Here is a 232855-nt window from a genome sequence, read left to right as displayed (position 1 = left end):
AATCAATGTGTTTCTCTCACATCAATATTTCTCTCTGTCTTTCCCACTCTCTTCCATTTTCTTTAAAAATCAATGGAAAAATATCCTCCAGTGAGGATTTAAAAAATAAACATATCATTGGTGAGGATAAAAAAAATACGAGTGAGGAAGGGTTTGCCTTCACATTTCCCTTTCTGTCTTCTTGTGTTCATTGGAGATTAATTTTGTTTGCATAAGACTGACCCTTTGCAGGTTTCCACAGTAGTAAGACATACCACATTATGTATCGGAATAGTTAAATTTTTAAAAATTTCATATGTCATTCTAATTGACATAGTCCCGATGATCTCACGGATATGTGTGGCCTGCCAAGGAGTAACGTCAAAACAACCGTCTGAAATTATAACCTACCTGGAAAAGTCAGAAACGTAATCAGAGGCTATTTTCATATAACTACACCCTAAAACACCCATCCCAGACAGGCAGGCACATGAGAATAACATGTTGGCATACAGATGCAAGAATCTGCCTTGGACTTTTGATACTTAATTCCATTAAAGTAGAATTGAGTAAAAAAAAAAAAAAAATCCCAGACACAGAGGCTAGAATTGGGAAATTCTTCTTCATTTCCTGTCCATGTTTCAAAGTTGTGGAAGAGCTGGGCTCTGTCAAACCTCTGGCTGAACGAATGTTAAGGAACATCTTGTTAATTTAATTTTATATCCTATGAACATGAACACTTTTAGGTGCATTATATAGGGGTGGGCAAACGAGAAACAGTGTATTCTTGTATTATTATTTATTAATTATAGTATTATTTATTGGTAGTACAACCATAAACCTACTTTTGCCCATCCCTGTATATATGTGTAATGTGGTCTCAGATTGTTTTAGAGATACTATTAAGTATAAGAGCTGCTATTCATAAAATGCTTATAATATTCCAGACCTGTTTTCCAAGCACAATTTTATTTTATCCTCACACTCCATAAGGTATTATCATCACCCCCATTTTACAGATGAAAAATGGAGGCTGAGGGGAAAAATGCCTTACCCCGGATGGCATCGCCAACAAGTGGTGCTCCCTGGTCCCAGCCTGGCAGAGCAGAAGGTCCTTCTTCCTGTTTAGAGCCCCTTACCTTTCTTTGGTCCTGCCCGGCCACAGGCCCAGTGGGCGTAAACGTATGCTGTCTGGCTAACTGGGGTTATGTGCATGACAAGGGTGCTTGTTCCAAATCCTCATCAGATTTGTAGAATGAAAATTTCTCCAGTAAAGGAACTTGGATTCTCCCTTCCTAGGCCGTGGTTGTTCCACAGCGTCCATGGCGTCTCTGGAGTGCCCAACCCTGCATAGCTTACCTACTAGGAACTCAGCACAGGACCAACCCAGGGAGCAGGCAGCGTCTTCCGTGTCATTTACCAGACATCACCAGTCTCCCAGTGGCGGCCCAGGTAACCTCTCATGATTTGTCCTCCCCTGTACACATTAGCTCTGCTGCCGAGTTAAGGGCCAGACACGGTGCCACAAAAGACCCTAAAACACACACACATATTGCCCCAGCCAGTTTGGCTCAGTGGATTGAGTGTCAGCCTGTGGACTGAAGGGTCCCGGGTTCGATTCTGGTCAAGGGCCCATGCGTAGGTTATAGGCTTGATCCCCCAGTAGGGGGGCGTGTTGGAGTCAGCCAATCAATGATTCTCTCTCATCATTGATGTTTCTATCTTTCCCTCTCCCTTCCTCTCTGAAATCAATAAAAGTATATTGAACACACACACACGCGCACACACACACACACACACACACACACACACGCACATTTGCTGCTGGGGCCGGAAGTGGTGAAGCTGAGAGCAACCCGTGAGAGCCTGTGGAAGGAAGGCTTGCCATCACCGAGGACAGAGGTTCTCCGCCTGCATCTGCGCATTACAGCCTGAGGATAGGAGGGCCAGACTCACCAAATGACAATGCAGGGTGCCCAGTTTAATACGAATTTCAGATAAGCAACAACTAATGTTTTAGGATAAGTATAACCCATGCAACATTGGCGATATCCTTATGCTAAACTTTTTAATAAGCAGCTGTTATTATTATTTCATTGGACTACCTTTCCCAGATGCCCCCTGCAGCTCTTCCTCCCCCAAAGCTTGGCAGCAAAAGAGCCACCCGGAGCTCCCCAAGGAGTCCCTCTGCTGGATGGACCATGGGCTCAGACCCTCTGGTTCCCTCCTTCCTGGCTTTGAGCCCTTGACCAAGCCTGGTAAGATAGGATTACTCACAGCATAAAACCATGGCTTAGATTGCACTATCGGGCCCCGACTCTCTGAACTCCAGTTGTGACTTTGTCACCAACTGGTCATGATGTAGGCAGGTCTTGGCCCCTCTCGGGGCTGTTTCTTCATCTGTAAGATGGATAAAGGCCAAATGGTCACGTCCAGCCATAATACTAGTTAGTACTCTATGATCAGCTTACTTGTAAAAATCCTGGCCTTGACTCCATAGCCACTCTCTCTCCCCAGAGAATTAAGATTTCTTTTCTACCTATTCCCAGGGTCCTGAAGTGGAACATTGGGGTGCTGCAGGGTGAAGAGGAGATATCCTGCCTTCTCTTCAGGTACATATATTCTTCTGTTTTGCTAAAACATAATACCTTCTTACTTTGAGTTGTGTATTAACCAATGCCACGCCATAAATTCAAATAAATAAGCAAATAAAGAAAGAAACATCACGTTTTCAAGCTAAATGTGAGTCAAACAAACAAAAACAAGAAAAGGAAGGAAACTTCTGTGCTCATTCTACCTTTTGCCCTTCTGTAAAATGGCCACAAACTCACCAACACTAGCCATTGCCAACGTCCATGGGTGCGAGTATAACTGAAATGCAAAGGGGCTATTTTGAGGGCATTCAAAAGCTGAAGTCCCCCCACCCCCCTAGCCCAGCCTGGAGAACGCTGGATACACCTGTTCCTTTTCTCTTAAGTAACCCTTCCCTAATCCTTTTTCAAATTTCACCTGTTGTTGGAGGCCACTGCTGTTGTCATTTTTTTGAAGGACAAACCTGTTTTTCAAGTGGTAATTGCATGGGCCATCTGTCTCCATTAGCCAGCCCCCATCCCACCATCTTTCTCCAACCCCCTAAGTGAGTGAAATAACAGTGCAATAAAAGACTCTGGTTTCAGCAGACAGCATTCTGTTCACGTGTGCTTAATATCAGGATGAACCTATGAACAGACCCGGTAACAAAAGAAAAAGTCCTCTTTGGGTTTCCAAAAGTTTTCCTGCCACAGGGCTCAGAGCTTGAGAAACGGCTAACTGTCCCCTCTGATGAAGAAAACAATTTCATTAGTGTAGACCTCCAGGAGGCATTGTGCTGCTTTTAAAATATATATATATATATATATATATATATATATATATATATATATATATATATTCAGAGAGGAAGGGAGAGGGAGTGAGAGATAGAAACATTAATGATGAGAATCATGGATTGGCTGCCTCCTGCACGCCCCAAACAGGATTGAGCCCGCAACCTGGGCATGTGCCCTGACTGGGAATCGAACCATGACCTCCTGGTTCATAGGTCGATGCTCAACCACTGAGCTACACAGGCCTGGTGTGCTGCTTTTTTACGGGGGAACATAACTGGCTAACGTCCATGCTGATGGGTATTCTGAGAGCACGCCTATCTTCATTAGGGCTTGAGATAAAGTCCTAATCAAAGTGGTCATGACTCCTTTTGAAGCTGCACAGGAAATCTCTAGGAAACACAGTTTAAAAGACTCTCGTTCAAAGGAAACTCCTCCTTTATTAATAATATTCAGAAGTTTGTTTCTGATCTGGTTTTGGTAACTTGCTGCGCTAAAAGAAACATCATAGGAATTTGGACAGTTTTTCTGGGAAATCAAACCCAAAAGATTAGGGTGTGGGTTGCAGGTCATTAATTTTGAGGCACATTGTTAGCCACCACTTGCAGTTTGGGCATGGGAAAGCAAGACCCAACCGAGGGGCATGTTGGTGTGTTTAGGGTAGCTATTCTCGGTGTAAAACTATCTTTGCCTCTCCCCTTTGAACTAGTAAGGTTTAACATCCTTTGATGTAGTTAATTTTACTGTGATAACAGATTTACCCAGAGATGATTCTTGCATAATTCAGGCCTGATTATCTCTCTGGAAAGATGGGTCCAAAATATCTCATGGAGATATTCTATTAGCAAAGGGCTTTGATCACTTAAAAATATTGGTGGGCTATGCTGAAGGTGGACATGATACTGAAATTCTGGTGGGCGTTTGCTTTGGTTAAGAGGTGTAGGTAAAAGAAGGAAGGAAGGCACTTGCACTTCCAGGAAGATGAGGGAGACAGTGTTCTCTATAGGGACCTCAAGGCCCAAGGAACAACACGGTGAAGAGTTCTCTGGGTTTTAGTTTTGCTTCATTTATCCCAGTCTTGGAGCTAAAGAAGCTGGCAGCCTGGAAACGTTAAGTGAAGACAACAAAAAGGTCAAGAAAAACCTGTTCTCTCTTTCCAAAGGAAAGGGGCACCCTGGCATGGCAGAAATCTTTCAGATAGTAACCACTGTGCTTCAGCCAAACACCACAGAAAAACGGTGACCCCACCCACACGCACCCCAGTCAAGGCCAAGTGGGAGCCTTGATTTCCACCCTCGCCGGGCTGCAACAAAGCTCCCCAACATCCCCCACCAGAGTGGTGCCAGAGAAGGCAGAACCGAGAGCCAGAACCTTGAACTCTGCCAGCCGGGAATGAGGCACACCCCTCTGCAGTGTTAGGGCAGGTCACACTGGGAATTCCCACCCCTGCACAGCTTAACCAAGTGCCCTTCTCCTCACGGGTCAATGGAGGCCCAGGGGCGAACCTGGACTTCTGTCCCCACCTAGCAGTTACAAGGCAGTGCTCCCCTTTTCCTGCCATAGAGGTGTCAGAGGGAGTCACAAGAAACAGGAGGTTTAAATAGGATGAAGAGTCTTATAATATGAACATGCCCATGTTTCACTAGAAATTCATTCATCATGTCAAGAACCCGACAATCTCAAACTAAATATAAAAAGACAATCAATAGATGCCAACACCTAGAACAGAGAACTAGCCACATAAAATTTTTTTCAATGAACAATTAGAAAACATGCTTGAAAAAAGTAAAAAAAAAAAAGGGGGGGGGGTGGGGGGGACAGCCAGCATGGCTCAGTAGTTGAGCATCAACCTATAAACCAGGAGGTCACGGTTCGATTCCAGGTCAGGGCATATACCTGGGTTGCAGGCTCAATCCCACTGTGGGGTGTGCAGGAGGCAGCTGATCAATGATTCTCATCATTGATGTTGATATCTCTCTCTCCCTCTCCCTTCCTGTCTGAAGTCAATACAAATATCTTTTTTTAAAAAAAGGAAGTCTCAACAAAGAAATCTGAGATATAAAGAAGAACCAGATGGAAGTTTTAGAATTGAAAAGTACAATAACCAACATAAAAAGCTCAGTGGATGGGCTCAACAGCAGAATGGAGGAGACAGAAGAAATAGTCAGTGAACTGGAAGCTAGGACAATAGAAATTACCCAATCTGAACAACTGAGAGAAAATAGACTGAAAAAAAAAGTGAATAGCCCTAGCCAGTTCGGCTCATTGGATAGAGCGTTGGCCTGTGGACTGAAGGGTCCCGGGTTCAATTATAGTCAAGGGCACATGCCAAGGTTGTGGGCTCAATCCCCAGTGGGGGAAATTAATAAAAAAGTATATATATATTTAAAATGATAAGTGCTGATGAGAATGTGGAGAAAAGGGAATCCTTGTGCACTATTGTTGGGAATGTAAATTGATGCAGACACTGTGGAAAACAATATGGAGATTCTTCAAGAAATTAAAAATAGAACTACCATATGACCCAGCAATTCCAGTTCTGGAGATATATCTGAAGGAAATGAAATCACAATCTCAAAGAGATATCTATCTGCACCTCCATGTTTATTGCAGCGTTATTTACAATAGTCAAGATATGGAAACAATCTAAATGTGAGTCCACAGATGAATCGATCAAGAAAATATGGTCTATATACACACACATATATATATATATATATATATATATATATATAATATTATTCAGCCCTAAAAAATAAGGAAATCCTTCCATCTGCAAAACACAGATGATACTTGAGGACATTATACTAAGTGAAACAAGCCATATAGAGAAAGACAGATGCTGTATCATCTCACTTATATGTAGAATCTAAGAAGAAACTGAATCCATAAAAAGAGAGGGGTCACCAGGGGTGGGGTGGGGGTGAGGTGGGGATAATGAAATGAAGGTGGTCAAAGGGTACACACTTCCAGTTATAAGATGAGTGAGTTCTGGGGATCTAATGTACAGCTTGATGGCTATAGTTAACAATACTATATTGTAAACTTTAAAGTAGATCTTAGAAGTATCACCACACACACACACACACACACACACACACACACACACACACCTATGTGAAGTGATGGTGTGTTAGCTTAACTAACCTCATTGTGGTAATCATTTCACAATATATACATATATCAAGTTATCACATTGGACTCCTTCAATTTTTACAATGTTACATGTCAATCATATCTCAATAAAGCGGTATTTTTATAAACACTCACACAAGTGTACTTGCAAGTACTATTGGGGGCAACCAGGTAAAGGGTAGACAGGATCTACAATTATATAAACATCAAACATTTAATTTTAAGAAACAGCTCAGGGGGGGAAATCTGAATTACCCTTAGAAGTCACAACCATGCTCCCCATTCATAAGTGTAGAGTTTAAGCATGTCATAATATACCTCATTCCACTTCAATATGAGTAACCTCTGGTCCAAAAAGAACTAGAATTATCTCACTGTGATGTAAATTTAAGAAAAGAAAAAATGCATTAGTGTTGCCCAAATGTTTAGTACAATGTGCTTATCATTGCTTTATGCTACATTTAAATGCTATTTTTATTAAGTCATGGTTGCAGCTAAACAACACAAAACAGAAAGAAGCTCTCTAGTCCGAGCGGCACCGCGGTTCTGGGTTGGAGTTCTCTTTTTCCTGTTCTGCCCGGCTCCCACCCGCAGCTCTCCTGCACAGCAGCAGTTTTGGTTTCATTGTGTATTTTTTTTTTCTCCTTTCCAGGCCTCACCAAAAATGAGGTGACCACGTGGCAGAGTCAGGCCAAGGAGAGCCAGCGTCTGCCCAGAAATGGAATCTGGCCATGCCCGTACCATTGACCTCAGGAGGCGTGACCACAGGAAAGAGGCCTGGCCACTGGTGGCATGTGTCCCAGGGGCCCGGGGAAGGCCATGGGCACTGTCCCTGGGAGACTGGGGATGAGATGCCAGAGCCACCGGAGTTTGCAGGAGTTTGCGTTGCTGCTCTCTCAACCCTCCCTCCCTCCCTCCCTCCCTCCCTCCCTCCCTCCCAGCTCTCAGGTCCTCCAGCCACCTTCCTTTGGATTTCTTTTAGTCTTTTTTTTAAAAAAAAAAAACAACACCAAAAAACTTAAAAATTTTAAATAAATAAATCATCATCACAGAAATACAGAGAAGAAAAAAATAAGATAATAAGAGTTATTCAAATCCCGGCTGCTACTGATAACATTTTGGTTGGTATATACATAGAAACATACTTATTTTCACACTTCAGGCCCTTAATTTGTACCACCCTTCCCCCCAGGGTAAAGTCAAAACTTGGTAAGTGAAAAAGCCATGTTACCATAATGCAACAGATATCCCAGACGGCCCCGAGTCCATGTGCCTGTAGCCACGTCTCCCCTGAAAGAATGTTCTCCCTAGTTACTCCCAAAAATGTGTACACACTTGGAAGCCAGTGTTTATTAAAATACATTTTATTTTCAATATGTGCTAGGATCTACAGTTATCAGCTGTTAACGTGTGTACGCCCTTTTTGGGGACACCTTGTATACACACACACACACACACACAGACAGATTTTTTAAAAATAAAAATGAGATCCTATCATACAGACTGTTTTGTAACCTCTTTTTATTTTTCTCACTCACTCATGAACATCTTTCTAGGTCAGTAAATATGCTTTACAATATTATAATGGCTGTACAATATTCCATTATACGACTGGACCTTAACCAGTCTCCCAATGGTAGACATTTAAATTGTTTCCAAATACTGTTTGCTGCTGTACTGTAAACAATGATACAATACATCCTAGAGCAAAGCCTTCCTGGACGTTCTTACTTATTTCCTTGGGATACATTCCTGGAAGGGAACAGCTAGCTATATGTTTGAATTTTTTTAAAAAATAATTATTTTTATTGATTTCAATTCCCGTGAACTCCTGGTTCATAGGTCAACGCTCAACCACTGAGCCACGCTGGCCGGGCCACTAGAGGGTGTTTCTAAGGAGCAGTCATTCAATGTCAGCTTCAGAAAAGGCGAGTTCTTCCTGTATACATTGTTTTAAGTCTTTTTGTATTGGCGTCTTCAAAAACTTTGAGCTAAAGACAACTCCAGCCCTCTAGTCCCAATGCTATTGTGACATCAGAGCCTGATGACCAGTCTACTTTACGAAACCACCTCGGTCACAGTCCAGATCAGCGGGAAGAGCGCTGGAATCAGAACTGAAGACCTGGGTTCAAGTCTCAGCTACACACACACACACACACACACACACACACACACACGTATGTGACCTTGGACAGGTCACTTATTCGTGTCGCCCCGGCTTCCGCTTTGTGAAATGAGAATCATTGTCATCGCTGCCTGCTTACTTCACAGTGTTGTTATGAGAGAATCCGTTAACACGGCCCACAAAGAGCCCTGTCATTACTAAAGCACCATACAATTACGGGGCATCATCATTATTTTTTCATGCCCAGACACTTATTGGGTTATTTTTCCTGAAGATCACATTCTATTCCATCTGTACGTGGGGAAATGAACTTCGGGCAAAGCCAGGTACGTCTCAACTGGCCCCCGGGGAAGTGGGGGAGGTGGGGGAGGTCGCGTTAGTTGCTCCCCTTTCCCTTCCTCAGCAGCCCCAGCCCCCACCCCAGCTCCCAGGCACTGCAAGACTCTGCTGTCAGGGCTTACAGCACGGTGGGGACCGGGGACGGTGGGAGAAGTAAGTGACGATCACGTGTTGTGGTAAGCGTTACAGAGGTCACCTGAATCTGCGGAGGGCAGATCCCTCCAGAACAGGGAATCTGTCCCCGGAGCCTGGTGGTCAGGGCTGGCTTCTAGGGAGGGAACCAATGCTGAGTAAAAACAAACAAGCAGCTAAGCAAGGCAGGGGAAGGAAAGAGTGCAAGGAACAGCGCCTGTCGAGGTAGGGGGGTTTTCGGCAGCATACTGGGTTCCCCGAGCCTTGGGTGGGACAGCCAAATCCACAAGGCTGTGGCCGGCTCACTTTTATCCCGTGGATTTTCCAAAGCCCCAAGCCCATCCCAGCTTATTCTGAGCGGGCCTAGGGGTCCTGCAGGCTGCATCCCCGTCCTGGAACCCGACTCCTCGTGGCTATGGAACTTGGACGGCAGCTTCAGCTCCTGGCTGCCTTGCAAACAGCCAGTCTGTCATTGAAGAGTTTCCCACTGAAGGCAATTTTGTTATTGGGGGCGGGGGGAGGGGATAGCCCCCGTCCCCTCTTTCCTCCCCCAACTCCCTGACGTGAGTGAGGTCGTGTCATTAGTTTCTTGCTTTGGCAGTTTTATTATGGAAATGACATATTGAAATACAAATTGGGACGTGTACAGTATAATTACTGATACTGCATATTCATTTCCTCCCTTTGTTACTGGTGAGTCCCCACGAAGCCCTCTCACCAGCCACGTCCCAATCCTGCGCGCTGTTGGCTCTTGCCTCTTTTCTTCTGCGGACCAGGCGGGACTGAGAGGGAAACACAGCCAGAGGAAGTACCTGCCTTCCCCGAGAAGGGCTATTTTTGTGACAATGCTGAGCTGTCCCGGCCTCTGAGGTCCAAGGGCTTCCCAGCTCTCCCCACACACAAATAGTTCGCAGACCGAGCCAGACACGGGAAGTCCCAGCCAGGGGACCTTTCTAAAAAATTAACTGCAACAAAACAAGTATTTTCGGCGGTGGATCAGGCTGGACTATGCCATCCTCCCGGGCCCGTGACTGTCTTCTGTCAGCACCTTCTCAGGAGAAGGAGGTCACATAAGCTGGTTGATTTGACCACCTGCCAGAGCTGCACAGTCAGGCATTCAATGCTCTGTGACCTGTCCCGGCTCCTTTGATGACCTTGACTTCGGCTTCTCCCCGGGGGAGCTGTAAGCACACCTGGCGGTGAGGCAGGAGTGGCTAAGAGAGTGGGCTCTAGGTTTGAATCTTGCCTCTGCCACGGAGCAGTGGTACCACTTTGGGCAAATGCGCTTACTCAGTCTGCAACTCAGTGTCCTTATCTGTAAAATGGGGCTATGAGGAGTTGCCATGTGAAAGAGATGTTCTGAGGATGACGTGCCTTAATGCAGACGAAGCATGTGGAACAGAACTGTTGTGCTGTAGATTCATTGCACTGATGGCCTCAATTCGTATCCTCTCTGTATACAGCCTTTTGCAATGTGGCTTTGCAGGAACCCCTGTCAGCAATACGAGCCTATTTCTCCACTCCTTGAGTCTGAGTCAGCTTGTTTCTTTGGCCAGCAGAAGTGACAGTGGGCCAGTTCAGAGCCTAGGTCCCCAGAGGTCTTACTCACTGCTGCTCTGTTGGATCCCTGGCTCTGCCAGGAGAACAAGCCCAGGCTAGCCTGCTGGGTGATAACAGACGACGTGAGGCAGAGATGAGTCAGCCTTATTGTCCCAGCAGAGGCCCCAGACATGTGAGGACGTCCAGCAATGATCAATGAACCAACCCTTAGGCAACCCTTCTAACCAACGAGCAGCTGACCACAGGGGCATGAGTGAGGCCATCCTAGACCAGAAGAACCACCTACCCAACCCACAGGCTCCGGAGCTGATTACATGCTTATCATTTTAAGCCACTAAATTTTGGGTGTGATTTGTTATGCAGCAATAACTAACCGGTGCATATAGTAAGCTATTAATGTACTTCCCCCCTCCTCTAGGACTCACTTTCTAAATGTATTGAACCGTTGCCCATCTATACCACCGTCTGATAGTAAGGTATCAGAGCAAGAACATAGGCCCTGGGCTCAGACAGACAGAGTTTAAATCTGACAGGTACAGAGACAGGACCTTTAACAAGTAACTTCTGTTCCATTACATGGAAATAATAGCATCATCCAAGGTTGTAGTAGGAATTGAATAAAACAATGGATGGAGATGAGTTTGACACCCAGATTCTCCTTCTCTTTCCATAGGAAGCTCAGTGTCTTTGCACAGAAAGTAACATTCAATCCATGGTGATTGAAATCATATTTGACAAGGTTGGACGGTTAAGCTCGGTTACCTGATGCTCTAAAGAGAAGGCATAGGCAATAGCTTCATTTGAAAGCACAAAGGAAGTGTTCTCCAATTAGCCAGTGATGATAATCCCAATCCCAATAACTATAGAAATCCAGGGCGTTTGCTTCGTGTTTGGGAAGCACGTCCCCATAGACATTGTTGAGCTTCACAGTAACTTGGGGGAGCCCTTCAGGATCAGCACTGTCCCATGGTACAGCCTCCAAAGAAACTGTGGAGGTCAGTGGTTTACTCTTTGATACACAGCTGGTCAGTGGCAGGACTGGGACTCCCAGGGCGAATGCTACCCCCAATATTCCAGTTGATACAGTGCTGAGGGCCCATGCCCAGGAAGAGTCCTACTAAGGACACATTAACCTCCACTTTTCTGTTTCTTGAGTGCATATACCATTACACGACGTGTTCCCCATCTCCTGGAAACACAGCTCAGACCTCCCCTTGGCTGAGCACTGAGGTCTTGGGCTTTTTCCGTTCAGGAGCCTTTTTGTTGAGGCAAAGAACCTTCCCTTGTCCTCATCACTCACTGCCAGGAAATAAAAGGACTCAAAACAGCAAGAAGAATGATCCCAAACTCTGCAGCCGACATGTGGGCAGCCAGTCTACTACACTGACGGGCCTTTCTTCTGCAATTGCTGGGAGGGTCCTCCTCAACCGCCATTGGGCAATGTGTCTCAGCAGCTGAATCCTTCAAGGATGAGGCTGTTTCCTGAATAAAGATCATGAATTCCTTTCTAAACTCCTTTTCAGTAGGAAAGTCAGGGCTTCCCCTGCAGTGTCAGTCAGCTCGTGCACAGAGCCCTCCTGATGGGCTGACTTCTGTCCTGGGTGAGATCATGAAGAGGTGGGCATGGAGGATGCAAAATGTCAGTGAAACAGTCAAGTACCGCTCCTGCCTTCCAGGAGCCCCAGATCCAAATGGGTCCTGGGAAATGCCCTCCTGGGGAGCCATCTCCATCCAGGAAGTTGGTCAAAAGTTAAAGAACTATTTGTATAAAGATATTTACAGCAGCATGATTCCGAGTGAAGACAATCTGGAAATTGCCCAAATGCCCAACAAAAGAGGGTTGGTTACGCAAACGTTGTTTTCTCAAGTTGAGGGAATATTGCTTTTCCATGAAGGATACTAATGAATTTTAAGTAGATCCATGGAAAAGTGCGTGTGAAATAATATCGGGTAAAGGAAGAATGCAACAGTTCTCATGCCTTGGTTACACCTGTGCAAAATCTGTTCTGCACAGTGATAATGACTGTAGGAAGATACCACAAAATAAACATAGCAGTTGTTTTAAGGTAATGGCATGATTGTAATGTTTGGGTATGTGAGCTTAATATGCAGTGGAAAAAAAAATCTAGAAAGTAGCAAGAGAGACACAAACCATCTGGCTTTCAGAACACTGAGCAAAACACCAATAGTGCAAATGAGAAGAAGATAGGTGCACAGTAGTGGGGCGGGGGGAGGGGGGAATTAGGAAAAGTGGCGATTATCCAAGAGTTGGACTTTGAGTGGCTGAATGATGTATCGCCGCTGACCGGCACTCCTAGGGACATTTGGCCACACTCAGAGAGCGTGCAGCAGCCGTTACGATGGAATCCCAGACCCAGGCCCGCCTACTGCACAGGGAGAGCTGTGGAGTGTAGGGAGGTCTATTGGGTGCTCTTCAAGTCATAGCAGTAACTTGGCTGCTCACTCAGCCTGGGGAAGGCTGGTCCTCGACCTGTATTCAAGTTTTCTGGGGTGTGTGTGCGTGTGTGTGTGTGTGTGTGTGTGTGTGTGTGTGTGTGTGTTGTGTTTTAATATATATTTTTAATATATATTTTTATTGATTTCAGAGAGGAAGGGAGAGGGAGAGAGAGAGAGAGAAACATCAATGATGAGAGAGAATCATTGATCGACTGCCTCCTGCATGCCCCCTACTGGGAACTGAGTCTGCAACCTGGGCATGTGTCCTCGACTGGAATCGAACCTGGGGCCCTTCCGTCCACAGGCTGACACTCTATCCACTGAGCCAAACCAGCTAGTGCTTGTGTCTTAATATTAATAGCACTGTATGATGATGCGAAAGAACAAAGATGAGCAATGAGAAGGTGAAGTATGCATTCAATTTACTTTGAAGAAGCCAAGTCTTATTATCGAGATGTTTAATGTAGGATGTTTCTGGGGGTTCAAGAGAGGCCAGTACATGTACCCTGTCTGAATTTCTTCTCTGGCCAGAAGTTAGTGTCCCAAAATGCACAGCCTGAGACTCTACCTGTCTGTTTTCAAACTTCAGTCTGAGATGGACTTTGGATGCATAAATATGCAGATTCCAGGGCCTCGGCACCGATTCGGACTCAGACAGCGAACTAGTTGCCAACAAAGCAGCCAGGGGATGCTCATGCATGTGGTCCTAGGACTACAATTTGAGAAGCATTGAGCTAAAAAACGTCAAATTTATTTAAAAGTGCAAATTCTAATCTAGTCCTCCTCGAAGGTGTACGGGCCATTTTCACATAAGAATGGGGGAAACAGGAGGGAGGAGGGAGAGCAGAAGGGCACAGGATGCTAAGGAAGAGGGTGAAGGTCCCTCTCCCCTGAGCAGGGAGACCAAGACCAGAAAGCCAAGCTCTTTATACCCAACCAGACCGATGCCATCTCTGCCACCATTGGCCAATGGTGCGTGACATCTATGACGTCTTCCATCCTGTTATGAATGGATTGGGGGGGATGTGTCCACGGGTGGTTGTGTGTGAGTTTTGGGGCTCAGGCCGGGACAGGCACAAGAATGGATTTGGGGGCTGTAGGCACCTCTCTGGTCCTCTAACTCTCTCAGTGCACTCACAGTTAGAGAGAAAGAGACAGGCTCAAACAAATTATTACAACAAAAATAATTTTTAAAATGCCCTGAGAGAGTAATACAAGTATTGTGGGAACCAGGGCAGAGAAGGGAGTGACTAATATCTCTGTGTGGGGGTAAGGAGAGGGCGGGGCTGGTTGGATGATTAGCTGATGGCCTGTTAAGGGACAGGTATGGTAAACAGTAATTTCATCCTCACAACAAATGCAAAAGGAGATGTTATTTTATATGGATGAATGGGTATCTCAGAAAGATGGGTTGTAGGCCAGTCTCATACAGTGGTGATTCGGGTGCAGGCAGCTCTGTCAAACCCTGAAACATGAGGTGTGATTTCCCCCCTAGGATTCATTTGGTTGTGATCTTGGGTGAGTCATTTCCTTTCAGGTTTCTCATCTATGAAAGAAGGGTTGGGCTCCCCGTGTGACGCAGACGTGTTCCCAGCTTAGATCCTTGGGGAGCCGACCAAGGCCTCAAGTGGGGAATCACTAGACATGAAAGAAAACAGAGATTCTGCTCTCCAGGAGGGACCCGTGCCTTCCAAAGAGGAGTCCTTACAAGACCGGACAGCACCATCACCCCCTCCCCAGCCCTGCCCACCCCTACCCTCCGCTAGGCTTGGGCAGGAAGCGAGCATGGGCATTCCAAAGCCCCAAAATATTTCAACAGGTTGCAGCAAACCCACCAGGGAAACAGGAGGAGAGGGGTGTTGTTGTTTTTTTCCTGGTTTCGTATTTTGACTCCTGATCTCCCATCGCTGTTAGAAAGTTTGCTGATCCTCTGTGCCGTGTCGGATAGAGGAAGTCTTCTTTGTTAAAAGTCACAGCGGCTGCAGAATGGATGGGCTGGGAGGAAGGCAGCAAGGTGGGACCCTCTCTGGGGAGGCCTGGGAGGACCACACATCAGGCTGTGCCTCCCAAAGCTAAACGCAAACAGAAGGGAAATCAATCCCGATTGTGCCAAGTCCCTGGCTCCAGGCTGTTAGGAAGATAAAAGATTCCTTCCCTCCCCCTCCCCCCACCTCCCAGGTCACCAGAAAACCTCTTGGCTGTAAAGCCACACCCATTCCTGCCTGCCCCAGGGGCAAGCCTGCACACAGGCCCGCCAAGTCTACTGCCACCAGCTCAGAGCAAAGGCCATGGAGACTGGACTGACCTTCCCTTTCCTGGGGCAGCCGCCACCGACAGGACCCAGGGTCACACGGTGCTCGAGAGCCGCTCCAGGAACAGCCCGGGGCCATCCCTCCAACTGCCTCCCACTAGCTGCTGCTCAGGGTTGGGGACCTTGGCAAAGCCCCAACCCCTGGTCCAGAATTATTTGTCTCTATCCATGGACAGTCCCGCCAGCCAGCCTCCAGGCTCTGGGGGACCCCGTGCGGTGCTTTGACACCTAGATGTTAGACCAAATAGTTCCCAGCTGTGGAAACAGGCAGACCAGCTGCGGCAGCTCAAACCAAGGTGGGTGTGTGTGTGTGTGTGTGGGGGGGGGAAACTATGGCACATTTGTACCATTCCCCACACAGCTCAAGAGTAGCTTTAACTTCCACGGTTTGTACCAGTGGCAAAGGCTTGCTAGAGACTTTTATGCGGGTTGTCTTATTGATTTCTCAAAGTAACTGGGTGAAATGGATACTAGTTACTATCCCTTTTGTTGCAGATGAACACACCGTGGTTTAGAGAGATGAAGTGGTGGAGGCGAGGTTAGCTCCATGGCAGTCTGGCTCCAGAGCCTGGGCTCTCAACCAGTTCACCCTGGGGAGGATCCTGGGTTCAGAGTTGCAAAATATCCACAATGGCCTCCATCCCATGATGACCAGTCCATGGGAAGTTTTCAGGCGCCCCCGTCCCTCCTGGGAAAATAGGAAGCAGGAACTCCAGAAGGTTAACTCCAATGGGAGGGCCTGCGGGAGGGGCTGGAGGGTGGGGGTCAGGGACGGAGCATGTTTAGCACCAAGAGGTCACCTGGAACGCCTTGGCTTGCCAGCTGCTGCAGGCCCTGGGGCCTGTCCCTCAGCACCTTGCTCACCTCTCCCAACACGTTCTATAGCTCAGTTGTTCTCACGGGCTATTGGCTGCCTCTAAGTCACCTGTTCCCTCCTTTGGGCCACCAACATTTTTACAGGGTCCTTCTAGAAGTAGGATGGGAAGTGCTGGGGGTTGGTGGCACCCCAGGCGGCCTGAGGGACTAGCTTTACCTTTTCCTCACATTGAGCCTTGGAGGTTGCCACCCAGCCCCGAGGAGCCTCACTTTCAAGGGCAGAAAAATACAACTTTGTGGGGCTGGGGGAGTTAAGTGGGGTGTGGCCAAGACAGATGTGAAAACAACCTAAATGTCCTAGACAGATGGATGGATAAAGAAAATGTGGTGTATTGTGCATATGTTACATATATAAATATGATATATAATATATCATGTACGTATATTATGTGTATATGTATATATTATGTATACTATTATATATTTTGTGTATAATATTATATGTCTCTGTGCATATATATATATATATATATATCCATACACACAATGGAATATTATTCAGCCTTAAGAAAAAGAAAACCCTGCCATTTGAGACAACATGGGAGAACCTGGAGGACATTATTCTCATTGCAATAAGCCAGACACAGAAAGACAAATACCGCATGATCGCACTTCTATGTGGAATCTAAAAAAAGAGTCACACTCATGGTAACAGAACAGGTGATTCTCAGGGCCTGGGGGGCGGGGCAGACAGGGTGATGTGGGTCAAAGGGTACAAACTTTCAGCTACGGTGAGTAAGTGCTGGAGACCTGATGTGAAAAACACATACTTGAAACTTGCTAACAGGGCAGATCCCAAGTGTTCTCACCACACTGGCACCAAGATAACTACGCGAGCTGATGGATGTGGTGATTAGCTTGATTGTGGTAATCACTTCACGATGTACACGTGTACCGAAACACGGCGTTTACACCTTAAATATACACAATTTATATTTGTCAGTCATACCTCAGTCAAGCTGGGGAAAACGTGGAGTGTGGCATCTGCCCGAAGGGCTGTCACGGAAGAGAGATTAGGAAGAGGGGCTCGGAGGGCCGAGGGAGCCTAGGGGAGCAGATGTCAGCTTAACATAAGAAAGGCCGCATTATCATTCTCACAGCTGCCGTCCATTGAGGACAGTGACAAGCATTATGCTAAACGCTTTTATCTACACTGGTTTAAGCAAACCTTCTGACCACCTGGGAAGTGGATGCCTGCAGGTAATGCGTGTCCCTAACAGCGCCGAGGAAGCTCCGTGACGTTAACTGGTTACAGGTGACTGAATTAGCATCTGGGAAAGCTGAGGTCCCCTACCCACAGGTGGCTCCAAAGCCCACCCTCTTCACCATTAAGTCTATCCTCTCCCCCACCCTCTAAAGAGGATGGTGACGCCCCCATTCCCAGAGGAATTCGGAGATGCTAAAACGCGCCTGATCCTAGGAATCCCCCCCCCCCAGATGCTCTTCCGCATCCAGCCCCCCAGCCTCGCCCGGAACCCCTCGAGGGCCCTCCCCAGCCTGTTTTTGGCCAGCGCTCGGTGAGACTAGGAAGCCTGGCTTCAGGGAGAGGAAGCTGGACCCGTTGACTTCTCAGGGCTTGTTTCTGTGTGGCCTAAGATTTTGATATTGTATTTGTGGGCAGGTCCTCCCTGAACCAACGTGTCAGACTTTCTGGCACCTTTTGATGGCTCCGGGGCACCCGAGCTGTCTTCAGAGCCGCCTTGATGCCCCACAGATACGTGGAGCGGGGCTGGGAGGGGCCCTGGGAGCCGGGGGAGAGGGAGAGTGAAAGGGAAGGGAGGCGGGGAGTGGGAGGAGCCTTCCATTCCCAGCTCTGAGGGGCGGTCCGAGTCTCTCCACACCCGCCCTTGCAGAGAAGGTTATCCCTTACCCGAGAGCCTGGATGGAGGGAGGGTGTTTCCATGGACCATTTTCTCAGCTGCGTTGGCTTTTGGGTAATGAGCCGGGAAGATGGTGCAGAGAAGTCCCATCTCCTGGAAGCAATGACAGGAGAATGTGGGGAGCCCTCCTGAGCTTGGGGAGCCCTCCTGAGGCTCGCTTTGTGGCGGACACTGTGCTGCGCACCCTCCATGCAGCCTGCAGTTAATCCTCATGAGCCTTGTGATAAGTACCACGATGCTCCCATTTTACAGATGGGCTAATAGGCTCAGAGAGGGAGGCTGACGTATCCCCATCCCCACATTAACTGGCAGAGCCTTCCGATCTCACTGAGAGCAGCACCCCACTCCTAACCACCCCACTGTGCGGCCTCTTATCTTCCTTTTGGGTCATGGATTCTGAAGACGTGCCCACAGCTATTACTTTGTCCTGACAGCCAGTGACGGTAATGTCGGCCACGGGCCAGGCACGGCCTTAGGTGCCTCACATGGACTGACGCACCGAATCCTAGCAACAGCGCTAAAGGGTGTTGTCATTGTCCCCATTCCACAGACGGGAAGGCAGAGCCTCGGAGACGGGGGCTCAGCGGTGGGAAACGGATACAGCCACGCCTCAAACGTGGCGAGTGTGACCCTGAAGTCTGCACCATAAACCAAGCTGTACAGCAGGCCCTGTTCTGTGGTACTTCCCGGAATCCTGCTTCACAGACGTCATGGTTTTTTACAAATTGAAGGCAAGACCCTCCACCAGCAACGAGGTAGGACTATCTCTTGTGACGCTCGAAGTAAATGTGGTCTAGAACCGAACCTGCACGCCCCCCCCCCCGTCCCCCTCCCCCCCACACACATCTGTGTGCTCCATTTCAGTGATTTGGGGATCTCCTGAGGTCCTCTTTTGGGGTCCAGTTCTAGGATGATTTTTTTTTAACTGAAAACAAGGATTTGGCTTTATGCTTCCAGGAAGACACGGAGGAGGGAAGCACAGGCCTGGAGTCTCCGCTCCCCTTCACCAAGCCCAGATTCCGGGGTCCACCCCAAGCCCAGGGGAAAGGCCAGTCTGGCCATGCCTTTCCGGTCCTTTGACAAAAGACCATGCTGTTGGGCAGCTCCATCTCACACCTGCCCCTCGTCCCGAAGTGGGGCCTCCATTTGCCCTTCGTGGGGTGGGAACTGGGGTCCAGTCCAGGAAGGTATCAGGGCCGGGCCAGGTGCTACACCACAGGGGCCCTCGAGTTGAGTTTACATCAGCATCACCTGTTCAAAAGCGCATGCCTGGGCCTCACCCCGAGGATTCTCATGGAGTCCGTCTGGGGTGTTTTAAGTAAAAGCCTCACGTGTGCCTGATGAGGTGGCACGTGGGCCCGGAATCTGACAAGGTCAAGGTCAGAGTCCACAGGCCCCTCCCTGCTGGCAGTGCAGTCGAGAGGCGGCTCATGGTTCATTCTACTCTTGCTTGGGCGATGGCGCAGGTGGGAATCCCAGGGGCAGGGCGGGACAGGGGGCTCCTGGGTTTGTTGGTTGAGGCGGGAGGAGAGGAAGAGGTTGTCCCTGAACTTCTCCCCAGAGCCTGCCTCCCTGGTTCCCAGCAGGTGCCCCCAGGCTCAGCCTCCACCCTCCTCCCTCACCTGCAACCTCTCAGGCCTTCCTTGAGCCTCCCATGGAGTCTGCCCTGAGCCCTTAGAGCTGCGGAGGCCACTAGGCTGCATTTATAGGACGAGACGTAGTTCCTGGCCTCCAGGGACCCAGAGTCGAGTTGAAAAGGTGGACAAGTCAAGCGAGAAATGTCCGTGAACCTGGGGCGTTTGAAGCCGGCAGTGGGGGAAGTGGGAGAGGCAGGGTTGGGAGAGGCTGTGGCGAATGCTGGTTGGGGGCATGGAGGCGGCTGGAGGGGGACCTGGGAAGTGGGGTGGCTAACCTACTGGGTTTGCAGGGGATGGAACGGATCCCCCTGGATGCAGGAATTCCAGGGAAAGTGCTGGGCAGACCCCACGTGGAAGGCCTGAGCGCTCCCCAAGGCACAGAAGTGCCTCCTGAAATCTTTGTGACATTACACTCTCCCTCCACCCAGGGAGGGGGCGAAAGAAAACTGGGCGGTCTGGAGGTTTGGGGACCTACCTCTGAATACTCTGGCTCTTTTACACACCTTGAAAGAGGCCTGGCCCAGATCACCTCAGGTTTCAAGTAAACAGATGACTTACAGGACAAGCAGCAGTAGGGAGTGGCGGCGACTGAATCAGCTCTTCACTGAGCTCCTACCTGCGTCAGGACGGTGATAAGTGTCCAGCGGAGACTGTCCATTTAATCCCTGTCACTTCCCTGCGAGGCCGATTTGACTCCCCTCAGTGGACAGGTGAGAAGAAAGAGGCACAGAGGGGGCAGGTCGCCTGCCCGAAGTCACACAGCTCTTCAGTGCTGAGCCGGGACTTGGACCAAGCACCTTCATTAAGGAATGAAGAGCCACAGATGTTTGCTCTAATGGGCCAGGGCGCACCTCCCCAGAGTTCTAAACAATACTCACCTGTCGCAGAGAATTAGCGCCGGAATGAGGACATGACTTAGTTCAAGGCACAACATTAAGCCACAACAACGGCTGGAGACAACGTTAAAATGAGGCTGCAGAGCCAAAGCTTCGTTCTGAGGGCCTAAGTCGCACCAAGAAGCCGAGGCCCGCACAAGCCCGCCTTCCCAGGGGAAAGGTGCCTGCTGGTCGGGGCTGAGCAGCGCCTGAGGAAAGAATGGAAGGATCGGTTGCATTTCTGGAGCGCGGTGAATAACAAAGCGGGCCTCTGTCAGTCCCTGGGTCCAGCCAGGTGACACTGCTAATCCTAAAATCTACCCTGCAAATCGCACGGCCAGGGAGAGGCCCCGGTCCCCAAAGCCCTGGCCAGACAGTCACCCAGGTGCAGGCGGCAGGTGGGGGCGGCCCCGGAGGCATTCCCCTCTATTGGGGAGAGGAGCAGTGTTTTTGCAAACTTTCTCGTGACAAGTCGCAGTAAGAAACGCATTCGGTGTCACAATCCAGCGTGCACCCGCCTGTATATGTGTCTCAGGAAAAACACCCTCATTGAACGCACTGCACTGTGGTTTTCTAGTCTACTCCAATTCATTTGTTTTCAAGCTGGCTGTGAGTCGCTCAATTGGTTTCACTCCCCACGAATGGTTTATGATCCTGTTTAAAAACGCCTACATTGTGAGCAGGGAAACGGATAGGAGGTGTTAATGACAGGAATTTATATGGCGGCCACCCTCTCTATCCCTGCGCCTTCGAATAGGGTTTTGTGTTTAGCCTACTTGCATCTAATCAGCATTTCTCAAAGGAGTTCCATGGATTACCTTGACTCCCGGACATCTGAGTAGATGTTTTCCTCCAAAGTGGTTCTGTGCTCAGAAAAGTTTGGGAAATGATGCACACGATAGCCACACCTGACATGTCACAATGCATTGAGCATGCTCAAGGCTCTGAGAAGGTCTGCAGCGAAGGGCCTGATGAACTCTGAGTGTACCCAGCCTTTCTCAGACTCGTTTTTGACCACACAGACACATGCTCTCCCTCAGGGGAGCATTGGTGTCCCCAGAAACCGGGGCCTCTGGCTTCTGTACATTCTTTGTGGTCCTCACGCTGTCCCTGCTTTGTGGTCCTCACGCTGTCCCTGCCAGGCCAGGGAGGCGGGTGTCCTGGGAGCACTGTTGAGACACACGCTTCCCCTACTTTGTCTGATCTTCCACATCCCGGGGCTCCTGGAGGGCCGCTTTCCCAAAGGGCTGAGGCGACACCTCCACCTGGGCTGCCTCCAGGGACCGGTGCTCAGTGTCCCAGGAGTTCGGAGCTCAGCCTGAAGGACCTTTAGCTCCTCGCCCTCCCTGGAGGCAAGAAGGGGATGGGGCCTCGTCCTCCCTCTCCCCCTACCCCCCCCCCTCACTCCTGAACAGGGGTTCAGGAACTCACACAGCAGTCATGCCTACACAGTAGCCATCCACTCCCCTGACTTCCAGCTTCTGTTGTGGTTCAGGTCAGCCTCGGCCGAGGAACCCGTGTTTAGATTTGTAAAACAGCTCTGCTTTTTTTTGAACCTGTCATTTATTCTTCTGGATACAAAAGAAACACAGGGATAGATCATGAAATTGTTTCTCTTCCAAAAAAATAAGGAAATTTATTTCGTATCTCAGTTCTCAAATCATCCAGTTCCTCTCGGGAGTCGACCAGTTTCTAGTATCTGCGCATCTACAGAAAAAGGGATATATCGCATGCCCACCCCCACCTGCAACGTTAAACACAAATGAACATCCTCTGCACACTCTCAGCACCTTACTTAAAAAAATGTTTTTGTTGATTTTAGAGAGAAAGGAAGGGAGAGGGAGAAAGAGAGAAACATGGATGTGAGAGAAACGCCAATTGGCTGGGCGGCCTCCCACAGGAGCCCTGAGCAGGGATTGAACCTGCAACCTGGGTAAGTGCCCTGACCAGGAATGGAATCGAGACCTTTCGGTGCACAGGACGCCGCTCCACCAACTGAGCCACACCGGCCAGGGCTCGGCACCTTCCTTTTTAACTTGATGGATTTGGGAAATTGTTAGTACACTAAGAGTTTCCTTAGTCTCTCTCTCACGGCTGTACCTGTTCTGGCCGTTTATGCAGCCGTCAGAGTGTATTTCACTCGCCTCCCCCGGGGAACACGGATTCCTCCAGTGCTTTCCGTTGGAAACGACACTGCAGTGGGTGAGCGTGGGTCCAGGTTGCTGTGCACACCTGCGAGCGCGTGTGCAGGATGCAGTCCTGGGAGCGGAGCCAGGAGACGTGGGGTGTGGTTCCGCCTGTCTTCCACCAGCTGTGTGACCCCGGGGAAGGCACACGCCTAGCTCCGGTCTTTCCTCGCCTTGTGAAGTCAGGAGGTGGGGGCCCACCGGCTCCTGATTCTTCCTGATTCCGGTACGTGTTCTCGGGGAGTTCCGCAGGGGTGCGTCAGTGCAGCCCTGGCCTGTTCTTACTCCCCCGTCTCGTCTCCATTCTGGAGACACTTCTCGTTATGAAATCGCTGGTTAGGAACAGGCCTTGGGTCTTGTTCTTGGGGAGAAGCCAACTGAGCGGTGTGACTATTCTCTGCCTCCACAAAAGCAGGATCTCCACGTGGCTGGGGGCTAGTGGGTCTCGCTCACTGCTGTGTCCCAGGGTCTAGAGCAGCCCTGTTGAATAAAAACATAAAGTGAGCCTGGTCAGTGTGGCTCAGTGGTTGAGCATCCACCGATGAACCAGGAGGTCAAGGTTCAATTCCTGGTCAGGGCACATGCCCGGGGTTGCGGGCTCCATCCCCAGTGGGGGGTGTGCAGGAGGCAGCCGGCCAACGATTCTCTCTCATCATTGATGTGTCTGCCTCCCTCTCCCCCTCCCTTCCTTTCTGAAATCAATAAAAAATATATTTAAAAAGAATAAAGGGATACGACAGCTGTGACACCCCATCGCACACCTATTAGAATGGCCAAAATCTGGGACATGGACGCCACGGAATGCTGGCGAGGATGTGGAGCAGCAGGAACTCTCATGGGGTGCTGGCGGGAATGGAGTGCTCACTGGAGGGCCTTGAGGAAGGCTAGTGTGTGGGGCGGCAGACACCCCACCTGCCAGGGAAAGAAGAAACATCATAACCAAGACTCACTGAGAGCTGACTTCCTCTACGTCTTTACAGAAACACCTGATTTCATCTTCAAAGCCAGACCCCGTGAGGCAGGCACCCTTGATGATCTCTCTTTTGTAGATGAAAACCTGAAGCTCCCAGGGATGGAGTGCCCCGAAGTCTCACAGCTCAGGAGAGCCCGGCTTCAGGCAGGTCTGCTCGCCTCCCTCCATTCTGCTGGTTTTTCCTCCCAGGTCATTTCTCTGCCCTGGATGCACACACAGCGTTCTCTGCCCTGGCATTCCAACATATGGTAGCTAGAAAGCATGAGCGAGACGCTCCGTGGGCTGGTGTATGGTGTGGTTCTGGGTGAGGTATTCCTTAGCATCTAAGCATCGGGAATAGAGATCATTTCCGGATGAGGAAAGCAAGGCTCAGAGACGTTAAATAACTTGTCTCAAATCAGTCTCAAGGCTGAGATTCAAACTCTGTGTTGGAATCCCAGTCCAGGGCTTTCCCCTCTATCACGGTGATTCTTTTTTTTTTTTTTAATATATTTTATTGATTTTTTACAGAGAGGAAGAGAGAGGGATAGAGAGTTAGAAACATCGATGGGAGAGAAACATCGATCAGCTGCCTCTTGCACACCCCCCACTGGGGATGTGCCCGCAACCAAGGTACATGCCCTTGACCGGAATCGAACCTGGGACCCTTCAGTCCGCAGGCCGATGCTCTATCCACTGAGCCAAACTGGTTTCGGCACGGTGATTCTTAATTGGGGGCAGATTGTCTTCCTCAGAGATTCTGATGCAAAGCTAGCTTCCCCATGTCTCGAGTGCACACCACGTGTGAGTGATGTGTTATAGGGGCTCACTCACCATGCTATGATTTTAGGGTGAGGCTCAGACCCTGGCCATATAACCTGCTTTGCTCCTGGTTTGAGGGACCCCTCGCAGGAGCAGCAGTTTCCCAAGCACATATGAACACCCCTCTAAGAGAAAGGCAGCTTAAAAGGGCTGGTTTATCACAGACCTGGGCCCCTTCTTCGCAGGCCCAAGGAGGGGGGTGCCGGAAACCATCAAAAGCTGAGGCTGGGAAACCCGGCTTCCTGCGTGTGGCCTCAACTCCCCACCACCGCCACCACCATGGCCACTAAAAATAAGACCAAGCCCAGCACAGGCCCTCCCCAAGTCATCCTCCTGTGATTTATCTCCCGCTTCCTGTTGATCTCCAAGGCTGTTTGACTTCACAGCTTCTGACTTCGGTTCACAGTCCACCGAGCAATTCCCAGGGCTTGAGAGGAAACAGCATTTGAAAAAGAAAGACCAAGAGAAAGTGGAAGATGGGAAACAGCAGGGTGCTGAGGGTCCCGTGTCCTGCCTCTCTTCACCCACTTTGCTGGGAAGGTGGGGACCTCTTCTCACCCCCCAGGGTGGCTGCCCCAGGGAACTCTGGCCCAGGCCGTGTTCAAGCGCTGCCAGAATGCTCGGTTACTGGCTTTAGTAAACATACCCACTCTCCCACCGATGGTTCTGGGGGTGTGGGAGGCAAAATTGCTATCTAGGATTTTTGGGGGTGCAGTAGGGACAGGGTCACAGGACACAGGACCTTTGGAGACAGTTGATGAGAAAAGCACATTTGTCCCCTGGGAAAGCAAGGGCCATTGGCCCAGTTTTCTGGTTCTGCTCCCCAAATGCCTTCTTCCAGCCATGATTTCAAATTCCACCCCTTCTACCCCCCAGTAGATCTCTCTGGAGCACCAGTAAGACTTAACTCCGCCCTCCCCCAATCTGCCAGTCTCCCTTCCTAACATTTGTATCTGTCTTCCTATCAGGCGTCCTCAAACTACGGCCCGCGGGCCACAGGTGGGTGTTTTTGCCGTTTTGTTTTTTTACTTCAAAATAAGATATGTGCAGTGTGCATAGGAATTGGTTCATCGTGTTTTTTTTTTAACTATAGTCCGGCCCTCCAACGGTCTGAGGGACAGTGAACTGGCCCCCTGTTTAAAAAGTTTGAGGACCCCTGTCCTAGATTGTGAGCCCTGGGTGGTGGTGGTGGGAGGGGGGAGCATGGGTGACCTCTTAATCACTCTTATTAGAAATTACACAACAGATATATGTTCACTGTGTGGAAATAGCAATAAAATCAAAGAGCACCCCTCTCCCCAAAAGAGGATAAAATTTGTCCACGATGCACCAGCTAGGACTGTAACATTTTGGTGATCTTTCCCTTTTCCTGGGTGTACACACACACACACACACACACACACACACACACACACCTACCTCCCCCAGGTTTACTTAAAAATGGAATCAAACACTGTTTCCTGTTCTGTAACTCCTTTTGTGCCTGCTTGATAATCTGAACATGTTTTCATATCAACATTTATATCACTGAGAATCACTGCAGAACATTCTATCAAACAGTTGTAATCACGATAATCTCAACCAGTCTCCTATTGTTGGGCATTTAGGTTGTATGCTTGTGTTGTGTTTTTTTTTGAAATAACAGCTTTATCGAGATATACTTCTCATACCATAAAATTAATCTTTTTGAAGTATAGAATTCAGTAGTTCTAATGTATTTACAGAGTCCTGCAACCATCACCACTATCTCATCTTAGAACATTTTCAACACCTCTGCTCCCTGGAAACCTCTGATCTACATTAGGTCTTTATGTATTTGACTTAATATATATATATATTTCAGAGAGGAAGGGAGAGATAGAAACATCAATAATGAGAGTAAGAGAGTCATTGATCGGCTGCCTCCTTCACACCCCACACTGGGGATCGAGCCTGCAACCAGGGCATGTGCCCTTGACTGGAACCAAACCTGGGACCCTTCAGTCCACAGGCTGATGTTCTATTCACTGAGCCAAACCAACTAGGGTGGATTCGACTATTCTTGACATCTCATTCAAATGGAATCGTACAATAAATGTGGCTTCCTTGGCTTAGCGTAATGTTTGCAAGGTTCATCATAATATTCATCTCTGCCATAGCATGTACCAGTACTTTCTGTTGCTGAATAAAATCCCATTGCATAGATAAAACCATGTTTCGTTTATGCATTCAGCATTTGATGGATATTGAGGTGTTTCCTCTTTTTGGCTATTATGAATGATGCTTCTATGAACACTTGTGTACATGTTTTTATGTGGACATATGTTTTCAGCTCTTTGGGGTAGACACCTGGGAGTGAAATTGCTGGATCCCAGAAAAACTCTCCGTTTAACTTTTTGAAGAACTGCCAAACCCTTTTCCAAAGCGGCCTCCCCATTTTATATCCTCATTAGCAATGCAGAGCGACTCAGATTTCTCCACATCCTCGCCAGCCCTTGTCTTTGTCCACCACCTGGAGTTTAACCCCAGCCCTGCCCTTGGACACAGGAACTCCTGAGTCCATGTTTGCTGGATTGAGCGTGCACTTGCCCTGGTCAGAAAGGACGTGCTTCTCTGAAACCCCTCTCCACACTCCGCCGCCTCAAACACCAACCAGATCCACCCCGCACGTGGAGCGGGGGAAGGCTTTGTGGAGGAGGAGGCATGGGCGCTGGGAAACAGCTGTGTTAGAAGAGCACGGATTGGGGAGAACAACAGACGCCCTGAGACTTTGGTTCTGTCACCTGTTTTGTGGAGGCTGCTAACAGCACCTACCCACATCACGAGATAATGCAAATAAAACGCTCACAAGGTGCCTGGCACCCAGCAGCCCCCTTCTCTCTGCAGGATGAAGAGTTGGGTGTCTGAGCAGCCGGGGAAGGACAGCCACTCGCGGCACAGAGCACGTGCAATGACCTAGTGAGCAAGTGGCTGGAGGGAGGCGAGTGAAGGGAGCGTGAACATAAAGCCAGGAAGCAGCTGGGGCCAGATTCCCAATGAGCTCCTTGTATGAGAAGGAAGCTTGGATTTCAGTTTTCTTACAAGTCGTAGACACCGGGTGGGGAGCAACAGGACCACGATTTATATCTTAAAGAGCTCCCTCTCCAGCAGTGGGAGAGGCTGGGACTGGGAGCAGCAAGGCCAGTAAGGGGCTGTTTCAGTGAGTTCAGGTGGAGGTGAGGAGCCTGGGTGACTGTGACAATGGGGATGGGAAAGGGGCCAAAGGGGAGAGAGCTTTATGAAATAGCATCCCTGCATATGATGGCCACGTGGCCTCTGCTATGGTCTCGCCGTGTTAAATCCTCAGAGCAGCTCGGCAAGGAGGTACCCAGTTTCCCACTTACAGGTTAGGAAATGGAGGCTCAAAGAAAGTGACTTGCCCAAGTTCAAAGCAGCAGGGATACAATTTGAACCCAGGCTGTTTGCTTTCTTTGTCTTGGTCTCTCTCGGGGAAGAGGTGCCAGAGCTCAGGTGGCCCGAAGCTGGTGATCAGGGACCATGACTCGCCGGCCCATGTGTGCAGTGAGCGTGGTGCGTGGGCCCAGGTGGAGATCAGGAGACCAGGCAGCTTTCTTCCTCCTCATTCGAAGCCCCACCCAGTGCTGGGAGCCCGATCTTCTGGGTTAGGAGCCATCGGGGGTGTCACAGGGCTGGTGGGAGGCCAGGCTCTCCCCAGCAGCTGCCCTGGAGGGCTGCAGAGCCTCCAGCCCCTGCAGGAAACGTGCACAGAGCCCAGGGGGCTGCCCCAGGCCTGGCTCACAGGAGCCGGTGAGCCGGGGCGCAGGGAGTTGGGGCACAGAGGAGGGGACACCATGAGGGCATTCCAGCTGCCAGGCCTTAACAGCAGGGGAAACCCCTTGCTTCCTCTTTCCTCCAGGTTGGGGGGCTGGAGAAGACAGCCCAAAGCCCTCTCCGGCTCTGGGACCATGGCCTTGGTCTCTTTTCAGTCAACTGTTTCTCGCACACCTTCACCAGAACTCCTGGGGTAGAGGTCAGGGGTGAAGAGCAGCTGGCAAGGTGCCGTGAGCGAGGGGGTGGCTGTGCGGGTCAGAGGTGCGGGGTGTGTTGTCATGGACACATGTTCCCTGGCTGACATGGGGCCTGGCTCAGTTGACCTTTCCAGGTGGAGGTGTTCTAGGCCACCAACAGGTGTGGCCAGCGCCTCCCTGAGTGTCACTGGACACTCACTCACACCTTTCTGGCAACTCGGAGGCCTCAGTCATGAAGGCGGAAGAAGGGGAAGGAGACAGGAATAGAAGGGGTGCAGCTGGGGTGGGGCCAGCGACAACGTCTGGGTGCCAGGAGTGGGCCAGCTCCCGGCCGGGCACAGACTCACCAGCGTTTCATCCCCAACACCAACCCCATGAGGCCCACGGGCTCATCGCCACCCTCCCGCAGAGAAAGTGGGGCCGGGGAAGAGATCTGCCCACGGCCACGCAGCTGGTCTGTGGCAGCTTTGCCTCCAAAGTTCCCACGCTTGCTTCCTTCTCAGCCACGCGGCCCGTCTCCCCACACTCTCTCGCTCTGCGGGTAGTCCGTCTGTCAGTCTGATCACAGGCCTGCGCACCCACAACCCAGCTCCTCACTAGGTTGGGCTCTGCCTTCTACAGGGACACCCTTGGCCCTATCTCAGGCCCAGATCTGCGCTGGACAAGATCGTATCACAGCAGGGATCACATGAGCAGCCCTGACAGCTTCCCGAGGCCAGAGGGCCCGGCCTCCATCCTCAGAGGAAGCGGGAGCAGAGCAGACACAGGAGAGGCAGAATCGGGGAGCGGGGAGGTTCCCAAGCACGGAAGCAACTTCTCTCAGGCGAGACACAGTGGCTCAAAGGGCTCAGGAGTCAGAGATACTAACCTTTGAATCCTGACCCCACTGACTGATTAGTCGTGGGCAAGTACATGGGCAGCTATGGTCCTGCGGGTCCGCATTCAGAAGACACGATGAGTAACACCGGTGCCGGCCCTGGGGGGCATCGTCAGGCATGTGTGCCCATGGAAAGCACCCAGCGCACTGCCTTAGACCTGCTCATCATCCTGTACTTCCTACCCTTAGGTGACTGACCCCTCCCAGCGCCCATGCTGCACACTCTTGACGCTTCAGGCACCAGGGCTGACAGTTGGGGCAGCAGGCCACCAGGCAGGACTCCCGCTCACCTGCGCGCAGCACGGACAGGAGGACTGTGGGCTCACCCTGCTGTTCACCACTGTCACAAGTCCGGGACTCACAAGTGAGGGATCAGCCCCAGCTCTGAGGAAAAGGAAACGTCAAGCCTAATTGCTGCCCATAAAGCCAGGAGGACAACCTGAGGGGGCGGGGCACAGCCAGCAGGGTCTCCTTGTGTCCCAGATCCACCCAGAGAAGCCCTGCTCAGAGGGCAACCTGTTCCGTGGACACACGGCTCCAACCAGGGCTGACAAGCCCTGGGTCCTTCTATGTGAGCTAACAACTTGGTGGTGGTCCCCAGCAGGTAACCTCTCAGTGCTTGTTGCTCCGTCACTTAGAGAGGAGGCTGAGCACAGAGAGAAGGGTGGAGGACCACGTGGGGGTGGGGTGGGAGCAGTGATGGGTTGGGAAGTGGGGGTTGGAGAGGTAAGAATTCACAGCCCCTGGCCAGTACACCTGGCACCCCAAAGAGCTGGTCCTGCCCTGGATGGGGTCCCATCTCCCAGCAGCAAGGAGGCCACCAGCTACTTCTGGAGGCAAGTGGCCATGTGACAATCAATGACTGGGAGGGCAGTGTTGGGGCGAAATCTATATTTGGAAGAGGACGCCGAGTTGGGTGGGTGGGTCCCTGGCCTTATCAGGTCTCCGCAGTCCAGCATGGCACCAGGGCAGATGGGCTGTCTCATCTCCACCCTATTGGACTTGGCTCAGTTCCCCTAAGAGGGAGGGCCTTGTTCTTACACACGCCTGTGCTCAAGGTCGCCCTGCTCCATTGACCCCACCCACTGGCCTCCATGTCACAGCCAGCTGCAATGGGAAGAGAAGTTGGCTGGCTTTCAAAGTCAGGGGTGAGGAGAGGCACTGCCTTAGACTGTGCAAATACTGGCAATAGCGGAAGGCAGGAGACGTGCTTCTGAAGGAGAATTATCATCTGTTTGATTCCAAAGGATTTAGAGAGGAATTAAACAGCTTGGTTAGAGTTCATCAAACTTGGAGGATTTAACCCATTTCTCCCTGGCTCCGCATGGCCATGGCTTAGACAGGTCAGGTAGCTAATGGTTGGGAATGCTCTCCATTTCTCTGAGGCAGGGTGATGGCACACTGGTGACTTCAGGCCAACAGGTAGTTGCCATGCTCCTCTGATACTTACTAGCTACATGATCTTGGACAGTTATACATCTTCCTGGAGTCTCCTTTCCTCATCTTTAAAACGGAGAATAAGTTTTTGTTTTTTTTCTGAAATAATAGCGAATGTAAAATATAGGGCCTAGGACTTAGCAGGTGCTCCATAGATGTTCCCTCCTAAAAATGACCTTCCTTTTTATTTCTTATTGTCATACTCATTCTATAGAAAAATGGAGCTAGAAATCAAACTCAGGTCTCTATGACTCCAGGGCATAAGCTCCTAATTACATAGTCCCTGTGTTCCCAGAGCTCACAATCTTGTAGGGGAGACAGATATATAATCAATAATGTTAACGTAAGACAGGCTCAGTGTGATCCTAAAGTGCTACTGGAGTTTGGTTAAAGAAGAAAGTCATTTTGATGCGAGAAACATCCTCCATCAGTGGGGGCAGGTGGAGGATGCTTGGAGAGCTAGAAGGGCACCTGAGAGGGTGCAAGCTCTCTGCTGGGCACGTGGGTTAAGAGGGAGAGGGTGTGTGCTAAGAGGCTGTTTGCCAGGGGGTAGGAACAGGTGTTCTATGGACAGCTGCTGGAGTAGATGGAATGATTCACACAGATGATGATGACAGATCGGAGCTCCTACAGGTAAAGGCCCAAGGAAGGCATTCTCTCTAGCAGGCTGAGGAGTGAATGGAGAGGTCGTTATTTGGGCAAGTGGCAAGACAAAGTGGAGAGGTCTTCTGACTCAGGAGCAAAAGTCTGTCTCCACAACCAGAGGGTTATGGAGGATGTACCAGGGAGCATCAAAGCTGTTTCTCTAATCTAAAACCACAGGCTCGTGCATTCCAGGAGGAGGAGGAGGAGGAAACACAGACCACTCTCTCTGGTTCTCTGCTATCCAGTTAGTACTCCGGGAACATCTTATAGTGACTCCTGGTAGGAGGCCAGAGGCATCGTGAGAGCTCGTTTTTCTATGGTGGAACTATGCCTCAGATAGAAAAAAAAAATTAGTTGGCAAGAAACAGGCCATCTTCATAGCTAGTACTTGGGTAGCACTTGGCCCTTCTTCATTAGTCGTTTTGGTCCTCGTGTGAAATATCAGTAACCTATTCCTGCTGCCCTGTAGCACTCATGTGGCCATGTCTCTTGTCACATGGGCTGCTTTTATTGTGGAAGTCAGGTCCCTTCCTGTCTCTGTAGCATTCCTGTCCCCACCGGCTGGGGTCACCTTACCCCCTCACCTGGCTGCGGTCTCCAGGACGGGTCCTGATGAGGCAGGAAGAACTAAGCTAGCTCCAACTCCAGGCTCTGAAACTCACTCAACATCAAGCCTTCCTTGCAAGTCTCCAGGCCAGTCCCGACCTCGTGTCTTGGCTGCGAGCATTGGCTTGCACCTGGGATTCTGAGCAGAATCATGTCCCCCTGCTCTGATAACAGGATCCCCATCTGCCATTCTCTTTACATCGGAGTTCCTGTCCCAACCAGCTATTCTCAGGCCCCTGAAGCCTGAGGCCCTGCCCTGCCCTTGCCATTGCCCCACAGGAAGTGGAGGAAGCGCTGCTCTCAAAGCTTAGCTTGGAGCTGGGGCTCCTGCACAGGCCACCGGACTCCTGCAGTCCTGCTTTCCTGCGCCCGATTCCTGATCAGGACTTCCACTTCCCTGATAGACTGCTTTACCAGATTGTGCTTTTGGTTGATTGCCACGTCTTCCAGATTCCATATTTCACCTGCTGGGCTGGCCGTCCCATGAGCTGCTTCAGCGCAAGCTGTTCCCCCAATGTCTGACTTTGCTCAGCGAGCGGGCAGAATTCCAGAGCCTGCCCCACCCAGCCCGCCCTGTTCCTCTGCACTGAATTGAGCCACGCTCAGCTCGACTTTAGCAAGTGCATGTGCGTGCCTCTTGCTCAATATTAACCTAAAGGTCAAGATGGAGACACAAGACCATACCTACACAAAATTATTTCTTTCATATACATGGTTCTAAAATATAAAACTATTTATTTATTTTTAAACATCTTTATTGTTGAAAGTATATATGTCCCCTTTTTCCCCATCCACCCTCCTCCAGCACCCCGCCCCCCTCACCCAAGGCCTTCACCATCCCATTGTGTAAAATTATTTAAAAGATATTTTGAAAATGAAACATCTTGCAATTGCCACACCGTGTATTCTAAAAGGCTTAACACATCCAAACATCCGGGAGTATTGGGAGCCTCTCCCCACCCCTCCCCACTGGGGGCCAGGAGATAATATTTAGAATGCATTTTTAGTTGTCTTAAGAACCTCAAATGACCTTTATTGCAGTTGAAAGAATTGTAGCCAACATATCCAAAAGAGAAAGCAGGTAGGAAGTAATGTTTAACCTTAACTTGTTAGTCAAGTAAACACCTTTGGAAGAGGATGCCCGTGCCTCCCAGCAAATGGGCTGTATCTCATGTTCCCTCATAAAACTGTCAGGAGGTCATCTATTCCGAAGTCAAAGTCTATCAAACCAGCCACCACTGAAATCCAGCTCTCAGGGCATTACTCAACAGGAAAGGGGTGAGTTATAGAGCGCAACGACGACTTCCTCCATCGCTCTGCTCCGTGAGAGTCACCAGAAGCTATTGCTTTTGGAAAAGGCGATTCATTTAAGTCCTGCTTATGAAAGAAAATGCCCATATGTAATACCCCAGCAATAAAAATAAATTAAAAAAATACCTCGTTTTAAGTAAACAAGGACAGACACTCGCCTGGCAAATCACTGAAAAGCTTCTAGCAACACTGCAGCTCCAGGTCCAGGCTGGGACTGTCACTACCAATGTGTTGTTTTTTTTTCAAATGATCAGAAAAGATCATTTAAGAGTACAAGTGGGGCCGAAACCGGTTTGGCTCAGTGGATAGAGTGTCGGCCTGCGGACTCAAGGGTCCCAGGTTTGATTCCGGTGAAGGGCATGTACCTTGGTTGCGGGCACATCCCCAGTAGGGGGTTTGCAAGAGGCAGCTGATCGATGTTTCTAACTCTCTATCCCTCTCTCTTCCTCTCTGTAAAAAATCAATAATATATATATATTACAAGTGGGAAATCCACAGAACAGTCTACTTCTTAGAGCCTGCATTTTATAAGCTTACTACTTCCTCATTTCCATCCCCAGCTATTAGGATATTTCAGTTTGGGAAATCCAAGTGTTTTCTTGAAAAATCTCAAGTCTAAACTGGCTAGAACATTGTTTGGTTTAAAAAGTCCAATTACTTAACTCCCAACTTGGTCTTTTCACAGGGCTCACATATTCAGTGGCTTTTTGAGAGGCAGTCTAATACAAGTAGACAGTGAGGAACATTCTCATCTTCAAGAGTTTATACTACATATTTGTTTTTATTTGTCATTTCAAAAGCACATTAAAAAGTTTTAGAATTTCTTTTCTTAGAAGTTTAATATTCCTCTGTGCAAATCCAAATTAGACGAATAAAATCAATGCTGCTGATTCTAAGTATGGAGTTTAGCAAGGAACCATTATTTTGTCTAGATACAGAAGTTACCTGGACTAAAAATATGGGATTAAAAATACACATATTATGAGCTAGGTCAAGACTGGCCCCGGAGGACAAAACCTAAAGTAGTTTGTGTAGGGAAAAAAAGCTAGCATATTCAACAACCTTCACCATTGCTTCGGTCAAGACTCACCCAACCAGAAATTACATAGATCTTAAAAATAATTGTGGACCATATATATATTCATCTATTTTTTTCTGCTAAATAAAACATACTACTTTTTTTTTCTTTTTTTTTTTGCTATAGAGGGAGTATCAAAAAGTACTAGTATGTCATTTAAGGTATAACAACAGCATCCTATCTTTCCTAATAATAGAGAAACATGTAAATTGACCATACCTCCGCTACACCCACAGCCAATCAGAGTATGCAAATTAACCCAATAAAGATGGCAGTTAATTTGCATACATACCTGGGTCCTGGGAACCTCCTTGGCACCCAGGTCACTCCCAGCCGGCCATCCCGCGGAGGCTTTAGGCTTGGGGGACGGGGGTACCTGCTTCCCAAGCCTAAAGCCTGGGGAGGAGGCTTTAGGCTTGGGAAGGGGCCAAGCCTGCCATCGGAGGGGTGGGGGGTGCCCGCTTCCCAAGCCTACAGCCTGGGGCAGAGGCTGTAGGCTTGGGAAGGTGCCGAGCCTGGAATCAGAGGGATGGGGGGAAAAATCAATGGAAACACATCCTCAGGTGAGGATAAAAAGAAAAATAAAGAAATGTCATATCTTATGAAAGGCACATCTTGAAAATGCCTAAAGAAAGTTGTCATTTTTTCATGGTGAAGGGACTGGAGTCCATGTTGATGAAAATACCTTGGTGGCTGCGGTGACTGGCAGTTGCTGCAGTAGTGGGGTGATGGGGCTGGCGCCTTCCCCTGATCAGCCCGGTCGCCTCCTGCAAAGGGAGGCCAGACTGCTCCAACAGGGAGTGGGCCTAAGCATCAGTAGGACATCTCTTGAGGGCTCCCAGTATGTGAGAGGGGGCAGGCTGGGCTGAGGGACCCCTCCCCAGTGCCCAAATTTCATGCACTGGGCCCCTACTCCTATATAATAAAAGGCTAATATGCAAATAGATGGAACAGTGGAACAACCAATCAACCAACCAGTCGCTATGACATGCACTGACTACTAGGGGGCGCATGCGCAACATGGCGGGTGTCAGCCACAGCAGGATGGTGGAGATGAGCGGGGGCGCCAGACCAAGGCAGGGCGCCAGTCGCTGTCATCGGGGCAAGCCTCTGGTGGTTACTGAAAATTCTTTGCTCCTGTGCGCTGCGGTCCTGCCTGGTGCTCGCACCTGCTGCCGGCACTGGCCCTGCTTGCACCCGCTGCTGGTCCTGATCACTCAGCACTGTCAGTGGGTGTGAATGGCAGTTCCTGGCCCTGATAGCCCCTGAGGGCTTCTCCACCTTCCCCTACTCCTGAGGGGTAATTGGGGCAGCAGCCAACACTCACACCCGCTGACAGCACCACCCGGCCCCAATTGCTCCATGCTGTCAGCATGTGTGAGCAGGGGCAGTGCAGTTAGTACCTGGGAGCGGTGGTGGTGGGAGTGGGGCTGCCAGCAGACAAGGGATCAGGGGCTGCAGCGGGAGGGGCAGGGCAGGGGCGTGGAGGATGAGCCAAGACCGGCCCCTGTGCCCGCTGCAGCCTCGCAGCCCACAGTTCCTTTCAATGTGTACGAATTCGTGCACTGGGCCCCTAGTTTAAAATATAGGTTGCAGCAGTAAAGAACTAAGCATCATAATTAAGTTGAGAAAATACATAAAAGACTTTCACAGAAACTTTAGGACCTGAAATTTTAGGAAAAGCAATTATTGATAAATAAGACTCAGTCTTGGTCCTGCCATAGGTCTAATTATTCCCATAATAAAATTCTGAGCATTAATTTGCAGAGAACTTCAGAAAAGTATATTTATCTATTTATTTACTATATTGATCTATTCCTAGGTTGCTTGAACACTGGTGTATGCCTCTGAGCTGTATGGTTAGGCAAACACAACTTCTCTGGAGGGAAGATTCCTCCTAAGTCATAACAAGATAACTAGGCTATAAGGAACGAATTAAGTAATTTGGCCTCTATAAACTTTCCTCAACCTTACACTGTGTGCAGCAATGCATGATCAGAATGAAGTTCTCAAGCCAAGCTCAGAGATATTTGAAGGAAGTTCTCTCAAAGAACTAAAACTAAATTTTGACCCAAGATTTCCCCCTAATGGTCAGATCAGAAATAAAATCTCTTTGAAAACTGAATTCACACGTTATTTTTTCTATGAAAAGTTCTCAAAGGCTTATCCTTGGTCTCATCTCCAGCATGTACACTAGGTTTTTCTCCAAAAAAGACTGTCTCCAAGTATAGTCACTTAAATAAAGGTGTAAGTAGACATGTTATATTTCTCCCCTTTAAAACTACTTATATGAACTAAATAGTCTTTTCAAGTTTTTTAAATAACACTTACCTTAGAATGCCTCTCCCTCCCCCCAACATTGGAAATCAAAGAGAGAAAAAAAGTAAAAGATAAAGAGCTTCTACCCAAGTCTTTTGGCAACTTAAGCAAAAGTATAGGTGCCCTGCCTTCCGGTGGGTGTCGTGCTGGAGAGTCAAGAGCTGGTCCTCATCCTGAAGGATGACCTCACCCTGGGTCATTCCTACTCTCCAGGGATTCATTAACCCTTTGCACTCGCTTTTTTCTCGATTCCTTTATTCTAATGCTAACCGTGTCGAGTCACACTCGACATCCGAGTGCAAAAGGTTAATTTCTTCATTCTTGGGGCAATTTGTTGAAAAACAAAGAGTGTCTTCCAAATCAAAAGTTAATGTTTTATCCCCAATGTATATCCCATAGCTTATATCAACACATGAAGTCACCATAGTTGACTTACAGCCCAAACTAAGGAGGCTGACTCTTCCTAAAAAATCCCACAAAAATGTACACTGGAGCCGCATAGGGTCTGGCACACAAATGGCACCACCAGTTATTGTAGAAACAGGAATCTCTACGGGTGAAATACTTGCACCTCGTTGTTGTTTTTTTAACAAGCCCTGGTCTCATTATCTACAAAATAGGGACACCATCTACTTTGTTGAGATGTTGAAGGCTAATGAGGATGAAAAGCACTTATCAACAAGTGATAGATATTATCAATTATCACCTCAGTCAAAAAATGCCAAATATTTTAAAAGACGCATTATACTGCCATTCAAAGGCATAAAAACTCCCCTGGAGTCATTTTCTATCATGGTTTCTTTCTGAAACTACATCAAAAATGTCCAGTGTTTTCCTAGACTACAGAGTCCCTGCTGGTGGTATTGGTGTTGGTGAAATGGGACAACAAAGTGGAAAACAGTCCAGTGAGGAAAATGATAAGCAATGAAGGGAATGTCTTCTATTCCAAGTTCCGGGTATTTCACAATAAACATGGTGGTGTCTGCAGACTAATAAAAGGGAAGTTAAGTGCCAGGACCAGAAACACACTGGATTGTTAGGTCTATTGCACCCTCTAGTGGCCACAAAGAAGACTTTTTAAAAACCTGTTCTAGCCAAGATGGATTGCAATTTTGTGTTTTCTATGTCAAGAAAAAAAGAGCTAATGTTAAGAGAAACCAATGCAGTCACAATTTGATGCATTTGGTTCTCTTTATTCCATGCTGAATGAAAATAATAATCAATAGAGGAAAAGGCATGAAGGCAATATCACCCTTCATGCTGTTGACTCTCAAGTGAGTACTGAAGACAATCTTTGTTGCTTTACGGAAGGGACTTTTGAAATGAGCATCTTTCTAAAACAGCAATTTTTCACCACAGAGCTATTTACAAGCCAAGGTAATAATTAAATACGCCTAAGAACTATGAATCTATTCTTCTCTGCCCATACCCTTCATTTTTATAATGGGTAATTATAGTAAAAACTTCAATTAACCAGAACCCTCAATTCACATGATTTCCCCTCTTACACTCTATTTTTAAAAGAAAGTTGAAAAACAATCACAAGAAATCATTCATGTGAGGGATTTAGTTGGAAAATTTCTAGGGTGGATTATGCTATGTTAAGAAGGAAAAAAACCCTAACTGTTATATTGGCAATACATCTATAACTGAACTGGAGCTGGAATTAAAAAAACAATTTTCTTCTGTGGTGGAATTGTAACCTATTTTCTATTCTTTCTGCTATTTTCTTTATTGTTACATAAAAATCAAAGAGAAGGGTAATGTATATAAACTCAGCATGTATTCTGTAATATTTTTTCTACATCCGTAGATCTGAAGAGCAGAATTAAGATTGAGAATCCTCAATCCTTCAAAGATCTTTAGATTTCAGAGATATAGTTAAGGTCACCATACCATATCAAGGCAAAAAATAGGTCACTTGTCTTTCAATATGAGCTAAAACAAGAAGGGTTTTATATAGTTAATTTTAAAATAATCTGAAAATAAATTTACCAGGACATCCCATATTCAGAAGCACCAATCTTATCCAAAATCTCACCGCAGTATAAAACTCAGTCCACAAAGTAATTCAGGCTAAGTAATCACCCCGAGTTGAAAGCTCATGCTACCAAATCCATCTATTTAAAATACTGTTTATTTGTGATTTCACATTAATTAGCATTACATCTAAGAGCAATATCAGATATCATTTATACATTTTCCACAGGACACAGAAATTCATTGGCTCATTCTTTATGCCAAAGCAAGTAAATAGAGGCATTAGCAAAAGGTGCAAATAGTTCACTGTTGTAGTTTAAAAAATATTAATGCACACTGCATTCATTTAAGATATATATATATATATTTAAAAAGTTATGGAAAAGCATAGTTCACAGGTTACTGTTTCTACATACATTGTAATACAACATAAATGATGTAGAACATAAAAAAAAACCCCTCAAATACAGAATTAAACTGAAAGTATGCACTAAGAGATTAAAACACTGATTCCAGTAGTTGGTGAGATTTAGAATGAAATTTCCAGCTCTGTTTCAACTTTGCATCATCATACACAAACAAACAGAACCAGCCCAGAACACACAGTTATCAATGTACTGTTTTCATGCCAACTCATCCTCCAGAAACACTTTGGATTATTTTACCCACTGATCACTTTGGATCATTGATTTTACATTGATTTGTGACATCACTTGGGTGAAGGGGGAAAAAACTATATTAATCCTAGGTTTAAATTTGTATTTACATTAGAAAGAAAGTTAACTGAAAAGATAAAAATTTTTGTAAAAATTAAGAAGTGGTAGTTTTCTCACTAGGGGAGGGAGGTTAGACCTACTGACTTTTCCTAGTGCTGCCTTCTAACGATACATCAGTTGCAAGGATTTGACCTTTTATAACTGAACTACCAACCAAGAAATACAATGATTTTGGTAGAGAAGCAGAATTTTAGAAATTTGGGACTCGTTTCGAATAAATTACACTTCAAATCCTATCGTGACTATGAGTCATTATCAAAGTAGAATTCTTCTATTCATGACACCTCATTTGTTCCCGCCATTCTTCACTTTCTCATTCTTTTCCTTTTCATTTGGTTACCGTATGAGAGCTTCTTCATTCATTAGCAATACTAAGAGAAAAATACATTATAAGGTTCAAATATGAATCTAGTTATACTTTTAAATCCTCTAATTCTGTTTGATACCAAGTCCCTGGATTCTTGAGTTATATTTGAGTATATTTAGTACCAAGCAGCCTCAAATCTGCTCTGTTGTTAAATGATTGGCTAATTTGCTTATGACATTTTTATACTGAATGGTATACAAACATCTCAACATACAAAAATCGTTTTTGCCAGAGTTAAACTAAATAACCGATGTTAAGTGTATAAAATCCCCTTTGTTGAAAAATAAGGGGCTTTCTAAATGAATAAAAAAGGACGTTCTCAAAAATTATATTTTACTAAAATGACCTTTTTTGGCAAACAAAGTTACTTCAGGTGAGGAAATTTTATACTATGAATAAAATTCCAAATGAATCTTTTCTTATATATTTTTTTAAAAAATTATGTGCCAGTGTATACTAATGCTATAGATTCTTATCTTAGAAGCTTTTTAAAGCATTCTATTAATGCCCATTGAAACAATGGGAACCAAAAAGGTACAGTTGATAATCAATGATAAAAAATTATAATCTGATTACCAGGTAAAGCAGGTGTAGAGAAATAAAAATTCTCTCCCTTGTTCACTGGTAATTTCTTTCCAACAGATATAGAGAGGGCCTGAAGTAATTCAGACAGATATCTGTTTGTGGTGAATTATAACACTTCATAAAGGTAGAGCTAATCAAAACTAGCAATTATTTAAAAATTCAAAGCCTTTTTTTGACATATAAAACGAGAGATGAATTTGAAAGCTTTTCTTCATAATATGTTTTTCTTTTAGTAAAACCCCTTTCCAGTTCTCAGAGTCCAGTTTGCTACACACCCCCAATCTGATCTACCACTGCATATTAACGATCAACTTAAATGTGCAACGTCACATTGTAATAATAATAATTATAAAAAGACTTCCTTTAGGCTTCGACTTTCTCCTTTTTTTTGTTCTTTTTCAGAAAAGAAGGAGTGCGGAATTTCTTCTTTTTCTTGGATGGTGATTTTGAAGGCGAGCCTTCGGGTGACAGAATTTCTTCAATTTTCTCAGGAGACTTAATGGTAATCTCGATGTTTTCTATGGTCGTGCTTGTGGTTAACCTGCTCACTTGCTTAGCAAGCTCATCCTCAACATCATGCATGTCATCCTTGCCGTTCACTACCATGACAGGCGCTTCCATGGAGATGAAGCTCTTGGAAAATAGCTCATGGTTTTCTAGAAAAGGAGAGGGTTTTTTGGTTATTTTATATAGTTAACATCTTTGCAAAACTGAAATGTTTTAGCAATGTACTAAGGCCGTGGTCGGCAAACTGCGGCTTGCGAGCCACATGCGGCTCTTTGGCCCCTTGAGTGTGGCTCTTCCACAAAATACCACGGCCTGGGTGAGTCTATTTTGAAGAAGTGGCGTTAGAAGAAGTTTAAGTTTAAAAAATTTGGCTCTCAAAAGTAATTTCAATCGTTGTACTGTTGATATTTGGCTCTGTTGACTAATGAGTTTGCCGACCACTGTACTAAGGCATTATTTAATTCCAATAAAGATAGATCATTATTTTAACGGACTATACTAGATCTACCAGCACGAGGAAAATTTTCTTACATAGTATAAAGGGGAAAGTTGTTAGACCAAAAATAAAGGCTAGATAAGTCCAGTCTGATGACTTGATAGTTTCACTGTAAATCAAGCCAATATAAATGAGGAAGGCAACATATATTTTTCTTTAATTTTGGGGTTGTTTGGGAATCAAAACTGAAAAGGTTTCATGTTTCTGATTGGAAGACATATGATAAACCAATTTTAATTTCACAAATTCTTAAGAATTATGAGTTACCAAAATGCAAAATAAGGTAATTCAATATAAATGCTGAACAAAAGTAGCACCCCACTTACTAAAAATATAAAATAATTGGGAGCTTTAAGTAAAATCAATGGTAAACTTACTGCAATCAGGTGTTCAACTTCCTTACAGAGACTTAAATGAAAGAGGAAACTTTTTAGATTAACTCAGTGAATGCTATGGGAAATTACATTGAATACCTTCTAATTTTTCAGGGATATTTTGCGGTGACTGAGTTTGAGACTGAATTTGAGAAACACATGAAGCGTCATCTGAGAGTAATTCCTGCTCAGCATCTGTTGGATAAGAGTTTAGTTAAAAGCCATGCAAAACAAAGAAGCATAAGATTTCAGGGGTTAGTGCATAAGTTGAATGCCTGCATACACAGAGATGAGAAACTCTTCAGCAATGAGCTGCGCATGCTAACGGTTACTCCATACCTCAATAATTGTGCATTAGGAGGAAGTTAATGTGTTAGAATTTCTGGCTGTGAATAGTAATTTTACATACATGCTTACCAAGGAAGCATGGCTACTGGCAGCCCAGGCAAATAATACGTATGCAATTAGCCTTTTCTAGGGTGTTAGGAAACTAAAATATACTGAGCAGCCAGGTGAAAAGAATTATGAGGCCTCACCAATGATGTTACTTTAATGAGGCAGAATGCTTCACTGAATTTTTGGACAATATCCAATTAGTGATTCCTGTCAGAGCAATATTAGTGAGCTAATTCAGAAGGTCATAATGAATGTGGAAGAAACCATAAAGTTATAAATAAAGGTGATGGCTCTAGAGTGTAATATTTGTTACCTGGCATCTTTAGGCTTTCAAAAAATAAGAGATTAAAGAGGGAAATTTTACAAAATACAGAAACAGAAAAAGTTCTCATTGTTATATTAGAACAAACAAATTCAATAATACCACTTAGAGAATTCAGTGTAATTACATTAATGAGTCAGGATGACTCCCTTTTGTGACAAAGATACTAAACAATGATAAAACTGTTCCTTAGTTCTTCCTACTTGATACTTAACATGGACAAAAATTCTTTAACTACTGGTTCTGTTTTGCTTTGGGTGAAATTTTAACTGTATATTGTAGATGCTCTAAAGCATAGGCTCATACCCTCTTTTGAGATAACAGACTTCTTGTCCCCCACCTTAAACCCCTTTCCCCAAATATTATACACAATTAAGCATATATTTTTAAGACTGCTCATGCACTGTTTGAAGTTTATCCACCCAAGATTGAGAACCCCTGGTTTAAAGAATCTCTTATTCTTGAGAAAATGGGACTTTGTGTTCTAGCTGGGTATTTTCATTAGTAATTCTAAAATATAATCCTTACTTAAAGATTCTGAAGTCAGAACTCAACCTAGAGCACCCATGTGCTTAAGAAAAGTCACATCAAAATCCTAGCAGTTTGCTTTATATTTTGATTTTGAAATTATAATATTGGCACCTTGAGATACCTAGGAACAATAGAGATTTTACAAAGCATTAAAGCCACATACTTGTCAATCTATAATTATATCAAAGTTGAAAGTTTAAAAAAAGTCACAATCTCTGAAATTTTCAAATCTATTAACATATCTACATTTACTTTAGGTAGAAATTCTTTACTTATCTGGGGATTTCACTTTACTTTAGACTTTTTACTACTAATCAGATTATTTTCTGAGGGGGAAAAACAGTTTTTACTACATGTTAACATACATGGTCCGTGGCAGCTCTTTAAAGTTCAGCCTCATCTATACTCAGGACTGGGAGAGATGACAGAACAATCGATTGTCAAAGAAACATTTCAAAAAAACATTGACTGCCATCCAACTCAAGGTGCTTCATTGTTAACAGTATGGCTATCCTAGGCTTAATTTAAAATGAACTAACCTTCCAGGCCTTGCTGTTTGCGTTCGATTGTCTTCTTATACTCTTCAAGCTCCCCTTCTGTGAGATGGCTGAAGGGGTTGGGAGGAGCTGGTGGGGCAAGATCATCATCTTCGAATTGCATCGTCTTGCAAAGAAAAACATCAACTCGTTACCAAGAGCTCTACTTACATCTATATATTGATTTGCAAATATGTACACAACTTCACACACATATATAAATGTATGTAATGTTTGCGACACCTTATAACAATCGTAAGAAATGATAGAGCAAGATGCTTTTTAAAAATTTTGGTGTGAAGAAAATCACTTCACATATAGATATTCACTTGTCAGACAGTTTGTAATTTTGTTCTCTGCCCAAGGTGCAATGCTAGGGACAACATGGGGTTCCAATTTAAAGCAAAATCCTACTTCAAAGGAATGATGAGATCTTGTGAGCCACACAGCTCCATGTTGTAATCTATATCACTTTATGAAACTTACCAGGAAAAACATCATTATAAGTCTCGGGAGCCTTTTCATATGCTTGCTTTCTATTCTGTACTGTCAGTCTCTTTGTTTCTTAGAGACAGAGTTTTTCTATTACCAGTCCCTGGTATAGAGTAGTTTCTAAATAAACTTATGTTAATGTCTAGATTAATAAATAGTTCGAAAGAAAGAAAGAAAGAAAGAAAGAAAGAAAGAAAGAAAGAAAGAAAGGAAGGAAGGAAGGAAGGAAGGAAGAAAGAAAGAAAGAAAGAAAGAAAAAAAGGATAGAGCAACATGCTTTGCTTAAAATACTCATATCAGATTAGTGCTTTTAGACTACTGATCCAATGGACTAAAATTGCCAGTGATGTTTCCTCAATAAGCCTATATAGGTCAATTAAAAATAAAATAAAAACAAAGCTTAAGTTCTAATAAGCTTCACATAACTACAAAGTATCTTAAAAACCAAGAATTGCTGCATTTTAGAACACCTTTGTAAAAAAGTATTAAAAAAATGAAATGGTACCAAAAGAACTTCTTTAAATTTCCTATGAAAATAAATTTGTCTTTGCTCTAGGAAGGAATTAATGAGATTTTTACCTGCATTTGAACCCATGCATTTTTTTCATGCATTTAAAAAATATATTTGTATTGATTTTTAGAGAGAAGAAGGGAGAGGGAGAGAGAGAAACATCGATATGAGAGCAAAACAACAATCAGCTGCCTCCTGCACTCTCCCTACCAGGGATCGAGCCTGCAACCTGGGCATGTGCCCTAACCAGGAATTGAACCAGCAACATTTCAGTGCAAAGGATGATGTTCAACCCACTGAACAACACCAGCCAGGGTGAACCCATGCATTTAAAAAAAAAATCCTTCCCAAAACTCCACTAAAATGAGTAAAGGAACAACAACAAACATGATATAAACTTTTAAGGAGAAAAGAATGAGAGAGGAGACAACAGAGGATGAGAAACGCTAACACACTTTTGGAAACTGGAAAGAAAGCAGGGGGAAGAGTGGGTAGCAGAGCTGAGAAAGTAGATCCTTAGCCCGGCAAAGAAGGATGAAAATAAGAAGCATGCTCATTTGCCCTGTAGAAAGGCTCAGAAACTAGAGGCATCAGGTACCCCAGAAGGTGGTGGTGAAGAAAAGTGAAAAGTGGGACAAGTTAAAAGTCTGAATAAGGAGCAGATTCTCAGGTCTCTTTTCCTATTCCTTACACGAAGCATTTACCTTTCTCCCATCTCTGCAGAAGATCAGAGGCTTAGACTTAAGAACAACTGATTAGGGGACACAAAGCACAGCCAAGGGCTCCCAGAACGCTGGTGGGAGATTGGCAGGAGACTAAAGAATTCTCCAAATAAATCAGTGGCCCCAGATAAAAGAACAGACATTAACATTTGGAAATTTCCCAGCAAAACAACCTGATCCACGTCCAATCATCCTGCAGTGAAGCTCACCCATCCCCAAGCTCTGCACACACCAGAGCTTCTGACTGGCTCTCAGTACCTCATTCTTAAGAATAAACAGCCTACCACAGATTGCTAGACACTTGAGGAAAGCTTCAAGAGAGGGAGACCAGGATAAACAAGAAAAAGAGAACTCAGAAGAAACAAAGAAAATAAGGGCAGCTGAAGAAAATTTAAAATGTATTCCCTAGAGCAACAAGAGAAAATACTGTAACCATAAAAGAACAGGATGTTATTTAAAAAACAAAAAGAAAAAAAAGAAACATTCAGGAAATAAGAAGTCTTAAAAATTAAAAAACACACACATCAAAACAGAAAATTAAATAGAAGGGTTAGAAAATAAAGTCCAAAGCAAACCCTCTAGAAAGTAGGATAAAAAGATGGCAAGTAGGAAAGAAAAAACCAGAGGCTCAGTAAAAGAGGTTCAACTAACAGTGCATACTGACAGAAAAAGAAAGAAGTAGGAAGGAAAAAACTGTTGAAGAAAAGTTAAAAAAAGTCCCAGAACGGAAGGATATGACTTTGCAGATTGAAAAGGGTTACTAAATGCTAAGAACAAAGACTAAAATGAAATCTACTACAAAGCATACCATCATAAAATTTCAGAAAAGCATTGATGTAAAATAGGTCCAAAAGAAAAAAAAAAGCAACTACACAAAGGTACATGAAATCACAATACTCTCCTACTTCTCAACAATAACATGGAATTAGGGGACAACAGATACTTTTCATATTTTGGGGAAAATTTATTTCTAAACTAAATTCTATATCCATGAAGATAGAATACAGGATTTCAGATGGTTACTGCCTATGTATCCTTTTTCAGGAAGCTATGACAGGATGTGCTCAGTGATAAAGGAGTATATCAAGAAAGCTGAAGACACACGATGCAGGAAACGGGATACTACATAGGCGAGATGCACAGGAATCCTCATGATGAGCTGTGCAGCTGGCCTGAAGAGCCATTAGTTCAGATCTGGACCAGAATGACAGGGTCTGGAACTGAGATTACCTGTTACCTTTGACTCCATGGAAAATAATATAAAGAGAAACTCTATAATCCTGTTGAAAAGTTTGGGAAGAACTAATCCAGTGTGCTCAAAATACTAAGCCAATGATTAAAGAAGGTAATTATTAACACCAGGGGAGAAAAGTTGTATAAGAAAGGAAATGTAATTAGAGGATACTATCTGAATCAGCAGTAAAGGTTAATAATATAAACAATAAAAGATGATTTAACAAAAAAACTGTGATATAACCTCATTAGGAGAATGGAAAAGGAAAGTATTGTGTAAACAGGCTAAATCCCCATCTTCCATAAAAGAAGTCACTATCATCTTTCATTGATTCTCAGATGTACATTTCCCCATCTCTGACATTGGATTAATCTTATAACTGTCAGGGTTGTTTTTTTAATATATATATATATATATATATAAATATATATATAAATAAAATTGATTTTTTACAGAGAGGAAGAGAGAGGGATAGAGAGTTAGAAACATCGATGAGAGAGAAACATCGATCAGCTGCCTCTTGCACACCCCCTACTGGGGATGTGCCCGCAACCAAGGTACATGCCCTTGACCGGAATCGAACCTGGGACCCTTGAGTCCGAAGGCCGACGCTCTATCCACTGAGCCAAACCGGTTTCGGCAGGGTTGTTTCTTTTTTAGTAATACATAAAATAATGGTACTTCTTACAGTTGATGACATAGATTTGATGAAAAAAGTTGAAATCTAAAATTGACAAATTAAGAAAAGCAAAATAAAGGTGCTCTTTAGAAAAATGAAGGTAGTAACTGCTAGAAGAAAGTCCTTGCCCCTGGAAACGGAAAATGAAGGTGATTTTTAAAAAAATTGATTTCAGAGAGGAAGGGAGAAGGAGAGAGAGAAACATTAATGATGAGAGAGAATCATTGACCGGCTGCCTCCTGCATGCCCCCCACTAGGGATTGAGCCCACAACCTGGGTGTGTGCCCTGACCAGAGTCGAACCGTGACTTCCTTGTTCATAGGTCGACTCTCAACCACAGACCCCGCTGACTGGGCTGAAGGTGTCATTTTAAGTCTTATGGATTACTTGACTTTTAACTTGTACTTATATTAACTTTAGTAAAAATAAATATTCATTTTTAAAAAGCAAAGACATTAATGTGATGGAAGAAAAACAAAGTGCATACTACTTCATGAACTTACAGATGGAGGCTTATCTACAACAATTCCAGCAAGTAACTGAGATTGTGGTCCTGCTGTTTTCAGGTCATATCGGTTTTGTTCTCGAATCTAAATTGAAAAACAAGAGCAACAAATTTTGACAGGCAACTATACAGATGATCTTTACTACCTGACCACTCCAGAGAAAGGCCTCTTTAACATCCACCTCCATAAAGCCCCCCTTTACCATCCTAACAACTCACATTAATCTCCTCCACCCTTCTTGACATGTGATTTCTTGTTGTCGTATATTGTTAAAGAACTACATTTTTCACTAATACCACAGCTCTTAAAAGCAGAAATAGGTTTCATACTTCTCCCCCATGTAACCCTCACCAGTGACTAGCGCAGAGCTGGAAGTATTCAGTACAAGCTAAAATTTATACTGAATTAAATTTAAAATTCTTCTGGATTCAAACCCCTGAGCTTAGTATTAATCAGATCCAATCACTAATGATCCTATCTAATAAAAGAGTAATATGCAAATTGACCATCACTCCAACACACAAAATGGCCACCCCCATGTGGTCAAAGATGGCTGGCCCCATGTGAACACAAGATGGCTGCCACAAGATGGCCTGCAGGGGAGGGCAGTTGGGAGGGACCAGGCCTGCAAGGGAGGACAGTTGGGGGGGTTTCAGGCCTGCAGGGGAGGGTAGTTGTGGGCGATCAGGCCAGCAAGGGAGGGCAGTTAGGGGTGACTGGGCCAGTAGAGGAGGGCAGTTGGGGGGGACCAGGCCTGCAGGGGAGGGCAGTTGGGGGGAACCAGGCCTGCAGGGGAGAGCAACTGGGGAGACCAGGCCAGCAGGGGAGGGCAGTTAGGGGTGACCAGGCTTGCAAGGGAGGGCAGTTAGGGGTTACCGGGCCTGCAGGGGAGGGAAGTTGAGGGTGACCAGGCTGGCAGGGGAGGGCAGTTAGGGGTGACCAGGCAGGCCGGGAAGGGCAGTTAGGGGCATTCAGGCCAGCAGGGGAGCAGTTAGGCATTGATCAGGCTGGCAGGGGAGTGATTAGGGGGTGATCAGGCTGGCAGGTAGAAGCGGTTAGGGGCAATCAGGCAGGCGAGCAGTTGGGAGCCAGCAGTCCTGGATTGTCAGAGGGCAGTCGGACATCCCTCAAGGGGTCCCAGATTGGAAAGGGAGCAGGCTGGGCTGAGGGACACACCACCTCCCCCCCCCCCCGTGCATGAATTTCATGCACCGGGCCTCTAGTGTAAACATAAAACAGCATAAAAATGCCTCACCTGGGCACAGAAGACCATGTCTTACCTTGTTTCTCTTTTCTAGTACGTCATTCGGGTTTGTATTTAAAGGAACAAACTGATTTGGATCTTCAATTTTGATAGGTGTTCCACTGCTAAATTTAGAAGAGTCCTCTGCTTTCATCCACTAAAGAATAGAAAAATTTCTAGCATGAAGCTTTTTGTTAAGGAAATATGGTAGGTTCTGTTTAGTGACTCAAGGAGGGAGCGCATATACTGCCAATATTCTGAAGAAGTTCACTAAGCAGCATTTAGGGGTCAATTAGTGTATCTCACAGTAGTTAGAAAAAGGCTCACAATCAGCATTCCCTTAAAAAATATTGTAAAATATTCACATGAATACACACTTTTGCTATGTAAATTTTTGCCTTTTAACATTTTAAATATGATGCTGAAATATTTCAAGCATAGACATAAAGCTTAATCATACATTAATTCACATTCAGAGAGAGTTGTCACTTGCATTGAATTTTCAACTGATGATGGCTAAGAAGTCACCAAAAAGGACTCAAGGAACCTTTTAAGATTTAGTTTTTCAGACTTCAATTTTTATTTTTGGCTGACAGAAAATGCAAAGGCCCTGACCAGCATTTTACAAAGGTGATAATTTGGTAGTAATCTATGGAATAATAGAACCACAGGGATTGAAGAACCTTATACAATTCTTGTTTACCCCACAATACATCCCTTAAAAAGGCAAATATTCATCAAGATTAATGATGGTGAGACATCAGTCTCTGTCAATAAAATTAATTCCGAGAAACATATGAGTTGAATTATGTTCTTTAACTAGGAGATAGGAAATCTTATAGACTAGGGAAAAACACTTTGATGACTAGGCATTTCCATTTTAAATGTTACTGATGTAAGTGATAGGATGAACTAATTCTGAATATATAGGAAATATTCGGTGATAGTCACTCTAAAACTATAAACAAATCTGAAGCAAAATGCTGAAAAAGATAAGAGAACCCATTTCTCTATCCATGAGATGCGGCACAAGGGTAGCTTTGTGCAGTAATTCCTGAAACTTTTATAGTTCGATTCACTGTTACAATACAAACTACAAAGCGGTTTCATGTAATGGGTAAGAACTGCCTGTATTCAAAGTCAGACTGCCTGTATTCAAATCACTTACAAATGATTACTTAACCCCTCAGTGATGCAGTTTTCCATCTATAAGCTGGGGGGGGGGGGGGGGGGAGGTGGCGGGAGAGGGGAGTAGAGAAATAGCATCCTCTCCATATTAGAAGTAAATGAGGTAGCTCATGTAAGGAAAGTGCCTTGCACAAAGTTAATACCTGATAAATGATAGTGATACAATTATTGATAACATATTCTACTTTCCCAATATTTTTTGACATAGAACATTCAATTCATGAGTAGCTAGGCAAAACATTTAGTAAAGGCAAACCATGTAAAATAGTGGCATACTGTGATTTTGGTCCTGGGGCTGGTTTCCCCATTCCGAGACTCCTCAGGCACATTCACTTTCATGTAAGTATTTGGTGAATTCAGCCATCTGGTTTTCTCACGCTGCTGTTTCTGTGCCATGTATTTGAGAGGAGAGAGTGGTACTGTATCGTCTTCAAAGGAAAAAGCAGTCACAGTTGCTGGGATTTCCACATCACTCTTGTGCCTAGGCTTCTCTCGAATAAGAGGATGCCTATATGCATAGCCTGTCCTGTATCCCTAAGGAGGAAAAAGCCACATGGGAAGCAATCAAACCTGTACCAAACACAGCATCTGGATTCCAATTCTTTAAACAAATGATTCAAAAAGACCCCTTTATTGAAAAACAAATAAAGAGGAAAACATCCTTCCAAACCTCACATTACACTAGAGTTGAAATTAAGCAAATTTCAAGATCTGGTCAAAACTGATTCCAGCTGACAATTTCCAAGCACACAACTGTTTCTGACAAAGGTAATTTCAAAACTGCTGACCAGAAACATGTTTCCTCGCTATAAGCTGGTTTTCTGGAGGCCAAATCACGGTGCTCATTGAAGTCTCTATTCCTGGGTCTGAAGGCAATCTGCCTCTGACCCTTAGTAAAAGAGGGTAAAATCTAAGATAAGATGACATTAGCAGGTTCCACTGTTTAATTCTTAAAAATATGGTAAGATTACACTTGAATGACACCCTAGGGTCAAACTCTCCTCCTGGAGGAGTGAGGAGCAAGTTCCAAAACAAAAGGGAGATGGAACCATCTGCTCTTGAATCGGGAGGTATGAAATCCAAGTTTATGTCCCACTTTTCACCTACCAAATTGTCCAGAGTCCTCATCAGTCCTTCAAACTCAATCTCGCCAACCTTCCATTTTTGATGGGAACCCATGTTCACTCCCCCTCCTCCGGACACTGCGATGGTGTGAGTGAAAGCTTTATACTTCTGAAGATCCAGTACAACCAGATTGTCTACTCCACCTGCCCCTGCTAATGCCCGAACCTGCAACCAATGCAAAGTACACACAGGCACAAGATGTGAACACTATAAGGAGTCTTTTACTTTTAAAAAGGCACCCTTTCAATCTAGCAAATATCTAATACTTGTCAGACTATTAACATAAAAAATAAGGCAACACATTTATGAAAGTAGACAGTTAAAGTATCTCTTTCCATCTATCTGAAAAAGATACCTGACAGGACTCTGATCCTCCCTGATTAAAAAAAAAATACTAAATTTAACTCATCTTAAGAAACTGAATTCTCCTGCCAAATTTTAAAGTTCTTTTCTTGCAGTTTTACCATGGCTATCTAGTTAAAACTTTCACTGAAAATTGTAATTTTAAAGGAATACAGACACTATACTTTGAATTTAAGGCTACTTAGGCAGAAGAAGTCAGTTCATTATCTTAATTTATTTAAGCTTTGTACAGCTTCATTTGAGAAGAAGCAGAGGGAGTATTAAAGCAAAAAAAGAATTGGTTCAGACAGTGGTCGGCAAACTCATTAGTCAACAGAGCCAAATATCAACAGTACAACGATTGAAATTTTTTTTGAGAGTCAAATTTTTTAAACTTAAACTTCTTCTAACGCCACTTTTTCAAAATAGACTCGCCCAGGCCGTGGTATTTTGTGGAAGAGCCACACTCAAGGGGCCAAAGAGCCGCATGTGGCTCGTGAGCTGCAGTTTGCCGACCACGGGGTTAAGACAAGCTAAGTTGGTAGAAAAAGTGCCCCCCCCCCTTTTTTTGTGGCCCTTCCAATAAATTAAGACTATTACTACTTGCTTCAAGGGAACCTGCTTGATTTTCCTGAAGAGAGAAATTAGAGCCATTAAAGACATTCAGCTTCTCTGAGAAAAAAAACTGGTTAATAAACATTCAACCTTTTATTACAACAATGAGGCTGAGGCTATGGAATAGTTGGAAACTGCGTGAGTTCTTAAAACTTCTATCCCCACTTTTACCCTTTTTATAGAAGTGGCCACAACACATCACATCTTTGATGATTGGTAGCTGCCTTTGTGTCTCAATTAGCATTACAACACTAGAGGTTGAGAAATGTGCAATTATATTATCTTAAAAAATAGCATTATGAGGAAAATAATCTTTGAGGCCCTTAGATTTGTGTGTGTGTCTATATGTAAATTTTAATTTTCTTTTGTCTTATTTTTAATTCAAGAGATAACTCAAGTAAGGCAGAACTTCTCTTAAAAGACAAAACAAAACAAAGTCACCAACCAGTAAGACTTCAGAAATAAGTAAGCACGAAACCCAAGTCAACAAGCAAATTAACAAAGCAAAAAAATAAAAGGGGGGGGGGTGTTGAATAATTATTCCTACCTGAATCTCACAGGCTATCTGCACATTAAAAATATAATGAAAAGCCTCCTCAACTGTTTCTCCAAGTGCTACCACACCATGATTTCTGAGTACCAGCACCTAAAATAGAATTCCAAAGCAATCACTTTAAATAACTGGCATAGTGCAAACTGTTTTCATCAACAGCAATAGCAACAAAAATAGCTCCTTAGATAGAAACTCTACTACACACCTTACAACTTGGCCCCAGAACTTTCTGCAGTTGAATTCTCTCCTCCTGTTCATCAAGTGACCCTTGATAGTCGTAATAGGCAACATCTCCCAGGATCAGGGACTCTTGAGAAATTGGAAGGATTCCACATTTCATGGAGGATACCTAGATGATTGGGTCCATGCCAAGATAACATATTCAGTTACTAATTACATTTTCATAGGAACCTGATTCTTTAGCCAGCTCAGGAAACATTGGCCTATTCAGTGTGTTCACCATCCAACCCACCTCCCACTTTAGTTTTTTGCTTCTTCCAGGAAAAAAAGAGGACTCAGGGGATACAACACAATTTAAATGCCATGCCAACTATTGTGCAAGAAGCGTTACTGCAAAGAACTCAATGACCCAATTATTAAAACTGATTAGTTAAAAAATGTAAATGCTATCTCTCTAGTTGTTTTCTAGAATGGTAGCATTTGGGCCAAAGGGTCTTTTGATTTCTGGGTATGCAGAGGATTATTTCAAATATAATTTTAAATGGTGGGGTCTGGAAGAATGTGATAATAGAGTATCATGTAAGGAAAGCCATGAAAATAATACACTTCCTAGAGTCATTGTTGGTTTTGGCCCTTTAGTGACTTACAGCTGCTGTTGCAAGGGTATGGATGTGTATCACACACTTAACATCAGGACGTGTTGAATAGATTGCAGCATGGGGACTGAATCCTGCATAGTCAATTTTCAAGTTAGTACTTCCCTGATCAACCACTTCTCCTATTATATTGACTTTCACCTGGAAAAATCAGAAAGACATTGAATTGGTACACATGTATCAAAGTTTGCCTGTGTTCCACAAGTTAAAGCATGGGCAAGGCACATTTTTTTTTTGTCAAAGGTCAGATAGTAAATATTTTAGACTTTGTGAGCCTCTGTTGCAACTACTCAACTCTGTCGCTGTAGTACAAAAGCAGCATGAACAACTATAAAAGAATGGGTATGGCTTTCTTCCCATAAAACTTTACAGAAACAGGTAGTCCACCACAAAACTTAGTATTTAGCAAGAAATAGAGTTTCTAAGAAACTGAATAACTTAAGCTCTTCAAAGTTCTGGGCAAATCTGGCATTTACTGAACTGGCTGGAAAATTTCCATCTGCTAGTACTGCAGCACCCAGAACCAATGTGATGCCTGCTGTTCTGGAGGCCGATGACTGTGGCTAGGAGTACAGTCATGGACAACTGAAATGCTAGGTCAGACCCGATTTTCATACCAACTGCACTTTGTTTAAATATATCTATGAAATACAGATTAACTGTCTGAGTACTAGTATATATTGAAAAAAATATATTTTTTTATTGATTTCACAGAAAGGAAGGGAGAAGGAGAGAGAGATAGAAGCATCAACGATAAGAGAGAATCATCAATTGGCTGCCTCTCGCATGTCCCCTACTGGGAATCAAGCCTGCAAACTGGGCATGTGCCCTGACCAGAATCGAACCATGACCTCCAGGATCAATGCTCAACCACTGAGCCATACCAGTCAGGCAAGTGTATTTTTAAAAACAATTCCCAGAGTACAGAGTGAAAAAAAAAACCACCTAAAAGATTCCCTTCAAAATATGGACAGGTTAACTGATATGACCAACTCATTCTTAATCTTTTCACCTACCCTATTTTTTTTTTTAACCCTAAAGCTTTTCTTACAAGTCAACATAACTTGCCAAATTTTTCTCTGTTCTCTCATAAATGTTTTTTCCATTCATACCTTTTATTGTTCCATCCTGTACTAAAAGCTAAAAAACCTGTCAGAAAATAAGGAAGCACAGAAAAATTAACACAGGAATGAAATTTATACCAAATTGGAGGCTGTGGCTTCAGAAAAAGACAGGCCTCTGGGAATTAGGATAATGTGGTCTTGCTCCTTACTTATTCTTACCTGGGAGAAAGAAAAAAAAATAGGGAATTACTGTGAGGTGTTCACATTTTGCAATATAAACCTGACTATGAATAAGTGTAAGAGATCCGGGGGAGAAAAAAAACAAACAAAGCAGATATTAAAGATGTGCAACATAAAACTTTTCCTGAATGGTTTTCTTCCCTCAAACCTCAAGCACTTGCTAAAAAATTCTGACATTAGTTTCTCACTTACTGAACTTACCTAATTTGGTGGTTCTAAGGTTGCTTAGGGTCAGCTACTTCATGTATAACAAATGCCAATATTATTCAATTGAATGTGGTAATAACTATACTCTTGACTTACAACATGGAAATTAAGGTAAAATGGGCAAAGGAAGGAGAACAGAGTCTCTTCCTAGGAAGGAGTTAAGGAGGAGATGGAAAGGGCAACAGAAATGGCTGGGAGAAAGGGAAGTTATAGAAGATTGCATGTCGCATCTGTGCTATTTCCATCACACAATATTTTCATACTTTTTGCTTCCAAATATTGTCTTGCTACCAAGTGTGGCAACATGAAAACAAGATGATCGTGAGTGGGAAAAATATATTTAAAAAATAAAGACCAGGGAGGACACTTCCTTAACCACTTCTATTTTCCCTACCCCTAATACCCTTTTAATGTCACTGATGCTCAGGTATAATTAACATGGAGAGAGAAAATTCTGTCAGAAAGATTTCTTCCTGTATAGGTTCTACAACTGGTTTGAATTAAAAGATCTCCACAGATAGTAAATGGAGAAGTTGGGTAATTGCAGCCTCTCCCTTTAAATCAGATTAGACTGTGATCCAGCAAGCTAGGCTTAGAGAATAAAGTCGGAAAACTGGACTTCTGAGTAAAGGTGAGAGGAGTACAGTTGTCTTCTAGTTAGGATTTTAAACAAAGGAATAGAAAGCCCAAGAACTCACTGAGATGTATGTGTTTGCCAGGTGTGCCCATCCAAACAAGTCGACAAGTCTGTACAGGCTGGCAAGTTTACAACGAGTAAGTTTCTCTCCCTTCACGTAGGAGGATGTATCTGCCCCAGGAAGATCATTGATAGGTGTGACCATGCCGAGACCTAGAAGAGGAAAGATCATGGAGAGAGATTCAGGTCAAGTAACCCCTTACCTGGGAATTAGTTGCTGGGAAGCAGCCTGAGTCTCAGTGTCCAGCCTTGTACATAATGATCTGAAACTTCTCAGCCCACACAATGTTTCATTAGCTTATCTTCCTTCAGAGAAATACACTGAGAATAAAAACATGCATCAGCTATCTTCTTTGCTGTTTCATCTACGTGTTAGGGAGTGGCTTGTTAGGGAGTTAGGCTCACACTACTGGGGGAAAATGGTCTTATGACCCCATTGGTGAAAGTGTTATTAGTACTGAGGTTATTGCTAATTTTATGATGGAAAGATCACAACAGAAAGCTACGTTTAAGATATCTCCTTTCACTTTTATTCAACCAAAAATATTTAAGATGGAAGAGGATACATTTAAATAGTAGTCTGGCTCCTGTCCTCACCAAACAACAAAAACTAGTCTTGGTCTCTAATGACTCAGTTGCTATGTTCAATTTTTGCTCAGTCTCCATTCCCTTTGACACCATGTACCACCTCTGACTCTAATGTGAAGCTGTCCCTGACAGTCCCTCTGGCACTCGATGTAACTGCCCTGGTATTGCAGTGAGTTCTATACACATCTCACTCAGATGTAAAGTGCTTGAACTTAATGCCATAATTCTTGATATCCTGAATGTTCAGCTCACCAACTTGGTGCTTTCACAAACCTGTTAATAATATAATGTCCTAACCCCTCTTTAACACCAAGTTCTAATTACTCCATCCTTTAAAGCTGGGTAGTTTAGGCCTCTCTTTTCTCTCAAGTTTCCTCAGTCCACTTCAGCCAATAATCAACTCCAACTCTGAACTCATAGCATGATGACTTGTTAAGAGTCACTGGACAATTGCTTATGAACTGCTTTGTAATTTTCCTCTATAGTTATCTTGCAGTTTTAATCTTCTGTGCATTCATGGTATGTGTCCTCAACTGAAATATACATTTATCTAGGGCAGAGACCACATCTAATGACTATTTTGTAATCCTCACAAAGTGTGAATGCCTGATTGACATGAAAAGTGAGAGATTCTAACACTGTTACTCTAAGTATTAGATGTTTAAACTTAAGGACTGAACCAGAGCAGAATATGTTGCTAGAAATATATAGTGTGAAAGTAGAGACAAAATTATCATTTTTTAAAACTTTCCAAACTGACATACTGAGGGGAGGTGAAGTAAAGCCCGAAAAAGAACTGGCCATGATGTAATCTGCAATCTGCTGTAACGCTAGTAATCCAGTCGGGTTTTGGCCTTTCTTCATCTGTTCTTGAATAAGACATTCCAGGTCTTCCCGAAAGGCCTGCAATACACAGAAATAACCACTGAGCACACACATTTCTCTTGGAGCAGAACACCCAAACACAACTTGCTGATATAATTAATCTTTTCCCCTCCACCTCTCTTTTGAATGGGTTTCATCCAGAGTATTTTAAAACAAGTATAAAACACAAAATAATAAAATTAAAACACTGGAAGAAGCTAGAAACTTGCTTTCAGGGGAGAAAAAACCATTAGGCATTCTTAATCTCAAAATTAGCTATTATAACATCTACAACAGACAAGTATAGTAAAAGCAATCAGAGCATCAAGTATGGACTGATAACTAAAAGAGACCTGTTCCTTGCCCAGCAGCCTCATTATCCAGGTTAGAATAGAGTCCTACTTGAATGGGAATGTGACTCTTGACTACAGAGTCCCTCACAGCAAAAGTCTTCGCTGAGTCATACTAAATCGTGGCTTCCATTTTAGGATTTCCATGGTAGAGCCTTAGCCATGAACTCTGGAAGCAAATGGTAAGCAGAGTTGAGAACGGATTACTCCCCTTCTGCAACACTGTGCTAAAGAAAGAACACTTTTTTCCAACTTTGGGTACTGCATGTTCCTGTTCTGGAGTTCTGTTGTATCTTTTCTTTTGGGGGGGGGGGGGGGGGCAGCAAGGGGATGTGTGTGTGCAGAAAGTGTTTATATAAATAAAAATCCCGAACAATAAGGGAAAATCTCTATTTTAGTAACCCTTGAGTTGCTAATATAATTGATCATTTGAAATCTCTCCAAATCTTTCACATTACTTGAAATAGTTGATTTTGTTATTTCCATTACACCCAATCAACACTTACTTTATTAAATTCATCATTTGTTCTCTTGCTCATGTCTACTTTTTTATTCATTTTAAACATGAAGGCTCTTGCAATATAAATCATCTAAACCATGCTCTTCCATTTGAGATTGGTTACATGTGTAGCAGAATGTCCTGCCAGAAACTGAATTCAATTCCCCGCCCCCCCTATCCCTCCCCGCCCCCCCCCTCCCCCCCCCCCCCCCCCCACACACCCTTCACCTAAGAGGGAGAAGGCAGACATTTGCTTTGGAATCACTACCTCCAAGAGGGGTAGGTATGAAGACCCTGGAGATCACAGGGGAAATATTTCTTAGAAGGGTTGATCTCCGCTGAGTCACCGATAGTAGCCTTCCTCACAGGTTGGGAATAAGATCCCCTGGAATTCCTACTTAGATGTAGCCTTGCTTAGAGTATGGCTGAATAACTTATAGGTTTTCAGAAAGAATGCCTTTTCTTTCCTCTCTCCCTCTCCCTTAAAAAAGAAAAATGGTATAAGAGCCCATAGTAGAAGGGAAAATGCGGTTCTGAGACTATGAAGCAATGCTTGTGTTGCTCTTTGAACAACAGCTGAGAAGCATCTGTGACAATCACTGAAAGAGCCGAGTGCTAATAGCTGTAATCTTGGAAACTCAATCCTGGGGCACCCTGGGACAGCTTAGCACAGGAAGAGGGACAGGGAGGTTATCCTTCCCTGATGCGCTATGGTGGCCTGCACAGGCATTTGGGTCAGTTGTGAACCTGCATCTTCTGTTGTACAGGGTAAGACTATTTTTAACCACCACCACCACCATGTGGCAGGGAGGAGCAGTGGCAATGGTGGACTCAACAGACTTTAGTATGACTATTTCACATACGCAGACAGATGTGCACACCACATCTTGGATATGGAAGCCACTAATGAACCCTTTTGGACTATATAAGTCACTGAAGTTCTTGGGACAATTTAGGGGAAAGTAGAAATTCCAAGAGGAAGGCGCTGTACTTTCCACTAATACAGCAGGTGGATGTTTGAGTGATTAATTTCAAATATACTACTGTGACCATATTTGAATTCTGAGTTCATGGAGCAGTGTACACCAGTTAAATATGGCTTTTCTTTTACAAATTCAAGGCTTGTCAGATGAAACTCGTTAACACAATTATAAAAATTATAAATATCGAATTCCATTGTCTATATCTAGTTCATTTAAATACATGATTTAAACCAGAGAAACTATCCTATAAAATCTCTTCAAGAAAGACACATTACATTTATCAGAAAACTCCATTCACACATTTCTAAGACCTCATGAACATAAAGTGGTTGTATATAGAGCTATTTATAATGTGGTTGCCTTCATACAGATAAGTAACATGAGTATTTTACCACGTTTAAAGCTGAGTTGAAAAGCCCTAGATCACTTTTTTGGATTCTTATACCCAAGTTACTAAGAATATTACCAGTGGCATACAGGGAGCTTAGCCAATGAGTGGTCAGAAAAGGTATTTCCTCTGTAGTTCACACCTATCTCCTGTGATCTCCGGCTCCACCCCTGCCAAGGACTAAAGCCTCCAGCCCTGGGCAGGGACCCCCAGCTGGCTCTGATCACCCTGCTCTACCCCCAGCCAAGGCTGCAAGCCTCTGTTTGAGGCTCGGGCCCTGGGCAGGGACCCCCAGCTGGTTCCAATTGCCCAAAAGAAAAAGTGCTGTTCCAGGAAGTACAGAAGGCAGATTCCATAGATTAAAATGATACAAAAATAAATTAAATGTGCATTATAAAAGTCAAGCTAATGAGAAATAAGTATAAAGGAGGCGAGACAGAGCCAGGAATGAGGTTAAGATACAAAGTTCATGCTATAAGACTCTATGCATTCAATAGAGATGAGTCAAATTTTATCTAAATTCTCTAGCAGTCAACATGAATCAAAATAATCTTCTCAGTGTGCTGATTTACAATGACTTTAAAGTTAAAATTAAAGAGAATCACAACTATTTGTGAAACTGATGAGACATTTCTGCTGGGTGAGATGAGAAAGCTAAGTAAGAAAGTTTAAAAAATTTGTCCAAGGTCACATAGCTGTCAAGTGCCAGAGACAAGCACTCAGGTCAAATGGATTTTTCATTAGTGATAATGCTTTTTCACTACAATATATCCCACAATATGGTGAATACCATGCTAAAGCTTCGGGATGATCCATGGTGTCATACAGGGGAATGTATAAGCCCTTCTGTAATCAAATAAGAGAAAAATATGACTTGCCCCTTTAAAGCTAGTGAATAGTGTCTACAAAGGATAAGAAAAATTTCAAAGTAAGTAAAATTTCCCAAGCCTTTTTATATAGTTGACAGTGCTTCAATAGATAAAAATTCTTCTATTCCAAAAGATTTAATATTTGTTGTCATAACATTTATAACTCATTTTAATGTTTCAAATATTTCTGAAATATTATTCAGAAACTAGAGGCCCGGTGCACGAAATTCGTGCACGGAGGGGGGTTGTCCCTCAGCCCAGCCTGTACCCTCTCCAATCTGGGACCCCTCAAGGGATGTCCGACTGCCTTGAGGGCAGTCGGACATCCCTCTCACAATCCAGGACTGCTGGCTCCCAACTGCTTGCCTGCCTGCCTTCCTGATTGCCCCTAACTGCTTCTGCCTGCCAGCCTGATCACCCCCTAACCACTCTGCTGCCAGCCTGTTTGCCCCCAACTTCCCTCCTCTGCCGGCCTGGTTACCCCTAACTGCCCTCTCCTGCAGGGTTGATCACCTCCAACTGCCCTCCCTTGCAGGCCTGGTCCTTCTCAACTGCCCTCCCTTGCAGGCCGGGTGCCTCCCAACTGCCCTCTCCTGCTGGCCATCTTGTGGTTGCCATCTTGTGTCCACATGGGGGCAGGATCTTTGACCACATGGGGGCAGCTATATTGTGTGTTGCAGTGATGATAATCTGCATAGTACTCTTTTATTAGATAGGATGACATTTCTTTTTTTTTTTTATCCTCACCTGAGTATATGTTTCCATTGACTTTTAGAGAATGTGAAAGAGAAAGGGAAAGACAGAGAGAAACATCAAAGTGAGAGGAATACTTAGATTGCTTGCCTCCTTCCTGAGCCCTGACCTGGGCCCCAGCCAGGGAGGAGCCTGCAACTTAGGTACATGCCCTTGATCAGAATCTAACCTGGACTCTGCGGTTGGCAAACCTAGACATTATCCACTGAGCCAAACCGTGTAGGGCAGGTTATGACATTTCTTAGCCCTCCAGCAGTGGACCTTCATTTTTTTCTCCAGGAGTGTGGTGGAAAAGCCCTAGATCACTTTTTTGGATTCTTATACCCAAGTTACTAAGAATATTACCAGTGGCATACAGGGAGCTTAGCCAATGAGTGGTCAGAAAAGGTATTTCCTCTGTAGTTCACACCTATCTCCTGTGATCTCCGGCTCCACCCCTGCCAAGGACTAAAGCCTCCAGCCCTGGGCAGGGACCCCCAGCTGGCTCTGATCACCCTGCTCTACCCCCAGCCAAGGCTGCAAGCCTCTGTTTGAGGCTCGGGCCCTGGGCAGGGACCCCCAGCTGGTTCCAATTGCCCACAGACACCCACAGCTGGCTCTATCGCCCGGCTCCACCCACGGCCAAGGCTGCAAGCCTCTAGGCTTGGGCTCTGGGCAGGGACCCCCAGCTGGCTCCGATCACCCACAGGGGACCCCAGCTTGCTCTGATTGCCAGGCTCCGCCCAGCGGCCAAAGCCGCAAGCCTCTGGCAGAGGCTTGGGCTCTGGGCAGGGACCCCCAGCTGGCTCGGATCAGCTGCAAGGGACCCCAGCTGGCTCCGCTGGAGGGCTCCACCCCAAGCCAAGGCCTAAAGCCTCTGGCTGAGGCTTGGGCCCTGGGCAGGGACCCCCAGCTGGCTCCAATCACCTGCAGGGACCCCCAGCTGGCTCCGCTCGTGGGCTCCACCCCCAGCCAAGGCCTAAAGCCTCTGGCAGAGGCTTGGGCTCTGGGCAGGGACCCCCAGCTGGCTCCGATCGCCCTCAGGGGACCCCAGCTGGCTCTGATCGCCAGGCTCCGATCACCAGGCTCCGCCCCAATGGCCAAGGCTGCAAGCCTCTGGCCAAGGCTTGGGCTCTGGGCAGGACCCCCAGCTGGCTCTGATCTCCCCGCTCCGCCCCCATCCAATGCCACAAGCCTCTGTTTGAGGCTCGGCCCCTGGGCAGGGACCCCCAGATGGCTCTATCCCCCGCTCCATCCAAGGCCAAGGCCTCAAGCTTCTGTTTGAGGCTTGGGCCCTGGTCAGGGACCCCCAGCTGGCTCCAATCACCGCAGGGGACCCCAGCTGGTTCCAGTGGCCCAGCTCCACCCCCAGCCAATGCCGCAAGCCTCTGGCTGAGGCTCGGGCCCTGGACAGGGACCCCCAGCTGGCTCTGATCGCCTGTGGGGGACCCCAGCTGGCTCTGATCACCTGTGGAGGACCCCTGCTGGCTCTGATATTCCCCTCTGATCTTCGGCTCCAATATCCCAGTTCCAACAACTGCTCTCCGAGGCTGCAGCCATCTTGGTTAGGTGTATTTGCATATTCCCTTTCTGATTGGCCGGTGGGCGTGGCTTGTGAGTGTAGCGGAGTGATGATTTGCATATTACTGTTTTATAGATAGGATTGCCTGTTATAATAGTGTAAAATTACTAATGATACAAAATTGTTTCAGCTATTTTTCAAAGCTTATCAATAAAATTATTAAGCTTGCATTAAAAATTTAAAAATAATTTACTTATCTTTGTGATAGATAATTAATCATATTCCTACTAAAATTCAATGTTAGCAAAACAATAATCCTTTAGAGTTGTATCAGTTGAATCTCACAACAAAGTCCTGAGATAGACAATGATTTGTTCAAGGTTGCACAGCTAATACATAATGAAACAAAGATTCCAATCTGGGCTCTCAGGTGGACACATGATCCTTCCCTAATTTTATCAGAGATGGGTTGTATCACTGAAACCAAATACAACTAATAAGGCACCAGGCATGTTATGATCAGAAATACTGAGTAAATCTCTTAGGCTAGATTAGAGCATTAGGTTGAAAGACAGAGCAAAAAATTATATAGCAGCAGATTATGATGATCCTGGAGTACTTGCCCTCTTACATCTAGGAAGTCTCCCATCGAAGTAGAATGAGAAACTTATAGCAGGGCAGCAAGGTCACATGCTGGGCTTCTGAAGTCAGGTTAAAAGATCAAACAACACATATACAAACCACAGCATAAACTGTAGCTTCCATCTCAGATACAGAAGAGCAGAGAGGAGGAAGTAGAGGGGGTTATTACACCTTGACTACATGAATACATGAACGTGAATACTCCAGGTTGCCATCAGGGTGATAGAATCTTTGAGATCTTCAAAACCCAAAATACAATTTAAGGAATTATGATTGTAATATTCAAAGTGTTGCCACAAAAGCATAACATGTTTTAAATTAGCAATATTGTATATAACTTTATATACACAATTTTCACAAAAATCTTTGCTTACTATATGTTAAATATTGTTCTATATGTTTTTATGTTACTTGTCACAGCAACTCTATGAGGTTCATTTTACCAACAAGGAAACTTAAGATCAAGTTAAGTGAGTTTCTCAATGTCACTCAGCTAATAAGTGGTGGTGAACCCAGGCCCAAAACAACCATTGTATGTATGTATAAAAAAATTGGATAAACAGATTGAAAATGGAAATGATGAGAAAATGGGCTGACCCCTAACTTAGACCAATCTAATAGTCTGCTATTACTCCAGGACCTCTATAATCTGTTATGTAATTTTTTTGTCTGTATCTACCATTACCACCTTGTGCTCTGGTCTAGTCTAGGAGGTTTGTTCAAGTATTGTCTCTGATCACAACTTGTAGTTTTCTATCCTTGCTCAAAATATTCCACCAAATGAAAATGCTGGCTTCCACTGTTCCTCTAACTAATGAATTACCCTTTACTCAACATTCATCTTAAATGCCACCTTTTTATTGAAGTCTCTCTCTTAATCACCTCATTTAGGAAGGATCTCCTTATTTCTTCTCTTTCCACCCCGTTCTGAATTCTTTTAACATTTGCATATACTACCATATGATTGTGATTTATTCTTCCTATTCTACTATACCACACTATCTGATGGCTGGGACTGTCTTTCACATTCCTAGAGTCTCCCTAAGTGTCTAGTTCAGTGCTCAATCAATAAAATAGGAAGTTAGAGTTTTCTTCTTATTTTCCTAGATATAAGGGAAAAAAAAAGAACGTGATCTCAATCTTGACTGAGTTAATGATAGCCAAGACCCATTTCATAGTTTATTACACTGAACCTGAGGCTCTAGAAAACTGTCTTATCAGCTTGTCACTTGAATGAGAAACTTCTCCTGTGTGATTAGGCCCATCCATCATCTAATGGGAGAAAGTCACCTTTTTTACGTAAGAAGTGAATATTCACTGAATGTTATAAATTTTTTAAAAGTCATTTAATTCTTCAACTCAAATAAAATCATACTTGAAAACTTGGTTTGTCCCCAGAATATTATAATTTGGACAGCTTCCTCATCAAATGCATGTCTAAAAAAGTATGATAAAAAAAATCACTAGGTAATAACAAAATGTTTAAGTTAGAGAGAGGGTGCCTTAAAAGCCTTATCTGAATCTCATACCACTTTATACATATTCTGTCGATGTTGAGGGAGTGATCCTGTAAACTTTGAATTTATAGGGTATGGATAAAAATAACTTATAAAAAACATGAAAGATTCAGAGATTTGAGATTTGTGTAGGGTACGAGTATACTTTTAAGTACATACATATTCCTTTATACTATAAACCAAAAGTAGAATTAATTTGAAATGTCAGATCTGAAGGCTTCTGCATCTAAAATCAGAACTTTTAGGAAAAAGTGAAAGATTTTTAAATCACAAAAAAGAGGACCATTTTGATAAAAGAAACTGACCTGATACAATTATCTCAGTTAAGGCTAAAAAGAAATCACATTGGCTAATTTATAAGTAATATCTAACTCATGGAAATCAGGTAGCAATACTGATAAACATCAGAGATGGATTTAAAATATCCACATGTGGATGTTCTATATCATAAGAGTGACTAGAGAGAAAACTTGGAGCAAAAAGAAAAAAAAAAGATTACAGACTTGCTGCTCCCAAGGCACCCTACAATTATGTTATTAGATCTCTCCTAAAGAGGGATTAGGAGCGTAACAAACTTACTTAGAAATTCTCCATTAAGAAATGTATTCATTTGGAAATAGATTACCACTGGTCCTGTTGAAAGGAGAAAAAACAAATAAACCAAATTTTCTTCTGGATGGTCTTTCTCCTGTATCCAAGTCATAATTATTATGAACCTAAAAGTTAGAATAATATCTCTCTTGAAACTGATATATAATTAAAATACAAACAGTTAATACAGAATGCTTGCATCTTAAACTTCTAAAGTGCCCAGATAAATCATGGTGATTTTGACCAACTATTCTAATTAAGACACAGTTATATTTTAGGCCTTAATGACAGTGATATTCTAAAAGGTATATGACTTTGAAGTTTCTCCATTCTTCAAAATAAGCATATAGCATCACACATCACCCTGTCATGTGCCTGAACGCTCACCATCTACATTCCTGCTGTGCTATCTTTCAGAATAACATTACACACTTCTGTCAACTAGTCTAAATTGCTTCCTATAAGTGGTAAGGCTTAAGAACTTGCATTCTTTTTCTGAAATCCACCAACTGTTTTCCACATTAAACAGTAAAGTTCTATAGGAGCTTGTTGGACAACATTCAAGTGTTTAATGAGTCAAAGCCTATTCAACTATTCATATACCCTTCATCCATGTATTCAGAATCCACCAAATACCTACTATGCACATGTGCTATTAGTTTTTCAACTTACATACTTCAACTTTGATGAGACATTATTTAATTCCAGTGGTTTGCCATGAATGCTTCATTCTGAGACAAGGGGGGAAATGACAATCTAGGGTCTCCATAGACATGTAAATGAGGAGTATATCTGTCAAAGAAAACTTGTGGCTTCTCTCTACTGCATTAACAAAATCTCTAGCTAAAGCCAGTTTCCTCACCAGCATTTAATTTCTAAGACAAATACTTTCTTAAATTAAAAACAATTATGATAAAAGGCCATGAAATTAAGTAATACTTGGAGTCTGGATGAGACAAATTCTATGCTCTTCTCTTATTTTCTCAGCTCAAGACAATAATGTGCTGTTTGTTGTTCAAATTTATAGGCACCAAAATGTCTTCTAACTAGAAACTCTTCTTGAGTGGGGTTGGATTAACTTGAGCAACAGAATTTGAAGATGAATGAAAAAATAATATATGGGTGAAATTATTTCATTGTTATTGAATGCTTTAAGTGGTACAGCTTAGTGGTTAAGGGTATGAACTTTAGAGTTTAAATTTAGACCCCACCATTTAACTAAATTTGTAAAAACTTCAGTTATTTAATGTCTTTAAGTTTCAGTTTAAACTATGGATATTAATACTTCTTTGATGGAGTTTTTGAGGATTAAATAAGATTCAATACATACTAGGTGCCTTGCACACAGTAAATCCTTAATAAAAAAAGTATTATACTTTGCTTTTATTGATTTCTCTCCTGATTTCCTTTCTTCCCAAATGAACTCACCATTTTAAACTTACCAATTTGTTTCTTACAAACACAAATTAGAAATATCTTTGATTTTTATCTTATTGGCTCTGAGTTTTGTCTAATAATGAACACCAATATTCACAGGAGGCCCACAGGTTTAAAGAGACTTATATTAGCAGAAACAATTCAAGCCTGGGCTTAAAGGAACAAAGACAGTACAAAAAGATAAGAGGTCTTTGAACTCTAAAACCTCTACAAGAAAGAAGCAGGTTGAGAAAAATACAGTTGCCAACACAGGCTACCTTTTAAGGAAAAGAAATAATGATTCAGAGGATAGACCCAAAACCCAGAGGGCTGAGCCAAGAGCTAAGGAGACTCACCCTGGTAAGTAGAAGGACTGAGTCCTCAACAGGGGAACTTCCAAGCATTTGCCCAAATGGATTTCAAAATTGCTATGGGTGAGTTACTCCTTTATAAGCCATTTTTTCCCTTTTCTGAACAGGAATGTTATAGCATTATCTTTGCCTGCCCCACCACTTATCTCTTTAGTTCTTAGATCAATAAACTTATCTCTTTAGTTTTTTAGGTCAATAGATTGAGAGGAGTAGCTGAACTTAAGGAATAATACCCCAGGACCAGATTTATACACCTGGACCAGATTTTGATGAGATTCTGGATTCAGGCATATAATATGGTACAGGAATGAGACTTTTTGTAAGGGTGTTAGGAGAAGGTGGGTATATTTTGCAGGTGGGAGGAAGGTAAATAAACTATGACAGACTGTAGTGTTTTAAAATAAATTGTGAACAGAGAGTGAACAATCCTCCCCTCATAAGGTGGAGCTTAATTCCTGTCCTCTTGAGTATGAGCTGAACTTAGTGACTTACTTCTAACTAATAATCATGGTAAGAATGGTAGTGTTTAATGTCATAAAAGGTGCTGCAGGCTCCTCTTTGTCTCGCTAAGATACTTTGGAAGAGAACACTCAAACAGCTTCAGGTAAAGGTCCATGTGGAAGATACTCTGGCCTTTTGCCAATACCTATATAATGATCTCTGGGCCAGTCGAGCCTTTAGATGACAGCAGCCCTGGCTGATGTCTTGACTGTAGCTTCATAACAGATATTGAGTCAGACCACTTATCTAAGCTGCTCTAAATTCCTGATCCACAGAAATGATGAGATATTTAAAGCTTGTTGTTTTAAGCTGCTAAATTTTGGGGTAATTAGTTATTTAGCAATAGGTAACTATTATAGGCCACTATGTATAATTTCTTTTGGTGAAAAGTTTGTTGTTAAACATGGCAGGAAAACAAAATTTTACACTTTCACAAACAAGATTTTAAATTCACTAGCAAAAATCTAGGGGGAAAATGATCAATCTACAATTCTTTTAAACCTTTCTTACTCTCTGGGCTAAAGATTATCACTCTTGCTATATGAATATAGAAGTAACAACCTATATATCGTCCCTTTCTCATTATTTTATTAAGTACCCCAAGGCATAAGTAAAATTGATACTCTTAAGCCAAATCACAAATGAAAATACATAAATATTAAAAATTAGATAATCTACTCAAAGATATGCTGTCTCTGGTTTAATGGGGAAATTATAAAACAAAAAACTTCACATGGAAATGTAGTGTAGTATTTCTTCCTTTTAAACTTTACAGTTAGAATTGAATGGTCCTTTTTAGTGCACTTCCCAAAGAAATTTCAGTATTTAACAATCCTGAACAAAATCTGAACTTTACTTCATTCTTTCAGTTACTTTTTACTATATGCTACATAATCACTGAGCTAATAAGTTAGAGCTTAAAAGTGGGGTTTCTTTAGAAGAGAAAATATATCTATTTTGATCCAAATAATTATCATGTCCTTCAAATATTTCTAAACACAGAAACTCAGGTTTCATAAAAGAAGGCACTTAGCATTTACTCCTTCATGATGAAGTCTAGTTAATCTCCTTTCCATTGGGAAAGGGTTTCTTTAAGGGTTTAAAGGATAGCTTTCAATTTAAGCTATACTTGTCCTAGCCGGTTTGGCTCAGTGGACAGAGCCTCAGCTAGGACTGAAGGGTTGAGGGTTTGATTCTGGTCAAGGTTATGTACCTTGGTTGCAGGCTTGATCCCTGACCCTGGTGGGGGCATGTCTGGGAGGCAACTCATCAATCGATGTGTCTCTCTCACATCCATGTTTCTCTCTTTATGTTTCTCCCCCTCCCTTCCACTCTCTCTAAAAAATTCAATGGAAAAATATCCTCAGGTGAGGATTAACACACATACACAAAATAATAATAATAATAAATTTAAGCTATATTTAAATTTCTCAAAGTTTGCATTGCTTTTATAACTTGTATTTGCTTTTTATCTAGGCCACTGGTATAGAAGAATTACTCAGAATGGAATTCCCCTTTGGCTTTGGACTTAACCTCTGTGATTAAATTCACAAGGGCACAACAAAAATGATTTACCAGGGCCACCCCAGGCAGTTCTGTCTTGATGCTTATTTTAGTACCTAAGTTGGAAACCTAATATAATCCTAACCTGGGCATCATGTGTCTATGTGTGCTGAACTCTGTCTGCCTTAAGGGGACCATGACCTTCATTTTACATAAGGTATGAATTAATTTTGCATCTTAAATTAAGCTGTTCTCTCATTTTCTATTACTTATACATGACCTTTGAAATTCCACTAAGGGTAAGAAAACTTGAATATAATTTGTAAGGTCTGGATACTACTGTGCAGACAGAATTTTCATCTTGAGTTTAGATTATAGTCCACTTTTAATCTAATTAGTTTGGTGTGTATGCATGCATGCGTGTCTGCATTAGGTATATGTAACACGAGGCTGCCCAATCTCAGATCTCAAAAACCTTAAGTCTTCCTATGCTGCTCTGATTGTCGAGGTACCCAAAGGAAGAAGAAAATATGTACATGAGATGTACCTCACTCCTTTCTTAGTTTCTAACACTTCAGTAATGCCTTTCATTTCTTCAGATATATTCAGTTTGAATTGGGTGTCCTTTAGCTCAGAAGCATCTTTCAATGAAGCATTGAAAAATCATTCAAAAATCACCCAAAGAAAATTAACACCACCAAGACAATACTGTTTTGTTATTAAAGCCTTGCAAATTAAATATCTAAATTAGGTGTGTATTTTGCCTCTGCAAGATGGGGGCAACTAATCACTCTTCCTCCATCCTTCTTCTAACCTGAGAGTTAAGATACCTCCGACCTCACTATATCAAGGTTGCCAAAGAAGAAGGAAAAGTATAGCCTTCTTATTATTTCAACTCACAGGACTTTGCAAGATCTGAGTAACTCGCTTCCTCTGTTCCATCATATTGAAGTCTTGTCGTAGATCAGGAGACATGTTCCTCTCTCTGATGTATTCTGGGTCATTTTCATTGATGCGGTCAAAATACCTCTCTTTGTGAGGTATGCTGGGAGGAGGAGGAGTAGTGATCACGCCTTGGCTGGCATCTGAACTCATGCTTCAAGCCTGCTGATTCCCCTTATCTGTATTAATAAACACAAAGAAGGACATTAATGGTAAGGTAAATTCATTATAAAATTAAAGTTTTACATGGGTCAAGCAGAACCTCCCCCTCCCCCCGCCCGATCCCTAGAGTAAGTGGTAGCTTTCTTTAAGGTAAAAAAATGCCTTAAATTGTAACGCTAAATTGGAAATTGATATTTTTAGAGCTAATGGAAGCTTGTGATTCAATTATAATAATGTCACCAACTGCTGTTCAATTTTTAAAGGAAGTAATGATCAAAATACACATGCCACATCTAAAATGGCAAATTTTCACAATTAGTGAGTACTGTCCGTAGAGCTCTTTTCTCTCAGTTATGGGGTTTTGTTAGACCAAACTTTGGCCAGATTTAAGAGCCACTAAATTGTGTAGTGAATATAATTTACTGACATGAGAGAAACATGCTTTAAGATTTTTAAATGATTCAATAAGTTCCCAGGGAAAATGTAGGAATTACTAAGATTGCTAGACTACATAACTTCAGCAAGATAGTACTTCAAAAATCCAAGTAAAGAAACAATGAAAAGCTATTCAAAAACCACATGAACAGCTGATTCACTTAATTATCATGATTATCACTGATACTAAGGATTAGTTTTGATTTCATGCTAGGGAAAGAAATTCATTTGGGCTTTGCTACAACTGAGCACCTAACCAACTATAGCTAGATCAACAGGATAGGCATTTAATATTCCCCCTTCACCCCTCTTTTGGGATCTCTGTTAGAAGTTGAAGTCATCTCCAACTTACTGTGGGCCTATATTTTTGTAAAATACAAAATTATGCATTTAGATGTCTTGGCAATGTCAAACTGCAATAAGTTTCTAAACACATAACATCACAGGCTGTACTGGTCACAGACAGTCCAATGTGCAGACTGGTACTAGATCCTGAACCACACTTAGAGGAGCAATGACCTGGCAGAGAGTAAGAGTCACTGCCAAGTAAAGGAATGCTTCCTCGAGCTTTTAGAAGTGATATGGTAGAAGCCTAAATCAAGAGAAAGGGAGACAGACCACTGATGGTATATTCCTTTTCCTAGTTGTTCTTTTGAACTGAGTATAGAAAATGCAAAAAGGTGCAAGAAGGAACCAGAAAAGGAAACAAAAAAGAAATTGTAAAAATGAATTTGTTTAACATAATAAATTTCTCTACGGATCGTGACTTCCATTCCTACAACCTGTTCAGTATAAATGAGTGGGCAACATAAAAACCATTCTGACTAACTACAAAGTGGCATTTTTTAAGTAATTATTTGTCTGGTGGGAAGAATCACTTCTTAATAAGGGGAATTAAATGTAAAACATCCAAGTATTCTTTTTCCATTTATGTCAAAATCTAAGGGAAGAGAAGTTTCTGTGGACCCACAACTGCAAATTCCACAACCTCGAAGTCCCAGCAGAACACTTCTAGTTAGATCCAGAAGGGGAAAGGCAAAAAAGGTCACGTTCATCTCAGAGATCTGAATCCCTGATAAAGACCAGAGACATCTGGTCTCACCTTTTAAACACAGTTAACAACCAATTTGTCTCTAACAAATTAGTCTTCTGTGATAGACTTCATCTCTAAAGCTGCCTTGACCCAACTTAGCCCACGCAAACTTATGATAAGACATTAAAACTTCTTGCATTAATTCTGGTCTTAGAAGTGTAAACTCCTTCTGTTTAAAAATAATTTTTTTTGCAAAACACATTGAAATTATTTCCTTCTTCTTGCCAACATTAATTTCATATACAACATTCTGTAAGTTATCTAAATTACTTTAGTGTAGTGTACTACACTGAAAACTCAGGAAATATAGCTTAAAAAAACACTTTATATGATACCACTTAAATGAAATTCTGATTTTGTGACTAGAAAGCAATTAATCAGTGAAAAAATGTAAAAAATGAACTTTTATATAATTGAGCCTTCCACGTCCTAAGTCATTATTTAAAAAATTGAAAGAAAATACAATTAAAGAATGAGTGATAATTAAATGTGTTCTTCAAATTTTTTTTAAAATTTCTTCTTTTTATACAACATCTACTACTAGAAGAATAACTCTGGTCATATTATATTCTTCAAAAATTTGTTTTTTTTCCCCTGTACTGTTATTAGTTTGGCTTACCAACCTATGGTCTTTACCATTATCTTGCTATATATAAAAAAAATGTGGTATACAGAGGACCAACTGTAAAAAACTTTCCTTTTTTCACATCCAGTTGGGTTATCACAAGTCTAGAGGTCTAATCAATCTTTGGAACCTTATTTTCTTAGAAGCTGTTTATTATGTTATGCTAACTTTTAAATGGCCAACTACAGACTAAGAGAGTACTTGATTAATAACTGGGATATCACTTAACAAAAAAATCAGTTCTATTTCGTTTGCCACAGTAGGCCACTGGCTTAAGCCATTTTTAAAAGACAGTCCACAAATATTGCCTTTAGTTGGATTCTACCTATTTCTCAATTCCAAAAGCACTATTTAGTTTAATGAAGAATAGGGTTAGATAACAAGTTTGTTATGTTTATAAAATAATTTTATGAAAACACAGCAAAAAGTAAAGAATTGTGGTGGTAGATTCATTTCATTGTCACAGCATTGGTTTAAGAAGCTGATAAGTGAAACATTAATAAGTAAAAGTTTATAGTTTGAAGAACTCTTTATGATGAACACATTTTTCAATGAGTAAGGTAAAGAGAAAGATACTTCTAACCACCTACTTAAATAAAAAAAGAACATATTATATGTGTATAACACTTTTTAGTTTATACCATCTCTTATACCTTTCTGATTTTATCTTTGCAGCTATAAGTTCAGGTTGATAATTGAGATGTTCAGTGGATTAAGAATCCTGCCCCAATTCATACTGCTTATCTCTGGGGCAATACTCCAAGCCATGATTTTCTGTTTCCTAGTTCACTTTACAATGACACATACTACTTCACATATCATAAAACATAAGAGGACTCCAAAATTTTGAAACTTTTAGTCTACATTCTTTCCTGAATATTTAACAATTGGAGCTTATGGCATTTGTAAAAAAATGAGGAAATGGCACACACACAAAAAAGGGAAATTAGATTAGAAATGACTCACAACACTCTGACCTTTTTAAAACTTCAAAAGCTCATTATTTAACTTGGCTTTTTAAAAGAAGTTTCCAAGTTTTATGCACATGGAATAAGAATTGGGAATTTATATAAAAGATAAAGAATAAAGAATAAGAATAGTAACTTCTCCTTTACACAGATTTTAAGCCAATCATAAGCACAACTGATTATCTGCAATTTTGTACACCAGGTACTACAGACTGAACTGCATTTCAAACTTTGAAAACATTTAGGATCCATAAGATTATCTGAACATAAACAAAATTCAGAAAAATATGGGAGAAGCTTGCAGCATTATTTTCAATAGCCAAAATAATAGAAACAAACTAAGTGTTGATGAATGAACAGATTTTTAAAAATGAAATATATATACAACAGAATACTATTCAGCCATAAAGAGAAGGAAATCCTGCCACTTTCAACAACATGGGTGGACCTTGCGGGCATTATGCTAAGTGACGTAAGTTAGACAGAAAAAAACGTGTTCATGAAATGTTCATAGCTGCACTATTCACAATAGCCAAAAGGTGGAACCAACTCAAATTCCATCAACTGATGAATGGATAAACAACAAATGTAGTATTATCCACATAATGGAATATTATTCAGGGGAAGGCGGGATGAGGAGAGACTGTTTAATGGGTACTAGGATTTCTGTTTGGGGTGATGCAAAAGTTCTGATTCTAGAGAATGTGATGGCTGCATAACATTGTGAATATACTTAATGCCACTAAATTGCACACTTTAAAATGGTTAAAATAGTAAATTTTATGTTCTGTGTATTTTACCACAATAAAAAAAATGAACTCAAAATGAATCACAAACTGAAGTGTAAAACTATAAGACTTTTAGAAGAGAAAATCTTCAGATCTACAGCCAGGAAGAGTTCTTAGACTTGACACAAAACCATGACCTATAAAGGAAAACTGATATACTGGACTTCACCAAAATTTAAAATATTTGTCTGCAAAAATCTGTTAAGATTTAAAAAAAAACAAGCTACAGACCATGAGAAAAAATTTTCGAACCACAGATCCTACAAAGGACTAGTGTGTATGATATATAAGAAACTCTCAAAACTTAACAGTTAAAAAAATAAAACAATTCAATTAGAATATGGGAGTCTTACATCTTTACTATACTGCCTTACAAGAAGAATGTTTCAAGCAAAGTAAATGGTAGATTCTACTTCCTCTTAACCCTGAACGACAAAACCTAACATAAATATTTCTGTTTCCAGGTGATATGTCAAACAACTCAGTTCCCAGGCTCCTTCTCTTTAAAATGAACTAATCCTATTTTTAGTACCACACTACTACTACTATACACAGTCAGGCTTCCTAGACTTCAGAGCAATATAAATCAGTGCAAACCAGTATGAACTCTATTACAAAAAATAAAAATAAAAAAATCAGTCTTTTAACAGTGTTCTTTGAATTGAAAATGCTGTGGAAAATAGATTTTTTAAAAGTAATGTTATAAAACTTATCAGCACTATGGGTTTTCCTCTGGCCATGCAGATTAGACAGAAGATATCAAGCATAAACAAAATTCTAGTTTTTAAAATCTTATCCAAATATTTATGCAGTAACTATTCAGCATGTATGTTTAAAGAACATTAGGTTCAAGACACAAATAGATGAAACACTCTAGAACTGTAGCTTTCAAACTTTTTAAAAATGGCAATCAGCAATAGAAATGTACTTTATGTTATAATCACGTAAAATACATGAGATATATAACAAATAAATTCATGACATACTTTCCCTATGTGGTATATTCTAATACTTTCAGTTTTTTAAAAATGTGGGTCACACTGATTCATAATCTGCTAATGAGTTGTGACCCACAGTTTGAAAAACACTATCCTAGAAATTCAAGTGATGGTCAGATGGGAAACAGAAAAAGGAAAAGAGGAGAGGGAGGGAGTGAGTGAGGGAGAGAGAGAAGAGAGAGGAGAGAGGAGAAAGGAGAGAGGAGAGAGGAGAAAGGAGAAAGGAGAGAGGAGAGAGGAGAGAGGGGAGAGGGGAGAGGGGAGAGAGGGAAGAGGGGAGAGGGGAGAGGGGAGAGGGGAGAGAGGAGAGAGGAGAGAGGAGAGAGGAGAGAGGGAGAGAGAGAGAGAGATTGGTGAACAAGGGGTAAATGAATATTCGCTAAAGAGGAGAAAATAAGAAATGATTCATTGATTTATATATTTTAAATGTTTATGAGTTTATAGAAATAAGGTCTTAGTGATTTGTGGGATAATTAAATTCTCCTCCATTTGGTCACTTAGGAAGTACCATCTGTATAACTCAATGTCAGATTTTTTCCCCCTGACTCTTACCGACTTCTAGTTCAACTGTCCAGATCTCTTTGCTCATGTTTGTAGTCCTCATAATGGTAGAATGCTCCATAAGTGGCAGCTGAATTGAATTATTTTACTATATCACAGCTCCTTCTATATAAATCTGGTTTATATTATTTCTAGGCTGGGAATGGTAAACATAATCTTATGAAAAGTTATTACTTATGAAACATCTTTCCAAACTTAAAATTCTTGGCAGTTTTAACAGCTTTCTCTAGAATATAAGCAACAAGATGGCTCTACTTTCAAGTACCAGGCCTAATGTTCTATATTTAAAACAATAATCAGATATGACAAGATGTCAGAAGGACATTTGGTAACAACAACAGCTTGTTTACTGAGTTAGAATTTTTCTTAATGAAAGTTACTATAACTTTTGAAGGTATTTGAAGTTCTAGAAAACAAATTTGACTCGGCACAAACTATGACAAGTCACATCCTCATATTGGCCAGTGAAATTTAATTCATTTTAAATTCGAGAAGACATGAAGTAGTTCCAACTGCTAGCCAAATTTTTATATATAACTGACATAGATCTGAAAAAGTAGATAAAAGTCAAGGAAAATGTAAAACAAACAAATTGGAATTGAGTATAACTGATCAATACAAATGATACTTTCTAAGTGCCCAATGGAAGAAGATTTAATTATCCCACAAAGCACTTATTGCTATAATGCTATTGATTCTATGACAGCTGTCTTGGAATATTTCAGACTAGATTCAAGGATCACATTGTACAGATGGGATGAAACTATACTCAGAGATGTTGAGAGCTTTTTCTAAAGCTATAATGCTCAAGCACCAGATGACTACTATGTCTTAATTAGAGGTTATCAAAATGACATTAATTGTGCCCTAGGTAATAATAAATGATGTTCAAGTTTACACTTTTACCACTCAAGTTAATTTGGCATCATTTTGAAAGAGTTGATGGCCTTTAACTATTTATAATGAAGCAAATCAATCCTCAGAAGATTATGTTGGCAGCATCCCCACTTCATAATAAAAAAGTGAGGTTTCATAATTTGCCTCAGATAACCAAATGCTCTTCAAATGAGGAATTATTCATGGTTACAGATATTAATAAGTGTGGAAGAGTTAACAAAAAAAGATGGAATAGCTCCAAGGACTGTCATTTCCCAAAAGTATACAAAGCTATTACAACCTTGATTATGGCCTTTCTTTATTGTGGTGCCTGGAAATATAGGATCACAATATTCAGCACCAAAATATATATAGTAAATGTTCTCAAAGTAGTAAAATTAAAAAACCTTGTAGGGCTGTAAAAATGGCATAAATGTAGAAACTTAACTCCGTCTGGCCTACTGCCAAAATCTTAAGATGGATACAAATCATTTTTAAATTTCTGAATCCTTTTTGTTGTTGTTTTGAAATGACTTCTGTTAAGTATATCTTTTAAAAATATATATATTTTATTGATTTTTTTACAGAGAGGAAGAGAGAGGGATAGAGAGTTAGAAACATCGATGAGAGAGAAACATCGACCAGCTGCCTCTTGCACACCCCCTACTGGGGATGTGCCCACAACCAAGGTACATGCCCTTGACCGGAATAGAACCTGTGACCCTTGAGTCCGCAGGCCGACGCTCAATCCACTGAGCCAAACCGGTTTCGGCGTGTTAAGTATATCTTTAAAATAAAAGTATAAATTCTAATCTTCAACTTAAAAGTCTAGGAAACAATGAATCTACAGATGATTAGTAAAAGATACTATTAATCTGAGTCTTAGTTAAAAATTCAATTTAAAGAAAAAATACTAACAACAAAATAAGCTAGTAGCAGTAGCAACAACCCATTACATTACTAAGTGTCCTATACTCAATGGAAGTTGACAGCTGGATCAGCATTCATTAAAAAAAAAAACAGAAAAGAAAAAATTGGAGGGCACAACTATGAGAGTATTTTGGTTTCTGACTTTGTCTTATAAATAAAAATAACACTGTTAACTGATAAACTATTTTAACAAACATGAAAAATACATCCTGTATGTGTACAATTGGGACATATAGTAGTAGTTACATGCAATCACAATATACATAGTTCAAAATGTAAGTGCAGAGCAAAAATTTCAAGTAGGTGCTTGCTAGGACAACATTCAGCAGGGTGTTTCAAAGACCATAGGCATTCACTGCTGTATTAAGTAGAGGATGAATCTAACTCGTACTAAAGTGCCAATAATTGATGAAGAATATTTCATTGATCAACATTACTTGTGAGCTGGGTTTCTGTATTTGAAGAGTAGGGGCTGGGGAGGAGAGAGGCAGTTAATTGCTTAGACATTGGTAGGAGTGGAAGTAACATTCACTGGTAACTTGAAAAAAAAATATCCTTCATTATAAATTTACCAATGATAATGGCCATGCAAAGGGCAGAGTTACAAATTTGAAAACATGTATAAAGAGTTCAGAGGAAATGTATTTTCTAAAGTCCAAGCTCAATCATTACCCAGACTTAGCTCAAATTGTTCCCAACATGAATCATTTGGAAAAGCAAACAAGAAACGGATTTTTCAATAAACTAACATATAGTCTTATAAAATGATGAGTAAAACAATCAACCATAGAGAGGTAATCCTTCACATATCTTGAGAATCCAAAAACATATGCCTTGGTTCCTTTACCCTCCTTTCTTCAAAATATGACGAATGCCTTGTATATATCCCCTGAGTTATCATTTGTCCACAACATGGAGCTTTTGGAAATGGTTGGGGAAAAACAAAAGAAGGGCCCCTCCACCCCACCTGCCCGTAAGAGAAGTTAACAAAGACAAGTGGACTGATTACTCCAATGTGTCTCTCAGACATTTAGTTTCTGTTAAGTCCCCTGGTATCAGTGAAATTTTAAAAACTGAGATCCAGGAAACTATCCAGAATCTGACAGCTCATGATAAATGAGAGGTTTCAAAAAATGGAATCACTGGAGATTATGATTTTTAAAGAAAGATTCATTGCGCTCAATTTCTGGAGATACCTTAAGTCTTTGGTTCTTTACTATTTGGTATGTAAGTCCTTCTGGGCACAAAGCTTTTTTTTTTTTTTAAGAAACATCAACCCTCACATACCTTCATGTACTAAAGTCTACTTAATTATTTGTCCAGTACTGAGCTTAAAAATTTAAAGTCTTTGCTTTTGACATTTTCTTGAGAGTAATGTTTGAGGTCAAATTCACTCTTACCTATTACTGCATATCTACTCTAGAAACCTGGGAAACTTTCCAAAGTGAATATCAGAATACAAGTAATATAGAAAACTTAACTCCCTGAAATTCCAATCTTACATCTACCTATTTCACCAAGGCATTCACTGCTGTATTGCTGGCAAGTACCAGGGGCTAGGAAAGAGGCATAAAACAATTTGCTTCAGAGCCTCCAGAAGAAACCAAGAAATTCTGGTTTCTAAGTCTGAAGAAATGCAAACAATCCCCCAAAGCTCATTATTAAAAACTAGAGGCCCGTTGCATAAAAATTAATGCACTGGAGGGGGGGATCCCTCAGCCCGGCCTGCCCCCTCTCACAGTCCGGGAGCCCTCAAGGGCGGGAGGTGACCCAGCGATCAGGGGAGGACAACGCCCCATCACACCTCTGCTGCTGCCACTGCCAGCAGTGCAAGCCTCGGCTGGCCCTGGTTACCTGAGCCTCAGGCGGCCCTGGGTGGCTGGGCAGCCGCCATTCGAGGCTTGCCTGTGCCTGGGTTGGCCCTGCATGGCTGGGGTGCTGAAGGGACTGGGGGACTCCGGAGGCAGGCGCATGGAGCAGCCAGATGCCTGCTGCCCCAGTGGGGCTGAGGGGACTAGGCGCTGCCATCTTGTGGCTGAGGGCGCTGCCATCTTTGAGGGCATGGCAGTCAATTAGCATATTCCCTCTTTGTAGGAAGCGGTTATAGGGTTAAGCCTCGGACTGACCTGCTGGCAAAGTTGCAAACAAGTCCCAGCTTGGAGGGCACAGTCCTCTAAGCATAATTAAGCTTGATCTTGTAACTGCTCCCGAGATCTTTCCTGGGTAGCTAGTGGGCTGTGGGAGGGGCAGCAAGTGCTGCCAAAACAAGTGAAACTTACAACAACATTGCAGATTACCTTGTTTGTCCCTGATTATAAATAAAGCCTCAGCTTTGCAGTCTGGATCTGTTCTGTGGCCTCAGCCAGGCACAGAAGACCCACCTAGACCCAGCTTTTTCTCTTTGTCTATCATTTCTCCATCCTTCGTCGCCCCCACTCAGGCTCGCCGAACCCTTGGCTGTGCTGGCGCGGCACACCTCTTTATTAGATAGGATGAGTTGAGTTTTGCAAAATCAAACATTCACCCAAAAGGCTAACCTAGAAAATTCATTTGTGACAATACTTCTAACAGGTCCATCCTTAATGTGGTCATTGTGACTAGTGAGTGACAAGAGGGAGGTTGGAAGGGCACAATAAATATGAGGCAAAGTTCCTTATTTTAAAAACTACTCAAATATATACCAATAAAATGTTAAAGAATATAGGGTATGAGTAAGTCCCAAGAGTTCATCTTGATCTCCGATTTCAGGTATTCCAGCTAAAGATTTTTGGCTTTTATAGCTATAATTTATAAAATACAGCTGTAAAAGTCAATCCAAAAGCTGTAGGTAACTCAATACATCATTACTGCAAAGAAGTCTGATTTGAAGGAGTTCCTACTTCAGATTTTGGCTAGTATGGAGAATTTCAAGATCACCATAACCTCATCTGTGTGTCTCTCCCCTGAGTCTCCTCCCCCTACCCTGCCTTTCCCTATGGAAAGTCTAATATTGAGCCATGAAAATGCAATTTATTAAACACAGATAATAGTGCTTGGAAATAACTTTTAAAAATATTTGGTTATAACTTGTCATTTTAGAAATCTGATAATGGTTTTAAGTGGAAGTCCATGAAAAGAGATATTTATCAACCTCAAAAATCTGTTTTTGTAAAAACAAACCATTTTTGTGAAACTAGCTTTTTCAAATGAACCATCTGTAGATTTGAAGTTCAACATTACATACTGTACTGAGTTTAGTAGTATCCCCCCAAATTTGTCATTACCTTAGAAATGTGACCTTTTTGAAAATAGTCTTAATTTGTAATCAAATTAAGATGAGGTTATACTGAATTAGGACACAATGACTAGTGTCTTTATAAGAGAAAAGTGAGAAAGATGTGGACACAGAGACATAGAGGAGACACACAGGGGAAAGCCATGTGATGATGGATGCAGAGATTGAACTGATGTATCTGTAAGCCTAGGAACACCAAGGATTGCTGGCAAGTACCAGAGGCCAGGAAAGAGGTATAAAACAATTTGCTTCAGAGCCTCCAGAAAAAACCAACTCTGCTGAATTTTGACTTCTGGCCTCAAGAACTGTAAGACAGTAAGTTTCTGTTGTTTTCAGCCACTCACTTTGTGGTACTTTGCTATGATAGCCCTAGAAAACTAATACGCACACTGTTCCAATGGAATTTCCATCCCAATAATATCTATTTTAGGAGGCATTTTATCAGCATAACAATGTGGATGGATAGCACCTATGCAGAATCAAAGTCAGTTCTTTAGAAATAAATACTGCCTTCCCTAACATTGCCTAATTAGAACCAAAAGAGAAATAGCACCCTTAGAATTTAAAGGTGTTAGAGAGTAATAGGATATAAGATATTATTATATCCAGTCCTATACTCTCTTTTCTCCAAATGAAGAAACAGGTCCCAAAAGAAAATGTGACTTACTTAAGTCCCTCAATTTATCTTACTCGGGGCATTTTGCATGATCTAGAGTAGCATGTGATATATAGATCATCATTGTAAAAAAAAGATTTGAAACATACACTTAATTTAAAAATTCCTTCAACTAAAAGTTCTGGCAGTAAACTAATTTAAGAAGCTCAGCACATTACATAAAATGTTAACTTTTATGAGAAAGAAAAGCACTTAAAGACTCAAGCTCCAATTTCTTGATTTTAAGGGGTTTGTAGGTATGCACTCAAGGTTAACAGATTTTTTATTTTTTAATTTAAATTCTTTATTGTTTCAAGTATTCCATATGTCTCCTTTTCCCCCCATTGACCTCTCCCTGGCCGTTCCCACCCCCCAGCACATGCCCTCATCCCCCCGCTAATGTCTGTGTCCATGGGTTATGCTTATATGCATGCATACAAGTCCTTTGGTTGATATCTCTTACCCACCTCCCCTGCTTTCCCTCTGAGGTTGGACGATCTATTCGATGCTTCTATGTCTCTGACTATATTTTTGTTCTAGTTTATGTTGTTCATTATATTTTTTAAAATGTGTTTTCATAAGAATTTAGGGTCATTTATACCATCCTATATAATAAAAGCCTAGGTGTCGTCATGCTCTCGTGTGATGTCATCACAAGATGGCCGGCAGGGGAGGACAGTTGTGGGTGATCAGGCCAGTAGGGGAAGGCAGTTGTGGGCGAACAGGCCAGCAGAGGAGGGCAGTTGGGGGCGACCAGGCCGGCAGGGGAGGGCAGTTGGGGGCCATCAGGCCGGCAGGGGAGGGCAGTTGGTGGCAAGACCAGTCCGGCAGGGGAGGGCAGTTGGGAGCAATCAGGACGGCAGGGGAGAGCAGTTGGGGGTGATCGGGCCAGCAGGAGAGGGCAGTTGGGTGTGATCAGGCTGGCAGGGGAGCAGTTAGGGGGCAATCAGGCTGGCAGGCAGAAGCGGTTAGGGGCAATCAGGCAGGCAGGGAGGCAAGCAGGCGAGCCGTTAGGAGTCAGCAGTCCCAGATTGTGAGAGGGATGTCCAACTGCTGGTTTAGGCCTGATCCTACAGGGATCCCCTGAGGGGTCCCAAATTGGAGAGGGTGGGTTGAGGGACACCCCCCCCCATGCACAAATTTCGTGCACCAGGCCTCTAGTTTTTAAATAACGGGAATGCTTCTCTTTCAAACTTATTCACTAGAGAGAGTAAACTATATGACTCAGCTTTTTGTGCCCACTCACACATGCCTGAAGGGACCACTTAAACTCCTTGCTATATTTTAAACTCAGGCTTGCAGTAGGACTATTGTTTTTCTGAGGCCCACAAAGACTAGACTTACAGCTTAGTTCTATAGTGCTCATTTAGCTGGACTTAAAGCCCACATCAAGTACTTTATTGTCAAATAAAAGCAATCTTCTTGGAGCTTAGCCACTTAAGTAGCTCTCCAGAGTTTGGTAAATATTTTGTGTCTACCCTTGATCTCTATTGTTAGGGAAGGGTTTCACAGAGTTGTAAAGTGGTGGAAAGTTTATTTCAAACATATAAAATATAGTATGGATACTTAAACACTTGAGGTTCATGGTTACAACTGAGAAGCACAAAGCTACACACTGTAATTTACCCCAATGTCATTTTCTTAGTTCTTCCCTCAAGGGAAAAGAAAAAGTATTCTAGAATTCCATCCTAAAAGAAAATACTTAGGAATCAAGCCTGGGGGTCTCTAAAAATAGGATGAAGAAGGCTTCAAGTCTATCTCCTATAGACTTTGGAAAATGATGCCTCTTCCAAACAAAAGCTATTTCCCCGACTAAGGCTTTGTTCACCTTGTTTCTCACACACTTAAACTGTTTTCCCCTCTCATCTTCATCTATCCAAATGTTAATCCACATTGGAGGTCTTAATTTAAAAGCCAAGTTCTTCCATTATAGTTTCCACAATCTCCCCCACCAGAATTAGCCTCTGTTTCCCCTTGGTATTCCCAAAGCACTTTGTCATAGTGTATGTTGCTTTTAAATTATTTGAGTATGTCTGTCTGCCCCAGCAACATCTTTTTCCTTTCTTCACTTCCAATTAAAGTTATTCAATAAGGATTTATTAAACTAAGTGAGGTGAGTAGGGCTACTGATTCATAATATCACACTCTCTACTTATCTTAGATTAAACTAGGGCAGAGAACCTAGAGCAATCCTTGAAAACTGGGCTAATCATGGTTTGATCAGAATTACCACACATCCAAGATATTTGAGTATATTGCAATCTGCATCTAAAATGTCTTAAAATTGACTGGAAAGTAATCACAAGAAAGTATCCTATATAATAAAGAGCTAATATGCTAATTAGACCAGATGGCGAAACAACCTTCCTAAACGACCAGTGGGCGGGGCCATGAGGGCCAAGCCCCTTGCACAATTTCATGCATCAGGCCTCTAGTAAAGGTATAAAATGAGCAATTTTTGGAGGAACCAAGATGGTGGCATAGGTAAACATCTGAACTTGCTGTCTCGCACAACCACATCAAAACTATAACTAAAAGAAAAAACAGATATCATCCAGAACCACGGGAAGGCTGGCTGAGTGGAAGTTCTACAAAAAGAAGGAAAGAGAAAAGTGCATCTAGACTGGTAGGAGGTGCAGAGGTGCGGAAGAGTGAAGGTATGGAGGCGCTCGCAGAAATGGGCTGGCAACTGGGTACGCTGTGGTCTTTTTCAATCGGAAGGGAGATACAAACTCCAGACTGCTCTGAATTCCAGTACCGGGCGAGAATCTGGGGACCCAGACTCATACGGGGAGAAACTGGACTGTCTGGCATCAGGCCGGAACGCGAGGGCAGCTTTCTCTCAGAGGTGGTTGCAGCGTTCATTGTTCCTACATGGGGCCGTGGGACACAGAGACCCAGGGACCTACCCGGGGCAGGGCCAACGGGCAACCATTGCTGTTTGCACCGCCCCATGATTCCCTGAGACCACACCCCACCCAATTTACAATCCCACCCAAGCTGTGTGCAGAGGCGTTTGCATATGAATAGCCTGACCTAACAAACTGCAGCTGGGTCAAAGAACCCCAGAGCTTCCAAAAGAAGGCCTAAGGCTAGTCAGCAGCCTGCACTGCTTCACAGCTGCGCCTCATCTGGGCACCTCCAAACCCCAAACTAAGAGGAGTAATCTGCAGATCTCTCTGTAGCTCCTGCTGGGTGGCCTCTGGCAGTGGTTGACTTTGCACCTCCTTGGAGATCTAAGAGCCAGTGCACCCAGTGGTCAAAGTGAGACCACACCAGATTACAACTCTTCAGATCCATAAGAGACACATTCAGGGGGCAGACTCAGTGAGCACCAAAGCCCCACTGAAGCAAGTTCTGCCCCATAAGGGTATTTCCAGCACAGCAGTTCTCCCATTGTAGACACAACTGGTCCTCACAGCCAATTGGTCTGTAGGTCAATTCCGCCCACTGATACCAACAGCAATCAAGGCTTAACTACAACAAGACTGTGCACACAGCCCACAAAGGGGTGCATCAAGAGCATCCACCTCAGGTGAGTGGGGAGGCTGAGCCACTGGGCCCTATAGGACACCCAGCTCACAAAGACACTCTATCAACACAGGGAAGCAGCCAAAATGCAGAGACAAAGAAACAGGTCACAAATGAAAGAAATGGAGGAAAGCAAACTACTGGATATAGAGTTCAAAACCATGGTTATAAGGTTACTCAAGAACCTTCTAGAAACCTCTGAGAAATTTAGTGAGACCCTCAGGGATATGAAAAAGGACCAATTAGAAATTAAGCATACACTGACTGAAATAAAGAATAATATACAGAGATCCAACAGCAGACTAGAGAATCCTAAGAATCAAGTCAAAGATTTGAAATATGAAGAAGCAAAAAACACCCAACTGGAAAAGCAAAAAGAAAAAAGAATCCAAAAATATGAAGATAGTGTAAGGAGCCTCTGAGACAACTTCAAGTGTACCAACATCCGAATTATGGGGGTGCCAGAAGAAGAGCGAGAGCAAGATATTGAAAACCTATTTGAAGAAATAATGACAGAAAACTTCCCCTACCTGGTCAAAGAAATAGACTTACAAGTCCAGGAAGTGCAGAGAACCCCAAACAAGAGGAATCCAAAGAGGACCACACCAGGACACATCATAATTAAAATGCCAAGGGCAAAAGACAAATAGAATATTAAAAGCAGCAAGAGAAAAACAGTTAGTTACCTACTGTCAGCTAATTCAACAGAAACTATGCAGGCCAGAAGGGAGTGGCATGAAATATTCAAAGTGATGAATAGCAAGAACCTACAACCAAGATTACTCTACCCAGCAAAGCTATCATTTAGAATTGAAGGTCAGATAAAGAGCTTCTCAGATAAAGAGCTTCACAGATAAGAACAAGCTAAAGGAGTTCATCACTGCCAAACCAGTATTATATGAAATGCTGAAGTGTATTCTTTAAGAAGAGGAGGAAGAAGAAAGAGATAAAAATAAAAATTATGAACAACAAAGTGACAACAAATACATATCTATCAACAAGTGAATCTAAAAATCAAATGAATAAAAAATCTGAGGAACAGAATAAACTGGTGAATAGAATAGAATCAGGGGCATAGAAAGGGAGTAGACTGACAATTCTCGGGGGGAAAAGGGTGTGGGGGTGCGGGAAGAGACTGGACAAAAATTGAACACCTATGGACGAGGACAATGAGGGCGGTAAGGCCATGGGGTGGGGTGGGGTGGGAACCGGGTGGAGGGGAGCTATGGGGAGAAAAAAGAGGAACAACTGTAATAATCTGAACAATAAAGACTTATTTAAAAAAATAAAAAATAAAAAAAATAAAATGAGCAATTTTTAAAAAATCTATAGTTACTGCTATGTTTTGAGACCAGGTACAAATAATGCTACAAAAATGTCATCTTAACCCCCAAAAAAACTACTGATTCAACCAATCAGCAAACACTAAATATTAAGTAAAGGTATAAAGAAATATAAGGCACAGGTCTAGGTCCTATCCTTAAGGACTTTCCAGTTTAATCAAAGAGAGAACTAAAACATGATCACATGGAAAGATAACTGGATGTAAAAGCATTTTACGACAACTGCCAGAAAAGACTGCCCAGCTGGTGTGGCTCATTGAGCATCAGCCTATGAACCTGGAGATCACGGTTCGATTCCTGGTCGGGGCATATGCCCTGGGTTGTGGGCTTAATCCCCAGTGCTGTCAATTGATGATTCTCTTTCATCATTGATGTTCTCTCTCTCTCTCTCTCTCTCTCTCTCTCTCTCTCTCTCTCTCTCCCCCCCCCCCGCTTACCCCTCCCTCTCCGAAATAAAAATATATTTTAAAAAAGGATGTGAGATTTCCAAGAGCTGTTGAGAAATGCTAATAAACAGAATTTTGGATTAAGATAGTAAAGAAGATTTCAAAGAACAGATAAGGTCTGAAGTTCTTCATATACAAAGTGAGGTGGTTTGACCGACGACCTCTAGGTTTAGCTTCCAGCTCTGAAATTTTATTGTACTCCTTTTAACATAATTATAGTGACTTGATATTAACTGACTACACCTTAAATGGAGTTTTCTTCTTCCTAATCAATATGAAAAGTAACGGCTTTTAAAAAACTGTCAGTTCCCAAATAAGCAGTATTATAAAATTATTTTTAATATAAATATCCAAAACTGAATGCGATATATCTAATAAGAGGGTTTGAAATTTCATAAGAAAACTTGAGTTGGAGACTTTTTTTTCTTTATGTCATTTCTTGCTGTGGCTTCCAAAACTCAAAACAGACTTTTAAATGGACATTTCCCATACTTTAAAGATATATTTGAAATTATTAAATTTATTATTGTCTCCCTGTGGACAGGAAAAGCGTAAACTTGCAAAAGTTCATTACCATTATTAAAACAATTTTTCTTCTTTGTTCTTTTTAACTGTCATGGCTTTTATGTCCAGCAGTCACTGATGGTCAAGGGTACAAATATATTCTGAAGCCCAGCCAAAGGTTTTTTTGTATGTGTGTGTTTTTTTAATGTGCAACACTCAAAACAAAGCAAATATTGGCTTAGTTATGACACTTGTTGTTCTAATACATTAATAGCCTATTGTTCACTGTGGTTGTCTCAACAAGATAATACATTGAAAAACAGCGTTTCCTGATAGGAAGTGAATTCCCACTGTGTGTGACAGGACCCTAGCCAAAAGCTGGGTGGGCTCCAAAGGAGAAACGTCAGTCCCTTCTGGGATTGCATAACAGACCAGAGTAATGATTAAAGGTTTTCTTCTCTCTCTCTTGTTTAAAATGGTTTTCTGCTTCAGCTCAAACTACAAGCTATTTGACTAGTTTTGCTAAGGACTGTTTTTCTAAAATGATTTAAGATGTTTTAGAGTTTGTTCAACATCCTGTAGACAGACAGCAGTATCCTGTGTATTTCTGACTATAGTGAATTTCCTTAGACATAAATACCACAATGGATGGGGTAACTTGACAAAGAAGGTATTAGGATGTGTCATGAAGACATAGTGTGACCACTTTCAAGGTTAATTTCATACAAGCAATTGTTTAAGTCATTAGACTATCTGAGGCATGATGACTACAACAGGTTTTTATAATTCAGATACAGTTTAGTAGGCTAAAATTGAGGCTCTATGAGTCTAAGCATCACAACCTTATTCCATTTAGAATCTGATTAGTGAGAAAATGATTCACTAATGTAGACACACATACAGAAGAATGTGCCTGCACGGTAACTGACAGTGAGTGCCCTTGTAAGACACAAAAACCCCCTTTTAAATATTGCAAATATGCTTCATTTTCATCTATTTTCATAGACTGAAATTTGAAGAACTTGCTCCATTCCTTCCACTCACCAGTGGACATTAGAAAACTCCAACAATGAAAGAAATAGGAACAGTTGTCACTTAGTAGACTTCAGTGAGATTGTCTCTGCCATCCAGTCAGTCCCATCATTTAATGCAGTGTTTGGGTCCTACAAGGTCCTCAATACATTTGGTACCTGAACCATATGTCAAACAATTGATATAAAAATTAACATGGAACACCAGTAGTATAATTATCTAACATTACTTGGATAATAAATAATATCTCAAGTTTTAGAGAAGTATACATATTCTAAGTATGTTAAGCCTTCTGACAAGAAGCGAGGGTAACCAGCACACAAATACACACTCCAGGGCAAGAAAATGTTTTTTTATCCTCCTGTCGTAATTACACAATCAAACGCTGAAGTTCTTATACCATTTTGCTTTCAGGACAGGTGTCATTTGACAGAATTACAAGAATAAAATTGTGAAACAGACAGTGCTAAACAGCCCACGTGTGAGACAGCAAAGATTCCTGCTTCAGTGACTTTATAACTTTGCTGTGTAACTTAATAACTTTGTTGGCAGGATGATGGTGTACAGTTCACCTCTAAGGCTGCTTCCTCAGCACCAAATCAGAAAATGTTAGCTATGTCAAGCATATCAATTTTAGCATTCAGGGAAACAAAGAGATGGATTAGAGGGCTAGGATGTGAAAACAACTTAAACAAGGGGGCTGAAGCCAAGTTTCTAAGCCCTTAGGATTAGCTTTGAATGGTTAGATTCATTGACTATTACAAGGATCCATTTTAAAAACAAACATCACCTCACTCGGAATCTTCTCCTCAAGTATTCAAGTTTGATAAAAGGATTTGCTTTTACTTGTGGAATGGGTTTTGTGCTTTGGAAATTGACATTTTATAAAGGAGATTTTATGTAAAATATAGTAGAATACTCAATTTCCCTTTTTTACATCCTTAAACTTTCAAATAGCTTAGGCCATATGGCAGGTCAAATACATTGCAGACCACACAATATATACAAAAGATGTTTTCAATTAAATAATAGAAACTTCATATAATTTTGGTTATATAGCTTAAATCAATATACCAACAAAAATACTAGGTAAATATTACAGCTGGAAGGGACATTAGAACTCCTCTATTCCAATGTCTCATTTTATAGATGGTAAAACTGAAAAAAGTTATAGGTGAGCTTATAGGTGATCTACCTATAATCTCACACTCAAGTTACTGAACTCTGAACCCAACATCACCTCATTAATCTGCTGGAAAATGACCCCTAGAGCAGTGCTTATCTATGCGTGAATGGCTGGGACAGTAGGGGCCTACCTTTGGTGTTCTAACCAGAGGAGAAGTTGGTGAGGGATTCCCCACTTCCACACAATACTATCACCCCTTTCTTATAGCACCTGGGTTCTGGATTCTGTCCCAAAATGGAAGTAGAAGAGAAGACTAATGACATAAATATATCTGATTGGGAGAAAGGGAAAAACTTGAAAATAATCCAGATATCTATCAAAAGGTGAATGAATAAATAAATTACAGTATATCTAGCCATATACTGAAGTACTATTCAGCCATTAAAAAGAACGAGGTAGCTGGGCTGGCTTGGGTAAAATTTGCATAGCATACTGGAATAAAAAGAAGGGAGAATGGGAGCCGCTCTATAGGACTTGGCAAAAAATTCACTCCATTTTTTATAATTACATAATTATTATAAGAAAAATAGGAGTATTATTGAGGATATTAATCATTGACTTTCTTCAAAAGTTACAAATAAGATCTATTTAGAAAATCTTCTAATTTCAATATTTAACAGCAAACTGGTTAGCAAGCTTTACTCCGGAGCAACTTTAAAAGTGTAACTGTATTCTCTGAGTTCAAATGGACAGTAGAAATTATTTAGCTCAGTGGATGGAAACCAACATTTTTAAAAAAACGAAATAGAACAGAAAATAGCTGTGTTTTCTGTGCTGTAAGAAAAATTTATTCCAGAGATTAAGTGTGTGTATGTAGTGTATGTATTGGGTCATGATGCAAAACACATTGAAAGGAAGTTTTAAAGCCACTTACCCAAGGTGACACAACTAATAACTACACTGAGTACAGGCAATGATTAATGAAATGCTACACAACACTTGTGATAAAAGGTTTACCTAGTATCAACTTGAAAATTATTTTCTTGTTGAGATTATTTATATAGCTATTCTACTGCTCAGATATTAAAAAGCAAATTTCCAAAATTTCTGATATACTAGTACATACATTATTTAAAGCAAATCTTTGGTTTTCATGTCATTTATAAGAATGATTCTGGGTTAGTATCTAAACATTTCTTATCAATTCTAATATATTCCTTTTAGTAGTTCTGGAATATGCATGTCTTTACAAAGAATATTAGGATTCTAAGCTGGAAAAGATCTTAGAGAGCTAACCCAAATCCCTAATATTACGGTTAAGAAACTAGTGTCCAAAGAAATAGCCTGTTGATTCCCAAGCTAGTGCTTTTTTCTATAATACAATGATTTTACTTTATTCTCACATCCTAATCTACCTATACTAATTAAAAGGGTAATATGCTAATTAGACCGGGTTGACTGGCCATCTTCCGGACATCCGACTTCCTTCCGGACAAAGCCATGGTGGTGGGGGCCAAGGCAGAGGCAGTTAGGGGCTGTCAGGCCAGCAGGGGAGGGCAGTTGGGGGCAACCAGGCCGGCAGGGGAGGGCAGTTGGGGGCGACCAGGCCTTCAGGAAAGGGCAGTTGGGGGCATTAGGCAGGCAGACAGGTGAGTGGTTAGGAGCCAATGGTCCTGGATTGCGAGAGGGATGTCCCTGTGGGATCGGGCCTAAACCGGCAGTTGGACATCCCTCGAGGGGTCCCAGATTGGAGAGGGTGCAGGCCAGGCTTAGGGACACCCCCCCCATGCACAAATTTTGTGCACCGGGCCTCTAGTATATATATAAAACCCTAATATGCAAATAGACTGAACGGCAGAACAACCAAACAACCAGTTGCTATCATGTGCACTGACCACCAGGGGGCACACGCGGAACACAGCAGGTGTCGGCAGCAGGTGGCAGAGTGTAGAACATGGTGAGTGTTGGCTGCAGCAGGATGGAGGTGAGCGGGGGCACCAAACTAAGGCGGGGCGCTGGTCACTGTCATCGGGGCGAGCCTCTAGTGGTTACTGAAAATTCTTTGCTCCTGCACACCATGGTCCCGCCCGGCGCTCACACCTGCTGCCGGCGCTGGCCCCACTTGCACCCGCTGCCAGCACCCGGTGCCATTAGAGGGTGCAAGTGGCAGCTGCTGGCCCCATCATCCCTGAGGGTTTCTCCACCTCCCCCTGCTCCTGAGGGTTGATCAGGGCAGCAGCCACTGCTCGCACCTGCTGACAGCTCTGGCCCCACTCCCATGCATTGCTGGCGCCAGCCTGTCAGTGTGAGGGAGCGGTGGTGGGAGTAGGGCTTCTGGAAAACAGGGGGCTGGGGCTACAGTGGGAGGGGCCGGGCGGGGGTGCAGAGGATGGGCTGAGACCTGCCCCTGTGCCCACCGCAGCCTTGAGGCCCACAGTTGCTTTCAAGGTGCACAAATTTGTGCACTGGGCCCCTAGTGATGTTATAAAATTGCTAAACACAATTACACCAAGTTACAAAGAGGAAACTGAAGCAAGGAAATGTTAAGAAGTCCAAGTCCAAAAAGGATGACACAATGTCACCCCTGCAAGCTTTGCAGAAATCTACCAATTTCAACATTCAGCTCTGATTTTATCTGGGGCAAGTGGTTCAACTTGCTTGGATGGAATGGGTGTGTCTACTTCACAAGGGTACACAATGAACATGCACGAGAGGAAGAAAACAGTCAGTTTAGACATCACCAAGCACATCCTCTCTCTCAACCAGCCCACTTTGGTCAGTGCATAATTAAACACTACACAGGCATTTAAAAACTAGCGAGAAACAGAACCCTAATGTGTGTGTCGAGGGGCAAGTCAGACCCCATTTGCAAAGAAAAAAACTGCTGAACATGAGCCTCATTAATTAACAATAATTCTCCTATAATTTAACTTACTGTTCATGTCATAAACTCTAGAAAGAACACAGAAGCACAGATAAGGCATGGAACAGAACTTTGGGCTGTAGCCTTCCCCAACTCTTCTGACAAATACTCAACAGCAACAGGACAAAGCATCATTATAACAGAAATAAAGGCTCTTTAGATGCTGCCTTTTTAAAAATTCAATGAACCCTTCTTACACACAAAGTTCATGCCATGATTCGAAATACAGTACTACCAGATTATGCTATTAATGCATCCAATAAATTCAGTGTAAAACACTATTCCAGTATTTTCCTTAAACAGTCATTCCCAAAACAATTAAACACAACTCAGTAAATCACTTAAGAAAAACAGAGCCAACAAGTGAATAGGAAAAAATTTAGTTGAGTGATAAAGCCACAGTCTCCTCCCCAATAAGCATATTGCATGTTACTAGCAGCTGGCACAAAATTAACCATCTATCTTATCTACGTTTCCCTCTAAGCTGTGCATGATCAGTATTACAATAGACAATCCATTACTTACAAAAAAAAATGGAAGCTGCTGTGCATTTCTTAAGCTGGTTTTGTGTGGCAATTCTGATGCAATGCTGCCCTAAAAATGAACTTTGTTTTAAACAGCGAGATATCCACACTCGGTGCGGTTAGAGCAAGGGTGGAGCCCACTCTGGGGGAAACAACACACCCAGACAGACTTCAGTGAGAGCAAACTGCACGTTAATATTGCCACAACATTTTTCAGAGCCTCAGAGTCCAAATTAATTGGTTAATCCCCCTTAAAGAAACAGGGGGAAAGTTCATGTTTGTAGATCAGTTTTCCTGCCATGAAATGAAATACAGACTAATTTCTTTTTTTTTGAAGAAAGTAAAGATAAAATGCAAGGTATATCACAAAGCTTAACTAACAAAATAGAATGTTAGGTGGAAGTGAACTACTACAAAGGAAGTCCAATCATGCCAACTTCTAAGTTTAGCAACAGCAGCTTCAACATATCTCAAGGTGTCAGTAACATTGCTCACTCTAGAACTTTTCTTTGGCCCATTTGGCAAAAACAGGGGATTTGAACATGAACATAAGCATTACCTACCCTACTCTACCAATGCTCTAGCTCTCCTGACAATCGGAAACAATAAAAGCATTTTCTTATCAACTAACTAGTAAGTATTGCCTTAAAAAATAAGGGATTTGATTTATGGGCTTCCTTTGGCAGAATACTGAAATAAACACATAAATTATTTTGATGAAAATCACTAATATGCATACTATACTTTGAAAAAGTTTGTAATTACCAACTTTTAAAAATAATTTCATGAGTTTTGATTTAAAATTTTATTTATTTATTTCCAAATAAGATATTCAGTAGTATGCATACATATACATCTAAAAATCTTTAATGGTGTCTAAAATAATTTATCAGTTATTGAAACTATCACAAAAGATCTGATTATTAAAAGTGATTTTACAATGGGGGAAAAAGGAGACTCATGTAATACTTTAAACAATAAAGAATTTAAATTAAAAAAAAGTGATTTTACTCAATACTACTTTTTGAATATGCACATTCAGAAACACAACCAACTATTACTTTTAACTAAACTCCTATAACTCATGGGATAAAAAATGTTTCTCAGTGAAATACCCAAGCATGTAAAAAATAAGTTATATAATAATTTATATAGGATTTAAAACAAACAATAGAAAAGGATTGGGGGGAAAAAGAGGAAAATGTTATTTTTAATGATACATTACCCTCACCAACAGCTACTCCCTCACATTGAAACAATAAATCAGTCTGGAGTATTGACCATTTCGATATTTTGAGAGATGTCCAAAAAACCGTTTTTCAGGATCCTAGGGAGGGGGTGATGACTGATGTAGCCTTTTGTTGAATTATGAGGTCACTCTTACCATAAGATAAATCAACCCATTCCAAAATAATCTTTCCATAGTTCAAGTGCCTGATTTAATTATTTTTCAACCATAATATGTAATTATAAATCATCTGTTTGCTTTCCCCAAAACTGAACAACTCCAAGGTAGCAGAGTTAGATATATCTGAAGAATCCCATCTTGATACTTTTTGGATTTGCACTGCTGGAAATGTCTGTTTTCAAGTCAAACTTCACTTTCGCAGCTGCAAAGGAAATGACAAGAGAAGAAAAACACAGCCAATATATATCAGCAATTAATTCCATCCACAACTGCCCAGCTGTTTGTGCATGGAAGAATCAGTCTGTTTCCTTTTGGGGCTTTCACCACTGAAAATTGATACTGCACATTCAGAGACACAGGCTGTTTGTAACATGTCAGGAATGTGCACAAGATCACACAGAGTTGAAGAGACAAAATGAAATCCAGATCTAGTTTTCTTGGGACTTGCCAGTAATATTTCATAGCTTAAAAAAGAAAAAAAAAAAACACTCAATCACAGAAACAGCAAAATATATAAAAAAATATTCTCCCTTCTGAATATCACCCTTCTAATAAAGAGGAAAATCTGCCAATGACATCAGATTTAGTATCAAGAATAGACACCGATTTATTGGCATAGACAATGTGTGACATTCTCAGGAATCCACATGCCCCCAGTACGTTAAATCCAGCCAATACTTTCTGGACTACATAGTTGCTTGTCCAATGTGTAGTTAGTCCCTTTAAAAAGTCCTTATAAACGTGAAAGTTGTTGAGAACCAATGCTTTCACCACAGTCATGCAGAAAAGCAAGTTCTTCTTGGTTAGTTCTAATATTATTTAACACTCACATACACCTGCCTGTTTCAGGGATTCATGTAAATTTATAGATCCAACCTTTTAGGGAAACTCTCAAGCAATCAAATTTCTCCTTCCCACTCCCCATCAGTTTTGCAGATTTTATAAAAATACTCCATTACTGGGTGCTAGAGGCTTAACATAAATAATAGTATGGCTCATGTGCAACTCAAGAAGTATTCTACCCCCCTCTCTTTCTGCCCTCCAACTCCATTTTTCCCAAATATTTATTTCATTTAAATCTTGTAAAAACATACAGTATTTTAATACTGTAACTTGTTTTCAGTATGTAAAATAACTTGTGAATAATTATTGTTAAGAAAATTAGAGAAAATGATATTTTTAGAACAAAATAATTCAAAACATATTTTAGCTATCTTACTAATTTTTTATATACAACTAAGTATCCCCATAATTGAATTCATTGTCCTAACATAATTCATTGCTTTCCCCTTTGCCACACAAGAATTCATGCACTCCTAATGGTCTTACAAAGTGTTAATGGTAGAATCCATTCTCAAACACAAGTTGGATGAGATTCATTTGGGGCACCACTAGGGGCTGGGCTTAACCAATGAAGAAAAGGTAAACTACTCCAAATACAAGAGCGACATTCCATAAGCTTCAGAATGAAGATTCTCTCAAGTGCCAGAACTCAAACCAAATCAATGAGAAGCTGTCTGCAATTAAAGTGCTGTGAAAGCACCAAGTGTGATTTGTTAAAGAAATAACAAGGCATCTCAAACACGTGACAGATGAAAAACAAAGCACAAAACAAAAAAGGGGCTATTTCCTTAACATCATTTGATCAAGGGTACATCAGGGGTGGGAGAGGGAGCAGAGGAAAAGTTTAATCTTTGGCTGATGATGACACTAACTTCTACAAATATAACTATCAGTAACTCAAACAGCCACAGGGATGAGTTGCTTGACAAGCTTCAGCTCTGAGAGACATTCAGACTAGCTTGAAATGTCTAAAGGAAGGAACCTCCCAACCTACAGGTTGGCTAAGGAAAGAAAAGGTCTCTCTGAGCTGTTTAATTTAGGACACTTAAACTCAGGATAGTCTAACTAGAGCCTGGGTAGCATTAAAAGACCCTTTAAGGGGGAGAGGGGAGAAGGATGTTGATATGAAATTACCGATTCATTTGAAAAGTGATTTTCTCCCCAACAATTTATTATAATATTTTTAATTTTATATATGTACTTATTAAAATTTTCAAATATGCAGCAAATTTGAAATAATCTTACACTGAGAACCATATAAACATTACCTAGATTCTACCATTAACACTATATATAAAATAAGTATAGTATATTATCCACACTGTACTATATTTTATCACATATCTCTTCATCTATCCATCCCTCTATTCATCCATTAATCTATCTTATTTTTAGTGAATTATAAAGTAAAGTACAGACACCAGTATACTTCCCCCCCAAATACTTCAGCATGCATATCTTATCTAGAGTTCAATATTTGTTTATGGCTTTTTTCTTTCCATGTAAAATTTACACACAACAAAATGCAAAAATGTAAGTGTACACTTGTATAACTCAAGCTCCTATCAAGATATAGAACATCGTCGGTTGGCCGGTTAGCTCAGTTGGTTAGAGCGTGGTGCTAATAAGATATAGAACATCACCTTCACCCCAGAAAGTTCCCTCATGCCTTTTCCCAGGCAACTCCCTCTCACTTCCCCAAAGGCAATCACTATTTTGATTTAAAAGTGACTTAAAACAACTCCAAACAGTTATGTTTTTGCAACATTCTCACTATATCACATAACTTATAAGGTTGCACAAAATTATCAGACATGAACAAAATAGATGAAGGAGCCTAAGGAAAAAAAATAACGTTGAAAGGAAGTATAGCCTTGACTGATCAATGATTCTCACTCATCATTGATGTTTCTATCTCTCTACTTCTCCCTTCCTCTCTGAAATCAATAAAAAAATATATATTTGAAAAAAGAAAAGAAAGTATAGCCTCAACTGCTCCAACTACTCCACTTCTTAGGTTAAAAAAACTAAATACAATTTAGAAAGCTTGGCTGCCTGTACTAGTCATCCAACTGGTCAGTAATTTATTGGCTGAGCCTAGTCTAAGGCTCTTAGGCAGCAGCTCTGCACTTCATTTTAGGATAAAAAGAACTAAAGTTTTGGAGATAATGCTGGCTCTGAGGAAGAGCTCTCCCACTTACAGGCTACGCATCTTAAACAAATTTTTTTTTTTGGGGGGGGGGTTGGTTTTTAAAATGACTTTTACTTTTAGTGTTCTCAAATGAAAAAAAAAAAAAAAAAAAGGAAAATCTTAACTCATAAAGCTGTGTGATTAAAAGAGATAATCACTGCAAAGTGCCTGGCATATAGAGAGTGATCAAAGGAAAGAAACACAGGAAGTGGAGGAAAAACTGACAGTATGAAGCAGTTCAAGAATAAGCACATTCACATACTGCTTCTAAGTTTCTGTGCTTTCCTTACTCATTTTGTACATGCAAAGAAAATAGCAGCAAAAGCAAATAAAGCAGAACTCTTTATTTAATACTGAGATAAGCAGTTTTTACATCTAATAAAAGGGCTCCTTGTTTTCCCTTTGCCTTCCTATTATGACAGAACAGGGGTGGTAGAGGAGGAAAACAGACCTTTCACTTTGAAGAGACTACTTATACCTTATAAACTTGTATCTTCATCTGTCTTTTTATAAACAGCTCCTGTTGCCTAGCAAGATCTTCCTTTTTCCACCAAGTGAAAATTCAAGGCTCAGTTAATAATCTAACCTACTTTGCTGATCTACTCCGTACAAATTTAAAGCTCCTTCATCTGTGTCTCCACAATGCTTTAAACAACAGCATTCCAGGACAACTCATACCAGGTAGCTGTTTCCAAGGGTTTCCCCTACTTGAATGGGAGTACCTCTGTATTCAATGCCTAGCATCCTGAAACCATCCATGTCTGCTGAATGGATATACCTTGGTAATGGGTATTCAATTACAATCAAAGTTGTCCGGCTAGCATGGCTCAGTGGTTGAACATTGACATATGAAGGAGGTCACGGTTGAATTCCTATGCATGCACATGTTCTGGTTGCGGGCCAATCCCCAAAGGGGGGCATGAAAGAGGCAGTCAATCAATGATTCTCTCTTATCATTGATGCTTATATCTCTCTTCCCCTCTGAAATCAATATATATATATATACACTGAGTGGCCAGATTATTATGATCCTGAACACATAATAATCTGGCCATTCAGTGTGTGTGTGTGTGTGTGTGTGTGTGTGTATCAGAGGCCCAGTGCATGAATTCGTGCATGGGTGGGGTCCGGCCAGCCTGGCAAGGGGGAGGGGATATGGGCGGTTAGCCGGCCTGCCTGCTGGTCGAACTCCTGGTCGAGGGGACAATTTGCATATTAGCCTGTTATTATATAGGATATACACTGAGTGGCCAGATTATTATGCATTCAGAGATCATAATAATCTGGCCACTCAGTGGCTGAACACTCACCAGAAAGGAAAGCAAAGTGCCAGAAAAACAGGGGGTCAGAGAGATGATCATAGAACGTATTAAAAGGCATGAAATTAAAAAAAGATTAAAAGCCAACTGTGTGCAAACATCTGTGTTCTCAGAGAAATGACTGCTGCTAAGCAGTTGAAGTGCCACTGGAATAAGGCAGACTGCTGTGTGTTCTACACAGTTATCCTATGTATCACCCACAGCAACTCAATCACGCAGTACTATTATGCTCCTTTCATAGATGAGAATACTGAGATTCAAAAAGGTTAAGGAAATAGGTTACACTAGTAATAATGGAGATAAAAAGTAGAGAAGTGACATTTTATCAGAAGTGATTTTCATACTAAGCTAATTTTACAGTGTGGAGAGGGTCTGGGTTAAAGAAAATGCAGATATTTGTGGGGCCACCAAACAGTACAAGAGATGCAGCTGAGGAAGCAACTCTCAAGGGTAAAAAAAAAAAAAAAAAAGCCTGGACCAAAATCAAACCAAAGCTGAGGTGATAAGAGGTATGTGAGTTCTATGTAGGAGTAATCTTCATGGAACAGTCTGCTGATCTGGAGTTATAAAACCTTAGTCAGAGATGGCCCTAGAAGCTTAGGAGTGCTAAAGAAAAACGAGAGCCTCGCCAAGCTGGTGAAACGCAACTCTGGTCTGCGGGCATCTCTGGCCACAGTCTGTAATTTCCCATTTAGGAATACCCTAGTTTTGCCTCCCTTGCAAATATGGATTTGTGAAGGAAAGCCTCCACCTTGAAGTTTAAAGCCTCAAATCCCACAGCCCTCTGGCTTAACTCCAACAAATAGCACTCAGGACACATTGACTCACAATTGTCTGTTCTGGGATAGCTCTCTCATGTGCTATGAGCAACTGGAGGACAGGGCCCCTCAGGACTTCATACAGGGGAATTTCAAAAAATATTAAGGTTGATAAATGAATACTGTCCTTTGCCTAGTTAATATTTGATAGATTGTTATTTGTTAAAAGAGGTAATCCAGGATTTAAAAAGAAGCAATTACAGAAAAGCTTGTAAGGTTACAGATAAATGAAATATGGTTAGTGTTCAAATAGGTTTTCTTCTGGGTAAAAAAAAAAGGTAAAAAAACATAACCTACAATGATTGGCAAGTTAAACCTAATAAAGCTGAGGTCGAAATTCAGTAAATCATTAGGTCTGAAGATCAGGCATAATCCCCATCTAAAACAAAAATTAACCAAACTAGTGAGCTTGTAGTGTATCTGAAGGTTGCCAAACTTGAAGTGAAAAACAAAACAAAAACCAATATGTGGCTTTGACCCTACCATGGCATAATGCTTCCAAAACAACCTGTTTTATTTACCACTCTTAGAGGAAGATAAAGACTACATGAAAAAAAAAAACACAAAAAAACAACAACAATAAAGAGTGAAGAGTAATATATATCTACTCTTAAAAAAACACACACCTGGATTCACAATTTCTGCTTTGAGGAAAAGTCCAAAAACAGAACAGAATACAAGTAAAAATAAAATGTAACATGAATACACAGCATATGAAAACATTCATGACACATGAAATATTTCTTTTTAATATATTACTTTTGCGGTCTTGTCCAGTCAAGAAGGCAGCATAGGTAAATGTGGTACTTGAATCTTCCCACAATCACTTTGGAATTTAACAACTACAAAACCACCATCTTTCAGAACACCTGAAATCTAGCTAAACAGAAGTCATACAACTAAAGATATAAAGAAGAAGCCACATGGAGCCTGGTAAAAGAGGCAAAGACATGAACCTACATCCACGTGTGGCATATTAAAATCAGGAGGGATATCTCGGCTTTGGAGGTCCCCTCTGAGGAGCAAGGAATCCCAGCCCCAAACCAGCCCCATCAGCCTAGGGTTCCACTGCCAGGAAGAGAAGTCCTCATAACTCTGGCTGTGAAACCAGTAGGGATTGTGGCTGAGATACATAAAGGGCTTCTGGAGTCCCAGGCAGTTCTCTTAAAGGCCCCACACATGGACTTCCTGGGAAACTCTGAGCTCAAAAAAGCCAGGGACACAAGGGGAGAAACTAAACTGGCTTCAGGGCGAGCGCTGGAAGGGCAGCTTTTTCCCAGAGAGAAGTGCTGGCAAGAGGCCATTGTTTCCTTGCAGAGCCCTCCCCACAGCAGAGCGTAACAGAGCCAGAGGCGGGTGTCATATCTGAGTCTCCATCAACCTCTCTAATCAGTTAGCCCCACCCAACTTGTGGGTCTACCCAAGCTGCTTCCAGGGGCTTTTCCACACAAAGGACCTTTCTTGACTCATGCTGTAGACTTTCCTAAAATTTCTCAAATAAGCAGTATCTGGCCTCAGTGTGCCATTACCTCTGGTTAAGTGTCCCTGGGCTCAGCACTAACATCAACTGGCCTTGGTTGGCCTCTCATGGGTACAACCAAGCCCAGGACAAATAGCAGCCATCTGCAGACCACTTTGTAGCTCAAGTCAGGTGGCCCTGGGCAGCACACAAGTGGCGGTTGACCTTGGTCTACACCTCCTAGGGGCCCCAGAACCACCCCTACAAGCAACACACTTAAAGGGTGGACTCAGTGGGCACCAGAGCCCTGCTGGAATAAGTCCTGCTCCGGGGTTAGGCCGCTGTACAGCTGAACCTCCATGGTAGTTATAGCTAGTCCTCGTAGCTCACTGGCCTGGGGGTAAGTCCCTCCCATTGAGGTGCCAACAGTAATCAAGGCTCAACTACAACAGAAGGGGGTGTATACAGCCCACAAGGGGGAGGGAACATACCTGGAGTGTCAGCTCAGGTGATCAGGGATACTGTACCACTGGATCCTACAGAAAACCTACAACATTAGGCCACTCTACCAAGCCCGGGAGATGTAACAGCTCTACCTAATACATAGAAACCAACACAGGGAGGTTGCCAAAATGAGGAGAAAAACAAATATGTCCCAAATGAAAGAGCAGAACAAAACTCCCGAAAAAGAACTAAACAAAATGGAAACAAGTAAGCTACCAGATGTACAGTTCAAAACACTGGTTATAAGGATCCTCAATTATCTCAGTGAGAACTTCAACAAAGAGCTAGAAAACATAAAAATGGAACTAGAAAACATAAAAAAGAACCAGTCAGAAATAAAGAATACATTAACTGAAATGAAGAATACATTACAGTGAATCAACAGTGGAGTAGATGAAGCAGAGGATCAAATCAGAGGTTTGGAAGATAAGAAAGCAGAAAACATCAATCAGAAGAGTAAAAAAAAAAAAAAAAAAAAAAGAATCCAAAAAATGAGGATAGTATAAGGAGTCTGTCTCTAGGACAACTTTAAGCATACCAACATTTGCATTATGGGGGCACCAGAAGGAGAAGAGAGCAAGAAATCCTATATAAAATAAAGAGGTGATATGCAAATTAACCCTCACACCATCACAAGATGGCTGCACCCACAGTGGAGGAGGGATACCCATAACGAGTGATCAGCAGGGACCTGAGGCTGCATGGCTCCGGGCCAGGGCGGGGGACCTGAGGCCACGCCCCCTGCCCAGGGGGCTTGACTGGGGACCTGAGGCCGCGCCCCTTGGTGCCGGGCTGGGGGATCTGAGGCTGCGCCCCCTGCCTGGTGGGACTTGACAGGGGACATCAGGCCACGCCCCCCACTCGGCAGGGCTTGACAGGGGAACTCAAGGCACGCCCCCGCCCCAGTGCCAGGCTGGGGGACCTCAGGCCGCGCCCCCTGCCCAGCGTGTAACAGGGGACCTGAGGCTGCGCCGCCCCCCCCCCCAGTGGGGCTTGATGGGGGACCTGAGACTGCACCCCCCATCTGGCATCAGGCCGGGGGACCTGAGGCTGTGCCCCCCGCCCAGCGGGGCTTGATGCGGGTGGGGCCGGCTGGGTCTGGATCTCGCCCAATGGGGGTAGGGCCAGCTGGGTCTCGCGCAATTTCGAGGCGTGCGTGGGTGGGGAGGGACTTGACTCTGGGTCCTGCGGCACGCCCCAGACTCTGACCTGAGGAAGATTTTCATATACATTTTACTAATTTTCTTTCATCTCTGACACTTCTATTATAGAGAAAGGGCAAATACCAATATTAAAATATTTCCTCTAATTAATTCCCTTTTAATGTGCACGAATTTCGTGCACTGGGCCACTAGTTACAATATATTACAGTTGATATACAATATAACATTATTGTATGTCAAATGTAATTGAAAAATAAAAAAAATTATTTAAAGTAAAATATCTATATATATATTACTTTTGCCTTGGTCAGCTCTATCTAAGGGTATAGGACTATGCAGGCATTTTTTAATTGTTGCTTTTTCTAAATATGAGACAAAATCTCTTTAGTTGGAAAAATATGTTTCACATTTCAAACAATTCACTCAAGAAAAAAAAAAAAAGCCATACCAAAGTTTTTTAAATCTTGGGAAATTTAAATATTCTCATCCAAAAACTTCAAGTACTTAGCTTTGAACATTGCTATAACATAGGTAGGTGGCCAAGTTGACAAATCACATGACTTAGAGGTCTAAACTTCTCCAACATCAAGCTCTAGAACACAGGCTGCTTCTCCTTGACAAGAACCACATCCCATCCTCTCAAGTTATTAATAAGATTTTTCCAAGACAGTGTTTAGACATTTTCTCCCCATCTTCACTCCCATTTCTCAACCCTTCCAGATCCACTTGCCCTCAGTGAAATTATTTTCGGATGGTTGTAGATTTGTCACCTTTCAATTTTTTCAGGCAAAAATTCATTAACCCTTCAGGCACAATAGGAGGTTTAATTAAAACAAAAACAGCCATAGCTGGTTTGGCTCAATGGAGAGAGCATCAGGCTGCAGACTGAAGGGTCCCGGGTTCTATTCCAGTCAAGAGCACATGCTCTGGTTGCAGGCTCGATCCCCCAGTAGGGGCATGCAGTAGGCAGCCGATCAATGACTCTCTTTCATCACTGATGTTTCTATCTCTTGCCCTTCCTCTCTGAAATCAATAAAAATATATATTTTTTAAAAATAAAACAAAAACAAACATAAAAACAGAACTGGCTTATAAACAAGTCTCTTCTTTGCATTTTAGGGGCAGTTCAGTTTACTGCATCACACTTTCTGTCCCCAAGTATTACTACAGTTGGAGAATAAGTTACTCTATGCCAAATCTATGGCTGTACTGATTTTAATCTACTCTGATTTTAGATTTTAAAATTTTCTCTTTAAATCTTAGTTGGTAAGTCAATTCATCAACAAATCTACTTTCTGCTTAAATTCATTTTTCCTTTTAGCAACAATTTATTCAACACCTATTATATGCTGCAATTCAGGGTGTAGTATAGTGGAGAATGCAAAAAATAAATGAGACATTATCCCTGATCCTAAGCTAATAGCAATTTAGTAGGTTGGGGGAGGAGACAGCTTCTTAAACAATTATAAGTACACACTGTGTTTCTGTGTTATAATAGATATATTGCAGACTCAGAGAAAGGAGCCAATTTGAAAGGTTCTGGGGAAGTTACAATTGGAGTTTGGTATTTGGGGGAGAGGATGGTATGTACAAGCCTGGCAGAAAGACATGCAAAGACAACATACTTCTTAATAATCTGGTACTTTGACACATGGCTTTGCTTTAAATGAAAGAATCACACATTGCAATTAATACAAAAGGGAAATAGAAATTGTTACTAGTTAATAGCTTATATGGTATATATTATTTAAACTATAGGAACCCTACAATCCATGTAGTTTAGTGTCATGTGCTTTTGCTTTCACCCTAATTTTTGACTTGTATGCTAAGAAAAGAAACTCAAAAGCTATTTATATCCCCCCTTTTTTTAGAACAATGCTTGTTTACTCTGCACAAACCAGTGACTTAGAAATAATTAAGACCAATTATCTTGAAGCCATTCAAACTGTAATCTGCCACCACATCATCATGGAAGTAGTATAAGAATGTCCTAGGTTAATAACAAGGTTAAAAAACATTGACCATGTCAATCTGGAACACCAGTACCATACCCTATGGGCTCAAATCCTTAAAAGTATAGGCATGGTAGATTTAATGAAAGGGGCTGGAAGAACAAATAAAAAATAAAACTAATCACCAAGCACTATGTTTGTAAGACACCTAAATTCTCAAGGTTACTGGCCCAGAAAGATGTTGACACATATAGAAAAATTACTTTTGGGGATTGGAAAAGTGGGCTAACCTCATGAAAGGTGAAAAGTATGCCATGTTAAATCACTAAGAACAGATAACCATTTTATCAAGTTACTACTGAAGTGAAAATGCCATAGGCTAATATTTAAGATATGTTCTACACATATATAACAAATTATCTTTTACAGAGAATATTATAAACACCATCATTTGCAACACACCCTATATAACAACCTGAATGAAAATATCTTCTAAAACAAAGAAAGTAAGTAGTGTTATTTATATTGTGAATTCTTTACTCTAAAGATTCCTTCCCAAGTTCTTTTAAATAGTAATCTCTCCTATTTAATATAGGATACAGCCAACTTTTTAGAGCACATATTTATACAAAGCAAGGGTCATCTGTACTTTATATTCATGAATTCACACCTATAATACCTAATCTCTGAGAGAGAGAGAGAGAGAGAGAGAGAGAAAGAAAGAAAGAAAGAAAGAAAGAAAGAAAGAAAGAAAGAAAGAAAGAAAGAAAGAAAGAATGGAAGGAAGGAAGGAAGGAAGGAAGGAAGGAAGGAAGGAAGGAAGGAAGGAAGGAAGGAAGGAAGGAAAGAAGGAAAGAAGGAAGGAAGGAAGGACCTTTGCAAAATGTTCAGTCTGTAGGGGTTAATCCTCACGTAGGAATTCCTCAATGAAACATTTATCATTGGACAGTGTATAAGTCCCTTCCTCAGAAAATAAAAATCAATTCAGGAGAACTGCTCTTGAGTCTCTGAGAAGGGAGGTGCAGGACTAGAGCAGGACAAACACTGGGAGGAAGAGAGAAAAGGAGGGTCTAAGAAAGGAGATGAAGAGACAATTTAAGAAGCCCAGAGTGGCTTGAGATAAGGAGGATCAAGTAACTGTGACAGCAGTCTGTGGCAGGGCACACCCAAAGGGAGCTATGTGGCTTATTTCAAGGGGGTGGAAACTGTGAGCAAGTGAACAATTTTGGTTTTGTTTAACTGAAAGGTTGTGCAATCCTACAAATGGGAGAAGGAAAAAGAAAGGGTGTTTTTTTCTAATATAGAAAAAGTTAGGAAGTAATAAGTGGTTATCATTTAAAATATTAAAACAAAAAAGGCAAGTAAATATCATGTATGAAAAATTGAGAAATTAAAGGAAAAACACTATAAATTTCATGTAAACCCAGAGCAGCATTATTTATTTATTGATTGTCATGAAAAGCTTTTTATCTTGTGGACTCTACCATCCTCCAAACAACAAGATTCCTATAAAGCATACTAACAAGAATTTGGGGGTATGTGGGTCAGTGTAAAGCTTTTCTTCACTCAAACTTTCAATTTGGCAGCTTACAGAAACAATCCTCAATGGCTAAGTTTTTAAAACTTACTCCAAGATAAGCAGGACTTGACTCCAGTGGGCTATTTCCAAGTTGCCAAGCCATTAATCTAAAACAGCTCTTATCCACTTTAAACTGATTCCTGCTGGTCCAATATAATGAATGATATAATGTTTTAAATAAAAAGGGAGTGGAAAGAGAAGGCCCAAACTAATGCCTTTGGAGTTACTAAGTTAAAAACCAAAACAAAACTGAAAATGAGAAACAATAAGATAACACACTGAATGCTATATTTTTCAATCATGTGGCTAAAAATTACAGAAAGGATTTTGGAAAGGGCTTCTGCCAGAAGCAAATTACTTTCTTAAATTTCAAGTTTAACTGTTATATACTATCTTTGCTACACCCTCAGAAATGAAGCAGGAGAAAAAATATTTCAAGCTTTTTGCAGATGATTTATATTACATTAATCAAATCTATTCATTCCTCCAAGCATTCATTAGTACCTTCCTACAGAACTGGAAAAAGGATACTGTACATTCAACAAGTGTTGGCTTTTGCCATGACACAAAAATCAAGATGTACCTGATAAACCAGTAAGCATCAGTGCATCTAGACCCAGTGTTTTTAGAAGTCAGAACAGAGCAACCAGCTACAGCACTAGAATTCTGACTCATCAGTTTAAAAACAAAATTTATAGCTCTAACTCAAAAGAGGAATCTAAACATGCAAACCTCTCTCAATATAAAGTCATTATATAGATTGTATCATTATTAAAAGACTAGTGGCCCGGTGCACGAAATTCGTACATGGGGGATGGGGGGGTGGGGAGGGGAGGTGGGGGGTGGAGGTCCCCTCAACCCAGCCTGCACCCTCTCCAATCGGGGACCCCTTGGGGGATGTCCGACTGCCGGTTTAGGCCCAATCCCTGTGGGGCATCCCTCTCACAATCTGGGACTGCTGGCTCCTAACTGCTCACCTGCCTGCCTGCCTGCCTGCCTGATCGCCCCTAACTGCCTCTGCCTGCCTGCCTGATTGCCCCTAACTGCCCTCCCCTGCCGGCCTGTTGCCCCCAACTGCCCTCCCCTGCCGGCCTGTTGCCCCCAACTGCCCTCCCCTGCCGGCCTGTTGCCCCCAACTGCCCTCCCCTGCCGGCCTGTTGCCCCCAACTGCCCTCCCCTGCCGGCCTGTTGCCCCCAACTGCCCTCCCCTGCCGGCCTGTTGCCCCCAACTGCCCTCCCCTGCCGGCCTGTTCCAACTGCCCTCCCCTGCCGGCCTGTTGCCCGCAACTGCCCTCCCCTGCCAGCCTGATCTCGCCCCCAACAGCCCTCCCCTGCCAGCTTGATCTCGTCCCTAACTGCTCTCCCCTGCTGGCCTGACAGCCCCTAACTGCCTCTGCCTGCCTGATCGCCCCTAACTGCCCTCCCATGCCGGTCTGATCTCGCCCCCAACTGCCCTCCCCTGCCGGCCTAATCGCCCCTAACTGCCTCTGCCTCGGCCCCCACCACCATGGCTTTGTCCGGAAGGAAGTTGGACATCCGGAAGATGGCCGGTCAACCTGGTCTAATTAGCATATTATCCTTTTATTAGTATAGATAGTATAGATAGATTATATAGGACAGGATTGCTTAAATGGGGGGAGGGGGGAGCCTTTTCCAGCAGGAGATGCTCTTGGCAGACAAAAATACATAATCCCTATATCTGGACTGATAGCCAGCCATATTCACTATACTGCCAAACCGGTCATTAAAAAATTGAACCACTTTCTTACACCTTACACCAAACAGCTGTTGCCCTTAAAATCCCTCCTCAGCCCCTACCTTAGGTCCTGCCTTCGAAGTTTATCCAGATTAGGTTCTGATTGGTCGGTTTCTATGCCAGTCAGCATCAAAAGCTCCGCCTCCTAGGCAGCCATTGGCTCCTCACACTTCACCCAGATTTGGTTCTGATTGGTCGGTTTCTATGCCAGTCAGTGTCTAGACTTGGAGTTTGCTGGACCATGCTGGTATGTAAACTCAAATTCTAAATTCTTGTGAGGGTCAACCTGTTGGTACAGATTCTCAGGGGAGACTTTCTTTTTCCACTCAGCATTTTTGAAAAGACATATAATTTTTTTTGCTTTGTTTGTTCTGTTGTTGTTTTTTTATTCCATCTGTTGGTGGACAATTTTTTTTTTTTTTTGGTCTACCTTTTTACTGAGGATATTACCTTTCCAGACACTGACTGTATGTGTTGGGGCTCTATCACAGCTTCCTATCTTGTAGAAAGAACTCGCTTTCATATTCCCCTATAATTGGTGAAAACCTGGCTTCTAATTTAGCAATTCTTTTCTTCACAACATTGAGCTCATCATTTTCAGAAGTTTTAAGCTGTTTATATTCTCTGTGATGCAATTAAATGTCTAGGGTGTTGTTGCTTTTTCAAAATTACTCAAATAAGAGTATTCTTGAGTATCTATATATATAAAGGCGCTCCCAAAACAGGCTGCCTAAAGATTCCCACAGATAAATGCTGGCAAGTTCAAAATTCAGAATTACAAAGCATATGAGTAAACAAACCACATTAAACTAAAGTCAGTAGGAACAATAGAGAGTAGAATTTGGCACCTTCTTCCCTTGTTCCCCAGAACTTCAAATAACAGAATATTGACACACAGAATATAAAATAACTGGTGAAGGCCTGGGGTAGGGGTGGACTGGAAGGAGTCAATGGGGGGAGGGGGGGAGAGGAAGAGGACATATGTAATACTTTCAATAATAAATTAAAAAAGAGTACCAAAAATCAGAAGTAGTATTAGCCTTTTCGAAGCATGAAAATGTATTTTTTCCTTAAATCTCAGAGAAATAAAGAAGGTACTGTAAAGATTTGTTTCACTGAAAAGCTTGAGAATAAACAAACAAACAAATTAATTAAATAAGTATTTTTACAATGCTCACAATCCTTAATCCTCTGCGTTCCTCTCTCTGAAATCAATAAAAATATATATATTTTTAAAAAGTTAAAGTGTTTTAAAGATCCCTGTGTTCAGAAGGGGAGAGAGAGCTATTAACTTTAGACTGACAAAACTTTAATCTGATAAAGATTGTCCAGAATATATTGTAAAAACCACTAAAATAAATAATAATAAGAAAAGACAACCTAATTTTTGCCTATCAGTAAAAGACCTGAACAGGCACGTTATAAAAGAGAACATCCTAACGACCAATAGATACATGAAGTGCCCATCATCATCAGGCATCAGGGAAATGCAAATGAAAACCACATTGAGATACTGCTATCTACACACCCATATGGCTGAAATGAAAACAAAAATAAAAAATTTTAATATCAAGTATTGGTAAGGATGTAAAACATCTAGAATTCTTAAACACTACAAGTCTTTGTGTCAATTAGTACAAATACTTTGGAAAACTGTTTGACATTATCTACGAAAGCTACACACACACATGCCCTATAATCCAGCCACTTCTCTCCCAGGAATACACCCAACAGGAATGCATACATATGAACACCAAAAAAATAAACCAAAATGTTCAAAGATTTCATACAATGCTAAGTATACTGAAGAATGTATCTCAGACTAGAAATTTACATGTATTAGGAGGCTACCCAGATAAAAATAACAAAGCAACATAAAAGCAAAAGCAAAAAGTTAATCCTTCATTAGCCAGTGCATTTGTTATGGTAGGTCTCCATGCACCTCTATAAACACCTAGATTTTTTTTTTAATTTTTTTTTAGTTTTTTAATTGATTTTTAGAGAGAGAGAGGAAAGGAGAGGGGGAGAGAGAAACATCAATGTAGAGAGAAACACTGATTAGCTGATTCCTGCACATCCCCTACCCGGGATCAAGCCCACAAGCCTGAGCATGTGTCCAGAGCAGAAATTGAACTGGCAACCTTTTGGTGCATGAGACAATACCCAGCCAACTAAGCCACACTGGCCAGGGCTATAAGCACCTAGATTTTATCTATATATTTCAGTTTTTATATGCATTGTGTGAAATACAGCACCAACTTGCTTCACTCCTTACAAAAGTACTTTTGAAGATGCTCTTACTCTGTGTTCACAAAGGAAGGCTTCACTATGGTCAATCCTCTCACTTAGGCTTTCCCAAAACCAAGAAGCTGTAGAAGAAAAAATAAATCCTTTTCTAGACTGTGCTATACCAATACAACTGAGTGCCATTAAACAAATCAATCATGAGCCCCTGTCCACTACCTACATTGTCAGGCCATCAGTATTACTTGCATCTACTTCAGTGTAGTCTGTGTCCTGCTGTGTGAGCCTCACCATTTGGAACACTGAGGCTTCATCCTTCTAAATCAAACAGCTCAACTGGCTTGCCTTCTTTCCACCTTTCATATTATATAGTGGGTCTTTGGGAGTAATTGACTAATATAATTGACTAATATAATAAGAGAGACAACTATGTTTTGTACAAGCAGAAAGCTTAGGCTTCATGAATGTCAAATAGAGCTGAAAAGAACTTAAAGGTCATCTAGTCCAATTTCTTCATTTGTGAGAATTCAGAGGTGCCTAAGGCTGCTACCTAAGGTCATACAGAAAACATATCTCCTGATTTCAGGCCAGCACTCTTTCCATTCTATCAAAGTTAAAGTTGCTACTCAGGAAAGAACGCTGAAATTGTAATACTCTTCCCTATGGAACGTGTCGTCATTACTCTGTAGCATCAATGAAACATCCCACCCATGTCAACTGAAATGATGAAAAACATCAAGCTATCTGTCCAATGTCAAGAAATGAACTTGCGCTGTTGTGAGTGACTTACTAGTTAGTGTTTTAGGCTTACATAGACATCAGAGTATAAAATAGGAAGATGGAAGAAAGGAAGGCTAGAAGGAAGGAAGAAAGGAAAGAGTTCTGGGTAATTAATATTGTTCCAGTGGCAATCAAAGATGTTTAGGATGGTAAGATGAAAGGAATGCCATCCTAAGGTTGTTCTGAATAATTGAGAGAGAATAAAATGGTAGAACTCTTAGAATCCAGAGCAAGTATGTGATTCTTTGTAAAGGAACTGCATGGTCTATAGAAGAAATAGAACTGCTTCAATTATAGCAGTAATCTAAAACATCCAAATACTCTTCTTTGGACCTTCTTTTAAACAATTATTCAGAAGGCGTTTCTCCTTGTCATTCAGTTTTTACACACACATGTACCCCATATTTAATTCACTCTCAGGCTATACCCTAGTATTTAACCATTGTTCACATCCTCATCTGGGCATATATCCAACCTCTTGCTCCATGAAACACTGGAATAAACTTTTATTAGGAAATTAGAAAAAGTAAATGAACAGGAAGAAAAGCAAATACATTTTCACACAAAGTACAGGATACAGCTGTGATCTGTCAGACTTTCAGGACTATCTCCTTAGCTATCAGCAAAGTTACAGGACTCCCTTTAGCTGACCAGGAAGTAGCAATTTAAAAAATATAAAATGTTCCCAAGCCCCAATTCTATTGACTTCACTTCACATTTCCAGCACACACTCACCCTTTGACCAGGACTGTATAATACACCCAATCAAATAGCTTAGATGAAGTGTTGAACTTGATGGATGACAAGTTCACAGAATAATCTTTAATTATGATGTGCCCAAATAAAAAAATCTGTGTTGGTTATACTCTTCTGAAGAAACAGGTTGAAGCAAAAATGACAAAACCAGCCATGGCTCTTAAGAAATTCATATTATATGAATGATCTTTAGTTTCCCATTTCTGAAAGTTGTTTCCATGGCACCAAAATATAACTAAAAAACTATTAATTTTCTTTTTTATCCTTTGCAAGATACTATGTGAGCTAACAAACAAGGCACCTAACCCAGGCCAAGACAGCAAAGGTGAAAGGGTGCATTTCATAATAGAGCTACCATGTGATTTATAAGTGACGTATATATTACACATATATATGTACATGTGTGATTTATAAATTATATTTTAAAAGATAGAGTTAGCTAAGCAAAGAAGCAGCAAGAATGTGCTTAGGCACTAGGAGTAGCATGAACAAAAGCAATGGTATATTTGGGACCAATAATAATTGGTTTGTAATACTGAAAAGAGTCAGTTAGCTGGATACTTAGCTGCTGAGTAGATGTGCTCAGGTGAATCAACAGATCACATTCCAAATAGTAGTTCTACACACATAAATAAAAGAGGCTCAAAACAAAGGAAACAGTGATATGCTCAAATGGGTGTGCTTAGAGAAGAGAGGAAGTGGTGAGCATTTTAACCAAGAAAACACTCTAGAATTACTTTCAAAATAACACCCCTTTCAATCTCTTGACTTTCCCAGCTTACCTCTTAAATCAGTCCGAGGAGAGAACACCAGTGTTAGCACAGTCCTCACAAAGTACTATCACCATGGGTCTGATACACAAAAACAGAGCTAACTTTCAAAGAGGAAGTCACCATCTTGTCAATTAGATGGTACACATTAGAAATGAAAAGATCAGCTGTATGGAAAAAAGCAATAAAAGAACACGTGGAATAGAGCGAAAGAACTCTCTCTGAAATCTTGCCCTCTCCCACAGCAAGCTCCACAATTTATGAACAGCTGGGAAACTTCCTTTTCACAGGAAAAGGATGGCTTCTTCATTCACTTAAAGTGGAAATGACAAAAACTGCCACACAGAAAAAAGGTATTTCCTGAAGGACGAAGACAGAGCACTACCTTTATTTACACACACACACACACAGCAAAATACATGCATACAACAAGCAGAAATCTTTTTCAAGAGATACAGGAGAAAAGAACTAAGTCAAGGAAATATTTCATGGTAGAAGTTAGTCTTCGGGGATTCATCATTTTGTCCTAGTGGGTTATCTTAAGTGCAAATCTGCTTAAAGGGAATGATAAGAACATATATGCACTTTATGTTCATGCAGGGATTTTTATCTATACATATTTTTAATAAGTATCTAGTTTCAGCTTTCCTTCCACACATACACAAAAAGGTCCCATATTTCTTATCTAGCTTATCACTAACTCTTACAATTCAAATTATCTCAAAGAACTAATGCTTGAATGGTTTTTTCTTTAACTTATACTGATTTGTAACAAGCATATTTGATCATTCAATAAAAAATATTCTTTTGAGTGCCTGCTATGCCCTAAATACCAGTTTATATGTTGGGACACAATGGACAACATGTCCTCAAGGAGCTTACATTATTCACCATTGTGAAGAATATATTAAAAAAATCCCTTTGCCTAAGTCACTACCCTCATATCCCACCTCTTATGAACAAAGACATCAAAAGATTTTGCAACCAAAGGAACTCTTAAGGAAATAATTGGAAACTGTTAATAACCTAGTGTTTCCTTACACCACTGACCACGGGAATCCAAACAACTTTCTAATAAAGATATGGATCTAGAAAGGACCAAAAGTAATCTAATTATAATTCCACCTTCCCACTAGCAAAGCCACTTTCCAACAGTTCCTTTGGAAACTGAAGAAGACCAGTCAAAAGAGAGTTCTTCATTTGCTCTAGATACATGGTGAGGTTACTTCTGAGGAAGGTGAGCTGTAATGTAACACCATCAAATTTCACTCAGAAGTTGAGGACAGGGGTCTTGGATTTTAAATGTACACCAGTAGTTTCAAACTCAATATTTTTATGAATCTACTCAGTGTTGACTAGACAAAAATCTGATTTGTCCATTTCTCATTTCCTTCTGTTAATTCTTGGTCAGAGCAAATTAATACTTTAAAACCAGAGTTAATTTTTCACTTTCTACTCCAAATCCTGAATTATTTTGAAAAAAGTCCCACTTTTCCCTAAAGCATAAGGAAAGATACTCTACTTCTAAAAATAATGTCTATCATTGTTTTGTTTTGTTTTTAAATATATTTTATTGATTTTTTTTACAGAGAGGAAGGGAGAGGGATAGAGAGTTAGAAACATCGATGAGAGAGAAACATCGATCAGCTGCCTCCTGCACACCCGCTACTAGGGATGTGCCCGAAACCAAGGTATGTGCCCTTGACCGGAATCGAACCTGGGACCTTTCAGTCCATAGGCCGACGCTCTATCCACTTAGCCAAACCGGTTTTGGCTACTATTGTTTTTGATGAGAGGAAAAAACCCTCCACTTCAGCAGGCAGTCATATTCAAAATAATTTTAGTTCCCAATATAAAAGGTCAAGACTAATTTTTTTAGTCCTTGCTAATTCCCCTTGCACTTTCATACTTTTTATAAATATTACTCTTCATGCCTGAATTTGATCATTAAAGGAACCAACTAATTAGAAAATATTTCATTCAATCCAGCAACAGAAAGTCTGCAAGTGCAAAATGGAAGTAATCCTGGCATGCAATTTATTCATAGAACTATATATACATGTGAGGCTCATCAGAACCCTTTTGAATTATGTCAGCTCAAAAGGCTTCCCCTCTAAACCTAAGCCTTGGAACTGAGGGACAATGACAGTTATGCAGCTAGTCATCTCATTAAGAACACTTGGAATTGAGATGTGATTTTGGATTAATGTTTTTGCTGACTTATAAAAATCTGTTTGCAACTCAACAGTCCTCAGGTCATAAGCTCATATATGCTACCACAGGCACTATATTAGTTTGCATGTTTAGCTAGGCCAAAAGATTTCATAGTGGTTAGCATGGATTTACAATAAGTGTTCCATTTTACCATTACTGTCTCATTCCATTAAGAAAACTGATGGGCTTTTATGTCATCTAATAAAACATACTGTGCAAAAAAAGTCTAAATTAGAAAAAGATTACGTAGCTCCTTCTATGTGCATAGTGCCTTCTGGTTTACAATACACTTCATATCTGTTTCATTTTATGCTCAAATCATCTCTGTAAAATTATACCTTCATTACAGACTAAAATCCAGCAAGGACACAGAGTTAATAAATGAAAAAATTAGGACTGGAATCCAAGTCTTCTGACACCTGTCTTTTTATTCTTAGGCAAGTGAGCTGTTATACTTTAGTCACTTGAAATTTTAGCTTATCAATTTTTAAAATCTGCACTTTTCTTAGACTTGTAGTATGAATAAAATCAAGAAAAAATAAGTTATTAACATTGTAAATATTTACAGACTTTGAACCTTAAATAATACCATTAGCCCAATAACTTACATTGTGTAATTTGGTAACCCACTTATTTTTCAATTTTGGGGGTTCTATTTTCCATATCATCCAAACATATGTTTGAGAGTAATATAATATGGCTTGAGTCAGGATATATTTAATATCATACTTAGGTAACTATCTCTTAAATAAAGCTTGTAAATATCATACTTATGTAAATCTTTTTGTAATATATTTGTTTCAAATGGCTGGCGATTTTCACTAGGTGAGTATAGTTTTAAAACATACTCATCTTCATTTTAGGTCCCCAAGTTACTCCAAAGATGTTTTTTGATTGGAGATACAAATGAAACTTTTTTTTTTATACGAGAAAGCATTGGGATTTAACTTATTCTTTATATTTGCTTCTAAGACACTCGCTTTTTGTTCTGCAACTCTTTTTCCTATGGTTGAGTTTTTTTATTTTTCTAAAATACCTATGATAAGTAGCATGATAAGTGTTTCTCTCCAGTAGTCCCAAAATACTCATTTAAGATTCAAGGAAGTATAAATATTACAAGATAGGGTTTGTAAAAATGTTCTTAAGCAATATAAAAATTATATAGGCCTCAATCTAAAAAGACCCTGATTTTTTTAAAAAAGAAAAAGTAATAAAAAAGAAAAATAAATAAATAAAAATATCCTAATTTAGAAGACTTAGAATGGGACCCAGACATATACCTGTAAAATGCTAGCATCTGATTCTAATGCATCTCCCTGTTCAAGAACCACTAGATCTCATATGACCATTATGACAGTTCTATATAACAGTTCTGTTATAGTGTATATTTACAGTGAGCAACATGAAGCTGAGTTAGCCGAATGACTAACCCAAGGTCATGTAACAGAATCCAAGTCCTCCAACTATAAATACATTACACAAAACTTCCTAAGCCCAATATTATGGTTGTTAAAAGAGTGTTAATTTGTATGTAGCAACAAAAATTTTTATAATTATTAAAAAACGATTTTTATAACCATTTTATTTAAACCAAAAAAATACAAAAACAGTTCTTTTTACATTTACAAGAGTTTTAAACATTTGAATGATCTATCAATAGGAAGACTCTTATAGAGCCCTATAGGTAAGTATTAAATAATGAATAACATGTAGTTACTTTGAACTAACTATCCTTATTATAGAGGCACACTAGGAAACCATGGCCCTTAAAACATATATTATCAAGAGACCTGGGGAAAACTCCATTCCACTGTTTTTAGGATGGCAAATACTTCATCTCAAAATAGCCAGCACTGTCACCTATGAACAAACTTCAATGGCTTATAGTAGACATCACTTTAGAATTACACTGGATCTCAGCAGTGCCTGAATACAAACTCTATAAAACAAACCAAAAAAAGGGACAGACTATCCTGAATTATGACAGTATTTCAGGTTTTACTCTTTTTTTTTTTTTAAAATACTCCCCTGAGGATATTTTTGTATTGATTTCACAGAGAAAAGAGAGATTGATTGCTTCCTGTTACCACCTTGACCAGGGATGGAACCCACAACTTAGGTATGTGCCCTGACTGGGGAATCAAACCCACAACCTTTCAGTGTAGGGGCAGACGCTCCAACGAACTGAACCACAACAACCAGAACCAGGTTTTACTCTTTTTAAATTTTACACCAAATATTTTCAAACCAGTATTTCATAAATGCTTCATTAGCAACACTATTTTTTAAAATTTGTTCTTATTGTTGACATTAATACAGATGTCCCTCATTTTCTTCCCTTCAGCCCTCAGACCCTGCCCTCCCCTCCCTCTGGTCCTAACCACCCACACTGTTGTCTGTATCCATGGGCTATGCATATATGTTCTTTGGCTACTCTCTTTACCTTCTTTCATCGCATCTGCCCCACCCACCTCCCCCTAGAAGACAGAGGCAGTAAAATCTCTCCTAGCAATATTTTTGCTGATATATCTCCTAGGGCAAGGGAAACAAAGGGAAAAAAATAAACAAATGGGACTACATCAAACCAAACATGCATCTGCAACACTATTTTAATTCTAAAGTATTACATATAGTATTACATATGCCTCCTTTTTTCCCCATTGACCTCTCCCCGGCCACCCCACCCCCCAGCACATGCCCTTACCCCCCTAGTGTCTGTGTCCATTGGTTTTGCTTATATGCATGCATACAAGTCCTTTGGTTGATCTCTTACTCCCTCCCCCAGCCTCTCCTGCCTTCCCTCTGAAGTTTGACGTTCTGTTCGATGTTTCTATGTCTCCATTTTTGTTCATCAGTTTATGTTGTTCAGTATATTCCACATATGAGTGAGATCATGTGATATTTATCTTTCTCTGACTGGCTTATTTCGCTTAGCATAATGTTCTCCAGGTCCATCCATGCTGTTGCAAATGGTAAAAGTTCCTTCTTTTTCATAGCGGCGTAGTATTCCATTGTGTAGATGTACCACAGTTTTCTAATCCACTCATCTGCTGATGGGCACTTAGGCTGTTTTCAAATCTTAGATATTGTAAATTGTGCTGCTATGAACATAGGGGTGCATATGAATGGTGATTCTGATTTCTTAGGATATATTCCTAGAAGTGGGATTACTGGGTCGAATGGGAGCTCCATTTTTAATTTTTTGAGAAAACTCCATACTGTTTTCCACAGTGGCTGCACCAGTCTGCATTCCCACCAGTAGTGCACAAGGGCTCCTTTTTCTCCACATCCTCACCAGCACCTGTCTTTTGTCAATGATAGCCATTCTGACAGGTATGAGATGGTATCGCATTGTCGTTTTGATTTGCGTCTCTCAGATGATTAGTGATTTTGAGCATGTTTTCATATGTCTCGTGGCCTTCTGTATGTCCACTTTTGAAAAGTGTCTAAGTCCTTTCCCCATTTTTTGATTGGATTGTTTATTTTCCTTTTGTTAAGATGAGTTCCCTATAAATTTTGGAGATTAGGCCCTTATCGGATATAACATTGGCAAATATGTTCTCCCATGCAGTGGACTTTCTTGTTGTTTTGTTGATGATTTCATTTGCTGTGCAGAAGCTTTTTATTTTGATGTGGTCCCATTTGTTTATTTTCTCCTCAGTTTAAGTCCTTTATCCATTTTGAGTTTGTTTTTTGTGTATGGTGTAAGTTGGTGGTCTAGTTTCATTTTTTTGCATGTATCTGTCCAATTTTCCCAACACCATTTATTGAAGAGACTGTCTTGATTCCATTGTATGCTCTTGCCTCCTTCGTCAAATACTAATTGAGCATAATGGCTTGGGTCGATTTCTCTGTTCTGTTCCATTGGTCTATATGTCTATTCTTGTGCCAGTACCAGGCAGTTTTGAGAACCGTGGCTTTGTAATATAGCTTGATACTGGTATCGTGACCCCTCAAACTTTGTTCTTCTTTCTAAAGATTGCTGTAGCTATTTGGGGTCTTTTTTTATTCCATATGAATTTTGGAGAGTTTGTTCTAGGTCTGTGAAATATGCCATTGGTATTTTAATGGGGATTGCATTAAATCTATAAATTGATTTGGGTAGTACGGACATTTTAATGATGTTGATTCTACCAATCCATGAACATGGTATATTGTTGCATTTGTTTATGTCTTCCTCTATCTCTTTTTTCAGTGTCCTGTAGTTTTCCAAGTACAGGTCTTTTACCTCCTTAGTTTATTCCTAGGTATCTTAATTTTTTAGTGCAATGGTAAATGGGATTGTTTTTGTTGTTTCTCTGCAACACTAGTTTTTGAAACACTTATTATGTACAAGGTACCCATGCTAAGTGATTTATACATACATTTTATTTAATGTTAACCACTAACTTAAAAAGGCAACTATATCTCCCTCTTGTAGATGAGGAAAACAAAGCCTACAAGATTTAGCAACTTCCAAAGTTACAAGACTAGCTGGATTAGAATCCCTTAACTGTCTTGCAACTTATAAATTTATGTACATTATCTAAAAATGTTCACATTAGATAGGATTTCACGTTCTTCAAAGCTTTTGATCCTCCCTTTCTCTAGAATTATATAGATAAAATTTATACAAATTCTTGATATAACTAGTAACTCAAAACTGTTAAATAGCAATAAAAAACCCTAAAACAATCTTTTCTTTCACCATCAGGAACAAAACCCTGGCAGAAGTATCAGCATGAGTACTTTACTTCAAATTTTGTGTACTGGAAAAAGTACTGTGTAGGAAAGCAATCAGCTACCTCCCTGTGCCCCAAATTGTTGATGCTCTTCCTTAGGCCAGGGAGTACTTTATAGTAAGAGTCCACTGGTAAGTTTGTAGTCAAAATGCATATATATAATGAGTACAACAGTTTTAGAAATAGCATTTGACAACACTGTACAGTTACTTTGTTTCAAAGTATAAATCACAATAGTTTTTCATTTTGAATTAAATGGTTATTACTTTTTAATTTCATAGGAAATACCTTAAGACTCCACCACCTACCCTTCTAACACATTCTACTTCCATAGCTTACAATTTTATTGTGAAGGAGTAAATTTGTTTCTTCCCCCATCACTAACTATCATGGAATACAAATTTCATTAATGTTACTTATTAACTAGGTATGCTTTGTGAATATTTTTAATGTTTTGAAGCTCATGTTACAGAGGGCACTATCTATGTTAGACTAGAATACAAAATTATATGAAATGCTTGTCTTGATTTGGTGTGTAAATTTCTAGGTTCCTAGCCTAAAAAATCATGTAATAAACATCAATCAAGTTTAAAGTTCTGGCAACACAAAGATAATATGATTCTTACTGTCAAGGGACCAATGGTCTAATAGGCCAAAAGACAGAAACATACAAAAGATAAATTCTCATCAAAGGTTTCCCATAGGGTATAAAGTCTCATTTATATAACCAGAAGACTCTTTTTTCTACTAAGTATTTAACAAATTTTAACATAAAGGCTCATAAGAATATCTTCCCTAATTCTTTCATTCCTCTCAAACTAAATATATGCAATCCTTCCTTTGAGCTACCACAGCCCTTGATCAGTACCTTTGTACCTTTTTGTACTTTACAATATAATTATTCAAGTACACAGCGTATCTTCCCCAAATGATTTTATATTCCTGGAGAATCTATTTTATATTTATCTTTGTATCCGCTATCCAGTTTAGTACCAGCAAGAATTAAAATATTAAATGAAAAATTTAACGTAATAATTCAAAAATAGCATACCAGTTTCAAGGAATTAATGTAGCTTTAAAATTTTCCCAATCTACTCTTGGGAACACTTATTCAGTGAAAAAATGTGGCTATAATGGTGATATTCTCCTTTCTCCCTTCACCCTCAAAGAAAGATACCGTATGTTTTTTTGCCATGTAATTCTTCCCAAGCTATTCATTCTTGGTTGAAACATAAAAATAAAAAAGCAGACTGGATAAGTTAACCATAAAAATGGAATAAACAGCCCTAACTGGTTTGGCTCAGTGGATAGAGCGTCGGCCTGTGGACTCAAGGGCCCCAGGTTCGATTCCGGTCAAGGGTATGTACCTTGGTTTCGGGCACATCCCCAGTAGGGGGTGTGCAGGAGGCAGCTGATTGATGTTTCTCTCTCATCGATGTTTCTAACTCTCCCTCACCCTTCCTCTCTGTAAAAAATCAATAAAATATATATTTTTTAAAAATGGAATAAACAGCAAATGGGAGAGTGAAATAGCCAAAATCATTCAAAAGCAACTTACACAATAAAGATAGGAAATCTTAAGACTAGCTATACTTAAGAAAATAAATAGGACTGTTAGAAAAAACAAGGGCTGGGAATAAATTTCTTTACATGATAATGTTATAGCTTTCTTTAAAAACATTAACTCAGACACAGGTGAGCATAAATATTCATTCTCTCAAAAATATACATGTGAAGATTTGAAAACTTTCTATTACATGATTTTAAAATATCAAAAAAGTTTGACAGATGTACTAATCCTATTTTTAAATGCTTAAAATTTCAGAAAAAAAACAAACTCATCTGAATTTAAAGGCCAAGACAACCTCAAGTAAAGTTACTACTACAAGAAATAAAACTACTACAAGAAATAAAAGGGAGAAGAGCAGGAAGAAAGGCCACCTGTGAAGAGCCAGCAGATAGACTGGAAACCGGGTGGTCCAACAACCATACAAACAAGGTCTCCAGCATGCAACTTAAACACAAACAAAATTACTATGCCCTCCCTAGGTTATTCCACAGCCTGGAAATAAGTTTTTTAAAATCAACATTCTTGACTACTGGACCAGGATTAAATATTACTGGCTGAGTGTATGCAATTTGCCCAAAACTTGAAATAAAAGATAATTCATGAAAAATAAAAAGTGACCCATTAAAATTAATTTTTAAAATGCATTCTACTTTTTTCTCAAAGTTTTAATAACTAGTTCAGATCAAAATTAATTTTTCTTTGGTATGTGTATCATTTTAGAAAAAGAACAAAATCAAACTGTTTTGCCATTAATATAAGTTTTCTTATGAAACAACTGGATGATGGAAAATTGTTGTAGTACTTATTTGTCATTATCAGGAGAATTAGATTAGGTTCCTGTGCCTAAGCAGTAAAAAAAAATTATGAAAAATAAGTACTAGACAAAATTCAGTCATGAGTAAGATTATTGTTATTATTATTGTATTAGTGTACTAATTCTAAATTAAAATCCATATTCCATCTTATTTGAGAAATACTCCTGATTAAAAATAGCACTTTTAATAGAAATAAATTACTTTTTCTCTTTTGAAAGCATGAGTTTTTTTGTAAAATGATTTATAGGATTATTTCTCAGCTCACCTAAACACCTCTGTCACTTGGGCAAGACTGACTTTAACAAACATGCTGCTATGATCAAGCAAAAACACTTTTTGCACTAGTCAAACTTCCTTAATGCCTGAGCTCTGTCACCTTCTGGATGCCTTGCTATCATCTGCCCTCATTGCCTCCCTCCCAAGAAGATAATAAAGAACATAAGTTTCACTTTATTCTTCATGTTACTGTGGCTCTAGTTTGCCCACAGACTAGACAGCTATTTTCTAATTATGATAAGCTCTGATATAAATAACAACAATGCCTTGAAGAAACAACACTATTTAAAAACTACTATAGAATATCTTATCTACAATTATCTAAAGACAAAGTCTATTTCCAAAGAATGAGGGCTCCTTTTGCAACATATCAAGTCATAAAATCTTCAAGGAGATTTTTCTAGATAAGGAATTTAACACAGTTTGGCCCACGAATCTCAAGAGAGTCCATGAATAAACTTCAGAAAATTTTGTATTCTCTCAAATTAAACACAAAAAATCATGTTCAGTTTTCTGGGGAAAGTCCATTGCTTTCATTAGATTCTCAAGTGGCCTATGACCCCCAAAAGGAAGTAATGTAAGTAGATTGGGGGTTTTAAGTCTGGTGTTCTTAGTATATGCCAATCAACTGTGGGGTATCTGTCATAAGTACCTTGTTGCTGATCAAGTATTCAAGTTTGGGAGATATATTTGAAATATATAATAAAGCAGACCCAAGTTATCTTTATATTAACATAACCTCATTCACTTGCATTTCTTGTGTGACAGAGCCAGATTAATGAAATTGCCCATAATTCTGAGCACATCTGTGAAAATGTATGGTACATGTGTGAACATCTTATGTTATACATAATCCAGCAGGAAAAAAAGCCTGAGAAGTCTTGATTTAAATCAATCCCCTCATTTTATAGATGAAGAAAGTTAGGCTCAGAGAATTTAAGTAATTTGTTCAAAGTCACATAGGAGTCCTGTTACTTCAATCAATGTAATCCCAGGAAGGCTGGGATTTGAGTGGACCCCCTTCACTGATATTTCCTTCTGTGGATTGTGGCTTTTAGAAGAATGATTTTATAGTGCCTTACTTGGTATTTGACAAATTTCTCTCACTTGCACATTCACTTTGGACACCCTCATTTGCCTCCTACAATGCCAACTGTCATTTCTCTTATTAAAAATGTGTATTTCCAATTGTCAAACTTCTTGTGCTTCAGATCTATATGTCAAACTGCTCACCTTAAATCTCCTACTGCTGTCCAAGTCTCTCAACCTCCAAAGGATAAAAAATAAAAATTACTCACACATTCTTCTACAGAAATGTAGAGATCTTTGTCCCAGTTTTCTTTCTCCATGCCAGAAACCTAGGAGTTTCTTTAACCTGACCTTCACCTCCTAATTCCTTCTGATTTCACCATTTTCCTCTCAGCCAAATCTCTTCCTCTCTATCCCTGAGTCTACTGATTTATTTTAGGCATTCATTTTCTCTCTCCTAGAATATCATAATAATCTCTTTGTCTTCAACATTTCATCCCTCAATCTACTTTTGATACTGTTGCCAAATGAGATTTTAGAAACAAAATCTGATCACTTCCTACAAATCCTTCAATGGCTCCCCATTTCCCAAAGAATAAAATTCAAATTCCTTAGCATGGTATGTAAATTTCTTTATGATATAATTTTTACTATAAAACTACTATCTGTTTTACATTGCAATGAAATAATGAGTACTTAAATTTGCAATGAACTACTACTAATTGTGGATGATAAACATTAAAAAATTACTGTATAAGTATACAAATCCTAATTGGTTAAGCTGGATGTGTGCTGGGTAATCATGCCAGTGTCAATCTTTTCAATTAATCTGGCCCATTAATTACCTCTCATTTTTGGCATAAGTTTTACATGATATGATCTTTCTCCATTAGGGTAAGAAAAAAACCACATCACATTTTCCACTGAGTATATTCTCACCCAAACAACCATCTCTGGCATTGTCAAACATCTTATTATAAGATAAAGGGTTGGAAATCTGTGGGGAAAAAAATTAACTTCTCTAATGATTTACCTAAAAAGAAAACTGTTATTTGTGACAGGCAGCCTCTAAGATGCCCTGCAATGTTGCAATCCTCCTAGTATTTACACTTTTATGTATACCCTCTCACACTGTATCATGATTGGGCTGAGAAAGCAATCGCATATGACAGAAGCAATGATAACGATTGCAAGATTCTCTCTGTCATCCACACTCCCCAACTTGTTCTGGAGGAAGCTAGCTGCCATGACTTAAGGACACTCAGCCCCGTGGCAAGGCTTATTTGGCAAAGAACTGAGGCTCTCCAGCCCCTAAGGAACTAAGGTGTGCCAAAAAGTGTGTGAGCTTGGAAGCAGATTCTCCAGCCTCAGTTAAGCCTTTAGATGACTACAGCTCTAGCCAGCAGCTTGACTGCAACTTCAAAAAGATCTTAAGCCAGAACCACCCAGCTATTCTCCTCCTGCATTTCTGATCCACAGAAATTGTGAAATAATAAATGTTGTCTTGAACTGCTCAGTTCTGTGGTGATTTGTTACACAGCAATAGATTAATATAGTTTTGAGTTGTGCTTATTTTAACACTAGAGGCCTGATGCACGAAATTCATGCAAGAGTAGGCCTTCCTTCCCCCAGCTGCTGGCACCAGCTTCCCTCTGGCAACCGGGACTTAGGCTTCCCTCCGGTCGCCAGCAGGCACCCGGGACCCAGGCTTCCCTCGCAGCCCTGGCTTGGTCTGGAAGATCATCCGGTCTAATTAGCATATTACGCTTTTATTATTATAGATTAGAGAGTGCTCATGTATGCTTTTCTCTTATAAAAATGAAGCACACAAATTCTTCCCCTATCTCTCACATATCATCAGAAATCCCTTAAAGCAGCATTTCTCACACTTGAGTAATATACCAACTTTAAAGGGGAAGAACCCAAACGCTAAAAAAAAAGAACCATAAAAGATATTTGGGTACCTGTTATCTGTGAAAGGTGAGGAAGGGGAGGGAAGGGATATGACTATGGGGTCTGGATTACTTCAGGTCCTATGTGCACATTTTATCTATGATTACAGATCAAGTTCATTTTCTAAGAAAGAATATAATGGACAGGTATAGATACAATAGTAAATAAATAAAAGGAACTCATGACATCAATTCTGTTAAGAGATGGTTCAGTAAGAAAACACAGCAATAGGCCAAAAATATATCATAATACGGCCTGCAGTCCCTAAATGAACGTAGTTCCCATGTCTGAGGTTTATAAGTTCAGCATTTAAACTTGCTCCTCATGGGCAAAGGGTCATTACACATAAGGAGCTCTGACTACACTGGGATTTCCTCTAAAGGTCATATGTGACTTTTACACAAGTTTAAAAACAATTCTAAATTGGGTCCGTCATGACCGGAGGCTTGACCAACCAGAAGTCAGTTCTGCAGTCAGCTCTGGGTTGCCTTGATGACCCAGCACTGACTGTTACGGCAGCAGGCGTGGTGACCCAGCACTGACTGCTGAGGGGGCTGCGAATCAGGCCCAGAGAGAGGCCTGAAGAGAGAAGCAGGGCCTGATCTGTAGCCTCTGTGGCAGCTGTTGATCAGCACTTGCCTCTCTCTTTCACTCCAGGCCTGGCCAGCAGCCGAGCCTCCATTTCTCCCCAGGCCTCCACCAGGGCTGCTGATCAGCCTCGCCTTTCTGATTAGGCCCCATTGATAGGCCCAGAGATGCTGACTGGCATAGAAACTGACCAATCAGAACCAAATCTGGGTGAAGTATGAGAAGCCAATGGCTGCCTAGGAGGCGGAGCTTTTGACGCTGACTGGCATAGAAACTGACGAATCAGAACCAAATCTGGGTCAACTGTGAGGAGCTAATGGCTGCCTAGGAGGCGGAGCTTTTGACACTGACTGGCATAGAAACCAACCTCTAACTCCAACAGACTGGTCATGACACTACTTTCTATTGCTGAGCAATGATCTGCACAGCCCTCTAGGGAATACTTTCAGAGCTTAAGCCATTGTGAATTTAGAAGATCACATATATGGCATTACCCCAGAAATTGGGAAGCATCTAGAAGCATACCTCATTTTATTGTTTAACTTTATTGTGCTCTACAGATCTTGTGTTTTGTACAAATGAAAGGCAAGACCCTCCATCAGCAAAAAAGATTACAACTCTCTTTATTGCAGTGGTCTGGAACTGACCAGTAATATATCTGAGATATGCCTGTATTTAAAATTAAAATGTGACAACTTTAAAAATGAAAATGTTCACATGAGAAATATTAAAACTTAGAGAAAATATAAAGAATTCTAAGCTGTTAAAAATACTGTCCAGTAATTATAAATACTATTTACTGTACAATACTGACTCACTTCTGATGTTAAAAAATAAAGGAACTGCCCAGCCTGAGTGGCTCAATGGTTAAGCATCGACCTATGAACCAGGAGGTCATGGTTCAATTCCCCATCAGGGCACATACCCAGTTTGCAGGCTCGATCCCTAGTGTGGGGCGTGCAGGAGGCAGCTGATCAATAATTGTCTCTCATCACTGATGTTTTTATTTCTCTCTCCTTCTCCCTTCCTCTCTGAAATAAATAAAACTATTTTTTAAAAAAATAAAGGAACTGATGTAGAAAAGTTCTTAAGAAAACAGGGCAGTCCATAGCAGAAGTCTGGGACAGTCCATAGCAGAAGTGGGCTGGTTTTGATGGGGACTATGGTAGCATGAGGAAAAAAAAGAGAGGATTCAAAAAGATTTCCTAGTCTTAAAAAAAAAAGAGTGGTTCTTAACATTGGTCTTCGACCAGCAGCAGGAGCAGCACCGGAAAACTGGTTAGAAATGCAAATTATTGGCCTTCCTCCAGAGCCACTACATCTGAAAGTGTAGGTGCGGCCCCACACACGCCCAGTGCATGCTAAGTCTGAGAACCACCGGTCTAAAAGGACTCATGTTATCCCTGGTGGTGGAAAGCAGAGCAGGTCCACTACAGGTAGTGGACAGTTCCCCTAGTGCAGTTTCTGTCTGGTCAGCTAGTCTAGCTTAGCTTTAGGGCTTTTGGTCCCACTTCTGTTGCTGAGCAGTTCCTTCCTGGTAGAGTTGATTATCACTGATCTTTAGGCTTCCTAACCAGTTATCACTCTAATATTTAGGCTTTGTCACCAAGCAATATCCTGTAGAATAAAGATTGTTCTAGTGGGTCTACTCTCTAATACTGTAATTCCTAAAACATGGGATGCAGATGGGGTGGGGCTGGGGAATGAAGGTGGAAAGGGAATGTCAATGAAGAGTTATTAGCAGCCAAGGAAGCTGAGTGGATGAACCACTGAAGAAAGGAAACCATATGGATAATCCATATGTTCTGTAAGATGATGTTATATTCCATAAAAGAGTAATTTTAAGGAACTTGTATTGTCTAATATAACACTAAGGCAAAATGTTCACTTTATATTTCAGTATGGAAGAATCTCCACCTCAATTTCATTTGGGGTTTGATGGCCTAGTCATAAATACTACTTAGCATTAAACATGCCATTTTTAGTTATTTAGTAAATGGCAAGCCAGAGCTAACAGATACATGGTTTTTCAAATACAACTGAAAATAAAATATTGTCTCATGGTTTGGTTTGGTGGTTAACAGTAAGAGAACTATTTCTTTTCTAGCAGGAGGTTACATTTATATATTACATGTCCCAAAACCTGAAACATGGCTGGTTAAGCATTTTTGGTTTAATTTGTACTCTGGCTCAAACTTACAAAATACTAAATATATTCGAGCTTCTATTACTCATAATATGACACAACTTTCCAGTTTTCCAACCTAGGGATGATTCAAGATCCACATTTAGCTGTAACATTATAAAAGCCATTCTGAGATGTCATTTTTAAGGAATTCATGGAAAGCAAAGAAATCTTTAAAACCCTTGATGTATATCCAAGTTAGAGAATATAAATAGTAGGCTTTGGTATAGATAAGTAATTTGTTTATGCTTAGTGTGTCACTAAGTTGACAGTCTCAAAATAGAATTAGTTACATGGCAGTATCTTGGGTTACTGAAATCTTTGGTTTTCCTTCCAGTTCAAGTGAAAACAATTATAGATTAGTTTAAATGCTACTAAAATGTCTCTTTATCTAATAGTTGAATTTAAAATAATTCCAGTGTATTTTATTTTTGAAAAAAATATAATGTAAATATGAAAATAACTTGTTAAAAATTATCTGGTCTATCAAAAGTAAATATAAATTTTCAAATATAAGGAAAATCACATTTACAAAAACATCAAAATGCCCCCAAAAGATAATATCAATTTAAAGACATCTCCCATAGAAATTACTCTTTCTATGAAAAATGTGACTTATAATTCAGATTTGAAAATAAAAATTTTAAACACCAGCATTATATTCCCCATACTGAGATATTTATAACTACCAAATATAATTTTTATAGTGATTTTTAAAAAAGTAATCACAAAAATAAACTCTAAGATCTGCTATCAACATTACCTAACGACATTGTTTCCCCCAAATATGTTCTAAAAAACAAGAGTTCCATGGGCTATTAATACATTTTACTTGAAGATTGATTTCCTTGATCTAAGAAAGGTAAACCCAGTACTTAGCAATACTTCTCAGTTTTTGCTAATATGCATTATGAACCTTTAAAAAAGTGCAGAAAATAGTTTCCCGAACGCATTTGAAAATACTTTTCCTGAAAAATCTCTTAGAACTAAAGATCTACAAAACATACTGTGGGAAATGCTACTCTGGGACATGAGGTTACTAATGGAAAGTGACAACATTTCTTATATACGGTTAATCTTCAACTTAGTTGACTAGTTCTTCAGGTCTAATCCCATCTATGATCTTCGAATTCTTTTCAAATGTGCCAAGTGGTCTTTGACGAGGCCTATCTACCTGGCTTGTTTTAAAAAGAGTATTAGTTTAGAGTTTGTGCTACACAGAAAGTTAGTTGCTCAAGTTATTAGGTTTATTAACCCATCTGCACTTCAGTTTCTTTCTTGTTCAAAGAGATTAGGAGGAAGCAAGTTGTGATCCCAGAAACTCAAAATAAAATGAAAAACAAATGAGTAGAATACAATGAACTTATTGTGCCTGCTATTTATTATTTACAAAAAATGCATGAATTATGTGTACTATATATATTACAATGTTAATACTACATACATTTTAATAAAGCACATGAGAATGTTAAATTAAAAGTTAAAGTATAGTTACTTTAAAAATAAGTTAAGAACACTGCTCCTCCTATGAAATGAGCTCATCTGATTAGTACAACTGATCTGCCAGCTGGATGGATCCCAAGTCAATTTCATACTGGCACTTGGCAAAACATCCCTGTATCCAGCATTTAACATAGAACACAAATTAAAGATAAATTCTGGGACTGCCCTGAGAGCAAAACAATTATATAGTAATATGAATATATTCAGCTTGTCTCCTTTATGCTAAATTTGCTAGATGAACAGTTTAAATAATACTCCAAATTCTGTGCTTGAATTCTGTTTACATCTATTCTGCATTAGTCTGTTGGCATCTAACTCTGGATTAGGAAAGACTGACATCTGGTAGTAATAGCAACCCTTTACTAGGTCGGAAGTTGAAGACCATGAACCTCAAAGAAATGCAAACCAGGTTTATTACTATGAATATATAAAAATCTTTTAAAATAGCCATTCAATAGGGCTTTTCATGTAAAAGAGAAGCACCATGTGTGTGCTTTCGTGCTCATGCATTATATAATTGACCTACAAAAGTCAAGTTTTAAAAGGGGTTAAAGGGATGAATGATTAGATTAAATAAGTACTTAGGCCTGCATTCCCTTCTCCCACAAGGCTGCCACTGTCCCTTTTATACAGCCTGGGAATGAGAGCCAAATTAGCCCTATTTAAGTTGGTTATTTAATTTAACTCTCCCTTCCCTTAGTCATAATGCGGGTGGTTCTTGGGTATACATTTTTGCCTCTCAAAGAAGTTTCATGTAGGCAATACTTCAGATGAAGAGCAAATAATTAATTGTATAAAAACAGTAACAACACATATACAACATAGGAACACACACAAAGTTTTTAAAATTGATCACAATCTTATTAAATCATGTAAAAACACCAGATATGTAGAAAAACAATTATAATCTCAGATTCTATACTTTCCTTAAGTTACACAGTTAGGGTAATGGAGCTGGGAAAATTGAATCCAGACTACCTAGTCAGAAAGTTTATTTTCTTTCTAGTACATCACAGTTTCTTTTCTTAAATTATAGTATTTTACAGTATACATAGCTTTTAGTATTATAAATGCTGTGTAATATACACATATAGGTACAAAGAGCTTTGTAGTTTGAACTCGCCCAAACCTCCCTGCAGCCCACATCCAGTCTAGTTTTACATTTTGAACCTCTTTGTTCTGCCCTTTCTCTCCCTCTCTTTCCCGTCATCATCACTTGCTTGAGCCTAAGTGAAGGCAGCAGTGAGTAAATGCAGCATCCAGCCTTCCAGAACACTCATGAACTGTGATTACATCTACTCTAATTTACAGACCAGCATGCCAACACATGGACTATTTCCCTTTGCTCTCATTCTTAATGCAACAATGTCAAGGACACGGCCATTAAGAGATGACCTAGGATTATACAAGACTCATCCAGCCCAATACGCTTATTCTATCCCATTATTTTACTTCAACCCTCTGTCTATAAAAAGCCCTTTCCTTCTATAGCCAGTCTGTGAAGTCTAAGATTTTATATTCCTGGCATTTAGAGAAGGAAACTCTTCTTGTATCTTTCCCTGAAGGCATCTGAAATATACTTTGTTGACTAATTTTCAAGGTGGGAAAGATGCTCTTTCTCAAGAGGCTTTTAGATGATCTAGCCTGCTCAATAGGCTTGACAAAAAGTATCTTCAATAATGTCTGGACAACTCACTAGATACCAGACAGGGGAGGAAGGTGGCCTGGAGTGAGGGGCATTGAAGTTATTTACCAAGACAAAGGAAAACAACTCACGAATCAGTCAACACTATTTGGCAAGAGACCCCTTTATATATGGTACTTTTCTTCAAGCTAAAGACACACAGTTAATGGCAGATATAAGAAAAGCATAATAGAGCAGAAAGAACAATGGCTCTAGAACCAGGCAGACTTGGGTTGGAATCCTGATTCTGCTACTTACTGGCTGACCCAGAGCAAAGTCCCAATATACCTGAATCTCTTTCTTTATCTTATAATATCAATCTTGCAGAACTGATGTGAAGATTTAATATCTTATGTAAAGTACCTGGCACAGTATCTGATACATGGCAGGCACCCAATAAACAGTAGCTATAAATTTAATTTTTTAAATCACCTATCTTCAAGAAGCTAGGTAGAAGTTGGCAACTATTAGAGATGGTGGTGGAGTAATTTTTTTTAAAATACCTCATGAATTGCAAGAGTTAAAGAAGGAAGAAAGGTAGTGGCTGCTTGTAGGCAATAGCCCTCAAAACAGCCCTGTAATACAAAGTGGCCCAGCCAAGTCAGCTGAAGTAACTGTAGCCAAGGCATCCTAGGGGAGCATTTCCCTGAACCTCTGCAAGCTCCCACCAGTAAGACCACAATATAAACTGTCATTCTTATAACAGTATTGTCCAATAGAAATATAATGTGAGCCATAAATGCTTTTAAATTTTCTAGTAGCCACATTAAAAAAGTAAAAAAACACACAAAAAAACATAAAAAAGGTGAAGTTAATTTTAATGTGTTTTATTTAACCCCAAATACCATCATTTCAACCTGTAATATATATAAAACATTGAGTTATTTTACATTATTTTTCCCCATACTAAGTCTTAGAAATCTAGTATGTATTTTACACTTACTGCATCTCAATTAAGTCTAGCTAGAATTCAAGTGGCCAATAGCCATACAATACTGAACCTGGGCCAAGTCCAAAGAATCTACCCTAATTTTGTTATTCCACAATCTTACTAGGGACCTTAAAATCCTTGTTATTAAAAGATCTCACTTTTAAAATGTAAACCTCCCTGGAGAAGTAAACCTCTCTGGGAAAGCAGTAAACGAATCAGTTAACATTTCAACAGGGATCATCTCAGACAGGTTAGCCACCTGGGGATCAAGAGGGAGGAGGAGAAGCAAAGGATAGCTAAAATGGGGGTGTTGAGAAGGGAATCTTAAGAGAACCAAAGATGTCTTTGCCTAGTTGACAGGTTAGCCTAGATCTATGCCACTTAAAATCATCTCACAAATCTTTGAGTTTGTGAAGCCCTAGAATACTATAATCATAAGACAACTGTTAACGGGCCAGCGTGGTTCAGTGTTTGAGTGTTGACCTATGAAAGAGGAAGAGGGTTGAAGACAGAGGGTTGGCCTATGAAAGAGGGATTGAGCCCACAAACTCAGGCATGTGCCCTGAAAGAATGTTTAATAAATAAGACCTTTGTAAGGGGTCACTAGAATAATGTAAAAGTCTGGAAAACTTTAAAAAGCTGATAACTATAGGAATCTATATCAGGTGTCGTGATAATCTATGCACTTGGACAATTATGTCTTTGGTCATGTTAAGTTTGTTAAAGTTCAACTATAATGGTAAACAAATTTCAATCAGGTAAGAAAAGCATGTGTCATATGGTTTGCTTTTTTACAATTCAAGAAGTACTTTCAAAGCATGAAAAGTGCAACCAGATGCTGTTGGCAAAGAATTTTACCAATTTCAAATGTGATCGATTTCCTAGAACATTACCATAAACGTGGCCTACACACTGAGTATAAAGTTTTGAAAAGCTCATATCTAATCATCTGCCCAGAGCTCTCCACTCTTTCCTGCACATTTCAATGATGGCTCGAAGTTTCAAATAAAGTAAACTTCTCAAAATGTATAGCAAATCAAAAATATACAGGGTGGGGCAATGTGAAACATAAGTTTATTCTTATATTATTATTTATTAATTATTGTATTATTTTCCATATGAACAACTGTAAGCCTACTTTTGCACTACTCTGTATGTATGATTGAAAACTCCCTCCTCCTAAACAGATTCAGAACACACCATATAGCTAATGTCATTCTATCTAAAAATACATGTGAATGTCTGAATAAAAACAACAGTTCACTTGTATTATAATGTAAAGTTCAGTTGCAAAGTGGCAGTTTTCTTCCATTTAGAAATGTTTTCTTAGTTCCAACTACTACACAAGTTTACACTCATCAATATAATATTACTTGGTAAGCTAGCCTTCCACAGTAGATGCAAAACATATTTAAATTTCAAGTTGCAACAACCCTGTGATAAAACTTTAAAAAATGGAAAACAATGCATTTGTATCCTATCTAGGAAAAGATAAAAAGATGTATCTTTAATAATTGAGATTTTTCTCTGAATTGAATCAAATTTAGAAACATTTACTGATACTATGTTTACTGATTAATGGAAAAAGTATACTGAAATAAAATTAACTGGCAAGATTCATTTCTCACTATTTAAACAATGTAGAGTATAATTTATTTCACATCATCACTTTTTGAAACTTTCAGACAGTTTCAAAATCTGAATTAAAATCTCAATTAACCACAATACTTAGGGAATAGTTTGTTCTAGACCAGTGGTCGGCAAACTCATTAGTCAACAGAGCCAAATATCAACAGCACAACGATTGAAATTTCTTTTGAGAGCCAAATTTTTTAAACTTAAACTTCTTCTAACGCCACTTCTTCAAAATAGACTCGCCCAGGCCGTGGTATTTTGTGGAAGAGCCACACTCAAGGGGCCAAAGAGCCACATGTGGCTCGCGAGCCGCAGTTTGCTGACCACGTTTCTAGACAAACACTGACTCCTAGTCAATACAGTATACGGACTGTTTAATATATTCCAATATTCATTTTAGGCATGCCTCCTTCCTCTTCCTAAGTAGGGATTTGGGAGTAGAGAATATAAGTTAGCAATAATCATTTATTAATTTAATATAAATCTTCTGAGCATCTTATAGGACATACTGTACATATGCAATCTTTTTGAAAATATTTCAGAGAGGAAGGGAGAGGGAGAGAGAGTTAGAAACATCAATGATGAGAGAAAATCATCAATGGCTGCCTCCTGCATGCCCCACACTGGGGACCAAGCTCACAATCCAGGCATATCCCCTGATCAGGAATTGAACCCTGACCTCCTGGTTCATAGGTCGATGCTCAACCACTGAACCAGCCGACCAGGCTACATATGCAACTTAAGACATAGGTTAGTCTTCATAGCAACTTAAGACATAGGTTAGTTTTATCCTAATTCTACACATGAATAAAGTAAAAAGGCTCAGAGAAGTTAAGTAACTTGCTCAAGGCCAGCAGGATTCTGAGATTTATCTTATAGTAAAACCCATCCCATTTGGACTATCCAATGCTGACTCTTCCTTTCCTACTCCACCTTTCTCCTCATTTAAGCACAACCAACTGATCTTGCTCTCGAAATTTCTCATTCAATAACATTTGCATTTCTTCAGAAGTACTCATTTTTTATTATCACATTATAAAGGCAAAAATGGTTAAAACTATCAGGACCCAAATCCTATCTAATAAAGAGGGAATATGCTAATTGACCATCCCTCTGTCACAAAGATGGCTGCACCCACAGCTGAGGCCAAGTTCCCACAAGGAGCCTTAACAAGTAATCAGCAGGGACCTGAGGCTATGCCCTCCCCGCCCCTGTCGGGCTTGACAGGGGACCTCAGACTGCACCCCCCACCCGGCGGGGCTTGACAGGGGATCTCAGGCCATGTCCCCCACCTGGCAGGGCTTGACAGAGGACCTCAAGGCATGCCCCCGCCCAAGTCTGGGCTGGGGGACCTCAGGCCACGTCCCCCATCCTGGCACCGGGCCAGGGGACCTGAGGCTACACCCCCTACCCAGCAGGGCTTGACAAGGGTGGGACTGGCTGGGTCTGGATCTAGCCCAATGGGGGAGTGGGGGCAGGTGGCCGGGTCTGGGTCTCATGCGATTTTGAGGTGCACGTGGGTGGGCGGGGACTTGACTCTGGGTCCTGTGGTGAGCCCCAGACTCTGACAGGAGGAAGGTGTTCATATACATTTTACTAATTTTCTTTCATATCTGACACTTCTATTATAGAGAAAGGGCAAATAGCAATATTAAATTATTTCCTCTAATTAATCCCCTTTTAACCTTTTGCACTCGGATGTCGAGTGTGACTCGACGCGGTTAGCATTAGAATAAAGGAATCGAGAAAAAAGCAAGCGAGTGCAAAGGGTTAATGTGCACGAATTTTGTGCACTGGGTCACTAGTGGTTTAATGTTTGTTTTTTTTCTCTAAAGTGTTTCATTTTCCATTCAATTATAGAAGAGTATATGTAGAGATGGCAAAATAAACTTCTAGTAGAAGGCTCCTCAACACTGATGTGGGACAAAAGAAAAAGATGTTCTAAGGCTGTGCTGTCCAATTTGGTAGCCACTAGTCACATGTGACTACTGAGTACTTGAAACATGGCTAGTCCAAATTGATATGTGCTATATAGTGTAAAATGCACACAGGATTTCAAACACTTGACATATAGAAAAAAATAAATTATCTCATTAATCTTTCATTGATTAATATTTCTAACCAATATTTCATTAATATTGATTACATGTTGAAAGATATTTTTAAATTGTACTAAATATATTTTAAAATTATAATTTCATGGTTTTTTTTAATATGGTTACTAGAAAATTTTAAATTATGTATTTTTAGAGAAGGGACAATAGTACTCTAGGGCCTTCCAATGAAACTTCAAACTATGCAGGTAATTTGCCCAAAAGCCATCTCATCGACCGGTACAAAAATCATCCCTGAAGAGAAGGCCCAAACTCTTACAATTAAACCTCTTTTTAAAAAAATGTAGTGGGTGATCAAAAGAAAAACACTTTGGGGAGACCCATATAATTATTCTGATCAGAAATAGTAAATGTCAATTCTTATAATAACAAGTCAAATAAGTGAAGCCTTCTCTTCCATACTCCCCCAAAATCTTAAAAGCCATCATTCCAACTTCCAGTTTCATATACTTTCATGAACATAATATCTTTACTGCTTAAGACTTGTGTAAGATAGTACAGTCTTATTGGGGTGATCACTTGTAAGGTACATTAAGAGTCTAATCACTATGTGGTACACCTGAAACTAACATAATATTATTATGGCAACTCTAATTAAAAATAAATTTTAAAAAAAGATAGTAGGGTCTTCATTCTGAATACTGATTCTAAGTACAGTAGTAGACTATAGAGATATTGGGGTTAATGTGCACTGACTTTAGGATGCACCTAGAAAGTACTGGTTCCAATACATCCCTGAAATCCATTTGTATTTTTAACCATTTGGTCCTCCTCCTCTCATTAGAGGACCTAAGGAATTTCAGGCAATTGACGTTTCTATTTAATCAACATTTCATTCTCTATAAACCGTAATCTCCGGAAAAAAGCACTAAAAGCTTTAAAAAAATATCCATAAGTTAAAAGAAATATTACATGGTTTTCACAAAAATTGAACTACAATCCTATATAATAAAAGGCTAATATGCAAATGGACCAAATGGTGGAATAACCGAACAACCGGTCACTGACATGCGTTGACCACCAGGGGATGCATGCAGAACATGGCAGGTGTCGGCAGCAGAGCACTGAATGTGGTGGACGTTGGCTGCAGTGGGACAGTGGAGCAAGTGAGCGGGGGCGCCAGACCAAGGTGGGGCGCTGGGCGCTGTCATCGGGGTGAGCATCTGGTGGTTACTGAAAATTCTTTGCTCTTGGTGCTCACGCCTGCTGCCGGCGCCAGCCCCGCTCGCACCCACTGCCAGCACCCGGTGCCGGCCCCGATCGCCCCTCAGGGCTTTTCCACCTCCCCCTGCGCCTAAGGGGCTATCGGGGCAGCAGTTGCTGACAGCGCTGACCCTGCTTGCACCTGCTGCTGGTGCAGGCCCCAATCGCTCCATGCCATCAGCGGGTGCGAGTGGGGCCGGCGCCATCAGTGTGTGGGAGCAGTGGTGGCAGGAGCAGGGCTGCCGGCAGACGGGGGGCTGTGGGCCATTGCAGGAGGGGCCAGGCAGGGGCTCGAAGGATGGGCCGAGACCCACTCCTGTGCCCACCGCAGTCTTGTGGCCCACAGTTCCTTTCAAGGTGCATGAATTTGTGCACTAGGCCCCTAGTCCTATCTAATAAAGAGGCAATATGCTAATTGACCCTTACACCATCGCAAATATGGCGGCGCCCATAGCCAATAAGGAGGAAATATGCTAATTGACTGCCCTGTCCTCAAAGATGGCAGCGTCCACAGCCAATAAGGAGGGAATATGCTAATTGACTGCCACGCCCTCAAAGATGGCAGCACTCACAGCCACAAGATGGCGGCGCCCAGTCCCCTCAGCCCTGCTGGGGTGCCAGGAGGGCCTGGCCGCTCCACCCACCTGCCTCTCAAGTCCCCCAGTACCCTCAGCCACCCAGGGCCACCCAAGGCGCAGGCAAGCCTCAGATTGCGGCTGCCCAGCTGCCCATGGCCATCTGAGGCTCAGGTAACCAGGGCCGGCCAAGGTTTGCACTGCCAGCAGTAGCAGCAACAGAGATGTGATGGGGCGTCGCCTTCCTTTGATCACCGGGTTGCCTCCCGCCCCTGAGTGCTCCCGGACTGTGAGAGGGGGTAGACCGGGCTGAGGGTCCCCCACTTCAGTGCATGAATTTTCATGCACTGGACTTCTAGTTTTTTAATAAAAATACTGTCACCATGAAACACAGCTAGTCCCCAAGCAGTTTAAATCAACTTTATAAAACACTAAATTCAAAGTTTTCCAGTAAATACCTTGGACCTATTCCTATTAAAACTGATTTAAAAATAGATCAAAAGACATTTTATACTCATAGTAAGATAAAAAGCAATTATATTTTATTTAGACCCCACCACCACCACAATAATGAATCTTTTCAGTTCCTCAGAAGGATGTGTTATAGAAGGCTTTACTTTGAAAAGACTGGGCTATCTTGAAAACTGCCTTCTAAAACTGTTGTCATGAACCAAATGCCATAGGCAAACATTCAAAAAATAAAAACAAATCTGATAGATTCCATTCAGAGTCCTTGGTATGATGCAACAGAGGTAAAATGCATTCTTGATGGCTAAAATCTTATTGGATAAGTGAGTTTCATTACAAAAATAGATTAAAACACTAACATTTCTAATATTACAGATTTCTTCCTTGACTGTGCTTTATGAAATGGCCCACTTTCTTGAAAATAATGGAAAATTAGGGCCATAAGTTCTATAAACCATTTTACTGAAACAAATGACCTAAAACTTTCTTTTCACTGGTGGGTGAAACTGTTTCTCATTTAAATACGTTCCCTTCCAAAAGAAAATGTCAAGGCAGCCAAATACATCTAGTTTGAATTTTCAACATAATGTTCCTAAACATGTCAGAAACATTTACCATATACATAACTTGCATCAGTGAAGAGCATGCAAAACCTGGAATACACAGATCAACATAGCTTTTTGTCAAAACAAGATAGTTCATGACATTCCAGACTTTTTAAAGAACTTCTTCACAAAACTTTTCTGAATTCAATGGAAGATTTAAAGAAACAAAAACAAAGACAGGTACCAACTATTTCTTGAAAAGCAGTTTCAAATCCTTAAGAGATTGAGGTCTCTCATCCTTTCTAAACCCTGCTCTAGGGAAGGTCAAAAGGAATTCTGAGGAATACCCACACTTCAGAATTGCGTGAATGGGTTAAGATGTCTGAGTATGTGGTCAAGTATAAAAGGACTGGACCAGGTCCTGGCCGGTGTGGTTCAGTTGGTTAGAGAGTCATCCCCTGCACAAGGTCAAAGGCTGGATTCCGGGTCAGGGCACATACCTAGATTGTGGTTTGATCCCCAGTTGGGGAGTATACAAGAGCAACTGATCTCAATCTCTTCCCACGACCCCACCTCTTCCTCCCTCTCAAAAAAAAAAAAAAAAGGCACTGGACTGAGAGTCAGGAGCCACAATTCTGAGTCTAGAACATGTCACTTCATTCTATCTGACCAAGTCCTTCCTTTCATACATAAAATGAGGTGAGGGTTCCAAAAATTCTATGACTCTAGAAATCATTCCCCTCTTTACTCCTATTTAACTCTCCAAATTTTAAAGTTTACAGAAAATTCCCACTTCCAGTCAATATAGAAAGCCTGCACAAACATTATGCATTCACAACATTATGAATTTATTTCATACCATTGACTGTACATTTAAAAATCATTATGATGGTAAATTTAATGTTATGTATATTTTACCACAATAAAAAATACTGGAAGACAGCAGACCCCAGCACTCCAAGATGGCATCAGTTGTACCGGTGAAGGAGAAGAAATGCATGGATGTAACATAGGGGAGTACCAAGCTGGATACTGATACAGGGTTTTGTCCCTAAAGACACTGGTGGAGTATTTTAAATAGATTATTACCTGTATTACAACAAGCATGTCAATGTGAACAAAGGAGCATGCTAGGGTTTCTATGGTGCTGGCAGCTTACATGCTTTTCAGCTACTACCTTTCTTACAAGGAACTCAAATAAGTAGCAGCTATGCAAGTAACAATGAAGAGGGCCCAGTATGAAGGGCATCCTTCTTTGCACCACTCCTTGAGGAACTTGATCATTGCTGAATCCTTTCCTATCCTAATTGAGAATAATGACCAATAAAACATGACTGGTACAAAATAAAAATATATTGGAAATTTTAAAAACAAGACTCCCCACCCCAGCCCACAAAATATGACTATTACTTATAATTTCTGCATAGTAATTACATACTACCAAATACCATTCAAAAAAAGATAAAAGACCAAGTCTAGTAACAGCAAGCTTAGAGTCAGTCAGGTAATCCCAAAATCTGAGAAAAAAAGTTAAGATTTGGGTAATGAAAGGAGAGTCAACAAAATAATGTCAAGTATTAAAAAAGTAAAAGTAAAGTTTTAGAAGAATCCAGTTCTAATTGGCATAACAGGGTAGAAACATAAAGATGGAAAAGGCTGACCATTCCTGACCTCTTCTTTGCTTCCCTACTAGATGTTTTCCTGTGGAGCACTTCTCAGCTGGAATTTGCTTTGTTAGCATGCATCATTTCATAAAAGTTATTTGTCACTACTTAGGATAAGATATGAGTGAAAGATTACAATGACCACCTCCCACTTTCCATAGCTCTGCCATAAGTGGAGGGGAAGCTGGGAAAACACACTCTAATAAAAAGACACAATGGGTATGGAAACCATACTTAGGAGAACAGGGCTGGTTATTTCCCCAGCTTGTTCTGAGCCTAAAGCTATATCTTTTATGCAGCAATTCACCACCAGGTGTAGGCAGGCCAAGTCTTGATTCAGGAATTTAAAAATAAACAATGAAAAATATTTCTGGAATAATATACAAGAAAGTAAGAAAGGTGAGTGTTGAGGGAGGGGAGTGACAATTTACTTTTCACTGTATACTCTTTCATGCCTTTTGGATTTTTGTTCCACACCCTTATATTTTGTACTCAAACACTAATTTTAAATATTTAAAAATAAAATTGATTTTATAAAAATATGACTTCAATAGTAAGTTTACCTTAGAAACCAAGTTAATAAAATCATTCTTGCTTTTAAAAATCTCAGTGAGCCCTAGCTGGTTTAGCTCAGTGGATAAAGCATTGGTTGGCCTGCAGACAGAAGGGTCCCGGGTTCGATTCTGGTCAAGGGCACATGCCTGGGTCGTGGGCTCGATCCCCAGTAGGGGGCGTGCAGGAGGCAGCTGATCAATGATTCTGATCATTGATGTTTCTATCTCTCTTCCCTCTCCCTTCCTCTCTGAAATCAATACAAATATATTTTAAAAAACAACAACTCAGTGAGAGTGTTCTTTACATTTCTAATTTTTAAACTTTTAATTGCATTTTATGTCCATGAAGTATTTTATTAAGTTACTTTTGAATAAATAAATTATTTTAAACATTATTTAATGCTTAAAATTTTTAAGCATAGAAAGCAAGTTTTTCACTGCAATATTTTAGAAGTTAGTCTGTCAAATCTGGTACTTTCTTCCATCCATTTATAAAATCACTATGTGCTAGTGCCTAGGTCAGCAAACTCATTAGTCAACAGAGCCAAATATCAACAGTACAACGATTGAAATTTCTTTTGAGAGCCAAATTTTTAAAACTTAAACTTCTAACGCCACTTCTTCAAAATAGACTTGCCCAGGCCGTGGTATTTTGTAGAAAGAGTCACACTCAAGGGGCCAAAGAGCTGCATGTGGCTCGCAAGCCGCAGTTTGCCGACCACGGTGCTAGTGCAACATCCTTTTTTGTTACATGTCCTATTAAAGGGGGCTACAAACACACAAAAATGACCATCATGCCTGTAAATAAGCTATAAGTTAACATTAGAGGAGCCAAATCTCATATTGGTTGTTTTATTATGCAAATATACAAAGTCTTACTGGATTGGATTCTCCACTAAATTTACAGAGCAAAAACAAATGATTCTGCATGTGCTACTTTTGACATTTCTGTTTCTTATACATACTTACCACATGTTTACTTTTGAAGTTCTGAGATGAACCACTAAATGTTATTAAAGGGAAACTTTAAAATGGCACAATGACTTCCTGTAATGACAGCATGCAATATTTAATATTGCAATGCTCAATGTCTTCAATTTTTTTTTTTATTCTACAAAAGTTTAAAATGAAACACAAAAACACAGTATAGGGAAGCAGTTTCATTTAGAAACAAAAAGACTATTCTTTAGCCAAAATGTTGACTATCAGTCATTTCCAAATGCACAAATGAAAACAAATCCAAAGATTAGACAATTAGGTAATAACTGACAAGCAATAAAAATGAAAGAAAATTAAGAAACAGTCAAGTTTCTAATGTATTTTACATATGGTACCATCAAGATTTGCTGAATCTACCTAATATCTAGTAGTACAGGTGTGTCTTCCCACTGTCACAAATCTGAGTATTAGAAATGGAGTAAAATGCAATATTTAAATTTTTATCCCATGATCAAATGTTCCTTCAACCCCTGCAGTGTTCAGTGAGATGTATGGATTTCTGCTTCCAAAATATCGCATTCCTCCCTTTCTAACCTCAAAGCCACTGCCTTAGTTCATTTTCTTATCTCTAAATACTTCCTAACTTGTCTCTTTGCCAACACTATCACAACATTCTTCACAACACCAAATCTGATTATGCCTCTCTCATCAGCTAAAATAAGTGCCACAGAGTAAATCTAAATTTTTTAAAATAGCACCCAGGGCCTTCATGATCTGATCCTCTCAACCTTACCTCCCCCCCTCGTCTTCCCACCAGATCCATCAATCCACAGACCTACATGCTTGTGCATGTTCTATATCTTGGTCTGTAACATCCTCCTCTTCAAAATTTGAGAGATCCTCTAAAGATCAACTCAAATGACATCCTCCTCCATGAACTGTGTCTCCCCAATGAGATAAATATTTCCCTTCTTTATGCCTACCTGCACTTCCTTTAAATCACTGTTATACATAATTCTCGGGCTGGTGTTGGCATCCTATGTAATAAAAGCCTAATATGCTAAGTGTCTGGTCCACTGGTCGGCCATTCAACCAATCAAAGCGTAATATGCTAATGATATGCTAAGGCCACTCAACTGCTCACTATGATGTGCACTGACCACCAGGGGGCAGACAGCTGACCAGTCGCTATGACGTGCACTGACCACCAGGAGGCAGACACTCAAACTGGTAAGTTAGCTTGCTGCTGGGGTCCAGCCGATCGGGACTGAGCGAGATGGGCCGGACATGCCCTGGAGCCCTCCGGGGTCCCTCTTCGGCTTGCCAACCTCCCACATCTCTCCCTGGCCCCAATCGTGCACCGTGGGGTCCCTCAGCCTGGCCTGCACCCTCTCACAATCCAGGACCTCTTGGGAGTTTTGAAGAGCCAGTTTCGGCTGGATCCCAAAGGCCAGGCCGAGGGACCCCACTGGTGCATGAATTCATGCACTGGGCCTCTAGTCAGTTAAGGTATCTCTCTTCCGTACTACAATTCTTGTCTGGTTCACATATGTTTCCCATAAAATGCTGAAAACATATCACCATTCAAATAATATGAACCTCTATTCTCTAGAATGTTTTCATTCTAATAAAGGGATATATAAATATCTACCGTATATATTCACAATAAAATTAAGGGGTAAATTTTAAGGAATATGAATTATATCTTAATTTTAAAATAACATTAGGGTAAGTGGTACAAGAAAATTAAAGATAATCCTTTCATATACTTCTTCAACAGGCAACTCTTTAATAGGTAATAATGTTTTTAAGATGGTAAATATCAACTTGGGTTGGCTGAAAAAATTATTGGGAACTGAGTTCTCCTTATTTTAAAAGTATAGGTATGGAGAGAAAAAATCAAACCATCTCTATTGACTTAAGACCTTATAAACTAATTTATAAACTGGTTCCTGCTGTCTAAAACCTAGGGAAATGATCATCATAAAGCCTTCTTTTGCTTATCTAAGTCATCTCCATAAAATGGGGTATTTTAAAAAAAAATTAGACTCACCCATGACTTGCAAAGGATTAAGATCAAAAACTGCTTCCTGATTGCTACCTAAATGATGAAAGTATCTTTACTCTGCCTCTTTATGCAAAGCAACCTAAACCAGGTTTAGTGCAACTATTCTTCCTTCCTCAACCTCCTATTGCAAAAGCAGTTCTATTTTAGAAATTAGGTCCACCTAAGTTGTTTTAGTTGTTCTCATGTACATGAGTACACACAAACACACTTTTTTCCTGGTATCTTTTCTAAAAATTGAGATAAAATTCACTCTTAAATTGTACAAGTTCTAGAACTTTTTCATCACCCCTAAGGAAAACCCAGTACCTATTAAGCAGTCACTCCCTATTTCTCCAACCCCCATCCCTTAGCAACCACTAATCTGCTTTCAGTCTCTTTGGATATGCCTATTCTGTACACTTCATATAAATGGAACCATACAATATTGGCCTTTTGCATCTGGCTTCTTTTGCTTAGCATAGTGCTTTCAAGGTTCATCCATGTTGTAAAATGTATCCGTACTTCACTCCTTTTTATGATTGAATAATATACCATTGCATTGATATATCAAACTTATTTATCCATTTGTCAGTTGATAGACATTTGGGTTGTTTCCACTTTTTGGCTATTATGCTATCAACATTGGTGTACAAGTCTTTTGTGTAAACATATGTTTTCACTTGAGTATATACCTAGGATTAGAATTACTGGGTCATAATGATAACTTACATGTTACTATTTTTAACTATCAAACCACATTAACTTTTGTAAGAATAGCCAAACTGTTCCATTTTACATTCACACACGTTTTTAAAGGGCAGTGATAACACGACTTTTTTATTTTCACATTTTCATTGAAACCAAATTGTCCTATCTGTATAGAAAAATATTTCCTTTGGGACCCAGGGTGCTTAGAAGTTAAAATAAATTCAAGGCTTTACAAGATAGACTAAAGGTCTTCAAAGCATAAAGATGTAAAGCAATACATCAAACCCCTATTACAGCAAAGTTTATTCTAGTCACCAAAGGGGTTAAATATGCAAATATTTAAAAATGAAAGAGGAAAAGGACAACTCTCAAGTTTTTACACTCAGCCAATAACTATGCACTGATCTCTACTCGCAGCAACTTTCTCCTCAAAATCTCCAAATAGATGTCTAGTAGACATTTCAAACCTAACATTACTCAAACTGAACTCCTATTCTCTCCCACACCCCAAACTTGTTCTCCTATAACTTTTGCTTAGACTCCAAACCTTAGTGACAAGTTTGACTTCTTTCTCTCACATCTACCCCCACATCCCAGTTAATAAATCCTGTTGCCTCCAAATTAAATATACCTAGAATTCAATCTATCTCACCATCTCTACCAGACACGTTATCTCTCACCATAATCAATGCATCAATATGCTCTAGTGTCAAAACACAGCCAAAAGAATTTTTTTAAAACCGATGTCAGATCATGTCCCACTTCTGTTCAAAGCCATCCAGTGGCTTCCCAACACCCATCCTCATTCTGTTTCATCCAGGCCACATACATTTGGGCCTCAGGGCCTTTGGGCTTGTTGTTCCTTGTCGCCATGATCTTCTCCTTGATATGAGATACATTCTCAAGTCTTTGCTCATGTGTCATCTTCTCAGTGAGGACTTCACCTCGCCACTAGATTTAAATTTATCATTATCCTCAAACACTCCCTTTATCTTCCTTCCCTGTTCTACATTTCTTAACATCTACGCCCACACAACATACACTCTACTTGTTTTTTTCTATTTACCTCCAAGAATATAAACTCCATTAGGGCAGGAGGGCTGTCTTGTTTTGTTTACTGCTGAATTTTCAGCTCTTAGAACAGGGTCTGCCACATTATAAGTGCTCAATAAATATTTGTTGAATGAATAAGTGAACAAATGAAAGGAAACATAAAGCTGCTCAAAAAAGAAAAGATCTGCCCTAACTGGTTTGGCTCAGTGGATAGAGCATCGGCCTGCAGACTGAAGGGTCCCAGGTTCAATTCCAGTCAAGGGCACATGCCCGGGTTGTGGGCTCGATCCCCAGTAGGGGGTGTGCAGGAGACTTCTGATCAATGATTCTCTCTCATCATTGATGTTTCCCTCTCTCTTCCCTCTCCCTTCCTCTCTGAAATCAATAAAAACGTATTTTTAAAATAAAATAAATTAAAAGATCTAAACAGAGGTCAAAGAAATATTTATAAGGAATTAATATACTAAACATAAAAGTTGGGGTGACAATGGAAAGCACCATTTCTAGAAAAATATGCCACAACGTTTTTACAGTCTGCTTGCAGTGGTCGCCAACCGGTGGTCCGTGAGGTCTGAAAGGTTGGCGACCGCTGGTTTAAGGAAACCTTTGGAGCAGCGGTCGCCAACCAGTGGTCGGCGGGCCACTGGTGGTCCATGAGGTCCGAAAGGTTGGTGACCGCTGCTTAGGGAAAACTGTTATCCTTGTTCATTTCATTGTTTTTGAAAGGGATCTGTCCATCATCCATTGCCAAGGTCCTTTAGCTTCTGAAGAACTGAAACTCTGGGAGTTGACAAGTTCTTGGAGTGATAATGTCCTTTTCTCAACTGACACATATATGTTGAGCCAAGGACTTTCATGGCCTTGGGCTTCTATTAGGCCCAATCGCAATACCTTCACATTGTACAATCTCAGATTTCTTGGCCACCTTCCAACTAAAACGATCAATTGTTGAATTCACTTCCTTTGGAAGTATAATCACGGCATCTTCAAACTGTGGCAATGAATCTTAAGACAATCTATCCCACCCCCTCACATATTTACATATGAGAAAACTAAAAAAGAAAGTGACATGCTCCAAAATATCTTGAATAATTACACTAAGTATTTTCAAATAATAGGTGATAAACACTGGTAAGTCCAAGAGTATTCAGACACTTTGGAACAAACTGTTTAAAATCCAAAGCCAAACAATGTTATTTACAGAAATTAAGTAGAAATGATTGTATATCCTAATATCAACAACTCTATCTATCCATACATTAGCTTTGAAAATCATAACAGAGGTATCAACAGAACTATATTCTAGCATTCAGCAAAGTAAATGATGGACAAATTTAGGTTTTTTAAAAAATGTAAACCTCTTCCCAAAAGGAGACTTTCCTTGTCCAGTGATGGGAATGATGAGGATTTGTAAAGTCTTTTTTCAAATAGCAACTTTCCCAAGCATTACTAGCTTCAAAATAGCAATATAAGTATGTTTCTATGAACTAGTCATTTTTATGTGGGGTTCAGAAACCCCACCTCTGTAATATTCTAATATACCTCCTAGGGAGGTATGTCCTTGGCAATATTAGTAATAGGGGTATGTATGTTCTAGCCTTCAAGAGCCTTACAATGGAAAGAGATTGTGAACCACTGTTATAAACTATTTCCTATCATCTATAATAATAAAAGCATAATATGCTAATTAGACCAGATGTCCTTCCGAACGACCTTCTGGATGTAGCCGCGGCAGGTGGGGGCTGAAGCAGAGGCAGCCACAGCAGCGGGGGGCCAAGCCCCTTGCATGAATTTCGTGCATCCAGCTTCTAGTGTTACAGGAAAAGATTTATTATTTTCATGGACAGTAATTTCTTGCCATACCTCTTTCCATAGCCTGCACCTAGTGAAATCCTACCCTGTCTGTCAAAGCCCACCCCTGTTCCTCTTTCCTGGGGATCTTTTTCCGACCACTCCATCTATGGTGCTGTTTTCTTGACCAGATGACCTGTGACATTTGTTATCTGTACCTGTCATTTAGCATACATCACACACTGTCAAGTAACATCTTTTGTACTGTCATCTTAGTTGTTGCTGACCTTCTCTATGTTTGACTGGAAAGTCAAGTCAGAATTCCAAGGAGTTACATACGTAATTGGTATCCCTATGGAGGTTTTCTGGAAGATATCACATTAATTCTCTTACACATGAAGGGGAAGAGTCAGAAGTTCTAAAAAGTGATTGAGTTTAAAGTACACAGCACAACCATCACTGAACTTGAATTTTAGAAGCTTTTGGTTATACAAAACCAGTAATTTCCAAACTTTCAAAGTAATAAGAATGCCTTTTAAGGTTGAAATGTTAAAAAACACACACACACACTCAAATTGTTATCAGGTATTCAATATCTCTTAATTGAGCAAGTATATGCATTCAAACGTATTACTACTTATATGTGAAGTATGGTACTTATTTGGTCTACAGTGCATACTTGGTGTGCATGAGAAGTTAAGGTTCCCCCAGGACCTCAGACTGGCACATGATTGAATTTTACTGTTCTGTGGACATGGGATATTACTGCCATATCAAAAAGTACTGCTACCTAAAAATATGTAGGAGCAAGCAAAATACAGAAAGACAACTAACAAACTCCACCCCCAACCCAACCGGATCCCCCCTAACCTCTGCAAACACAGCATAAAACCCTTCAATAATTCAACATCTCCTCCCATGAAGTAGCATATTCTAAGCAACATGAAATAATTCACTTCCATGTTTCAATAATAAACTTTCCTTGTGGTTTAAATTAATATATAATATAGCAAAAGGAACAAAGAAATGAACATTATAGACAAAATCCATTAACAAATATTTGAATGTCCATATCATACATAATTCCTGATTCTAGTGAAATGTCAATCCTATTTACCCACTTCATCACCCTCTTAAAAAACAAAAAACACACCAATGTTTTCCAGCAGAGTCAGAAATATCATTCTAATCTTGGTTCAAGTTTTTTGTGTAGTTTCCAGCAAGAATGGGCTTAAATGCATTAGCAGTAAGCATAGTGTTTAAAGGAAATTGGCCCTGGGCTCAAATCTTGGCTCTGCCCTTATTAACTGTATGGTCTTGGGCAAGTTACTTAACTTCAGATAATTTATGTCAAGTGCTTAACATAATCCTTGGCAGGTTTTAAGGGGTGAAAAAAAAAAGGTTACTGATTAAATAGTAACAACAAAGATCTTCTTATCATAACAATTTCAAAGCTTCCTTTCAATACAAATTGTCAAAATTTCTTTTTATCTGGCTTTGATAGGCCTATTCCAGGTGTGCTAAATAAACCTCCACTGACCTATACTGATTCTACTACCTCCAGTTCTACCCACAGCTACTATCATCAGCATTTTCTGGAAATTTGGAAAAACTTGACCAAAAAAGAAAGAAAGAAAAAAACAAGAGGCCACTTGAGTAAACCAAAACAACAACAAAATCCACTCTGAAAAAAATGAATTCACTCATGTAGGAATCCCTGCTTTAGAAACTGAGATAAAGTAAAAATGCAAGAGAAAGAAAATAATCACCGCTTAAAACTCTACCTCTAGTTAAGCAGATGATCTGTTTGATGATTTTAAGCCCAAATAAATTTTAAACATCATCATTACTAGCTGCAAAAGCCATCAATAACTAGAGCCACTAACGATGCATGCCTCATTGAAATAATTTTACCACTTTTAATAATGACTTCACCATCACTAAACTATTTTTAAATATAAAGTCTCAACAACTTAGTTTCTCCTTTCCCATGCATTTCAACAAGTAGTGAATTAGTTCTTCATCATGTGCCTACGCCTCCTGCTGGGAAGCATAATTAAAATTAAGCAAGCAACAATTCCACTCAGTACTAAGATTCTGCCAGATCCTTCAATGAAGCAGATCAGAGTTCCCGAAGAAAAACTTGGGGCTGCTCAACTTGATGTTGGCCATTCAGTAGATGGCACTCTTCCCTTTTGCCCAAATTAGAAAACCTCAAAACCATGTTCTTTGACATTCAGGTGTGATACAAAGCAGGAATTCTCTCTTCAAAGTACTTAACTGATAGTCACAATCCCTCCAGAAATACATTCATCAAAAGCTGATGGCCCAACCAGACACTTTTAAAGAGCCCAGGAAAGTTCAGATTATAAAACATCAAACACAACATAAAATCACCTAACTTAAGTGATTACCAAGTGATCAGCTTCTCAGAGCCTTCACTATGTCAAGCAGATACACTGTTCTTATTCAGGCATAAAATGTTCCTTCCCTATTACATTCTATTATAGAGGTGACCAGATCCTTGTCTATCTATTAAATATTTCAGTGGTCAATAACCAGATTATTGTCTACCTATCAAATATTTCAACAATATTTAATGATATTTAACGGTAACAATGTGTAAACAACTATGATTTCTGTCATTATCAACATTCACTAAGACTAATAAAAGATGTATTACTTGCATATTACTTCCAACATTTTTTATTTAAAATAATTTGTGATAACCCCTTAAAAATCAAACATCCTAATACAAAATTATTACAGATACTAGGGGCCCAATGCACGAATTTGTGGGCCGTGAGGCTGCAATGGGCACAGGGGCAGGTCTCGGCCCATCCTCCACGCCCCTGCCCAGCCCCTCCCGCCGCGGACCCCAGTCCCCTGTCTGCTGGCAGCCTCACTCCCACTGGCGCCATCAACGGGTGCCAGGTGAAGTTCCTGAGGGGCGATTGGGGCTGGTGCCAGGCACTGGCAGTGGGTGCGAGCGCCGGGCGGGACCACAGCACACAGGAGCAAAGAATTTTCAGTAACCACCAGAGCGCCCCACCTTGGTCTGGTGCACCCACTCACCTACTCCACCATCCCGCCGCAGCCCGCCATGTTCCACACTCTGCGGCCTGCTGCCGATACCCATCATGTTCTGTGCATGCTCCCTATTGATCAGCACACATCATAGCGACCAGTTGTTTGGTTGTTCTGCCAGTCGGGCTATTTGCATATTAGGGTTTTATATAGATAGGTAGTGTTGCCCCCCAAAAAATGTGTAAAGCAATATGGATTTCTGATTCATTAATGATATGTATTTTACTTTAATACAAAATGGATCCCAACTATTACATGATGACTAAGCTACTTCTGTTTGAGATCTTTTAGAAATTTAAAAAGCTAACAGTTGTGGAGTGAGATGGAAGTAAAATCCTTTTAGTGTAACATCCAGTTGAAAGCCAATTTTTCAGCAATATGATAGTGAATCCCCTTAAAAATTCTACCTTTCTCACCCTAGCCCATTTGACTCAGTGAATAGAGCGTCAGCCTGTGGACTAAAGGGTCCCGGGTTCAATTCCAGTCAGGGCACATACTTGGGTTGCAGGCTCCTCCCCTGGTCCTAAGCCCTTGTCGGTGCGTGCAGGAGGCAACCAATCAATGTGTTTCTCTCACATTGATGTTTCTCTCTGTCTTGCCCTCTCTCTTCCACTCTCCCTAAAAATCAATGGAAAAATATCCTCAGGTGAGGATTAACAAAAACAAACAAACAAACAAACAAACAAAATTCCACCTTTTTCTAGGAGAGATCAAAGACTGTGCAATAAAAGTCATAGTAGGAAGATAAGAGAAAAATTGTTTTAAAGTTAAAAAACAAAACAACAACAACTACAAGCTGGGAGTGGGGATAATAAGGCCAATATATCAACTTCACTGCCATCTCTTTCCCATTTCCACCTCTCATCCTATGCACTTAAGCCCATTCACAACCCCACTTGAGCTCTGACCAACACCCTTCCCCAACCACTTCCTTAGATATTAAAAGGCTGACCTTCCAGAATCTTTTTCTTATGTATTAATAAGACAAACGAGATTAGAAATGACAATGCAGTTAAAAGTTGCTGGCTCTAATTTCTTTTCTTTTCTTTTTTTTTTGGTTAATTCTCACCCGAGGATATTTTTCTTTTCTTTCTAAATTGAACTTGTATCTTTCATATTTATGGGTTTGTTGTTTTCCTATTATATTTTTATTACTGATTTCAGAGAGGGAGAAGGAGAGAGAGATAGAAACATCAATGATGAGCGAGAATCATTGATCGGCTGCCTCCTGCACGTTCCACATTGGGGGATCAAGCCCACGACCCAGACATATGCCCTGACCAGGAATTGAACTGTGACCTCCTGATTCGTAGGTCAATGCTCAACCATTGAGCCATGCTGGCCGGGCCCAAGGATATTTTTGCATTGATTTTGAGAGAGAGAGTGGAAGGGAGAAGAAGAGAAAAAGAGAGAGAAACATCCATGTGAGAGAGACACATTGACTGGCTGCCTTCCGCACACACCCTGACCAGGGCCAGGAATGGAGCCCGCAACTAAGGTACATGCCCTTGACTGAAATCGAACCCAGGACCCTTCAATCTGCAGGCCAACACTCTATCCACTCTAGCTCTAATTTCTGAAGGATTAAAAGTAGAGTGCTCTTAAAGAGTCCCTGGGGAAGCCGTGATCCCAAAATATAGTTCTTTAGACATACAAAATAAGCCTAATTACCTTCTCCATGAGGATATTGAGTAAATCCATCTTTTTGCTATGGCATTGTCATTCTAGAAGATCAAAAGATGACAGGATGAGAATATTGTATGGAAAAGGAAAAAGGAAATGCTGTCCTTGCAAAGGATGAGCCATTGTGGAAGAACTTCACGGAAACATTGCTGATGGTGACAAATTAAAGGCATATATCAAGTCCCCAAGATAATGAAAACCTCAGCATTTCTCCAGCCTGATTACTTTTTACATCATTGGAATTCCAGCTCCCCTAGCAGGCAATCAACAGCCATGGGAGCTGAACAAAGCAGGCTCTGAACTCACACCTGCACTGTCCTTCTCTCTTCCATCAAGGAGGTACTTCCTAAGTGGCAGGTGGGGAGTAAAAAATTACAAGGATAAATTTAAAGTAGTATGAGAGTTACCAACAAGAATAATTTCATGTATGTTACTTAGATTTAGGTTTTCATCTTGCTTAATCCATTGCTTACCTTAATGTGGATTTGCCTTAGTGCACATTGTGAGCATTAAGTTTTATTAATATATACAGTACATTTCCTGAGACATAGATTTTAAGAACATTATGTTGTTACTGCCCTTAAGTTTCTAAAAAGTGTTTTTATCCCCTGGTTGGCTGGTTGTGGGAAATTTTTAGCCTATGGAAATCATGTATGCCTACTGTAGAAAAAAGTGAGTCTCATAACCTGAGGTTCAAACTGTAGCTTTGTTTGAGGAGGTAGCAACCTTAAATGCTAGTTAATGTACTACCTATACATACACCAATATCCTCAGGCCCAGTGTCAGGCAATTTGAAACAAAGAGGTTTCAAAGTTCATCTTACATCAGGGAATCTTACCATTCACAATTAAGCTTTAACTAAAGCCAACTTTTTAAAAAAGTAAATGTAAAATTTATGGTGGTGATGCAGATCAGACTGACATCAGGTAAAAGCTCAATTTTGATCTAAATTCATTATATAGATATAATTATGTCAAACCCTATATGTCTTTTACAATAACAGTACAGCTTTCGCATAGTTAAAAACTAGTCTATACTATCTTCCTAAGACTGAAATTTATTAATATGGTAAACCTTTCAACATCAAAGATGGGTTCCATCCACTTTATACCTTTTGGTGACCAGGCTACTACTTTTTGGGTAATGCTAGACAGCAATGACAGCCACATTCATTCTTTAAGGTTTCTAAGGTACTCTTCGTTAAATTGTTCCTTCAGTGTAGTAAGTAATGTCGTAGAAAGCTAAGAGAGATTATTAATGCAGCTTTTCAAAGATACTCAACAAAAAGTAGTATAAGAAACAAGAGACTGATTCTCATCTATGCTATCATCTAAGGCTGTAGGGTAAGTTACACAGTACTTTCTTAACATTCAGATATGTTTTCAATGGTGCAAATAAATTTGAACATTATTTTGAAACTTGTTGAGATATTTAAAAATCAACATTAAAATACATATACAATAAATAAACCAAGAAAATTCCCATGAACCTTTTTTCTCCAACACTTTTGGTTAATTTTTAGTTATTAAAAATTAATAACTAAAATTTAATTGTTCTGTGCATACTGTTAGTATTCAAATATTGCATGAGTGCCAGGTGACCTTTCCTGAAAGGAAAAGTATTCCCCAAGTAGCATGGTTACATGCATGTGTATCCATAACTAGCTACTGCTGAAAGAAAGAAATAATTAAATTCATCTAATTATTATACATAAGGGATAACAGACTTTTTTTTTTTCCTTTCAAGTCACTGTCAATAAAAGACTTCTAACCTGCATGACTTAGAGACGATTCTTAATACAACCCATTACAGTAAAAAGTTGAGATTGTCTTGGCTTTTGGCCAAGAGGATTTAGTCTCCGGCAGAACCCGAAAGACCTCATAACAATCTCATCTATAAATACTTTGGCATGGACCCCAAGATCAAATGATAAAGCGTTAACATAGAAAACATAAAATAAAGTATTAGGTCACTTATTTTGAATCTCGATGACATGACACAGCCTATGATTGGTCAATTAATTTCAAATAGGGTATCTATGTTTAAAAGGAAGAATAGTACTCTGGATTAGACATTAAGTTTTTTCCTATTCAAACTCTATAAATTTAATATTTCCAAAGAAATTGGAAATAGCACTGAATATTGTGACATTCAGTGAGAAACCTGTGACTCTGATACAGCTTGAGCTTTTTAAATTCAACATATGCTTATTTTTAAACATTTTCCCCTTATATTACATCTCACTAAATGGTCAAAAAAATGACTTATCAGGTCTCTACAATAATTCTATACATTACTTAAAATGGCTCCTAATTTGGATTATAACTAATTTTGCTTTACCTATCAACTACACTGGTGAAGCAGCAACACAGGTTGTGAGTGAAGTCACAAATTCTATCTTTTCACTTAAGGCTAATTTTAAGAGGCAACTCAGGTGGAACTTAAGACAGATATAAGTTAAAAATCTAACTCAGGTGGGTATGGTGTTGGTAATTAGAAGATGAGGCCCACTGATTTAGTGCAGAACCGGAACCTCTTGTAGGTGCATCATTGCCCAATGGGCTAGTTGGAGCCCTATACACTTGGCAAGCTTTTTAAAAAATTTTTAATGTTATTAGTAATTAAAATGATAACATACTCTAGCATCCTAGCTAAACATATGTTGTGTGAGAATCCTCTTCCAAAGTCAAAAGGTGATTCTACTTAATGCAGATTAATCACCACCCTTCAGGTTTAAACACAACATATTGGTGGTATTAATACTGGAGGGTGTGGCTAAACAAGAGACATGCTCAGCTGTAGTCTTGGGCATACTGTGAAGTGTCATTTGCAACTGTTACCAGGAGTGTAATAGAGTTTAAGGGCTCACTTAGTTACATGGGCTTACTCTTGAGCCAGACCCTGGGTTCAGAACTAACCTGTGCCACCTGGTAATTGTATACCTGGGGTAAAATACTTAACCTCTCTGTGTCTCTGTTTAGTCATTGGGTTGTCATGAGGATTAAGAAAATTAAATCATATAAAACTGTGCTCGGCACAGAGGTAGAGCAAATAAATATTGACTGTTATAAATACTTGCTGAGTCTTCATTTGGTGGGTAGCATGATATAACCACCTTCAAAAAAGTGTTTTTAATATACTGATGATAAACACATAAAGCACTTATTCAGCACCAGACTATATTCTAAGCACTTTACATATAACAACAGGGTTAAGCTAAGGTTCTTATACTATTGTCCCACAACATTCTATAAACTCAGTTTGTTCAGAGTTGGGTTTCTATGCGTTTATGGGATTTCTTCTCTCAATAGAAATTTTTTTTATACCCTGATGACATGCATAAGTTTTGCCCAGTAGTGCTAACAAACTGCTTTGAGATCGGTGACATTAAACAGCTAACAACCTGTATAGACGTAGGTGTGACAAAAACATACATAATAGGCCTGCTTCAGGAAGCCTTACAACCTTAGATGTTGAGTCCCCTCCTGTATCTAAGTTTTAGGATTGTGTGTAGGAGGTGAGCTGGTGCTATGTGCTCTTAGTCTCAAAAGACATTCTGGTTTGAAACACAAATCCATACTTAATACCACTGAGCAGAACTCACATTCATTAAGTATAACATTATTGAAAAAATGGGTTAGAAATAGCAAAGTGTACAATATAATTTTCTTGTTCTTTTTCAGAACATAAAATTTGTATTCTGAAAATATAACACTTCTATAATGTAAAGTATCTCCTAGGTAGATGATCACCTAAGTCATATGTTAAATGTTACCAAACATTTCCTGATATCACACATGTAAAAAGCTACAAGATACAGAATGCTTATAACCAACTATCTCAAGGAGTATTAAATTATGTTTAACATTCAAAATAGACACACTGCTTTTTTTTTTCCTTCAAAAGTAACTACTACCAACATGCCAGCACTTGAGGTCAATATTAAGACTGAACTCTTTAGAAAGATGAAAAGTTAAACATAGCAAAAGTGGCCTTTTTTTTTTTTTTTTTTTGGTCTGGTCCTCCCCCTGCAAAGTTAATGTGCTTAATTTAAGCAAAGGAAAACGAGTTACAGGGCAAATATAATGCAATCGAGACTGAGATATAAAAGCCATACATGTTTTAAAAAAGCCGACAGGGACGACGGGGATGCTCCACAAGTAACTCAACCCTATAAATGAGTCGGTCTCATACCTAATTACACAAAAATTTTAATAGTTAAGCATCTTAATTTTCAAATGACAAATGACGCTGTACCCTTATTTTATTCTCTAACAAAAACCCTCATTATAAGTCTTCTAAAGCCAAAATTAAGATGTACTGGGCATGATGCAGAAACACTGAATCCCAAGAAAAGAACCATTTCACACTGCTAAGTCTAAAATGTATGATTTAACATAATCGTGCATACAGGTTTAGGTAGCTGGTTCCCAGCCCCAGGACCTTATCAACTCCTTCACCAAACTTGCATAAAATAGCCATGCCGAGCCTCTAGGTTGCGTTCAATTCCATGTCTCTCCATACCACTCCAGCAGGTCAACTGCAACAGCACATGTGCCGAAGAAATTAGTGGTTTTCCTTACGCTCCCATTTTAAACGGGCACCTACTTGCAATTAAATCTCTGCAACAACAACAACAAAAAGTTCACCTGAGGCCATTCTTGGCATTTTAATAGAGGCCTAGCTTCTTCTACCTGTCTCTGCGGTCTTGCCTCGGCTATAATAGCATACCTCCAAAGAAGCTGGACGTGTCCCAAACACCAGCAAACCGGACCTGCTGCCAACTCTGCTTGTCACCCCGGGTAGAAAACTCAACCTAACCAAAGCGTGTTTCTAGGGGGAGGGGGTGATGGGTGTGTGTGTGTGTGTGTGTGTGTGTGTGTGTGTGTGTGTCTGTGCGCGCGCGCGGGCGCATGCTGAGCGGGGCGGGGGACGACGGGGATGCGGGTCACAAGAGAAAGGTGGCTGAACACTTTCAACTTGTAACACAAAGTGTCTAAAGTAGGAAAAAACAAAACAAACCAACACTCCCTCCCATGTTACCTCCACCTTTTCCCAAGCGCGGGAACCTCCCCCCCCCCGCCCCCCGCCCCCCGCCCCCCGCGACCAGGAGCGCACCTCCCGAGTGCGAGGTCCCCGGGTCACCGACGCTGCAGCCCGCTCCAGATTTTTACAGCTCCCCGCCCTCCCGGAGGACGCCCCGGAGAGGGGGGCCCCCACCCCGCGGCGCCCCCAGACCCTCCGCGCAAATCCACGCCCCTCGGGCCAACCCGAAGCTCCCAGTCCGGCCCCTGGGTGAGGAGAGGGGCGGGGGGGGGGCAGCCAATAGGAAGTCCCCTCGGCTCTGCGAGCCACCGCGCTCTCGACCCCCGCGCGACGCCCTGCAGGGTCCCCGCCACCCCAGCCTGCAGGAGCGGCCGCGTCCCCGCCGGGAGGAGGGGCTCAACCCCAGCGCCTTCCCTTCCCCTCAGGATTACCTCGAAGCGCGCAGCCGGCTTTGTGCTTCCCTCCCTCTTTCTCCGCGGCCGCCGGCGCTGCAGCGGCCGTCTGATCCGCCGCCGCCGCTTCTTAAGCGCCGCAAGGCTCCGGAGGGGAGGGCCGAAAAGGGGAGGGCCGAAAAGGGGAGGAGGCGTGAGGAAGGAGGGACTAGGAGCCGAGCCCTGGGTAGCAGGAAGCGGCGACACCTGAGTCGCCGACGCCTCTGGCTCCGGCTCTCAAAAATATCATTTAAACCCCACTCCTTCCCCTCCCTCCCCTGGTCCTGACGACCGTTACGGGCGGCAGACCGCGCTCTGGCGGGACTGGCCCCGCGCCTCTCGAGCGTCCGTGGCCCCGCCCCTCGGCCCCCGAGCGTCCCTGGCTCCACCCCCTCCGGGCCGCCTCTCGCAGCCCCCGAGCGCCCCTAGCCCCGCCCCTTGGGCCCCTGCGCGCCTTAGCCCTGCCCCTCGGAATCACAGGACGTCCCTGGCTCCGCCTCCTCGAGGCCACGCCCCTCGGCCCCTCGCGCCCCTCCAGAGCTTTGGCCCCGCCCCTTGCGGCCCCCTCCACGCGCCCGCGCGAGCACCCAGTCGGTGAAACTGCGGTCCTGGGGGGCCTCCGCGAGGGCTGGGCGCGGGGCGGCCGCCCGGCACCTCTTCCCCCGGCCATGCAGCTCGGATCCGAGGCGTCCCCGGAGGGTCGGAGCGGGAAACGACCCAGACAGAAACCCGACTGCGAGGGGAGGAGTCGCGCCTCGGAAGTGTCGCCCGCTCCAACCTGGGCGAGACCCCCCCCTCCCCCCATTCGGAGGCTGAGCGGCCTCTTTCCGGGCCCGCCTCTGCCGTCCGCACCGATCGTTGGGTCTTCAGGGCTGGGTCACTGCTGAGGTCCAAGCTCCGCACGCCCCCCATCGGAGGGGCCTGGATTTTTCTCCCGAGCACAGTTGCCCGCGGGGGCGCCTCCTCCCCCTGAACCTCCACCGAGGGGCAGGGCAGGGGCGCTCTCCATCCTGCTACCCTTGGACCCTTGGAGGGTCTGCACCCCCACTTTGGCCGCCGCCTTGTGGCTTTAGGAGAGCTGACCTCTGGGAGGCGAAATGCCGAGGCACCGCGAGCCTTCAGAATGAATCCAGGGCCTGGGAAACTTTGCAGCATGCCACAGCCGGGAGGTGGGTCCATCCACAGGTGACACTGGGCCGCCCACCCCGCCGCCCAGACGCGTTTCTCACCGCAACCTGTTCTCGAAATAGACCCCTCTCAGCCACGCACACCTTGCTCCACCACCCACGACTCGCACACCCCCTCCCGCACACACGTCCTCCATCACCGGCCAGAATCCACTCCCCAGCACACCCCTCCAAGCGCCATTCTGGTTATTCACGGTCCCTTGGGTCAACCCCACCCGAACGCACACCACAAACTTCATTCCCCACCCTAGATCCCTTCGCTTCCAAGCGACAGTTCATTTCCTTTCCTTCCTCCTCTGCAGTCTCTTCCCCCTCAAATACTTCACGCCATCCCCTCATCTGCATCCCCTCCCTCTCCCCGAAAAAAAAAAAATGTGCTAATTAAAATGTAGTTTCCTCTTCCCACAGATGAAGTGTGGAAAATGAATCTTGTCTTGGCATAAACTGTGATTCAATTTACCCTCGTTTTCTCTCTTCACTGGACTAAGGCTATAGACATTTTAGTCTACCACCATCTCCCATCTGCTCAAAATCTAACCATGCCTTTATGATTTTTAAATCATCAAGCATGGTTATGGGATCGTGAGGAAGGCTTCCTGGCTTTGGGGAGAAAAATACTTTTAAAAATGCTCAACCTGTCATTTTTATTTGGCATTTAAGAATATCTGCAGTATTTGAGAGAGAGATTGGGAGTGGCTGGATAGTGTATATATATTGCATTTAAAAAAGCAAAAAATGAAAAGCCTTTGCTTGCATTGAGGTTAGCCTTTTTATGAATAGCCCCCCCGCCAAAAAAAAAAAAGTATGTTATGGGCACATATCAGACAATAGTCTCCACTGTACAGGGCATTTGCCAGTCACAAATCCAGACGGCCCCCTTCCCCCCCATCAAAGGAAGGCAAATGAACACAACCCATTTTAAGCATGCCTGATGAGCAATCTTCTCCCTTTCACACAGTTTCTGGGCAAAATGGGATAAAAAATCGTGCTTACCCACTGAGGATGCGAGGCTTTCTTGTGACCAGGGCAGTAGACGCGTGTCTTCTAGGTGTGGATTCTGCAGTGCTGCACAGAAACCCGCCGCAGCCTCAGACCCGCGGCGGCGGCGGCGGCAGAGGCAGCGGCAGCAGCAGCCGCCAGCAGCCCGCAGCCCGCAGCCCGCAGCCCGCAGCTTCTCCCAGTGCTGAGTAGTAAAGTGTTGTGACTTAGAAGACTGACTCCACAATTATCATGAGGCGCTTGCTTATAAGAGAGGAGGCGGAATCTTTCTTAAAGGAATGGGTTTGGTTTGTCCTCCCCGCTATTGCTTCATAAGAAGCAGAAAAGGGTGGAAGCGGGGAGTTTTTTTGGACCTAGTAAAGCAGTACAGCTGTGGGAGGTCAAGGTTAAAATTAACTGGGTGATCGAGGGACCGATTTAGTGTGAGTCATTGAAAGGCTAGAGGCACTAGTTTTAAAGAGCCCTGATAACGTCAAACATTGGGGTCTGGGCAAAATAAATCCCTGTACCTTGAAACTGATTAGTTATTTTGTACTAATATTTAATTTTCCATCACTGCACCAAAATGGAAACTATATAAAGAGGGGTTATTTAGTATTTAATAAAAGAATGTGAAAAGAATAATAAAATAAAACTCATTTATGTGACTGGGAGCAATGGAATCAAGTTCTACTAATACTTAGAAGCCTACCTGGGACTTCAGTATTAGAAAATATATTATTGACAGAGGTTAATCTGTTCACATGTTATAAAAACCACAATATTATTTATAGAAAATCCAAAATATATAACATCTAAAATAATTTTAGCAGGTGGGCCAGCATGACTCAGTGGTTGAGCGTCGACCTATGAACCAGGAGGTCATGGTTCGATTCTAGGTCAGGGCACATGCCTGGGTTGTGGGCGCAATCCCCAGCAGGGTGCATGCAGAAGGCAACCAATCAATGTTTCTCTCCCATCTATGTTTCCATCTCTCTATCCCTCTCCCTACCTCTCTGTCTAAAAACCAATAAAAACATGTTTTTTAAAAATAAATATTTTACATGTATAACCAGGTTTGTTATTTATCACTATTTAGAAATAAACTTAATTTTATTTGACTTGTGCTAAATTTTCCTGAAGCAGGATCTTACTACTGTATATTGCGGAGGATATTGATTGACTGGAATACAAGTAATGTATGTTTAATAGCAACAAAACCACTTAAAAACTGGAGCACATCAGATGGTACAGTTGAAATACAGTTTAGAGCTCACTGATTCTAACCCTGTAATATCACAAGTGGAAAAATTAGAAACACAGATGAGGACAGAGTAGGGACAGAGGTGGGGTTAACTCTTGAGTCTCCACTGTTCAAACACACGGAAGGCAAATAAACAATAGGTATGAACATACACACTGTTTCACATACACACATTGGGAGCTGAGCAGGACCTGTCACAACAACAAAAAACGTAGTTTCACGCAATGACACTATTTGTGTACATGTAGTATAAATTAAAGAATTATATCAAACAAGTACTTATAATGTATGTAAATATTAGCACACAATTTGCCTACTGGTTTGGAGGTGTTTATGCTAGAAAGTAAAGAAATTTGTCCAGGGAAATTTTGGGGGTATTTTTTTTTTTTTTAGGTGATCGCCGAGGAAACTTACAACACTTGCTTATGTTCCACAGAATGACAGGGCCTTCAACTATTGTCAGTTTTCTTATACCCATTGGTGCCTCTGTTCCTTTTTGTCTACATCCTTAAACATGCCTGCCCAGAGGGAAAGTTGGTTTTGGAGTTGGGCAGAGAAAGTATTGTAGAGAATGAATCCTGGCTTTCAGAGATGCTTGTTGGAAGTTACTTTTTGGGCTAGATACTAACATTTTCTCTTAAATCCTGATCTGGCATTCCTAATAAGGAACCTGGCACTAATGCAAGTGTTACAGTTAAAGTCTGTGTTATATTAGATGGCATAGTAAATTTTGTGTTTTGTGTATCTGGCAGGTCAATTTATCACCTTGATTTTTTTTTAATGCCTCCTATAGGGAAAAAATTGAAGGAAATTAGTCACCCAGTTTCTTCATTTGTTTTTGTTTATCTTGCTCTTCTGCCAGGAAGGCATTTTATTTCATTACCACGTGGTATTAGATAATGACTATAATGGCAATTATCTGTATAATTCAAAGCAAACCCCTCCCAAATTAAATGCATTTCTTTGTATCTTCCCAAAAGGCCTAAGTACAGTCTCTTATATAAAGACACTTAATAGATACTTTTTTAAAAAAATGAATGCACAAATTAATGAATGAATAGCCCCCCAAATATCTAGAAGCTGATTACAAAGTGTTTTTGTTTGTTTGTAATTTGCATTGTGCAAAACAACTGACTCCATTCTCTACTTCCCTTTTCTAACACAGTCCTGATCTAAGAGAAACAATCTCCTTTCTGTAGAGCTCTTTAGGCATGCCTGATTTGTATTCTCCAATTAAATTGTAGCCACAAATCTCCACATGAACTCTGGGTAGATCAAACAGTAGCTGAGACACTTTCTGCCAAGAAAACACAGGCTTAAATTTCAAAATTCCAGTTCTTCTAGCTGTGACACCAAGTGATTATGTGACCTCAAACAAGTTTCTTGACATGCTCATGACTCAGTTTAGCCATCTTTTAAGTGGTGGTGATGGTGAATATAATACCTGCTGTACCTACTTCACAGGGTTGTTGTGAAGTTCAAATGAAATAATAAATGTGAAAATGCTTTGAAATTTTCAAAAGCACTAGTAATATAAGGTATTATTATATGCAGATGTACTTAAAATCAAATATCTAGTTCAAGGGACTTTACTCTAAACAACCTGTTTTACTACTTATTGTTTCAGAAAGCAAACAGGTTTATCTCTCTCCCTGTGTGCGCGCGCGCGCGCGCGCGCGCGCGCGCGCGCGCACACACACACACACACACACACACACACACACACACACCCTGCTGCTCCCAATTTAGCTTCTCAGTTCTGAAGCTTTTCCCTGGTCTGAGAAATATGCATCTGGAGTTGAATATGAAAAACCAAGACTTTACAGACAGCCCTCCCCCCTTCCTTCTGCAAAATTTCCCCTTTTCAAGCTCTCAGATAGAAAAGTGAAGTCAATGAAGCACAACAGCCTTTTCATACTGCGTAGTGCCATGTATTTAATCAGTGGGGTTAGATGAGCCATTCATTTGAAACTTGGCCATGCTACGAACATTTCGATCCCCCTTTTATGCCAAGCCCATCTGGAAAGTACTTGGGGAACAGAGCAGGAAGGACTGACAGGGAACTCATGCTAATGAGTTCTCCATTCCCCAAGGAGACATAATCAGGTCAATACTCAAGGATTCCTCAACATATTTTATTAGCACTATGTGACCTATATCGTTTATTTTCAAGGAATTACCTCAGCCAAATATCTGACAGGTCCTTATACAACTGTTTAAGTAATCAGGCCTGATAATTTCTGTAACATTAATGAACTATCAGCTCTAGGGTTCTCTCCCCCCACCTCCTTTTTTTTAAAGGTATTTATCCTTATTTAATTCTATTTGATGGAGCCTTTTAAAATCATCACAATAACTTCTAATAAACAAACAACTAGTAAATAAACAACTAATATAAATAAGATACTCCAAACGAGAGGCTTATTCATAGGTAGCATGTAAAAACTCATACAAAATCAATTTAAGTTATCAGTTTCTGTGTAGAGAAACTGCAAAGTGAATGCAAAGCATGCAATTGCTGTGTGAATCCTAAAATATGTCAGTTTACCTATGTATCTTTTTATCACATGATCACTGATCACATGCCTTAAGATTTCAACGAATCTTTAATATATATATTTGAATTATGTGATTGTTTTCATCCTTATGGCACTATTTCTAGAATGTGATCAGGAACTATCTGCAACAGAAATACTTGTAATTTGTATTGTCTAAAACAATAACTCCATTCTCTACCTTCCTTTTCTAACAGAGTCATGATTTAGGAATTTCCTAAAATGCTGATCCCGGGGTCTTATCCTTGAATTACATTCATTTAGGGCAGGCCCCTGGATTGAGTGCTTTTCTTAAAGCACCCTAAGTGATTCTCTTGCACAGCAAAATTTGGGCACAGGTATCCTATAGAAAGAATGCAATGTGTGCAGATTCTCAGAGACACGAAGCGTGAAATGTAGGTGGTTCCTTTTTCATGATGTGAGAGGGATTCAGAGAAGAAGATTAACGTTGGCTCCACCAGGTCTCTGGGGTAAACCTGAGCAAGATGCACACCTCTCTGAGTCCTGTTATCCTCACCTGCAAAATAGTACCTGTTTGACTGTGTTGTTGTGAGGATTAAATGGCATATGCAGAGCTTCTACTCTAAATGCCTGACACAGAATGGAATTAAGTATATGTTCATTCCCTCTCTCCTTGTTCAAAAATGAGTTTCCAGGTTCATTCTTCTTGGTTAGTGTCCTTAGTATGCTTGGTGGAGAAATTAGAACTCATAATTTAGTAATTGCTAATATTCTGAGTTCTGATAGAATGCCAGTACCGACTGCTTTATATGCATTATTTTATTTAACCTACAATAATCCTTTCAGGTAGGTACTATTAATTTCATTTTGGAGATGAAGGAACTGAAGCTCCGAGAGGATAAGTAACTTGCCAGGATCTCAGAGCAAAGAATTAGTAGAGCTGGGATGCAACCCAGGCTTTCTGACTCCAGAGCCTAACTGTTCATTATGCCGTATAAGTGCTTAGATTCCAACCTATGAGCCAGTCCTTTGGAAGGAATAAGCAACTGCAAAAATGAAGTTTACAAACATGCCAGATATACAGACAAACCAATGCCATCATTTCCTTATTTTTGAAGCCTTTGTTAGTTGCCTAAAACAGAATGTGGCATATAGTAGGTGTTCAAAAATATTTATTGAATGAATGGAAGGTGGAGCTTTCACCAGCACGCTTTTTAAGCAACTGATATATCTAAACCCAAGTTCTAAATTGTAAACAAATTGATCTGATTTTTCAGACCAGCTTATAATTTGACGTAATGCAAGTCACTCGATTTTAGAGCTACAGACCGTTGTATCATTTGCAACAAATAATTCTTAATCACTTGCTATAAATTATGAACTAGTTTGGCACTGGGAAGATTATTTAAAAAGAAACCTTACAACATAGCCTCTGCTCTAACCATTTAGTTGGGCAATAAACACAAATGTATGAAGCAACTAGACTGCAAAATCACCATGTATGAGATAATAAATGTGAAACTCCTAGCAAATGGTAAATGTTCAATAAATATCGGCCTTATTATCAATAGTTATTATTATTGGCCTTATTATTTCTACTTCAATAACTAAGAAGACATAATTCTTACAGTTTTATTAACAATAAGAAAAAATAATAATTGTTATAGCTACCACTTAATGAGTAATTATATGTTAAACATTGTGTTTGGCATTTTACATATGTTATATTTAATAATCTTATCAATCCTGTTAAATCAGAATCATTGATACTATTTTTCAAATGAAGAAACTAAGGCTCAGAGAGGTTAAATAATTTGCCATGCATAAATAACAAGGCATGCATTTAGCGAGTATAACAGCACCAGGCTAAATAGGATATATAAAGAGTTTAAAGGGAATTGGGGAAGAGAGAGTCAGTTCCTGCTAGAGAAAACAGGGACAACATCTCTGAGTAGAAAGGGCAGAATTGTGATGGGGGAAAGATGGAGGAGAAAGGCCTTTGATGATGGAGGAGATAGGAACAAAATATGTATGTGTTTTCTGAGACAGATCCCCCTGCACTTTGCTGAGGGCCACGCTCATGGTGAATGCATACCCTAGGCCTCTTCACTGAGCAGAGCCTGGAAAGTATGAGGTGTGTTGGTAGAACAGCAAATAAACCCTGTTTGCCTGAAATGAAGAGTTTGTGTAGGGAAAAGTTAGAATTTATGGAGTCTCCAAACCCATAACCCTGAAAAGCCTTTATTTTCTGATAGCCTGTTTATTTTATTTATTTATTATTTTTTATATTTTTATTTATTTCATAGAGGAAAAAAGAGGGAGAGAGAGATAGAAACATCAACAATGAAAGAGAATCATTGACTGGCTGCCTCCTGCACGCCTCCCCTCCTCCCTACCCCCCACCCCCTCACCCCCACCACACACACATACACACTGGGTATCCAGCTCGCAACCCTAGCATGTGCCCTGACCAGGAATCAAATCATGACCTCCTGGTTCATAGGTCGATGCTCAACCACTGAGCCATGCCAGCCGGGCTATTTTCTGATAGCCTTTTTAAGTAGCCCCATCTCCAGTTACTTTTTATTAATTCACTCACTTATTTTCATTCATTGAGGAAAAAGTATGTATTGAACTGCGACTATGTGCCAGCCACTGTTCTGGGTGCCAGGGATAGGTCAGTGAATAAAACAGACAAAAATCCTTGCACCCACGAAGCTTTTATTGTACTGGGAAAACCCAGATGTTAACATCAACACATCAGTAAGTAAGGTGATTTCATATGCTAAGGGCTATGAAGAAAATAAAACAGACCATTGAAAACAACTAGGGTGGGGGTAGAGTGCTACTTTCCTTAGAAAGCCTCTTTGAGGAGGTGACATTTGAGCTGAGACCCGAATGATCCCAAGTTGTCAGCTGGAGAGAAAAGCTAATTCAAAGGTCATGAGACAGGGACAGGCTTGGTGGTTGAGCACTCTGAGCAAAGGACAGAGGGGCTGCAGATTTGGCCGGAGAGCTGGGCAGGGACTAGAGCTGACAGGTCTGGTAGGTCAAGGTGAGAGTTTGACTTTTGGGAGGTTTTAAGCAAAGGAAGGATAGGGTCTTGCTTACACTTTTGAAATTTCACTCTCACTTCTGTGTGAAGAATGGACTATAGAGAGATGTGATTAGAGACAGGGAAGCCAGTTAGGAAGCCATTAAAGTCATTCACACAAGAGGAAATGGGGCCCTGTTGTAGGAGTGGCTATGAAGATGCGGAGAAGTAATTAGACTTAGGGTATATTTTGGAGGTAGAGCTGACATGATTTGCTGCTAGAGGCATGTGGGGGAATAAGAAAAAAGAAAGAAAGAGAGGAATCTGTGAGGAATGATCTGCAAGATGCTTTGGCCTGAGCATCTGAGTGGATGGGGACACAATTATCTAAGACAGAGAAGACTTGAGAAGAAATAGTATGACAGGTAAGAGTGAACACTGCTCTTTGGTTATGTTAAGCTTGAGATCACCCTCTTTTTCTCTTCAGAGAACTTATTCCACTCTATAATTATCTTGTTAATTGTTTTGTACTTGTTCATCGTTAATTTCCTCCCCATAAGAACCTTCAAAAGAGCAAGAAATTGGCTTATAGTGTTCATGGTTGTATCCCTAGAGTCTAAAACACTAACTGGCACAGGTATATGCTCAATAAATATTAGGATTTGTGGAGTCTGGTTCAGTGGTTCTCAAACTTAAGTGTTCATCAAAACCACCTGGGCAGCTTCTTAAAAGTTTAGAATCAGCCCAGCCAGTGTGGCTGAATGGTTGAGCGTCGACCTATGAACCAGGAGGTCACAGTCCGGTTCCTGGTCAAGGCACGTGCCTGGATTGCGGGTTGGTTCATAGTGTGGGGTGTGTAGGAGGCAGCCGATCAATGATTCTCTCTCATCATTAATGCCTCTCTCTCTCTCTCTCTCTCTCTCTCTCTCTCTCTCTCTCTCTCTCTCTCTCTCCTTCCTCTCTGAAATCAATAAAAATGTGTTTTTTGGGATTTTTTAAGTTTAGAATCAGCCTTCACCCTAACCTCTCCCCACCAGGACTCTGCTTCAGTAGGTCTGGGGATTGTACTCAGGAAACTGCATTTTCAACCAGCACTGTAGATGGGCAGTGGTCTACAGTCTACACCAGTGGTTTAGATATATTAGTGTTCGTTCAAATACCTTAGAAGCCACATTTCAGCACCATACCAAAAGGCTACAAAGTATGGCTTTAAGAATTTATGGTATTTCCAAATACACTCCAAACATAAGGTGTTGATTTGAAAGATTTTGAGAGAAAACCATTGAAAGACTCCTGGGGTTCCTACTATTTCATTTGACTTACATTGGAGAGCAGAAAGGGATCCCTTAGAAAAAGGAACCTTCATGTGAAGAAAGATGGCTACCTACGTGCTGGGACAGTCCTCCTCCTTGACCTCATCTCCAAAGTGTGTGTCCCACACCTCTGTGCAGGTGTGTGAAATTCCTTTACTTGGTAATTATAGTAAATGAATGTTTTTGTTTGCACGGCATCTATTCCCTTTTCCAGTAAGAATGCTTCAGTATTCCTTTGAGGAACCTTTTTTGACCCTATGGCTGCAGTCTTGAAGCCCTGACCTCCGCCTGAGCAAGGGGTTGGCCCCAAGCTGGACCAAGCAGATGTTCTCTCTCTGGCATTTGATTCTTGAGGAGAGTAACACAAAGACTTAAGAAGATCAGCGTTATCTTGAGGGAGGTCCCTGAGGAGAATGTGATTGAATACTGCTACAAGGATCTCACAGGCAGAGTTGGCTTCTGTCTTCCAATACCCGATTCTTCGGCTTTTCCCTCAATTCCACAAGCCATGAGCCTTAGTCTTCCAATAAATTCCTTTTTTTGCTTAAGGTAGAGAGGTCTCAGTTGCCCGCAGTATAATCTAAGACACAGCAATTAAAATCGTTGCAATTAAAATCTATAATTAGAGGTAAAGTTCTTAAAACAAATTCTTCCTGGGAGCAGGAACACACTGACCTAAGTTTTCGCTCCAGTGTAAATGTCTGATAGCAGAGCCTGAGCAGCACACTGTATCAGACAGAGGAGAGTAAAAGGGCTCCATGGCCTGATGTCAGTTCTACCACTGGGGCCGGGAGGAAAGGGATGACTGGGGTTTAACACATAAATTCCACTTCACAAGTTTGCACTGAGTGTACACGAGATAAATACCTTGCTGGAAATTCTCGATACTTTTGTTCCATAGTTTCGGCTCAGTTCTCTCAGCTCCTGAGTTCCTATCTTCAGACTAAACTTTCAGGGTAAAGCAGGGCATAATTACTAGGACACATAAACCCAAGACATCAATTCATGAACATGAGAACTCATAGTATTAAATTTAGTCCTCATTTCCTTCTGTGGCCCCTAGGGGAAAATAAGAACATCCTGTCCTTTGAATCATTTGGGTTAAATCCTAGTCATTTGTTGACCTCTCCCTTCCCCCCCCCCCCCATTTTAAAACAGACCTATAATTCTTTAAGACTCTAAGAAATTGGCTTAATTCATGTCTTATAAGCAGTATTCTTGGGACAAAACAAGTTTCTCACAACCTCATTCCTAGTGATTACTGAAATTAAGTCACTCAGATAGATAGGATGCTGAAGTATGTATGCTCATGTGGACCACGCCCGGGGAGAGATAAGGAGCATGTGATAGTAAGGGAAATCTAATCACTTACAGATTATATGCAGTATAAATGAAGATCAAATGTGAACACCCTAATTAATTTTTTATTTTTGTTTTTAATGGTGGTTGCTATTTGGGAAAACTAACATAACAACAAAATCTGGATATAAATCTATGTTAAGTTTGCATGGCAAATGATTTTCATTTCAAAAAGGGGTGGGGATTATTCTTATCATTGAAACATAAAATAGGATTACTAAATTTTACTGAGTACTTACTATGTGCTAGGTACTATTCAAACTGCTTTATAATGTAAATACCTCATTTAATCTTTACAACAACCCAGTGAGTTATTGTCCTATTACCCTTGCTTAAAAGCAATGGAACTGGGCCACTGAGAAATTAAGTAATTTGCCTAAAGAGCTGGTAAATGGTAAAGGTTGGGTTTTGAGGCCAGATAATAAAATGGCTCCAGAATCTGGGCTCTTAACCCCTTTCCTACTACCTCCCAACACTGACCAATTAGTGAAACAGCACCTGCTCTTTCCTTCTATCATCATTTGAGACCCTTACAACACTCACTTTGAATATTTAAAATTACATTTTGAAAACTACCTGAGCCAGGTAATCAATATGAATAGGCTTTCTAGGAGCCAAATTGCTTGGAGGTTACTTGTTTACTAATCAATGAGCCTTTCCAGCAGCCTTGACAGAAATTTACTTACTCAGATTTCACAGTAAGTAAAGTAATGAGAATGTAGGGATCTAATCTAAGTCAAGTGGACAAATACATGAACAAAGACTTGATTTTCAAATTCCCCAAAGTTCATACTCTGTTCCAGTGGATTTGAGATGGGAGAATGAGGGGCAATCTCTCTCAGAAAAGTGGGTTCTTTTTCTGATTGGTGGTTTTTACTTCTTTGCCAGGGAGGTAGTTGAGAGACCAGTCTGGATTTGCATCTGGGAGTGAGTAACCTGGGTATGGAGAGAGAATGATATAGACAACAAACATCCTATTTCCAAATATTTGGAGGTTCTTCAAATCCAGTGTGGATTTTCTGAGCCAGTTTTCCTGGAGTCTGGCCATGACACAACATGCTTCAGCCCAGAAGGTGGTAGTTTCTTGAAGACTCTTCTTAGTCTCTTACTTTTTCTCTTCCATGAAATACAGAATTTCATTTTCCTTGATATAGAATTGATCCAACCGTGACAACTTTTAAAAAAAAATTGATTTCAGAGAGGAAGAGAGAGGGAGAGATAGAAACATCAATGATGAGAGAGAATCATCTATCTGCTGCCTCCTGCACGCCCCCACACTGGGGATCGAACCGGCAACCCGGGCATGTGCCCTGATCGGAAATTGAACCATGACCTCCTGGTGCATAGGTCAATGCTCAACCACTGAGCCAAACCAGCCAGGCCTGACTGCTTTTTTAAAAGTTAGCCAGAGTTTTTACAGGATGTACCTCTGTTTGGGCTTGGCCTTTGTATTTTCTGGGAGTAAGCAGCTTCCTTCCTTCATATTATTGCTTTCTTTATATACAACATTAATTCTTTTATTACTGGACTAGAGGCCTGGTGCACGAAATTCATGCAGGGGGTGGGGGATCTCTCAGCTTGGCCTGCACCCTCTCGCAATCTGGGACCACTGGCTCCTAATCGATCGCCTGCCTGCCTGCCTGATTGCCCCTAACCACTCTGCCTGCCTGCCTGATTGCCCCTAACTGTTCATCTGCCTGCCTGATCGCCCCTAACTGCCTCTGCTTTGGCCCCCGCACGTGGGACCCAGTTTTCCCTCCCTCTGGTTGGCTATGGGCACCCGGGACCCCGGGCGGTGCCACCCGGGCCCCGGCTTTGTCAGGAAGGACATCCGGTCTATCCCATCTAATTAGCATATTACCCTTTTATTAGTATAGATTACAGATTCAAATGCTAGAAAGTGTTATGGGGGAAAGCTCAGTAGAAGAGTCACCAAGATGATTGGGTTCTGCAATAGTTAGCTGTGAACTTGAGCAAGTTACTTAATGATTCTGAACCTCTGTTTCCCCATCTTTAAAGTGGGTGTGGGAGTCAAATCATACATTTGTAGACTTGGAAGGGATCTTGGGGGTCATTTGATCCAACCTCTGATCCACCACAGGAATTTAATCTACAATACTCCTGATAGATAACCAGTTATCCAACCTTCCAGGAAAAGACATTTCTTATTTCCTTATCCTCCTTATCATGAGCTAGGTTCTGCATCTCTGGACCTCCATTCACTGGTCTTCCTTCTTTCCAATGAAATTCTGAGTTGGTAACTTGGATGGCAAAAGAGATCATCTACTACAGTAGAAAGAGAATCAGGTGAGCCTGCACCCAGACCCCATGTGAAGCACTTAACTAGCTGTGAAATCTTGGCCAAATTGCATTAGTTCTATGAGGCTCAGTTTCTTTACCTATGTAATGAAGAAATTGCAACCTACGCTGCAGTTTTGTTGGGAAAATTAGAAATAATTTAAATAAAATACCTCCATATAGGGAGTGCTTAATAAAAAGACTAAGAAGATTCTTTTTCTTAGAATATAACAAAGTCAATATTTCTTGAGGCCTGAGCAGTTTATGGCAAGATTTCAGGTTCTTGTCCTGAGATTTTCTTAACAATTCCCCTTATTCCAGTCCTAAATAAATAATCACTTCCTATAAAAAAAGTTTGGAAATCTATACATGAAACTGTTAATGTTTAATAGGACTTATTTCTAAGGAGTGGGATTAGGAGGGTGAGGACACTGATTTTTTACTTTAAATGCTTATATATTTGAGTGGTTTTACACATGTAAATATTATTTGTTTAATATTTAAAAACAATAAAATAAAAAAAAGCTTGGCAAGTTGTATAAAATAAGAATAGCCAAGTTCAGGAGCATACATTTAAGCACTTAGTTACCTTTTCTTAAATTTCAGAAGTCCACACGTAGAAAATACCTCTTCAAGAGAAGTGGATAAAGTCAATCTGTTTCCCTCGGCTAAAAAGAACCTCAGAATTGAAAGACCATCTTGTTTGATTCCCTAGAAAGAGTCCCTCCTATCCAAGCCCTCAAGGGAGGAATTTGGAACCCCTCACATCACAGGGTTCCTTCCTACCTCTCCACTACTTCCTTTGGACTTCAGATAGGGCCAAATGTTTGGAGTGGAGTGTGACTGTTACGAGTGTTTTCCTTGAAAGGAGGTGAGAGTTGGTCATCAGATCATTTTCCACAAGCAACCTGTGTGTGCACTTGGGGTCAAGTGCTGGTTACTATAAATAAAGCTCTGTGGCCCAGAAGCTTGCCTTCCAAAGCTCAGCCCTGTAAACCTGTCACCAAGCATTTACTAGAAGCCAGTTCAATTAAAGAACGATGATGAGCCCTTGGGTTTGATTTTCTTCAAGGAGTCAAATTGCCTCACGCAAAATAATCTTCTTCAACAACCAGGCTGCAACACCGATTCTAGCGGATTGCTTCTTGAAATGGTTCCACTAGCTGTAAGGATTAGGAGAACAGCGGTTGTGACTGGTTGAGTTCATACATTTGTTCATTCAGTTATTCACTTATCTCTCCATTCTATTGTCCATAGTAAGACATAGAAGTTAGTGGCCAGCTGAAAAACCTTGGAGTCAGAAACACTTGAGTTTGAATTCATGGACTGCCACTTACTGGTTGTAAAAGCTTGGCAAGTTGTATAACCTATCCAAGCCTTCGGTTCTCATCTATAAAACGGGGGCTATAGTTAAAAGGCTGTTGTGAGGATTTTTAGGAGAACATTTAAAGAGCCTAGCATAATACCTGGCACATAGTACATACTCAATCAAAGTTTGCTATTACCATTCAAGAGTTAATATTCAAAAAATGTATTTTTTTAAAAAAATTTCTTTATTGATTAAGGTATCACATATTTGTCCTCATCCCCCCCATTCCCATCCCACACCCCTCCCCACACATGCCCCCACCCCCCTGTTGTCCTTAACCACTGGTTAGGCTCATATGCATGCACACAAGTCTCAAAAAATGTATTGATCACCTGTATTGTGTGTCAAGGTTTGTATCAGATTAGAAATTTTTAATATGATTAGGACATAATCCTTGTTTTTAAGGAAGTGTAGACCAGAGGTGAATTTAGGAACTTCCTGAACTTGGATGGGGAGGAAAACAGCACATCTTTATTTTTTTACTAATCTCTAACTAGAATTTAACATTCCTTCAATTATGAATTTATACAACAAATCACAGAAGTACTTACAGTATATGTCACTTTGTCATCAACATAAATCAGCAACATTTTTAAAGCATGTGGTAGTTTTACAGAAATTTCAAAATTTCATTTATGCACATCATTACTTTGAAATTATAATAGCAATTAGACCCACTGTTAGATCTGGGAATTGTGTTAATAAAGAAGCACATATATAACTGTATCTCAAAATTTGTTTTATATTTTGAAAGCTATGTATTAGTTTATTTATTTTGCATCCCTATGTATTTCATTTTATGCATTTTAAACCAATGTTCTGAAATGAGTACCTAACATATATTTACTTTGTATAAGGATATCATCCATAACAGCACTATTCATTATAATGAAAAACTGAAAACAAACTACATGTTTATCAATAGGTGAATGGATAAATCAGTAGTAAGATATTCATACAGTGAAATACTACCAGCAACAAGTATGAATAAACCATTGCTACATTCAGCAACATGGGTGAAACTCACAAACATAAGATTGAGAGAAAGAAACCAGACACAAGAGAGAACATACTGTATGATTCAATTTATATGAAGTTTAAGAACAGCTTAACAAATCGATGGCATTAGAAGTCAAGATACTGTTTACCTTTTGTTGGGTATGGGATGGGAAGGGTTGCGGCTTTGGGTTATGTATTGATCGAGATGCTAGCAATGTGTACATGCTCACTTTTGTATAAATGCATTGAGCTATTATCCATCTATCATTTGTGCACTTATAGTTGTTATACTTCAGTAAAATTTTACCTTAAAAAGAGGGGCCCTTAGGCTTCACCAGTCTGCCAGAGGGATTCATGACACGGAAAGGATTAAGAACCTCTGGTCTAGATAGAGACACAGATTCAGAGAAATTACTATTTTACAATGTTTTAAACACAGCCTGATGTTCCAGGCCATTTCTGATCCCAGTCTTCTATCCTATTGACCTTTTAAGTATAACTCATACTTCAGACCAAGAATCCGGTGGGTGTTGTTTTTTTAATTATTGAAAGTATGGTCACTAGGGCTGTAGGGAAAGAATTACAAAGTACTGTAAAGGCACAGAGAAGGGAACCACTCATTTTGCTGAGGGTGGTCAGAAAGAAATCTCAGGAGAAGGTGCTATCTGAAAAGAGCCTCAAGGGATAAGTCTACTTCCAGCTGAAGAGTTTCCCGTCAAAGTGAGCCGCAGCAGATAAAAGTAGGAAGTTTGCTGTGTTTGTAGAACACTGAGTCATCTGATGTGGTTGAAGGACGGTTTATCATCCTGGGAAAGCAAACAATGCCGTTTGTTTTTCTCTTTGATTGAAGGAATGTACACGGAGAAGAGTGCCCAAAACGTAAGTGTACAGCTTGATGGAGTTGCACAAACTGAACACATCTATTTTACTAGCACCCAGGTCAAGAAAAGAGGCATTAAGAGCATCCCAGAAAGCCCCTTTCACGATCTCTACCAATCACTACTGCTCCTCAACCTTGCCAGGAGATGCTGTGCTGCTTTCTTTTATTTTCTTTTAACCACTTTATTGAGGTATGATTGACATATAAAAAGTTCTAAATATTTAATGTATGCACCTCTATGAGTTTGGGGATAAGAATACATTACAAATGTATCACCACCTGTAAACATATCCATCACCTCCCAAAGTTTTCTCCTACCTCCTTTATTATAACTCTCTTTTTTTCATGGTAAAATTCATCATAGGATATAGCAAATTTTAAAGTATACAATACAGTATTATTAGCTATAAGAACTACACTGTATAGTAGAGATCCAGAACTTATTTATCTTGCAGAACTGAAACTTTGTAGTCTTTGACTATCACCTCTCTATTTCCCCTTCCCCTTGCAACCACTATTCTACTCTATGCTTTTGGAGTTTTTGTTTGTTTTGTTTTAATATATTTTTATTGATTTCAGAGAGGAAGGGAGAGGAAGAGAGAGAGAAACATCAATGATGAGAGAGAATCATTGATTGGCTGCCTCCTGCACAGCCCCTACTGGGGATTGAGCCCACAACCCAGGCATGTGCCCTTGACCAGGACCCTTCAGTCCGCAGGCTGACACTCTGTCCACTGAGCCAAACCAGCTAGGGCTGGAGTTTGACTATTTTAGCTTCCACATATAAGTGAGGTCATGGAGTATTTGTGATTCTGTGTCTGGCTTATTTCGTTTAGCATAATGTTCTCCAGATTCATCCATGTTGTCATAAATAGTGGGATTTTCTCTTCTTTTTTTAAGGCTTGAAAATATTCATATATATATTCATATACACTGAGTGGCCAGATTATTATGATCTCTGAATGCATAATAATCTGGCCACTCAGTATGTGTGTGTGTGTGTGTGTGTGTGTGTGTGTGTGTGTATATATATATATATATATATATATATATATATATATATATATATTAGAGGCCCGGTGCATGAATTCGTGCATGGGTGGGGTCCAGCCAGCCTGGCCAGGGGGAGGGGACATGTGCTGTTGGCCAGCCTGCCTGCTGGTCGAACTCCTGGTCAAGGGGACAATTTGCATATTAGCCTTTTATTATATAAGATATACACTGAGTGGCCAGATTATTATGCGTTCAGAGATCATAATAATCTGGCCACTCAGTGTGTGTGTGTGTGTGTGTGTGTGTGTGTGTGTGTGTATGTGTGTGTGTGTGTATCACCTTTCATTTATCCATTTATCTGTCGATGGGCACTTAGGTTGTTTTCAAATCTTGGCTATTGAGAACAATGTTACAATGAACCTGGGAGTGCAGGGACTCTTCAAAATTCTGATTTTGATTCCTTTGGATAAATACCAGAGGTGGAATTGCTGGATGACATGGTAGTTCTATTCTTAATTTTTGAGGAACTGGCATACTGTCTTTCATAGTGGCTGTACCAATTTACATTCCTATTAGCTGAGTATTAGGGTTTCCTTTTCTCTACATCCTTGCCAATCTTAACATTTATTTATTTATTTATTTATTTTTTAGTAACAGCCAACCCAGCAGGTGTGAGGTGATACCACATTGTGGTTTTGATTTGTATTTCCCTGGTGGGTAGTGATGTTGAGTACTTGTTTGTTGGCCACTATAGTGACTTCTACCACTATAGATTGGTTTTGCTGGGTTTTGTGCTTTATTTAATGTATGTACTCTCTTGTGTCTGGCTCTCTCACTCATATTGGTAAGTGCAACATATTTTCATTGCATGTAGTTGTAGAACATTGTTACCTAAGTTTTAAGCAGGGGAATGGCATGGCTGACCTCTGTGTTAGGAAAAATCACTCGAACAGCTTTGAGGAGGAGGAGAGTAGAAGGACAAGAAGTCCCATGCAGGGAGCTAAGCAATAATGTAAATGAGAAATGATGAGGGCCTGACCCAGAGCCCAGGCAGTGGGAGTGGAGAAGAGGCGGACAGATCAGGGAGTCACCCTGAGCTCTGGAGAAGCAATTCAAAACACATGTTCCACGTACAGTGTCCTTCAAACACAGAGGAGAGCACTTCACTGAGCGTTCAGAACCAGAGCAACATTAATTGATCACGGCATTGGTTTGGGTGCTTGTCAAGACTTAAATGAAACAAGCCACGTCCTCTAAGAGTCTGTTGTCACAGATGACAGAAATGAGACAGAGCAAAAGCCAACACAATGTGGACTAATGAAGGGGGTCCCAGGAGACTTTAATGACCTCGAATGGTTATTGGAGCAGTTTCGCAGTTGAGTTGTTTTCCTTAAATATTTTTTAGGAGTTTCAACATAAAATTAGAAAACAAAATCAGGATCGAAGAAAAAACAGAGGTAGGGGAACAGTAGGGAAGAGTGCTAGCAGAAAGTTGGGAGGGATGAGGTTGCTAAGGGTGTGAGATGATTGTGTAGGGCAGACATATGGGGAGATAGTTGGTGAAGTATGAAGTGACAGCTCATTCACCATCTATCTTAATTAATCTCATGCTTCTCAAACTCAGGTATGCACACCTCTGGCATCATGTCAAGAGGTACTTGAGTCACCTGATAAATATGGTACATCTTTTTGACATGTTTATTTTACCCTACTATTGGGGAGAAGGATGCCATTTATATGGAAGCAAACAATATGTTATGAAATAGAATACAAATGATATGTGAAGTTTTATGATAAACCATAAGACTTCAAGTAATTTTCTAGCCAAATTCTTTGGCCTGCAGCCCAATGCCTCCCTTGCCAATAGGTGGAATTCAGAGGAAAAGTTTTGAGAAGCCTAATCTCTGTGGAACCTAACTCCATGCTCTACTAGATGATGCTAGGACCCTAACTGAGTTCTCTTCCAGAATGGGTGTGTTACTCATTCAACAACATTCCTTCCTTCCTTTATTCATTCATCCCAAAAATATTAAGTTGGGGATTGCCATGTACTAGAACCTGAGAGATTTTTTATTCTATATAATATCATAAGCTCCAAAAAGGACTATGTCTTTAAAAAAGATTAGAGTCCCCTCAGCATTTGTCAAAGCTTGCATATATTAGATGTTCTATGAATATTTGTTGACTTGAAATGAAATGGGATCTTTGCAAAAACCCAAGGAAGAGTCAGGAGAAAGACAATAAAGGAGAGAAAGCGATGATGGGTGTATGTGAACTAACGCCTAACCAATATGAACTAAATCTATTATTTCATCCATGAACAACTCTGAGGTGGTCTTTAAATTATATCCATTTTATAGCCACGGAAATAGAGAATGAGTAAAGTAACTTAATGTAACACCACTAGTAAGTGACAGCACAGATTCAACCCCAGCTTTGTCAGATACTGAAGTTCATGGAAGTAGCTATGGAAATATAAAATGTATATATCTTATGACCCAATAATTCTGCGAGGAATTTATCCTTGTGATATTGTGTTTTATAATAAGAAATATATTTTTGGTCTTTTTCAGTATCTGGCATGCAGCTCCAAAACTATTGGAATTGCTAAGTGATGGGAGAGAGAGAGAGAAAGAGAGAGAGAGAGAGAGAAAGAGAGAGAGAGAGAGAGAGAGAGAGAGAGAGAGAGAGAGAGAGAGATGAAAGTACCTTTGATTAGGTGTCTTTTATTAGGATTGGGGCTGGTTGCCAGTGTAGCCAACCATGTGATTAGAAAATTAGGAACTTCACACCTCCTACCTCTGGGGTCAATGAATTAATCAATAGTGCCTATGCAACAAAGCCTTCATAAAAACCCTAAAAGGTGGGGTTCGGAGAGCTTCTGCATTGGTGAACAAATGGAGATTTGGGGAGAATAGCACCCTCAGAAAGCATGAAAGGCTGTTCCTGAGTTACATCCTTTTGTAGTAAATTAGTAATATAACAAGTAAAACGTTTCTCTAAATTTTGTAAGCTGCTCTAGCAAATTAACCCAACCCAGCCAGGGAGTCGGAACCTCCCATCTATTGCTGGTCTGTCAGAAGCCCAGGTGATAACATAGAAAGGCGATGACCTTGGAAGTGGTGGGCAATCTTATAGGACTGAACCTTTAACCTGCGGGATCTGATGTTATCTCCAGCTAGATAGATAGTGTCAGAATTGAATTGAATTGAATTGTAGGACACCCAGCTGTTGTCAGAGAATTGCTTGGTGATGTGGGGAAACTACCCCCTCATTGCAAATTGGCTGCAGAATCGTTAATCCTGTAGATATACTCAAATAAGTGCTCAAGCTACGAACATAAGAATGTTCATTTCAGTGCTGATTTCCACAGTACTAAACTGGAAATAATCTGAATATCCTTTATTGGTGAATTGGTTAAATAATTTAAGGAACATCCATGATAAGAAGAGTCATATCCTATACTGATTTAGAAAACTGTTCAGGCTATATTATTAACTGAAGAAAAACAGGTTGTAAAACAGCATATTTTTATTACATTTTATCTTTTTAAAAAACAAATGCATAAATCATAGATGCATGCATGTATAGGCACCAACAATTCTGGAGGACTCTGTACTCAACTTCAATAGAGATTGCCTCTGGGGAGGTTATGAGAAGGTCTGGTCAGGTGGGGATGAAGAGAGAGGTCTCTTTCTTTTCACTTTACACCCCTTTGAATTATGACTCAGTGGTTCTCAACCTTTCTAATGCCTCGACCCTCTAATACTGCTGTAGAGCCTAAGACCATCGGAAAACACAGATATTTACATTAGGATTCATAACAGTAGCAAAATTACAGTTATGAAGTAGCAACGAAAATAATTTTATGGTTGGGGGTCACCACAACATGAGGAACTGTATTAGAGGGTCACAGCATTAGAAAGGTTGAGAACCACTGAATTATGTGAAAGCCAATTTTTAAACATGACTTGGTATTACTTTTATAATAAAAGGAAACAAGTTCATAAAATTAATTAAAAATAGAGCCTGAGTGAGAAACTGGCGGGAAGAGCATTGAATAAGAGCAGAATGAGCTAAGAGGAAAAAGAATCAAGGAAAAGGGAAATGGCGTTAGTGAAGCTCATGCCAAGGCTTTTACTCATTGACTTAAACAAAAGAAATCTATTGCCTCACAGTTTTGGGGGCTAGGAGTTCAAGATCAGGGTTTCAGCAGGCAGAGTTCCTTTTCAGGGCCACGAGGGAGAATGTGTTCTGGGCCTCTCCCCTAGCTTCTGGTGGTTTGCTGGCCACCATCGGTGCTTCTTGGCTTGTGGGTCACTGCCTTCATGTTCATGTGGTTCAAGGGTCAACTATATACTCATATTGTTTGCAATCAATCCCCAGAACTTTTTCATCTTGCAAATCTGAAATTCTAAAAACAAACAAACAAACAAACAAACACCCCACTGAAATTCTATACCGTACACATTAAACAACAACTTCCCATTTCTCCCCCCCACCCCAGCCCCTGGCAACTACTTTCTGTCTCTATGAACTTGACCACTCTAGATTCCTCATATAAGTGGAACCATACAGTGTTTGTCTTTTTGTGCCAAGTTTATCTTACTTAGCATAATGTCTTCAAGATTCATCCATATTATAGCATGTATCAGAATTTTCTTCCATTTAAAGACTGAATAATATTCCATTATATATATATATATATATATATATATATATATATATATATATATATCACATTTTGTTTATTCATTCACCCATTGATGGATACTTGGGTTACTTCCAGCTTTTGGCTACTATGGATAATGCCTATGAACATGGGTGCACAAATATATTTTTGAGACCCTGCTTCCAGTTCTTTTGGCTATATATCCAGAAATAGAGTTACTGAATCATGTAATTTAAAAAAATATTTTGGGGAGTAGCCATATTATAAGGCTCTTTAATTGTGACATACTAGCACTTACTGCTCAGAATAATAGGAGGCAAAAAGGTAACTGTTTCTCAATCTATAAATCACACAAAAAAACAGGAAGGTAGACTTGCCATCAGCAGAATAAAGGGGTTTTTAAAAAGAACTCTGGCTCTGGCTGGTGTGGCTCAGGTGGTTGAGCATCTTCCCTGCACCAAAAGGTCCCTGGTTCAATTCCAGTCAGGGCACATACTCAGGTTGCAGGTTAAATCTTTGGGTGAGGATTAAAATAATAATAATAATTGGTAATAATAATATTATTATTGTTCATTTTTAAAAGTTTTTTTTTAAGAACTCTATGACATCTAAAGCAAATGTAGGAGCATGCTTTAGACTGCTGCCTGGAGTGAGAAGTAGAGAAGGAAAATTAATTACAGACTAAACCACTTAAGGACCTAAGTATTTCTACTGGGAAATATTTATCTGTTTGGTGGAGTTGCAAGTTCTTGGGAGTGTCCTCATTAGAAAACAGCTGATGATTCCAGGAAACTTTGGAAGAATCACCATGGTGATACAGAGTGACCCATTTAAAGGGAAAAGCCTATTGTGAGTTGAACTTCAAAAGATGCCTGTATAGAAGCTTCTCTTTTATTTTTTATTGAACATAAGATATGAAATAAAGTAGCATTATTATTACTATTATTATCTGCATTCCTCTTGCAGTCTGATGTACTGGGAGAACCCAAGACACCTTCAGATTCTGTCCTGGCGTAGCTTTCCTTAGCTGCACTACTTGGAGCAGACCACTTAACCTCTCCAACCTCAGAGGGTTGACATAAAGGGCCTCTAAGGTCCCTTTGCTCTCTGGATTTACTTCTATGCATATATATATGCTACAGCTCCTTTTTGTTTTCTACTCCTTTGCTGTGAAACTTGCCTATTATCTAATCAGACACAGTGGGAAAATGAGGAAATAAATAAAAAGATGATGAACAGGCAAACAGCATCACAGTCCATGTGTTAAAGCTCCTACACCTACTGCTTTCCTTGGACCTCAGGTACATGGGGTTGAGTTAATCACACTTGTGGGTTCGCATCATCTTTCATCATTAGTCTAGACAAGGTCCCTCTCTGTTTAATCTTAGTCTGTTATTTTCTTCTTCATATCCCAACACTTTCCTCATTCCAGACACTGTGTTACATATGGACAATTGTATTTAATTAATCACAATGCTATGAGGTAGACAATGATATTACCTCAATTTTTCATGTGAGGAAACCAAGGCTTAGGGAAGTTAAGGGACAGAAGCAGAATATCAACCCAGCTAGACATATCCAGAATCTACATCACTATACCAGCTAATCAAGAAACCTTGTTTAAAATACAGCTTGACTATAACTTATTCTGAATTGTCTATAATACCTGCCCCCCCTTTCATTCTTGAAAAGGAAATGTAAGCAGATCTATTTTGAGGCACTTTGATTCTCCTCATTCATCCTTTGCAGAGCTTTATCAGCAGAGGCAATTTTCTAAAACTGGGATCACTGTCTCTTTGGATTTTCTTCTCTTTTGTTCTACTTCTCTTGCAAAACTGGAAGTTATAACTGTCAGCCTTGGCTTTGACTCTATTCCTTGCTGGGGACATAATTGGAATAATATAAAATAGCATTTCCCCTCCTTAAACAGAATACCTTTCCATTCACATTGTAGTCTTTCTGCATCTCATTTATAAGAAGATGATCGTTGATGGGCAGAATATGCTCACATTTTTCCTCTGGATGGATGAAGAGTGTAGGTAGGGATTTATTATAGAACTAGAGGCCCAGTACACAAATTCGTGCACAGGTAGGGTCCAGCTGGCCCGCCCCGATCAGAGCCAATCAGATTGGGCTGGCCGGGGGGATGGGAAGTGGGAGGTTGACCAGCCAGCCCTGCCCCCTGGTCAAACTCCTGGTTGAACTCCTGGTCGAGGGGACAATTTGCATATTAGCCTTTTATTATATAGGATGAAGTGTATGTCACTTTTAAGGTAAATCCATCCCAGATTAATAGTTAGCTAAGGTGTTGGCCATTTGACATTTCTGGCATTCTTAGACAACTCTGCTATATGCTGGGACAAGTTTGTTAACATTGACTGCATTTTGTTTGTGAGCCCTAGTGGGAGGAGAGGGGACAATCCTTGGGGAAGATGCAGGGACAGGAGAGGTTAAGTGTTCGATTGACTAGGAAGATTCTTTCCATGGGAGTCTAAAGATGGATTACCAGGATGGGGAGGTCCAGTCATAGTTGAGAGGGGGCAAATTAGGAATCCTATATAATAAATAAAAGGCTAATATGCAAATTGACCAAACAGCAGAATGACCAGTTGCTATGACACGCACTGACCACCAGGGGCAGCTCCTGCATTAAGCGTCTGCCCCTGGTGGTCAGTGGGCTCCTACAGGGGGAGTGCTGCTCAGCCAGAAGCCGTGGAGAGAGCCGTGGTGGTGGTGGTGGTGGCCAGAGCCTCTCCCGCCTCCACTGCAGCACTAAGCCATCAGTTGGACATCCCCTGAGGGTTCCCAGACTCAGAAGGATGTCCGGGTGGTCGTTCTGCTGTTCGGTCTAATTAGCATATTAGCTCTTAATTATATAGGATCATTTTTAGTCTTCCTAACAACTTCAGATAGGTACTATTATGGGGACACGAAATAGATACTATTACAATCTCCATTTTATATTGGGGAAATTGAGGCTTAGAAAGGCAAAGTAATTTTTTTAAGATCACATAACCAGCTATGACTCATTGGTCTATCTTGTTAAGCAACAGACACACAGCAGTGAGCTTTGGAAACAAGGGATAAGATAAGGAGAGAATGAAAGAATGCCCTTTGAAGGGGATGATTGAGGAGGTCTACAATGGGACTCTGTGAAAGGCTCAGGTCTGGTTGAGCGGTTCAGGATTTTATCCAAATGGGGAGAGAGAGCACCCCACGGTGGTCCTCCTAGTTGGTTCCAAGCATCCATGAACCCAGGCCAGGCCCACACCCTTTGCTTGGAATCATCTCTTCACTATTTTCTTCCTAATTTTAAAGCTATGCTATTATACAATTTGAATATAACAGCCAAAGATAATTTTCTGCTTGAAACAATTATCAGATTTTATGTTGGATAGGCTGACTGAATAAAAGACTTCTTTCTTCAAGAGATCATTTTATTCTGTTAATCGTAAAAAGTCTTTGCAGAGACATCCTTGAAAATGGTGAAACTAAACCCTGCCCCTAAGAGAGGAAGGGGCTAAGACTTTACAGACCTGGCAAGAAAATCATGCACCCTCCTCCCCCAATACTAAATTCATTTAGAGTCTCATCAGAGCATCCTAATGAAGTTGTTATGAAGTGTCTTTTATTTTGTACTTGGTTCCTCTTTAACAAATGAGTCATTGATTTTCAAAAATTTTAAATGTATCCAGAACTTTTTTTTGGGTCTGTTTTTTGTTTTGAACAGTCACTTCAGAAGCCAAATCCAGTAACCCTGTCCTCTCTCCCTGCTGCTTTGTTGTAAAGATGGCTTTCCTCTCTGTGGATCACAGTGGTTCCTTTGACAAGAATGAACAACCCTCAACCAGCTCAACTGTTGCCCCATGTGAAAGGAGTGCCTAGCAAGTCTTTCTAAAATGTGGCCTGGCAATTATTTCTTAACACTTGTATGCTACATTCCGGGAAGGCCTGGAAATAACAATAAAATAAGAAAGGAACTTTAGGGACGATCTCAGTTCGCTCTGTGATTTATGAGACATTCTAATCTAGAGCCCTTTGGAAGCTTCTCCATGTAGGTTGAAGTAGGGAAGCTGACGGGAGCCTCACCATAAAACTGTGGTTGGGTACAATAAACCCCTAAGGACTAGTCAAAGAGGGATTCACTTGATGCCAAATTCTTTCCTGTCATCCAAGAGTGGCCAACGAGACCAAGGGTGGGAGTGAGAATTCACCAGGGTTTTCAACAAAACATTCCAATAAATTAAAAAACAAACAACCTTTGTTAGAATGAAAAGTGTTTGGTAATGCTGGCTGGTTACAGCGCCCTCATGTGTCTCAGCATGGTAGTATCATTTGGGGCTTTTCAAAGGGCATAAAATGCTCTTCTAATCATTCCCAACACCATTTAATGGCATTCTCCTCCTTCCCATTTGTTTCTAGGACCACAAATGAAGCTCCGTCTTTGGTTGTTAGGATTTCCACTGTGATTATTTTTATCACAGGCTGAAGGCATAAACTATCCTATTTTCCAGCGTTCAATAAATGCTTGCGGAATTAGTTCTCCCTTATATCTCAATGCCTGCCAAAGAGTAAATGTAACTCAAATTTCCATCAGCTGGTGAATCAATAAATAAATTGTGACAACCCACACAATGGAATACTACTTATTAATAAGTAGGGGAGAACAATTGATGTACGTAACAACAAAAGGCTGTATATTATAAGATTCCGTTCATGTGACATTCTGGAATACAGACACATATCAGATCAGTTGGTAGCCAAGAGCTAAGGGAAAGGGAGTGGGGTTGGCTGCAAAGGGGAACGAGGGAATGTTTTAGGGAATAAAAAATGTTCTATATCTTATTTGATGTTGGCCACCTGACATTAGTGAAAACTTACTGAACTGGCATTGGTGGTATGATGTTGAGGGTAGCTGCCCTCCAAAACTCATTGAATTGTACACTAAAGAAAAAAAAAAGTGAAATTTACTGCATGTGTATTATACCTCAGTGAGCCTCACATAAAAATTTTCCATACCTTAAAGAATCACTGGGATCTTCTTCCAAAATACAAATCCCCAGTCCTTCTAGGTTAGCCTCTTGGCCTCCTTTTCTTTGCCCATCTGAAAAAGACACCACGATGAACTCTTGTGAAAGTCTCCAAGTTCCAGCCCAATTCAAAGCCCTAATGGGGCCAGCCTGCATTCCAAACAGAACGCTCCCTGACTCAGCCATTGTGCCTGTGTGTGCAGTGACACAGAGCCTCCCTGGCATTTAGATCTTGAAAAAGAAAACATCAAAGTTCCAGGCCAATGCTAGACTTGCTACCAGCAAGTGGGAACCCCTTGAAGGGAAATGAGATCTGGGCCCTGAAGGCAAATTCATTCTGTCAGTTTGTTGGCCTCCTTCCCTGACAGACAACAATCATTTGTTCCTGCCCAGAAGCTGGGCCTTGAGCAAATTATTCATTAGCCACAAGACTGAACATTCCACCCGGGCAGCACAAAACATCTGATTCTGGAAAATACTTCTGGTTCGGTGGCTCCCAAAATGTTCTACCCACACTCACCCCCAACAGTGGTGACCCACAAATATTGATCCAGGCCAGTCATTCTTTCACTTTGCTGGGCTTGAGAGTCACCTTCACTTGTAAGAGAGTAAATCTTAAGTATTCTCACCACACCCCCACCCACAAAATGTGATAGATGTGCTAATTAATTTGAATGTGATAATCATCTCACAATGTATCCATATATATGTTGTCATCACGTTGTATACCTTTAAAAATTGCATTGTACAACCTAAATACATATAATTTGTATTTGTCAATCATAGCTCAGTGAAGCTGGAGGGAAAATCACCTAAGGAGTATATTTTCTAAATGCCAGTTAGGTCTGGGAGTAGTCCTGGGGAACTGCATTTTTAATAAAACCTTATATCATTCAGATGTAGGAAGTCTAAGGACATACTTTAAGAAATGATGACCTAGGCCCGAGAAACTCTTATACATAGGCATTTGTTTTTACTTGAAAAAGTTGAGCGATTTACTCATTGGAAATGTTTGACCTAGCAAGTGGTGAATAGCACAAAGACTACGAGTGGGGCTCTGGAGTGGGTTTCCTGGGACCAAAGACCACCTCTTCCTGTTATGGAGGCCTTACACAGGTTACTTAATCCCTCCACAGCATGTGTGTAAGATAGGGTAAGATCAAATGAGCCAACACTCATAAAGCACTCAGAATAGTGCCAGTAAGATTAGATAAACATCAATTATCATTCTGTCCAGGTCAATAAAGACTGAGGGGAATATTGCAAACCATGAACAAAGAGAGTTACTTCAAAGAGCTTTTCATTTAAAGCTTGGACATCTCCAAACACTTCAAATGATAGAGGGTAATATATCCACTATATGCATGCCAAGTTTCCTACACTTCCAATTTCTTTGCCAGTGTAAAAATTAAAAATATGAGCTAAAAAAAAATAAGCTAAACTTAGCAGTAGCCTTCTTTGATTAAGGGGCTTAAGACAACTCACATATATTAGTTTATCTTTACAAGTTATGCATAATCTTTGTTGAAAACAGAGATGCAAATCAGAGCTCTTGAAAAATACAAATTTTGACTCAGTAGAGAATGGGGCAGGGCCCAGGGAATCTAAATTTCTGAAACATTCTCTCTGTGATTTGGCTGTACATTCCAGGTAGAGAACTACTGTTACAGGAAAAGGCTAGGATCATCCACCTTGTTTTATAGCTTAAGAAACAGAGACCAGACATGTTAAATACTTTGCCAAGGTCACTCAGCTAATCATTTGCAGAGGCAGGAGTTAGATTTGGGTCAATAATTTGAAGGCCAAAATCCCCTCCATATTGTAGAAGCTACTTGTATAGGGTAGGACAAGCATGGTAAACTTTCATTCCCTCATTTGCTTATGAAATAACTAGAGGCCCGGTGCACGAATTCGTGCACGGGTGGGGTCTGATTGGTCCGCCCCCGATTGGGCCGATTGGGGCTGGGCCAGTGGGAGCCGGTGTGTGTGTGTGTGAGAGGGGCTGTGGGAGGTTGGTCAGCTGGAGGGTGCGGGCCCGTGGGAGGTCAACCGGCCCTGCCCCCAATGGGGGGGGGCGATTGGGGCCGGGGCCAGCCTGGGGGAGGGGCCGTGGGAGGTTGGCCCCTGATCAGGCCGGTTGGCCAGTTGGCTGGCCACAGTGTGTATCATAGCAACCAGTTGTTCTGGTCCTTCTGGTTGCTTGGCTTTTATATATATACTAGTATAGGTACTCTGATCTGAATTCATAGAAACTTTAAATTAGAACTGCTGAACTGGATTCTGAATTCCTTTCAGATTCCACCTTTTATTCTCTTACCCACACATATCCTCATTTACTGATTACTCCCATTAAAACCCTGGAAGTGTAAAGGAGAGATGGTTCACATGGCACATGGATAAAATCTGGATGGGAAATATGATCATGAACTTGAAGATTTGTGCTCCATTTGTAAAGCATAAGATACTCCAATGACCACAGTTTCATCAAGAACAAATCCAAGACCAACTGGCACATAAAACCAGGAAAAAAGAATCCCAAAGGATCATGAGAATATTATCCTCTAAATCATCAACTAACAAATCACAGGGACATGAATTGGGAGAATATCCAAAAGGCCATTCTAGTGGCTGAAGGCAGTGGCATTTGATCTCTGGGTTGAGTTTTTTTGTGGATTCCCTTTGCTTCTTGGGACATATGTGTGACCTACAAAGTCCCTCAGAAACCATTTTCTGTCATGTATTATCACAGAAGGAAATCTGTCAAATTAAAGTCTGCGGTGGGAAGGAGAGTGGCCACCAATCAAGTGAAATCATCCTGCTGAACTTGAGCCAGGGAACCAAACTGGGGCAGCAGCATTTTGCCTACAAAAATGGTTGCCTGCAGACCTTCACACATCACCCACCCTTTGCTAATAACACAGACCTTTTTATTTAGATACTTCTTGGCACCCACTGGCTGCTTTCTTTTCAGATTTTCTGTTGCCCATATTTCAATATCCCGCCTTTGCATTCTCCTCCTGCTCTTGTTAAAATACTGTTTCTTTCTTTCTTTTTAAGATCCCTTTTAATCAGATAGCTCCTGCTGGCATGAGCTGTCAGAGGTATTCATTTCAGTGGACTCTGGCCTTATGCTGCATTACCTTGGCAACAAGATTAAGAGGCAAAGGCCTGGCCTTAAACTTGTCAGAGTCTCCAACGATGTGAACAGAGCACATATTACTCTCTAGCATATCAAGTTGTCATGCCAACCGCTAACAATAAAAGCCATCTCTCTCTTCCAGGGTTTTAATTCAATAAGTTTTCAAATTGGTTTCTTCTGTAATTCAGTTGGTCTGGAAATATAATATATGACTGTGTGTGTGTGTGTGTGTATGTGCGCGCGCGCTCACGCACACGTGCTCATGTGTGCTTAGCCACTCACTAATGATCTTCCATGAAATGACTAGAGATTGGAAATACAATTTAAGTCAAAAGTTCATCCAAAACCAAAGGAAAGTGCTGGATCTAACAAAAGGAGCCTGTAATTTTGGAAATCCTGACTAAGAGGTAAGTAAACAAAATCTTCAGAGCTGACTTCTGCCCTCAGACATACGTATAGGACTTCCATCAGCACAGCTGTTTAGCATATTTGATACCCAGAAGAGCTGCACCCCCATACATATTTAGAACTCCTTTAATTAGTTTTGAGTTCATAACCAACTTCAGTTTCTTGAAGACACTCCCATTTTTATACTTACATTCCATTTACCTCTAAACCAGGAAGTTTTATAGGAACCTGTCCCCTTAGAAAGTCTCTTCATCCTCTAAGGACTCTCAGCCAAGGCACTGCATAAAATCTAGGGCCTAGAAGTAATTGGGGGTCAGGGTTTCTCAAACATATTGGTTTCAATACTTCCTTATCATTGTGACAACTGTACCATTATTTATTTATTTTCTCCTTTAATTGACTTATTTAAATACATACATTTAGAAGGGCAACTTTTATCATAGACCTGATAGTCTGCTCTTTTAGGCCCTTCTGCCAGTGGGAACATGGTTATTCCTTAGCTTTTAATAACTAACACATGGAGGGTTGACGAAGTGCTAAGTGGGCATTGTTGAAAATACTTTTCGCCTACTGACTCGTTTAATCCTCAACTGTTGAGGCAGGTAACACTTTCTACCAACCCAACTTCATAGAGGAAGAAGAAGAACCATAGAGAAGTTAGGAAGCAAGTCCACAACCCACAGCTGGTACGTGTCAGGACTGAGGCTCTAAGCTAGCAGTCTGGTTTCAGGCTCTCAACTCAATACACTGCTTCCTTGGATTCTGGTTGATTGATTGAGCCTCTTTGCAAAGTTTTACCTTCACAAACTTCTTGAAGGCAGGGACTATATCTACTACTTCTATCTCCTTCTTAATATCTAGTTGAATGCCTTTCACATAGTAAGATGTGTGGTTGGCTTGTTAACGAGGGATCTGGGAGAATCCTAGAATATCAAATTCAAGGCCACTTTGAAACTACACTTTTTGTTTAAGTTGGAGCAATAGGGACTATCATCACTCCAATCCACAAGTACATAAGGTCTTCTGGAGACCAAACTCACTGAGGACAGAGGCCCTATTTCATGGTGTGATGGGCATTCTCTGCTGGCCCCAGCAGAGAGACACGTTCCACGTTTTCCCACTGTGCTCTCTGCCCAGGGCACATGATTTTCACAGACTGTACCAACTGGACTCTTTTGCCCTCTGGCTTTACGTTAGGCTAGGATGCACTGGCAGGAGAATAAGAGAAAAGTTGGGGTATTTATTCCTTAGTTCGCTCCTTGCCAAAGTGCAGTTTGGTAATGTTTGCTTCCCTCAAACAAAGGTCATTGGTTCTATTGAGCAGCTCTCTCCTACAGCTTCAGCTCCCGCTGGGAGAGTGAGAGCTTTCTGCTAGTACTGGTTTCAGGGTGCTTCACCATTCTGTATTGGTGGCCTGTGACTGACTGAAGTTTTAGTAATAGTCCCTCCCATAAACATATCATTTGTCTCCTGACAGGTTCCTGGCTCTTGTGCTTCTCACATGAGAATCGCCTACAGATCTTATTAATATGCAGATTCTGATTCAGACACTCGGGTGGGTCATGAAATTCTGCATTTCTAATAAGCCCCCAAGGAGATGGATGCTCCTGAGGCCACACTTTCAGTAGCAAAAATCTAATAGATGGTCTATATCTGCCACTGGCTAGGTATTTTATGTGGAGTAAAAGAATAATTAAATGAATGACTTGGATGCAATGAATGCTGCATTGGACAACATTGGTGAAGGTGGCCATGCCCTTGGCATACCTATCTTGTAATAACTTAGCCTGGAGGTCCCAGTGTGGCTGCAGCAGACCCACCTGGTCACGCCATGAAGCTCACGGCTGGCTGGACATCCTCATCTCTGCCTTTCTCATTGCCAGAGCTACCCTGGTGATTCTCATAATTCTGTTTATTAAAAATAGCAGCTACCACAACTGACCTCCAAGAAATTGAATTCACACACATGAATATTGTTTTCCTCAGAGATAAAAATAAAGCTGATTTATTTTCAACATCACAATTGATCCCCCCCGAGGGACAATCTTTGCTGAGGGAGAGATGGTAGAGGAATTCATGGTTTGCCAAACAGTAAGTCTTATTTGCTTAGATTCTTGTACAAACAGGTTCTGTGGGCAATCAAGCTCTGAGAGATAATTCAAAACAAGAGCCAGCTCAAAGCAAAACACACCTAACTGTGCCTGTAAGCAGATCAAGCTGTCAGGAGATCTGGATTCCCTTTCATATTTAGCTTAGCAACACACACTCTTTGAAGACCTACTAAGTGCCAGACACTGTCTCTCTTTACAGGCCATGATTATGTACAAAGGAAAATCTTATTAATTTCAAATCTAAATATTGTGATAATTTAGATAGCTGCTAAACTGCATTTGACTATTTCCCTAACCATGCAAAAGGATTTGCTTTGCCAATTTATATGTCAATTGGTCTGTAAAAAAAATATTTAAAAGAATAAATGGTTTTTGAGACCTCTCAAGTATTTTTAGAAAGGTAAATTTAGGTTTTGACTATGAAGTCACTAATTGATTGATTATTAATGTTGATTGATTATCATATCAATTAAAAATCATTCTTCTAAATGCAATGTGATATCCTAGAATAAGAAACTGTAAAATCTGAATAAAGTGTTGAGTTTACTAGTAATAGCAATGTTAATAGTAATATGCCAATATTGGCTTCTCAGTTTTGGCAAATGTACCACAGTAATGTAAGATGTTAACATTTTAAAAATCTAGGTGAAGGGTAAATGGAATTCCCTGGACTATTTTTGAAACTTTTCCATACATGTAAAATTATTCCAAAATTTTAAAGTTTATTTTTAATATGTGCACATCCATTAAGTCTGATTCTCTGAGAACTAGCAGCAGCAACAGAAACTAGTTCTTGAACACATACTCTGGTTGACTCAATGTCCAGTGCTCAACACATGTACTCACAACAATGTTATCCTCATTTTATAGACAAAGAAAATCTGGCTCAGAGTAACTAAGCAACTTGCTCAAAGATACACAGCTAAAAATGGATGGAGACAGGGTATGGCAAGGTCTCTCTAACCCCCAAGTCTGAGCTCTGAGCAACTCCACAGCTCCACTGAGTTGCCTCTTTGAGTTTCTCTATGTAAAAGAGACTTATCACTTACTCGCACTGGTACTCATTTTTCATTTGAGTTGGTGAAACATATGAACTCAATTATTTGCACTGGACCTTTAAGTAAACCACAGTATCATTTTGAAAATAACTGGGTTGAACACAGGGTCAAGTCTACTACCTTTCTGTTTGTTAAATTGGACTCAAATTTTCCTGGAGGAGGGTGTAGGGAAGGAGCCTGGAATGTTTTCAGAACAAAGCAACTAGTCCTTTCCCCTTGGCTCCTGTCTTCTTGTCCAAATAATCTGTTCAAAGACAGTAGACATGAGACCATTGGCAATTTGAACACTTGTTGAATATTTGATGGTGTTAAGGAATTATTGTTACTTTTTTAGGGGTGATAATAGTATTGCAGTTCTGTTTTCTAAAAAATTTTATCTTTTAGCGATACACGCTGAAATGCTTAGAGATGAAATGATATAAAATACTTCGAGATACTAGTATTTGATTCACATGGGATTGGGGGAGGTGCAGGAAATGTGCAGGGAAATTGGCCATGAGTTGATAGTTGTTGAAAATGAAATGAAAAGGCTCTGAGACTGGACCACATAGTGCCCAAGTTCAACAAGGATGCATGACCTCACCACCAATCTCCTTTCGCCTCCCACAAGCTCAGGTTTCTGCTTGGCAATACCCTGCTGAGCTCTGCCTGAGTCTTCATTGATCTTCCAGCTGCCAACGTCAACGCACAAGTCCAGCCCCTCCAGGACTTCTCTGCAAGCGTTTGTCTGTTGCCAGCTCTCTATACCCGTGTCCCATGAACTGATAATTTCCAAGGCTCCAGGTGCTTTCTATTCATTATTTATTTAAACTTTACAACTGTAGGAGGGAGGATTTATTTCCCACTCCACCCTCAGTTTTGCTGAATGAGGAAACTGGCTCAGGGAAACTAGTAACTTACTTAAGTTCTTAGAGCTAGAAAACAACAGAAGTAAGATGCAAGCCCAGAAGTATTTGATTCTGAAATGTGTGTTATTGTTATTTAATTGATAGTTTAATAAATCATTATTGTCTATTTTATTATAAGATATTAATTATAATACTGTAATTATTAAATTATTATTATTTATTGGTATTATAAATGTAACTTTACCCTTATTTTTCTCTCTTTTTTTAGATTTCATGGGCTAGAAAAAATGTTTAAACAATTTTTAGAGCTCTAATATGAGGCTGCTAAATATGTGTGTGTGTGTGTGTGTGTGTGTGTGTGTGTGTGTGTGTGTTGTCTCATTAGGACACGTAAAAAATGCCCAATGATAATATATCACCACTATCATTGAATTATTTTTTAAAAAAGGTTCTCAAATGAACTGATATGGAAACATCTGTATAATGTGTTATTAAGTGAAAAAAGCAAGAGGCAGGATGCTACCTGCTGTATTAAGAATAAGTTTCTATGAACATATCTGCTTGCATAAGCACAGAGCATTTCTTGAAGAATAGGAAAATAGTAACGGTGGCTGCTTCTGGGTTTGGGAACCAGAAGTCTGGGATAGGAGGGAGATGTTCCACACAGTCAGTGTAGGTTTTGTACATTTTGAATTCTGTGCAAGGGGCATCATGTATCAACTATTTTTAAAATAAATAAATAAGTAGAAAATAAATCTCTAAAAGCGAAGATATTGCTAAGGACTGAATATTTGTGTTCCCCCCTCCCCCCATTCATATGTTGAAATCCTAACTCCCAAAGGTGATGGTATTAGGAGGTGGGGGCTTAAGTCATGAGGGTGGAACCCTTATGAATAAGATTAGTGGTTCATAAAAGAGGCTCCTTCAAAATTCCTAGCTCCTCCCTCCATGTGAGGACACTTCGAGAATGTGTGGGCTATGAACCAAGAAGAAGACCCTCACCAGAAGCACACCATGTTGGCATCTTGATCTTGGACTTCTTAGCCTCCAGAATTAGAATCAATACATTTCTGTTGTTTATAAGCTAGCCAGTCTGTGGTATTTTGTTACAGCAGCTCAAACAGACTAAGACAGATGTTTTAACATCTCCAGAAAGATATGGCTAACATAATCACGAAATAATTTACATAGCCTTAGCCGGTTTGGCTCAGTGGCTAGAGTGTCAGCCTGAGGACTGAAAGGTCCCGGGTTCAGTTCTGGTCAGGGGCACGTACCTCGATTGCAGGCTCCTTCCTGGCCCGGTCCCTGGTCACAGCTAGTGCAGGAGGCAACCAATTGATGTGTTTCTTTCACATCGATACTTCTCTCTATCTTTCCCTCTCTCTTCTACTCTCTCTAAAAATCAGTGGAAAAATTATCCTCTGATGAAGATTAATAATAATAATAATTTACATAAATGTAACTTTACCCTTATTTTTCTCTTTCTGACATACCTTGGTGAAAACTTGGTAAGGGTCTGACAGTAGCCTTCAGACAGACAAGACCCCACATTGCTCCTGGTTTACCTTCCAGTCCTCACTGACCACTCCCTGGGAATGTATGCAGCTGATGCCCTAAAGTCTTCCTGGACCCACAAGCAGGGGCATCTCTTTGGGTGGTCCCTTCTAAGTGGCAAAATGCAAAACAACTTTCCCAGCATCAGAGCATAAATAGGGAAGCTGGGCCTGGCTGGAGTCAATGGCCTAAGATTAGGAACCTGGATTTGAGCAGTTCTCATCCTGATACAAGTTCTTAAACTTGACTGCGCTTCAGAATCGCCTTCCTATTTTGTCAGAATAGCACCTTCCAGAGACTGTGTCTCAAGGTAGGGCTGGAAATGTGCATTTTAAACCAGCCTCTGGGGCTTCTGAGGAACGAGGAAATCACTATTTGGGAAAATGAAGAGTCCAAACTGTGTATCCTTATGAACTGAGGACAATGACAGAATTTTAATACTAATTCAAAAAATTAGTATTTTTTTTTCTAAAAAAAAAAAAAAAAAAGAGGAGGCCCTGCTCTGGGTGACAGTCAAAAGTCAAACAAAGCCGTTCCCCTCCCCCGCTCCGTCAGAGGTCAAACAGGATGTGTCTCAGATGGAGTCTGCTGATGCAAACAGGATCTGGAGAGAAATAACAATTTTTCCTTTTCACTCTGAACCTCCATCCGACCAGCTCCGGAAACAGTCCTGATTAGAGCATAATTGATTTGGACTCGGCGAGCAGAGCAGCCAGGCCTGCACATGGCCCTCCCGAGTTGTGCGGGCTGTGCAATATCATCTGACTCTTCACCGCATTAAAAACAATCTGACATGACATGGGCTGGTTTTCTAACAACTTTGCAAACCAAGTACGATGGTAGAGTCCACGACTGTGCCAACCAGACATTAGAGAACCAGCAGGGCATTTCCAGCAACGGCAAAGAAACTTGAGGCGTTTTAGCTGCATAAATACTAACTCTGGTCACACAGGATTTGGGGTCTTTTGCTGGGCAGGAAACGATCATGTATTACTTTCAAAGCGGAATCAGTTATTCCAGTTTAAACAAGGATTCTCAACAGTTTGCTTTTTTGTTTTTTTTCCACTGCACACATCACAGAGTGACTGTAATTCAAATTTATCAGAGATTGAAAGGACAAACCAAATAAACAAAAAATCCCATAGTACCAGAAGGCTAGGAGGAAATGAGTTGAGTCAGAGGAGAATTCCAGCGGGGACTTTTTGGACAGTGTCAGACTCCTTACTTTCAAGTAGTTGTTTCCTCTTTTTGCCCCAGTCTGTGTCAAGATCCCAGTGAACTGCAAACGGGCCACTAGCCAACCAAGTAATAGCTGCTAGACTAAAGCATCTCTTAGATCCACACCATGAATTCTATTCCTTGAACTTAGTGTTTCCTGAGATCAGGTCCACCCACCCAACCCAGTTAGTTATCCAGGAAAGTAAGAATACCAACAGTGCTCTGCACGTGTTATCTTCGAGTTTACAGGAAAGCGCCGGCATTCTGCCATGAAATATTCAGATATAGAAGATTTTTATGCCATAGCTCCAAATGGCTCAGTTTTGCTGGTGTGCCATGTCGTTTTGTTTCTATGTAGATCTGAATCCGATGTCTTTTGTGCTAAAAACAAAAACAAACTATTAGAGCCCAGTTTGGATTTTTTTTTATGATACAAAATAAACTCTTTGGATCATAGAATAAAAGTAAAGAGAATCCAGTCTCTCTTCCTGGATTATTTTGAAGCACAAGCACATCAGATCATTTCATCGAATAATGTTCAATAGGTAGCTCAAAAAACAAAGATTACTTTAAAAACACAAACACAATACAATTGTCACGTTTTTAAAATTAACATTACCTCTTTAATATCAACCAGTATCTAGTCATATGATTTTTAAGCAGACATCTTACAGAAAGTCATACTGGTGAAATTAGCACAGTTCTGTATTGCTACAGGAGCTGTGTGATCTGCCCCCTACCCAGTGCCCCAAGGCAGAGATGCTTAAGAATGGGATGCACAAAAGTTCTTTCAGGGACTTGGGTGAACTCGAGTGTCAAAACGTCCCCGCCTGTGGAGACTGGGCTGGATCCTCCAGCATTGTTGACTTTGGTCTGGATGTTTATCCATTCATTTTTCAGACCTCTAGTCGCTTGTTTATCTTGGCCATCCCTTTCCAGCCCGAGACTTCCCACACCCTGCCATCTGGCACCCACAATGGTTTCATTCCCACAGCCCCAGCGCTGAGCAGAAACCTCAGGGGAAGCCCAGATCCTGCAAAAGGTCCCAAGTGCTGGGTCTATGCTTCTGTACCCCAGTCTTCCTGCAGGAAAATAAAGGGGGCAAAAGGAATTTTTGGAGAGTGTTCTCCGGGTTCATTATCAACAGAGTACAACCCTCTTACTGTCAATTGATAGATTCAGTCAATAAGTAGCTCAGTGCCTTGGTGAAGGTTATTCCCTGGTGAGAAGCTTAGAAAGTTTTAGGACTTTCTTAGGAAGTTTTAGAACTGTACCTGGTGGCTTCTTCTTCTTCTTCTTCTTTTTTTAATATATATTTTATTGATTTTTCACAGAGAGGAAGGGAGGGATAGAGAGTTAGAAACATCGATGAGAGAGAAACATCGATCAGCCACCTCCTGCACACCTTCTACTGGGGATGTGCCCGCAACCAAGGTACGTGCCCTTGACCAGAATCGAACCTGGGACCTTTCAGTCCGCAGGCTGACACTCTATCCACTGAGCCAAACCGTTTTCGGGTGGTGGCTTCTTTTATTAAAAAAAAAATAAAAATCCATCATATCACTAAATATCCAACTTGTATCCTTAGACCTACAAACTAAGACAGTAAAATTTTTAGCTGTGAGGACTTAACACTTATTTAGATTAATAGAACATTTTCAATGGTAAAGAAGTTTTCAATTAATGCAAACTGAAGCAGCTAGGTTGTTAATTTCTGGCAAATACGTTTACTCACCATTTGACTCACAAATTGCCTCTCACTTTCCTACTGTCCTGCTGCCCTGACCTGTCAGATTTCCCAGTCCTCGAAGGCTCTGCTGACCACCCAAGCCAAAGAGCTTCTCTCTCTAAATTCCAACGAGAGCGACACCATCTCTATCACCATGACACCTTTCACAGTTCCTGAGAACCTACTATGTGCTGGGCTTAATGTATTATTCCATTTATCTTTAGTGTATTACCTGAATTAAACAACTCCAGGAGGAAAGCCATCGTTTCATAAGTGAGGAAAATAAGGAAAGATTCGGTCAACACCCACAGTCAGGGGGACAGTAAAGGAGAGAGCTGGACTATGTGCCTTAGAGGAAGATCCCTCGATCTTTAAACCACATTGCCTTAAAAAAAAAAAATCAAATTCCACCTTGTCAACAACGTTTATGTATGTGTCCTCCCCTTGGCCCAGTCTATGGATTTAGCACAGTATCTGGCAAACGTGGGAGCTCAATGGGTGATAGAAGCTAGCTGTTGTTATCGTTGCTGCTGTTATCAGTAATTATTAACTGCGTGGCCCAGAACGGTCACACTTCTATGCTGGGGGCTGTCGTAGAAGCAGAAGCCTGAGAGTCTGGCCTTATTGTCGCCAGATGGAGCATATAAAAGTACGGGATGCAATACCTGGGATATCTGTAAACGAAGAAGGTATTTGTTGCTTCTCTGAAATTCAAATTTAACTGGGCATCCTGTCTGTTATCTGGCAGCCCTTGTCATGGGGCCGACCAGGGAGGGCGCTGTGGAGCAAGGGGAGCCTTCCCCGCTGAGCCATCTGGTGCTGATTAGCAGCCTTGCAGGCCTTCTGAGAAGGGAGGGCACAGTGGGTGCTGGGCAACCGGAGAGGGATTCACCGAGCAGGTGGGGCTGCGGAATCAGGCAGCCTGGAGATTTTACAGGCTTGAGGCCTTCGAAAGGATTAATGGAAGCAGCAATCGGCCAAGTGGCTTCTAACTGGAGCTCATTATGGAAATAAATTCACAGAACCGAGCTGGAAGAAAGAGAAGATATCGCTGTAAGTGGTTTTTGAAAGTGCACGAGACAGTAAATTGTCCATGACATTACCCAGATCGGTCCAAACAGCACAGTGCCGGCAAGGCCAGAGGGTCCACGTCCCTGGTCTCTTGTTGGAAGTGGAAAAAGCACAGCTCTAACTCCTGAGGCCCACCAGGCTCTAGAGAGAAGCAGCCGAGGTGTGCTGAGGAGTGGGGTAAGTCTGAGCTTTGTTGGGGAGAAGAAAAAGAAGCAAAATGGGACTGTCTTGGAGAGATGGTCCCTCGGAAGCAAACGTGTGGCCCTAATCCCCTCAGGTGGAGATGTGAAGCCCTAGGGATCTGGACGATGCATTGTACAAGGGCAGAGCCTTTATTCAGAGCCCTTATGTGTCGGGCACTGTAAATACATGGTATACTTTTATTCTCCTAAGAATCCTACTTTACATTGTAATCCTCTCTTCATAGAGGAGGCAACAGAGGTTCAGAGAGCCAGGGTTACTCACTGCACATCACCCAGCTAGCAAGTGGCAAAGCCAGGATTCAAATTTAGATCTGCCAGATTTCAAATCCTGTTCCCTCTCTCTTTCTCCGCCCCGATATGAGTCAGTTCCGTGCCAGTTATTTTTAAGGAAACACTCCTGTTGTCCTCTGCTTACAGGACAATGACTATGCTCCCACCTCCGGTGACAGATTTCTTCTGGTTCAGATTGGTAACGGGAGTCCTCCTGGTTACTCAGGGCTTCCTTCATACAGCCGGGAGGGGGGCGGGGAGGCATGTCAGTGAATCTTCTTTCCCATCCTTGTGCCCTTGGGAGGTCAAATTCTCCCCTGGTGCTCTGGTCCATAGCCCTCAGGCATCTTTCACTGCAGTCCTAGTGGGTTCTCAGCATCACTGAAGCCCGGGAAGGCCTCCTTCTGCTTTAGGGACTCTGGTGACCTCACCTCCCCCAGGCCCTCCTTCTGTGGTGTCTCCACCAAAGACAGGAGAGGAATAAAAATGCATCTAATGAAAAGAACTTTCTAGGTGCAAGGAACAAAATCCAGGCAGATTGCAGGCCAGGGCAGGCGAGGCACTAGTTTTTGCAGATGTCCAGAAAGAGCCCACGTTTGACACTAACTAGTAGAGGGAAAGACACTTCCAACCGTAAAGAGCCAAATGTTGACGTTGGAGGGCTATGAAAACAAGCTATCTAATTTATTGGAACATGTTTTTCTAGCAGCTTTGGGCCAAAGCTGCGATTGCCTCCTGCAGGGATGTGTGACCTCATCCTTTCTCCCTCACCCTCTCCATCGGTAACTATAGGGTTTTCCCAGTTATAACATAACATATGGTTTGCAGCAGGAAGTGCGAAATCCCAGGAATGAGCAGGGGCTCAGGTTTCAGACTCAGAGAGACTCAGGTGAGCTACAAGGAATGGCCTTTTGTTTCCTATGAAAACAGAGTTGAAAACAGTGTTTAGTGACCCCTGGGTTTGGAATGAGGTAATTAATTCTCCAGAAACTCTCTCCAGTTTCCTGGGCAACAAAATCAATGTGTTGTTGATAGAAATACTGGGGATAATAAATTGGTTTAAATTACAGATTTTCTTTTTAAGAGAGATTTCCTCCCTACCAACCAAAAATATAAAACAAAACAACAGAAAGCAAATAAAAAATTCAAACAAAACACACACACAGAGCACACAAACACACATAAGCCTACGTCTCCCTCTTCACCCTTGACTTAGCCTCGCTCTTTTTCAAAGTTTAAGTTTAGTGCTCTGTGAATATTATTATGCTCTAGAAGTAGGGAAAGTAAAAGGTGGGTCAAATCCCAGGAGTAATTATACACAGAACAAGAAAATCTTTAGCTATTCTTCAGGTCAAAGATTCTCAGTGAATGAGGTTATGGTAGGGTCAGCATGTCAGAATTCCTGGGGGTATCAGAGGGAGGACACCAGTATGAGATTTTTGTTTATCAAAAAGCATCGAGGATTAAAAAATAAATAAAACCGACTGAGCAACTGGGTTAGGCTGCCTTAGCTTTTTCCATTTCAAAACCAACTAAGTAAAGTTTTGCTTTTTTAATGACCAATTTAAGAACGAAGTAAATGGTGTGTTCTCCTTGGAAATGCTATTTGCAGCACTTTGGGAACTCCTGGCTGAAGTCAAAGCCTGCTTTTCCCCCTTCCCTTCTCACTATGCAGCGAGGCAGCAAGGATTTCTTACTGCACAGCCTGAGAACATAGGCTCCAGCTCCAAACCGCCTGGCTTCTACCTTGTCTCTCCCACCTTCAGTCTCTCATCGTATTTAAGATGCCATTGATTGTAAAACCTGATCATGACTTTAAGCATCACTAAGAAAGAAAAGAGTTGTCAGTTAAATTCTGAAACAATGCTACTATGCCATCCATTGTAGCGGGGGAAAACAGCATGGTAACACCCACACATTGCAAACTGTGGTTTTAAAGAAATGAAAACAGGCCAAGTCAGGAGAATGATAACAGACCCTCTCTCTCTGCCTTGGCCTCTGGATGATTCCTTCAAGTATACCCTGGTTCCCACAGAAAAGGTCCTGGCTTATCTGGTAATCGTTCTATTGTGGGAAGAGCTTTTGCATTCATAATGCTCTTGTGGATTATTTTTGCCAAGTTTTTTGTTGCTCTAAGCACTTCCTGGAGGCACCGCAGCCACAGGAGGATCCTGACCTCTGAGGGATGCCAGGTGGGGTTGGATGCAAACAATCCACGCGGTGCTTGGACCAGATGGTTCCACACAGTAAGCATTGTTATTTCATTCACAAAAAGTCAGAAACAAGCTGATTTTTGCCATTTTAGTCCTAGCAAATGGCAAAGTGAACAACCCTGTCTTGATATGCAGGCCCATATTGATGTAAGTCATTTTTGCAAATGGATGAACATTGGTGCAAATGCAAATTTCCAAAGTCATTGCTGCTGAGATGTCGTTGACTCAGAATTAAAACCCGTGAGGGCAAGGCTCCAAGTCCACATATGCTTTCCAGCTTCTTGGAAACTCTTGCATTTTGCTGTTGTCCTTAGCCTTCTGTTATCCCTAATTTCCTCCTGGAGTTATTGAAGAAATAGGCATTTGGATGATTAGAATGTGATCTAGCTGGCACTGATTTAAAGGCACATGTCTGTTTTTATACTCAACCAAGTTTGATCAAAAAAAGAAACTGTGTGGGATTTGGCACTGGGCTTTAGGAAGCCTAGCTCCAGAATTTGACAAAAAAAACCAACACATTGGATTGGAGGTTAGGAAACCCAATTCTAGCCTCTCTATTGACTGACCCAAGGGTCACTCTTCACCGTTGTCTGGTTCTTACATTCGTCATGTATAGAGTCTCTCCTAGCCCTAAATCCCTAAGATGTAAGGAACTCAGGAAATATCTGGCTCTGTTGGGCATCTTTAAACACCAGGCGATGGTTAATTTTATGTGTCAACTGGCCAGGCTATGGTGCCCAGATGTTTGGTCAAACACTAGTCTAGCTGTTGCTCTGAAGGTACTTTGTAGACGTGGTTAACATTTACAATCAGCGGACGTTAAGTAAGGGAGAGTAGCCCCATAATTTGAATGGGCTTCATCCAGCCAGTTGAAAGTCGTAAGAAAGAAGACTGAGGTTTCTTGGAGAAGGAGGAATTCTGCCTCAAGACTAAAACATAAAAAGCTCACCTGAGTTGAAATCCTATTGGTCTGCCCTACGTATTTTGTACTCAAACCTGCAATACTAGCTCTTACCTGAATTTCCAGCATGCTGGCTTTCCCTATGGATTTCAGAATTGCCATCCCCACAATCACATGAGCCAAATTTTGAAAATAAGTCTTCTTCCTTCTCTCTCTCTCTCTCTCTCTCTCTCTCTCTCTCTCTCTCTCTCTCTCCCCGTCTCTCAATATATATATATATATATATATATATATATATATATATATATATATATATTTCCTACTGGACCTTTTGCTCTGACTCACCTTGCACTTGACCTCCCTACCTGACCTTCCCAGCTTCTGACTTATTTTTCTACACATGAAGTCACCTCACTCCATATTTCTACATTTTAACCTTGTATTTTTCTCCTAGATGGCCATGATTTAAACTTTCTTTTTGGCCCAGCTGCTGTTTATTTTCCTGAATAAAACTTTCTTTGATCTGCTTCCAACCCTGAGACCTCACAGATTGACCCCAAGGGACCTGGGTAGGTATGACTGAACTCAGTGAGGTACACGCACGACTGTTTGCAGACTCACGACCTCCCGGGCTCCTGCTTTTTTTGTGCTTCAGTGGCTTGTAGCATTCTTGCCCTACATACTTCTGCTTGGAAATCTTGTTCTTTACACAGAAATCCCATACTTTTACAAAGGGTTAAAAAGAAACTGGCCTCATTTCCATCTCCTGGGTATCGTATTTCTTATTCATGTCACAGGAGATATGTGGTTATGGGAGGACATGTTTGTTAATGAAAAGGGAGTGTGGACAATTACTTTTTTGCTTATTTGCAAGGGACATTTTAAAAAGTAAGTATAGTTGTATGTGTGTGTGTAAAGTTATTTTACAGCAAATATTTGAGGAGCTCTTAGAGATCCATGGAGGGAAGTGACTTGGCTAATGCCAAGAATTATTAGAAACACAGGCTTTGCTAATGTTGACCCTATTCTAGAAGACTCTTATCACATAAGTGTTTGCCTTCATAAGGGGCACCTCACAGGAAGCCTACGGCTTATAATGATGTCAATGCATTGCCTGTCTGTCTAGGTCTAAAGGGCTCTATATATGGCCTCTCAGTGTGCTGTGTGTTGAAGACATTTAGGTATTTTGCTCTCCCGTGTACTCTAGTGGAGTCAGGCCGAGCTCGTGTTATATAACACCACCATCTCACTCTGTAATGAGCAACTTCTGAGGAGGAGGCAGCCGGGAGAACAAAGCCGCCTGCCCTTTGCCAACCCCTCCATGCTCTGCCAGTGCACCTGCAGAGCTCCGAGGGCTCAGCCGGGAGGAGACACCGCTTATTGTGTTTCTCTGTGTGGGTAACACAGGGCCTTCCCAGGACAGGCCAGTCTGAAAAAAATCTCTGCTTTGTTTCTTGGCCAGGTTTTATCCAAGGTCTTCTAGGGGTGAGGGATCATTAAACAGCTGCCTCGCTGAACCCCTGCCTTTCACTTCACCTGCTTTCAGAAATCTGATCGACTCAGACAGAGGCATGAAATATTTAGAGGAAGCTCCCAACGATCAGTGTCTCAGCGGCCTGCAGGGTTAAATGGGGGGGAGTGGCACGTGTTGGTTACGCCTCAGTAGGACTTGTCTGCAGTTCCAGTCTGACTCGTTGGTGTGCTAAGTCAGAGTCTAATTTTGTCACCATTCTTAAGTATAAGTTAAGCATCCTTCTCTCTGTCGTTACCTGTCACTGCTATGGGGGGAGAGATGAACAGTGAGGGCCCTTTCTGTTGAGAAAAACTCAATTCAAATTGGTTTAAGTGAAAAAGGAAATGCGTTAGATGGGCTAGCTAAAAAGCCCAAGGCTAGGATGGCTTCAGGAGGGGCTGGCTTCTTGGCTCAAATGAGGTCATCCGGACTTGGTTTCTCTCCATCTCTAGGCTCTGCCTTCTGTTGGATTGGCTTCATTTTTAGACATCCTGTGGTGGCCCAAGCAGTTCCAGACTCCCCCTTGTGGTGGCAAGATGGCTGCAATAGTTCCAGCCTCAGTGTAAAGCAGGGGTCAGCACACTTTCCGTGAAGGGGCCAGATAGGAAATATTTTAGACATTGTGGGCCATGCTTCTATTGTAGCTACTCCACTCTGATGCTTGAGTGCAAAAGCAGCCATAGACCATATGTAAATGAATGGCTGTGTTCCAATAAAACTTTATTTAAAAAACTAGCAATGAGCCTAGTTTTGTCTGTGGGCTATAGTTTGAGGATTCCTGGAACTAACTATGTATACAGTTGTTAGAAAGTGGCTTCCCAGCCAGGAATGAATCTCCCAGCTTCCCTTGTATTTGGGTGTGGCTACTATGTGACTGAGTTCCAGTCAATGAAACACGAGTTAAAGTTATGTGGACCATTTTTGGGTCAACTTTTAATAAGCAGGGATGCCCCCTTTCACTCTCTTCACCCTGTGAGACTGGATGCAGATGAGGAGGTTCCAGGAGCAGCAGAGCCACAGGGTAAGGGAGTGTGATTCCTGAGTCACCCTGCAGATGGGGAGTCATCCAACCATCAGGAGCCTCTGCCTTAGACTGCTTTGTGAGTGGGAAACATTTCTATTTTGCTCAAATCATTATACATTTTGGGTCTGTTTTTAACAGCAGTTTTCCTATCTTAGGTGATACAAAAGTTGGTGTTAGAAAGGGAATGCTAATGTAAAAGACACCTAAAATATGTGGCACTCAGTTGTGCAGTGAGAGACAAGAAAACAGAGTAGGCAGCAAAAATGGTGAGCTGTGTTGTACAGCAGCAAAATATTTGTTATAACTGTGGCCAGCAATCATCTGGAAAAGGCAGATCAAGATGGACCGGTAGCTCTAGAGAAAGCCATTAGAAAGAGACAGAATGTTAGTGTGTTTTATAGTTGAGTGTCTTGCTACAAGTTATTACTAGAAAAATATCCCTGACAATAAATAACCAGTTTATAAGCAGAAATAACAGGGAATGAAAAGAGCACCCACATTTGGAAAAACCTATGGATTTTGGATCCCCCACAGTAAGAAATAAGATGGGAAGAATGTAATTAAAACCCCAGATTTGGAAAAGACTAAATCCCATTAAGAATTCTCAGCTAAATATAGCAGCTCAACCCCTGCAGCAAAGATCAGATTAAAGGTGTAGCCTTTCTACTCAAGTCTGCTGTTCAGATCACCTCGAGGTAGCTGCCATTACATTGAGAGAAAACTATAGAGACAAGGAAGCAAATAATTTAGGCTTCAGAACTATGTCCAGGAAGGAATTTTGGGTGCGGTTACTGGCACTTGGAATACACTCGAAGCAAGTAAATAAGAATCTTACTAAGTTTTTGAGGGAATTGTATTGTTAAAGAAATCACAAGCTTGGATGAAATAATCTTTGATTGGTGAAACCTTACCATTTGGTGCTAAATTTGCATGAGCAGAAAGTGGACTATGAAGGCTAGCTATTTAGAATCTTCAAGGAGGGCAATTCGGAAGTGGCCAAAAGGGATAATGGACAAGGAAGGACATCCAGAGGGTGGAGTAAGGGGCCCTAGAGAAAAATAGATCATGAATTCCTCCCAGAAAGCAGATTAAAGGGCTAAGCAAGGGACTTATCCCCTCTTACCAGGCAGAGGGTCTTCATACCAGAGGGTTCCATCATGCTATTAACCAAGGACTCTGTTTTTCCCATTCTTCCCTTTTCTCAATAAGAGTGTCATTGCAGTTCAAGTCCCTGTTCCAGACTGCTGAGTGAGCTACAAAAACATAACAAATCATATTGTCTTTGAGCAATTATAAAATTTTGTGTACTTGTTACCACACCCTAGCCTACTTAATACAAGAGGCAACATGGTCTCTCTCTGTGTTTACTTAACCCTGTCTCACTCTGAAGACTGTGTTTCATTGTTCCTCTGTATGTAACCCAGATGTTAGCTGGAACTTTTCTTTTCCTTGAGTTCTAGGTGAAACTGGAATGAACTCTCAATTCCTTGTCCTATGGGTATCCAAAACCTTTTCCAAAATATCACTAAATTGGTATAGTGGTATAGTGGATGTGTGTTAGAGGGGCAAGATAACTGGTCTTTTAGTTAATAAATTGCTGGACCCATGAGGAGCCACATTCACACCTGTTTGACAAGACATTGTAACTTCAAGAACCCCAGACCTAGAGATGGATGTAGTGACTCAGTGGACCTTTGGGGTGTCTTCTTTGAGAAAGGCATGGTATAGGCTCTCTGTGGTGCAAATGGAAGAAGGGTGCAAATGGACAGCGAGTGTCTGGAAGTGATAGATTGACAGCTATTTTCCAAAAATCCATTTCCTCTTTTTTTAAAAAAATTTTTTTACTGATTTCAGAGAGAGGAAAGGAGGAGAAAAGAGAGGCAGAAACATCAATGATGAGAGAGAATCATCGATCAGCTGCCTCCTGCATGCTCCACACTGGGGATCGAGCCCACAACCCGGGCACGTGCCCCGACCAGGAATCGAACCATGACCTCCTGGTTCATAGGTTGATGCTCAACCATTGAGCCATGCAGGCCAGGCATTTCCTCTTTTTCTTTAATGCACAGCTAGACCACACTTCCTGGGCTACACAGGCAGTTAGGTGTGGCTATATGTGTGAGTTCTAGCCAACAGAATGTGAGTGAAAGCGATGTAGGCCATTTCCAGTCTAAGAAGGTCATGTGTCCCCTCCTTGATTCATTTCCCTTCTGCTAGATGTATACAACAACGAGGACCTAAACTCTAAAGGATAGCGTAGCCACAAACTGGAAGGAGCCTGGGTTTCTGAATCATCACATGGAAAAGAGCTGTCTTCAGACTGTTGAGAAAGCAACAACATAACAAATCACATTGTTTTTGAACAATTATAAAATTTTATGTACTTGTTACCACACCCTAGTCTACTTAATGCAAGAAGCAACGTGGTCTCTCTCTGTGTCTACTTAACCCTGTCTCACTTTGAAGACTGGGTTTCATTGTTCCTCTGTATGTAACCCAGATGTTAGCTGGAACTTCCCTTTTCCTTGAGTTCTAGGTGAAACGGGAATGAACTCTCAATTCCTTGTCCTATGGGTATCCAAAACCTTTTCCAAGTTATCACTAAATTCCCCATGGAGCTTCTGTTCTTATGGATTCTTTACACTCTTGAGTTCTTTTGCTCAAATGGTCTCTGTTCTGGTTCACAGTGACAAGACATAAAATTCATACCCTTTTCTGATTTACACACACACACACGCACACACACACACACACACACGCACACACACACACTCACACACACCTCTCACTCACACAAATTATGTATAAGCATAAGAGGTTGTCCCGAGTAATTGGTTGTGGCATTAGAAATTAGAAGCCCCGCCTGTGAGTTCTTGTTCTGCACCCTCTTGCCTATGTAACTTGGGCAAGTTACTGGAATCCTCTGTCTCCATTTTCTCTTCTGTAAAGTGAAGGAGGTATTATCATCCTCTCAGGCTGTGGTGAAGTGTAAAATAGCAGACGTGGGAAAGCCCGTATATCATAAGTCCTCTACAAACATTTAGTACATCTGAGTACAAGGAAGTTGCATTTTACACGAGGGTTGCACTTTCTAAGACCTCATGTAAGTGAAAAGCAAACAAATCAATCTCATGACTCAAGACTCCTCCTGGAAAAGGATGGCAGCCACTTATGTTGACCAGCTGGCGAGAGAATAAGCAGCGTTTCCAACTCACTGGGCTCTCAGGTTAAAAAGTTTGCAATTTTGAACACATTTTTAAAGCATTTGTATTTTCAAAAATGAGTCTTTATGATTACTTTTACATGACCCACTTTTAAATATGCTCCAATCAAATTTGCTTAAAATGCACCGAATTCCATGACTGGAGAGAGAAGAAAATGAAAAGTGCACATTGTGATGCAGAATGGATGCTTTATGTTCCCGCATTGCATTAGCCTCTGGATTTGCTCAGCAGTCACTCTGGAATTTTTAAAATGTCATAACAGCGGGCTTTCAAAATAGTATGCTCGTGCACCCCCACCCCAAGCATGTAATATTGTCAGGATGTTTTATCTGGTGCCATATATCTTGCACATGACAAGTCCATTTCTCCAAACTATCACACACGTCCACACCATCTATAAATTTAGAATCCTGACATCTACCTATGCTATTACCCTCTGACACTTGGATCGGCCTGAGCTGGGCATAATTGGGGGGTGATGTTTGTAAGGAATGAAGGGGGATGTCACTCTTTTCTTCCTGATGGGTCCCCTCTAGGGAAAGTAATGTCAGGAACAGGCAAGGCTTAACCCTGCTGGAGAAAGCCCCAGATGCTCACCCCAGGGCACCAGGAGATTAAACAGGCCTGATCTATAAGCATCCCCACTCCAGGGGTGATAACAAGGTCATTCTGTACTTAGGTTTGGCTTATAATAATACATCTGGCATCAATAGAGTTTCTTTCTTTCCAAAGTACTTTCCTACTTATGATCTCATTGGCCCTCCTGGGAGGAGGAAAGGGAGCTGGTTAGGATGAGCAAACCTGAGTTCCTCCTGCTGTGGGGCTGGGCAAATTGCTTCACCTTTCTCAGACTCAGTGTCTCCATCTATAAAATGGTATCATGATTGCTGTAGGGAGCTTAGGGTTGTATCTGTGCAAGTGTGCCTGTGAGTTGAGTGGGGAAGTGCTTTGAGAAATCCACAAAGCTATAGACAGAACTGTGCTGTGATGATAAAAGTCATGTACTCAGTCTGGAAGAACCTAAGAAATAAATCTAAGAATTACCACAGTAAAGAGGTTTTCACCCTTTATCTTGTGAAGAGCCACAGATGAATTGTGACCATGACAGGAGACACTATTTTAGTAGGCTCAGATTTTTGTTCTCTCACTTCAAGAGTCACCTAAACTGTAGGTTGAATGCCATTACTGGTGTTGGCTCTGTCTTTAACCCCTGCTCTCACCCTCAAGAAAGCACAGCAGAATGCAAACGTTAGAGATGTTACTGTAAAGCAGTGGTTCTCAACCTTTCTAATGCCGAGACCCTTTAATACAGTTCCTCATGTTGTGGTGACCCCCAACCATAAAATTATTTTCGTTGCTACTTCATAACTGTCGCGACCCACAGGTTGAGAACCGCTAGCAGGGTCGCCTAAGACCATCGGAAAACACAGATATTTACATTACGATTCATAACAGTAGCAAAATTACAGTTATGAAGTAGCAATGAAAATAATTTTATGGTTGGGGGTCACCACAACATGAGGAACTGTATTAAAGGGTTGCGGCATTAGAAAGGTTGAGAACCACTGTATAAAGTAACCTTGATTTCACGCAATTTATTTTTGTTCGACCTATTTTTAAAAAATTGCAAACTCAGGATTCTTATATGTGACAAAACCCTGACCCAAAGTGATGTTAGCAAAAGGTCAAATTTATTGACTTGTGTAAGGAAAAGTTCTCCAGTGCTTTCTTAATGAGATGTGTACAGTGTAACTGGATCAAGGCTTTACATTGCCTGGAGGCCAAAGCATAATTAATGCACCTTTAAGGGTCAGTTCAATTCAACCAATTGAGGATAATTCAAGTTATTGAGGATTTCTTACTAGCTGTATCTCTCACTGTGCTTTTGGTTGCAAGTAATAGAAAACCCAGTTCCAACAGTCTTAACCTTTTGCACTCGGATGTCGAGTGTGACTCGACACGGTTAGCATCCGTAGCAGCTCGTATGTCGAATTGTATTGAATGTATCAATAATTTGAAATACAAAAAAATCCAAATAAATAAGTTTGTATGAAAAGAAACTCCATTTTTTTATTCTACTGCCGCGCTTTGTAAAATCTGGGGTATTTAAAAAATTAAATCCCAAGTAGAATAAAGGAATCGAGAAAAAAGCAAGCGAGTGCAAAGGGTTAAAATATATAAGGAATTTCTTGACAAGCCCCAGTGGTAAGAGGGCCTTCGGGGGAAGCTTGTTCCATAAGTTCACCAAAGACCCAGTTTCTCCTCTCTTTCTTCTGACTTTCAGGCTATCTGTTTCACTAGCTGCCTTATGATAACAGGATGACTGCCAGAACGTTCTGAGAGCTTCCTGCTTTCTTATTTACATCCATCAGAGAAAAGCAGTTGTCCATGGAGTTTATAGAGTGAGGCATATTACCCCCCAGAAAATATCTCTGCACATCTCACTAGTTCAAATTGGATAATGTTCTGCCTATTCCTAAACTGAATGTTGTGGCCAGAAGGATGGGATATGCTGATAAACAAGAAGCTAGGCCTGGTACCATCTTCCCCAGATGCCCTCAGGCTGGGGATGGGGAGGGGCGAGGACCAGGGATCTTGTCTGAATGAAAACCCATGTACTGTCAACAGAAAGGGGATAATTATAAAAATGCATGTCATTCAGTGCTGGCTTTCTATTAATGAATAGAATGGCATTGAATATTTGTAAATACAATGAGAAAATCAAATATCAAGGAGAGAAGATAATTGAAATTTTGGATATGTTGAGTTTCAAGTGCCTGCGGAATATTTGGGCAATACTATTGAGTAGAAAGTTAGAACCAAGGACCCAGTGCTCAGAAAACCAGATTTGGGCTGGAGATAGAGGTATGATAGTTAAGAGATGTGACAGTGGAGGCAAGTTGGCTTAGGGAAAGCACCCAGAGGCAGTGCAGGGTGAGTGAGAAGGAGTCCTGACACCTGCAAAAGTGGGAAGAGGAAGGAGGATCGAGGGAGCTGGAGAAAGTGAAGGGAACAGCCGATCAAGAAGGCCTCGGGGAGGAACAGTTCATGAAGGAGGGAGTGGTCATCTCTGAAGCCAAAGTAATGTCTGTTTAGGCCAAGGCAGGCCTCTGCAGTCTGTTCAGATTGGCATCTGGGAGGTCATTGGTGGCCCCTGCATAGGGATGTGATGGGTTGGGGAGTGTCAGTGAGTAAACAGGGGAAATGAGTCATGGAGGAAGTGACAGGGGATCTCACCTTGCAGAGCCTGTCCCTGAAGGTCAAGGGAAGAGAGGAGAGAATTTGGAGGAGAGAGCGAGGCGGGGGGAGGGGGGTGGTTGGGCGGGGGGAGGAAAGAGGGAGAGAGAGAGAGAGAGAGAGAGAGAGAGAGAGAGAGAGAGAGAGAGAGCTTTTTTCCTGACAGGGCCGGAAAGAGATCAAATACTTTTTGTATTAGGTCATTTAACCTATTGATGTTCCTCTCTCTGGACAGGGAGGGCAGGTGTGGGCACAGGAGGTGAGGGCAGGGGTCTACTACAGATGGTGGACCAGAGCATATAGACCCAAATACTTCCTTCTAGACTAGGTAAAAACCCCAGGGCTCCCATCTGTAATGTGCTCAGGTATTCAGGTACCTTCCTGCTCTCCACCCAATCCTGCCCCAGGCCAGCCCAGGGGCATCTTCCAGCAGTAGTTTGGGCATCCTGGGCACAAATGGGTATCTCTCCTCCTCTCCACCTCCCACCTCATCCTAAAGGAAGGTATGGGGGCCCCTTCAAACTCCATACAAGAACCTCCCAGAATGCCTAATGTGTGGACTATGTGCTCCAACATCCAGGTTCCCCGAATCCTTTCCCTTTCACTCCTGTCTTCATCTTACAGCTCAGCCTTCATCTGTTTCTGTTTCAAAAACCCGGTTTGACCTGTGGGAGTGTCTGTGCCTTGGGAGGATCCGATGAACATTCTTTATTAGGCTTTAACCCCTTTGTGTCTTTCATCTTCCTGTCTCAATGGACTCACAGCCCCTTCTCCTTTCCATCTATCGCTGATAGTGTCCCTGCTGACTGCCTGTCCCCGTGGAAAGCAACCTAGACTTCAGAGCCAGAAGATAAGCTGTGGTGACTGGGCCTGTGCCAAGGTGCCCCCAGCCCACTTTTTAAGCCTCTGCTGATCAGTCAGCACTTCAGAGAGAAAATCTCAATGAGGGTCTTTCTTTCTTTTCTTTCTTCTCTCTCTCTCTCTCTCTCTCTCTCTCTCTCTCTCTCTCTCTCTCAATCCTCAGCAGAAGATATATTCTCATTGATTTTTAGAAAGAGTGGGAGGGGGAGAGAGAGAGAAACATTGATGATTGAGCCCTGACCAGGGCCTGGGCCAGGGAGGAGCCTGCAACCAAGGTACGTGCCTTTGACCAGAATCGAACCTAGGACCTTTCAGTCCCTAGGCCGAAGCCCTATCCACTTAGCCAAACCAGCTAGGGCTCAATGAGGGCGTTTCTGAAGCTTGGAGAAGGGAAGGCAGAGTCCAGGGCTTCACAGCAGAGCTACAGAGAATGCCTCTAATTAGCACCCAGGGGCACTCCTGCTCCTTCCAGCCTGCTGCTTTGTCATCACCCCTGTACTCTGCCCTACACCTGGGTGTTCACCAGAAGCGAAAGCCACTTCTGGGTACAAGAAGAGGATTCCAGGAAATGCAGGAGGCCTCAGAGGGGTAGAAGTACTTGGGTGGGGCTAAAGCTATCTTCATCTGGGCGTGCTCTGGGTTGGCTTCTTTATCAGGGAGCTATTAGCTTTTCCCCCCGGAATCACACCTCACCCAGCACCTCCCTTCCGTATTGGAGCACCAGCTACTCCAGCTTCCAAGTGCTCCAGGCCTTGCAGTCTGTCTCTGCCCGTTCTGAGCAACAACTGATTTCAGCAGAAGTCCAACCTGACCTGTGCCTACCCTGTGTACCAATAATGGGCCACAAAGTAGATTTTTCCTACCTTCACCTCCCTTCTTATGCTAACAGCCTAGCTCCAAACATGAGACTTCTCTAAGTGAACTATTGAGGACTAATCACATTTGTATTCAGTTCCTGGAGAAATAAAAATCAAGGCAGTATAGGGTGTCAGCATAGCCTAGAGCTGTGCTATTCAATATGGTAGCTACTTTGCCACATGTGGCTATTCAAATATAAAGTAAAAGTAAAAAAAAATTAAAACTCATTTTACCAGCCATTCTAGCCATAGTAGGTGATCTGTAGGCACATGTGGCTAGTGGCCACCATACCGGACAGTGCAAAATTATTATTTTTGCCCTAGCCGGTTTGGCTCATTGGATAGAGCAGCGGCCTGCGGACTGAAGGGTCCTGGGTTCGATTCCAGTCAAGGGCACATGCCTGGGAAGCAGGTTCCAGCCCCAGTGGGGGGCATGCAGGAGACAGCTGATCAATGATTCTTTCTCATTGATGTTTCTATCTCTCCCTCTCCCTTCCTCTCTGAAATCAATAAAAATATATTAAAAAAACAAAACAAAATTATTTTAACTTTGCAGAGACTTCTATTGGGCAGTGCTGGCCTAGAGTAATAGAGGCCGGCGTCAGAGAATAGGTGTGGCTCTGGCAGAATTAGATAGAAGAGGAGGGACGGGTCTTCCGGGTGGGAGAAACCGTGACACTGTGCAGAGGTTGGAATGAACCTGGCATTCTGGGGCCACACCCAGGAGCAGAGGGTTGGCTCGAGCAGATTGTTTCTTTTGAGGAGCTGGGAAAACCATCATCACCCGAGGGTAACAGGCACAGGGAATGAAAGGGAGAAGCCCATCTCTTCTCAGGTCCCAACCCCTTATCCTGTCCTTCACACTCATCTCCCTCCTGAGGAGGAGGGATTTCTGACTGGACCTCAGGCTCTTGATTTCAGTGGGTGGCTGCTCGGCATCCTAAGTCCAGTTTCCTGCTCTGTTTGAAAACACTGCTGGGGATGGACTGAGACGGGACTCTGGAAGTGTGAGCTCCCTCTTCTTCCATCCGGATCTCTGGCAAGCTGACCTCTAAACCTCCTTGGCTGAGTGGAGAATGGGGAAGAGCCTGGAAGTCAGGCCCACCTGAGTTCAAGTACTGGCTCACTAGCCCAGTGTCCTTAGGCAAGCAATTTAACTCCAAGCCTCAGTTTACCCATCTGCAAAATAGGGGTGATGATAGCGCTGAGCTCACAGGGCAGTTATAAGGGCTCCATGGGCAATGCTTGCAAAGGGCTTGGCCTAGTTCATAGCAAAACAAATGTTTCCTATTCCTGATATTCCTTACTCTACTGAAGCTGTTTGTAGGGTCACTGCAGTTACTGTTTCCCCTTAATTAAAAAATTCATGTAATTCATCAACTTTGCCTTAATGATTTATATTGTGTCTTATTTAAGAAATCTCTTCCTACACCAAAATCTTAAAGATAGTCTCCAGTATTTTCTTCTACAAACATTTTTAAATAAAATTTTAATTGACGTGTAATATATTTACAGGAAAGTGCATAAGTTATAAAAGTGCAGCTCTATGAATTTTGATTGGATAACCACTAACCTAACTTGCAATGCGACAGGTTTCTCCTGTTATTGAACTTTATAAAGGAGGATTCAAACAGCATGTACTCTTAGGTGTCTGGGCCTTGTTTGTGAGAGTCATTCATGTTGTGCATTTGTTCATTCTCCTGGGCTTTATACTATTTAATTATATGGATATACCACAATATATTTATTCTCCAGTTCATGGGCATTTGGGTAGTTTCTGATTTTGGGCTACAATGAGTTGTCTGTGCCTTTTGGTGAACATATGTATGTTTGTGTGTATGTTGGGTGTGCAGACCTAGGAGAGGAATATCTTTGTCAGCAAGAACAGGTCTCGAAGCACATCCAGGCCTCTGTATTACAGATGAGGGGGATTGTGGTCCAGCGGGGATTGTGGTTTGACTCCCTGGGGTCAAACCGCAGCTCAGCACTAGGCAGACCCAGATCTCCTAAGAGCCAGGACCCCTTCTCCTTTCAGTTTGTTCTGCTGCTTCTCAGAGAAATCATGTGGATCCCATTTCTTTTAAGCTCCGTGACCCTTCCCCCACGCCCAACCTTGGAGCACAGTTTTCCAGGAAACCTGCAGCCCCTTAGGGCATTTACAACGTGCAAAGGTCCTGAGGCACAAAGGAAGAATGAGGGGGAGGGTTGGATACAGCCTTCCCCAGCAGGGCAGCTTAAGGTTTTTAGATTTTTAAAGCCTGTTTCTAGTTGACAGGTCTTGAAAATTGCTCATCATGGCATACCACAAAATCTTTAGCGATTTTGAATCTATTACTTAAGAAATTGTTACTTAACACCCACATGATTCCAGTTCCACTTAACTTCAAAGAAAGGAAGAGAGAGACCTGGTTGGCGATGAGTTCATACAATAGAAATTTCTGTTTTGTTTTCCTCTCGCTGCATTTAGAAGCAGTTCTTCCTTTGCTCTTACCTCCTTCAGCCTCCCTGCGGCTTCTTTGTGCCAAAGAGCCGGAGAGCCATGGGGACAGGCTGTTTGTACAGCTGTGCTGAACTCCAACCCGAGAGCTTTCCATCCCACTCCTCAGACACTCTGGGCAACTCTGGGGAGGAGGGAAAGGATGTAAATCACGCCCTCCCATGTGGGCTCCCAGCTCATTTGTCTCTGAGCCTCACCCAGGGGCCTCTTAAGTTCTGACGGTTACGTAGTGAGCCCACGCTGCCAGGAAAGGTGACGCTTCAGCATAACAGCAAGGCCTCCCCCATGGGCAAACCTACCCTGGTGTGTACAGGTGTGCCTTGCTTGACACAATGCGGGCATTGACAAAAGCCTAGACTGATGGGACCACACACTGGTCAAGGCCACCACCTCATCTTCGGAAGAAGGACACTGCTTTTCTCATAAGTTTAGTGAACTCCATGCTCTCCGAGGACTCCTCCGGTTTTGACAGTCCCGATTTTATGAAGATGCATAGCCATCCGATTTTAAAAATGCACGGTGGGAGTTCACCGGTATTAATTAACACTTACTGGGTCCTTCCTAGGCTCTAGACACAGTGGAAAGTGCTTTTCTTGCGTTCTTTTTCGTTCTCCCATATATTTTTACTGAATTCAGAGAGGAAGGGAGAGGAAGAGTTAGAAATATCAATGATGAGAGAGAATCATTGATTGGCTGCCTCCTGCACGCCCTATTAGGAATCCATCCCGCAACCTGGGCATGTGCCCTTGACCAGAATCAAACCTGGGGACCCTTCAGTCTGTAGGCCGACGCTCTATCCACTGAGTCAAACCAGGTAGGGCTTGCGTTCCTTTGTTTAGTCTTCAGAATAGCCTTTCCAGTCAGGTAGCCTTTTCCTCAATCACCAATTAGCAATTGATTAGAAGAACTTGGTGTGCTGCACAGCAGAGCAAACTAGATGGCACTTTCTGGAAACAAGCCCAGCTCTTTGCACCAGAGGAGGCGAGGGGCCGCTGCTCAGGAGACGGCGTGCTGTTCCCAGACTCTCTGTGGGGACTTGTGCTCTGAGGCAACACACTGTCTTTATGTCTCTTTGAAATCTGTAGAAGCCTCAAAGCACCTGCTGCTAATTTTGTGCACTTAGGCCAAAAGGAGGCCCCACGGCCTCCTCCTCACTCTACTCGCAGCACAGTGACGTTCCTGTTTGATCACCTCCCCGGCCCACCCCCCGCCCTCCAAGCCTGCAAAGATCTCAGTTGCCTACCAGGATTTGTCTGTCTGTCTCGTGACTGTCTTTTTCTCTTTTAAACAGGGCCACGTAGAGTGGTAGTACTCCTGCAGACAACAAATGCACCAACACCTCTTCTATTTCTCTGTGACCTGAATTGAGTCCTATTCATATACTTCCAAGAACTAGGCAGATAGCGTGATGGGCGAGGCCCACGGGGTGGGCACTGGGCGGTACTGCTCAACCCCAGCCTGTTTGTTGGAAAGTTTAATCAGGAACCACAGGTCCAATGTTAATAGATTTTTGGAGGTGAAATCCCTTCATTTTTATGAGTTGGTAACTGTAAAAAACATCTTCAAATACCATGTAGGATAAGCCTCGGGTATCCAATTCGCAACCTTTGGCCAAGGTTTTCACTTGAGTGGGTTTGTGGTAGGTGGTATGCCGGGGATCACCTAATTTTTTGCTTGGTGTGTGTATGGATGCAGCCTTTGCCCTGGAACTTATAAGTGCTCCAGTGTTGTGCTAAGCTGGGTTTGCACAGCTGACTGAGAGACCAGGTTGAACTGACAAAGTGATGGAATCAGAAGACCTGGGTTTCGGTCTTATTCTTGAGCAAACCAGCTGTGTGGCCTTGCTCATGAGAATCTCTCTCTTGGTTTGAGCATCCTCATTTATAAAGTGAAAGAGCTGGTGAAGGGATCCTTAGGGTTCTTCCAGTTTCAAAATTTCATAAATCTATGGTTTTACTTTATGTGATTGAATTACTTTTTTTTTGCTTGTATCCAAAATATCCAGACAAGGTGCTTAGAGACCCATGCTTATGGTTTCTATGGAAACAAACCTGATTTACTAGAGTAAATGGGACCTTTGGAGTATACTTTTTTCCAATGGCTTCCTTAAAACAGAGGCTAAGTAAGGGTTCACTCTGAAATGAAGTGCCACTTTACTTCTCCAGTGGATAACATCATTAGGAATTTCATTTAGAATCTGGGGAGAGTTGATGGAGGAAGAAGAACAAACATACTGATAAAGAATGGTAAGAACAGACAAGGCTGTGCAGAAATTGGAACCCTTATTCACGGCTGGTGGGCATCTAAAATAATACAACCATTTTAGGAACAGTTTGGCAGTTCCTCAAAATATTAAACATAAAGTTATCTTATGACTGAGCAATTCACTCCTAGGTATATGTTGAAGGGAAATGAAAACATATCCCTACAAAAAAAAAATCATCCATGAATATTCATAGCAGCATTACTTTGCTTAAAATTTTATTTATTTATTTACTGGTAAAAAATAAAAAAGTATATATTTAGGGTATGCAATGTGATGTTTTGACATTGTGAAATGATTACCATAATCAAATTAACATACCCATCACCTCCTAAAGTTACTTTTCTGTGTGTGGTGGGGACACAAGTTTCAAGTATATAATACATTACTAGAGGCCCAGTGCATGATTGAATCATGCACGTGTAGGGTCCCCTACATGCTTTTCGCAGTGGAGCTGGGTGCCTGTCCGCTGGTGCACCAGGCCTTTCAGAAGCCTCCGGCTCGGCTTCTGAAAGGCCTGGTGCCGGAGCAGACAGGCACCCAGCTCCCCCACTTTTGATGGTCCGTGGCCGCTGAGGGGGGCTACCCTGCTGTTGAGAGGCGCAGGGGGCGGGACTCAAGGGCCCCTTCAGCACCGCGGATCTGGCCATTGAGAGGCACAGGGGGCGGGAGTCCCGCCCCCTGTGCCTCTCAACAGCAGGGTAGTCCCCCTCAGTGGCAGCGGATCCATGCCTCTCAATGGCCGGATAGGCCACCCCGAGTCCCGCCCCCCAGCCTCCCGCCGCCCAATCGTGGGCGTAGCGGAGTGATGGTAATTTACATGTTACTCTATTATTAGATAGGATTAGCTGTATTCATCCTGATGCACATTAGGTCTCCAGAACTTATTCAACTTACAACTGGAAGTTTGTACCCTTTGATCAAAATCTCCTCTTTTCCCTTTACCCCCAGCCTCTGGTAACCATCATTCTACTTTGTTATTATGATTTGACTTTTTAAAAATTTTATTAAGAATCCACATGTAAGTGAGATCATGTAATAATTGTCTTTCTGCGTCTGGCTTACTTCACTCAGCATAATGTCCTTGAGGTTCATCCATGTTGTCTGAAATGGGAGGACTTTCTCTTCTTTTTTTAAGGCTGAATGATATTCCATTGTATATATGGCACACTTTCTTTATCCATTCACCCATCGATAGGCACTTAGGTTGTAATAAACATGGGCGTGCAGACAGCTTCTCAAGATGGTGATTTTATTTCCTTTGGGTCTATACCCAGAAGTGGGATTGCTGGATCATATGGTAGTTGTCTTTTTAATTTTTGAAGAGCTTCCATATTATTTTTCAAAATGTACCAATTTATATTCCCAACAAGAGTGCAAAAGGGTTCCTTTTTCTTCACATTTTTGCCAATACTTATTATCTTGTCTTTTTTTTTTAGCCATTATTAGCATGGTTTTAATATCCATCTTAACAGGTGTGAGGTGATATCTCATTATAGTCTTGTTTTGCACTTCCCTGGTGATTAGCAATATTGAGTACCTTTTCTTATATCTGTTGGCATGTGTATGTCTTCTTTGGAAAAATCTCTATACAAGTCCTTTGCCCATTTTGTAATTGGATTATTATTATTATTAATTATTTTGCTATTAAATTTTTTTATATATATCCCAAATGTCCACTTTAATAGATAAATAAAATTTGGCATATCCATACAATGGAATATTATTCTTCAATCAAAAGGAATGAAGTAATGATACATGCTACAACATAGATGAACCTTGAAAACATTGTGTTAAATGAAAGAAGCCAGACACAAAGTTGACATAGTAAATGTCATTTTATTTATATGAAATGCTCAGAAGAGGCAAGCAACTTTACAGAAAACAGAAAACAGACTAGTGGTTGCCTAGGGGTGAAAATGATGGGGGAAATGGGGAGTGATGCTAAAAGATATCAGGTTACTTTTCAGGGTGATGAAAGTATTCTGAAATTAGATAGTAATGATGATTGTACAACTCTCAGTGAGTATTCTAACAACCATTTACTTGTACACTTTAAATGGGTGAGTTGTATAGTATGTGAATTATATCTCAATAAAGCTGTTTAAAAAGAGAACAAGTAAGAATAAAAAAAATTTACACCTGGCCAAAGTGACTCAATTGATTGAGCATCGTTCTGTGTACTGAAACATTGCTGGTTCAATTCCTGGTAGGGGCCCTGACTGGTTTGGCTCAGTGGATAGAGCGTCGGCCTGTGGACTGAAAGGTTCCAGGTTCGATTCTGGTCAAGGGCATGTACCTTGGTTGCGGGCACATCCCCAGTAGGAGGTGTGCAGGAGGCAGCTGATCGATGTTTCTCTCTCATCGATGTTTCTAACTCTCTATTCCTCTCCCTTCCTCTCTGTAAAAAATCAATAAAATATATTAAAAAAACACACAAAACAAAAAAACACAAACAATTCCTGGTAGGGGCACATACTTGGGTTGTGGATTCGATCCCCAGTTACAGAAGGCAACCAATTGATGTTTCTCTCTTTCTCTCTCTCTCTCTAAGCATGTTCTCAGGTGAAAATTAAAAAAAAAAAAAGAATAAAACTATTTAAATAGATAGATGAATGAAAAGTTAAACAAAAGTGAGAGAAACAGGTGAAAAGAATGTTATGTGACAAGGTTCAGTTACTAATGAGTCTTTTTAGAGATCCACATTTTATTCTGAGCAGGTTAGTAGGCAAATTATGATTAGGGAAAAGGATGATTAACGATCAGAAATTGTTATTTTCATTCTTGGCTATGTTCTAAGCATGAAATTGTTTTTCTGATATTTTTATGTAGTGTTTCAAAGCTCAGGCAGCCTGTTACTCTGTGTGTGTTTTGTGTGTGTGTGTGTGTTTTTTTTTTTTTTTTTTTTTTAGCTCCATTTGTTTGAGTTTGGCTGGTTTGCGTTAGTAATAAGGATGCATTATGGCAAGGGACACTCATGACATCAGTACCAACAAGGCTGCCAAAATTCTGGAGGCCTTGCCAAGCCCCAGTGAGTTACCCCATGCTTTGCAAAATACAAATGGCAAAACAGGAAGAGTGGAGGACTTGATAGTTCATGGTGCTAAGTTTGGGGGATTCTGTGTCAACAATCAATGCTTCTCTCTCTCTCTCTCTCTCTCTCTCTCTCTCTCTCTCTCTCTCTCTCTCTCTCTCCCCCTCCCTCCCTCCCTCTCTGTAAGTGTCAAAGGTGAAAAGATCTTGGCAAGAAGTAGTTGATGTAACTCAATGGCAAGGACAATTTCAGTGGAGTTGAAATCCAGACCATGCTTTGTCAAATTCTCTAAGAGGAGTCACACCTGGGATGTCTACAAGAGCCTGGCAGGTAAAGTAGAAGTGCCTCCATGGTCAGATGGAGGGCTCCCTGTCCCATTTCAAGGGGGTAGCCCTTGCTCTATTCATATTGCTTGTTGTTGCACAGAAGGAAGGACCAGTGTTGCCAAACCCACCTTCTGGTTTTCCAACAGAAGCTGACGATATGGCTTTTTAAAATAGCAACCTTTCTTTTTAAATGTTGCTACTTAATTAGAATAAAAAATGCAGAATGGGAACCCTGGCCAGTGTGGCTCAGCTGGTTGGAGCATTGTCCTGCACAACAAAGGGTGGCGGGTTCAACTCCCAGTCAGGGCATATGCCTGGGTTGTGGGTTTGATCCCTGGTCGGCGGAGTGCATGCAGGAGGCAGCCAATCAATGACTCTCTCTCTCTCTCTCTCTCTCTCTCTCTCTCTCTCTCTTCCTCTCTCTAAAAATCAATAAAATAAAAAAAATGCAGAATGGGAGATAATGTTTATAAATTACATATCTTGATGAGGGACTTTCATCTAGAATAAAAAATACTTACAACTCAATAATAAAGATTTTTAATATAGGCAATGAGTATGGATAGACATTTCCCCAAAGAAGATATATACATAGCCAATGAGCACATAAAATGAAGCTCAATGTCATTAGTTATCAGGAAAATGCAAATCAAAACCACAGTGAGGTACCATTTTTATATCCACTAGCGTGTCTAGAGTCAAATAGAAAGATAAGTGTTGGTGAGGATGTGGAGAAATTGGAACCCTCATACGTGCTGGTGGGAATGTGACATGGTGTAGCCCCTTTGGAAAAACACTTGAGCGGTTTTCTGAAAGGTTAAACATAGAGTGACCATATGACTCCACATTTCCATGTGTAGATATATGCTCAAGAGAAATGAAAACATGTTTACACAAAAACTTGTACTTGAATGTTCACAGCAGCATTATTCACAATATTCAAAAAGTGGAAACAATCCAAATGTCCATCAAGTCATGAATGGATAAACATTACATGAATATTATTTGGCAATAAAAAGAAATCAAGTACTGATACATGCTACAACATAGATTAACCTTGAAAACAATGATAAGTGAAAGAGGCCAGTCAAAACATGATTCCATTTATATGACATGTCCAGAAGAGGCAAAGCTGTAGAGATATGAGGTTAGAGAAGGAAGAATGGAGGGAAATGGGAAGTGACTGCTAAAGCACGCAGGTTTGGGGTGATGAGAATGTTTTAAAATTGATTGTGGTGATGGCTGCACAGCCCTGTGAATATATCAAAAAATCATTGAATTGCATACTTCAGAGCAGCGATTTTCAACGTTTTCCTTTTTTATATATATATTTATTGATTTTTTACAGAGAGGAAGGGAGAGGGATAGAGAGTTAGAAACATCGATCGATCGGCTGCTTCCTGCACACTCTCTACTGGGTGTGTGCCCGCAACCAAGGTACATGCCCATGACTGGAATTGAACCTGGGACCCCTGAGTTCGTAGGCCGACGCTCTATCCACTGAGCCAAACTGGTTAGGGCAACTTTTTCATCTCATGGCACACATACACTAGTTACTAGAATTCTGTGGCTCACCAAAAAAAAAAAAAAAAAAAAAAAAAAAAAAAAAAAAATATATATATATATATATATATATATATATATATATATATATATATATATATATATTTTTTGCCGATCTGACAAAGACAAGATATGATTTTGATTCATTCACATACGATGGCTATTGTGGTGTTGGCTGTTGTCATTTTTAAAATTTATTTGACAATTTAAGGGAAAAGAGGTCAGTGCCCCTGACTAAATAGAAAGGTATTGTGTGTTTTTAAAATTCTTACAGCATACTAGCTGAAAGTCACTGCTTTAAATGGATGAATTGTATGGCATGTGAATTATATAAAGTTGTTACACATACACAAGAGAAGGAATACAGTGAGGGTCACATAAAACACATATGCCAGGCTGTCAACTTCAAGTTCTCTGATTATGACTTGATCGAATGCATAGCAGGCCTGGGAGAGGCTGGTCAAACGCACTTTCTTAGGAAATCAGTGGTCTGCTGGTCCGAAGTCACTTGCCTTTTTAGTGGCAGGGTTAGGGTCAGAACTTCTCTCTTGACCTTAACCTCTAGGTCATGCTGCCTCTATCCAAAGCCCAGCTTTTAAGGCATAGCTAGGAAGGGATTATGAGAAGTCAACATTAGGAACAGCTGGATATATATTCGCTTTCCTTCCCCACATTTTACAAAGGGCTCTCAAAGACTTCCTGAGAAAGGGATAAAATACGGTAAAAGGAATGCTCCTTAAAGGAAAGACAAACATAGTGCTTCCCTGAGCCCATTTTCCTATAGCATGGGGTGTTTCTGTGTGTTTGAGCCACTTACTCTGTATGTTTCTGATTCATTTACACTTAGCTCATCAGCATGTTGTTTGTGCAAGAACCATTCGTTGTCCAAGAAACCCTCCTGGCCATTTTTTAAAATTTGAACCAGAGAAGTGAACTTTGCCAAGAGTAAATGGAACTCAGATATCAAGAGGTCTGAGTTCAGTTTTCATTGAATACAAAGGGTGAGTGAATTCTGAACTGAGCCAAATGCATTCTCTCACCCTTAATTTACAGTACATTGTTCTGGCAGACTCTACAATCCTGAAATTTGGCCTTTCTTCTCCCATTCCTTTCTAGGGTGTAACCACAAGCTTATCTTCCAGTTAACTTTATAAGAAAAAAAAAAGGCCATGTTATAACAATTTATGAGAGCCTCACTCATCACTGTTCCTATAACTATCAATTTTATTAAAACAAATGGAAATGTTTGAAAAGGTTAAAACCCTCCTCTAGAGTTGTGATTTGTTTGCTAGTCTATAAGAATTTCTATTTTACAGTCCTTTCACCTGGGGGTTTATCAAAGGGGATGTTACCCCCTTCTTTGATCAATGGTTAGGCCATCAACCAGTTATCAAATTGAAGATTAGAGAACTATTGCTGGTGTTGCTCAGATTTGGAGGATATAACAGGCCCTTCATTCTATCTTCAAAGGAGAAATGATCAGAGAAATTATTGGTGTTTGAGTTTCTTTTAAATAAAAAAGAAAATCTAAAAAACCCAAACCCAACCCCAAAAAAGCATAGCAAAATTAAGATCACCCAGAAATCTGCCAACTCAAGAAAAGCGCTGTTAATATTTTGTGGATAATTTTCTTTTTATTCTAAAACGATGTCTATATCAGAATATATATAATTATAAAATTACATATCCTATATAATAAAAGCTTAATATGCAAATTGTCCCCTCGGAAGTTGTTCCACCAGGAGTCTGACCGCTTGCTATGATGTGAGCTGACCACCAGGAGGCAGTGCAGAATATACGGGCATCAGCGATGTGGCACTGGCAGTGGGCAGCAGTGAAGGTGGTGCCAGCTCCAATGGGCTCTGAGGACAGCGGGACTGCGGCGAGATGGTGGAGCAGGTGAGTGGGTGGCGTCAGGCCACTGTGGGGTGCCAGGCGGGGCTGCAGGGCTGCAAGACTGGGGGCATGAGCTGGGGCCTGATCCCTGCAGGCTACCCCGAAGGACCACCAGTGCACGAATTTGTGCACTGGACCTCTAGTCCCATCTAATAAAAGAGTAATATGCAGATTGACCATCACTCCAACACACAAGATGGCTGCCACCATGTGGTCAAAGATCCTGCCCCCATGTGGACACAAGATGGCCAGCACAGATGGCCAGAAGGGGAGGGCAGTTGGGAGGGACCAGGCCTGCAAGGGAGGGCAGTTGGGGGCAATCAAGCCTGCAGGGGAGGGCAGTTAGGGGTGACCAGGCCTGCAGGGGGGGGGCAGTTAGGGGTGACCAAGCCTAAAGGAGAGGGCAGTTAGGGTCAAACACGCTGGCAGGGGAGCAGTTAGACATCAATCAGGCTGGCAGGGGAGTGGTTAGGGGGTGATCAGGCCGGCAGGCAGAAGCAGTTAGGGGCAATCAGGAAGGCAGGCAGGTGAGCAGTTGGGAGCCAGCAGTCCTGGATTGTGAGAGGGATGTCCGACTGCCCGTTTAGGCCCGATCACACCAGGACAGCCCCCATCCACCCCCCTGTGCACGCATTTCATACACCGGGCCTCTAGTATAATTATAAAGTAGAATATTACATTGTTTTATAATTACTTTTTCCATTTCTTAGTTCATAACTAATGATCAATATTTAAAAGGTTCTATCTACTTCACATATAAAATTCAGTTGCACAGATGAAACAAAGTTAAAATTATTCAATGAGGAGTCTTTTTATTGCAAATAGCAGAAAATCCATGCCACAGTGACTTAAACACAAAAGGAAATTTTTGGCTGACATCTGAAAAGTCCAGTGGGAGATCTAGTTTCAAGCAGGGCAGGATTCAGGGCTAAAATAATATTGTGAGACTTCTGCTTTTGTTCCTCTCTTCTCTATCTTCTGCTGCTTTGGTGCTATTCACATGTTGCATGTGGAGGCAAGAGTTTCAGAGCATCCGCATCCAGGTTCTCACCTGGCAGAGGAGAACAAGGCTCTGTTCCAGCACTCACCAGGAAACTTCATTGACCTGGTCCAATTGCGACCTCTGAGCCTATCCCTATGGCTTATCACGGGGTCACGCTCCTAGAATCCAAGTGTTTCAGTAAGAGAACACAGACTGAGAATAAAGGATAGAAGGAAGGAGGAAAGGATGTATCCTCAGAGGGAAATAGGTGGATGGTAACTAGAAGGGTAGTGGATGAATGTCGTGTGGGCAAAATGACAGTTTCACTTGGACATTTAGAACTCATTTTGTATTGTTTCCTGGGGCTTTCAGAACAAAGTACCACCAATTCGGTGGCTTAAATGGAAATCTATTGTCTCACAGTTTGGAGGCTGGAAGTCCAGGATCAAGGCATTCGCAGGGTTGGTTCTTTCTGAGGGCCATGAAGGAAACTGTTCCATGCCTCTCTCCTAGCTTCTAGTGGTTTGTTGGCATTCCTTGGCTCGTAGATGCATTACCCTGAATTTTGCTTTCATCTTCACTTGGCATTCTCTTTGTGTCCAAATTTCCCCTCCTAATAAGGATACCAGTCATACTGCATGAGGGTCATACTCTAGTATGACCTCATCTTAACTCAGTGATTTTCAACCTGTGTGCCGCAAGAATTTTTAAACCATGCAATGCCTGCCCTAACTGGTTTGGTTCAGTGGATAGAGCATTGGCCTGCAGACTGAAGGGTCCCAGGTTTGATTCCGGTCAAGGGCATATACCTTGGTTGTGGGCACATCCCCAGTGGGGGGTGTGCAGGAGGCAGCTGATCGATGTTTCTCTCTCATTGATGTTTCTAACTCTCTGTCCCTCTCCCTTCCTCTCTGTAAAAAAAAAAATCAATAAAAATATATTTTAAAAACATGCAGATCTTTTTGCAAAATTGACTGGTTGGATCCTGTCACTGCAAAGCTGACCCATTTCCTCCCCCACCCCTTTTTTTTATATATTTTTACCTCTGGAGATTTTCATATTTCTCTAAGCTCTTCTAGCTAAATACTTAAGCCCAGGTCTTCCTGACAATCTACCTCTTTGGTGTTTTTTTCTCTCTCCTTCAACTCAGCAACATGAGTGTGGATTCGGCGTATCCCCAGAGCCTGCCCTGCTCCGAATCATCCGGTTCTAGGGAGCCTTCACCAGTGCCTGAGATTTATGAGCCTGAAGAAAACTATGCATCCTTGCAAATGTCATCGGCTGAGACACTCCACACGGAGACTGTCTCGTCTCTTCTCTTCCTTCCTCCATGGACCTGCTTATTCAGAACAGCCCTGATTCTTCCACCAGTCCCAGCAGTCCCAGCGCAACACTCCCCACTTCTGTAGAGAACAGGACTGGGAAGGAGGAGAAAGCCCAGGTCAAGAAACAGAAGATCCGGACTGTCTTCTCACAGACGCAGCTCTGTGTACTCAATGAGAGATTTCAAAGACAGAAATATCTCAGCCTCCAGCAGGTGCAAGAACTTTCCAGCATCCTGAACCTTAGCTACAAACAGATTAAGACCTGGTTCCAGAACCAGAGAATGAAATGTAAGAAGTGGCAGAAATACAACTGGCCAAAGAATAGCCACCGTATGACCCAGATGAGCTCAGCAGCTACGGAGTACCTGGGCCTCTCCTCCTGTCACCAGGGATGCCTGGTGAACGCTTCTGGAAACCTTTCCATATGGAGCAACCCTTCCTGGACCAGCCCATCTTGGAACTACCCTGCCTGGAATAGTCAGACCTGGTGTCCCCAAGCCTGGAACAACCAGGCTTGGAATAACCAGGCTTGGAACAACCAGTTCTGTAGCTATGGAGAGGAATCCCTGCAGCCCCAGATCCAGTTCCAGCAAAATCCTGTCAGTGATTTGGAGGCCTCCTTGGAAATGGCTGGGGAAGCCTACGATGCAATACTGCAAGCCCCTAAGTATTATGGTACCGAGCAATCCACGGATTTATTCCCAGATTTTTCCATGAACATAGTGTGATGATGGGTATATTACTCAATCTCAGTTGGGCAGTGGCTGTATTATCTCTCCTAGGATTTTATTTTATTTTATTTTATTTTATTTATTTTATTTTTTTTCCAATTTTTTTTATTAAGGTATTATATGTGTACATATCTTGCCATTGCCCCCCCCCCCACCCCACTCCCATATATGCCCTCACCCCCCAGAGTTTTGCGTCCATTGGTTATGCTTATATGCATGCATACAAGTCCTTTGATTGATCTCTTATCTCCCCCATCTCTCCCTAACCTTCCCCCTGTAATTTGACAGTCTGTTTGATGCTTTACTGTCTCTGTATCTATCTTTTTGTACAATTTTATAATGTTCTTTATTATCCATAAATGAGTGAGATCATGTGGTATTTTTCTTTCATTGACTGACTTATTTCACTTAACATAATGTTCTCCAATTCCATCCAGGTTGCTGCAAATGATGAGAATTCCTTCTTTTTTATGGCAGCATAGTATTCCATTGTGTAGATGTACCACAGTTTTCTGATCCAGTCATCTGCTGACGGGCACCTAGGCTGTTTCCAAATCTTAGCTATGGTGAATTGTGCTGCTATGAACATAGGGGTGCATATATCCTTTCTGATTGGTGTTTCTAGTTTCTTCGGATATATTCCCAGGAGTGGGATTACTGGGTCAAATGGGAGTTCCATTTTCAGTTTTTTGAGGAAACTCCATACTGTTCTCCACAGTGGCTGCACCAATCTGCATTCCCACCAGCAGTGCAGGAGGGTTCCTTTTTCTCCGCATCCTCGCCAACACTTGTCGTTTGTTGATTTGTTGATGATAGCCATTCTGACAGGTGTAAGATGGTACCGCATTGTTGTTTTGATTTGCATCTCTCGGATAATTAGTGACGTTGAGCATGTTTTCATGTGTCTCTTGGCCTTCCTTCTGTCTTCTTTTGAAAAGATTCTATTTAGGTCTGTTGCCCATTTTTTTATTGGATCATTTATCTTCCTTTTATTAAGTTGCATAAGCTGCCTGTAGATGTTGGAGATTAAACCTTTATCCGTGATGCCATTTGCAAATATGTTCTCCCATGTAGTGGGCCTTCTTGTTGTTTTGTTGATGGTTTCTTTTGCTGTGAAAAAGCTTTTTATTTTTATGTAGTCCCATTTGTTAATTTTCTCTTTAGCTTCCACTGCCCTAGGAGCAGTGTCAGTGAAGAATTTCTTTTGGCATATGTCTGAGATTTTGCTGCCTGTGGATTGCTCTAGTATTTTTATGGTTTCCCGTCTTATGTTTAAGTCCTGTATCCATTTTGAGTTTATTTTTGTGTATGGCGTAAGTTGGTGATCAAGCTTCATTTTTTTGCATGTATCTGTCCAATTTTCCCAACACCATTTATTGAAGAGACTGTCTTTATTCCATTGTATGTTCATGCCTCCTTTGTCAAATATTAATTGAGCATAGTGGTTTGGGTCAATATCTGGATTCTCTATTCTGTTCCATTGATCTATATGTCTGTTCTCGTGCCAGTACCAGGCTGTTTTGAGAACAGTTAGGATTTTTTTTTAACATATCTCTGCCTTGATATGCTGCTTCTCATTATGCCTACTGTGCCACTTTGGAGGGTGGGTGGGGGTTGGGTATGATTGGAGTCTTAAGAGGCTTCTATAGTCTTGCTGCTGTCAGACAAATGGTAAAAGATGCCTCTGGCTGTAGATAATTAGATATAATACTAGGTCTAGTATTTGGATAACGCTAGATCTAGAATCTTAACCTCAAAAATAGAAGGCAAAAGTACAAAGGTGTGTGATGAAGGATTCCTCATGTTTTTCTGGGGTTGGGAGGCTTGTTAAAAGCCTCAATTCAGGTGAATGGTTAAGCTATAATATGCTTCACTGATTTCCCTTTTGCTGTTTTACTACAACCTTTAATTTGTTATTACTCAAGTATTTGTAAAAGATGTTTTTTGTATTTTGCTGACATGACAATAGTACCAGTTTGGCTGGTTGGTTTACAAGTTTACATTCAAATAAATAAAGTCTATTTTATCATTAAAACAAAAACAAAAACAAAAACAAAAACAAACAAACAAACAAACAAAAAACATGCAATGCCTGACTATTTAGTCAGGGGCACTGACCTTTTCCCCCTGAGACTGTTAAAATAAAAAATGACAACAGCCAACACAACAATAGCTGTCTGGTGTGAACGAATCAAAATTATAACTATTTTTTTTTGTCAGACCAGCAAAAAATACAATAAAATTTTTGGTGTGCCACAGAATTTTAGTAATTAGTTAATGTGTGCCATGAGATGAAGAAGGTTGAAAATCGCCATCTTAACTCATTATATCTGCAACGACCCTATATTCAAACAAGATCACATTTTGAGGTACTGGGGGTTTGGGCTTCAACATATGAACTCAGGGAGGACACAACTCAACCCATGTTTCCACACACTTAGTATTTCTGGCTCCATTTAAAACCTACCCAGTCTGAGTTTGAATGATGAATCTGGTTGCCTCCCTCCTTCCACTGTGTGGGCTAGGCTGGATGATGTGACTTCCAGTGTTACTTCCATGTAATTTAGTGATTACGTGTTCAGGGGCTAGGAATCCATCCCGCTGCCTGAATGCACACCACAGCCACATCACACATGAGCTAGCAGACTTTGGGCAAATGACAATCTCTAAAAACCTGTCTCCAGTAAAATGAGGTCAACAGTCCTTCACTCATTGGGTCATTGTGGGTCAGGCGCTCAGTAAATGTTAGTGTGACTGTTCCACCTCTTCAAACACGTGAGGACTGCAGAGCCCCGAGAAGAGCCTAGTGTTCTCAACCTTTAGTGAAAATTCGGCTCCCTTTCTCCTTAAGGTTCTGCTGAAAGAAGTTCAAGAGGGGGGAGGGTGCCTTGTTGTCCTGCAAACAGGACTACAGATCTGTTTCAGGGAACACAATTATTTCTCTTTTTCTCCCCTGAAGCCAGATGCCATAAATTCTGAGCCGACTCCTCTAGGCAAACGTGATTACGAAATACCTGTTCCCTTTAGGTCCCAGTTATCTATCTCTTTGACTTCTCCTTTTCCCTAGAACAGCATGATCTTTCCCACCATCTCTCAGCTGTGGGCTGGAATCAGTCACTTTATTTACAAGCTCTCTCTTTTTGGCTCCATAAATTTGGGGAAATGGAACAGACATCTGCTGCTTTCCAAGGCACCACATCATTTACTTTTATTTTTTCATACTTGGTCTGCAGGGCCGGATTTAGCTTGTCGAAATGCTTGTTGAATAACAATTAGAACTTCGGGCTCTTGAAGGCAGCAGAACCTATTTGATTACAGGCCTTCACCAAGGTCAAAGCAAAAAAAACGCGGTCACTTTCATTTAGCAAATATTTCTGAAGTGCTGACTCTGTGCCAGGTGCCATTCTAAGCACCAGGGTCATAACAATGAACAAGAGAGCTGCTGTCCCTACCCTTGAGGACTTCACGTTCTGGGGCATTCATTCATACAGAAAATATATGAGAACTTCCTACATATCAGGTATTGTTCACCATTAAACAAAATAGAAACAATCCCTGCACTGATGGCTATGGTGTGTGTGTGTGTGTGTGTGTGTGTGTGTGTGTGGTATGTAATGGTGGACAGAATACAATACATATAATTTTTTTTATCATGTAAAAAGGCAGTAAGTGCTATGAAAAAAATAGAGCAGAGTAAGGGGAATTAGGAATGTGAATGTGTGTGTGTGTGTAGTTTATAAATTTAAATAGGGTGGTCAAGGGAGGTCTCATTCATTGAAAAGGTGCTGTTGAAGCATCCATCTTATATAAAAACTGCTGTTTGAAATTTTAACCCTGCTATTTTGGCTTCTGTAAATGCTTGCTTGCTTAAATAACAAGGAAAATAAGACTACTCCCATTCCAGAGAGTCCATAAACCTTCCCCAGACAAAGTTATCAGTGCTGGCACCAGGCCAGGCCTTTAGTTGAGGTCTCAAAGCCCCAGCACATAGGGCTCTTTAAGAACTTGCAAAGGGGACTGGAAAACCCCATATTTGGGAGACGAAGAAGGTAAAAAGATATAAATAGGGAAACTTCCTCCATGTTGGGGCCCAGAATTTGAAAGACATTTTTCTCTGGGCCCATGCATAATAATAATAATAATAATAATAATAATAAATGTAACTCCATTTCTGTAAGCACTGCTTGGTTCTTCTCCGGTTTTTCTGTAACACTATCAGAACAGACTTGAAAGCAAGGTGAGGGAAAGGTAAGGGAGCCTGGGTATTTGGGGGAAGAGCAAGTCCAAAGGCCCTGTGGCATGAGGGTACTCAGCTTTTTCAAGGACAAGCAAGTAGGCTGGTTTAGCTGGAGCAGAGTGAACAAGGTGATGAGTTAGGTGCAGATCAAGTACAACTTTTAGCCCGAGTGAAATGAGGAGCCATTGGCAAGTGCTAAGCAGCAGAGGGACATGATCTCAGACTGCACAGGACTGACCTGGCCTCTGTGTGTAGGTCAGACTGCAGGTGCCTGGTGGCAGCAGGGAGGCCAGAGTCATGGATCATCTGGGTGAGGCGGTAGTGACACAGGCCCACAGGTTGGAGGAAGCGGTACAGCTGGGGGTGGTGAGAAGTGGTCGGATTATGGATCTGTTTTGCAGACAGGGCCAACACGATTTTCTGACTGGCTTGATGTAGGGTGTGAAAGAGGAGGAAGGGATGGCTCTAAGATTTTGGCCTGAGCATCTGAAAGAACAGAGTAGCCACTGATTGAGATGGCGAAAACGGTTTGGTGGCGCACGTTTTTTGGTGTGTAGGGCCAGGAGCACCATTCATAAGCGTTAAGTTTGGGGTGCCTATGAGCTAGCCAAGTGGAGTGGACAGCTGGATTTTGAAGCGATTTAGAGAAGTGATTTTGGGGACAACTCTAAGACCTCAGGATGTGAGACCCTACAGAACTGGCTACGTGTCCCTCCTCTTCACCCTCCTGGGAAGGCGGCTCTTCGTGCTGCTGTCCTTTCAGAGAACAAAGCCCTTCTTTTTCCTCTTTGGGGACTTATTAACAGAAAAATGAACAGAAATGACACACCCTCAAACTCGCAACACTACAAAACAAACTGATGAATGGAGTGGATCAGAGACATGGAAGCATGGAACAGAGTGCAGAAACTCCGACGGAAGGCGGGGGAAGGGTTGTGGGTGGGAGGTAATGAACCAAAGACCTTGTATGTAAATATTCATACTCCATGGACACTGACAATAGGGTGGT

The 232855-nt window shown here is 41.3% G+C and overlaps 2 protein-coding genes across 5 annotated transcripts; one reads left to right on the top strand and one right to left on the bottom strand.

The window, feature by feature from the left end:
- Positions 1 to 39030: 39030 nt before the first annotated feature.
- On the bottom strand, positions 39031 to 160096 carry ADD3 (adducin 3). 4 transcript variants are annotated; one of them, XM_079792970.1, is made up of 15 exons: positions 159842 to 160096; positions 70272 to 70492; positions 57388 to 57526; positions 56037 to 56188; positions 55030 to 55110; positions 53819 to 53968; positions 53197 to 53340; positions 52986 to 53084; positions 51464 to 51646; positions 50633 to 50890; positions 49206 to 49325; positions 47923 to 48009; positions 43785 to 43908; positions 42096 to 42191; positions 39031 to 41275 (listed from the first exon to the last, which is right to left on the bottom strand). In XM_079792970.1, exons 2-15 carry the CDS (start codon positions 70464 to 70466, stop codon positions 40983 to 40985), a joined length of 2121 nt encoding a protein of 706 aa, XP_079649096.1. In that variant the 5' UTR covers positions 70467 to 70492; positions 159842 to 160096; the 3' UTR covers positions 39031 to 40982. The 4 variants fall into 4 exon arrangements, with proteins under 4 accessions (XP_079649096.1, XP_079649095.1, XP_079649098.1 ...); XM_079792969.1 differs by lacking the exon at positions 159842 to 160096 and adding an exon at positions 157662 to 157992; XM_079792972.1 differs by lacking the exon at positions 159842 to 160096 and adding an exon at positions 65569 to 65622 and having other exon boundaries at positions 70272 to 70411.
- A 66611-nt stretch (positions 160097 to 226707) lies between these two features.
- Positions 226708 to 227606, top strand: LOC307112553 (homeobox protein NANOG-like; the record flags this gene model as incomplete). Its single annotated transcript, XM_079793271.1, is given in 2 exon segments — positions 226708 to 226860; positions 226863 to 227606. Coding segments are annotated over 2 exon segments (897 nt in total).
- Between the last annotated feature and the right edge of the window lie 5249 nt (positions 227607 to 232855).

The sequence above is a fragment of the Cnephaeus nilssonii genome (genome assembly GCF_951640355.1).
Source record: "Cnephaeus nilssonii genome assembly, chromosome: 16".
NCBI lineage: Eukaryota > Metazoa > Chordata > Mammalia > Chiroptera > Vespertilionidae > Cnephaeus > Cnephaeus nilssonii.
This window is presented reverse-complemented; position numbering and strand designations above follow the sequence as displayed.

Bases quoted from the DNA above. Each gene is read 5' to 3' on its own strand.
- ADD3 (XM_079792970.1), bottom strand. From the start codon at position 70,466: ATGAGTTCAGATGCCAGCCAAGGCGTGATCACTACTCCTCCTCCTCCC. The intron at 43,909-47,922 runs GTAAGTTCATGA...TTTCTTTGCAAG, and splicing joins TTGTAGATAAGCCTCCATCT to ACGATGCAATTCGAAGATGA. The intron at 41,276-42,095 runs GTATTCAATGTA...CTCCTTTTCTAG, and splicing joins TATCCCTGAAAAATTAGAAG to AAAACCATGAGCTATTTTCC.